At 37.4% G+C, this 288,358-nt stretch overlaps 6 protein-coding genes and 1 non-coding gene across 7 annotated transcripts; 6 read left to right on the forward strand and 1 right to left on the reverse strand.

Moving 5' to 3' along the window:
- Nucleotides 1-6,354: 6,354 nt before the first annotated feature.
- On the forward strand, nucleotides 6,355-58,518 carry LOC121406897 (protein eyes shut homolog). The gene is made up of 30 exons (XM_041597769.1): nucleotides 6,355-6,698; nucleotides 22,800-22,901; nucleotides 23,715-23,828; nucleotides 24,800-24,922; nucleotides 25,951-26,070; nucleotides 28,478-28,591; nucleotides 31,634-31,747; nucleotides 32,107-32,318; nucleotides 32,752-32,859; nucleotides 33,269-33,448; nucleotides 33,920-34,067; nucleotides 34,568-34,753; nucleotides 35,250-35,455; nucleotides 35,879-36,053; nucleotides 36,593-36,811; nucleotides 37,858-37,977; nucleotides 39,296-39,409; nucleotides 40,194-40,402; nucleotides 41,617-41,721; nucleotides 42,213-42,374; nucleotides 43,180-43,333; nucleotides 44,257-44,436; nucleotides 45,142-45,344; nucleotides 45,841-46,021; nucleotides 46,939-47,160; nucleotides 47,623-47,736; nucleotides 48,461-48,574; nucleotides 51,021-51,137; nucleotides 57,414-57,527; nucleotides 58,256-58,518. The coding sequence occupies exons 1-30, from the start codon at nucleotides 6,632-6,634 to the stop codon at nucleotides 58,516-58,518; spliced, it is 4,560 nt and encodes a 1,519-aa protein (XP_041453703.1). The 5' UTR covers nucleotides 6,355-6,631.
- A 932-nt stretch (nucleotides 58,519-59,450) lies between these two features.
- Nucleotides 59,451-69,782, forward strand: LOC121406898 (zonadhesin-like). Its single transcript, XM_041597770.1, has 10 exons — nucleotides 59,451-59,790; nucleotides 60,719-61,050; nucleotides 61,830-61,985; nucleotides 62,999-63,137; nucleotides 65,148-65,330; nucleotides 66,465-66,667; nucleotides 67,189-67,366; nucleotides 67,792-68,120; nucleotides 68,382-68,537; nucleotides 69,582-69,782. Exons 1-10 carry the CDS (start codon nucleotides 59,451-59,453, stop codon nucleotides 69,780-69,782), a joined length of 2,217 nt encoding a protein of 738 aa, XP_041453704.1.
- A 572-nt stretch (nucleotides 69,783-70,354) lies between these two features.
- Nucleotides 70,355-236,346, forward strand: LOC121406899. The gene is given in 210 exon segments (XM_041597771.1): nucleotides 70,355-70,528; nucleotides 71,327-71,535; nucleotides 72,711-72,888; nucleotides 74,588-74,910; nucleotides 75,822-75,977; nucleotides 76,704-76,854; nucleotides 77,464-77,646; nucleotides 78,016-78,218; nucleotides 78,898-79,072; nucleotides 80,762-81,084; nucleotides 81,514-81,669; nucleotides 82,174-82,324; nucleotides 83,245-83,427; nucleotides 84,557-84,759; nucleotides 85,398-85,572; nucleotides 86,239-86,555; nucleotides 86,793-86,942; nucleotides 87,304-87,454; nucleotides 89,265-89,441; nucleotides 90,561-90,763; nucleotides 91,929-92,103; nucleotides 92,253-92,569; nucleotides 92,791-92,940; nucleotides 93,128-93,278; nucleotides 93,464-93,640; nucleotides 93,794-93,996; nucleotides 94,479-94,653; nucleotides 94,803-95,119; nucleotides 95,341-95,490; nucleotides 95,678-95,828; nucleotides 96,014-96,190; nucleotides 96,344-96,546; nucleotides 97,029-97,203; nucleotides 97,353-97,669; nucleotides 97,891-98,040; nucleotides 98,228-98,378; nucleotides 98,564-98,740; nucleotides 98,894-99,096; nucleotides 99,579-99,753; nucleotides 99,903-100,219; nucleotides 100,441-100,590; nucleotides 100,778-100,928; nucleotides 101,114-101,290; nucleotides 101,444-101,646; nucleotides 102,129-102,303; nucleotides 102,453-102,769; nucleotides 102,991-103,140; nucleotides 103,328-103,478; nucleotides 103,664-103,840; nucleotides 103,994-104,196; nucleotides 104,679-104,853; nucleotides 105,003-105,319; nucleotides 105,541-105,690; nucleotides 105,878-106,028; nucleotides 106,214-106,390; nucleotides 106,544-106,746; nucleotides 107,229-107,403; nucleotides 107,553-107,869; nucleotides 108,091-108,240; nucleotides 108,428-108,578; nucleotides 108,764-108,940; nucleotides 109,094-109,296; nucleotides 109,778-109,952; nucleotides 110,102-110,418; nucleotides 110,640-110,789; nucleotides 110,977-111,127; nucleotides 111,313-111,489; nucleotides 111,643-111,845; nucleotides 112,328-112,502; nucleotides 112,652-112,968; nucleotides 113,190-113,339; nucleotides 113,527-113,677; nucleotides 113,863-114,039; nucleotides 114,193-114,395; nucleotides 114,878-115,052; nucleotides 115,202-115,518; nucleotides 115,740-115,889; nucleotides 116,077-116,227; nucleotides 116,413-116,589; nucleotides 116,743-116,945; nucleotides 117,427-117,601; nucleotides 117,751-118,067; nucleotides 118,288-118,437; nucleotides 118,625-118,775; nucleotides 118,961-119,137; nucleotides 119,291-119,493; nucleotides 119,976-120,150; nucleotides 120,300-120,616; nucleotides 120,838-120,987; nucleotides 121,175-121,325; nucleotides 121,511-121,687; nucleotides 121,841-122,043; nucleotides 122,526-122,700; nucleotides 122,850-123,166; nucleotides 123,388-123,537; nucleotides 123,725-123,875; nucleotides 124,061-124,237; nucleotides 124,391-124,593; nucleotides 124,995-125,169; nucleotides 125,338-125,654; nucleotides 126,147-126,299; nucleotides 126,501-126,654; nucleotides 126,857-127,039; nucleotides 127,380-127,582; nucleotides 127,733-127,907; nucleotides 128,076-128,392; nucleotides 128,886-129,038; nucleotides 129,240-129,393; nucleotides 129,603-129,779; nucleotides 130,120-130,322; nucleotides 130,473-130,647; nucleotides 130,816-131,132; nucleotides 131,626-131,778; nucleotides 131,981-132,134; nucleotides 132,343-132,519; nucleotides 132,860-133,062; nucleotides 133,213-133,387; nucleotides 133,556-133,872; nucleotides 134,366-134,518; nucleotides 134,720-134,873; nucleotides 135,082-135,258; nucleotides 135,599-135,801; nucleotides 135,952-136,126; nucleotides 136,295-136,611; nucleotides 137,105-137,257; nucleotides 137,460-137,613; nucleotides 137,822-137,998; nucleotides 138,339-138,541; nucleotides 138,692-138,866; nucleotides 139,035-139,351; nucleotides 139,845-139,997; nucleotides 140,200-140,353; nucleotides 140,562-140,738; nucleotides 141,079-141,281; nucleotides 141,432-141,606; nucleotides 141,775-142,091; nucleotides 142,585-142,737; nucleotides 142,940-143,093; nucleotides 143,302-143,372; nucleotides 143,374-143,478; nucleotides 143,819-143,905; nucleotides 143,908-144,021; nucleotides 144,172-144,346; nucleotides 144,515-144,831; nucleotides 145,325-145,477; nucleotides 145,680-145,833; nucleotides 146,042-146,218; nucleotides 146,559-146,761; nucleotides 147,191-147,365; nucleotides 147,659-147,975; nucleotides 148,103-148,255; nucleotides 148,642-148,792; nucleotides 149,392-149,568; nucleotides 149,844-150,046; nucleotides 151,225-151,399; nucleotides 152,057-152,373; nucleotides 152,767-152,919; nucleotides 153,379-153,529; nucleotides 154,004-154,180; nucleotides 154,458-154,660; nucleotides 155,749-155,923; nucleotides 156,615-156,931; nucleotides 157,307-157,459; nucleotides 157,921-158,071; nucleotides 159,524-159,700; nucleotides 160,025-160,227; nucleotides 160,419-160,596; nucleotides 161,057-161,379; nucleotides 161,699-161,863; nucleotides 162,208-162,355; nucleotides 162,622-162,804; nucleotides 163,273-163,475; nucleotides 164,013-164,187; nucleotides 165,042-165,256; nucleotides 166,045-166,155; nucleotides 167,127-167,282; nucleotides 168,615-168,762; nucleotides 169,357-169,536; nucleotides 170,738-170,955; nucleotides 171,545-171,722; nucleotides 172,426-172,464; nucleotides 173,582-175,987; nucleotides 177,204-178,109; nucleotides 179,975-180,049; nucleotides 199,905-200,128; nucleotides 200,749-200,856; nucleotides 203,964-204,119; nucleotides 205,901-206,042; nucleotides 206,834-207,022; nucleotides 207,964-208,163; nucleotides 208,817-208,997; nucleotides 209,673-209,896; nucleotides 210,354-210,455; nucleotides 211,062-211,217; nucleotides 211,969-212,116; nucleotides 212,696-212,869; nucleotides 214,010-214,218; nucleotides 214,604-214,784; nucleotides 215,335-215,628; nucleotides 216,335-216,652; nucleotides 217,911-218,234; nucleotides 218,522-218,839; nucleotides 221,105-221,331; nucleotides 222,291-222,510; nucleotides 222,971-223,273; nucleotides 224,460-224,571; nucleotides 225,928-226,172; nucleotides 226,654-226,722; nucleotides 230,672-230,774; nucleotides 235,127-236,346. Coding segments are annotated over 210 exon segments (43,278 nt in total). The 5' UTR covers nucleotides 70,355-70,476; the 3' UTR covers nucleotides 235,440-236,346.
- A 13,634-nt stretch (nucleotides 236,347-249,980) lies between these two features.
- On the reverse strand, nucleotides 249,981-259,884 carry LOC121408521 (glutenin, high molecular weight subunit DX5-like). The gene is made up of 5 exons (XM_041600006.1): nucleotides 259,700-259,884; nucleotides 257,827-257,980; nucleotides 256,213-256,350; nucleotides 254,724-254,793; nucleotides 249,981-252,833 (listed from the first exon to the last, which is right to left on the reverse strand). The coding sequence occupies exons 3-5, from the start codon at nucleotides 256,263-256,265 to the stop codon at nucleotides 251,877-251,879; spliced, it is 1,080 nt and encodes a 359-aa protein (XP_041455940.1). The 5' UTR covers nucleotides 256,266-256,350; nucleotides 257,827-257,980; nucleotides 259,700-259,884; the 3' UTR covers nucleotides 249,981-251,876.
- On the forward strand, nucleotides 258,680-258,755 carry TRNAA-AGC. The gene has a single exon. It is a non-coding gene; the product is annotated as a tRNA-Ala (tRNA).
- Nucleotides 259,885-271,901: 12,017 nt separating the features above from the next.
- Nucleotides 271,902-272,498, forward strand: LOC121406900 (putative nuclease HARBI1). Its single transcript, XM_041597772.1, has one exon. It carries the CDS (start codon nucleotides 271,902-271,904, stop codon nucleotides 272,496-272,498), a length of 597 nt encoding a protein of 198 aa, XP_041453706.1.
- Nucleotides 272,499-274,737: 2,239 nt separating this feature from the next.
- LOC121406901 (adhesion G protein-coupled receptor L3-like) lies at nucleotides 274,738-287,597 on the forward strand. The gene is made up of 13 exons (XM_041597773.1): nucleotides 274,738-274,935; nucleotides 275,750-275,802; nucleotides 277,149-277,266; nucleotides 277,849-277,955; nucleotides 279,678-279,783; nucleotides 281,205-281,358; nucleotides 281,930-281,996; nucleotides 282,635-282,701; nucleotides 284,724-284,812; nucleotides 285,118-285,244; nucleotides 285,971-286,012; nucleotides 286,304-286,390; nucleotides 286,960-287,597. Exons 1-13 carry the CDS (start codon nucleotides 274,810-274,812, stop codon nucleotides 287,047-287,049), a joined length of 1,233 nt encoding a protein of 410 aa, XP_041453707.1. The 5' UTR covers nucleotides 274,738-274,809; the 3' UTR covers nucleotides 287,050-287,597.
- Nucleotides 287,598-288,358: the final 761 nt, after the last annotated feature.

Genomic DNA, 288,358 nt, shown 5'->3' on the forward strand with positions numbered 1-288,358 from the left:
ATATATATTTTCAGCCTGGATCATCCCTTTAATCAAATATGATATATTCAATCAATAGTAAATACAAGAAAATTAGTTAAAACATTTTTTAACCTGACACTGAAGTGTAGTTTAGGGGCCAAAAGATATAAACAATATAATGTTTGAGTGCCGTTAACTGTTTGTGGGACGCGCTGTGTATACCAAAACAATATAAAAAAATACATATCTTTTTAAACCAATTATATTTTATGTAAAGCTGATCAGAATTCCTCAATGATTCTTTGAACAAAAACATTACTTCAAGGGTTATATTCATCGATTTATAGAAGAATCATAATTTCGTGCATGAATTAACACATTTAGTTATTTAAAAAATGAATTAAATGATTTTGAAACAATCAAATATACTTCCTTTTTTAGGTAACATCATCGGTGATGTGCGTTTCAATTTTAAGTACGATCGCGCCATCAACGGCTGATATCATGAAGGAACCCTTCCCCCTCCCCAAATCTTCAAAGCCTAAAAAATATCCCAGTCTCATTGTTAAAACTGCAAAGATATGAAACGTATTCGAGTTGAAATGAAAATCCCAACTATGTTTGCTATCATTACGGGTATGTTGCACACCATCCATGACCCCTAGATCTAGAATATTCTATTCCACTAAGTTGACAGGATAATGAATTATTTCAAATGGCTCTTGAGAAATTTCATTTCATACGATTTATAGTGTATTTGCCGAAAGTTAAAAGCGCTGTTTATGATGATTGATAAACGCACTTTCAAGCGAGAATCAAACACAGATATCTTATAATTTTATTTGACCGCACGGTCAGGCTTTCTTTCCTTTTAGAATCCTGCACATATCTCGTTCCATTATATATTTGATTTCAAGTTCAGCATGACAATCCCGGATGCCAATCCCGGATGCCAATTTATATTCTTTTTCCTGGATAAAAATCGTCAATGCACATGACGTATGGAATTGCCTAATATAATGGCGGCGTGTTTAATGTTGAAACGTGACTTCACATAGCTAACTTATGGGCCTATGGGGAATTGGAACAATATCATATATATTTATCATGTTAACGATAATGATTAAATGTCGTCATTATGTGAACTGAGATCAGATGGCACAAAAGTAGGTCAACCTTTAACATCTTCAAATTTAAACATTGACTGTATGGAATAAACACAAAAATGAGGCTAAACGTTTCAAATTGTATAGTTCCTTTTCGTCATAGAGTTTGGTTCCGTTAGTTTAGTTTGGTTTCCTCAGTGATTTTATATTAAAAATATTAAATAACATATTTCATATATACATATTTCTTAAAAGAGGCAGAAGGATTGTCGGCCTATCAATTCATCTGTTGTGTACTCATTTTTTATGCTTTAGAACTTGATTTGATTATAATTTTATGTCGGAATGTAAATTTGAACAATGGGGCGGTTTCCAATCAAATATTCCCCCGTCTGTAAGGCTAACGAACGTTGATAGGCTACTCAAGTTATTACACAAATCAAACTTTGCACAATGTCAACTTAAAGTAGCAACTATTTATACGTGTATTTGCTGAAATTAATCATCCTTCTTTAAAACCTAATTCCATTCTGCCATGAATGTGCAAAATATGCTGGTTTGATTACATTTTGCGGATTTCCCCTAGAAAGGGTAATATTGACTAATGTTCTTATGGATACATTATCTCATTTTTCACCCAATCTGCTTACATCGTAAGCGGTTAAGGGTCGGGCTAAACTAAAACGAAAAATAACGATATTTTCTTCAAAAGTACCAATTAAAAAATGCCACATGTGCTATTAATCCGTTAATGAGGGCCTACATAAAATGTAAAATACTATTAAGATGACTGCATATATATTACCTTTAACCGATGTATTTTGTATATATTTTGTTTTTCTTTTGATTGTTGCTGTATCTTTTGAACTGCATATGAATTTTCCCTCTTTTCTTATACTCAGTCACATGATTTCCAAAGTTAAAATGATTTTATGCTCGTGATTTCTAAATGCGTGCATGATTCAAAATAAGTTTTATTTTTTAAGTTCCGCATTTATTGAGACAATCAGATACAAGCATATTCACTAACATCAGGACACAAAAAAGTCCAATGACCAAGTAAAAGTAGCACGCAAAAAAATTAAAGATAAATACCAATTGTGGTGACGATCTTAGAATGAGTTCGAACAGAATTCAATAAAATGACCACCCAAGTGTTTGTATATAAAGATAAAATAACATGTGCCAAATGGCTCGGAGAAAAACTGTTGAAAAATGAGGAAAAATAAGCAAAACTTAGTAGAATGTCAATTTTTGCCAATTTAAACATGTTTAATATTGAAAATTGAAACAACTAAATGTTGCTAGCAGAATACATTTCACATCTTTTTTTATGTTTATCCATTGAAATGTACAAAAATGAAAAAAATATAGATATTTTATCTTTTGTTAGGACGGTAACTTTTCGATATTTAATTTAAAACGGAGATAATTTTAAAAATATGCATAAAATAGTAAAACTCCGTTACTTTCATCAAAATCTGCACTGATGATGTGAACTTATATCAACAACATGTACTTACAAAATTAAATGCATAACTTTTTTTAAAGCAGCAAAATTAACCAATTTTGAATAACCGTATAGAGGATATTGCTCCTCTTGGAATAAACTGTTTTAGATTATTGACCCCTTTTGGAATAAAACTAAAATTTGCTGTCAATTTTTAAAAACCTTCCCATTTTTTATTTTCAATTGCGATATGATGCATTTGATTTCTACGTCTATAAGATACATATATATTTAGAAATTAAAAAAAAATCAATTTGGGGCAAAAGTGGATTTAGCCCCTTTCGGAATCAAGCTCTTCATATTTGATACATTAGGTAATTTGTTCACAGTGTCAAAACCTATATAAGCATATAACGAAACGAGAAATTGAAAGTCGTTTATTGCAGCTACAATTTCTTCCAAAAGTTCCAAAATTAATTCATAAGCTGCGAACACCAATCGCATTGAATGTGCATATTTACTGATTTCATTCTCAAAATTGCTCTTCGTTGTTATCTATCATAAATCACAGATTGAATACATTTTATTGATTTATTTTCCACTCGTGGGCTGGATGGCCCTCTTCAGCCACAGACTGTTCTTTTGAGGGGTCCAGACATAATCATTCCTTTCACGGAACACACATGTAAATGTGTCAAAATGGTACCATTATGATGTACATTTAAAAATCGAAGTAAATTAAGAACTAGCAATACTCCACAGAATTTCAACGACACCATGGTACTTGATTGATTAAAAAAAAATCAGATTTACCATCTCCACGATATCCGAGCATGTCTTAAACTATTTAAGATGACATGAAATAATTCATTTTTACTGGGTGTGTTGTATTTTTGTTAAGTGACATCTTAATATATTTTTCCTCGCAGCAATCAGAATGATCATTCTGATACTCTCAAAACAAAACAGGTTGGCTTTTCTTTCGACATAGGTTAATCTTTTCTGAATATTAAGAGAAGGACGAATGGCCTATTTAGACAAAAGGTCGGACAATAGCAAATTGAGCTGCCCCTACTCGAAGAATTCTTTACCATACGCAACTCGCCCTGATCAAATATTGACAAAACCCTTCCACTTATTGTCGACCCGCCCAGTGCATGAAATGTCAGATGACCATAGCCTCTCAGAAATGTCGGATGCCGCTCGAGAAATATTAAAGGAGCAGAATTGATTAATTGATTTTTCTTTTTTCTTTTCTTTGGTCTAATATAAGTTGTAAAATAAACAAGTATATAATGATTAAAGGAATTTGACTACGATTAATTGCGCTAGTTTCTATTGTCAAAGCAGAAACATGCCAATTTGAGTGAATTTGTAATTTATTATAAAAAAAATTTACAAAGTTTTCTCGCTGTCTTGACTTTATACCTGATTTCATTTCATTTATTGTTTTTTTTTTATTTAAAGCAAAAATACGAATCAATATAATATCAAGACAGTACGATATAAACAAGCTTTGAAATAAACAAATTAAGCATGATATTAATAAAATAATCATTGGAATAAAAATTTCTGAAAATGTAGAGGCCCACTTATAACTTGTTTTGTGGTTTGATAACTTTTATGGTAGCTAGAAAATGTAGAATTCACATGGGATTTAAAAAAAATGCTAATTTCTATTCAACAAAAATAGATAACCAAACTGAAAGCAGTATACGTTTGTTGTATTTTTGTCGACGGATATATTTTTTCAAAATAGGCGGTGGGGCAGAATTCTCATTCTGAATTACTTTTTCGCTCTCTTGTCATTTCTCATAAAGTTTATGGAGTTATTTGAGATGGTAACATTCAAACACATGACGTGCTTGACTAAAAAATGTATTTTAAATAGCCTGAAAAAAAGTTGTCATTTTAAGAGTAAAGCTGCAGTTTACATGAAAGAGATATCTGATGGAGTAGGTGTAAAGCAGTGTTGTTAATAGTAGATGGACCTATATCAGTATTGATTCATAATTTAGTTTCAAAGTGACGTAATAGTTATATTCACATCCTGGTCGGTATGCAAATGAGGGTACTGACGAAATCATCCACACACTATTTCTTTTGTAGTAAATGACATGGAATATGAAATATTCTTATTTTCTAATCGATGTCATGTAAAACAAAGTTTTATTCCCCCCTGAGCATGCGTAATTATCATTGTTCAATATTTAGTGGGCCTAACAAGAGGGTCCTTATCGTCAAAACTGGGAAATATTGAAATATTGTATAATGCAAACAATGAAAAACAAAAGAAACTGTGAGGGACATTACTGACACTGACTCTCTCATTTGCATATCACTGATTTGTGCATAATTATAACTGTATTGTGAAAAATAAGCGAAACTTTGAAACGCCTTAACTTTCTAATATATGTTACATCCGATTTTAATGAAATTTTCAATGTTACGCTTCTTTGAATTTTATCCTTCAAAATAACTTTGTTTTGGGGGATGGACTTGACCTTTATTACTAATTAGTCACTCTTCCGCAACAATGACTCTTTAAGTGAGTTCGGTTTGATGGTGTAATGGCAAACCCATATCGGATCAATCTGACTATCCACCGACCCCATCTGCTTTCGGGCCAACTCTTTACATTTCTGTGGATTTGTACACTCTTAAAAGTGTTGGGTAAAAAAGGCCAAACTTTTAACCATCCCTGTGCTACATATTGTCCACACAACTATTGGTTAAAAAACTGTCCAAATTGGGTAATAAAAACTAATAATTGGGTAATACAATAGCCCGATTGGATAATCATTGCCCAGAACATTACCCAACAGTGAAAGTGGACAGTATGTGGCCCAGCATTTTAAGTGTGTGCGTGCATGGGGGCACGAGGTAGCGCTACCGAAGATATGGACATGAATGATAGCACTGTTACAATCGACTTAAGACCAATCACCCATTTACCCAACGAACAAAACGGAGTACCATTGAGATCGAAAAGTCCCTTTCCAGTATACCAGGAATACAGGTCCTTCAATTTACCGGTCGCGTGTTTAATCAACTACTCTTGCAAACATTTCTTTAGAGAGCATGAAAAGGCAATGTATTCCTCCTCTTCTTTGTAGAATCTAAAGGGGCAAACATACCCCCATACCTCTGTCGAGTGATCTATCCCCTTACTTAAAAAGGGGCATCATTATGAGTGTATACGTTAGCCAGTGGGTGGATAATTGAGGGAAAGGTGAAAATATTTTTCCAAACATGTCTTTCTTTTTCTACGTTAAATGATAATGATTTTGATTGCAAGAGAAAAATATCCGTTTTGTTCCGACGCTGAGCTCGGGCAAATCACCTGAAATCACCATGGAGTTTTTCAAGAGAAAATTACTTTTACAATAACTCGTCAGGGAAACGTGTAAATCTTTATGGCTTAAGTACCATTGATTGATAATGAAGAGAGAAATGTTTAACTATATAGTTTTCCCCAAAATAAGATATTTAATGAAAAAGTATAGAAAAATTACACCCCACAAAACAAATAATTAACCTCAAAGGTCGGAAAAGGGATTACAGGTGGTTAACTTTGGAATGATTGCGGAATGCAAAAAAATAAATATTGTCGATGTGATCGTTTATGAGAAATTTCCTGATGCAGATACCCCATGTACATGTATATACGCGCAAAGCAATCTTAATGGTTTAGTTTCTAAATATTTGCGCCATGCCATGCAGTCGATCGCATTGTTGATACTGTCCCTTTCAGTGTCCCCCGGTCCGACTCCACCCGCCACCACCGCCTTACCTTTGATATAATACCCCTCGGATAGTTGACGAATCCCCATTCATTCGTGAGATAGGTGCATACGCGGGCTGATCAGTAGGAAGCCCCTGGCGCTGTGGAAGTTTGCCACCACAATCACCTCAACATCCACCCTATATTCTCTAAGAAGCATGTTGCTACTGAATTAAACTACTAACACATTCTAATACCGGGACGAGACAACAAACGCGGCGGCGTTTATAGAGAGAAGTGGATATTTTCTTGGCGTTTTACTTTTTGGAATGTAGGGTGAAAAACAAAATACTTTTTATACTGGAATTAAGTGAAGGGGGCTCTAACAAGATGGGTTGGAGGAAGGCGTGTTTACTCCTGACCGTGGCGCTCCTGGTATTGATGATGTCACATACATGTAAGTTCGATTTTCCGACCTATTTCTTCAATTTTGGCGTGTTGCTTTTAATCATTTTTTTATTTGGTGGTAGTGGGAGGGGGCAATCCTATGAAGGTCCATTCGGGAGAGGATTCATTTGCAGGAGCAAGGGAAATATTTCAGCCAACATCACAGCCAATCTTTAAACATTATTTTTTTTTTAAATTCCTGGATATGACTATCAGCGAATAACATCCCTGGTTATCATTACCCAAGAAAACTAAACAACCATGCACTGTTTTACATACCAAGAAACTTTTTTACTTAACATCATTTTAATCAAGGCAAGTGTGATTACTGTACTGTAATCTTCTAAAATACATATTATAACTGCCCAGAGACAATTAGACCGAAGCAATTCCATATACACATGTTTTCATGGATATGGTAAATTTTCACGTTTTGTTTCGTTTGATCGATGGCTGTATGACTCTCATTATTGTTCTCACTTCATTTACCCTCAAGAATATATCTATTCACAATTATGAGGTCAATACATATCTTTATTTGACTTACCAAGGGTGCGATATCGTATTGAATAGTAATCGTCGTTATCGTTATCGTCTCAATCTTTAGCAAAGTCTGTGGACGTGGAAATAGTTTTTTTAATTGAAATTGAAGAACACACCCGACCCACTGTAGTTCGTCATCAATCCTTGAAAATATTAAGATCTGCGCCCCCAAGTGACCCATTATGTAACATGATAAAAAGAGACCACTTGATATCATTCGTAAGAATATATTATATGGCCTAAATTGTAAATTTGCCAAGAAAAAAAAGATATATAAATGCATCGTTTGAATAAATTGATGTAGAATTGGAGGGTCAAATTCTTTATTAGTGGTTTATTAACAACCACATTACGAATGTAATAAAGAACTGCAAATATCACATTTCAAACAGAGTAAGATCATGGTAAGAAGGGTTTTTGTGTGATGTCACAATTTGAAATTTGACCTCAGTTTTATTATGAATAGCTACGTGTAGATCCGGAAAACAAATATTAACATTAATAATCTGAAATACATTAAAATATGTATTTACAACCCCCCCCCCTCTTGAATATTTGGCTCGCTCGTCATCAGTTCTATTGGTTTGTGTGTAATGTGTTTATGGGGGTATAGGGGTGCAGCCAGAATTGCCCATTTACTTGTATAAGATTTTTTTGATGGTTTTATATGTTTATATTTATCTTTCCTAACCATATGACTCTGGGAGCAACCTAGATAGGTCTTCGAACTTTGTTGCTCCTCAACATTCTAGACATTTTTTTTCTTTTTTTTCATGTTTTTTCTGTATTGTATTGTATTTTTTGGAATAGTTTGGACTTTTTTTTATTCTGCTTTGTATTATGATGTTATGTGTTTTTCCTCTGTAATAGTGTCTTTGCCATCTTTTATGTACGAATGTGGAAATGAATTTTTATAAACTTATGAACTATTTACTTTCCAGATGTATTCATGCATACTCAATTCGTAAAAATAATATGTGCGCGTATGGTTACACGTACACCTCCCTAAGCATAGCGAAGAATTACAAACTAATATACATTAATGATGTATAAAATAAATAGCATCGTGATAAGGTCTTAACTGGATAATAAACATTTCCAAATAATTGCATTGAAAATAAACATGTAAAATGAAACAAAATGAAATGAAATCATTCCACTGAACGATAGGTCGGTTAGTGTTTTAAGTGACACACCACTTTACGACCGACTGAAGATGTCACTGGGTATCAATTCGGGGAGGGGGCGATATATCCTCCCCAATATTACATATGGGGGTGGCCTGTATTATCACCCCCAATATAATAACAATAATTATGATGAATCAAGTATCATCATCATGACAAGCTGTGAGGAGGAGAAGGTGATGATCATGATGATGGTATGCATTGTTTTGTATAATCGTAATTCATTTCTCTCTCTCTTAATTTTCGTTTGTTTATATATATCGAATAGAAACATTAATTTCGGAAACTGTTAGAAACAGATGGATGGAGATAGAAAAATGATGAAGTAGAATAATAACCTAATAATAATATAATATTGAAAAAAAATTACCACTCCCCGCAATCATGCGCATGTGAAGCGCCCCTTCGATATACATATATACACCATGATATTGAAATAAAAAAAAATAAATGAATATGAAAAGAAGTTCAACTTCCAAAATACGAACTTTCCTAATAAGGTAAATTAAATATTTGTTCACATTTCTATAAACATTCTAAAACAGAATACGGCCTAAATCAATATTTTAGAACAGAATTTGACACAGGAAATTTATAATTTTTTAAAGGCCTATACATGTAAATGGTGTACCAGGGTATTGCTGTAGAGATCCATGCATGGATGATATAGAGGCATAAGCTTTGTAAGAAGCATGCTTGAAGGTCAATATATAGGGTATTTATATTGCGCATATATCCACCTTGTTAGGTGCTCAAGGCGTTCCTCTATTACCCGGCTAGGCTAGGCGTTCATAGCGCACACAGCTTTTTAAGGAATTACTTCCTACCGGTACCCATTTACCTCACCTGAGTTGAGTGCATTGTGGATCAGTTTCTTGCTGAAGGAAATTACCCTCTGTTTCAAAGTCCGAAGACTAATCCACTGGGCCACAACGCTCCACAAGTCCACCTCATGAAAATTCTGGCTTGAATAAATAAAGAAAAGTCAAACTAGCATGTGCTGAAAAATTTCATCACTATCGGATGTAAAATAAGAAAGTTATGTCATTTTAAAGTTTCGCTTATTTTTCACAAAACAGTGATATGCACACAGGTGACTCAGTTGATGATGTCCATCACTCACTATTTCTTTTGTTTTGTATTGTTTGAATTATACAATATTTAATATTTTATAGATTTGACGATAGGGACCAACTTTAACTGAACCATATAGTATTAAACAATGCTAATTACACATGTTCAGGGAGGAATTAATCGATGTTTGAAAATTAGAATATTTCATACAATAAAATACAAAAGAAATAGTAAAGAAACTTTACCACTAAATGTACTATTCTAGTCACCTGGTCTATACAATGCCTTTCGTTCTTACAATTGTTGCTTACGCGACATCTTCAATTGAAAATGTTAAGTGCTTATCCTGATGAAAAATTGCAGAGGTCATTTGAGAAATACATGAGAAATCCGAGACATTCGATGATGGCACTAAAATTTTGAAACAGTTTTCCGCAAAAAAATAAGATCGATTTACATATTTTCATTTTTAAATGTAAATTGCCATCAAATTGGACAGAGGGTGGTTATATAGTGTAAGGATTTACACCCATATTATTAATCTAATTTTTCAGTTTTGTTAGTTGTATTTTAATCTTGGGGATTTACCCGGTGTGCATTGCATTGCACAAGGCTAAATGCCTTCTTTCAATTTCCGCAATTGTCATCAAACAATAAGCATGATAATTTTTCACTTCGTTAATGATTTTAAATTTGAACATTATCGTTTCTCACTCTTTAATGTTGCTGACATCAGCCATATAGAATTGTGGAAAAAAATTCCATTCTGAATTTCCTTCTAAATCCCATTTGTTAGGTAATAATGAATGCATCTATCATTTGCCGGTATCACAAACGTCCTGCGCAAACTCTTCCTCTTAAAATTGTGTCTTGTGTAAGTTCCTTAAATTGAAACAGGTTGTATTGTGTTATTCATGTCTCATGGCTTATTTGTTGAATAATATATTATTTCCAAACTATGGAATGAAATTCCAAATGATATAAAAAATAGTTCTACCTTATCAAGATTTAGATTTTTTGCAGGAAAATGTTATTTTCCGTTTATTGATCGTACGCATGTAATTTCACATCGTACATTAGTGCTTCTTCCCCCCCCCCCCCATTAACCCCCTTTTTTGCTGCAGGAGTGTTTCACTTAATTTTGATCCAAGATTTTTACTCTTTACTTTTATAATTTGTAATGTATTAATGTATCGTGACCCCTTTTACATGTATAAGCATCGCTTCTCAGGGGTCTCCGAACCATCTATTTGTTTGTTTGTTTGTTTTTTTCTGATACTTTGTTAATACTGTATATTGTACTGTTTTTATCCTTTTTGATGGTTTCTTGCGCATTATTGTTTGTTTGTTTTTATTTCCATATAAAAACATAAGTACACACAAGAAAATCCATAAAATATCGTTAATGGAGGAGAGCCCATTTCAGTGATAGTTACAAACTATAGATATTCTTCCATGGGGGTCCTAATTAAACGAAAATAACTTAAAAGATGTAAGATCGAAAATTAAAACAAGGAATAAAAACAATAATGAAAATAGTATCGAACAAAAATAAGATCAATAAAAGCAGATAACCTAGCTAACTCAAATTAAATGTATAATGCAACATATAATCAAGATTGATAGAGATAACTTCGAACGTTTGATATAAATGACTGTATTGTTAAAGAAAATTTGAAAACATGGGATGGTAGTATAAAGGCCCTCTATACAGTCCGTACAAAAAACGGGAAAGATTCGAAAGTCTATAAAATTTTTGTTTCAAATAAGTCTTTTCATATTTTGTGTTATTAGGTGCTCCGAGGTCTTATATTTCATATGCCATTAAGAAAAAGTTTCGTTCATGCTTGAGCGAACACGGAATGTTTTTGTCTGGGGTTAAAAAAGGGGCTTGCGCCAAAATGATATGATAAATATGATGATCGGACTTCTTGTTAATCAGCAGACTTCCTCTTAACCTTTTCAATATCAAAATTCATTTTCAAATATATTTATTTGCTTGAATTGTTCTCTTGTTTCTTTTTCTTTTTTTATTTTATTGCAACATATTTAATCAGGATAAAGATAAAACATGATCAGCCGAGGCTGTTTTACATCATGGTCCTGACAACACACACAAAATATATACAATGCATAAAAATTATTTCTAAAAAGGAGTAAACTACAATTTTTAATATGTTCTCTTTAGCTTTGAATATTTCTTCTTCGAAACAATTTTTTTTCAACCGAAGTATGGGAGAGTGTGTATTTTTTATTCAAATCATTTCATTGTATGCTACAAAGGTTTTAGTGCCTTTTGAACTGCGCCATACAGATACCCCCCCCCCATCAATTAAAAAAATCATGACCAGGAAAAAAAGTGGAAAGGAAGATAGAAAGTAATATATAATATCATTTTCTGAATATTATGTCAAAATCTATCACAAAATTTGATATTGTAATGAAAAAGTGGGAATACTTGCGTGTTCGATTTGCTCGCTGACAACTGTTTGATTCATTTTACCCGATCTGCCATATCTCGCTTTTTCAAATTCGACTCAATACACCATTGCCATTGAAAGACATGAATCCCTTCCTGTTTGTCCTGTCAAGCATATAATTTGACTTGTTCAAGGAATCAATAACCTCTTGAAAATTTGATTCATGCCTTTTAAATGTACCATAACATAATTTGTTTCACATTACTGATTGCCGAAGAAAATGTCTGTCATTGAATCCCCGATTAGGGCCTATAAAGTGTTTTTATTCGCTTGTCTGACCTAGCGCCCGTCTTTATTTCTAGTATATATATCGAGATAAGATTCTTTCATTTGGATGTCTCGTACATCAATTTTACCTCAACTGATAAAAGGGAATGAACTTAAAGTTTAATTCTTTCTTAATTTATTTGTTAAATTCAAATCAACCATTTTTCGTATTGATTTGATATGTTAAATTAAATTGAATTGAATATCTTTATTGCTAACAATAACTGGGTTACGTTATCAAGATAATGACAATACAAATATGAATGTATAGAGGTTGCGGTATACAAAAACAAGTCACTAAGAAATAACTAATAATTGATAAGTGATGAAAAAATTGATGACCAACATAGACCGACGATTCTCAGTATTAAACACTTCGACAATCAAAATATTGCAACACAAACACCCTGCTGAAAACATGTATTTTCTCTCCCCTTTCATGAACTCTTAATAACAAATCATTGAACAAATATTGCTAGTCATTTCAAATCACGTACAACCAAATTTTAATAATAGCCTATCGACCAATTTTACTGATTACTCAAAAGCCTTTGAATGATGTTACTCAGTAGACCGTGTAGATACAGATTCAACTTTATGTATACTCTTACAAATTCTCCTTTCAGTCAAATCCTAGGTCAGTGGTATTCATGTATTCCTATTGTTATTTTGTTGTTAGGTATCACTCACACATCAGGCGAATTGTGCAATTCATTTTGACAGGAGTAGGGTGATATTCTAAAGCAAAAGTTATATTTTTGATTGACTTGCAAAATTTTTATTTTTCATTAGAAACTCGCTTATTATTTTCTAGGAACTTTGTTTTGGACTGTAATGTTTTCAACCAAAATTTTGCTTAGAAAAGCCATTTTTTGCAAACATTAAGGCTACAACTAACGTATATGTCCCATATTAACCTTTTGTTGCATTTAAAAAAAAATCAATTTTAGTTATTTGTTGAACTATTTTTAAAGAAATATTTGTTTTGAAATGTTTACATTTGTTTATATATTTTATGGAGATTTGAATGAATTCGAATGCAAATGAAAAAAAAGAAACACTAATAGGCCTAATATCCTCAAGTAAATTCCATTGAGAAACCAGAATTCTGTACGCTAAATCAACCCTAAATGATAATGTGAAGTGGTACAAACAAATCATTTAAGTGATATTGCAATTCCGATTTAAAAAAAAGCAAGCGATCCGATATTTTATTTCAGACATCAGTTTCCATCGGATTCAATTTAGTATGGGGCATATAGATATCGATCTTTTCCCTGATCCACCTGTATGGGCGGGCTAATATGACTTTAATATGCCAAATCTACGACCGATGTCTGACCTATGTTTAACAGATTCACTCCTAATATGCATATATAGAGCCTGGATACGGTGGTTCCCATGCACTCAGAGTCCCTAAGAAAATGCCAAAGGGAATATGTTTTGGTTCATTTCTCACGGTCAATGATTTTTTATTTAGATTTATGTAATAATACCTGGTCCAGATTATCAACTTTGTAAAAGAATTCGACTGGGATTTATGAAGAAAAAAATTTGGAAATAGGGCTCGAGAAAGACCTAATGAGGCCAAGGTGAAGATTCAACAACAATAAATAATGCCTTTTATTTACATAGGACATACCCATCTTTATACCATATACCTGCCGCTGTTTTTTATTCTATTATCATTAGCATAAAACGCTCTCCTGCCGGAATTCAATGAATTTTTGATTTGTATACAATTTCATACCCATTACACAGCCACGGGTTCAGAGTAAGAAAGAATTATACATACATTTTATTTTTGCGTCACTTTGAACACGGTAAAATAATGAAACAATCATACAATGTGAACAAAGTACCACATATATGATTTCTAGATCAATTACCGCATACGTGATTTTAAAATTATTTTCTAAAACCTTCTATACATGTATAACAGAGCATGTATGTAGGAAACAAACCAATTACTCTCTATGAAAAAAATCAATATATGGAAATAAAACTAGAATTTTTTCAAAATTACATTGAATGATGCAAATAATCTATATTTTGAAGATTGGTGTAGACCAATCGGGATGGGGGGGGGGGCGGGGGCTCGATTGACCCCTTTGGCCACCCTCTCATCTTTAGAAAGAAGATGTCATTAAAAGAAGAAAAACCGATTGGAAATTCCTCACTTCTTTCCTATAAAAACAATTTCAGTCTTCAAAATAGATTTGCCATGATATAAAGGTAACCTCATATTCCCTTGGAAAGAAAGCAATACCATTCAACGTTATTAGGATTTCTATTTTGTATTTCTATTTGTAATAATATACACAAATTAAAAATGTCAAAATCCAACTTTTAACATATTATAGAAAATACCAATTCGCTTTTAATAGAATGCAATAGAATCTCACAGTTATAGTATACCACCATCGCCTCAATGGCAGAAAAGAATTTAAAAAGGAGCGGTCTTATTGACAAATCAATTGTGTATTTTCTATTTTATAACCAAATAAGATACCCATTGAATGGATGGGCTAGTTTTACTTTTATGCAGGAGGCACGAAGAGGTTAATCATCGAATACTTCGTCGAAATGAGTTGAAGCGGTGACATTTAAGCCACAAGCGCAGACTATAGAAACGATCCATTTGCGATCCTATTTTAAGAAAATTTTCTCAGAATTTGATATAAATATCAAACCTGTAAAATCTAAAAAAGTTCTGAATAGTGGTACAAGTATCAGAATTGGACTTCCCGGTTATTGCGAGCATAAAATCTAATGAAAACCAATTCAATTAAAAATCGTAGTGCCTTCGTATTCGGATTTTATTCTTGCCAGAACACTTTACAGTGTAGCAAAAAAATATCATTCCAGTATTCCGAACTTGGAATAAGTTGATTTCATTTTATTGGATATTTTTCTAATGCAAAATGCGATTTCATTTTAAAAATTGGGTCGTAGTCGGATCGCTTATAGTATGCGACGGAGCTTTGCGCTGTCAAATTGTATGTGGTGTGGGCCCGGGGTGTGGGTGGACGTGATGCTATAATTTGAGCCAAATGGGCGGGGCAGATCGAGGAAGACACCCTCTTCATATATAGTCAGGAAATGAATTGAAAATAGGGGAATGGGTGTGGGGAAAATGAAAGGAGAAATGAGAGTGTTGAAATATATATAATTCTTTTTGTAATTGACAAATATTGATTGATTACGTCAAAGGAAGGTCTTCTGCCCTCCCCCTTCTTAATTAGAATACCATGGTGTCACTCATAATGCCATTTAGTACACAAATTATATATACAAACAAGATATGACCATGTGCTCGTATCCACGATGTGTATATACACCTGATCTAACAATATATATTCCCAATTGGTGACCGTTAGATCATTAGTCCAAACACGTTTGGTCTAATGTTTTTTTCTTTTTTTAGCTAGACCTGATTAGAAATGCGACAATTTTATCCTTACCTTCGTGAAAGTTATCAAATACGTTCAATTATCAAACGAATGTAACAAAAAACTTCCAATTGGGTCAAATGAAACAATATACAGTATATTTTAGTGCGCAGAAAAACCACAATGAATAGAAAACTACTCTTAATGAATTAATACCTAATTAATTAGGCCGCCATCATTTTCAGGCTTAACCGCTCACGATGGCGGTCTCCTGCATTCATTTAAACTGTTATTTTCTTTTGATTGAATATTGCTTCTTGATATTTATTTTTCATTGCTTCATTATGACTATTGCTTTATTACTTTGTAAAACTTAAATGTATCACCTTGATGTGATGTTGCATATATTATCTTGAATGCAGAAATAAATAAAATCAAATCAAAATCAAAACCTCGAGGAATTATATAGACTAATTGTTGATATAAACACTGGAATGATAATACACCAGATGAGCTTGGTAAAATAACCGCACTCAATCGTATTTTTTTGCACACTATCTCGACGTTCCCACCTAGCTTGCAAATAAACCCCCTTTTCATTGAGGATGTTTTTCATTTCCATCTAGGTACACTATTAATGTATTTGTTTAAAAGAAGACTGGTACTATTTACATGTTATTTTGAAGTGTCTTGCAAAGTGTGATACACCTATTATTGCCTGCACGCTTGGTATCAGTTTATTTTATTTTTACTTTGTATGTCGTTTATATAATTGTTTTGAGCTACTTTACGTGTTTGTACGTTAAGGATAAATAATGAATCATGATCAATTAGACGTCTTATTTGTCAGTATAAATCTAGACAGCTTTTTAAGAATCTATGTTTTAAAATATACTTTATGACGTGAAATTGACTCTAATATACACACACCCATCAATATATATATATATATATATATATATATATATATATATTCCCGGCAGAGACATTTTTTCGGCATCACCATTTTTTCCAAAAAGGGTAGATAGCTCGGGGGAACCTTGATTTAAGCTACGCCTACCTTTGTTCTCTTCATCCATTTCTGTCACACAATATATATATATATATATATATATATATATATTTCAGTTGTATAGGAATGTATTGTAATAGATAAAATAGGTCTACCCAGGTATTTATGTAATTGTTAAAGAATGGGTTTGACTTTGATTTCATTGAATGCCAAATTTAGTTTATTTATATTTTTGTAAATCCTACTAATGATCATATTGTTTGATCATATGAGTTGGTTTTAATTAGATAGAAATATCAGAAAAAGTTTGATTGAACTTCATGAAACATAAGAGAATTATTATTTTTAAGGGTTTTATTTCATGACGTCGTATGCGAACAGCTCCCCTATATTTTACGTATTTCGAATTTTATAAATTAAATTATAATTCGGTTTCTTAAAATAGTGAGCTTCTGTGCTTAAATTATTGAGGGACAAAGCCGATGATTACTACATATTTTATTCTAAAAGTTCTACAAATTCAAATCAAAGTTAATTATGTCGATGATAGGATATATATCACCATTGATGTTACGTTTATTTCTTTTCAATATATAGAAGAAAACAAGGTTCAAGTCTGGAGTAGGGGATATGATAGATCAACAAAAACAATGCAGTTATTTGAATTATCGCGAATTAAATAACGACTGTGATCGCGAAGCTTACATAAGCTGACATAATCAGTATTTTATGCAAGTTACGGGTATTCCTTCTGTGCTCAAATATGTTTGTTTGGAGATGAAAAGGGTTTCAAAAGTAAACTAAACAGCCACTCCTTACACGCATCTTATCTAGATTTTATACCAACATCCTAAATTGAATTTTCTCTTTCTTTTCGAATGTTTCACTTGCTGTTGACGTTTATGCTTTATAGTCCTCTTTGCCAAGCCCATTTCAAACAATGAGCCCTTTGTTATGGAATTCTTAGCAAACTAATCTTTACGGTTAGCAGAGTTTTTCCTTTTTAAAAGTTCAAATATCATTTGCAAGTCTAAACAAAATGTTAAGTAATTTACTTTCGGTACGAGCGTATAGAACCAATACATATCGTTTCTCACATGCACTCTTTTCCACCAGTGCCTTGGGTTGTGTATAAGGGAAAGTGAAATAGATTGCATACCAGTAAGGTTACAAAATAAGTAGCAATTACTTTAGAATGGGCAAAATTTTCATCACACTGGATAACTAAAAATGTCCAACAGAAATGCCCAATGTTGGTTGGACACATAATTACCCTCATGGAGCATTTTTACCCAATATTTTTTTAGAGTGTTATATACTAGTCCCCCGATGACTTAATCTATAAGGTAGGGCTATTGTCAATACGCGGTTTAAATTACTAAATCTTTCATATTCTATAGATCAATTCTATTCAAGGAATTAAACTTTGTTAGATTGAAGTATCTTAAAAAAATGTATATTATATTAATCTTAACCCATATTCCCTACTGCAGTACAATCGGGACACCGCCAACGAAGAAAATCCTTTTGAGATAAGAAAGATTTAAGAATAAATATGTCCGTCTCATACACTAAAAGGTGATTACTGTGCTCAAATCGTTCAATTACTTAATACTGTACTTTAACATGTCAATACAAACTGAGATTAAACTATCAATGTTGCGTCTTATTTGACAAAATGTTGAATGGATTATACTCTCTTTATCTCAAAAGATTAATATTCTATATTCATAGTTACTCTCACGTTGTTACCGATCAATTATACCTGCCTAAAAAACTTCTTTCTAATATATCGCAACAGAACTTTACGACGCCCTAATACCACTCACTTGATATTCAGACTTCCCATCGCTTTATATCTTAAAAAGACCCCTTAGACAATACCGGACCCATTGAACAATTTCTTATGTCCCTATCCAAATAACTCCTGTCTCATCATTTCGCAGTCTTCGTATTTTCTTTTCTTTAATTAATGATTTTGTCCATTACATTTTTGTCTTGTTTTAATATCATATTACTTTCCTTGTTTAATTTAAGTGTATTTCATGTTTATTATGAATGACTGTATACATCAGTAGTGGCTCCCGCACTCTAAAAAATCGAATGTTAAATCAACATTTGAAAGGTTGGAGGAGTGACAACATTTTCCAAATGATGCATTTACCACCTTAAATGGTTCTACCCAACACTTAAAATGTTGGATTCAGCTTAATACAAGGTTGGATGTAACATTTGGAAAAGGTTGTCACTCCTCCAACCTTTCAAATGTTGATTTAACATTCGATTTTTTTAGAGTGCGTGAAAAGCAGGTTAATTTGCTTGAACCCTGTCTTTTTAAAGATAATGAATGAAAAAATGAATAAATAAATTACACAATTAAATGCCAATAGGTTATAAAATCATAAACTTAGTAGGATACACTAGACTTTGGTGGTTACTCAATACGGTGATGGCATTCCTATCCTTGGTTTTGTTATAATATTTCACCACAACTTGCGTCATCTCGGATGAAATTAAATGTAATGTATATATTTAATGAGAACATTATGAGGCCTGTACATACAAGGGAGTGTTGCGATTATATTATACTTGGAAAGGAAAAGGAGAAATATTGGAAGTGTGTGGAATACAAATTCATTTGTGCTTGTAATTACTAATGATTAAACAACAATAATGAAAATAATGATAAAAAACGGTAGTAGTAGTCATAATAATAATAATGATCATGATAATAATAATAAAAATAATAATATTATAATAAAACGAGTGAATATATACCTCACGGGGCGGTGGGTACAAGGACCTAAGGAGTGGGGGTAACCCCCTATGATTGCTTAAGAATTGAATTAAGAAGAGAGAGAGGAAGAGAGAGGGATATACAGAGAGAGAGACAAGGGGAAAAAGCTAAACTCCAGGTCGTCTTGCTTTTCCTATATTAAATAAAAGAAATGGCGACGCCCTTGATATCGCTGACGAGCAGTACCAAAAGATTTTGGGATATCATGCACTCTTACAACAGTGGCGTCTATTTTCTTCATTCCACCCCCCCCCCTCTATCTTCTTATTTCATTATTCAAGAAATCATAGGGGATTGCCCACCCCCCCCCCTAGCTGTAGCTCCGCCCCTGTGCGATGTAGCGATATATAGATATATATTAAGTTAATGTATTAAGTCTTTATCATGGAAAATTACATCCGATTAACTATTTAGAAAAAAAAATTACTACAAATTTAGGGAGATGGGCTCCTATTTCTTCTTTCCACACCTACGTTTTAGGAATGTGTTCATGTCTGAAGATATTATTTCATGATTGTTCTGAGAATGACGTACTGTCATGATGTAGAGTTAACCGTGGTCTAGATGCTGATTGAGAGGACCTTTTGAAATAGTATACATGTACTATTTTTCAGAGTTGTTAACGCCTAATACCATCGCTTATTTTCAACATGCCACTTCAGTTATGAAATTTTTTTTAAATTTATTTATCACAATGTTCTTCCCTGATCCATATATTCTGGATAGTGCTCTCTCAATGCAAAGGGGCTAATCTGTTCCCTAATTACACTCCTCTCAGCGCGGGATGAGCGACCAGTCCTGATGGAATGAGATTTAAATCTTTCAAGAGTGAATTTTTATCCTTTTTGTAGTGAAAGTGCGCAATCTTTTTACACTTTCACTCCAAAAGGGTACAGATTCACTCTTGAAAGATTGAAATTTCATTCCATCAGGACTGGTCCCTCGTCTCACTCTGAGAGGAGTGTGATTAGGCACCAGATTGGCCCCTTTTCATTTAGAGAGAAAAAAGGTCGGGTTACGCTTAGAGATCTAGCTCAAAATGAAACTGGTTGCATGATCCTGGCGAAAAAAGAAATTAAAATGAATGCACGCTTCAGACAGTTCTGTGAGGTAGACATTCCAAAGGGCATGTTTTCCTCCAAGAACATTAATATAAATACAAGCAGGTTTTATGAATGTGTTCATGTCTGAAGATATGAACAAATGTACATAAAGATTTTTTTCATGATCGTACTTGTTTACAGAATGACAAACTGAATTGATTTAAATGGTTGTCACGTAGATTACACCTAAGCCGCTAAAATAATTGACAACCTTGTCCTTTGTAGATGGAGAAAAAATTTAAAACGTCTATCTGCCCTTCTGTGACCGGTAAATGCCTGGGCACCGTCTTACAAAGAGTTACGATTGATCCGATCATACCTTTTTTCTCCAGGAAATTTGCATGATGTCCTTTGTAAACAAAGAGAAGCACACTTAATTTTCAACAAAACAATGAATGCATGATTATACATCACATGTTGAAAATATTTTGAACAAACCTGCAATTTGGATGTTGACGTTGCTTGGTTTCCACAGTTGTTGATCGGATCAATTATAACTCTTTGTAAGACGAGCCCCGGTATCATTGCCATTTATACTTTTCATAAATGAAAAACATGGATATCATGTATTTATTTTTTTTTTCAATCAAATAGGGGTTTGGTCTCATTTTAGTTTTATCGTTTTCCACTTAATTGTCTTTATTGCCTCATATATAACATCTTAAATTATCCAGAAATGGCCACATAACAATAACCATGAACTGACAAGCAAAGGATGAAACTCATCATATTTATTCTAATAAGATTCCATTGGAATGCCGTCGGAGATAACCTCAAACCGTCTATCCACTTGTTGTTTCCTTGCCTATATAAGAAGTTGTCAGGCTTTCTTAGCAATCAGATGACAAAATACCCTACCACCATTATTGGCTGTATGAATGTAAGCAGACAAAACGATTATCAGTCAATGAATTAAAGGAAACCAAAACCCAAGAAGAGAAGTAATGTTATTGGAAAGAGTAAAATGAGAGGAAAAATTTAAAAAAAGTTTCATCAAAATCGGTTATGAAATAAGCAAGTTATGGGAGTTTTAAAACTCTTGTTGTATATGGGTATCCTCAAATTGGCAAACGTGCTTCAAAATTGCTGATTTTGTGGACAACTCTCCATTTGTTTTGTACACAAATTTTCAGATTTTCCTCATTATCTTTCAAATTGCATCTTGCCTCCTTCTGAGCACAACATATGTCATGGGAAAATATAATCCACACCATATATGTCAAGGTCAGGAGGAGATAATGTGAAATATGTAAAATAAAGGGGAAAATCTGAAAATATGTGTACAAAACAAATGGAGAGTTGTCCACAAAATCAGCCATTTTGAAGCACGTTTGCCAATTTGAGGATCCACATAGTAAGTACAACATGACTTTTTAATCGTCCATAACTTGCTTATTTCATAACCGATTTTGATGAAACTTTTTTAAAATTGTTCCTCTCATTTTACTCTTTCCAATAAGATTGCTTCTCTTCTTGGGTCTTGGTTTCCTTTATTAACTAAACTGAAAAAAAAGTTGTGAATTATAAATTTGTGTTTAGGAATAACTTAAAATGTCTTTATTAATGATGGGGGGGTGGAGACGACCACCTTTCTCCTGTTCTTTTCAGGACTAGCATATTTTCGTTCTCAGAAATTAAAAAAAATAAGATTTTCATTAGCTTGTTGTAATTTGCACTTTCTTTTAGAGCTGACAACCTTTATTATGCTACGTTGTCCAGGATATTTTCAAAAAGAAATTAATGCTGTCATTCAAATAAAATAATATTGATTTTCTTCTTATTTCTACAAGATAATTTTCAGCATAATTTATACAGACTCATTTTGTTTTTATAAATGCATATAACATACAAGAGATCTGTTTATAGAAAAATAAGGCGCAATATCGAAAAAGCAAAAGCCTGGCTGGGTGCACCTGTATCACATATACACAAAACAATATATAAAATAAAGAAAGGACGAAAATCCATAATAAAGTAATATAAAGTAATGATAAAAGATTGATAAGGTAAGTTCGCGTTGATGTATATGGGGCTAGTTTTATTAGGGTTGACAAGGGGGTTGACACCCTTGACAGAGCTTGTCAGCTAAACGAAGTTAAGATCATTTTAATGACAACCTATTACATGACCCTGTCATGAATGTATCAGTTGATATGCAGCATAATTATACAATCTTCTCAGGGAATATTTAATATAGTTCTTGGATAAATCAATCAAACATATTTCGATTATATTTTTTTTTTCACTCCCCTGCAGCCCGTGCGCAAACGTGTGGAGGTGTGTCCTGTCAGTTCGGAGAGTGCATGGACGAGGTCTGTGTCTGCAACGCGGGCTACACGGGGGAAAGCTGTACAATGGGTAAGGGATCAGTCGATCTGCAGTAGATTTCTCCGAGAAAAGCAAACAATGCATGTAAATATTAAGACAATGCATCGGCCACTTTCAAAGTATTATAGGATCGACTCCTCTTACGGAATTAGGTCATTGGTATAGGAAGGTCCATGCATGGCATGGCTTATTATATACTGTTCGCCAATAAACTAGATGTTTTGTGAATACAATAATAATTCAATAATTGCCTTAATTCTAGACAATATCTGTTTATATTTCTTAAATGAATTATTAATCGATATATAACTCGTTCAATAATAAATTTACCAATATTATTCGGCTACTCAATCAATCAATCAATCCATCAATCCATCAATCGATCAATCAATCAATCAATCAATCAATCAATCCATCCATCCATCCATCAATCAATCAATCAATCAACCAATCATACATCCATTTATGTTTACACTTCATAGTTCAAGTTATTTCCTATTGACAACTGCTTTATATTTAAAAGGCCTATTTATGTGATAAAATGGTTATTGAGAATATTTTTTTTATTCAGAAGCATATTCACAGGCATACAAAACATCACCCCATTTATGATTCATCATTAGCACCATTATTTGAATTTAAAACAAAGGTGAACTCAAAACGTTATAGAGGTATTGCAATTAAAGCACATATTCACTGAACTCCGGGGCTGAACTACATACTAAAATTCAAATGAAACCTGAATACAGAATGAAGAAATCAACTTAAAATCTAAATTAATTTGATTTTTTGTGTGTTGATAAATTCAAATAATCTAAAACCTTTTTGTGTTCTACATTCCAGAAATCAACGAGTGCTTGTCGGATCCTTGTATGAATAACGCAACATGTGTGGACCTCTTCAATCGATTCTTCTGTACATGCCCCCAGGGTTTTGATGGAGAGACGTGTCAGAATGGTAAGATAAAGTATAAGGCCATATATTAAAGGGGAAGTTCACCCTGACAAAAAGTTTATTGTAAAAATAGCAGAAAAAATTATTAAAAATATTGCCGAAGTTTTGAGAAAACTTCATCAAATAATTAAAAAGTTATTAGAATTTCAATTATTTGATTTGTGACGTCTGATATGCGAGCAGCATTCCTTCAGCATAGCGAATGGTAAAAAATCAATTAAATGTCATTTTCTCAGAAAATTTAAAATGGTTTTCACTGTACCTTTTGCAATAGACAAATCATTTCACACCCGATCATGAATAGAAAATATAATTAAGTCATCAGGAACCATAAAAAATTTGAAATTCATGCATTTTATAGGGGCAGCTGCTCGTTTATGACTTCACAAATCCAAAACTTTGAACTCGAATAACTTTCTTTAACGGATTTTCCTCAAACTTTTACCAATATTTTTAAATATTTTTTTCTGCTATTTTTACATCAAAGTTTTCTTCAGGGTGAACAACGGCACCAGTCGTTTTCAGTGATGTTAGACATTGTAGCCTTTAGGCCTTGAAAATCTAGACCTATACCATGTAACTATGTCATGACAAGCACTAAAATGACACTCGATATACTTTAACTCAAGAAATCAAGGGAGCATTAATTTTCACTGACAAAATTTTCTCTGAGCCAATCGGATGCAAGGTTATTGGTAGCTTTGTATAACAATAATTAATGATTTTTTTGAAAATATATATTTTTGCTGTTCGCTTGCTTATCTGATTATGAAAATGAATCCATGATTAATCGGAAATATTCAACCAAAACAAGTTTTTATGTTTGTATGTTGATATGCTTGTGATTGTTTTGCCTAATAATTGTACTGAAAATTTTTAATAAAAATGTAACGAAAATCTAATCATCATCTTCATCATAATTATTTCAAAAAAATATAGGAATATAAAAAAATATTAATTCATCTGAATTACAGAGACCGGTCCATGTAGGAATAAGCCTTGTGTGAATGGAGATTGCACTAATCAATTTGGAGGAGGGGAAGATTTCTATACGTGTGACTGCTACCCCGGTTGGCAGGGTGACAACTGCGAAATAGGTAGGATACCGATATTACCAAAATATTTATTTATTTCTACAAAATTAATTCATATTCAAATATTAGATGATTACTATTTATTCCATGTTCTTTTGTTAATTTTTCTTCATTCTTACTTTTTGAAATATAATTTATTTTCTCTTTACTTATTTCTTTTCTTGTTTATTGATTTGTATTTTCTTATTTCTTGATTTTTATCCTTTTTTTCTTTCCTTTTTGTGCTTTTCTTTCCCCTTCTTAATTTTTCTCTCATATCTTTTTCTTTTTTTATTTTTTTTCCATGCTTTTGTTTTACATTTTTATACGTTGTTCTTTTGGCATATTTTGCTGTGAACTGCAACAGAAAAAAAACAGCTGGATATTGGGCGTCTTAATACTTTTAGTCGTTGTTTCGGGATTCATTGGGGGAGGGGGGTTCCGATGCGCGGAGAAAGTCAATTTCATTTTTTTTTCTTTTAATGTTACAGCTAGGCCTATTTTACACTTGCAACGTAATCTGTGTGTTTGTATTCTCCCGAAATATGTAGATCGATCCGGATCGATCTCTAATTTCTAAAAAAATAAGATGAATTAAAATTAGTACAACTAATAATAAAAATACAGAAATAACAAATGTATCGTGAATTGTGTAACTGTGGAAAAAATAGTCATCTATGACAAGAATTGTAAAACGAAAAGAACTATTTTACAGAAGAATTAATTCAGCTAGATTTATTTCTCCTTTTCTTGAAAAAAGCTATAGCGCACCCATATACGTAGAATGCATGAAGCATTATCATTTATTTTATAATGAAGGATAAAACAAAAGAGAAGTGCCAATTAAATGACTGGCTCACGGGCAGATCGGTGCCGTAGCCGGGAAGCGAACCCCCGGGCGAACCCTAGCTGGACATTTGAAAATGTCAACGGGAGTCAGGCGCCTTAATACCACTCGGCCACGACACCACCGTCACACACGCATGTTACTGTTAGTATCGTCTGCTTAGCAAAATAATGTATGAATTATATGTTGTATTAATTTTCTTCAGATATCGATGAATGCATCGTATTTGGATTCCCATGCCAAAATGGAGCAGAGTGCATCAATCTGGAGAATGCATATTCCTGCAATTGTACGTCTGGCTGGACTGGATTCAATTGTACTGAAGGTGAATTGTAGATACGTTTTATTTCTATGTAGTAGTGCAGTGTGCTTGCTTATCTTCAGTCCCATACGTGGGATTTACCGTTAGTTTTTAGAGTGGATACAGTGGATACGTTTTATTTCTATGTAGTAGTGCAGTGTGCTTGCTTATCTTCAGTCCCATACGTGGGATTTACCGTTAGTTTTTAGAAGATGATTGAGTGGCTAGCTGAGCTGAGCTGTCACTCGTAATCATATTTATATCCATGTCCTCACTCACACGGCTCGCCATCTCACACACAGTGGCACTCATTCAATGAACAAGGTTATAATATGCACAGTGGGAGGAACATAGTCCACATCACTCATTCAATGAACAAGGTTATAATATAACCTTGTTCTCAGTTATATCTCCATGTGTGACAAAATAAGGGTGGCAATGTTTGGCTTATTTTCTCTTTTTCTTTGGGGAATGCTTAATTTTTTTACACTGACAGTTTCCATTAGACCTGTTAATTCATACTGCTTGGCTCTTATTTTAATTTGATTCTTTATATCATTTTTTCTTAATTAAAAATAGAGATCAAAAAAATGAAAATTTTCTTGCCATATTACTTTCCACCAATAGAGGGCGTACACAAAAATATGCCCCAAATTCAAGTTTTTGAGCACTCTGGTGAATACAAAAATATTCCCACATTACTAATGATAAATAAATTAAAAATTGTATGAAAATTAGTAATTTTGGTCACAAAAGTGATATTTTAATGATTTTTTAGAGTGTGTGCTCTATACAGCATTGGCATACCATAGTCCTACCTGTAGATTCTTCACAGGCCAGATGGTATAGCAGTGAACAAGTCCACATAGGTCCACATAGGTCATAGGCTCTGTTATCCCCATTCTCCTCCGGGCCAGGGATTTCTAACTTTTATTTGTTTTTGTAATAATTTTACAAGAAAAAAAAACTTCACGGAGATCACTCCTAATACCAATGAGGTCGACGGAGATGTTAATCGCTAACTGGAAATGAATATGAATTATGAACTAGAAAACAAACTGGGCATACATGCATGATGAGCTGTCGCCTTAATTTCATGCACCTGAAACAGCAATGGAATAAATGCAATGAATGAGCGCAAGATATAAAAAAAACTCTTATTTTTTTTTTTAGATTAAAATGGAGAATTCAGGTCTTTTTCAGGGTAAGAAATTACCGGTAATCTAAATGTAATATAAAGGCCTTGGCACTTTTGTTTAATGTAGTAAGCAGGTTAGTTGTGTGTGCATTCAACCAGAGCAAACAGGCAAGTGCATTAATGTGTGCTCGGTATAGAGCAGGGCTATTCCTATAAACAGACCTTGTGGGGGAAAGAAACTGTCCATGGCATGGAGGGGTAACAAATTATCAAATCCTTTATCAAATCATGATCGAATTTAATTGAAAAATATTTTGGCCTCACTTCAGAATATAATTCAACTCTGGAAAGGGTGTTGCAATGCCTATGATACTGTGATGTTCTAACTAGTATTCTTACAATTGTAGGCCTAATAACAAATAATTATTATAATTATTATCTAGTAGATATCTGGTTCTAACAGTGGACAATCACGTTGCAATGCATTCTAAAAGTACTCCAATATTTCATAAGCTTCAAATGTTATTACGACAGTATGGATGACAACGGTCACAATAATTATTTTAGGGCCTACCATTTTATAACACAGTGTTGTAAGGGAAGAGGATCAACATTTCAGTAAGCAAACTGGCTAGTGTAACAAGGTTGAGATTAACACGTCATACAATCGCATGAATGATTATACCATTTACACAATACATTGCATTCTCAAGCTTCATCATACCTCGGGCACATGATACCAGTAAATATAACATTTGTCTTTGGCAAGTTGCGACATCTGAAAATTCTTCCTTGATATTTGATTTGTTGAGAAGCACAGGTGTCTGAAATTTTAATGTTACTTTGGTAACTGTCAGATGAAGCACTCTGTTGGATAGAACGTGTATCAAAACCTTCCAATAATTTTTTTTTCTCACTTCATTATTCAACATTTCAATGCCATTTCTTAATTATTCAGGGAGTTCCTTGTCAAAGTAATTTTTTTTTAAATCAGATTTTACAAACATTATTTACCCTGGTAGTTGCATGATTTTTAGATTTGGGAGATGTAACAAATAGGTCAAATTCAAAATTCATGTCAGGACCAGGGACATAAAGTCCAAATTTATTTAGCTAATCAAATACAGCTCCCTGCATGCACATACCATGAAGTTTTCTCATTGTACATTTGGAATGAGGTACATGTAGCACTAAAATGTGACCTTTACTATAAGTGCATACAAACTTGAAGTTGTGAAGTTGAATGTATGATTGATATGTTTTCGTTTTTCTTTTTTTTTGCATCACTTACAGATTTTGATGAGTGCTCAAGTATTCCATGTCTGAATGGCGCTACCTGTACAAATCTGCAAGATAGGTTTAACTGCACGTGCCCCTTACAGTGGACAGGAACACAATGTGAAATAGGTAACTGACATAGTTATGGTCATCATTTATTGCAAATGGATACAAATAAGAAAATAATGTAAAGGCGTGATGTCACGTTTTTCAAGGGGGTGGGGAATGGGGGGGGGGGGAAGGGTGGGAGACAACGTAATAGACTACTGCCTAACTCTCTGCCCATCAAAGTATATGAAAACTTTAATATGACTTCAACTACAACTTCTTCTTCTTCTACTACTACTACTACTACTACTACTCAGCGTTCTCGCCAGAAAAAAATTCACCCATGTCGGGGACTTGTGCTGCCACTCCCGGGGGGGGGTGGGTGCGGGAGGGGGGTTCACCCCTCCCGCGCGGAGAGCGGAAGCGACGGCCTTTTCATCAAATAGAGACGTCAAGGAAGCCCCATTGTGGCGTATTTTTAAGCCCACACAAATGCACATAAATGTTTCGATTGGCATGCCGCCAATCACCAAACGATTAGAAAAATTTACACAAATCGAATGTTCGGCAGATCCCGATTATGACACTGGGAGAACTCGAATACCCAAGTAATAATAACAAAATGACAAGAAAACAATGATGACACTTCATACAGGTTTAAAAATTATGTTACCGAGATAATTTTTCAAAAATAATCAATGATTGTATTACATTCACAGTTACACACCAACATGAAAGCGCTTCGAATTTTTTTTAATCCCACCCAACCTTGCCCTCGATACACAAAATGAGTTCATTGTCTGCGTGCACAAAACAAGAAGAAAACACACAACCAAGCTCACTTGAGCTGATTGGACCTTCGGATAGCCAATGAAACTTTTGGGGAAACAAAGAAGGCAGTGGTTCCCTTAGGAGAGGTCATGACTTCAGAAATAAATTGACCCCTCCCCCATCTGTGTGTGTGAGGGAGAGAGAAAGATAAGGGTGGGAGCCGGAGAATTCCTTTCATGTTTCAAAACAATAATGCAACCTTTTTTCTATCCCCCTCACACAATGAAAACTACATTCCAACATGCGCCCGTCTTCACCGGCACTTTCTCGACTAGTCTCCAAAAATAGACCCAGTTATACATGTAGGTTCAAATGATAAAAAATCGTAATTTTAAAAGGTATTTCAAATTAAATATTTTGCAAAATATTTTTTTGAAATACATGTGTAGAATCGTGGGCAGTGCCACAAGTGGGGGCGGGGACATGGTGTGGGCAAGGGATGAAATTGTTCAAGAAATGCTCCACCTGGGGTCAGTCTCAAAGAATAGTTCATGAATGAGTTGTTTACATCTTTGGGCTCGGCCGGCTGATCTGGGCTGATTCATTCATATGCAGGGGTGTGGCACTTGGAGGGATGCATGCATAATACCAGAGTACCAGCATGGATTTAGGAAGGATTTTCATTGGAACAATAAACTGAAAGTTTAATCTAATTTCATGTAGTTTCTTTTGATATAAATATCATGGAGAAGGGGAAAAAGGTCCTACTTTCATTTATTCTAAACATGTGACTTTGATGGAGATTTCACCATAAAGTAGGTCAACTATTGTGACTTAAAAGACCTGATTCCCGACGAACAATCGAATCATTCGATTATTTTTTCAGGAAATAATTGAATGGTAAAAATGACAATCGTCCCAGGCCTAACATCCATGCACCATAGCGGTCACGCACAGTTCTCAAACTCCTTTGCTATTCGTTCATTGTGTGCAGAGAGGGCGGGATAAAATGACAAACACAGTACAACTCCTTTGCTATTCGTTCATTGTGTGTATAGAGGGTGGGATAAATGACAAACACAGTACAAGTACATGTTCCTTGTATATACAATGCATTTATTCCAAGTTCCACTCCTATCATATCAGTAAGCGCAGCTACCGGTAGGTCATGGAGCATAGCCGGTGTGATGTGCGGGGCAGACGGGGAAATAGGCAGGGGAAATAGGCAACGGAACGACCGTACCGTGCCGTCATATGCCCGCAATAGCAGCCGCGAGCTAGCTGGGCGCCTTGCCACTTTCCTAGCCGTAGTAGGCCTGTAAGTGGTCTTAAGTTGGTGGGACTTCGGCGCAACCCGATAAATGAAGTTGATATCACTAAGATGAGTTCATGGAGTGTATTATTTTTTTCTGAATATTTCCATTTAATTTTTCCACGCATGTCGCTGAAATTTTACGCATGGTTCCACTTGGTCTCCATTTCCGCACGCATGGTGTTTGCACCATGCGTATTATACACTGGCGAGAACGCTGCTACTACTACTACTACTACTACTACTACTACTACTGATACTGCTGCTGCTGCTGCTGCTTCTAATACTACTGCTACTTCTACTACCACCACTGCTGCTGCTACTACTACTTCTACTACTTCTACTACTACTACTACTACTACTACTACATGTACTACTTCTACTACTTCTGCTGTTACTATTATTTCTACTTCTTCTACCACTACTACTACCACTACCACTACTGCAACTGATACTACTTCTACTGCTACTGCTTATACTACTAACTGAGCATGATGGCTCAGTGGTAGAGTGCTCGCCTAATCAACGGGAGATTGTGACTGGTGCATTGACTCAGTAGTTGGTAGAGCGTCCGTCTTACAACTAGAGGCTGGGAGTCCAAATCCCAGCTGTGTCAGACCAAAAGACATAAAAAGATGGGTGTTGCTGCTACCCTGTTTGGCATCCAACATTTAAGGGATAGAGCCTCGAAGATCTGGCACTGCACAGTGGCTCCAGGATCCACGATCAGTTGGGCAAAATGAGTTTTCAGAATATTTCTGTTGTCGAATTTCAAATGATAAAATATTGATTTTCTTTCCTATTTCTATTTGTATTAATACTTTATCTACTGCCTAAAATATCTTATCTTCTACTACTACTGCTACTACATCTAATTCTACTACCACTAGTTCTTCTGCTACTCCTGCTAAACTATTCATATTACTACCTCATCTGGTAATCCACAATTATTTAGTGATAAAAATGACATGAATATATACTTTATATTGATATATTGTTACGAATGATCTATTTTTCTCTCCCAATTTTTTTCTTTTCAGAGAAAAATGCATGTATCGGTGACCCTTGTCTTAATGGAGGCACATGTAACAACTACTATGACTACTACACATGCACCTGCCCTGCTCATTTTCTTGGTGCACATTGTGAAGATGGTAAGGCACTGATAATACCGATATATTGCCAATATTTTATGCTTTGTCTCGTAGTAGAAATCTGGCTCAACGTCTTCTTGCATCTCCTATCATCAGAATTGAGAAGATGCCGGATATCTTGAAAGATTCAGCTCAGACCTTGCTTAAAGTGCCAGATTTCAACTTGTAATTAATTTTAATTCTCTTCCAATACAATGATCACTTAGTTTATGCTACCATTTAGTTAATTAATTTATGATTCTAGTAATTTAATTGTTACCTTCCACTCAACAATATTTGCTTAGTTAGAATAAACCATGTGAGCTCATAAACAAGAGAAGAATGGTTCAACACTTTGTTCTTGTTTTCCCTGATCCCAGCCTCAAGTATATGCTATGCGACTGGTGATCCTCACTATTTGACCTTCGATGACGTATGGCATGACTTCCAGGGTGATTGCGAGTATACTCTGGTCCAGGAATGCAGAGATGGCACAGACTCACCATTTAGAGTTGATGTCAGGAATATTGACAAGGAAGAGAATATCTATGGATCATATACCTATGAAGTAACAGTTCAAGTCTTTGAAGTGGTAAGTACAGTCCGAGGTACATATGTGATAGCGTTTCCCTTCAAGATAAAAGTTACCATCAACTAATTGATTTATATTTTGTCTGGGGAAAACCTGAATATGCATAGCAAATTTTTGCTCTTATTCAATTTTCTAACCCAGTTTTGCAGTAAATATTGCAAGCTTTACAAAATAGACAGAATTTGCCATGTTGTAGCTGTTCCATCACTAAACTAGTAATCTAAATGGACAAACTTTGTTGTTCTCCAGCTGTTTGTGAAATGGCTTCAAATGGCTATCAAAAGATAGAAAAACAAAATGCTGAAACTACTAAGAGGGATGGATGATTCCCTCTTTTTAAATTCTCTTCTACTGTTTATAAGGGCTTAATAGTCCTATTCACTCAACATATTTTTTTGATAAAATGCAATTTCATTCATTTCTTTCTTCATAGGAAATCACTTTGAAACAAGACAGAGAGGTGTTTGTCAATGGACGGCGAGTGACCCTACCTGCAGAACCAATATCAGGATTGACTGTGAAAAGCATTGGTTTCTATGTGGTAAGCAAAAATTCTGTGGTATGTTCCACAAGTCAAGTAAAGTGGGCAAAGATTGCAGACAAACACAAAATAAAAATCAAATGTATGTAGACACTTTTAAAATGCCTTTGATTGAAAAATTATGATTTGATTCCAAAGCTAGGGATAGAAATTTGCCACATGTAGTACTGGTATTTGGAATGAAATTTTTTTGAAGCACCAAATTAATTGTTTTTAGACACAATTTTTCTATCAGCGCTTGATGGTTGAAATAGAAACAGACCACAGACACATTTATAGCAATTGAGATCGTACAGGTCAGATTCTTAAAAGTCAAATCAATTTAAAATTTAAGTTAAACACATCTACCTGCAAATATAAATTTGTCAATAGAAATTTTGTTTAACACTTATGTTCTTATCCGTTATAGGAAGTATCAGCCGACGTCCAGTCAAATGGTCAGAATGTTTATATCTTTGTCAAATGGGATGGTCAACGAACTGTTGAGGTCAGACTGCCCTTTGCCCAGTATCAGAATATCACATGTGGTCTATGTGGTAATTTCAATGGGAACCTGACAGACGAGTTTATTATGCAAGATGGCCAGTTGGTGAGATATTTTTGATTTCCTTCTTGAACCAGGTGGTACAGGTGCAACATCTATGGATATTGACATAATTAAGTCAAGGCTCTGATTCTCTTGTGTCAAACCAACCGATTTTGATTTGTGAGAAGGTTGTACACTTTGATGCTGAAGCATTGCACTCACCTTTAAAGAGTGCTATCCTAATCATAGGTTTACATGTATTATGACTATAGCATGGGCTGATATTATAAAGAGATATGCAAGAAGATAGTCATGCTGTTCTATGTGATATACCTCGATTCTTACTTGCAAACACTTATTTCAATGGGGGAATGTTTCTATATTGTATATCATTGCTCTGATGGATTGGTATCACTAATTTTCTTGTTCTTAATTGATTTTTGTACAACTATGTTATATGAATCATAAAAAAATTAATCATGTCACCCTTCATGAAAACACCGCATCACTTCCACGTGCTTTGTCCTATGGTAGGCGACTGATGTTCAAGAGTTTGGCAATAGTTGGACAGTAAACCCTGCAACTTGTGTCCCGTTGGTTCCTGAAGATAATCTCTGCAACGAAACGTCTGATGCATATAACCAGGCTTCCCTTGCCTGTCAAATCATAACAGATGCTACAGGTAATGATTGATGTCACTGTATTCATTGCTTTTAAGCCCCATTCCATGAAAAATGGGAGGGGGTATAAAACCCTTTCAAGGTTTGGTACCTACATCTGTGGTAAAAATTCAATAAATTGCAAAACATTCAAGTACATTTACAATCTAACATTCCAATCTTACACAAGACTTTTCATTTTTTTTTCTGTGAAAATTAAATATTACATTTGAGAAAATTAAACATTTTCCGGAAAATGCTTTTTGTTTTTCTTTTAAAAAGCCCTTCCATCTCTTATTGAAATTTAGTGATTGCAATCCTGCCTCACAAAATGGTCTTGTACCAAAAGAAAAGAAAAAAAGGAGTTATTTTTTATTTTCTTGGGATCACTAATATATATGGTTTAATAAAGAAAGTGATATATGGTTTCAGCATTGTTATTGTTTTCAATGTTCATGCAGGTATAGGTAATACCACCTGTCAGTACTAATCCTATATTTGGTAATCCCCCTTTTGACTGCAGGGCCTTTTCAGAGATGTTTTGACACTCTTGACCCCATTCCATTCTATGATGCATGCGTGTTTGATGGCTGTATAGTCCCTGCTAGTCAGCTCAACGAAACGACATGCCATCTCATTGAACTCTACGCACAGGCATGCCTTGACCGCGAAGCTGTCATAGAGGATTGGAGAAACGATTCCTTCTGTCGTGAGTATATCATTTTGTCAAAGATTGTAGGGTTGTGTAGGCCTACTCATATTTGGGTCAGCCCTTCTCTTTATTTTGAACTTGAGGGAAAGAATATGAATTTCTGCCATTCTGAGTTCTTCTTTTAATACAAATTACCTATTATACCTTAATGACAAATTTCTGCCATTCTGAGTTCTTCTTTTGATGCAAATTACCTATTATACCTTTATGACAAATTCCTGTCCTCAATGTTATTGAAAGTATTATATTATATTATTGGAAGTGAGAAACTGGTATCTGATTTACTAATCTCTGGAACGTTTCTTTCAAGGTGACTTTCTAAGTTCTAACAACCTGTTGTTTAGAATACCTTGTCACAGGTCTAGGTACCAGTTTTAATTAGAAATGATTTTTTTTTCAATTTTATTGCTTGTGTAAAAAAAAATAAATTCTATCAAATGATTCAAGTTGATATACTGTTATAAAAGAAGATATTTTCTTCATATATTTGCAGCGGTTTCCTGCCCAGCTGACCAGGCATACAGTTGGTGTACCGATGCCTGTCCATCTACCTGTTATGATGTCATACAAGGGGCTTCCCCAATCTGTGACAGACCATGTGTTGAGGGATGCCGGTGTCCAGATGGCCTGGTGTTTGATGGCTTTGACTGTGTAGACATGAGCCAATGTGGATGTTATGTGGATGGAATATACTACTCGGTAAGAATGATTACTGGGTGTTGATGTATAATTTCAGTATTGAAATATTATGAAGACTTCATGAAAAATGTACAATCTGCACAATGCACAAGTATGTTGTGTATATCCCAATGACTACTATTCATGACACTGGGATTGTTGGTGGATATCTATATAGTTTTGGAATGTATTGTAACTTGCTGTTTGGATACATGATATTTTAAAGTTCTAGTTGTAATAAATTCTGTAGGAGAACTTGTTCAGCACTGGTCAAAATTTTCACAAGGTAAATTATATGATGTTGTCAACTAGAAGTAACCCATTTTAGATCTCATTAAACCTATGATCCCTGGCCAAAAACAAACCAAGCTTTTCTCCTTTTAACTTTAAAAAAACCAGTGAAATGGAGTGATATTTTACCTGATGATATTGTCCTTCCTACAGATTGGGGATAGCATTTACACCCCTGGCTGCTTCTCCAAGCGCACTTGCACCGGTAACAATAAGATTGATAGCTCTGCCCAGACCTGCAGCGAGTTTGCTACTTGTAGAATTGAGGAAGGCGAACATGGCTGCAATTGTCTAGCTGGTTATGCTGGAGATGGAATCACGTGTTCAGGTATGAAAGATTACTCAGTGAGAACCTTAAATTCTTTTGGATTCAAATACATGCATGTGTATTAACATGCTTGCCATCACTAGCTGCTTATACTTCAGATGGGATCGCCTGTTTAAATACTAAGCAGTCATTAGGTTACAGAATATTAATAATTGAAACAATTGAAATATATGGATTGATATACTTGGTAATTTACTCATACACTACTTTTGCCATTTGTAAGTATAATGTATGTAGTTTTTCTATTAAAAAAAAGAATTCCTGCCCTTGAGAGTTTGGCCATGGTAAGCCCATTGAGTTAAACTGAAATTATTCTGTAGCATTAAATGTATACATATCTTTTTAAATTTTTTTTTATGCCTCTTTACAATGTTAGTGAATCCAGAGCTCTTAGGTGCCTTTATAGATCTGCCTCTTATCATTGTTATTACATTGTATTTACTGTATTAAATTGTAATAGATAGGGTGAATATTAGACAAAATTTTTCAATCATCTGAGCGCTCCATTCACATAAAGCATTATTATCTGTCTCCCACAGACATCAACGAGTGTGACAGCAGCCCGTGTATCAATGGAGCATGTGTGAATGACATCAACTTCTATGCGTGTAACTGTGACCGTGGATGGTCCGGTTATAACTGTGACCTTGCTTGCATGGAGAATCCTTGTGAGAATGGAGGCTCCTGTGTGGAAATCGATGCTACTTCATTTGAGTGCCAATGCCCTTTTCCATTCAACGGAACATTCTGTGAAATCAGTAAGTCGCAAGGACTGTTTGAATACAATAGTCATGTTCAAGGCTTAACTGAATGCACAATTGCCTACCAGCTTTCCTGGATTGCATATTGTTTTGTTTATGCATAAATTAGAGAATTATATTATATCTTACTAGAATTACAACTGAAATCCTTTGTTGAATTTGGTGCTGATATTTGTTAAGATACTTTTCCTTAGGTCTATTTAAAGTGCATTATGATAATAATGATTTATTTATTATGATAATGATCTTTAGATACTTAAGCATAAAATGCAGCAACAAAATCAGTTTGAACAAAATCTAACAAATTGACCATCAAAATGATTTTGTTTAATGAATTGCATTATGTGCTAAATAATTCTAGTAGAAAATGCATACACCATTATTGCTGAGAAAGTAGCAAAATTTTGAATTTCTGCTGGGATTCAAAATCTCTTTTCAGTTTGCATTTCCTGATTTTGCATAGTTGATCTAGATAGGCGTGTAAAATGATAAGGTAACTGGTAACCTTAATTGTAAAGACTTTATCATGAAAGCATTGTTTGCTACAACTATATTCATTTGGCTTTAACTTGGGTCTTTTGGCTGGAATCCTTCTTGGTATCAAATCTATGTCAACCCCTTTGTTTGTAAAGACAATTCAATGATTGAGAAAGCTGCAGAGTAATCTACACCTTTTGTTAAAGTTCATTTAATAGTTTAAAGCAAGATTTTTTAAAATTTTTTTGCTGGTAAAAGTATTTTGTTTCATCTTTCGGAAAGAAATATAATGTTCTGTGTGCTCTTATATGCTTGTAGAAAGTACACATACACAATATCAGATAGTGATCAAGAAAATTCATCCCAATTCATGATAATGTTTTTGTTGAAAATTCAGCATGAACACAAAGTTCAGAAAAAAGATCCTAATGAGTTTCCAGATGTTCTCTTGTAGTTTTATCTTCCAAAAATGACATTTGAGATATTAGCTAACATAGTGATTATGATGTGTCATTAGTGAAGTGTTCTTTGAAAGTTATATTTTTGCATTGGATTGTTCCTTGAAGATAATGATCCTTGCCAGATGGACCCAACACCCTGTCTGAACGGAGCAACCTGTAATAACTATGGACTTCTATACAACTGCTCCTGTGCTTACGGCTTCCAAGGATTCAATTGTGAAGAAGGTCAGTTAACTTCTTTGTGTGGTGTTTCATCTTCACCATTGCACACCCATAGACATGTTTTGTTTGCATATTTGCAACCATATTTCCCCTATGATGCCCATTTCCCATAGAACGAACACGTATTTTCTGTGCTATGTTCTTCTAGTTTCCAATACATTTAGGCATGCATAGTTCATACACATGACATGTATGAGTAATATTCCTTTTGTCTTTCAAACCTTTCTTGTAGTATGTAGTCAATTGGCCTTTTTTACAAGTAATGTAAATTTACCTCATTTATGAACCACTAAGGAGGCATCTCTATACTTTTCCAAAACTTTTATTTGCAGAGACTTTGATAAAAGCTCTTGTAGGTAGTAAGTCATGGCTCCTAACAATGGCCTAGGTATTGACCTTAAGGAGGGGTTATTGATTTTTTCCACATCCCTTTCATTTGACTTCCTGAGTATTGTTGTTTTTTCACAATGGTACATTGCTATTTTTGTGTATAAAGCATAAAATAAGTATTACCTACTTTGGTGAATATGTAATATCATCCATTATCATCTATATAGAGTGTTTTTAGCGATATATTAAAAATGCATATTTTAAGTCAATTGCCTGTACACTATCAGAGCGAAAAGTGGTACTACTTCCCGAAAAAGGACTGATATCTGACGAATATCCCATAGGCTCATGTACAAAATTTGCCTTTAAATATCAGACCATATTCAAGAGTCTAGTGTGCGTGCGCGAATGCTTGAAATATATAATGCGTAAAAAAATGAAAGCAATGCGATAAGTTTTATGACTTGTTAAATCAAATTTTTCCCTCTAGAGATGATAGCAATCATATTGGATGGCTTTTTTTCATGGAAAACCAGAAGTATTCCACTCATTAATTCCAATATTCCATGAATAGCAAACTCTTGGAATATTTCTGGTATTCCTTTCTAAGCCATCTAATAGAATGGATGGAAGTGTCGTGATGTAGCTGTTCTGACTCTTGCCTTGTAATCAGAGGGTCGCATGTTAAATTCTCGACATGGCCTAGCGTCCTTTGGCAAGGCGTTAATCCACACTTTGCCACTCTCCACCCAGGTGTTATAAAATGGATACCCGGTAGGATGTGAAAGCCTATATGTAGTATGCCTAGCAATTAAGTCTTGGAACTCTTGTTGGAATGCTCCCCAGGGAGGATCCAATGACCGGGGTAATATATCTGTAAAGCGCCTAGAGACGTCGTTCCGATGTATTAAGCGCTGTATAAATGCAGAATATTAATATTATTATTAATAAGTTACCAATTTTTATTATTATCTCATATTTGTATCGACAGAGGTGAATCCATGTCGGGATGAACCCTGTTTGAATGGAGGTACTTGTACGAATCTGATAGAGACTTACACCTGTGCCTGTGGGGGATCCTTCATGGGCAGAAACTGTGAAATAGGTGAGTGTTGTCAACTGAAGAAATATCAAACATTACACAAATAGTGAATAGGCATGAGTGCGATGGTGCGAGATTTCGCATGAGGTGAAAGAAAGATGCTCTATTCTACGAGGCGTTAGCCGATTGAATAGGGTGTTTCTTTCACCGAATGCGAAATTTTGCACCATTGCACGAATAAGAATATTCACTAATTTGTGTTGTACAACATCTCGGAGTGTAGCGAATTTATTCAAAAAAAAAGTTTTTCCTGCAGAAATTTATGAAAAGGGAGCAAAAATGTGGAAAGCGAAGAGCAAAATCCCACAAGCGAACACCTCAGGCAGCATTGCGCATTTAGCCAGCAGGCTATACGCGTATTGCACCTGCATTTTTACTGAGCGCAATGAATTGAATCGTATTGTGACGTCACCTCCTAAAGCCGTGCAACGGTACATTTTGGATGGTCCATTTCGGATAGTCCGTCTTGTGTGCAACGGTATGAATGTTTTACATTCAGTCACCCATTTGCTTGCGTACAACAAGCTAAGTAGGCGTTGTACAATATACCGGAACATACAGCAAGCAGGCATGAGTGTGCAAGATTTTGCATGAGGTGAATGAATGAAGCTATACACCTAATTGAATAGAGTTTCCATTTTTCACCAAATGTGTAATGTGGACCATTGTAGGAAATAGAATATTCACTATTTGTATGGCATAAAACTTTGTTAATTATTTTAAATATGAACAGTAATACATTTTCCTGTGGTTAGCTATGCTTATTCTGTCTTTCAATTATCTTTAGAGTATGGAATCTGCTATACCTCTGGTGATCCTCACTACAAGACCTTCGATGATCTGAGGCACAACTTTCAAGGAAGCTGTTCCTACGTCCTCACCCAGGATTGCTCTTCTACAAATCCACTCTTCAAAGTGATTGTATCAAATAGAAAGAGATCTCAGACAGCAGCAGTATCATATACATATGATGTTAAAGTCATCCTAAACCAAACGGTTTGTACCCATAAAATTTCATTTTGGTGTTTGAAATTCCCCATTTTCAAATGGTATAGTTTATTGAGTTCTTTATCAGATGTATTTATTTTTCAGGCAAGTGGTTAGAGATTATGGCCCGAATTCTGAAGTCAGGTTTAACTTAAACTCGGGTTTAGAGTTGTGGTTTAAGTATGGGAGGCCAAAAGTATCAATTTTTTTATTAAGTTGTACTTTTCTTATGTTTACTGTGCTCTTTCCTGATTCATCGATGGTGAAGACAATAATCTATTTATACTTCCTAGACAATTTTGAATGATTTAAGAGTCAAATGAGCTGAAATATGATATCTCTACCATTAGTGATTTATGTAACAATTGGCTAGCCATACTTAAACCACAACTTTAAACCTGAGTTTAAGTTAAACCTGCTATCAGAATACAGGTCTAAGACTCTATACACCTTAATAATTCTTACATTGAGATATACAAAACAAATATATTTGCACTGGTAAAGAAAAGCGATTACCTGGTCAGGATACTAGTAACTTTATGTGTGGAACTAAGATGGATACTTTGACCAGGTAATAACAATTACTACTTTAAGCGGTAAAAGACACAAAGTATGAAGTGCTATAGAAATTTATCATTTTTTTTCATATAAATACAAAGATTCTTTCCATTATTATTACATCCTAGTAAGATACTTCCCATTTCCCTTTGTTTTTGCTCCACCCTAGTATGCAAAGTCGTATGAACTAGCGAAGAAAAAAAATCATCCAAAATCATATATGTGACTTGTATCAGGCAGAAGATTTGTTTTGATTCCTCTTGAATGGCAGTTGATTTTTTCCCCAAGCTTGTCAAAAATAAAATTGTAGGGCAATCCCATAAGACATAAGTATTTCATTCCCTTCTTTCCTTACTTTGTGAACTGCATGATCAGTTGAATGCATTAAAATTTTTGTTAATAATCAGATAAAAATAAGGACCACATAGTCGGACATACATATATCATAATGCTGTGGTCCAGTAGCTTAATTCTTAAAGCTAGTTGTACATGTAGGTGTCCTGGTTCAATTCTTGCTGCAAATCCTTGTTCCTTGGGCTTGTGGACCAGGTGGTTGATGTTGTATGCCTGCTATATTCATTGTAAATATGCATTGTCATTCTTGATTCTTTTATATCTTATGAAGACTTCACTTACTGACTTTATCAATGTACATTTGTTTTTAGGAGATACACCTAGGTCCCAGCCTTGATGTAGTTGTAAATGGTGTGATTGTCAGCCTCCCTTCTGAAAGGCCGGGTGTTAGGATTTCAGTTAGTGGCATCTATGTGGTAAGTCAACTTACACAGAAGACTTTCTTACTCTTATTTTATGTCAAAGATCAATACTTCTCTTTTACTGTTTTTGTATACATGTACGTTGTTTTTTTTGAAAATTTATTATTAACCTTATGTGTGAATGAGCCATTTGATTTGAATGGCCTTGAATATGGGAATTATTGATTATTGTTTGATATCATAAGATTCATAATGGAACCGAAACAAAGAAACATTTTCTTCTCCTCCACATGGATCAATAAGAATATATGTAGTAACTTTTATTATGTGATCCCACTGTTGCGTGATTGCTTCCTCTCTTACAAGATATGCAAGTTGAATAAAATTTCTACTTGATTAGATTGCGTTTTTAGGCTAAGAATTAGGAGTTGTTTTGGGTCGCAGGCTGGGATTTGAAATGCGACATTGTTAGTCAGTATTAGCAACAGTATCCATGGGCTTGCATCTTATTAATAATCGATGAATGAATTGTATGATTTTTGTAGCAAGTAGTATCAGATGTTGGTCTATATGTGCGATGGGACGGAGACAGCAGGGCAGAGGTAAAAGTGACATCAGGCTTCAAGAACAATACCTGTGGTCTATGTGGAAACTACAATGGAATAGGTACAGAAGAGGATGAGTTTCTTACACCAACAGGAAACTCAGTGAGTATATTAGGGTTTGTTATATTTCTGCATCGAAGCAAACACATTGTATAAGCACAATATTACTATTTATTTTGTTATCCTTATCATGTTTATTATCATTCTTGTTTTATTATAACTATTATTAATAGTATAATTGTTATTGCTATCATAATTTTGTTAGTTATTGTACCTATGTTGTCATGCTGTTTTATTCACAGGGAGCCTCCTAGACCATAATTTATTTAATTTGCGATAGGCTTTTGATACTGAATTTGTATATGAACGAAAAGGAATATGTCTACCTTAAGGTAATGACATTTAATGTAATCTAAGAGCTCATCCAGAGCTGATATTGTATTTTTTTCTGGAGAATTATATTATAAGCACCAAAATAATAATAATAATAATAATAATAGAGCTACCCAGGGTAGCCACTTCAGTTCCGAAAACTGTTCTCCCAGCGGGCCCTGCTGTTATTATAACCCGGCTAAGCTAGGCTACCTATTCAGGTGCACACAGCTTTTTGAGGAATAACTTCCTGCCGGTACCCATTTACCTCACCTGGGTCGAGTGTAGCACACTGTGGATGCATGACCTGTGCACCGTATAAAAAGACATTGTCATTTACACCTTCATCATTATTGTTACTCTTATTATTATTATATAGTATTATTATAAAAATTCAATACATCACATTCTGTGTGGCTTTTGAAGATGATTATTCAAAATGGGATTATTTGGAAACAAAGTTGGGATTCAAGCCTGTATTGGGAATGGTTGGATTCCAACTGTCTTTTTCTTAATTTCCAATCTCCAACGCTAGGTGTCCAATGAAGCAGCATTTGGGAACAGCTGGGAAGCTTACAATGATCCAGAGTGTGTTCCACTTGGAGATGAAATCAACCCATGCCTGAGCGCTAGTGAGTCTGTGGTTCTAGAGGCCCAAAGCAAGTGTGACATCATCCAAAATTCTGAAGGTATGCTAAGTGGCTGCATGTGACAATTCATTCACCAGATAACATTGTGTGCATGTCAAGTGGTTTTGTCACTTAATCCTGGTATTTAATCTTGATATCAAAAATTCAATTCCTGACATTCAGAATTGTCATTTGTAAACAAAACAAAATTATTCCTCGTTATCAAGAATCAAATTCTCTAAATAGAGTTTAATGATAAAATGGCTTGCCGTTTGCATATCGGCTTATGCAGGGTAAACTGGTCAGGTGTGATGGCTCCTTTAGTGATAATATACCAAAGTACCACGAAGTTTGGCAAGGGGTATTTTCATGTTAGTTTGGAAATGTTATAGGGTTATGTCAAAGCAATTGTTTGAAATATGGCGTCTATGCAGTGGAGATGAACTTCTCTTGGTTGTTGATTAAATTGACTGTGCGGAGTGAATGCTAGAAGGTTTAAGAGGGGTCCTTCTTCAGTTAGGTACCTGAGCCAGTTAACCTGCACTGTTTTCTCAGGCATCCTCAGTGTTTGTTCAGTTCCAGTCCTCCAATTTCTAAACTGAAAAAAAAATCATTGAAGTAGATTTCCCTAAATTTGGAATGTGTCACTGGATTTGACTTTTCCTATAAAGCTATCTTAGTGAGTAGAATGTGTTTAAGTATGCAGGAGACAACTCCGAACTTGGTGTCTTGAAAAGACTAAATTTTCTGTCGCTGGACATTTTTACTTTAGGTACTTACAATAATTCTTTGACACATTAAGCTTTAGCTTTTATTATGAATCCTGTCCAGTGTCTCTTCTAATGTAATCTAAGTATCTACATAGACAACAAATGGCAGATTGTTAAACAGCTGTGAAATCCCTCAAAAGGCAAAGCCTAGAGTTTTTTTTCTGAGGTATCCTAAGCTCAATTTCTTACTTTTTTATATTTTGTTGTTTATAGGTCTTTCAGATTGCTACGCTGTATTGGAACCTACCCCATACTTTAGAGACTGTGTCTATGATGTCTGTGCGTCACCAGAAGATGGCGATACTGCACTTTGTAATGCAATGGCATCATACACTCAAGCATGCAGATACTTTTATGTGGACATTCCTTCATGGAGGAATGCAACTCTCTGTCGTAAGAACCATGAGAATTTACATTTTAAAAGTTTATCATGTCAGCCTTCTTCATTGTTTTTACCTATTGTTTACAATATATTTACTGTTTAGATGAGTTACGCTAATGATTGAATTACAAAAGCGACCAATAATATCCCTGTGAAATTGTGGGATGAGTGTTTTGTGAAAAGCAATTGATATCTATGTCATTGGTGATAATATGAATGATCATTAGCTGAATTTAACACACATTTACAAAAGTAGGTGGATGCAAATTGTCTGGATAGAAGAAGTATACTAGCCAATGTTTTTCATGGGACTTGCCAATCTTTCTTGGAGATTCATATTTCAAGACCAAGATTTTCTTAAAAGCTTCCAGAAGGGAGAACCTCAGACTAACTAGATGAGTAAAATCTTGCCAGATACAATGTCACATCCGTCCAACTCATTTATATGATGACATACATTATTCTGACACATCATACATGCATGAAAATATCTTATAATTTAGAAATTTTGCCATAAATTTACTCTGGCTTTAAAACTTACTTGATTTAATATTTTACTTTTTTCTTTGCGCGGTAGACCATCTATTTCCATTTACTCGTTTACACTATTAACTCTCGAACTAGACTTTTTTTTTCAGGGAAGATCTGGTTGGGATATGCAATCGGTTCATCCCGTGTAATATTTGCAATATTCCCTCTTAATCTTTCCTCACCAGCCTTGACCTGCCCATCAAACAGCACCTATGGCAATTGCATCTCTGCCTGTCCTCGCACCTGTTGGAATTACCAAGACCTTGATCGCACCTGTTACGACCTATGTGTTGAAGGGTGTGCCTGTGATGAAGGGTTTGTCCTAGAGGACCTTCGGTGTATTCCAGAGAGCGAGTGCGGATGCGTCACAGATGGATTATATCTCACAGTAAGATTGTCTTGTATTAGAAAAATATTCTTTGGGATTTAAGTTTCCCCACTTTAAACAAAAATCAGCCTGTTGCCTGCTGAAACTGACCGATCCCAGTACAAATCTATCCTAGATAGAGATTTCAGCAGTAAACATGCTGAATTCCTTGCTTCTCTCTTGTGACAGGCATTCTTGAATATTTCAAATTATACATCGAGTGCACTTTTAATTTGATAAAATAATAATAAGCAGTTCCTAGAGACACATGATACCATATAAATGGTAATAATAAACAGTTCTTAGAGACACATAATACCATATAAATAGTCTCTTTGTTTTTGTTGAAAAATAACAGTATTGTACCATCAATCTGCTTTTAATCTCATCTATCGCAGCTAAATATAAGAAAATAGGGAAAAGCTTTTAAATTTGATGATGATGGTGATTGCTCACACTCTCATACTCATATATTTGTCTCTCCCCCGTCTTGTCATCGTCTCTCTAACTTAACTAGGTTGGCAGTAATCTTTTGACTCCAGACTGTTCAGAATACTGTGAGTGTAACCCTGGTGGTAGTATCAACTGCACCCAGGTATCCTGCGATCCCAATGCATCTTGTGGAGTGGTGGATGGGCAGACACGCTGCATATGCAATGCTGGCTACGATTCTGTTGGCTATGGATTCACCTGCCTCGGTATGTGAATATCTTCATCTCTGCATGTAGTAGTGTTAATTGCTCAGTATAACCATACAGGTCATGGGTCAGATCAAGTATACAGATGGGCCAGAAAATCTTGCTTTGAGTGGGATTAGTGAGGATAAATATGAGGAAACACTGTGTGAACAATCTGAAAATATAGTTTTAACCCATTGGAAACTAAATCATTTTGCTATAGCACATTTTTTCAGACGCCAGCTCTATATATCAGGCTATTAAAGTATCCAACGGGTTAAGAAAAAAGAGTACTATAGGAGCTTACTAGTACAGTGTTGAAGTGTTGTGGTACAGTATGATCACTATAGTTAAACCATATGGCACAAATAGAAATAGATGACTCTACAGTTGCTCTTATGACAGTATCTTTCTGCATCATTTCATCAAATGTATGGAGCTCAGATTACAATCAGATATCAGATTGTATCTCAGTGTATTGGCTCAACGTTGCTTAAATTAATTCACAAAATATTGACAAATTGCAATAAGCACTGAATCAATTAGAAAACTTACATGTAATTAAGCAATTCATACAAATTTTCTGGGACCAAAGCATACTCGAACTTTAACCCTTGTCAAAGTTTTTTTTTCTACATGGTTTATATGAATTTATTTTCTGTACAATTAAGAATGTGTATCCATGTAAAACAATTTACTTAAGTTCAGAAGAGTCTGATGTATAGCCATTTTTAGTGATCATAATTGATATTTACATGTAATTCATATTGTATTCTATCATTTTTTGTATAATTTTGTCCATGTTATTTAATGTTCACTTGAATTTTACTCTTATTTTTTTATGAATTTATTTTTGTACCTCAAGAAATTGACAAGTGTATACATTCATCGACAAACAAAATAAATGAATTGAAATGAAATTATTTTGATGGATTCAGATATCGACGAATGCGAAAGCAGCCCTTGTGCAAACGGGACCTGCATCGATGAAGTCAATGGCTATACCTGTGACTGCACACCAGGCTGGACGGGTAAACTCTGCGCTCAGAAGGATGAATGCTACTCAGACCCCTGTCAAAATGGAGCTACTTGCAGGGATGGTGTGGATAGGTTCACATGCATTTGTGCTCCAGGCTGGACAGATGAATTTTGTGGAACAGGTGAGTGTATCTCTTTATCACTTTCGATTGAAAATTTATTGAGATGGATATCATTTACTTGTAAAGTGCAAAGTTTCTCTTCTTCCTTTATTTTATTTTTGAGTGTTGAATATATAGTACAGTGTACTACAGGTACATAGTAAAGGGTTATTCATCAAGTGAAATGCTCACAGCATGGAATATCACTTAAATATTTTGTGTAGAAAAGAAAATTCAGTTTGTAACATTTGTGTTCAGCTCCAGGGACCAGTTTGCATGAAAATAAAGTTGCTATCAAGTTGATTTTTAGCAATGAGGAATACTGTATGAAATCAGGATTATTTCTTTAAGTTGCATTCAAACATACCCTTTTCTGTGATGTGTAAATTACAAAATAAACTGTCAGTGGGATGTTAGTCATGATACTGTCATGTATCTTTGCACATTATTTGTTAACACCTTTCCTTTTTTTCTTTTTTCTAGACATTAATGAATGTGCAGGCGACCCTTGTGCCAATGGTGGAATCTGTATTGATAAACTCGCTGCCTATGAATGTAATTGTACTGTAGGATGGGAAGGACAAAACTGTGAAATAGGTAAGTCACAACCAAAACTTTACTTCTGTTCATGCTACATGTTGACTTAATATCCATGCACAAGGTTATTTTCCAGCTCGTAGGGGCCTTTTATGGCTAGATGTCATTTATGTCTTGTTTGTAGTGCATCTGAATTATGTTATGATCGGTTGAAGTGCTACTTGGATGTGAGGAAACAGGCTGATGAATTATTAGTTGTGAACAGCTCCATTTTTTTGGCTGTGTTTCATGAGGACAATGATCATCAATGAAAAATTAAGTATGTTATTGATTATATTAGGATTTTTTAAAACTCTGTTCATAATAATTCATCAAGTTTCCTGAAAAGATATCAATCATGTCAATCATGTCAGTTCCATTTCACTTACTGTTTACCTGAATATATAAAAAGTTTTCATAAATTTGTAATCTGCTTACGATACATTGTTGCAACGATAATGCAATATCTCTTTTCTTTTACCGCAATGATTTGTTGAAATACAAGTTGTACTTATTTATTGTTGATTAATTCAATTTAATTTCTTTCCTTCATTCATTCTGTAATTCATTCATTCATCACTTCTGTAATCATTCTTTTTTTCTTTCATTCATTCATTCATTCATTCATTCATTCATTCATTCATTCATTCATGCATGCATTCATTCATTTATTCATTCACTTTTACATTCATTCATTCATTCTTAAGTTGATTGATTTATTAATTCATTCTTTCATTATTGACAGATATTAATGAGTGTGCCAGCATTCCATGTTTGAACGGAGGTACTTGCTTTGAATTTATTGGATTCTACCGGTGTTCATGCCCATCTATTTACTCTGGAGATAGATGTGAAATAGGCAAGTACCTTGTTACTCTTTTTTTGTCCTTTCATGTTATCTCGTAATTTTCGAACAATTTCTTTTCATAAAGATTACAAGTAACTAGACTTTGTACTTCCAATTCTGGCATGTGTCTCCATTTTTTGTGTGTCTAAACACTTTTGAAGTGGATGCCAACTAACAAATATGTGATTCTGGTCAGAAAGACTTTATAGATAGCTCATGGACTTTACTTTCATATGACGTGAAAAGGTAAGCAAAAATGTACATGCTTGAGTGAGTTCTGCTGACTTTGCAAAGGGTATGAAAATGAGGTTGTGCGGAATTTCCTTTCCAGTTTTTGTCTCGCCTGCGAAGCAGAGTGAGACTATAGGATAGGCGCCGCTTTTCCGACAGCGGCGGCGGCGGCGTCAACATCAAATCTTAACCTGAAGTTAAGTTTTTGAAATGACATCATAACTTAGAAAGTATATGGACCTAGTTCATGAAACTAGGCCATAAGGTTAATCAAGTATTACTGAACATCCTATTAGAGTTTCATGTCACATGACCAAGGTCAAAGGTCATTTAGGGTCAATGAACTTAGACCATGTTGGAGGAATCAACATCGAAATCTTAACCTGAGGTTAAGTTTTTGAAATGTCATCATAACTTAGAAAATATATGGACCTAGTTCATGAAACTTGGACATAAGGTTAATCAATTATCACTGAACATCCTGCGTGAGTTTTATGTCACATGACCAAGGTCAAAGGTCATTTAGGGTCAATGAACTTTGGCCGAATTGGGGGTATCTGTTGAATTCCCATCATAACTTTGAAAGTTTATGGATCTGATTCATGAAACATGGACATAATAGTAATCAAGCAACACTGAACATTTTGTGCAAGTTTCAGGTCTCATGATTAAGGTCAAAGGTCATTTAGGGTCAATGAACTTTGGCCGATTTGGGGGTATCTGTTGAATTACCATCATAACTTTGAAAATTTATTGGTCTAGTTCGTTAAACTTGGACATTAGAGTAATCAAGTATCACTGAACATCCTGTGCGCATTTCACGTCACATGACCAAGGTCAAAGGCCAATGAATTTTGGCCGAATTGGGTGTAACTGTTGAATTACCATCATAACTTTGAAAGTTTATGGATCTGATTCATGAATCTTGGACATAAGAGTAATCAAGTATCATTGAACATCCTGTACGAGTTTCAAGTCACATGATCAAGGTCAAAGGTCATGTAAGGCCAATGAGCTTTGGCCATGTTGGTTTTTTTTGTTGAATAACCATCATATCTCTAAGTTTATTGGTCTAGTTCATAAAAAGTGGACGTGAGAGTAACCATGTATCACTGAACATCTTGTGCGAGTTAGAGTAGTTTTCAAAGTCAGCACTGCTGCTATATTGAACTGCGTGATGCAGGTGAGACGGCCAGAGGCATTCCACTTGTTGAGAGAATGCAAAACTGAGATTGCTGTGATAAATTTACATGTATGATCAATTATGATTGTTTGGGTTTGCTTTGTGAATTTATTCTTTAGTGAATAAACATTTTAGGCATGAGTTAACAATTTCACGTATTATTGTAGCATTGTAACCTTCCTTGGTACATGTAGACCCTGTGTTCATGTGAGTCAGGATTGTGCGATGGTACATGTAGGTTTCCACTTTGCAGGGGAGATGAGGTAGGGTAGGACCAGTCCTGGAATTTACATGATAGGACTTTTGTGAGAGGATGGGATAAGAGTGAAGAGGTCATTATTGCCCTTACCCCCATTACTCTCTCTCTCTCTTTATCCCCATCCTCATCTCTCCCCCTCTCCTCTCTCCCTAATTTCCAATTTGAGCAAGCACATATTTTGACAACTCACAGACATTGGTCTCCACTCCAAGATATCCTTTTCCATACCCATTGCCCTGAAGAATTATAAAGGAAGATCATCTGGATATTTTGGAGTGCAGGCAAATTTATGTGAGTTGTTAAGATTAGCACTACTAACACACCAATGAACGGAGAGAGAGATGGTTGCATAGTGTCTTTGATCATTATCCCTTTTATCCGTAAGGCCCTGATCCACTCAACAAATGTCTATCTCTCCTCTCATGCAAAATTTGCCATTTGATATTTAAAAATCATCTGCACTGTTGTATTTTTGTCTTTTTAAAATCTGTCTTGGATTTTTTAAAATTTCATTTTCATTCAAATCTTGCTTTTTTTCATGTGAATAAGGACCCAAGATCACCTCTTGGCAGAATTGAACATGGGTTATTGTTCCCATAAGTCTATCGTGTATGTAATTTTCAGTCAAGAGAACTTGCATGGTGTTGAGTACCGTACATATAATGGGAGTAAGTGAAATTACCTTTTCGTTGGAAAAAATGATTGTCTTCAAGAAAAGTGAATATTATGTTTTTTTGTTAATTTATATCATGCAATCTGCTTTTTAAACTCTTTTTAATGTACAGATACATCGCCCTGTGCAGAAGACCCTTGCTTGAATGGTGGAACGTGTGTTGGGTTGAGTACGGCAGTCTACAAGTGCAACTGCATTGCTGGTTATGTAGGAGAAAACTGTGAAGTGGGTAAGTAAAATATGCATAATTGGCAATTTATTTCATAGTGGAAATTCTGACTGCAATGACACGACAACACAATGGTTCCAAGTTCTACTACACCACTAGTACTTTTTTATTACAATAAATGCTACCACTGCAACAAAAACAACACGGTGTATAGTTATACTAGTAGTAATAACAATGATACTAGTAGTAGTAGTAGTAGTAGTAGTAATATCGGTAGTAGTGGTAACAGTGGTAATAGTAGTGGTAGCAGCAGTGAAGTAGCAGTAGTAGAAGCAGTAATAACAATATTAAAAGTGGTGGTGATAGAAGTAGAAGAAGTAGTAGTAGTCTTTGTAGTGGTAGTAGTATTTAATACTACTGCTACTGCTTTTACTTCTTCTAACAATACTACTTCCACTTCTTTCCCTACTTTTACTACTATTCTCCTCCTCCTACTACTAGTACTTATACAGCTACTACTGCTACTGCTGCAATTAGTACTACTACTAGACTTTCTACTCTTAACTAAGGTACTGTTTCTGAAGGGATTGGAAATGCAGAACTTTTATTAAGTATAGACTATTAGGGGTTTATACTATATAGTGAGGTCAGTTGTCCCCAGCTGGAACCATTGATTTCATTTCATTTCATTTTTTTATTTCACCACGGTTAAAAGCCCATTCAGCATAGCCGTTTTTCAAAGGGGATGTGATACAATATACAATATTCAATACACAAAAATGATCATAGTTTTTTTAAGCAAACAAAGTAATTCGTTTAAAAAAATAACAATATTACACGGATACAAACAACTAAATTGGATAAATTAACATTACAGAGTGCAAGTTGGATATAAATTATCAAAATTCATTTATCCTGCACTTAGGTATACAACTAAAAATATAAACTAGATTTTAATTCGTCATGAGGACGAATTAGGTGGTCTGTCATGAAATTTTATTATGTGTCGGCTAATGTATGAAATGAATCAGTAGACAATCTTGATCATAGACATCAGGGAGTAAATTTTGACCATTGCTTAATACTCACTCTTTTATGTGGTGATGATAAACGTAATGGTTATAAATATGTTGGTGATAATTCAATACGGTAAATACGAAATGAAGTGTTGAAAACGTAAAATGCCTTAAAAACTCCATAAGAATATGAGGTGGGGCGATTTACCAAAATAAGCTGAAAGGAGCCTTCATTTTCAGAGCACCTAATTTTTAATCGACAGTTTCATATTTTTATGTAAAATACTTTTTAAAATTATCTATTGTGTCAGCAATTTTTCTTTTAAGATTTCAAGCAAGAATTTTCAGTGTCAGTGGGTATCAGTTTCACAGAATGCTTGAAAATTCATAGGTGATACTTTTGGAAAACTAAAATGTCTTAAATATTTTTATTCAAAACTTCTGCTAAATTTGAATTATTTTTAATGAGAAATTTGACAATGCTACAGTTTCACAACATTCACTTCAAAACTCATTAAGGATGTATTTGATAAAAGAATTAAGTAGATTTTTTTTTGGGGGGGGAATGTTTGCAAAATTTCTGCAAATTCCTATACATTTCACATTATATTTTCCGTCAAGAATTTTCAATATCCATTTATCAATTGTGTATGACTTTAACATTTGCTTGAAAATTCTTTCTTGATGATTTTACTGAAAAAAAGTCAGGTGAAAGATTCAAATCCAGGCAATTTTCCCGAAGAATTTCGGTAAAATGTATATTTAAGTAAATTGCATAACCAAATAACCAAATAAAAAAATCATGAAAATTCCACAAAATGTCCGGAATGAAATTTTTCAACGCAATAGCGTTTCAATATTGTAGCGTTTACTAAGAAAATACATAAATGATCTTTTACAATGTTAAAATTAGCTCTTAAAAAGTTCCGGAAAAACTACGAAAAATGTCCTACATGAAAAACCGCAAAACCAGTGGGCTTGAAATTTACAGGAAGACCGTAAAATTGATTAATAAAACATTTTAATAAAAAAATTCTCAGAAATTAGGCCCAGAAAAAATTGGCAAAAATTTAAACAGGTCACAACACATTGATGCTGTGGTCAAAAGTGAAAATTATTCACACGTTATTTGTAGAGAATCGTTTCGAGTACATCATATCAAAATTTGAGAGAAAACTGACCACTAATAAAAAAGATACGGTCAAATATGCATAAATACGTTGACGTATATTGCGAAAATGTATAATTTTTATTTCGAACATAATTTTGTGGTATTTAAGCAATCTCTATATTTACTATATCCAAGAGTGAGGAAAAATTTGGGGTCAACGGACTCCTTGAAGAGCTACAGTGAATTTTATATAGGCATATTTTTGCCCACTTATGACTTATTTTGCGAGTTTGCACGCGCATGTCATGCACATTTGAATCGACGCGCATTTGCGTATTATTGGTCGTAAGAGTCTGAATGAGGTATCAAATTAATCAGAAGATCATGGACGATGGACAGACACAAAATAAATGACAACTCGAAGAGGCATAGCGATGGTAGGAGCAAGAACGCGCACGCATACCTGTGCGCGCGCAAATTTTTGACATGCTCAAAATGGCCTGAAACGTACCCAAACTTGACCACGGTTGATTTGGAAAATTTTAAAATTTTGACGCGCGCGTACGTGCGCGTCGTGACCTTTGCATGACCTCTGTTGACATGTCCTGATGACCTGTCATCTGAACTTGATATGATGCAAATATGAATGATTTATGATGATTAGTTGCGATGATATGATCAATAATTTAATTTTACAAAATGGCGCCTAGATGACGTCATCATGATTTGATAACCTTGAAAAGTTTCGTTTCGCATGTCCATAATGATTGCCATACATGACATGAAAATCAAGAAAATTGACACGCCCGATATTGAGATAAAGTGGTTACTAGCTTTGGCAATAAAAATAAAGAAAATTCTGACGAATATAATAGGTGATCTGTCATATTCATGACAGACCACCTAATAATAAAGAAAAAAAAAAAAAAAAAAAAAAAAGAGAGTCAAGTGAGGTTTGAACCACCGACCCTAGTGTTACCAGGCAGGTGCGTTATCCAGTCGACCACGATCTTCCGGACAGACAGGGAGCGCAAAACAGGAAACATATTGTCAATGTAAATTGTTGCAAGTAGAAAAATGTCATGATGACAAACCTAGTACAAATTCCAGTTTTGAGAATAGTACAAGCTTTGAAATGAAACAATGGACATATTGTCTAAAGGGTACATTCTAAGGTAAAACATATTGAAAATTTGGAGAGAAAAGACCAATATTTACGTAATTAGAATCAATTTACATTAGTGTTGTGACATCATGAAACAGAAAACACTAATTTTTAGTTCCGACGCCATGTTGATGACGTCACGATGTTTTTAAGGGTCAAATGTGGCATAAAATCATATCTCCAATTCATACTCTATTCGAATAGGAAAAAAAAATTGGGGGTTTAAGGACTCCTTGAAGAGCTACAGTGAATTTTATATAGGCATATTTTTGCCCACTTATGACTTATTTTGCGAGTTTGCACGCGCATGTCATGCACATTTGAATCGACGCGCATTTGCGTATTATTGGTCGTAAGAGTCTGAATGAGGTATCAAATTAATCAGAAGATCATGGACGATGGACAGACACAAAATAAATGACAACTCGAAGAGGCATAGCGATGGTAGGAGCAAGAACGCGCACGCATACCTGTGCGCGCGCAAATTTTTGACATGCTCAAAATGGCCTGAAACGTACCCAAACTTGACCACGGTTGATTTGGAAAATTTTAAAATTTTGACGCGCGCGTACGTGCGCGTCGTGACCTTTGCATGACCTCTGTTGACATGTCCTGATGACCTGTCATCTGAACTTGATATGATGCAAATATGAATGATTTATGATGATTAGTTGCGATGATATGATCAATAATTTAATTTTACAAAATGGCGCCTAGATGACGTCATCAGGATTTGATGACCTTGAAAAGTTTCGTTTCGCGATTCCACAATAATATCCATACATGACATGAAAATCAAGAAATTTGACAGGCCCGATTTTGAGATAACCTGGCGACAAAATTTGGCAATAAAAATAAATAAAGTAAAATCTGACGAATATAATAGGTGATCTGTCATATTCATGACAGACCACCTAAAAAAAAAAAAAAAAAAAAGAGAGTCAAGCGAGGTTTGAACCACCGACCCTAGCGTTACCAGGCAGATGCGTTATCCAGTCGACCACGATCTTCCGGACAGACAGGGAGCGCAAAACAGGAAACATATTGTCAATGTAAATTGTTGCAAGTACAAAAATGTCATGATGACAAACCTAGTACAAATTCCAGTTTTGAGAATAGTACAAGCTTTAAAATGAAACAATGGACATATTGTCTAAAGGGTACATTCTAAGGTAAAACATATTTAAAATTTGGCGAGAAAAGACCAATATTTACGTAATTAGAATCAATTTACATGAGTGTTGTGACATCATGAAACAGAAAACACTAATTTTTAGTTCCGACGCCATGTTGATGACGTCACGATGTTTTTAAGGGTCAAAAGTGGCATGAAATCATATCTCCAATTCATACTCTATTCGAATAGGAAAAAAAATTGGGGGTCAACGGACTCCTTGAAGAGCTACAGTGAATTTTACATAGGCATATTTTGGGCCACTTTTGACTTATTTTGCGAGTTTGCACGCGCGTGTAAGGCACATTTGAATTGACGCGCATTTGCGTATTATTGGTCGTAAGAGGCTGAATGAGGTATCAAATTAATCAGAAGATCATGGACGATGGACAGACACAAAATAAATGACAACTCGAAGAGGCATAGCGATGGTAGGAGCAAGAACGCGCACGCATACCTGTGCGCGCGCAAATTTTTGACATGCTCAAAATGGCCTGAAACGTACCCAAACTTGACCACGGTTGATTTGGAAAATTTTAAAATTTTGACGCGCGCGTACGTGCGCGTCGTGACCTTTGCATGACCTCTGTTAACATGTCCTGATGACCTGTCATCTGAACTTGATATGATGCAAATATGAATGATTTATGATGATTAGTTGCGATGATATGATCAATAATTTAATTTTACAAAATGGCGCCTAGATGACGTCATCACGATTTGATGACCTTGAAAAGTTTCGTTTCGCGATTCCACAATAATATCCATACATGACATGAAAATCAAGAAATTTGACAGGCCCGATTTTGAGATAACCTGGCGACAAAATTTGGCAATAAAAATAAATAAAGTAAAATCTGACGAATATAATAGGTGATCTGTCATATTCATGACAGACCACCTAAAAATTTTATTCCTTATTCCCCTCTTATGTTTCCCCTCCCTTCCCAAGTGAAATCATTATATAAATCTCAATCAATATGTCTGATTAAAGCTTTAATCAAAGCACATTCGTAATGGTAGCTTCATTTAAATGGAGTCTTAATAGTTGTGATCTGAAGCTGAAGGTGGACCTTATTCCTTTCAAGTCATTTGTAAGATTATTCCAGGCAATTGCACCTCTATATTCTAATCGCCTTTTCCCATAATTTGTTTTTACTTTGGGGATGCAAAGACTTTAATCCGATTGCGGGTTCTATAGTAATATATTTGTTAATTAAATCATCTACTTATATATTCTGGAACAGCTCCATACAAAATTTTGTGAATTAGCATTATCTTTCTCATTCTAAGTCTTTCAGTGACTTTGTCAATTTTTAATTGACGATGAGTCAATTGATTGATGAGTCAGACAGGTTTGTAAATCAAGGAGATTAACACTGTACCAGGGGAATGTGTTCTCCAAGTAAGCAAAATCCAATTTACCTCTTGTCACCATGAGGCTTAGCAGACACCTTGTAGCCCCACACAGTGTTGGCTCTAACTAGCTGTTTACAGTTAGAAAGCTTTGAATTGTGTAGGGTAATTAACACCTATTGCCCCAACACAATAGAGGCCAGAACTGTTCATCTCCTGTTAGATTTCTTTAGGCCATGTGCAGCCTACCGTGAACCCTGACATGATTATATTATATGTAAAATACTATGACCAACAGTGCCTACATGTACTTCACCAGATACCTTCCCTGTGGGCATTTGACTGAGACCTCTCTGTGGGTCACTCTGTTGTTTTTTTTTTTAAGTAATCATTTTTCCTGATGAAAGTATTTTCAATTCCCTACAGTAATCTAGACTGATATTGTTTGTTAGATATTAAATCTCCTCTTGATGCATGATAGTTGCTGAAATATTTCTTTTTTTTTCATTTTCAGATGTGAATGAATGTTTCAATGACCCCTGTCTAAATGGGGGTACTTGCAATGATCTGGTTGACATGTATCAGTGTGAGTGTGTCATCGGATTCGCTGGTGTCAACTGTGAAGAAGGTCTGTAATATACCTTATTGAGCTCTTACTTTGATTCACTTTTGATTTACAAATCTCTCGGAAAGAATGTCACAGTGCATGAAAATCATGTCTTGGCCATCCTTTGGTCCACAGCCCCACATTCTGCCTGCTGAATCCATGCTCAGTTGCCAAGCAACTCCCGAACCAAATGTAAAGCAGATTACACACTATCGTGTTATGGATGTTAATGTTAAAGATGTTAAACTCATTTTGTTTTATTCAGGAAAAAGCATCACTGTCCACCATACATGGATGCAGTTTGGTGGTGATCCATTGATTGTCGTAAAGATCACAAGCCTACTGGTCATAAGATGATTAAGATTATGACTTTTTTTGAAGTGACCTCTTGCTCCTATACGTTGTATATTTTATCAAACTCTGATTTTTGTAGAATTGCTTTTAATTGTAAAACCCATGTCAAACGAATGAAAATGTCATATAGGATAAAGTCCTGAGTGTTCTACTCTACAGTGCAGAAATCAGAAAAAAAAAATCACTGTATCGGGAAGAACACAGAAATTTGATGTAGAAAACAGATTGTAATTAATTTGGATTAGACATTTATCGTATGTCTTCTGAGTAGTCAAAACAGAAGAGTTTTATGCAGAAGAAAATACATTGCCACCATAATGAATGCATGAAGCTACATTGAAATTCACTCCATGTATATTACTGAGTTAATCAAAACATATATCGACTACTTTCAGATGATCGCCCTCAACTGGAGATCGTCCGAATCTGGAGCGATGCTATCACCGTCTACTGGACTGTGCTCATCGAGGTCGAGTGGTTCAGGTTTGAGTATCGGAAGGCTAACGATTCAGAGTGGATCACTAGTGACCTTATGAGCGGAGAAAGACGTCTGTACAGTCTTATTGGTCTTGAGAGTGAGACCATCTATGAACTGCAGCTTGTGATGAGGAGGGCTGTAGGGGGAGCGTCGCCACCACTGTACCGATCACAGTTGTGACTTGTCAAAGAGGTTTCAGTGGAGAAAACTGTTCCCAAGGTAACTGCATGAGAAATTCTAATTTTTGCTTGAAAGCACAGATTTAAAATGGGGGAAATGATTCATGAGACACAGTGTGAGGCGCCACTTACTTATCAAAACAAGATCTCAAAAGTTTAGAGAGAGAGAGCCATGTTAGATATTAGGTTCAATACGAAATGCTCTTTTCAAACTGCATAGAAACGGGGGCTTTTTCATAGTGCTGTTCTTAACGAATTCACACTAGACTGATGACCCTTTCTTGTACTAATAGAGATAAACCCTCATCAAATCTTCACAAATGTCAAACTTGCATTCAGATGGTTGTTAACATTAAGAATTCGGAGCTAAGGAGATGAGATTTCAAATTACCATTACTTACAATCATCTTTGAAACACCACCCCAGAAGGATATAGCCACTGCCTGTTTTTTGTTTTGATTGATACTGGTGATATACAGTGTTGGATTATATATTAAATACTAATAACAGTAGATGTGGGTCCCGGGGGCCGTTTCATAAAGCTGTTCGTAAGTTAAGAGCGACTTTAAGAACGACTGGTGAACCTTTCTTACACGCTAAACCATCGCCAATGGTGTATATCGTTTACCAAATGAAAGGATCACCAGTCGTTCTTAAAGTCGTTCTTAACTTACAAACAGCTTTATGAAACACCCACCTGTTATTATTAGAAATAAATATATCTCTCTCGCTTCCAGCTTCTATTGGTTTTCCTACAATAAAGTTTAAAGGATGCATGTGAAGTATGAACGTGTCAGTTTGGGGAAAATAAGATAAAAAAGTGAAAACTTGTGAAAGGTATTGTAATTGTTTATGTATTCTTCTCCTTATTTGTTACAACGTACATTAAATGTATATTTGCATATGCAGTAATGTTTATATATATTTGTAACAATGTTTGAAAACCTAGATGCAACAGACCTGCCATTCAACATACAAATCCAGACAGCTCGGACCAACTCTCTCACGGTGACTTGGGATGCGGACTTCACCCCTCCCACCAACAACCGGATCCAGCTCCAGTATCGACGCTATGGAACCACCACCTGGATACCCGGACCAAGGGTTGTCGATGTCTCCCAGGGCATAGCCGATATTCCTTCCCTGAGAGGAAACGAGTACTACGAGGTCAGGATCTATGTAGGAGATCTGGACATACAGCTTTTTAATTACTCCTTGGTTAACAGGTTCTATACGTGTGAGCCCAACCGGGTTGGACCAAACTGTGAAAATGGTGGGTAAATGTGTTGTCTTAGTAGGTGGTTTCAAATTTGGTGTTGATGCTGGTGTTGGTATAGAAAACAAAATGGATTGCCATCCCTAAGTCCAGCATCTAATCTGTGTTTACAAGAATGAGCTAAATCACATTGATAAAGCCAAACTTTGTGAGATTTGTTCCAAAATCATCTTTATTTTAGACTAATGCTGTGAAAATGATCATCCATTAGTGGAGCGTTGTGGCCCAGTGGATTAGTCTTCGGACTTTGAAACAGAGGGTCGTGGGTTCGAATCCCAGCCATGGCGTAATTTCCTTCAGCAAGAAATTCGTCCACGTTGTGCTGCACTCGACCCAGGTGAGGTAAGTGGGTACCTGGCAGGAATTTATTCCTTGAAATACCATCGCGCTGTAAAAGGCTGCGGGGCTAAAGCCAGGTTAATAATATCCAATGGAGCGCATAGGGACGCATTTGGCAGTGATATGCGCTATATAAGCATGTTGGTATTATTATTATTATTATTATCCATTTTGCTGATTTAAGTTACCAAAAATGCATCCTCCAATTAGACTCCATTGCACAGTTATAGATGAATCATGGGGGATACGGATAAAACCTATGTGAAATCTTGAGCTTCTGATGTAAGAAGAACAACCCAACTACATCCAAACAAAATAATGACATACTTTAGATGGGCTACCATTCAGTAATCAGACTCAAATCTATCGGATTTTTATAACAAACTCCAACCCTATATATCTGAATGATTTCATAATTTTTTATTTATTGTCACCCGTTCCTCTTGGTGATGAATTTTCTCTTTCCAATTACTTTCTGTCCAATTACCTGTAAATGTATTTTTTTCCAAGGATAGAATCAGATTCATCACTTAGAAAAAAAATCCTGTAAAATTTTATTCAAATGATATTTCATTGTCTTTTATAGAATACCGGATCTGTACTATTTGGGGAGATCCCCACTACATCACCTTTGATCAAGTCTCGTACAACTACCAGGGAGACTGCGAATACACCCTGGTAACCGATGACTGCATGGCCTCAGAGAACCCTGGCACCTTACAGAGCTTCCATCTGTGGAGTGACAATGTGAAGCGTTTGCCCTCGGACAGGGTGGCTTACCTTCGAGAGATCGGGCTGGAGCTGGATGGGACGTTGTTTACTGTTGAGAGAGACCATGTCCTCAGGATTGATGGAATCAACGTGACACCCCCACTGAGGTCTGGACAGGTGTTTATTTTCTACACCGGATCACATACAGTAAGTATCTATTGAAGACCTTTGTTTACTTTAGTCCCATGTCATCATATCTACATTTGTGTGTAGAATTGGGTTTCAATATGTTGGAGTGAATATTGATGATGTATAAAAATGTTATAAGCTTTAACCCATTAGAGATTGAGCAGTTATATATTGTCGCTGGTGCTGTTAAAACCTTGTATCTCACATATTTAGAATACTGAGAGCAGCTCATAAAAAGCTTTATGAATAAATGTGGAAATAGTAGCAACATCAATTACCTAATTCCTGTAGATAATTCTTTATAAGCACAAGAACATTGTCATAACTGTCATAACTCTGAAATATAACTTTTCTCTAGCTGTCCTGTTTACGTCTTGACGTATAGAATTTAAACATCTCTTATGATATTTTGGCTATGATCTACAAATAGTAGCTATGTCACAAGGCTTCCTTTATAAGGTAAACCTTTAATGCACTGGCAATATCTCTGTATATTTCAATACAAAAGCAACAGTTTGAGTGATATCGATCTTATTTTAGAGCTGGCATGTTTATTAGTTTGGATTAATCTTCATCATTTTACTTTTATTTCACTTACCTGGGCTCCCAATACTTGCGATAGATTCAAATCAAACTCAAACCAACATTGATCTATAATTGTGTCGTTAAATGATATGAATTTCAGATCAGAGGTGCACTTTGAATCTATTGTAACTCTTTGTAAGGCAGCGTCCTGTGCTTAATAGCATGTTATTTGGAAAAAAAGAAGTTATTTTACTCTTCTTTTTCTTTGAAAGATCATTGCAACTGACTTTGGACTACGCATAAAATATGATGGAGGGTTTAGAGCTGAAATCACACTTCCAGATACATACAAGAACATTACTTGCGGTCTGTGTGGTACATATGATGACCTGCAGGATAATGAGTATACTAAGAAAAATGGTCTAGTGGTAAGTAATTTGCGAATATAACTTCTTTACTTTTATTAAGCTAAATTTATTTTTTTAGTGGTTGTACCTGATGAATTCAAGCCTCCTAAATAGAATACTTTTATCTGTTTGAGGCCTGCCTATAGTGTCGGTAAATATTAAATAGCCTGATTTGTATTTGACTCTTATTCTGCAAATGCAGGGAGCATTATTTTCTAAATCACTGATAAATTCTTTGAATTGAACTGATTTAACTATCCTTGTGTCTCTTTGGTAAATATATACAGTATATATTGTTGTTTCTATGTATATGTTTGTTTCTTACTTGTTATTCTGTCTTGCTTTTTTTTTCTATTTACACTCATGTTTTTTAATGTGAATTTCGGAGGATAAATAAATACAAAATACAAATACAAATCTGTCAAGGCTTTGCACTCCTTTTCAATGACCTCTTTATGATTGCTATCATGTATCTTCATAAAGTCTGTTATGAAACTTTTCTTAAAGATTTAATCATAAATTAAAAAGTCATATGTAGATATCCCTCTCCAATTCTGTGTTTAATTAAAAGAACATGACTTATCCAGGATGGTTTTCATAAAGCTGTTCATAAAGTTACACTGGTCAGGGACATACTCGTAGGTGCTAAGTCAGCTACATGCGTATATATCGTTTAGCACAAAAAAGGGTCACAAGTTGTGTGGAGAGTCATTCACAACTTACAAACAGCTTTGTGTAATTAATGCCCTGGGGCTCTAAGCCTAAACTTCTGTACTGTTCACATACCAAAACAATAACCAACAAAAACAAACAACTGAAATAACAGATTTAAAATCTTTTCGCAACATGTGTTTTATGATAGTATTTCATTTTTATCCCACGATTAACTCAAACTTTGAAAATTATTTATCTCTAGATTTACAGAATTATATGCAACTTTATAGTTTTTTTTCAGTTTCTGTTACATGTATAAGGGGAAGATCATTACGGGTTTGATTTACTTATATATAAATACTTTATATCACTTTCTGTAGGTGACATCTGCCCGTGAGTTTGCCAATAGTTGGACTCGATCTGATTGTGATATTCCATTACAAGATGATACTCCATGCTTGGATGATGGAACAAGGACTCAGGCAGAGGAACTCTGTAGCATTCTTATCGATGAAGGTGGTGAGTTGTAAATGAAAACAGCAAGATTTTCATTATTTATTGAATTGATTAAACTCACATTACGTCAAACCCCCGTTTGGAGAAAGACCACAGTTCAGATTGCAAACTGCGGTTCCAGACCCCAATTTTCATTTGGAATCTCACAAACATTTCCAAGCCCCGATAAACCCTTCTTTGCCAGGTAATCCCCGTTCACCTCCACAGGCCAGTAAATAAGCGTTGAGCCAAGGACGAAATAATAAACAACAGCTGCTATTACGTAAGACTTCTCTGCCTGTAGTAGGACCTTCGGAATGATATTATTGTATTCGATATTTCATCACGTTTTCAAAGGCATGTTGTATTCAGAAATCCAATGTTAGTCCATTTTCCATTTCCGAGTACTTGGAGAAGAGAATTGATTGAGGGATGTTGGGGTATAGTGTTCTCAAATGGAGGTTTTTTGTCATGCAATTGTATTTGTCCAGGGCCCCATCTTACAAAGAGATACTCTTGATCCAATCAATCTCAACTGTATGGAAATCCATCCATACCATAATATTTTTTTCTACAGGAAATTAGCACATTCTCCTTAGTAAACAAAGAGAATCACACTGAATTTTCTGGATAATGCTAAATGTATGCATATACATCATATCGAGAAAATAATTTGAACAAACATACATTTTAGATGCTGATGTTGCTGGCCGTCCATATATAGTTGTGGTTGATTGGATCAATCGTAACTCTTTGTAAGACGGGGCCCAGACTTAAAAGGGATGAATTGACTTAAAAGGGGATGAAACCTTTGAAATAAGTAGGCTTTCGTCCAAACCGAAAAATCAAAGAAATAGATCAATGAAAGTTTGAGAAAAATCGGACAAACAATGAGAAAGTTATGAGCATTTGAATATTGCAATCACTAATGCTACGGAGATCCTCCCATTGACAATGCGATCAAGGATGTGTGATGTCACATGTGAACAACTTTCTCTGTGATGGACTGTAAAATACCCCCAAAATGTCTCTTTTTACTTTTTCTTATGTGATATGAACTCTTTATCCATGATGTATTCTTTAAAAATCTATATTACATGCTCTCCTATAGAAAAAACACAAGATCTACTGATAAATGTGATAAAAGAAGCAATTTAAGTGAAATATATACTAAAGTAATGGGGGGAGTTGTTCACAGGTGACATGACGCATCTTTGTCGCATTGCCAATGTGAGGATCTCCATAGCATCTATATTACATGCTCTCCTATAGAAAAAACACAAGATCTACAGATAAATGTGATAAAAGAGGTAATTTAAGTGAAATATATACTAAAGTAATGGGGGGAGTTGTTCACAGGTGACATCACACATCTTTGTCGCATTGCCAATGTGAGGATCTCCATAGCATTAGTGATCGCAATATTCAAATGCTCATAACCTCCTCATTATTTGTCAAATCTTTCTCAAACTTTCGTTGATCTATTTCTTTGATTTTTCAGTTTTCACACAAGCTATCTCGTTCTAAAAGTTTCATTCTCCTTTAGCAAAAGTATAAAAAGGGAAATTGACTATAAACATGTACCCACAGAAGGATGACTGAAGAGAAAGTACTGGCCCATATCATCATCTTGAGTTCATCTTTGTATTGATAATAGGGATTAACTCCATGCTCAACATGAGTTGACATAATCCCTCCTGTCCCAGATTGATTTTAGGGTGCAACCTTATTATATGTGTGGGGGGGGCGTTGGTTTGCAAGTCACAATAACTTAATTGGTTCATTGTAAATTAAAGCTGGATATCTACACTGTACAATGTAATGCACACATCCCTATTGTGTATGTGTGTACTTTACTTACGATAGACTTAACGCACTCTGTATTGTAATGAAATGATACATCAGTTGAAGGTGGCAGTCTCTAGTCAAACAAAGTGATCAATGAGTAAAGATATTTCCAGGATCTGACATAACACCAAGATTATTTGAAGATTAATTGATTGCATGGATTTGCCTTTTATTCTGCCCTTAAAGGTGTACTTGGTGAATGCTTCGGTGTCGTCGATCCGGCTATGTACTACGATGCCTGCGTGTACGATCTGTGTTTTACTCTCCCGGAGGATGATCTGCTCTGTGCTGACGTCGATTCTTATGCATCGGCATGTAGGGAGGCTGGAGGAGTTCCTGGAAACTGGAGAGCAGAGCTTACTCAGTGTGGTATGATGATGATAATAATAGATATAGATAATAATATTAGATAGCCAAGACAGATAGCCAAGCGCGATTGGTCCATAGCGCGTCACGTGATATGATCAAAATCAATGTATTTTCCCAGCCGGTCCACCTTCGATGAATATATTGACCAACCGGTCCATGAATATATTTTTATACGTGTATGGCGCCCTCTTGTGGATTAGATGTTACCATGCATTATCGGCCTGCCTTGGGTCCTGGACCTGGACTGGGCTTAGGGCTAGGCCTAAACAAAGTTGATTTGATTAGTAAAGGGTCATTCACTGCGTTAGACTAACGTTACTTAGATATCTATAGATCAAGATCTAAGGTTAGATCCATACCAGTTCAATCAATCACTGTGAATATCATAAACATGCTGCACGCATCGTAAGACCTAACTTTATCTTCATCATTAGAGGCTATCTAATATAACAGATATTGACTGATGGGATGTGTAAACAAAAACATTCTTTGGACCACCTAAAGGATTAATATTTTCCCTCGTGATCATATTTTCCCTCAGCGCTGCGCGCTTTGGGAAAATATAACCCCTCGGGAAAATACAAATCCGGCGGTCCAAAGAATGTTTATATTACACACCCCATCAGTCAATATCTGTATATTATGATTTTAATAATAATATATTTCATTTGTATAGTGCAGCTACTATAATTGCATATTGTACTCTGCTGCACTTGATAATTGGTGTCATATTATTACCTTGGCTGTAGCTTAGCTGCCGTATAGGCGCTAAAGCATTCAAGGAATATATCCTTCTGGGTACCCATTTACCTCGCCTGGGTTGAGTGCAGCAAAATGTGGGTAAATTTCTTGCTTAAGGAAAACACACCATGGCTGGGATTCGAACCCATGTCCCTCTGATTGAAAGACGAGAGTCGTAACCACTAGACCACGACGCCCCACTAATATTATGCATTTACATAGTGCTGTCTATTAAAAAATGTTCTATTCCGAGACAAAGTGGGTAATTGGAGGCTTGTACATTCCTGTTAGGAGTGTATGAGGTCAACAATCATGTACTAAGATGCTTGTTTACTAAATCAAAGATATACACGTTCTCCCATTTCTTTTTTCCCCTCCTTTTTTTTTTTACAGAGGTGACTTGTCCTGTCAACTCAACCTTCCTGACTTGTGCCAGTGGTTGTCAACCTGCCTGTTATGACATGAACCTCCAGTCTAACTGCCCGGTGTCCTGTATCGAGGCATGCGTTTGTGACGAGGGTCTAGTCTTGGATGGTGATAAGTGTGTTGACCCTCAAAACTGCGGTTGTTTGGGGCCACTTGGTGAATACCGCTCCGTAAGTAGACAAGTAGATAATCATAATATACGACTGCTCAAAGCTAAAAAAAGAAGTTTGCAAAATCAATATTTGGTTTCCTATGTAATTTAGACAGGGCAGACCTTGAACAAAAAAAAATCATAATTAAATAACTTTTAGAATTGTTTAATTAGAGCCAATATGAAGTACTTAATAAGTGGAAAAACAAAAAAAGATCAGACTCTCTGAATGTGGCAACTTTACCAAAAGGCAGTGCCACATTTTTTAATCTGGAATCTTGCAAGTGTCTTTTCATGCTAATGATCACATTTCAACTTATAAAAAACAATACAGAGTTCGGGAAACCTATTGTGAAAGGTTTATGTCTTAAAGCGGGATATTCCACTGAAAGGCATGGCACCGACCTCTGATAAGTTGCCTAAAGAGAAACAGGGTTCTGAGATTGAAGTTCACTCAAACATAAGGTGCACAAACTCTGCAAAATTTACTTTAACAACAAATAGAAAAAACAGTTCTAAATATTTCTTGTCTGTGCTTAGCCTGGGGAAACGTGGACTTCTAATGACTGCAGTATGAAGTGTGCCTGTTCTGGAGGGACCGTTCAATGTTCCAGTGGACCTTGCGGAAATAACGAGGAGTGCACCATCAAGAGAGGGGTCAGAGACTGTTACTGCGAAGATGAATACTCTAGAGATGATAATCAAGAATGCGTGAGAGGTAAACATAACCATTCCTCTTCTCCTTATTGATCGTTTCTAAATATGCCAATTTCCTACATCTGACAGTTGTTGTCAGATGGTGTTAGGCAGCCACAAGTTTGATCTCAACATGTCAGTATTTGTAGATTTATCTAAGAACAAGGCTTAGTAATGAATAAAGAAAGTCAAATATATGTATGTACTTTTTTTCTCGGGACTATATTTTTGGAAAACACTGTATGTTATACAATCTCAAAACAAAGCCTCCCACTTGGTCTAATTTGATTCTATTAGAGAAAATATTCTTGAAGACTTAAGTGGTGAATAAACCAATTTTGAAGTTTTTTAAATGGTGAATAAACAAATTTTTTATGCTGTTCTTAAAGGTCTTACATGCATACACTGATTTATCTCTCACCTTTTATCGTCTTTACCTGATTTTAGACCCAGGACGTTGTGTTGTTCGTGGGGATCCCCATTACCGGACCTTCGACCGTCACCGCTACGACTTCCAAGGCGATTGCGAATACACTCTGATCAGACCTTGCAACCACGACAACAGCAGTCTTGAGGACTTCCATCTCTGGGGCAACAACCGAAAGAACAGTCCTTCTGATAGAGTGTCCTACATGAGAGGCTTTACTCTGGAGTATAATGGGACGTCGTACAGGGTGGAGAGTGGGAATAAGGTGTTTTTCAACGGGAGGAGACTCTCAGGTTCTCTCTTCAGCTATGGCAATGATGTCAGGATACAGTGGGACAGTGAGTACCTGGTAAGTGTGTGTTTCGTTTGATGTTAGAGAAGGTAGAATAGAAGACATTCGCAAATTGAAGACACTTGCTCATAGTCGTCCGATACTATACTATACCGACCATATTTCCAGGATGTTGAAGCCTTTATGATTTGCAATATAGTAATAATGATTGAACAGGGGAAAAAATTTTATTACAAGCATTTTGTGCCTGCACCATAATCAGGAATGTATTGGTTTATTTTAATAGAAACATGTTTGTTACATGTATATTTTGAACAGTACTTGGTGACCTCTTTTGGATTGCAAGTAGTTTATGACGGCAAGCACACTGCAGATATAGACCTGAGCTATGATTATTGGACCAAGACATGCGGCCTATGCGGTACCTTTGATGGCGATGATGGCAACGAATACAGACGCCAAGATGGGTCGCAGGTAAGGAGGTTATTTTGTTGTTTAGGTTGATGTATTTGCAAAAGAGTGACCAGATTTTTCATTAAGCGCTTAACTATTTATCACTAGCCCTAGAAATATATTATACAAAATACAATTTGATACAATTTTCCATTAATATCACATCTATTTTCTTGATTTGATTTGATTTATATCTGCATTCACATCAGTTTCAGAATTATAAAATACATGTATACAATATACATGTACAAAGGGAATACTTATAACAAAATAACAGAGCTACCAAGTCTCACGCATTGTGCGTGAGACTCACGCATTCAGGGTCCGTCTCACGATCTCACGCATGGCACCCATTTTTCTCACGCATCGGGACCCGACAGAAAAAAAGAGAAAAGTAGCATTATTCCCCAGATTATACGACTGGCCGACTGCCTTCACGTCTATCCCGGCACGCGAGACGAATCAAAAGTGCAGTCAGCGCACAGCTAGTATACGTGATATGATGAATAGCGTGCGTGCATCGCATGGTTTTGAAGCCCATATCTCATGTGCGCGCGCGTTGCGTGCGCACCTTTTCGCAACGTTCGAGTGTAAGTACTGGCCGCGTGCACAGAGACGTCGAGTCATGAAAATCTCACGAATTACATTTTTTTGAACTTGGCATCTCTGAAATAATAATAGTCATATAGTATAAATAGTGTAAATAAATATCAACAAACTGTATAATACATTTTTTAAAACAAGATCATGTAAAGGAATGCAGGAGACCGCCATCGTAAGCGTTCAGGCTTGATGATAATAGAGGCCTTGTAAAAGGTACAATATGTAGTTCTTCATTGATCAAGTGGGTGCACAAAACTTATTAAAAGGAAAATGCTTCAAAATGACGCCTATGAGAATCATGTAATTCAGTTGTCAGCAGGTTAACATAACTAAGATTACACACTCGTATTTGTAAATTAGAGCATTCCTGAACTCCTTGCATCTTGTAATGATAAGTTTAGATAACTGCATCAGTGATTTTTTTTCCTCTCCTCTCCACTCTCTCTCTTTCTTTCAATTTAGACACCATACTTGACGGTATTCACCCAGGACTGGGTCGTTGACCCCTCCACCTGCAATGGGGAATCCCCTGAACCACCTGTGTGTGAAGGAGACACATATGACGATGCACTGGACCTCTGTTATATTTTCAGCTACATCGATAGTAAGTCTTTATCCTATGCTTTATTTTCTTATGTTCAACTCAGCCATCAGCATAACTAGGCCACCATGTTTAGTTGTTTCATTCATTTTCTTAAACATGGCAAACCTTGAATTACAAAGTTCTTGTTCCAGTGCGTTAAGACGTAAGGGTGCTTGCAATGAAATCTTAAATATCATTGAAATTAGGAGGACAGACTGAGCCCCCCCCCCTTCCTCTGTTGGTGAAGGATTGAAATGATGAATTGGTTAAGTTGATCAAGAAATAGCAATTAGGAAGATTATATGTAATACATGTATAAATACTGGATGCAGGGGGAGATTAAATAATGAAGTCTATATTTTGTGGCTTACTCAAGCATCTCCTGAGATTTGCATCAGTCTGAAAAGAAATGGTCTTTTACAAACTCTTGTTTTTGGTTTGATTGTAGAATTTTATTTTTCACAGTACATTTATAGTACGTACAAAAGTTAGTCCAATTAGTTTTGAATTTGAAGTCAGAATGATAATTTTGGCTTATTACTAAGGACCTAACTCGCTTGAAGATATATTGTGGGGTTTCTTGAATCACACAAATAGTGTAGGTAACCCTAACCCGTCAACTTGTCTTTTCTATGTACGTCAACAGGTCCTCTGTCCGAGTGCTTTGACTATGTATCTCCTCGGGATATCTATGAGGACTGTGTCTATGACTCATGTGCCCTCGGTCCTGACTTTGATATATGTGACTACATCCAGGAATATGCCTTGATCTGTATGGATGAAGGCATCGATCTGGGAGATTGGAGATCGGAGGTTCCAGAGTGTGGTAAGTTCAGATTGAATTCAGAAGCTGTTGTGCTATTTTTTCCCACAACTTTAAGGATGTTCGACAATTAAAGTTAAGTCCATGTCGCGATGTTTGCGAAAGTGGAAATTAAGGTATCAAGACACTATTGGGAGATTTGTGAAATTTCATTGAATGTCACAAGGTCACATTAAGTTCAATCCGTATATTAAAACAGGTCCAAGGATGTAGCCAGTGGTGAGTGCTCATGCAAGTCATGTGATTACGTCTTAATGCCATGCAATCTTTCAGCCATGCAGATTTGGGTGCAGCACTGTGCATGTCTTGATATTGCACGGCACTGTATTGTGGGTGCATCATGTATCCCTTACGTAAAAAATCAAGACACCATCTGAAGTGCATTGTTCTTCTAAGGAAAGGTTATGGGAAGAATTTTGATGCATTTTACTCGGGTAGTAGATGTGCCTGTGGTGTCATAATAGAAAGCAGATGTAATTTCTTCATTTGTACAAATATGGAGGGAATCAAACTTTCCACTACAAATTTTATTCTGTCATTCTATTCTGTCAATCCATTTCATGGAATAGATTACGCACACCTATGATTTGTGATATTATAGGATACCGGTATATTTTATTGCAAATTGCACTCATCTATGACTCCTGCAATATTTATTTTTAGCCTCAATGCAATACACACAATATATGAACAGGAACCACTATTATTATTAATGTCATAATTATTATTCTTATTGAAAGCATTATTTGTATTGTATTATTATTAGTGTTATTGTTATTATCATTTTTAACCTACTTCTAGCTATAACTTGCACTGGAGGTAAAGTGTACCAGACCGGAGCCAGCGCATGTCAACCGACCTGTGGGTTCCAGCCCTCTGGCCCCTGCACCCGCCCCTCATACGACAGGTGCGTCTGTCCAGACGGCCTGGTAGAGGATGGAGACCGGTGTGTTGACCCTAACGAGTGCGGGTGTGATTTCTTCTACGGAGGAGAGAACATCCACATGGAGGTAAAAAGTGAACAGTATTGAATAATTTTTAACTCATTGCCTGCTTTGTTCGACTTGAGTCACATACTTGTACAGAAGACTTCCAAGTTTGACTCAAAGTATGCTCTAATTAATAAAATAATGCCCCTGAAATGCTAGTTTTTGTTTCACATACTCTAGATAAGCATCTGATCAAATTTATTGATAAAAAAATTCAACATCACATTTATTTTCTTATGTATTCTGTTGTTTTCTAAATTTCTTATGTATTTCTCTGTTTTTTGACTTTTTTTTTATTGTTTTTTCAATGGAAATTGTGGGGGACTTTATTTTGACCATAAAAAAGATAAAATTAATTGATTTTAAGCAGTAAAAGTAAAAATAATGATACATTTATGAATTTTGGATAAAAACACTATTTGCATTGGATTTGTACACAAATTCACGTTTTTGAGTAATTTTGGGTCTGCATGCACTAACGAAATGTTGCTTATTTTCGGAACCACGTACCCGGGGGTCACAATTTTGGTCTCAAAAGTTGCGCGAGACTTGAAAGTAAAAAGTCAGCAAGCGACGCGGTCAAAAAAATTTGCACGGCAGATTTATCGCGAAAAATGTAGAGGGGGGCTGAATCAGCCCCCCCTCCAGTCTTTTTAGGGTTAGATTGTACTTTGAAAGCATTGTTGCACAGGAGTGATTCGGCCATGGCAGGTAAAGACTTAAAGCGTAATGTAGTTTGTAGTGTCATTTAATTTTGGGAGATGTGAATAATGAATAATATTGACTATAGAATATAAAATAGATTATAAGTTGATTATGAATTGATAATAAGGTTTTATGCATCATTTGTAGTAGACTAATGGGGAGTTTCAAGAAACATGTTTGATTGTAAATCAACCTTAATATGCAACCATTCTTTGGACATCGCACACACATTCAGCTGCAAGAATCGTAAGGAGGGAGATAATGCAGAAGGAGACCAAGAAGAAACTCCCTTACTCTAACACTACAGTAGGAATAGAGTATAAACTTGTCAAGATATAAATTTGTCAAGACATAAACAGTTCTTCTCAGAGCAACTAATTACTCATGTAAGATTACAAACAGTCCTTTTGAGGACTACCACATGGTGATTTACAGCACACCCTTCTATCGTCATCTTGTCTTTCCTATTTTCATTATTGCATTCCGTCTAGTCTCGCTCTGAATGGATCAGTGATACCTGCGACCGCCGTTGTACCTGTACCGGAATCACCCTGACCTGTTCTGACATAGAGTGCGGAGAGTATGAAGAATGCATCATCAAGGGCGGGGTCAGGGACTGCTACTGCTTTGACAGATTCACCCGCAACGAGGACGATATATGTGTCAGAGGTTTGTCTAAATGCTTGCTTGATTCTTATGAATCTAACCTTTATGTATATTGCTCTGTCTGTCTGTCTCTCTTTCTCTCTTAGTTGATCCCTCCTCTTCTTTGGATCTTCCTGGGGTCTGTAACACAAAGCTTAGCAATGATCACAGAACATGTTTCTACAATTAATTCCATTGACTATAATGTACGATCAATTGTAAAAATCAAGCATACGATCAATTGCTTACCTTTGTTTTACAGGACCCAGGTGGTGTTTCATAAAGCAGTTAGTAAGTTATGAACAACTTTATGCACAACTGGTGATCCCTTCTCATGGTAAATGATACACACAATATTTTCAATGGTATTGATGTAGTTCCTAGGAAAGGATCACCAGTTCTTTGTAAAGTCGCTTGTAACTTATGAACAGCTTTATGAAACACCTGCCTGGTATTGATGTAGTTCCTAGGAAAGGAGTCCAAATGGAATATACATGTTACAGTATGTATTCACAAATTCAGATTTCATGTGCAACAATATTTAATCTATGTATTCATTCTACTTGTAATATTATTGAATACTGAAGAAAAAGTGAACGAACAAAACATATTATATCAGGGAGGTCCCACATGTAGGAAAGGGGGGTCGGATAGACCAGGGACAGATCCAGGATTTTCCAAAGGGGGCGGGGCACATTTTTCCATGCACAATTTGACAAGCATTAATTAATTAAAAATATTTGCTGTGACTCTCAAAGGGGGGGGGAATCACACTTGTGTATGAACAACATATCTTTACTTAAAAAATACTGACGAGTACAGTCAAAAGGATGGGGGCACGGGGCCAGAAATACCCCCCCCCCCATCAGCCACTGGGGTGGACATTTCATAGTTAATGGAATCACAATACCTGTCTCCCAAATTTATCAATTTAATGAGTATGTGCACCAAACCTGTTGTGCTGTGTCCTTTTTTTTCATTATTTTTCCTTTAATTTGCATGAAAATATTCCAAACACAGTCAAACTTTAATCAAAAAGTTATTTAAAGATAACTCTGCAAAGGATGCACAATGACATTTTAGAATCAGAATATGTGCAAGAACAGAATATTGAATAACAAGAATAGAGGAGTATTCTTTAGACAGAAATATGGAGGAACTAAGGAGATAAAAATTTTATTCAGAAACTTACATGTATGCATTTTGGGGGGGTTGTTTTTCATAACTTTTTTTTTCAATTTAAACTTGTTATAAACTCTTGAGTCCACTCATGGTTGATGACAACTGCAGAAATACATTTCTTTGTTTGAATTCACTGAGGTGGTCTAGAATCTGTTGCTTCAAAGCTCAGTTTATGCAAATTTCATCCTTTTATTTTTATTACGCTTAATTCAGTGCATGTATTGAGAAAGCATGAGATTAACGAATGCACACTTTTGACACAGGATGCTTGATACTTGTCTCTTGTTACTAAATTTACTGTATTAATGAGCCCTCTGTTGAAGTATATTAATTAACAAAAATTCAAAAGAATGAGCTCATTAATGCTGCAAACTTAGTAACGAGTGTCAATTAATCACGCCATAATAAAAACGTGTATTCACTGAATTAAGCATAATCATTGCTAGAAATCTGCATAAACCATGGTTCGAACATCGGATTCAAAACCACCTTTGCAAATCTGGGCCACTGGGAAACCCTGATTCCTCTGTCTTCAATACAGCTCCCGGGGAATGCACCGTTTGGGGTGACCCTCACTACACCACCTTCGACAACGGTAGGCACGACTTCCAAGGAGATTGTGAGTACACCCTGGTTAGACCGTGCACCGATCGTACTGATTTGGTCGACTTTCACCTCTGGGGTGATAACAAGAAGATCCAACCTTCACAGTCGGTGTCGTACCTGAGGGAGATTGTGCTTGAGGTGAACGGCACCAGCATTGCAATCAAGCAGAACCGTGAGATCCTGGTAAACGGGGCCAGGAGGATGGCTCCCATTAGGATGAACAATGGCATCATGATACGTACTGAAAGTGCCTACTCGGTAAGAACTATGAACATGGTACTGAGAGTAACTCTTTTTTTTTTTGGAATTTACACTGGTAATGATGTACTCTGGTAATGAATGTAAATGACATGTATGAATTCAATCAGAGAAAAATCTTTCTGAGTGAACTACTTCCTCACTTTTTGCCCAATATGCATGATACTTCGTTGACACAAATGTCTCAGAGTGAAGAGGGGAAGACACTCTTAAGTTTAGTGTGTCAGACACTGTGTTCTTCACATGATGGACGGGGGGGGGATGAATCACCTTTGGCAATTTGATTCAGTTCTTTTCAATCCAATTTTATTCAATTCGGTGATGCCTGTGTAGTAAGAAATAAAGGTAATCTGGCTCTTTCAATTATACTAGAGTATATTTTGTACTCTATTTTAGTAATGATATACCACATTATTGCCAACATGGCAATAAACAGACTTTCTGATTAAATTATGTTTATTTAACCAGAATAATTTCTTTCATTGTAATTTACTATGGCTTTTTTGTTTAAAACAAACTCCACATAATATGATCCATGTGTTATCAGTAATATCTAATAAGAGAATTAACGTAAGAAAGAAAATGTTATGTGCAACAATAAGTTTAAATATTTAACCAAAACAGATGAGTTGATTTACAAGATGACATCATTTTTGTTGCCTTTGAACTCTAAGTGTTCATATTCAACATGAGGAAATATCTTTATAAAATATTATCAATATTTGATTTAGCACTGGATTAATCTGCAACAAATAAATAGGCTGTGTGGCTAAACAACACCTTTACAGTTTTTATACTGCAATAAAGATGTCATTATTAGAAGAAAATATTAAATGAACAGTTTTCATAATCCCCATAGAATGGGATATGAATGATATTATTCAAATTGTTACTATGATTTTTTTTTTTAGATCATTGAGACTGATTTTGGGTTGGAAGTGAGATATGACGGTGGAAGCACTGCCCATATTAAGATTTCATATGACTACTGGAACGCTACATGTGGCCTGTGTGGTACCTTTGACGATGACAGGACCAATGAATTCAGGTTACCAGATGGTAGTGTGGTGAGTAGTATATCCATTCATATACTCCAATAAGTAGCCTTAGGATTGTGATGCAGAATATTGGTTGTAGTGATCTTTTGTTGATTATGATAAAATTCAACATTAACATAGCACTTAGTATACATTATTACTATTTATAGCACTTAATATACATTATTACTTTCGGGTTGTGTGGTCCAGTGGTTAGAGCATTGGACTCATAATCGCAAGGTTGTGAGTTTGAATCCCCACTCTGCCATAGTCTCCACTTTGATAAAAATACCCGAGAGTAATATCTGTTGTCTATAACGCCAGCCACTATGACTGATTAACCTAGACGTAAAGTGTTTCCGAGGTAGTTGGTTATATACCAGCTTGGCGTTATTCAGCAACAAGCTGTCCTGCTGAATTCCTATGGGAGTTACCATTATGGTTATACTATCTTAAATAAAGATAACCACAGTGCTGCATAAAAAGAGAAGATAGTGTCTTGCATCGTGTTGCAAACTTGCTTTATATTTTCTATGGATGGTGTGTTAGGGAACAGCACCCAAAACTAGTACTAGTAAAGTTAATTTATAACAGACTTCGAAATTATAATTGATTTTAAAGCATTTTATTTTACTAATAAAGTACACCTTTTTTCTTACGATAAGGGTACTTTTTGAGAAGGTTCTTTAATATAATATTCACTGTAAATGTATGTTTGTCAGAGAAATCTTTCTTATTTGTTTTAATCCCGCACAGACAACATCTGAAAATGTATTTGGTAATAGTTGGGTGTTAGATGTCTATGAGTGTGACCCCGATTTAGAGAGACCAGTCGACAGGTGTAAGGAGGATTCTGCTATCAAAGATCTGGTGGAAGATATCTGCTATATCTTTATCAATCCAGAAGGTGAGCTGAGATGATTTGTTGCAATGCAGTTATTTTTTAAGTTGATAAGTATGTAATACTGTTACATGCTGATTCCAGTTATAGATTCAAACAAATAATGCACAGCTCAGGAAGGATCAGAACGACTTGTTTTTCATGGGAAATAGCTTTTTTTTAATAATTGATCAGTCCTGTATGATATAGTGAAATTTTATGGACACTAATAGAGGCATTTGCTTTTTTTATAAGTTTATATATTCTATATAGATATTGTGATATGTTTCATGGATGATATTGAAATTGCCTTAGTTCCACAATTTTTGTACATTACCAAAGTATATGTAGCAGCAGAAGTAAGTCAAGAGGAAGATGATGTAGGTCAATGTTTCACAATAAACAAAGCTAACGTCTTCTTTTCAGTGCTAAAGTTACCTGATACTGTATTCAGTTGCTCCATTCTTCAATAGTTATCAACAATTTATGAAATGTTACTGGCTAAATTTTAAAATGTCTGTCTTGTCCGGATGGAAGTCCTGTCTAGACATACATGTATAACAACTGGGTATACATGTGCACCATTCAAAATAGGTGTGATAAGAAATATGGCATGAATACTTTGTATTTCATCAGGACCCCTTGGTGACTGTCTTGACTTTGTGAAGGAGGATGATTACTACGATGCCTGTATCTTTGATCTCTGCTACACCGATCCTGGTAACGACATCATCTGCGGGGCCTTGCAGGAGTACGTTCAGCAATGCAGGGAAGCCAACGGCATCATCGGAAACTGGAGAGAGAGTGTGCTACAGTGTCGTAAGTCTGACATTTTTTGTTTTAATGATAAGTGTAGGTCAGACATATCCCCTAACTAAGCAGCCATCCTGCCCAGTCTCTTTCCTCGCCAATCCTCCTTTTTTACATAAATAGAAGATCAGGGGAATGTGGAATGGCCTCTGTGAAAGGTGCTGAGTTGAATTTCATCTAAAAGTCATGGCACAGACTTCTTTTACAGTGTCTCCTACCAGTGTAATAACTCCTTTTTTTGTCTCTATTCTATGAGAGTACTGTATGTGTGGTATGTGTACACATTAACAAGTAAAGTCCTTGGGGTACATTGTGCTATGCAAAGTAATTCGCATGGCATATCATTATGAGTAAATTTTCTGTCTTCATGCTACACAGCATTTGAGTGTCCCACCGGCAAGACCTACCAGCCCTGTGGAAGTGCCTGCCAGCCAAGCTGCACCTTACCCGAGGCAGACCTGAACTGCACCCTTCCCTGCCAAGAGACCTGTAGCTGTCCAGAGGGACAGCTAGACGATGGAGGGCGATGCGTGGAACCTGAGAATTGCGGATGCACCCTTCCTGATGGCAGTTACATATCGGTGAGTTGTTGCATCTTTCGGAGTGGAAGAATAAGTTATCTACATGTACCTAAATTAATAGAATTTATGCTTTGGTCAGAAAAAAAAGAGAAGGACCTAGTTTTGTGACATTTATCATTTAGAGTGAAATGGTGTGATTTGATTGGCTGAGAGAAAAAAATTCATACCGAGTTTGATAAAAAAGGAACCTGATGAACATCTTGAGAATAGTAATGCTGTCCAAGTGCACATATTATACAATGGGGGTAATCAGAGAGATTGTTTTTGAAAGATTGAACAAAAGGATAACAGTGGATGTTATGGAAGAATAATCTCCACATTAGGTTCCATTCAAGTCCATATTTCATATCTTTATAGAAAATATAATAAGAGTAATTATGATAATAGTGAGAATAATAATAATAGTATTTTAAAAAGTAAGGATAATAATAACAACATTTCTATAACACCTTTTCTAAGGTACAAAGTGCAATGCATGGAACCTGAGCATTGTGGATGCACCCTTCCAAACAATCTCAAAACCTATTTCTGTAACCTATGATTACCCTTAAATACTATATGCAGTTAGAGAACATGTTATTTTCTATCTCTTCATCTTATGTAATGTACATTGAAAATAAAAAAGCACTATTCATACGTATGTATGTGTTTACGGACTCATGACCTTTGTCCTTTGCAGGCTGGTATGATGTGGATCAGCGATGATTGCTCTGAGTCTTGTAGCTGTTCAGGAGGAGTGACGGAGTGTTTGCCGTATGGATGCAAGGAATATCAGGAATGTCGGATCAAAGGCAACATCCGAGACTGCTACTGCAGAGACAGATTCACCTACGATGGTGAACAGTGCATCAGAGGTCAGTTGTTTGAATATCGAAAAGATCCCAAACAAACCCAGTATTATCGTCAACTTTCTTGGGCATTGTGATGCCATCTGGGCACTAATTGGTTATAGTAGCAGGTGTTGTCATATTTTCCGAGGTCAATCCCAACACCAGCATCATTTCAAGTACGTTGTTGTCGCTGGTGTTGGTGTTGTCACAACACCACTCCCAGATTTCAACACCGTACTTGAATTGACACTGTTTTGAACACCCTAGACTGTGACCTTAAACATTCTATTGGAAGCAGACTAGCAATGAATAGCAAGACTTATGATTGATTTTGGAACCCCAAAATTAATTTCATGAGATAATTCCCATTACGTGAATCCTGTGTTTAAAAAATACCCCACCAGCTTATAACACAGGAACCCCATTGCCCTGCGTGTTATGTCAATGGGAGGTCAGGTGGGGAATCTGAAACCCCAATTTCAGATTTTGGGAGAGCTTCAATTCTCTCGTTTAAACTGGGGTGGGGTCGACTGCAGCTGCCGATAAGAGCTGAACAAACACCGCGCTGGAAACCGCAACATCTCTCTCTCTCTCCCTCTGCCTGGCCGTATGAAGGTCACTTCTCCTTGGGGGGGAAGGTGGATTATCTGGGAGAGTGTGTGGTTGTTTACTTAAGGATTACCATTCCTGCTGATATCGGGGATGGGGGGGGCAGTGAGAGAAGCTTGGAATTTGAAATTGGGGCGTCAGAGGAGATCTGTTTTTAAACACAAAATTTCGTAATGCGAAGCCCCCTTTGGCTTTCTTTTCCACCTGATGGCAAGTGTCTCTTTCCCCTTTGTAGAAAGAACTGTCCAATGAGTCATTTGGTTTAAACTTTAAAATGTTCATGGTTTTCGTACAAGAATAAGACCTTAGACTGACATAAATTGATACATATTTAGTTGTCAACATTCAGCAGCCTACACAAGCCTTATCAAATACTTTCTACCCAACCTTATAGAATATATGCATTACCTAATTATCTGAATGGAGTCTGAATGCAGTGTGCATTATTTGCAAAAAAAAGGTTGTGCTATGTCTTGCCCCCTCCTGTTGCCTCTCTTTTTCTCAGGAGGTAATCTTCCCTCTCTGTTTTCTGTCCCTGCTCTATTTCTTCTCCCATCTCTGTTCTCTCTCCTCTCTCTGTTCTTATTGCCTCTCTGCCACTTCTCTTTCTCTCTCTTCACACTGACACACTGTTTCACTTTCTTGTTGGGGGAAGCGTGGGTGAGAAAATGGCGCATTGTAGGAATTTTCATTGTTGATATTATGTTTGTATATTTTTTTGGAATGCTGCACTATTCCTGTATAATTGCCATTTATACTTCTGCATGTCTTTCACTCATGTATATTTTAGATGTTGTCATGAAATGTATATATCTGAATCTTAAAACAAATTTCTGTTGTAGACTTGAATGAATTGAATTATCATTCATTGGTCACCAGCGGGCCGTTTCACGAAGCTGTTCCTAAGTTAAGAGAGACTTTAAGAATGACTGGTGATCCTTTCTTGTGATAAATGATGTTCACCATTAAATGTTCATTTGTGATTATTTAGCGCGTAACAAAGATTCACCAGTCATTCTTAAAGTCACTCTTAGAAACATACGAACCGGTTTATGAAACACCCACCAAAATTACAATCTTGTGCCTCCTAATTTCCTCTTACAGAGGATGGAACTTGCACCATCTGGGGAGATCCCCATTACACCACCTTTGACAACGTGAAGTATGATTTCCAAGGGGATTGTGACTACACCTTAGTCAGGCCGTGCTCCATCCGACCCGGCATGGTGGATTTCCACATCTGGGGAGGCAACGAAAAGAACCGCCCATCCAGCACAGTGACCCTCATGAGACGTATCAGTCTGGAGGTCAATGGAACAGTCTATACGGTATCCAAGGACAATGGCATCTATCTGAACGGAGAGCTCAGGAACTCGCCCGTTATTGACCCCAATGGGGTAGTTATTAGATCAGGAGTCAAATATACTGTAAGTGAATGCCAGTGTAGTCACTATTCTGCTGTAACCCTCTTTGAATTTCTAAAGGGTAACATAATGATATTGGAAATGAGGGCTAACCTCTGGACTTCGGGAGCAAGATGTACCTAAATGAAAAGAAACAAACAATATAAAAATAGGTATCATTGATTGCTAGAGAAATCTGATGAATCGATATTGTACACTGGCAAGCATATATTTTTCTTATGGAAACACATCGTATGCAGTTACATAAAGATTATTCTTTTATTATTAAGTAAGTACATGTATGATTCCATGATTAACTGCTCTTACATGACAAATTGATGTATACCTAGAGGATCCCTGACACTACACTGTATGTCTCCAGGCACAAAAGTCAATATTAATGGCAGTTCCTTGATCGAAGTTGTTTGTACACTCCCTTTTATACCCTCACAGATTATTGAGACTTACTTTGGGGTGACCATTCGATATGATCGCAGTGACACCGCCCATATACAGATGCCCTTTGAATACTGGAATGCAACATGTGGTCTTTGTGGAACGTTTGATGATGACAAAGCCAATGACTTCAAGCTTCCTGATGGCAGTATAGTAAGTAATTTCATGTTCAATATTTGGGAATAAAGAGGATTCGATGTTGGAAATAGGAATCAATCCCTAGATCAGGGGAGCGTTTCCTGAAAGGACTTGTAAGACGTTTTATCCTACAAGTCCCATTTTTTCTGACAGTTACCATAATAACATTGCTTATCAGCCAATCAAAATCAAGGAAAGATGTCAGATCTGACAACATGTCGGACGAAAATGTTGATGAAAAGCTCCCCAGAATAAATCATTTGTGGATTATCTTGAATTCTTTGCATAACTTTGTATGATTAAAGAATGATTGTAGCGTTTTGTCTGACTGCTGGAAAGATTCACCTGATTGGTGTGTAAACATGAGGAATCATCTTTCTACAATAAGCCTCACAAGCAAAGATGGTTGTTGAAAAAAAATGACATGTTTACTCATTTTAGTCTGAGTTGTTTACAAAAATCATCTTGTGGTAGTTGTGGTAGAAAACTGGTGACATGTATAACGTTTATCATTTTCAGACCCCATACGTAAATGTCTTCGGAAATGGCTGGATACAGAATGCTGATGAATGTGACCCGACTATCACAGATCCTATTGATAATTGCGAGGATGATGAAGATCTTTATCAGGAAATCAGGGATATCTGCTACATTTTCATTGATCCAGATGGTAAGTTGTAAAATTTGTGAATGCATGTCAGCCGTTGCCTACTGGAACTTTGTGATTCATGAGCAAAGCCTACTGGAATGACAGTATACAAATAGCGAATAGGCATGAGTGCGATGGTGCAAGATTTTGCATGAGGTGAAAGAAAGATGCTCTATTCAATGAGGCGTTAACTGAGTTTAATAGAGCTTCTCTTTCTTTCACCAAATGCGAAATCTCACACCATTGCACAAATAAGAATATTCGCTATTTGTGTTGTACAATGCTTCGGAATTTAGCGAAAATATGAAAAAAACAAGAGTTTATCCCTGTAGTAATCTATGAAAAGGGAGCAAAAATACTGAAAGTGAAAAGCAAAATCCCAGAAGCGCACATGACCTACGGGGCAGCATTGCGTATTGCACCTTCATTTTTACTGAGCGCAATGAATTAAATTGTATTGTGACGTCACCTCCTAAAGCCGTGCAATGGTACATTTTGGTTGGTACGTCTTTTGTGCAACGGTACGAATGTTTGACATTCAGACTCCCATTTGCTCGGATACAAAAAGCTAAGTAGGCATTGTACAAAGTTCAATGGCCAACCAGTTCAAGCCTCTTTAAGTTTCTACAAATCCCGTAAACATGGCTGTTCCTATTTCAGCTAATTACTTATATGTACATGTCCTGAAACTTCTATGGTGTGAAGGAAAGACAGCAAAAAGTTTAAATGGATGTATTTGACAATTTTCATTTGACATTTATTTTAATCAGGTAATTATGTACCGCAAGCCTATCAATCAGCTGGGCAGTGATTGTGACTTTAAGACCAGAGAGTTTAAAACACCTACATCTAGGAGTTGCATACAGAAACCTCTCTGTTGACCGTCTTTATGAAATCCTTTTATGATCGATGATTTTCTCCATTGTTTTTTTTTTTCGCAGGTCCTCTAGGAAACTGTTTTGACTATGTTGATTCTAAGGATTACTACGAAGCCTGTCTCTATGATCTGTGCCACACTGATCCTGGTAGTGACGTCATCTGTCCTGCCATCCAGGAGTATGCCCAACAGTGCAGGGAAGCTAACGGCCTTGTCGGACTCTGGAGAGCTGCTCTTCCACGTTGTGGTGAGCATTGTGTTCCATGACAGGAGAATCTTACTGGGGGTTGTTCCACAAGGAGTTAATACACACGACGGCAACCTAAAAATAATAATAATATATAACATTTATGTAATAATCCTGCCGGGTACCCATCCACCTCACCTGGGTTGAGTGCAGCACAATGTGGATAAATTTCTTGCTGAAGGAAAACACGCCATGGCTGAGATTCGAACCCACGATCCTGTCATTGAGAGACGAGATTCGTAACCACTAGACCACAATACCCCAATAGCAGCCTCCACAATAGCAGGCATCAAATATTGATCCAAACAAAAAGAATTTATATGGAAGTTACAATTGATGAAACCATTTTCATTACGGACCCTTCCATGAGAAAAATAGTCAAGTGAGGCACCTATTTTTAAACAAAAGTCCTTGAAACTATTTGCCACATACTTTAACCATAATCTGTGTCGCTCCCAGTCTGCTTCTTCCATTTATATCCAGACAAAAGTATTTTGAATTGAAAAATACAGTTTGAATGGGCTTACCTTTTTTTTAAATTTACCCTTACCAAGGTCATATTCCATTTTGCTCTGATGAAATTTTGAATTCTGTCATTCATTAACAAGATATTACCCATTCCACCAAGAGACAGTGACTTCATATTTATTTCTTTGTCTTGAAGCTAAAGAAGTGATCATCAGGATGGAATTTTCAATCAGCTGTTCATGATATAATACATGACTTCTTGAAAGACTGAAGTATGGGTGGCCAAACAATTTTGTGAACAATTGTAAGAATCATTTCAATGAAATTGTACTCTGCATTTGTATTGCCATTCTTGATATTGAAAAAAAAAATGTACACACAAAATATATGTTTTGCTTTGAATTTGGATTCCAATATCTGTCATGTATCACTTTTGTCTTCAAAAATTCCTTACAAAATGTATAGCCTTACCAGAACTTATTTCCAATGTGCTCCAATGTTGTATTAAGAGATGTTATCAGCATGATAAAGACGTAGGAAAATATGTTTGATTTTGAAAAATGTAATTAGTTAGATAATCCATCCACAATAATTTTTTGCCTTTTAAGAATATATATATATATAAGTAAATTTCACATTGTCATGCCTTTTTTTTTCAAAGCATTTGAGTGCCCAATAGATAGGATCTATGAGCTTTGTGGGAGTGCCTGTCATCCAAGCTGCGCGGAACCGGATGCTAATATCAACTGCACTTTACCATGCCAAGAGACCTGTACCTGCCGTGATGGCAAGCTGGATGATCGTGGGCGATGCGTTGAGCCATCAGAGTGTGGATGCCTAGTCCCGGGTGGGATCTATATCTCGGTATGTTGGATTTGATTCATCTTATCTGGTTATGACACATTCCATTCTGTTTGCCCTAGTAATGACAATAATAACATTCCATTTTGTCTGGTGCTTTACATATTTGGACAAATCTGTAAGCAATTCATTGGTACATGTATGTCATTAAATAAATCATCGAACACTTGCCTGTATAAAATGCTGTGAGAAAGTTATTATGGGCTTCCAATGTTTTTTTATGATGTTATAGGAAGAATACCAAATAATAATAATAAAAAAGCATTTTATTCGTCAAAGTCTCTAGCAAATATATATTTTTTAATACTGTAAACGATTGATGTCCAACGATGCCCTCACATTTATAATGTGATGATGATAAATTGACTGAAACAGTTGTGCTGACAATTGTGTGTAGTCCCACACATTTATTTCCCTGTCCATTGCTAGTGTCTCTTTTAGATTGACAGATATCTTCATTTTGGTGATTTCGACAACATACAACGATAAAAAATTCCATGCATGATGTTGGTGCATTGCAGCAACTATTCTCTCTCTCTCTTTAAGCCTTTTTATCACAACAGACACCCACGTTCAGGACTGAAGTTTATTTTCAGAAATATTTAATTCTCCTGCATGATGTGTTCCATCTCCCATTAAAGGCTACTGATACCTGGACAAGCCGCGACTGCAGTGAGCGATGCACCTGCTTCAACGGACAGGCTCAGTGTGAGCCGTTTGGATGTACCGACAATCAAGAATGCGCACTGAGGAACGGTGTGCAGGATTGTTACTGCTTAGATGGGTTTCTTTCACTTGGAGACGTTTGTGTCAGGGGTAAGTATGCAAATCTGCCCTCCAAGTCTAAAAATTGTGAAATGCCTTGCATGATCAGTGTAGATTTCTCTGTACAAGTGGCTATGTTTATCACACTTGTATTCATATTTTCTGTTTTCATTATGGGGTGGGGGTTGGTTTGGTCTATTTGACCAGTTTTTATCTTTGAACTTTGAACCATAAATTGAGCTTAATTCTGAAATTATTTGTAGTTTCTTGCCAGCGTTGTAGAACACAGCTTTCAAAACTCTTACATAGTCCATGCTTCCATATTCTATGCATTTTAAGTGGGGAGGGGATTTGTTAATGACTTAGGTTACAATTGTTGCTGATAGATATTGTAATCCACCTCTTAAGTGAAATTATTCCCATTTCATTATGAAATCAGTCAGAACATACTTGTATTGAGTGCCTGTCTCCAACAATTTTACCAAGTATAAACTATTTCATTCCTCCGTTGGACATATGTCCAAGAGTGATGAGGAGAAACAAAAAAAGTGAGTTTTAATGAATTCTTAAGTGCATTATATTTTCATATTTGTTGAAAGATGAAACCAAGCATTCTATAAGTGTTGACCAAAATTTATGGTTAGATTAAAAATGAAATCTGGTTGAATTATTAGAATAATAATAAATATTCTGTATTGTTTTTTCTTTCTTTATCAGCCCCTGGCCACTGTCAGATCTGGGGCGATCCTCACTATGTTACCTTCGATAAGAAGAAATACAACTTCCAGGGTTCCTGCGACTACACTTTGGTCAGAGATTGCGGAAACTCCAGTGACTACCACCTGTGGTCCAACAATAAACGACGGCGCCCATCCAGCCGTGTTTCTTTCCTGACGGAAGTGATACTTGATCTGAGGGGTTCCCGATATGCTTTGATGGAGGGCTTCCATGTCAGAGTAAATGGCATAGATGTGTCTGACTACCTTCCATACATTGATGACCATGTCTTGATCTACATGGATGTGACATCAATGGTATGATAAAGACAATTTCTTTTTTTTGTCTGTACTTAAATGAGGGTCTGGTTGAGGTTTGTCTTGTAGAAGCATATGGAGAGGAATGCATTTTAGTTTTTTATTTCGAACGATGCAAGAAAGCTATCAATTTATACTTCTGCTTGTTGAGTATTTGAAGTTGTTTGTTCTACATGTTTTTTTCTTGAACATGAAAGAGTATACAGGATATGTTTTCTCTTGTCTCTTTTTTTTTAGAATCTGGTAACAGATTTCTTATGGGTGAGTTATGATGGACAAGACAGCGCTGATGTGTACCTCAGCTACTATGCAGGAAGAACGTGTGGCCTTTGCGGATCTTATGATAGTGACAAAAAGAATGATTTAATGCTTCCTTCAGAGGAGTTGGTAAGCATTTTTCACAGATTGCATTCTATTGATGTAGTTGTGACCAGTATTGATGAAAGCAAAGGAAACAAGAGGAAAAGATAAAGATAGTATTTAGTTTTCTTCTTTAAATCAATTCATGACTGTCAGATGTGCAAGAGGAAAATTCAGTTTATATGTAGTTTGATATCAAAGTGTTCCGATTGGTTGTGAAGGAAAGTGAACGTTCAAATGTCAAAGTCTTTTCAACACTTTGTATATATAGTGGCCATGATGGCGATAATAGTCTTTTAGAAATTGATATTGATTCTCATTTTGCATTTGTAGAAAGGAACATAATTAAACATCAATTAATCTCATGTTGGTTTCTTGCTCTTATCAGGCAAGATCAGCAACAGAGTTTGGAAACAGTTGGGTTGTTAATCCTGACCAGTGTGAAGATGTGGATCCAGGTCCAACTGACCCTTGTGAAAATGGAGTGACCAGTCGGGAGGATGCAATAGATCTTTGTTACTACCTTAAAGATCCTCTTGGTATGCCTCACAAATTTAGTATATATCAGTTGACATCATTATGTCTAAAACGAGAGGGCTACTAAAAAGTTTAGAGCAGCATAGAAAAGATGAAGATATGAAGACTCAATTTGATCCATGAAATCTTTTACATTTTTAAGATTCTACCCACCAAATTACTTGGTCATGGCAATATCTAGTCAGATTTTACAGGTTCCTATGTCATAGTGTCATAATGAAATATGTACAAACTTGGGTTGGCCTTCTGGTGACATGCGATGATTCCATTGTTTTGACTGCCCTTTGGTGTTGGGCTGATAGTGATGAATGAAAGTCTCATCCATAATCACAGATCATTCCAAGAAATTGGATGGGTTACCATCAAAGAGTGCCAAGTCTCAGCTGGGGTCATGCCTTTTAGCTGCAGAAACTTGATGACATCTTGAAGCTCATCATTGTCCAGTTTTCATAAGACACCTGATACAGAAATTTAGAAACCTGTAAAATAATACTAGATATTGCTATGGCTAAGAAATTTGGTGAGTAGGTTGAGGAAATGTGAAATATTTTATGGCCTAAAATTTAGTCTGCATTATTCCTTTCTATGTGAGGCTCAAGTTTTTCAGTCACCCCTCGTATATTATTTCAAGTATAGGTATAGACAGGAAGAAGAAATTTATAGTTGCAGATGTCTTGATGTATCACATATGTCCATACATTATATTAACAAACATTGGTGAGTGTGGGGTATTGAAACAAAAAATAAAACTCATCTTTGTACAGGAGCCTCAAATTAATTTCGATGTTAATCATTGATTGACCTTGTATTTGAAAGATCATGACTACAAATTTTCAAGTGATTTTTTTGGGACACTGCCATCACTTGACGTCGTGTTTTGTACTTCTATGTACTATTGCAGTAGTAGTTGAAAGGATTCATTGATTACAAGACCAGTCTAAAAACTCTTTGCCTGAGATGGACAGTAAGTGATAATCTGCCATGGGATAGAAGTTTGTATTGATAGCAAGAGACTTGATTATAATAATAATGAGGATCTATAGGGTGCACACACCATCCACAGATGCTCATGGTGGCTAGCCTTCTTGTACATAAATGATAACAACATCTACAAACTAACCTAACACTATGCTGTGCAAAAGTAGAAAAATTTCCAAACATTTTCGAATATAGCAAGAGCAATATAGCAAGAGATAGACTTAATTATAATAATAGTGAGGATCTATAGGGTGCACACACCATCCCTAGATGCTCATGATGGCTAGCCTGGTAACCTATTTTCTTGTACATAAACGATAACAAAATCTACAAACTAACCTAACACTATGCTGTGCAATAGTAGAAAAATTTCCAAACATTTTCGAATATAGCAAGAGCAATATAGCAAGAGATAGACTTAATTATAATAATAGTGAGGATCTATAGGGTGCACACACCATCCCTAGATGCTCATGATGGCTAGCCTGGTAACCTATTTTCTTGTACATAAACGATAACAAAATCTACAAACTAACCTAACACTATGCTGTGCAAAAGTAGAAAAATTTCCAAACATTTTCGAATATAGCAAGAGCAATATAGCAAGAGATAGACTTAATTATAATAATAGTGAGGATCTATAGGGTGCACACACCATCCCTAGATGCTCATGATGGCTAGCCTGGTAACCTATTTTCTTGTACATAAACGATAACAACATCTACAAACTAACCTAACACTATGCTGTGCAAAGGTAGCAAAATTTCCAAACATTTGCGAATATAGACAAACTGATAGCTTATCGATATCAATACCAATTTTATGTGTTTTTAGGACCCTTTGCTTCCTGCCATAGTTATGTAGATCCCGAAGACCACCATGGCTCATGTCTTTATGATGTATGTGAGATGGGTGAGGAAGCCCTGTGTACCAGTCTTGAACGATACGCCCAGGCATGCAAGAGCGCGGGAGGGAACCCTGGTACCTGGAGAGCACATGTGCCAGAATGCCGTAAGTAACACAGTGGAAGGTATTCTGATAATCCAACCTAGGTTGAACCTCAGACTAATTAAATACACACACCTATGGAATGCTGGACTTCATCTTCATTCTTCTATTCTCATGGCTGAAATAATGTAGCAAATTATTTACCAAAATGATCGTATATTTGCATTATCATATTCTCATTTCACGTAACAATAGCTCTTTTGACAAAGTTTTTCTCTAGGAAGTCACGTGAGGGAACTTTTTTTTACCCACAGCTGATTGCACACTGAAATGAAAGTCAATTGAAGCAACATACATCCTTTGTCCTATAGAATTATAGACTTATGAAGGAAGCATCTATTAATATTACATAATCCTGACATTATGATTTCATTGAGGTTTTCATAAACAGACCTGGGGGGTGTTTCACAAAGATTTAAGTATGATTTAGAGTCGCACTTAAATGCCTAGCTGCAAGCAATATAAAAGGCGGACTGCATTGGGCAGATCATGCCAAAAGAATGCACACTACTGGGTATTGATCAATGAGATTGAGCGTTAAATATCATGTACGCATCATCATTTAAGTGTTCCTCTGAGTCATACTTAAATCTTTGTAAAACACCTCCTTGGAATTATCATTATCAGTGACTAGTGATACAAGAACCTTGAAACAGTTGGCAGTATCACTCAGTAACAGAACATTCTGGCCCTTTTTTTTTTAATGAAGTAGTTTTGTTTATTACTCCACTAGAGATTGACAGTGACCTACATTACAATGGCTTTAGTTTAAAACCAAGACTAGACCCACGGGTAGTCAGAGTATTCATGATGCACTAGTAGGATATACTGTTAGAGGTTTTAACCTACATTTTTACCTCTTAGAGGTTTTAACCTACATTTTTCATCATCGAAAAATGTATTAATTTACTTTCATCAACTTGTAATTGAATTTGTCAGTCAATTCAAATGTTTGAGTAGGGGGTTAATACAAATAGAAAGAATGAGGGGCCATAGGTTATCCACCCTGAAAAATAGTTGTAGATATGTTTGTTGACAGTGAGACAAGAGTAGGGATCATGCAGTTTTCTTATTAGTCCTCATTCCTATTTACAAATGCTGTCTTTGTTAACTCTTTTTCAGCGCTAAACTGTCCTTCGAACACTGTGTATGATCCCTGCTTCAGTGGCTGTCCAGCAACATGTTCCTCTGCTTCCAGCTCATTGTCCTGCAATGCCACCTGCCAGGAGACATGCCGGTGTGAGGATGGACTGGTGCTTGATGGCGGGAAGTGCGTTGATCCATCGCAGTGTGGTTGCACTCTGGACAACGGTGTTTATATTCCGGTAAGCTTGACATCCAGTGCTGCAGTAGCTAACATGCAGTTTCCTTTTTCCATTTCAGTAGTATTAACTCTTTGGCCGCTTTGTTCGACTGGAGTCACATACAGGGGGCTGCCAACTTGGACTCAAGTCGCATTTCATTCACAAAACACACAGAGCGTATTGAGTCTATTGTTCATGCACACCTACACAGTAATGATGTGTGCATCGCATGGTACTGTGTTCACACAATGCTTTTCTTTACAATAAAGCAATCAAAAGTTATTGTGAGCTGAATTAGCATAGTCCATGCAAATCCCCTCTTAACCCTATCTATATAGGCCGGGGGGGGCACGAATTGCGCGATATTTTCGCCGTGCGAAATTTTTTGACCGCCCCGCTCACTGAGTTTTTACTTTCAAGTCTTGCACAACTTTTGAGATGAATTTTGCGTCAACCGGGTACGTGGTTCCGAAATTACGCAACATTATGTAAGTGCATGTCAGACCGAAAATTGCTCAAAAAAGTGATTTCGTGTACAAAGTCAATGCAAATTGTGTTTTCAACCAAACTTCATAAATGTATGATTATTTTTAGTTTTGCTAGTCTAAATTTATTCATGTTATGATTTTTATGATCACAGAAGAGTCCTCAACAAATTTCATTGAAAAAACAATGAAAAACAAAAGGTCAAAAAACAAAGAAATACATAAGAAATTGCAAAAAACAATATAAAACATAAGAAAATGATTTGATATCACAATTTTTTTCATGTATTCTTGCTAAGGACACCACAAACAGTTTCTATACCAAAAATTAGTACATTTGGAGCTTTATTTAGGGAGTTAGAGGAAAAAGTATGATTTTGCATACTAATTACGCATAAATTAGCATAATCACTTAATGGCGATTCGCATGAAATAAATTACTATAAAATCTTGTAGATTATGTCCCCCCCGGCCATAGGAACTCCCAAAATACCCCGGCCTAGATAGGGTTAAGATTGCACCTTGAAATTAATGTGGCACAGGAGTGATTCTGTCCGTGGCGGGCAAAGAGTTGAGACACCGTTTAGTGTAAGTTCTGGCTGTTCCATCGAGCAGTCGAGCAGCCACTGAAGTGTGTGCTGCTGTGTATCCTTTCCTTTCTTCTGAGTTGACCCTTGATTTTTGTTGCACTCATTTGACAGTCTGGGGGAGCATGGACCGACTCGGACTGCACACAACACTGCACCTGTGAAGCTGGGCGTTCCCAGTGTGATGCTTTTGAGTGCGGAGAGAACGAGGAATGTGATATCAAGAACGGAGTTCCAAGCTGTTACTGCAAAGACGGCTACACCTCCCTTGGAGATGCCTGCTTTAGAGGTGAGAATTCCATTTTGAGACATCGATAGCCTTTTCCTTTTATCCCCTTGAGATGATGAATGGAAATACTTTTTAGCGTTGGAGCGTTTTCATGGTTGGAAGCCGATGGGGATCCTGACTTATTTTTTGCGATTCTTCTTTATCCATAGCTCCTGGGTATTGTCAGATCTGGGGTGATCCTCATTATGTTACCTTCGATAAGAAGAAGTACAACTTCCAGGGTGCCTGCGACTACACTTTGGTCAGAGATTGCGGAAACTCCAGTGACTACCACCTGTGGTCCAACAATGAACGACGGCGCCCATCCGACCGTGTTTCTTTCCTGAGGGAAGTGATACTTGATCTGAGGGGTTCCCGATACTCTTTGATGAAGGGCTTCCACGTCAGAGTAAATGGCGTAGATGTGTCTGACTATCTTCCCTACATTGATGACCAGGCCTTGATCTACCGGGATGTGACATCAGTGGTATGAGGAAGACAATTTTTTTTTCTTCTTAGTCTGTATTTATTTAAATGAGGGTGTTGTTGAGGCATGGAATAGCGGGTTGTTGTGTTTTTTGTTGAAATAATGCCACTCTGAATGTATGCTTCTGGGTGTTGAATATTTGAAGGGGTTGTGTTGTAGTTGAATTTCTTGAACGTTGAAGCATGTGCAGGATAAGTATTTCCCTCTTTCTTTTCTTTTAGAATCTGGTAACGGATTTCTTGTGGGTGAGCTACGACGGACAAGACAGCGCCGATGTGTACCTGAGCTACTATGCAGGAAGAACCTGTGGCCTTTGTGGATCTTTTGATGGGGAGAAGAAGAATGATTTGCTGCTTCCTTCCGGGGATTTGGTAAGAGATACCTTTCATGTATCACTCTTTAGTCCGTCATGAATATCCTTTTGTTCTTGTGATGAATGGATGCGGCTTGCGGGGAAAGCGCCTTCCAGTCATTCCTGTTTCTCACGGAGAACATGATGAAGTATTTTGTACTGTGAAAGTTTTTCGGATGGTTTACATTGATTTGTTTTTTCAACAGGCAAGATCTGCCACTGAGTTTGGAAACAGTTGGGTGGTTAATCCTGACCAGTGCGAAGATGTGGATCCAGGTCCAACCGATCCTTGCGAGGAGGGAGAGAACGGACTGACAGCATCTAGTGATCTCTGCTATTACTTGAAGGATCCTACAGGTAAGTTTGAATGTCATGGGAACAACCTTTCAAACGTTGCTGTCCACTTCAACGTGTCTGGCGTTTGTGTTGGTGTCACGTTTGGTCGGGGAAATGCTCTGTGGAAATTGTCATGATGAATGGAAAGTTCATATAAAAGCATGCTTCCTCTAACAACATCTGACCTAATCTTGCTTCCTGTTCAGGACCATTTGAATCTTGTATTGAGATTTTGAGCCCTGACGACTACTACGACTCCTGCGTCTATGACGTTTGCTTAACCGGTGATGATGCTCTGTGTGCCAGTCTCGCCCAGTATGCCCGTGCCTGCAAGATGGAGGGAGGGAATCCTGGCAGATGGAGACTGGGTGTGGATGAATGCCGTAAGTCAATCCGTAGACAATATTTTGGGGGGTGTATCTCTTGATTGGTGATATGCTTGTTGGTAGAGATTAGAGATCGTGTTTGTGCGGTTTTGGTACAGACCGTCACCCTGTGCCTGTTTTCAAATGCTATCTTTGTTGTCTCGTTTGCAGAGCTGAACTGTCCTTCGAACACTGTGTACGATCCATGCTTCAGTGGCTGTCCAGCAACATGTTCCTCTGCTTCCAGCTCATTGTCCTGCAATGCCACCTGCCAGGAGACATGCCGGTGTGAGGATGGACTGGTGCTCGATGGCGGGAAGTGCGTTGATCCATCGCAGTGTGGTTGCACTCTGGACAACGGTGTTTATATTCCGGTAAGCTTGACATCCAGTGCTGCAGTAGCTAACATGCAGTTTCCTTTTTCCATTTCAGTAGTATTAACTCTTTGGCCGCTTTGTTCGACTGGAGTCACATACAGGGGGCTGCCAACTTGGACTCAAGTCGCATTTCATTCACAAAACACACAGAGCGTATTGAGTCTATTGTTCATGCACACCTACACAGTAATGATGTGTGCATCGCATGGTACTGTGTTCACACAATGCTTTTCTTTACAATAAAGCAATCAAAAGTTATTGTGTGCTGAATTAGCATAGTCCATGCAAATCCCCTCTTAAGATTGCACCTTGAAATTAATGTGGCACAGGAGTGATTCTGTCCGTGGCGGGCAAAGAGTTGAGACACCGTTTAGTGTAAGTTCTGGCTGTTCCATAGAGCAGTCGAGCAGCCACTGAAGTGTGTGCTCCTTTCCTTTCTTCTGAGTTGACCCTTGATTTTTGTTGCACTCATTTGACAGTCTGGGGGAGCATGGACCGACTCGGACTGCACACAACACTGCACCTGTGAAGCTGGGCGTTCCCAGTGTGATGCTTTTGAGTGCGGAGAGAACGAGGAATGTGATATCAAGAACGGAGTTCCAAGCTGTTACTGCAAAGACGGCTACACCTCCCTTGGAGATGCCTGCTTTAGAGGTGAGAATTCCATTTTGAGACATCGATAGCCTTTTCCTTTTATCCCCTTGAGATGATGAATGGAAATACTTTTTAGCGTTGGAGCGTTTTCATGGTTGGAAGCCGATGGGGATCCTGACTTATTTTTTGCGATTCTTCTTTATCCATAGCTCCTGGGTATTGTCAGATCTGGGGTGATCCTCATTATGTTACCTTCGATAAGAAGAAGTACAACTTCCAGGGTGCCTGCGACTACACTTTGGTCAGAGATTGCGGAAACTCCAGTGACTACCACCTGTGGTCCAACAATGAACGACGGCGCCCATCCGACCGTGTTTCTTTCCTGAGGGAAGTGATACTTGATCTGAGGGGTTCCCGATACTCTTTGATGAAGGGCTTCCACGTCAGAGTAAATGGCGTAGATGTGTCTGACTACCTTCCCTACATTGATGACCAGGCCTTGATCTACCGGGATGTGACATCAGTGGTATGAGGAAGACAATTTTTTTTTCTTCTTAGTCTGTATTTATTTAAATGAGGGTGTTGTTGAGGCATGGAATAGCGGGTTGTTGTGTTTTTTGTTGAAATAATGCCACTCTGAATGTATGCTTCTGGGTGTTGAATATTTGAAGGGGTTGTGTTGTAGTTGAATTTCTTGAACGTTGAAGCATGTGCAGGATAAGTATTTCCCTCTTTCTTTTCTTTTAGAATCTGGTAACGGATTTCTTGTGGGTGAGCTACGACGGACAAGACAGCGCCGATGTGTACCTGAGCTACTATGCAGGAAGAACCTGTGGCCTTTGTGGATCTTTTGATGGGGAGAAGAAGAATGATTTGCTGCTTCCTTCCGGGGATTTGGTAAGAGATACCTTTCATGTATCACTCTTTAGTCCGTCATGAATATCCTTTTGTTCTTGTGATGAATGGATGCGGCTTGCGGGGAAAGCGCCTTCCAGTCATTCCTGTTTCTCACGGAGAACATGATGAAGTATTTTGTACTGTGAAAGTTTTTCGGATGGTTTACATTGATTTGTTTTTTCAACAGGCAAGATCTGCCACTGAGTTTGGAAACAGTTGGGTGGTTAATCCTGACCAGTGCGAAGATGTGGATCCAGGTCCAACCGATCCTTGCGAGGAGGGAGAGAACGGACTGACAGCATCTAGTGATCTCTGCTATTACTTGAAGGATCCTACAGGTAAGTTTGAATGTCATGGGAACAACCTTTCAAACGTTGCTGTCCACTTCAACGTGTCTGGCGTTTGTGTTGGTGTCACGTTTGGTCGGGGAAATGCTCTGTGGAAATTGTCATGATGAATGGAAAGTTCATATAAAAGCATGCTTCCTCTAACAACATCTGACCTAATCTTGCTTCCTGTTCAGGACCATTTGAATCTTGTATTGAGATTTTGAGCCCTGACGACTACTACGACTCCTGCGTCTATGACGTTTGCTTAACCGGTGATGATGCTCTGTGTGCCAGTCTCGCCCAGTATGCCCGTGCCTGCAAGATGGAGGGAGGGAATCCTGGCAGATGGAGACTGGGTGTGGATGAATGCCGTAAGTCAATCCGTAGACAATATTTTGGGGGGTGTATCTCTTGATTGGTGATATGCTTGTTGGTAGAGATTAGAGATCGTGTTTGTGCGGTTTTGGTACAGACCGTCACCCTGTGCCTGTTTTCAAATGCTATCTTTGTTGTCTCGTTTGCAGAGCTGAACTGTCCTTCGAACACTGTGTACGATCCATGCTTCAGTGGCTGTCCAGCAACATGTTCCTCTGCTTCCAGCTCATTGTCCTGCAATGCCACCTGCCAGGAGACATGCCGGTGTGAGGATGGACTGGTGCTCGATGGCGGGAAGTGCGTTGATCCATCGCAGTGTGGTTGCACTCTGGACAACGGTGTTTATATTCCGGTAAGCTTGACATCCAGTGCTGCAGTAGCTAACATGCAGTTTCCTTTTTCCATTTCAGTAGTATTAACTCTTTGGCCGCTTTGTTCGACTGGAGTCACATACAGGGGGCTGCCAACTTGGACTCAAGTCGCATTTCATTCACAAAACACACAGAGCGTATTGAGTCTATTGTTCATGCACACCTACACAGTAATGATGTGTGCATCGCATGGTACTGTGTTCACACAATGCTTTTCTTTACAATAAAGCAATCAAAAGTTATTGTGTGCTGAATTAGCATAGTCCATGCAAATCCCCTCTTAAGATTGCACCTTGAAATTAATGTGGCACAGGAGTGATTCTGTCCGTGGCGGGCAAAGAGTTGAGACACCGTTTAGTGTAAGTTCTGGCTGTTCCATAGAGCAGTCGAGCAGCCACTGAAGTGTGTGCTCCTTTCCTTTCTTCTGAGTTGACCCTTGATTTTTGTTGCACTCATTTGACAGTCTGGGGGAGCATGGACCGACTCGGACTGCACACAACACTGCACCTGTGAAGCTGGGCGTTCCCAGTGTGATGCTTTTGAGTGCGGAGAGAACGAGGAATGTGATATCAAGAACGGAGTTCCAAGCTGTTACTGCAAAGACGGCTACACCTCCCTTGGAGATGCCTGCTTTAGAGGTGAGAATTCCATTTTGAGACATCGATAGCCTTTTCCTTTTATCCCCTTGAGATGATGAATGGAAATACTTTTTAGCGTTGGAGCGTTTTCATGGTTGGAAGCCGATGGGGATCCTGACTTATTTTTTGCGATTCTTCTTTATCCATAGCTCCTGGGTATTGTCAGATCTGGGGTGATCCTCATTATGTTACCTTCGATAAGAAGAAGTACAACTTCCAGGGTGCCTGCGACTACACTTTGGTCAGAGATTGCGGAAACTCCAGTGACTACCACCTGTGGTCCAACAATGAACGACGGCGCCCATCCGACCGTGTTTCTTTCCTGAGGGAAGTGATACTTGATCTGAGGGGTTCCCGATACTCTTTGATGAAGGGCTTCCACGTCAGAGTAAATGGCGTAGATGTGTCTGACTACCTTCCCTACATTGATGACCAGGCCTTGATCTACCGGGATGTGACATCAGTGGTATGAGGAAGACAATTTTTTTTTCTTCTTAGTCTGTATTTATTTAAATGAGGGTGTTGTTGAGGCATGGAATAGCGGGTTGTTGTGTTTTTTGTTGAAATAATGCCACTCTGAATGTATGCTTCTGGGTGTTGAATATTTGAAGGGGTTGTGTTGTAGTTGAATTTCTTGAACGTTGAAGCATGTGCAGGATAAGTATTTCCCTCTTTCTTTTCTTTTAGAATCTGGTAACGGATTTCTTGTGGGTGAGCTACGACGGACAAGACAGCGCCGATGTGTACCTGAGCTACTATGCAGGAAGAACCTGTGGCCTTTGTGGATCTTTTGATGGGGAGAAGAAGAATGATTTGCTGCTTCCTTCCGGGGATTTGGTAAGAGATACCTTTCACGTATCACTCTTTAGTCCGTCATGAATATCCTTTTGTTCTTGTGATGAATGGATGCGGCTTGCGGGGAAAGCGCCTTCCAGTCATTCCTGTTTCTCACGGAGAACATGATGAAGTATTTTGTACTGTGAAAGTTTTTCGGATGGTTTACATTGATTTGTTTTTTCAACAGGCAAGATCTGCCACTGAGTTTGGAAACAGTTGGGTGGTTAATCCTGACCAGTGCGAAGATGTGGATCCAGGTCCAACCGATCCTTGCGAGGAGGGAGAGAACGGACTGACAGCATCTAGTGATCTCTGCTATTACTTGAAGGATCCTACAGGTAAGTTTGAATGTCATGGGAACAACCTTTCAAACGTTGCTGTCCACTTCAACGTGTCTGGCGTTTGTGTTGGTGTCACGTTTGGTCGGGGAAATGCTCTGTGGAAATTGTCATGATGAATGGAAAGTTCATATAAAAGCATGCTTCCTCTAACAACATCTGACCTAATCTTGCTTCCTGTTCAGGACCATTTGAATCTTGTATTGAGATTTTGAGCCCTGACGACTACTACGACTCCTGCGTCTATGACGTTTGCTTAACCGGTGATGATGCTCTGTGTGCCAGTCTCGCCCAGTATGCCCGTGCCTGCAAGATGGAGGGAGGGAATCCTGGCAGATGGAGACTGGGTGTGGATGAATGCCGTAAGTCAATCCGTAGACAATATTTTGGGGGGTGTATCTCTTGATTGGTGATATGCTTGTTGGTAGAGATTAGAGATCGTGTTTGTGCGGTTTTGGTACAGACCGTCACCCTGTGCCTGTTTTCAAATGCTATCTTTGTTGTCTCGTTTGCAGAGCTGAACTGTCCTTCGAACACTGTGTACGATCCATGCTTCAGTGGCTGTCCAGCAACATGTTCCTCTGCTTCCAGCTCATTGTCCTGCAATGCCACCTGCCAGGAGACATGCCGGTGTGAGGATGGACTGGTGCTCGATGGCGGGAAGTGCGTTGATCCATCGCAGTGTGGTTGCACTCTGGACAACGGTGTTTATATTCCGGTAAGCTTGACATCCAGTGCTGCAGTAGCTAACATGCAGTTTCCTTTTTCCATTTCAGTAGTATTAACTCTTTGGCCGCTTTGTTCGACTGGAGTCACATACAGGGGGCTGCCAACTTGGACTCAAGTCGCATTTCATTCACAAAACACACAGAGCGTATTGAGTCTATTGTTCATGCACACCTACACAGTAATGATGTGTGCATCGCATGGTACTGTGTTCACACAATGCTTTTCTTTACAATAAAGCAATCAAAAGTTATTGTGTGCTGAATTAGCATAGTCCATGCAAATCCCCTCTTAAGATTGCACCTTGAAATTAATGTGGCACAGGAGTGATTCTGTCCGTGGCGGGCAAAGAGTTGAGACACCGTTTAGTGTAAGTTCTGGCTGTTCCATAGAGCAGTCGAGCAGCCACTGAAGTGTGTGCTCCTTTCCTTTCTTCTGAGTTGACCCTTGATTTTTGTTGCACTCATTTGACAGTCTGGGGGAGCATGGACCGACTCGGACTGCACACAACACTGCACCTGTGAAGCTGGGCGTTCCCAGTGTGATGCTTTTGAGTGCGGAGAGAACGAGGAATGTGATATCAAGAACGGAGTTCCAAGCTGTTACTGCAAAGACGGCTACACCTCCCTTGGAGATGCCTGCTTTAGAGGTGAGAATTCCATTTTGAGACATCGATAGCCTTTTCCTTTTATCCCCTTGAGATGATGAATGGAAATACTTTTTAGCGTTGGAGCGTTTTCATGGTTGGAAGCCGATGGGGATCCTGACTTATTTTTTGCGATTCTTCTTTATCCATAGCTCCTGGGTATTGTCAGATCTGGGGTGATCCTCATTATGTTACCTTCGATAAGAAGAAGTACAACTTCCAGGGTGCCTGCGACTACACTTTGGTCAGAGATTGCGGAAACTCCAGTGACTACCACCTGTGGTCCAACAATGAACGACGGCGCCCATCCGACCGTGTTTCTTTCCTGAGGGAAGTGATACTTGATCTGAGGGGTTCCCGATACTCTTTGATGAAGGGCTTCCACGTCAGAGTAAATGGCGTAGATGTGTCTGACTACCTTCCCTACATTGATGACCAGGCCTTGATCTACCGGGATGTGACATCAGTGGTATGAGGAAGACAATTTTTTTTTCTTCTTAGTCTGTATTTATTTAAATGAGGGTGTTGTTGAGGCATGGAATAGCGGGTTGTTGTGTTTTTTGTTGAAATAATGCCACTCTGAATGTATGCTTCTGGGTGTTGAATATTTGAAGGGGTTGTGTTGTAGTTGAATTTCTTGAACGTTGAAGCATGTGCAGGATAAGTATTTCCCTCTTTCTTTTCTTTTAGAATCTGGTAACGGATTTCTTGTGGGTGAGCTACGACGGACAAGACAGCGCCGATGTGTACCTGAGCTACTATGCAGGAAGAACCTGTGGCCTTTGTGGATCTTTTGATGGGGAGAAGAAGAATGATTTGCTGCTTCCTTCCGGGGATTTGGTAAGAGATACCTTTCATGTATCACTCTTTAGTCCGTCATGAATATCCTTTTGTTCTTGTGATGAATGGATGCGGCTTGCGGGGAAAGCGCCTTCCAGTCATTCCTGTTTCTCACGGAGAACATGATGAAGTATTTTGTACTGTGAAAGTTTTTCGGATGGTTTACATTGATTTGTTTTTTCAACAGGCAAGATCTGCCACTGAGTTTGGAAACAGTTGGGTGGTTAATCCTGACCAGTGCGAAGATGTGGATCCAGGTCCAACCGATCCTTGCGAGGAGGGAGAGAACGGACTGACAGCATCTAGTGATCTCTGCTATTACTTGAAGGATCCTACAGGTAAGTTTGAATGTCATGGGAACAACCTTTCAAACGTTGCTGTCCACTTCAACGTGTCTGGCGTTTGTGTTGGTGTCACGTTTGGTCGGGGAAATGCTCTGTGGAAATTGTCATGATGAATGGAAAGTTCATATAAAAGCATGCTTCCTCTAACAACATCTGACCTAATCTTGCTTCCTGTTCAGGACCATTTGAATCTTGTATTGAGATTTTGAGCCCTGACGACTACTACGACTCCTGCGTCTATGACGTTTGCTTAACCGGTGATGATGCTCTGTGTGCCAGTCTCGCCCAGTATGCCCGTGCCTGCAAGATGGAGGGAGGGAATCCTGGCAGATGGAGACTGGGTGTGGATGAATGCCGTAAGTCAATCCGTAGACAATATTTTGGGGGGTGTATCTCTTGATTGGTGATATGCTTGTTGGTAGAGATTAGAGATCGTGTTTGTGCGGTTTTGGTACAGACCGTCACCCTGTGCCTGTTTTCAAATGCTATCTTTGTTGTCTCGTTTGCAGAGCTGAACTGTCCTTCGAACACTGTGTACGATCCATGCTTCAGTGGCTGTCCAGCAACATGTTCCTCTGCTTCCAGCTCATTGTCCTGCAATGCCACCTGCCAGGAGACATGCCGGTGTGAGGATGGACTGGTGCTCGATGGCGGGAAGTGCGTTGATCCATCGCAGTGTGGTTGCACTCTGGACAACGGTGTTTATATTCCGGTAAGCTTGACATCCAGTGCTGCAGTAGCTAACATGCAGTTTCCTTTTTCCATTTCAGTAGTATTAACTCTTTGGCCGCTTTGTTCGACTGGAGTCACATACAGGGGGCTGCCAACTTGGACTCAAGTCGCATTTCATTCACAAAACACACAGAGCGTATTGAGTCTATTGTTCATGCACACCTACACAGTAATGATGTGTGCATCGCATGGTACTGTGTTCACACAATGCTTTTCTTTACAATAAAGCAATCAAAAGTTATTGTGTGCTGAATTAGCATAGTCCATGCAAATCCCCTCTTAAGATTGCACCTTGAAATTAATGTGGCACAGGAGTGATTCTGTCCGTGGCGGGCAAAGAGTTGAGACACCGTTTAGTGTAAGTTCTGGCTGTTCCATAGAGCAGTCGAGCAGCCACTGAAGTGTGTGCTCCTTTCCTTTCTTCTGAGTTGACCCTTGATTTTTGTTGCACTCATTTGACAGTCTGGGGGAGCATGGACCGACTCGGACTGCACACAACACTGCACCTGTGAAGCTGGGCGTTCCCAGTGTGATGCTTTTGAGTGCGGAGAGAACGAGGAATGTGATATCAAGAACGGAGTTCCAAGCTGTTACTGCAAAGACGGCTACACCTCCCTTGGAGATGCCTGCTTTAGAGGTGAGAATTCCATTTTGAGACATCGATAGCCTTTTCCTTTTATCCCCTTGAGATGATGAATGGAAATACTTTTTAGCGTTGGAGCGTTTTCATGGTTGGAAGCCGATGGGGATCCTGACTTATTTTTTGCGATTCTTCTTTATCCATAGCTCCTGGGTATTGTCAGATCTGGGGTGATCCTCATTATGTTACCTTCGATAAGAAGAAGTACAACTTCCAGGGTGCCTGCGACTACACTTTGGTCAGAGATTGCGGAAACTCCAGTGACTACCACCTGTGGTCCAACAATGAACGACGGCGCCCATCCGACCGTGTTTCTTTCCTGAGGGAAGTGATACTTGATCTGAGGGGTTCCCGATACTCTTTGATGAAGGGCTTCCACGTCAGAGTAAATGGCGTAGATGTGTCTGACTACCTTCCCTACATTGATGACCAGGCCTTGATCTACCGGGATGTGACATCAGTGGTATGAGGAAGACAATTTTTTTTTCTTCTTAGTCTGTATTTATTTAAATGAGGGTGTTGTTGAGGCATGGAATAGCGGGTTGTTGTGTTTTTTGTTGAAATAATGCCACTCTGAATGTATGCTTCTGGGTGTTGAATATTTGAAGGGGTTGTGTTGTAGTTGAATTTCTTGAACGTTGAAGCATGTGCAGGATAAGTATTTCCCTCTTTCTTTTCTTTTAGAATCTGGTAACGGATTTCTTGTGGGTGAGCTACGACGGACAAGACAGCGCCGATGTGTACCTGAGCTACTATGCAGGAAGAACCTGTGGCCTTTGTGGATCTTTTGATGGGGAGAAGAAGAATGATTTGCTGCTTCCTTCCGGGGATTTGGTAAGAGATACCTTTCATGTATCACTCTTTAGTCCGTCATGAATATCCTTTTGTTCTTGTGATGAATGGATGCGGCTTGCGGGGAAAGCGCCTTCCAGTCATTCCTGTTTCTCACGGAGAACATGATGAAGTATTTTGTACTGTGAAAGTTTTTCGGATGGTTTACATTGATTTGTTTTTTCAACAGGCAAGATCTGCCACTGAGTTTGGAAACAGTTGGGTGGTTAATCCTGACCAGTGCGAAGATGTGGATCCAGGTCCAACCGATCCTTGCGAGGAGGGAGAGAACGGACTGACAGCATCTAGTGATCTCTGCTATTACTTGAAGGATCCTACAGGTAAGTTTGAATGTCATGGGAACAACCTTTCAAACGTTGCTGTCCACTTCAACGTGTCTGGCGTTTGTGTTGGTGTCACGTTTGGTCGGGGAAATGCTCTGTGGAAATTGTCATGATGAATGGAAAGTTCATATAAAAGCATGCTTCCTCTAACAACATCTGACCTAATCTTGCTTCCTGTTCAGGACCATTTGAATCTTGTATTGAGATTTTGAGCCCTGACGACTACTACGACTCCTGCGTCTATGACGTTTGCTTAACCGGTGATGATGCTCTGTGTGCCAGTCTCGCCCAGTATGCCCGTGCCTGCAAGATGGAGGGAGGGAATCCTGGCAGATGGAGACTGGGTGTGGATGAATGCCGTAAGTCAATCCGTAGACAATATTTTGGGGGGTGTATCTCTTGATTGGTGATATGCTTGTTGGTAGAGATTAGAGATCGTGTTTGTGCGGTTTTGGTACAGACCGTCACCCTGTGCCTGTTTTCAAATGCTATCTTTGTTGTCTCGTTTGCAGAGCTGAACTGTCCTTCGAACACTGTGTACGATCCATGCTTCAGTGGCTGTCCAGCAACATGTTCCTCTGCTTCCAGCTCATTGTCCTGCAATGCCACCTGCCAGGAGACATGCCGGTGTGAGGATGGACTGGTGCTCGATGGCGGGAAGTGCGTTGATCCATCGCAGTGTGGTTGCACTCTGGACAACGGTGTTTATATTCCGGTAAGCTTGACATCCAGTGCTGCAGTAGCTAACATGCAGTTTCCTTTTTCCATTTCAGTAGTATTAACTCTTTGGCCGCTTTGTTCGACTGGAGTCACATACAGGGGGCTGCCAACTTGGACTCAAGTCGCATTTCATTCACAAAACACACAGAGCGTATTGAGTCTATTGTTCATGCACACCTACACAGTAATGATGTGTGCATCGCATGGTACTGTGTTCACACAATGCTTTTCTTTACAATAAAGCAATCAAAAGTTATTGTGTGCTGAATTAGCATAGTCCATGCAAATCCCCTCTTAAGATTGCACCTTGAAATTAATGTGGCACAGGAGTGATTCTGTCCGTGGCGGGCAAAGAGTTGAGACACCGTTTAGTGTAAGTTCTGGCTGTTCCATAGAGCAGTCGAGCAGCCACTGAAGTGTGTGCTCCTTTCCTTTCTTCTGAGTTGACCCTTGATTTTTGTTGCACTCATTTGACAGTCTGGGGGAGCATGGACCGACTCGGACTGCACACAACACTGCACCTGTGAAGCTGGGCGTTCCCAGTGTGATGCTTTTGAGTGCGGAGAGAACGAGGAATGTGATATCAAGAACGGAGTTCCAAGCTGTTACTGCAAAGACGGCTACACCTCCCTTGGAGATGCCTGCTTTAGAGGTGAGAATTCCATTTTGAGACATCGATAGCCTTTTCCTTTTATCCCCTTGAGATGATGAATGGAAATACTTTTTAGCGTTGGAGCGTTTTCATGGTTGGAAGCCGATGGGGATCCTGACTTATTTTTTGCGATTCTTCTTTATCCATAGCTCCTGGGTATTGTCAGATCTGGGGTGATCCTCATTATGTTACCTTCGATAAGAAGAAGTACAACTTCCAGGGTGCCTGCGACTACACTTTGGTCAGAGATTGCGGAAACTCCAGTGACTACCACCTGTGGTCCAACAATGAACGACGGCGCCCATCCGACCGTGTTTCTTTCCTGAGGGAAGTGATACTTGATCTGAGGGGTTCCCGATACTCTTTGATGAAGGGCTTCCACGTCAGAGTAAATGGCGTAGATGTGTCTGACTACCTTCCCTACATTGATGACCAGGCCTTGATCTACCGGGATGTGACATCAGTGGTATGAGGAAGACAATTTTTTTTTCTTCTTAGTCTGTATTTATTTAAATGAGGGTGTTGTTGAGGCATGGAATAGCGGGTTGTTGTGTTTTTTGTTGAAATAATGCCACTCTGAATGTATGCTTCTGGGTGTTGAATATTTGAAGGGGTTGTGTTGTAGTTGAATTTCTTGAACGTTGAAGCATGTGCAGGATAAGTATTTCCCTCTTTCTTTTCTTTTAGAATCTGGTAACGGATTTCTTGTGGGTGAGCTACGACGGACAAGACAGCGCCGATGTGTACCTGAGCTACTATGCAGGAAGAACCTGTGGCCTTTGTGGATCTTTTGATGGGGAGAAGAAGAATGATTTGCTGCTTCCTTCCGGGGATTTGGTAAGAGATACCTTTCATGTATCACTCTTTAGTCCGTCATGAATATCCTTTTGTTCTTGTGATGAATGGATGCGGCTTGCGGGGAAAGCGCCTTCCAGTCATTCCTGTTTCTCACGGAGAACATGATGAAGTATTTTGTACTGTGAAAGTTTTTCGGATGGTTTACATTGATTTGTTTTTTCAACAGGCAAGATCTGCCACTGAGTTTGGAAACAGTTGGGTGGTTAATCCTGACCAGTGCGAAGATGTGGATCCAGGTCCAACCGATCCTTGCGAGGAGGGAGAGAACGGACTGACAGCATCTAGTGATCTCTGCTATTACTTGAAGGATCCTACAGGTAAGTTTGAATGTCATGGGAACAACCTTTCAAACGTTGCTGTCCACTTCAACGTGTCTGGCGTTTGTGTTGGTGTCACGTTTGGTCGGGGAAATGCTCTGTGGAAATTGTCATGATGAATGGAAAGTTCATATAAAAGCATGCTTCCTCTAACAACATCTGACCTAATCTTGCTTCCTGTTCAGGACCATTTGAATCTTGTATTGAGATTTTGAGCCCTGACGACTACTACGACTCCTGCGTCTATGACGTTTGCTTAACCGGTGATGATGCTCTGTGTGCCAGTCTCGCCCAGTATGCCCGTGCCTGCAAGATGGAGGGAGGGAATCCTGGCAGATGGAGACTGGGTGTGGATGAATGCCGTAAGTCAATCCGTAGACAATATTTTGGGGGGTGTATCTCTTGATTGGTGATATGCTTGTTGGTAGAGATTAGAGATCGTGTTTGTGCGGTTTTGGTACAGACCGTCACCCTGTGCCTGTTTTCAAATGCTATCTTTGTTGTCTCGTTTGCAGAGCTGAACTGTCCTTCGAACACTGTGTACGATCCATGCTTCAGTGGCTGTCCAGCAACATGTTCCTCTGCTTCCAGCTCATTGTCCTGCAATGCCACCTGCCAGGAGACATGCCGGTGTGAGGATGGACTGGTGCTCGATGGCGGGAAGTGCGTTGATCCATCGCAGTGTGGTTGCACTCTGGACAACGGTGTTTATATTCCGGTAAGCTTGACATCCAGTGCTGCAGTAGCTAACATGCAGTTTCCTTTTTCCATTTCAGTAGTATTAACTCTTTGGCCGCTTTGTTCGACTGGAGTCACATACAGGGGGCTGCCAACTTGGACTCAAGTCGCATTTCATTCACAAAACACACAGAGCGTATTGAGTCTATTGTTCATGCACACCTACACAGTAATGATGTGTGCATCGCATGGTACTGTGTTCACACAATGCTTTTCTTTACAATAAAGCAATCAAAAGTTATTGTGTGCTGAATTAGCATAGTCCATGCAAATCCCCTCTTAAGATTGCACCTTGAAATTAATGTGGCACAGGAGTGATTCTGTCCGTGGCGGGCAAAGAGTTGAGACACCGTTTAGTGTAAGTTCTGGCTGTTCCATAGAGCAGTCGAGCAGCCACTGAAGTGTGTGCTCCTTTCCTTTCTTCTGAGTTGACCCTTGATTTTTGTTGCACTCATTTGACAGTCTGGGGGAGCATGGACCGACTCGGACTGCACACAACACTGCACCTGTGAAGCTGGGCGTTCCCAGTGTGATGCTTTTGAGTGCGGAGAGAACGAGGAATGTGATATCAAGAACGGAGTTCCAAGCTGTTACTGCAAAGACGGCTACACCTCCCTTGGAGATGCCTGCTTTAGAGGTGAGAATTCCATTTTGAGACATCGATAGCCTTTTCCTTTTATCCCCTTGAGATGATGAATGGAAATACTTTTTAGCGTTGGAGCGTTTTCATGGTTGGAAGCCGATGGGGATCCTGACTTATTTTTTGCGATTCTTCTTTATCCATAGCTCCTGGGTATTGTCAGATCTGGGGTGATCCTCATTATGTTACCTTCGATAAGAAGAAGTACAACTTCCAGGGTGCCTGCGACTACACTTTGGTCAGAGATTGCGGAAACTCCAGTGACTACCACCTGTGGTCCAACAATGAACGACGGCGCCCATCCGACCGTGTTTCTTTCCTGAGGGAAGTGATACTTGATCTGAGGGGTTCCCGATACTCTTTGATGAAGGGCTTCCACGTCAGAGTAAATGGCGTAGATGTGTCTGACTACCTTCCCTACATTGATGACCAGGCCTTGATCTACCGGGATGTGACATCAGTGGTATGAGGAAGACAATTTTTTTTTCTTCTTAGTCTGTATTTATTTAAATGAGGGTGTTGTTGAGGCATGGAATAGCGGGTTGTTGTGTTTTTTGTTGAAATAATGCCACTCTGAATGTATGCTTCTGGGTGTTGAATATTTGAAGGGGTTGTGTTGTAGTTGAATTTCTTGAACGTTGAAGCATGTGCAGGATAAGTATTTCCCTCTTTCTTTTCTTTTAGAATCTGGTAACGGATTTCTTGTGGGTGAGCTACGACGGACAAGACAGCGCCGATGTGTACCTGAGCTACTATGCAGGAAGAACCTGTGGCCTTTGTGGATCTTTTGATGGGGAGAAGAAGAATGATTTGCTGCTTCCTTCCGGGGATTTGGTAAGAGATACCTTTCATGTATCACTCTTTAGTCCGTCATGAATATCCTTTTGTTCTTGTGATGAATGGATGCGGCTTGCGGGGAAAGCGCCTTCCAGTCATTCCTGTTTCTCACGGAGAACATGATGAAGTATTTTGTACTGTGAAAGTTTTTCGGATGGTTTACATTGATTTGTTTTTTCAACAGGCAAGATCTGCCACTGAGTTTGGAAACAGTTGGGTGGTTAATCCTGACCAGTGCGAAGATGTGGATCCAGGTCCAACCGATCCTTGCGAGGAGGGAGAGAACGGACTGACAGCATCTAGTGATCTCTGCTATTACTTGAAGGATCCTACAGGTAAGTTTGAATGTCATGGGAACAACCTTTCAAACGTTGCTGTCCACTTCAACGTGTCTGGCGTTTGTGTTGGTGTCACGTTTGGTCGGGGAAATGCTCTGTGGAAATTGTCATGATGAATGGAAAGTTCATATAAAAGCATGCTTCCTCTAACAACATCTGACCTAATCTTGCTTCCTGTTCAGGACCATTTGAATCTTGTATTGAGATTTTGAGCCCTGACGACTACTACGACTCCTGCGTCTATGACGTTTGCTTAACCGGTGATGATGCTCTGTGTGCCAGTCTCGCCCAGTATGCCCGTGCCTGCAAGATGGAGGGAGGGAATCCTGGCAGATGGAGACTGGGTGTGGATGAATGCCGTAAGTCAATCCGTAGACAATATTTTGGGGGGTGTATCTCTTGATTGGTGATATGCTTGTTGGTAGAGATTAGAGATCGTGTTTGTGCGGTTTTGGTACAGACCGTCACCCTGTGCCTGTTTTCAAATGCTATCTTTGTTGTCTCGTTTGCAGAGCTGAACTGTCCTTCGAACACTGTGTACGATCCATGCTTCAGTGGCTGTCCAGCAACATGTTCCTCTGCTTCCAGCTCATTGTCCTGCAATGCCACCTGCCAGGAGACATGCCGGTGTGAGGATGGACTGGTGCTCGATGGCGGGAAGTGCGTTGATCCATCGCAGTGTGGTTGCACTCTGGACAACGGTGTTTATATTCCGGTAAGCTTGACATCCAGTGCTGCAGTAGCTAACATGCAGTTTCTTTTTCCATTTCAGTAGTATTAACTCTTTGGCCGCTTTGTTCGACTGGAGTCACATACAGGGGGCTGCCAACTTGGACTCAAGTCGCATTTCATTCACAAAACACACAGAGCGTATTGAGTCTATTGTTCATGCACACCTACACAGTAATGATGTGTGCATCGCATGGTACTGTGTTCACACAATGCTTTTCTTTACAATAAAGCAATCAAAAGTTATTGTGTGCTGAATTAGCATAGTCCATGCAAATCCCCTCTTAAGATTGCACCTTGAAATTAATGTGGCACAGGAGTGATTCTGTCCGTGGCGGGCAAAGAGTTGAGACACCGTTTAGTGTAAGTTCTGGCTGTTCCATAGAGCAGTCGAGCAGCCACTGAAGTGTGTGCTCCTTTCCTTTCTTCTGAGTTGACCCTTGATTTTTGTTGCACTCATTTGACAGTCTGGGGGAGCATGGACCGACTCGGACTGCACACAACACTGCACCTGTGAAGCTGGGCGTTCCCAGTGTGATGCTTTTGAGTGCGGAGAGAACGAGGAATGTGATATCAAGAACGGAGTTCCAAGCTGTTACTGCAAAGACGGCTACACCTCCCTTGGAGATGCCTGCTTTAGAGGTGAGAATTCCATTTTGAGACATCGATAGCCTTTTCCTTTTATCCCCTTGAGATGATGAATGGAAATACTTTTTAGCGTTGGAGCGTTTTCATGGTTGGAAGCCGATGGGGATCCTGACTTATTTTTTGCGATTCTTCTTTATCCATAGCTCCTGGGTATTGTCAGATCTGGGGTGATCCTCATTATGTTACCTTCGATAAGAAGAAGTACAACTTCCAGGGTGCCTGCGACTACACTTTGGTCAGAGATTGCGGAAACTCCAGTGACTACCACCTGTGGTCCAACAATGAACGACGGCGCCCATCCGACCGTGTTTCTTTCCTGAGGGAAGTGATACTTGATCTGAGGGGTTCCCGATACTCTTTGATGAAGGGCTTCCACGTCAGAGTAAATGGCGTAGATGTGTCTGACTACCTTCCCTACATTGATGACCAGGCCTTGATCTACCGGGATGTGACATCAGTGGTATGAGGAAGACAATTTTTTTTTCTTCTTAGTCTGTATTTATTTAAATGAGGGTGTTGTTGAGGCATGGAATAGCGGGTTGTTGTGTTTTTTGTTGAAATAATGCCACTCTGAATGTATGCTTCTGGGTGTTGAATATTTGAAGGGGTTGTGTTGTAGTTGAATTTCTTGAACGTTGAAGCATGTGCAGGATAAGTATTTCCCTCTTTCTTTTCTTTTAGAATCTGGTAACGGATTTCTTGTGGGTGAGCTACGACGGACAAGACAGCGCCGATGTGTACCTGAGCTACTATGCAGGAAGAACCTGTGGCCTTTGTGGATCTTTTGATGGGGAGAAGAAGAATGATTTGCTGCTTCCTTCCGGGGATTTGGTAAGAGATACCTTTCATGTATCACTCTTTAGTCCGTCATGAATATCCTTTTGTTCTTGTGATGAATGGATGCGGCTTGCGGGGAAAGCGCCTTCCAGTCATTCCTGTTTCTCACGGAGAACATGATGAAGTATTTTGTACTGTGAAAGTTTTTCGGATGGTTTACATTGATTTGTTTTTTCAACAGGCAAGATCTGCCACTGAGTTTGGAAACAGTTGGGTGGTTAATCCTGACCAGTGCGAAGATGTGGATCCAGGTCCAACCGATCCTTGCGAGGAGGGAGAGAACGGACTGACAGCATCTAGTGATCTCTGCTATTACTTGAAGGATCCTACAGGTAAGTTTGAATGTCATGGGAACAACCTTTCAAACGTTGCTGTCCACTTCAACGTGTCTGGCGTTTGTGTTGGTGTCACGTTTGGTCGGGGAAATGCTCTGTGGAAATTGTCATGATGAATGGAAAGTTCATATAAAAGCATGCTTCCTCTAACAACATCTGACCTAATCTTGCTTCCTGTTCAGGACCATTTGAATCTTGTATTGAGATTTTGAGCCCTGACGACTACTACGACTCCTGCGTCTATGACGTTTGCTTAACCGGTGATGATGCTCTGTGTGCCAGTCTCGCCCAGTATGCCCGTGCCTGCAAGATGGAGGGAGGGAATCCTGGCAGATGGAGACTGGGTGTGGATGAATGCCGTAAGTCAATCCGTAGACAATATTTTGGGGGGTGTATCTCTTGATTGGTGATATGCTTGTTGGTAGAGATTAGAGATCGTGTTTGTGCGGTTTTGGTACAGACCGTCACCCTGTGCCTGTTTTCAAATGCTATCTTTGTTGTCTCGTTTGCAGAGCTGAACTGTCCTTCGAACACTGTGTACGATCCATGCTTCAGTGGCTGTCCAGCAACATGTTCCTCTGCTTCCAGCTCATTGTCCTGCAATGCCACCTGCCAGGAGACATGCCGGTGTGAGGATGGACTGGTGCTCGATGGCGGGAAGTGCGTTGATCCATCGCAGTGTGGTTGCACTCTGGACAACGGTGTTTATATTCCGGTAAGCTTGACATCCAGTGCTGCAGTAGCTAACATGCAGTTTCCTTTTTCCATTTCAGTAGTATTAACTCTTTGGCCGCTTTGTTCGACTGGAGTCACATACAGGGGGCTGCCAACTTGGACTCAAGTCGCATTTCATTCACAAAACACACAGAGCGTATTGAGTCTATTGTTCATGCACACCTACACAGTAATGATGTGTGCATCGCATGGTACTGTGTTCACACAATGCTTTTCTTTACAATAAAGCAATCAAAAGTTATTGTGTGCTGAATTAGCATAGTCCATGCAAATCCCCTCTTAAGATTGCACCTTGAAATTAATGTGGCACAGGAGTGATTCTGTCCGTGGCGGGCAAAGAGTTGAGACACCGTTTAGTGTAAGTTCTGGCTGTTCCATCGAGCAGTCGAGCAGCCACTGAAGTGTGTGCTCCTTTCCTTTCTTCTGAGTTGACCCTTGATTTTTGTTGCACTCATTTGACAGTCTGGGGGAGCATGGACCGACTCGGACTGCACACAACACTGCACCTGTGAAGCTGGGCGTTCCCAGTGTGATGCTTTTGAGTGCGGAGAGAACGAGGAATGTGATATCAAGAACGGAGTTCCAAGCTGTTACTGCAAAGACGGCTACACCTCCCTTGGAGATGCCTGCTTTAGAGGTGAGAATTCCATTTTGAGACATCGATAGCCTTTTCCTTTTATCCCCTTGAGATGATGAATGGAAATACTTTTTAGCGTTGGAGCGTTTTCATGGTTGGAAGCCGATGGGGATCCTGACTTATTTTTTGCGATTCTTCTTTATCCATAGCTCCTGGGTATTGTCAGATCTGGGGTGATCCTCATTATGTTACCTTCGATAAGAAGAAGTACAACTTCCAGGGTGCCTGCGACTACACTTTGGTCAGAGATTGCGGAAACTCCAGTGACTACCACCTGTGGTCCAACAATGAACGACGGCGCCCATCCGACCGTGTTTCTTTCCTGAGGGAAGTGATACTTGATCTGAGGGGTTCCCGATACTCTTTGATGAAGGGCTTCCACGTCAGAGTAAATGGCGTAGATGTGTCTGACTACCTTCCCTACATTGATGACCAGGCCTTGATCTACCGGGATGTGACATCAGTGGTATGAGGAAGACAATTTTTTTTTCTTCTTAGTCTGTATTTATTTAAATGAGGGTGTTGTTGAGGCATGGAATAGCGGGTTGTTGTGTTTTTTGTTGAAATAATGCCACTCTGAATGTATGCTTCTGGGTGTTGAATATTTGAAGGGGTTGTGTTGTAGTTGAATTTCTTGAACGTTGAAGCATGTGCAGGATAAGTATTTCCCTCTTTCTTTTCTTTTAGAATCTGGTAACGGATTTCTTGTGGGTGAGCTACGACGGACAAGACAGCGCCGATGTGTACCTGAGCTACTATGCAGGAAGAACCTGTGGCCTTTGTGGATCTTTTGATGGGGAGAAGAAGAATGATTTGCTGCTTCCTTCCGGGGATTTGGTAAGAGATACCTTTCATGTATCACTCTTTAGTCCGTCATGAATATCCTTTTGTTCTTGTGATGAATGGATGCGTCTTGCGGGGAAAGCGCCTTCCAGTCATTCCTGTTTCTCACGGAGAACATGATGAAGTATTTTGTACTGTGAAAGTTTTTCGGATGGTTTACATTGATTTGTTTTTTCAACAGGCAAGATCTGCCACTGAGTTTGGAAACAGTTGGGTGGTTAATCCTGACCAGTGCGAAGATGTGGATCCAGGTCCAACCGATCCTTGCGAGGAGGGAGAGAACGGACTGACAGCATCTAGTGATCTCTGCTATTACTTGAAGGATCCTACAGGTAAGTTTGAATGTCATGGGAACAACCTTTCAAACGTTGCTGTCCACTTCAACGTGTCTGGCGTTTGTGTTGGTGTCACGTTTGGTCGGGGAAATGCTCTGTGGAAATTGTCATGATGAATGGAAAGTTCATATAAAAGCATGCTTCCTCTAACAACATCTGACCTAATCTTGCTTCCTGTTCAGGACCATTTGAATCTTGTATTGAGATTTTGAGCCCTGACGACTACTACGACTCCTGCGTCTATGACGTTTGCTTAACCGGTGATGATGCTCTGTGTGCCAGTCTCGCCCAGTATGCCCGTGCCTGCAAGATGGAGGGAGGGAATCCTGGCAGATGGAGACTGGGTGTGGATGAATGCCGTAAGTCAATCCGTAGACAATATTTTGGGGGGTGTATCTCTTGATTGGTGATATGCTTGTTGGTAGAGATTAGAGATCGTGTTTGTGCGGTTTTGGTACAGACCGTCACCCTGTGCCTGTTTTCAAATGCTATCTTTGTTGTCTCGTTTGCAGAGCTGAACTGTCCTTCGAACACTGTGTACGATCCATGCTTCAGTGGCTGTCCAGCAACATGTTCCTCTGCTTCCAGCTCATTGTCCTGCAATGCCACCTGCCAGGAGACATGCCGGTGTGAGGATGGACTGGTGCTCGATGGCGGGAAGTGCGTTGATCCATCGCAGTGTGGTTGCACTCTGGACAACGGTGTTTATATTCCGGTAAGCTTGACATCCAGTGCTGCAGTAGCTAACATGCAGTTTCCTTTTTCCATTTCAGTAGTATTAACTCTTTGGCCGCTTTGTTCGACTGGAGTCACATACAGGGGGCTGCCAACTTGGACTCAAGTCGCATTTCATTCACAAAACACACAGAGCGTATTGAGTCTATTGTTCATGCACACCTACACAGTAATGATGTGTGCATCGCATGGTACTGTGTTCACACAATGCTTTTCTTTACAATAAAGCAATCAAAAGTTATTGTGTGCTGAATTAGCATAGTCCATGCAAATCCCCTCTTAAGATTGCACCTTGAAATTAATGTGGCACAGGAGTGATTCTGTCCGTGGCGGGCAAAGAGTTGAGACACCGTTTAGTGTAAGTTCTGGCTGTTCCATAGAGCAGTCGAGCAGCCACTGAAGTGTGTGCTCCTTTCCTTTCTTCTGAGTTGACCCTTGATTTTTGTTGCACTCATTTGACAGTCTGGGGGAGCATGGACCGACTCGGACTGCACACAACACTGCACCTGTGAAGCTGGGCGTTCCCAGTGTGATGCTTTTGAGTGCGGAGAGAACGAGGAATGTGATATCAAGAACGGAGTTCCAAGCTGTTACTGCAAAGACGGCTACACCTCCCTTGGAGATGCCTGCTTTAGAGGTGAGAATTCCATTTTGAGACATCGATAGCCTTTTCCTTTTATCCCCTTGAGATGATGAATGGAAATACTTTTTAGCGTTGGAGCGTTTTCATGGTTGGAAGCCGATGGGGATCCTGACTTATTTTTTGCGATTCTTCTTTATCCATAGCTCCTGGGTATTGTCAGATCTGGGGTGATCCTCATTATGTTACCTTCGATAAGAAGAAGTACAACTTCCAGGGTGCCTGCGACTACACTTTGGTCAGAGATTGCGGAAACTCCAGTGACTACCACCTGTGGTCCAACAATGAACGACGGCGCCCATCCGACCGTGTTTCTTTCCTGAGGGAAGTGATACTTGATCTGAGGGGTTCCCGATACTCTTTGATGAAGGGCTTCCACGTCAGAGTAAATGGCGTAGATGTGTCTGACTACCTTCCCTACATTGATGACCAGGCCTTGATCTACCGGGATGTGACATCAGTGGTATGAGGAAGACAATTTTTTTTTCTTCTTAGTCTGTATTTATTTAAATGAGGGTGTTGTTGAGGCATGGAATAGCGGGTTGTTGTGTTTTTTGTTGAAATAATGCCACTCTGAATGTATGCTTCTGGGTGTTGAATATTTGAAGGGGTTGTGTTGTAGTTGAATTTCTTGAACGTTGAAGCATGTGCAGGATAAGTATTTCCCTCTTTCTTTTCTTTTAGAATCTGGTAACGGATTTCTTGTGGGTGAGCTACGACGGACAAGACAGCGCCGATGTGTACCTGAGCTACTATGCAGGAAGAACCTGTGGCCTTTGTGGATCTTTTGATGGGGAGAAGAAGAATGATTTGCTGCTTCCTTCCGGGGATTTGGTAAGAGATACCTTTCATGTATCACTCTTTAGTCCGTCATGAATATCCTTTTGTTCTTGTGATGAATGGATGCGTCTTGCGGGGAAAGCGCCTTCCAGTCATTCCTGTTTCTCACGGAGAACATGATGAAGTATTTTGTACTGTGAAAGTTTTTCGGATGGTTTACATTGATTTGTTTTTTCAACAGGCAAGATCTGCCACTGAGTTTGGAAACAGTTGGGTGGTTAATCCTGACCAGTGCGAAGATGTGGATCCAGGTCCAACCGATCCTTGCGAGGAGGGAGAGAACGGACTGACAGCATCTAGTGATCTCTGCTATTACTTGAAGGATCCTACAGGTAAGTTTGAATGTCATGGGAACAACCTTTCAAACGTTGCTGTCCACTTCAACGTGTCTGGCGTTTGTGTTGGTGTCACGTTTGGTCGGGGAAATGCTCTGTGGAAATTGTCATGATGAATGGAAAGTTCATATAAAAGCATGCTTCCTCTAACAACATCTGACCTAATCTTGCTTCCTGTTCAGGACCATTTGAATCTTGTATTGAGATTTTGAGCCCTGACGACTACTACGACTCCTGCGTCTATGACGTTTGCTTAACCGGTGATGATGCTCTGTGTGCCAGTCTCGCCCAGTATGCCCGTGCCTGCAAGATGGAGGGAGGGAATCCTGGCAGATGGAGACTGGGTGTGGATGAATGCCGTAAGTCAATCCGTAGACAATATTTTGGGGGGTGTATCTCTTGATTGGTGATATGCTTGTTGGTAGAGATTAGAGATCGTGTTTGTGCGGTTTTGGTACAGACCGTCACCCTGTGCCTGTTTTCAAATGCTATCTTTGTTGTCTCGTTTGCAGAGCTGAACTGTCCTTCGAACACTGTGTACGATCCATGCTTCAGTGGCTGTCCAGCAACATGTTCCTCTGCTTCCAGCTCATTGTCCTGCAATGCCACCTGCCAGGAGACATGCCGGTGTGAGGATGGACTGGTGCTCGATGGCGGGAAGTGCGTTGATCCATCGCAGTGTGGTTGCACTCTGGACAACGGTGTTTATATTCCGGTAAGCTTGACATCCAGTGCTGCAGTAGCTAACATGCAGTTTCTTTTTCCATTTCAGTAGTATTAACTCTTTGGCCGCTTTGTTCGACTGGAGTCACATACAGGGGGCTGCCAACTTGGACTCAAGTCGCATTTCATTCACAAAACACACAGAGCGTATTGAGTCTATTGTTCATGCACACCTACACAGTAATGATGTGTGCATCGCATGGTACTGTGTTCACACAATGCTTTTCTTTACAATAAAGCAATCAAAAGTTATTGTGTGCTGAATTAGCATAGTCCATGCAAATCCCCTCTTAAGATTGCACCTTGAAATTAATGTGGCACAGGAGTGATTCTGTCCGTGGCGGGCAAAGAGTTGAGACACCGTTTAGTGTAAGTTCTGGCTGTTCCATAGAGCAGTCGAGCAGCCACTGAAGTGTGTGCTCCTTTCCTTTCTTCTGAGTTGACCCTTGATTTTTGTTGCACTCATTTGACAGTCTGGGGGAGCATGGACCGACTCGGACTGCACACAACACTGCACCTGTGAAGCTGGGCGTTCCCAGTGTGATGCTTTTGAGTGCGGAGAGAACGAGGAATGTGATATCAAGAACGGAGTTCCAAGCTGTTACTGCAAAGACGGCTACACCTCCCTTGGAGATGCCTGCTTTAGAGGTGAGAATTCCATTTTGAGACATCGATAGCCTTTTCCTTTTATCCCCTTGAGATGATGAATGGAAATACTTTTTAGCGTTGGAGCGTTTTCATGGTTGGAAGCCGATGGGGATCCTGACTTATTTTTTGCGATTCTTCTTTATCCATAGCTCCTGGGTATTGTCAGATCTGGGGTGATCCTCATTATGTTACCTTCGATAAGAAGAAGTACAACTTCCAGGGTGCCTGCGACTACACTTTGGTCAGAGATTGCGGAAACTCCAGTGACTACCACCTGTGGTCCAACAATGAACGACGGCGCCCATCCGACCGTGTTTCTTTCCTGAGGGAAGTGATACTTGATCTGAGGGGTTCCCGATACTCTTTGATGAAGGGCTTCCACGTCAGAGTAAATGGCGTAGATGTGTCTGACTACCTTCCCTACATTGATGACCAGGCCTTGATCTACCGGGATGTGACATCAGTGGTATGAGGAAGACAATTTTTTTTCTTCTTAGTCTGTATTTATTTAAATGAGGGTGTTGTTGAGGCATGGAATAGCGGGTTGTTGTGTTTTTTGTTGAAATAATGCCACTCTGAATGTATGCTTCTGGGTGTTGAATATTTGAAGGGGTTGTGTTGTAGTTGAATTTCTTGAACGTTGAAGCATGTGCAGGATAAGTATTTCCCTCTTTCTTTTCTTTTAGAATCTGGTAACGGATTTCTTGTGGGTGAGCTACGACGGACAAGACAGCGCCGATGTGTACCTGAGCTACTATGCAGGAAGAACCTGTGGCCTTTGTGGATCTTTTGATGGGGAGAAGAAGAATGATTTGCTGCTTCCTTCCGGGGATTTGGTAAGAGATACCTTTCATGTATCACTCTTTAGTCCGTCATGAATATCCTTTTGTTCTTGTGATGAATGGATGCGTCTTGCGGGGAAAGCGCCTTCCAGTCATTCCTGTTTCTCACGGAGAACATGATGAAGTATTTTGTACTGTGAAAGTTTTTCGGATGGTTTACATTGATTTGTTTTTTCAACAGGCAAGATCTGCCACTGAGTTTGGAAACAGTTGGGTGGTTAATCCTGACCAGTGCGAAGATGTGGATCCAGGTCCAACCGATCCTTGCGAGGAGGGAGAGAACGGACTGACAGCATCTAGTGATCTCTGCTATTACTTGAAGGATCCTACAGGTAAGTTTGAATGTCATGGGAACAACCTTTCAAACGTTGCTGTCCACTTCAACGTGTCTGGCGTTTGTGTTGGTGTCACGTTTGGTCGGGGAAATGCTCTGTGGAAATTGTCATGATGAATGGAAAGTTCATATAAAAGCATGCTTCCTCTAACAACATCTGACCTAATCTTGCTTCCTGTTCAGGACCATTTGAATCTTGTATTGAGATTTTGAGCCCTGACGACTACTACGACTCCTGCGTCTATGACGTTTGCTTAACCGGTGATGATGCTCTGTGTGCCAGTCTCGCCCAGTATGCCCGTGCCTGCAAGATGGAGGGAGGGAATCCTGGCAGATGGAGACTGGGTGTGGATGAATGCCGTAAGTCAATCCGTAGACAATATTTTGGGGGGTGTATCTCTTGATTGGTGATATGCTTGTTGGTAGAGATTAGAGATCGTGTTTGTGCGGTTTTGGTACAGACCGTCACCCTGTGCCTGTTTTCAAATGCTATCTTTGTTGTCTCGTTTGCAGAGCTGAACTGTCCTTCGAACACTGTGTACGATCCATGCTTCAGTGGCTGTCCAGCAACATGTTCCTCTGCTTCCAGCTCATTGTCCTGCAATGCCACCTGCCAGGAGACATGCCGGTGTGAGGATGGACTGGTGCTCGATGGCGGGAAGTGCGTTGATCCATCGCAGTGTGGTTGCACTCTGGACAACGGTGTTTATATTCCGGTAAGCTTGACATCCAGTGCTGCAGTAGCTAACATGCAGTTGACTTTTTCCATTTCAGTAGTATTAACTCTTTGGCCGCTTTGTTCGACTGGAGTCACATACAGGGGGCTGCCAACTTGGACTCAAGTCGCATTTCATTCACAAAACACACAGAGCGTATTGAGTCTATTGTTCATGCACACCTACACAGTAATGATGTGTGCATCGCATGGTACTGTGTTCACACAATGCTTTTCTTTACAATAAAGCAATCAAAAGTTATTGTGTGCTGAATTAGCATAGTCCATGCAAATCCCCTCTTAAGATTGCACCTTGAAATTAATGTGGCACAGGAGTGATTCTGTCCGTGGCGGGCAAAGAGTTGAGACACCGTTTAGTGTAAGTTCTGGCTGTTCCATAGAGCAGTCGAGCAGCCACTGAAGTGTGTGCTCCTTTCCTTTCTTCTGAGTTGACCCTTGATTTTTGTTGCACTCATTTGACAGTCTGGGGGAGCATGGACCGACTCGGACTGCACACAACACTGCACCTGTGAAGCTGGGCGTTCCCAGTGTGATGCTTTTGAGTGCGGAGAGAACGAGGAATGTGATATCAAGAACGGAGTTCCAAGCTGTTACTGCAAAGACGGCTACACCTCCCTTGGAGATGCCTGCTTTAGAGGTGAGAATTCCATTTTGAGACATCGATAGCCTTTTCCTTTTATCCCCTTGAGATGATGAATGGAAATACTTTTTAGCGTTGGAGCGTTTTCATGGTTGGAAGCCGATGGGGATCCTGACTTATTTTTTGCGATTCTTCTTTATCCATAGCTCCTGGGTATTGTCAGATCTGGGGTGATCCTCATTATGTTACCTTCGATAAGAAGAAGTACAACTTCCAGGGTGCCTGCGACTACACTTTGGTCAGAGATTGCGGAAACTCCAGTGACTACCACCTGTGGTCCAACAATGAACGACGGCGCCCATCCGACCGTGTTTCTTTCCTGAGGGAAGTGATACTTGATCTGAGGGGTTCCCGATACTCTTTGATGAAGGGCTTCCACGTCAGAGTAAATGGCGTAGATGTGTCTGACTACCTTCCCTACATTGATGACCAGGCCTTGATCTACCGGGATGTGACATCAGTGGTATGAGGAAGACAATTTTTTTTTCTTCTTAGTCTGTATTTATTTAAATGAGGGTGTTGTTGAGGCATGGAATAGCGGGTTGTTGTGTTTTTTGTTGAAATAATGCCACTCTGAATGTATGCTTCTGGGTGTTGAATATTTGAAGGGGTTGTGTTGTAGTTGAATTTCTTGAACGTTGAAGCATGTGCAGGATAAGTATTTCCCTCTTTCTTTTCTTTTAGAATCTGGTAACGGATTTCTTGTGGGTGAGCTACGACGGACAAGACAGCGCCGATGTGTACCTGAGCTACTATGCAGGAAGAACCTGTGGCCTTTGTGGATCTTTTGATGGGGAGAAGAAGAATGATTTGCTGCTTCCTTCCGGGGATTTGGTAAGAGATACCTTTCATGTATCACTCTTTAGTCCGTCATGAATATCCTTTTGTTCTTGTGATGAATGGATGCGTCTTGCGGGGAAAGCGCCTTCCAGTCATTCCTGTTTCTCACGGAGAACATGATGAAGTATTTTGTACTGTGAAAGTTTTTCGGATGGTTTACATTGATTTGTTTTTTCAACAGGCAAGATCTGCCACTGAGTTTGGAAACAGTTGGGTGGTTAATCCTGACCAGTGCGAAGATGTGGATCCAGGTCCAACCGATCCTTGCGAGGAGGGAGAGAACGGACTGACAGCATCTAGTGATCTCTGCTATTACTTGAAGGATCCTACAGGTAAGTTTGAATGTCATGGGAACAACCTTTCAAACGTTGCTGTCCACTTCAACGTGTCTGGCGTTTGTGTTGGTGTCACGTTTGGTCGGGGAAATGCTCTGTGGAAATTGTCATGATGAATGGAAAGTTCATATAAAAGCATGCTTCCTCTAACAACATCTGACCTAATCTTGCTTCCTGTTCAGGACCATTTGAATCTTGTATTGAGATTTTGAGCCCTGACGACTACTACGACTCCTGCGTCTATGACGTTTGCTTAACCGGTGATGATGCTCTGTGTGCCAGTCTCGCCCAGTATGCCCGTGCCTGCAAGATGGAGGGAGGGAATCCTGGCAGATGGAGACTGGGTGTGGATGAATGCCGTAAGTCAATCCGTAGACAATATTTTGGGGGGTGTATCTCTTGATTGGTGATATGCTTGTTGGTAGAGATTAGAGATCGTGTTTGTGCGGTTTTGGTACAGACCGTCACCCTGTGCCTGTTTTCAAATGCTATCTTTGTTGTCTCGTTTGCAGAGCTGAACTGTCCTTCGAACACTGTGTACGATCCATGCTTCAGTGGCTGTCCAGCAACATGTTCCTCTGCTTCCAGCTCATTGTCCTGCAATGCCACCTGCCAGGAGACATGCCGGTGTGAGGATGGACTGGTGCTCGATGGCGGGAAGTGCGTTGATCCATCGCAGTGTGGTTGCACTCTGGACAACGGTGTTTATATTCCGGTAAGCTTGACATCCAGTGCTGCAGTAGCTAACATGCAGTTGACTTTTTCCATTTCAGTAGTATTAACTCTTTGGCCGCTTTGTTCGACTGGAGTCACATACAGGGGGCTGCCAACTTGGACTCAAGTCGCATTTCATTCACAAAACACACAGAGCGTATTGAGTCTATTGTTCATGCACACCTACACAGTAATGATGTGTGCATCGCATGGTACTGTGTTCACACAATGCTTTTCTTTACAATAAAGCAATCAAAAGTTATTGTGTGCTGAATTAGCATAGTCCATGCAAATCCCCTCTTAAGATTGCACCTTGAAATTAATGTGGCACAGGAGTGATTCTGTCCGTGGCGGGCAAAGAGTTGAGACACCGTTTAGTGTAAGTTCTGGCTGTTCCATCGAGCAGTCGAGCAGCCACTGAAGTGTGTGCTCCTTTCCTTTCTTCTGAGTTGACCCTTGATTTTTGTTGCACTCATTTGACAGTCTGGGGGAGCATGGACCGACTCGGACTGCACACAACACTGCACCTGTGAAGCTGGGCGTTCCCAGTGTGATGCTTTTGAGTGCGGAGAGAACGAGGAATGTGATATCAAGAACGGAGTTCCAAGCTGTTACTGCAAAGACGGCTACACCTCCCTTGGAGATGCCTGCTTTAGAGGTGAGAATTTCATTTTGAGACATCGATAGCCTTTTCCTTTTATCCCCTTGAGATGATGAATGGAAATACTTTTTAGCGTTGGAGCGTTTTCATGGTTGGAAGCCGATGGGGATCCTGACTTATTTTTTGCGATTCTTCTTTATCCATAGCTCCTGGGTATTGTCAGATCTGGGGTGATCCTCATTATGTTACCTTCGATAAGAAGAAGTACAACTTCCAGGGTGCCTGCGACTACACTTTGGTCAGAGATTGCGGAAACTCCAGTGACTACCACCTGTGGTCCAACAATGAACGACGGCGCCCATCCGACCGTGTTTCTTTCCTGAGGGAAGTGATACTTGATCTGAGGGGTTCCCGATACTCTTTGATGAAGGGCTTCCACGTCAGAGTAAATGGCGTAGATGTGTCTGACTACCTTCCCTACATTGATGACCAGGCCTTGATCTACCGGGATGTGACATCAGTGGTATGAGGAAGACAATTTTTTTTTCTTCTTAGTCTGTATTTATTTAAATGAGGGTGTTGTTGAGGCATGGAATAGCGGGTTGTTGTGTTTTTTGTTGAAATAATGCCACTCTGAATGTATGCTTCTGGGTGTTGAATATTTGAAGGGGTTGTGTTGTAGTTGAATTTCTTGAACGTTGAAGCATGTGCAGGATAAGTATTTCCCTCTTTCTTTTCTTTTAGAATCTGGTAACGGATTTCTTGTGGGTGAGCTACGACGGACAAGACAGCGCCGATGTGTACCTGAGCTACTATGTAGGAAGAACCTGTGGCCTTTGTGGATCTTTTGATGGGGAGAAGAAGAATGATTTGCTGCTTCCTTCCGGGGATTTGGTAAGAGATACCTTTCATGTATCACTCTTTAGTCCGTCATGAATATCCTTTTGTTCTTGTGATGAATGGATGCGTCTTGCGGGGAAAGCGCCTTCCAGTCATTCCTGTTTCTCACGGAGAACATGATGAAGTATTTTGTACTGTGAAAGTTTTTCGGATGGTTTACATTGATTTGTTTTTTCAACAGGCAAGATCTGCCACTGAGTTTGGAAACAGTTGGGTGGTTAATCCTGACCAGTGCGAAGATGTGGATCCAGGTCCAACCGATCCTTGCGAGGAGGGAGAGAACGGACTGACAGCATCTAGTGATCTCTGCTATTACTTGAAGGATCCTACAGGTAAGTTTGAATGTCATGGGAACAACCTTTCAAACGTTGTTGTCCACTTCAACGTGTCTGGCGTTTGTGTTGGTGTCACGTTTGGTCGGGGAAATGCTCTGTGGAAATTGTCATGATGAATGGAAAGTTCATATAAAAGCATGCTTCCTCTAACAACATCTGACCTAATCTTGCTTCCTGTTCAGGACCATTTGAATCTTGTATTGAGATTTTGAGCCCTGACGACTACTACGACTCCTGCGTCTATGACGTTTGCTTAACCGGTGATGATGCTCTGTGTGCCAGTCTCGCCCAGTATGCCCGTGCCTGCAAGATGGAGGGAGGGAATCCTGGCAGATGGAGACTGGGTGTGGATGAATGCCGTAAGTCAATCCGTAGACAATATTTTGGGGGGTGTATCTCTTGATTGGTGATATGCTTGTTGGTAGAGATTAGAGATCGTGTTTGTGCGGTTTTGGTACAGACCGTCACCCTGTGCCTGTTTTCAAATGCTATCTTTGTTGTCTCGTTTGCAGAGCTGAACTGTCCTTCGAACACTGTGTACGATCCATGCTTCAGTGGCTGTCCAGCAACATGTTCCTCTGCTTCCAGCTCATTGTCCTGCAATGCCACCTGCCAGGAGACATGCCGGTGTGAGGATGGACTGGTGCTCGATGGCGGGAAGTGCGTTGATCCATCGCAGTGTGGTTGCACTCTGGACAACGGTGTTTATATTCCGGTAAGCTTGACATCCAGTGCTGCAGTAGCTAACATGCAGTTGACTTTTTCCATTTCAGTAGTATTAACTCTTTGGCCGCTTTGTTCGACTGGAGTCACACCGTTTAGTGTAAGTTCTGGCTGTTCCATCGAGCAGTCGAGCAGCCACTGAAGTGTGTGCTGCTGTATATCCTTTCCTTTCTTCTGAGTTGACCCTTGATTTTTGTTGCACTCATTTGACAGTCTGGGGGAGCATGGACCGACTCGGACTGCACACAACACTGCACCTGTGATACTGGGCGTTCAGCTGTGCAGGTGTTTACAAAGCCTGTGGCTTGCACATGAGATTTCTGAATCTAGATGTATGAAAAGAAGTTTGAGTTTTGATCTGTTTTCTCATTCCTTCCTTCCTTCTTCATTTAGCCTGGAGCTTCATGGACAAGTCCCGACTGTAGCCAGCATTGCAGCTGTCAAGAGGGGCGTGCCCAGTGTGAGGATTTCCAGTGTGGAGAGAACGAAGAATGTGATATCAAGAATGGTGTACCAAGCTGTTATTGCAAAGATGGCTACATTTCTCTTGGAGATCTCTGCTTCAGAGGTGAGCAATAGGGTTTTGAATTGAGAAAAAAAGAATGTTTGTTCCCCCTTTTTCAGAGAGGATTTCCCACAATCTTCTATGTACATTTTGTTTGTCAGTTAGAAAAAAAATGCATTCCTGTTAATTGTGTACTTTTTTCCCCTTTCTTTCCCTGCCTTTTGCTATTAGCTCCTGGTTACTGTCAAATCTGGGGTGACCCTCATTATGTGACCTTTGACAAGAAGAAATACAACTTCCAAGGTGATTGTGACTACACACTGGTCAAAGAGTGTGATAATTCAACCGATTTCCACCTATGGTCCCGCAATGGTCTCTTGCGTCCATCTGCCAAGGTATCCTACTTGAAGGAGGTGATCCTGGAGTTGAAAGGAAGCACCTATTCTCTTATCGAAGATTTCCATGTGCGAGTGAATGGCATCGAGGTATCCAAGAATCTGCCTTTTATTGATGAACAAGTCTTGATATACAGGGATGTGACATCAGTGGTAAGTTGATATTTTGCAAAAAGATGAAAGATTTCACCCTTTTTCCTGGCACTGATTTGATCTCACCAAACAAGTATTTGTGTGTTGCCGTGGAGCATTAAACAATGAAAGTGTCGCTCATCATTTTTGCAACAGGGGGTGAAAGTCAAACTTCTTTTTGATGTAGTTTTCCCAAGGTCCGTACTGGCTTGTCTCTGACCCTTAACATTGTGAGAAATACTGCCCCATAATTAGTCCAGTGTGTCAAACGAGATGTTAGCCTCCCTTAAGATTCATCAAATATCTCTTGAAATTTATGGATGTTACAGTATCTAGTCTTGCGATACCTTGTGGTTCTAACTGATGCTTGCAGTTTTTAGTGGTGGCAGCGTGGGGATTAAAATTGGTCCATGAACAAAGACTTTATTCCCACAATGAAACTCTTGTAATCTGATGCCAAATTTTGTGTTGGAAATGGTTTTCGTAAAATTTACTCCTTGTTGTCCTTACCAGAACCTGGTGACAGACTTCTTGTGGGTGAGCTATAATGGAAAGTACAGTGCTGATGTGTACCTGAGTTACTCTTACTTCGGGCGTACATGTGGGCTGTGTGGAAATTTTGATGGAGACAAATCAAATGACCTGTTTCTTTCCACTGGAGAAAAGGTAAGTGAATTGTCATTTGTGATTGAATTATCTTACATGTTCAGCCTTGCACTTGTGCCCTTGGCAGTATTCTTTATGTTACTTTTGACCATTTCTGTCGATACACAATGAAGTCTTTCTAAGTTTGTTTGAAGCTGAATGGAAGAACATGTTGGAATCATCCTGCAAGCAGAATGAGTGTTTTTTTTTGTTTTGTTTCAGGCAAGATCGAGTACCGAGTTCGGAGATAGTTGGGAAGTAAACCCAGACCAGTGTGCTGGTAATGACCCTGGTCCTACTGATCCATGTGAAGAAGGGTTAGAGAATACCCGTGAGGAGGCTGCAGATCTTTGCCATTATCTTCAGGACCCATATGGTAACTATTCAACAACAGCTTGTATTTTTAACAATATCTATTGCCACAAAATCATAACCATCCTTTTGTTAAGATTCCTTGCTTCTCGATAGAAACTGCATGAAGTGGCTTTCCTAATTCGTGTTGTACGATATGTAAACAAAATAAACAGTACTTTTATTTTTGACTACCACATGCATTTCCTTTTCCTCTTGATGCTGAATTCCAGGTCCTTTCCAATCTTGCCACGACTACGTATCTCCGGAGGATTACTACCAGTCTTGTCTGTATGATGTATGTGAGACGGGAGATGATGCCTTGTGTGCCAATCTTGAAGAATATGCACAGGCTTGTAAGAATAGTGGAGGCCAGCCAGGAAATTGGAGACTGTCGGTGCCAGAATGCCGTAAGTCGTGAGCAAAAGTGTAATGGCTATAAACGTAATGTACTTATGTTGACTGGGTATTGTAAAAGAGGAAAGTGAGGATCTTATTCTGATTCTGTGTTTTCCTTTCTGTTCATACTTCTAATACCTGAATTTTAATGTTCCACTTTTGGATGCTTGAAATGAAAATTAGATAGATTGATTAGTTGTGTAGAAGCTTTTTCTCGCAATTTTATCAATAATGGTTAATATTCATTTTTTTGCTCCTGAAATATGTGAGTGCAGAAAGTAGCAGGAGTTCCTTGGCATACTTCTTTGAACTATTTGGTGTTGATTGGAATGATTTGGTTATTCTTTGCAGCATTGGACTGTCCTACCAACACTGTGTATGATCCCTGCTTCAGTGGATGTCCAGCAACCTGTTCCTCTGCTGGAAGCACATTGTCCTGCAATACCACTTGCCAGGAGACATGCCGATGTGAAGATGGTCTTGTTCTTGAGGAAGGAAACTGTGTGGACCCATCCCAGTGCGGCTGCACTCTAGCAAATGGCGTCTATCTGCAGGTAATACTTGTTACTTCTGTCGAGACACTTTGTCTCTTGCAGGTGTTTACAGAGCCTGTGGCTTGCACATGAGAATTCTGAATCTAGATGTATGAAAAGAAGTTTGAGTTTTGATCTGTTTTCTCATTCCTTCCTTCCTTCTTCATTTAGCCTGGAGCTTCATGGACAAGTCCCGACTGTAGCCAGCATTGCAGCTGTCAAGAGGGGCGTGCCCAGTGTGAGGATTTCCAGTGTGGAGAGAACGAAGAATGTGATATCAAGAATGGTGTACCAAGCTGTTATTGCAAAGATGGCTACATTTCTCTTGGAGATCTCTGCTTCAGAGGTGAGCAATAGGGTTTTGAATTGAGAAAAAAAGAATGTTTGTTCCCCCTTTTTCAGAGAGGATTTCCCACAATCTTCTATGTACATTTTGTTTGTCAGTTAGAAAAAAAATGCATTCCTGTTAATTGTGTACTTTTTTCCCCTTTCTTTCCCTGCCTTTTGCTATTAGCTCCTGGTTACTGTCAAATCTGGGGTGACCCTCATTATGTGACCTTTGACAAGAAGAAATACAACTTCCAAGGTGATTGTGACTACACACTGGTCAAAGAGTGTGATAATTCAACCGATTTCCACCTATGGTCCCGCAATGGTCTCTTGCGTCCATCTGCCAAGGTATCCTACTTGAAGGAGGTGATCCTGGAGTTGAAAGGAAGCACCTATTCTCTTATCGAAGATTTCCATGTGCGAGTGAATGGCATCGAGGTATCCAAGAATCTGCCTTTTATTGATGAACAAGTCTTGATATACAGGGATGTGACATCAGTGGTAAGTTGATATTTTGCAAAAAGATGAAAGATTTCACCCTTTTTCCTGGCACTGATTTGATCTCAGCAAACAAGTATTTGTGTGTTGCCGTGGAGCATTAAACAATGAAAGTGTCGCTCATCATTTTTTGCAACAGGGGGTGAAAGTCAAACTTCTTTTTGATGTAGTTTTCCCAAGGTCCGTACTGGCTTGTCTCTGACCCTTAACATTGTGAGAAATACTGCCCCATAATTAGTCCAGTGTGTCAAACGAGATGTTAGCCTCCCTTAAGATTCATCAAATATCTCTTGAAATTTATGGATGTTACAGTATCTAGTCTTGCGATACCTTGTGGTTCTAACTGATGCTTGCAGTTTTTAGTGGTGGCAGCGTGGGGATTAAAATTGGTCCATGAACAAAGACTTTATTCCCACAATGAAACTCTTGTAATCTGATGCCAAATTTTGTGTTGGAAATGGTTTTCGTAAAATTTACTCCTTGTTGTCCTTACCAGAACCTGGTGACAGACTTCTTGTGGGTGAGCTATAATGGAAAGTACAGTGCTGATGTGTACCTGAGTTACTCTTACTTCGGGCGTACATGTGGGCTGTGTGGAAATTTTGATGGAGACAAATCAAATGACCTGTTTCTTTCCACTGGAGAAAAGGTAAGTGAATTGTCATTTGTGATTGAATTATCTTACATGTTCAGCCTTGCACTTGTGCCCTTGGCAGTATTCTTTATGTTACTTTTGACCATTTCTGTCGATACACAATGAAGTCTTTCTAAGTTTGTTTGAAGCTGAATGGAAGAACATGTTGGAATCATCCTGCAAGCAGAATGAGTGTTTTTTTTTGTTTTGTTTCAGGCAAGATCGAGTACCGAGTTCGGAGATAGTTGGGAAGTAAACCCAGACCAGTGTGCTGGTAATGACCCTGGTCCTACTGATCCATGTGAAGAAGGGTTAGAGAATACCCGTGAGGAGGCTGCAGATCTTTGCCATTATCTTCAGGACCCATCTGGTAACTATTCAACAACAGCTTGTATTTTTTAACAATATCTATTGCCACAAAATCATAACCATCCTTTTGTTAAGATTCCTTGCTTCTCGATAGAAACTGCATGAAGTGGCTTTCCTAATTCGTGTTGTACGATATGTAAACAAAATAAACAGTACTTTTATTTTTGACTACCACATGCATTTCCTTTTCCTCTTGATGCTGAATTCCAGGTCCTTTCCAATCTTGCCACGACTACGTATCTCCGGAGGATTACTACCAGTCTTGTCTGTATGATGTATGTGAGACGGGAGATGATGCCTTGTGTGCCAATCTTGAAGAATATGCACAGGCTTGTAAGAATAGTGGAGGCCAGCCAGGAAATTGGAGACTGTCGGTGCCAGAATGCCGTAAGTCGTGAGCAAAAGTGTAATGGCTATAAACGTAATGTACTTATGTTGACTGGGTATTGTAAAAGAGGAAAGTGAGGATCTTATTCTGATTCTGTGTTTTCCTTTCTGTTCATACTTCTAATACCTGAATTTTAATGTTCCACTTTTGGATGCTTGAAATGAAAATTAGATAGATTGATTAGTTGTGTACAAGCTTTTTCTCGCAATTTTATCAATAATGGTTAATATTCATTTTTTTGCTCCTGAAATATGTGAGTGCAGAAAGTAGCAGGAGTTCCTTGGCATACTTCTTTGAACTATTTGGTGTTGATTGGAATGATTTGGTTATTCTTTGCAGCATTGGACTGTCCTACCAACACTGTGTATGATCCCTGCTTCAGTGGATGTCCAGCAACCTGTTCCTCTGCTGGAAGCACATTGTCCTGCAATACCACTTGCCAGGAGACATGCCGATGTGAAGATGGTCTTGTTCTTGAGGAAGGAAACTGTGTGGACCCATCCCAGTGCGGCTGCACTCTAGCAAATGGCGTCTATCTGCAGGTAATACTTGTTACTTCTGTCGAGACACTTTGTCTCTTGCAGGTGTTTACAGAGCCTGTGGCTTGCACATGAGATTTCTGAATCTAGATGTATGAAAAGAAGTTTGAGTTTTGATCTGTTTTCTCATTCCTTCCTTCCTTCTTCATTTAGCCTGGAGCTTCATGGACAAGTCCCGACTGTAGCCAGCATTGCAGCTGTCAAGAGGGGCGTGCCCAGTGTGAGGATTTCCAGTGTGGAGAGAACGAAGAATGTGATATCAAGAATGGTGTACCAAGCTGTTATTGCAAAGATGGCTACATTTCTCTTGGAGATCTCTGCTTCAGAGGTGAGCAATAGGGTTTTGAATTGAGAAAAAAAGAATGTTTGTTCCCCCTTTTTCAGAGAGGATTTCCCACAATCTTCTATGTACATTTTGTTTGTCAGTTAGAAAAAAAATGCATTCCTGTTAATTGTGTACTTTTTTCCCCTTTCTTTCCCTGCCTTTTGCTATTAGCTCCTGGTTACTGTCAAATCTGGGGTGACCCTCATTATGTGACCTTTGACAAGAAGAAATACAACTTCCAAGGTGATTGTGACTACACACTGGTCAAAGAGTGTGATAATTCAACCGATTTCCACCTATGGTCCCGCAATGGTCTCTTGCGTCCATCTGCCAAGGTATCCTACTTGAAGGAGGTGATCCTGGAGTTGAAAGGAAGCACCTATTCTCTTATCGAAGATTTCCATGTGCGAGTGAATGGCATCGAGGTATCCAAGAATCTGCCTTTTATTGATGAACAAGTCTTGATATACAGGGATGTGACATCAGTGGTAAGTTGATATTTTGCAAAAAGATGAAAGATTTCACCCTTTTTCCTGGCACTGATTTGATCTCAGCAAACAAGTATTTGTGTGTTGCCGTGGAGCATTAAACAATGAAAGTGTCGCTCATCATTTTTTGCAACAGGGGGTGAAAGTCAAACTTCTTTTTGATGTAGTTTTCCCAAGGTCCGTACTGGCTTGTCTCTGACCCTTAACATTGTGAGAAATACTGCCCCATAATTAGTCCAGTGTGTCAAACGAGATGTTAGCCTCCCTTAAGATTCATCAAATATCTCTTGAAATTTATGGATGTTACAGTATCTAGTCTTGCGATACCTTGTGGTTCTAACTGATGCTTGCAGTTTTTAGTGGTGGCAGCGTGGGGATTAAAATTGGTCCATGAACAAAGACTTTATTCCCACAATGAAACTCTTGTAATCTGATGCCAAATTTTGTGTTGGAAATGGTTTTCGTAAAATTTACTCCTTGTTGTCCTTACCAGAACCTGGTGACAGACTTCTTGTGGGTGAGCTATAATGGAAAGTACAGTGCTGATGTGTACCTGAGTTACTCTTACTTCGGGCGTACATGTGGGCTGTGTGGAAATTTTGATGGAGACAAATCAAATGACCTGTTTCTTTCCACTGGAGAAAAGGTAAGTGAATTGTCATTTGTGATTGAATTATCTTACATGTTCAGCCTTGCACTTGTGCCCTTGGCAGTATTCTTTATGTTACTTTTGACCATTTCTGTCGATACACAATGAAGTCTTTCTAAGTTTGTTTGAAGCTGAATGGAAGAACATGTTGGAATCATCCTGCAAGCAGAATGAGTGTTTTTTTTTTGTTTTGTTTCAGGCAAGATCGAGTACCGAGTTCGGAGATAGTTGGGAAGTAAACCCAGACCAGTGTGCTGGTAATGACCCTGGTCCTACTGATCCATGTGAAGAAGGGTTAGAGAATACCCGTGAGGAGGCTGCAGATCTTTGCCATTATCTTCAGGACCCATCTGGTAACTATTCAACAACAGCTTGTATTTTTAACAATATCTATTGCCACAAAATCATAACCATCCTTTTGTTAAGATTCCTTGCTTCTCGATAGAAACTGCATGAAGTGGCTTTCCTAATTCGTGTTGTACGATATGTAAACAAAATAAACAGTACTTTTATTTTTGACTACCACATGCATTTCCTTTTCCTCTTGATGCTGAATTCCAGGTCCTTTCCAATCTTGCCACGACTACGTATCTCCGGAGGATTACTACCAGTCTTGTCTGTATGATGTATGTGAGACGGGAGATGATGCCTTGTGTGCCAATCTTGAAGAATATGCACAGGCTTGTAAGAATAGTGGAGGCCAGCCAGGAAATTGGAGACTGTCGGTGCCAGAATGCCGTAAGTCGTGAGCAAAAGTGTAATGGCTATAAACGTAATGTACTTATGTTGACTGGGTATTGTAAAAGAGGAAAGTGAGGATCTTATTCTGATTCTGTGTTTTCCTTTCTGTTCATACTTCTAATACCTGAATTTTAATGTTCCACTTTTGGATGCTTGAAATGAAAATTAGATAGATTGATTAGTTGTGTAGAAGCTTTTTCTCGCAATTTTATCAATAATGGTTAATATTCATTTTTTTGCTCCTGAAATATGTGAGTGCAGAAAGTAGCAGGAGTTCCTTGGCATACTTCTTTGAACTATTTGGTGTTGATTGGAATGATTTGGTTATTCTTTGCAGCATTGGACTGTCCTACCAACACTGTGTATGATCCCTGCTTCAGTGGATGTCCAGCAACCTGTTCCTCTGCTGGAAGCACATTGTCCTGCAATACCACTTGCCAGGAGACATGCCGATGTGAAGATGGTCTTGTTCTTGAGGAAGGAAACTGTGTGGACCCATCCCAGTGCGGCTGCACTCTAGCAAATGGCGTCTATCTGCAGGTAATACTTGTTACTTCTGTCGAGACACTTTGTCTCTTGCAGGTGTTTACAGAGCCTGTGGCTTGCACATGAGAATTCTGAATCTAGATGTATGAAAAGAAGTTTGAGTTTTGATCTGTTTTCTCATTCCTTCCTTCCTTCTTCATTTAGCCTGGAGCTTCATGGACAAGTCCCGACTGTAGCCAGCATTGCAGCTGTCAAGAGGGGCGTGCCCAGTGTGAGGATTTCCAGTGTGGAGAGAACGAAGAATGTGATATCAAGAATGGTGTACCAAGCTGTTATTGCAAAGATGGCTACATTTCTCTTGGAGATCTCTGCTTCAGAGGTGAGCAATAGGGTTTTGAATTGAGAAAAAAAGAATGTTTGTTCCCCCTTTTTCAGAGAGGATTTCCCACAATCTTCTATGTACATTTTGTTTGTCAGTTAGAAAAAAAATGCATTCCTGTTAATTGTGTACTTTTTTCCCCTTTCTTTCCCTGCCTTTTGCTATTAGCTCCTGGTTACTGTCAAATCTGGGGTGACCCTCATTATGTGACCTTTGACAAGAAGAAATACAACTTCCAAGGTGATTGTGACTACACACTGGTCAAAGAGTGTGATAATTCAACCGATTTCCACCTATGGTCCCGCAATGGTCTCTTGCGTCCATCTGCCAAGGTATCCTACTTGAAGGAGGTGATCCTGGAGTTGAAAGGAAGCACCTATTCTCTTATCGAAGATTTCCATGTGCGAGTGAATGGCATCGAGGTATCCAAGAATCTGCCTTTTATTGATGAACAAGTCTTGATATACAGGGATGTGACATCAGTGGTAAGTTGATATTTTGCAAAAAGATGAAAGATTTCACCCTTTTTCCTGGCACTGATTTGATCTCAGCAAACAAGTATTTGTGTGTTGCCGTGGAGCATTAAACAATGAAAGTGTCGCTCATCATTTTTTGCAACAGGGGGTGAAAGTCAAACTTCTTTTTGATGTAGTTTTCCCAAGGTCCGTACTGGCTTGTCTCTGACCCTTAACATTGTGAGAAATACTGCCCCATAATTAGTCCAGTGTGTCAAACGAGATGTTAGCCTCCCTTAAGATTCATCAAATATCTCTTGAAATTTATGGATGTTACAGTATCTAGTCTTGCGATACCTTGTGGTTCTAACTGATGCTTGCAGTTTTTAGTGGTGGCAGCATGGGGATTAAAATTGGTCCATGAACAAAGACTTTATTCCCACAATGAAACTCTTGTAATCTGATGCCAAATTTTGTGTTGGAAATGGTTTTCGTAAAATTTACTCCTTGTTGTCCTTACCAGAACCTGGTGACAGACTTCTTGTGGGTGAGCTATAATGGAAAGTACAGTGCTGATGTGTACCTGAGTTACTCTTACTTCGGGCGTACATGTGGGCTGTGTGGAAATTTTGATGGAGACAAATCAAATGACCTGTTTCTTTCCACTGGAGAAAAGGTAAGTGAATTGTCATTTGTGATTGAATTATCTTACATGTTCAGCCTTGCACTTGTGCCCTTGGCAGTATTCTTTATGTTACTTTTGACCATTTCTGTCGATACACAATGAAGTCTTTCTAAGTTTGTTTGAAGCTGAATGGAAGAACATGTTGGAATCATCCTGCAAGCAGAATGAGTGTTTTTTTTTGTTTTGTTTCAGGCAAGATCGAGTACCGAGTTCGGAGATAGTTGGGAAGTAAACCCAGACCAGTGTGCTGGTAATGACCCTGGTCCTACTGATCCATGTGAAGAAGGGTTAGAGAATACCCGTGAGGAGGCTGCAGATCTTTGCCATTATCTTCAGGACCCATCTGGTAACTATTCAACAACAGCTTGTATTTTTAACAATATCTATTGCCACAAAATCATAACCATCCTTTTGTTAAGATTCCTTGCTTCTCGATAGAAACTGCATGAAGTGGCTTTCCTAATTCGTGTTGTACGATATGTAAACAAAATAAACAGTACTTTTATTTTTGACTACCACATGCATTTCCTTTTCCTCTTGATGCTGAATTCCAGGTCCTTTCCAATCTTGCCACGACTACGTATCTCCGGAGGATTACTACCAGTCTTGTCTGTATGATGTATGTGAGACGGGAGATGATGCCTTGTGTGCCAATCTTGAAGAATATGCACAGGCTTGTAAGAATAGTGGAGGCCAGCCAGGAAATTGGAGACTGTCGGTGCCAGAATGCCGTAAGTCGTGAGCAAAAGTGTAATGGCTATAAACGTAATGTACTTATGTTGACTGGGTATTGTAAAAGAGGAAAGTGAGGATCTTATTCTGATTCTGTGTTTTCCTTTCTGTTCATACTTCTAATACCTGAATTTTAATGTTCCACTTTTGGATGCTTGAAATGAAAATTAGATAGATTGATTAGTTGTGTACAAGCTTTTTCTCGCAATTTTATCAATAATGGTTAATATTCATTTTTTTGCTCCTGAAATATGTGAGTGCAGAAAGTAGCAGGAGTTCCTTGGCATACTTCTTTGAACTATTTGGTGTTGATTGGAATGATTTGGTTATTCTTTGCAGCATTGGACTGTCCTACCAACACTGTGTATGATCCCTGCTTCAGTGGATGTCCAGCAACCTGTTCCTCTGCTGGAAGCACATTGTCCTGCAATACCACTTGCCAGGAGACATGCCGATGTGAAGATGGTCTTGTTCTTGAGGAAGGAAACTGTGTGGACCCATCCCAGTGCGGCTGCACTCTAGCAAATGGCGTCTATCTGCAGGTAATACTTGTTACTTCTGTCGAGACACTTTGTCTCTTGCAGGTGTTTACAGAGCCTGTGGCTTGCACATGAGATTTCTGAATCTAGATGTATGAAAAGAAGTTTGAGTTTTGATCTGTTTTCTCATTCCTTCCTTCCTTCTTCATTTAGCCTGGAGCTTCATGGACAAGTCCCGACTGTAGCCAGCATTGCAGCTGTCAAGAGGGGCGTGCCCAGTGTGAGGATTTCCAGTGTGGAGAGAACGAAGAATGTGATATCAAGAATGGTGTACCAAGCTGTTATTGCAAAGATGGCTACATTTCTCTTGGAGATCTCTGCTTCAGAGGTGAGCAATAGGGTTTTGAATTGAGAAAAAAAGAATGTTTGTTCCCCCTTTTTCAGAGAGGATTTCCCACAATCTTCTATGTACATTTTGTTTGTCAGTTAGAAAAAAAATGCATTCCTGTTAATTGTGTACTTTTTTCCCCTTTCTTTCCCTGCCTTTTGCTATTAGCTCCTGGTTACTGTCAAATCTGGGGTGACCCTCATTATGTGACCTTTGACAAGAAGAAATACAACTTCCAAGGTGATTGTGACTACACACTGGTCAAAGAGTGTGATAATTCAACCGATTTCCACCTATGGTCCCGCAATGGTCTCTTGCGTCCATCTGCCAAGGTATCCTACTTGAAGGAGGTGATCCTGGAGTTGAAAGGAAGCACCTATTCTCTTATCGAAGATTTCCATGTGCGAGTGAATGGCATCGAGGTATCCAAGAATCTGCCTTTTATTGATGAACAAGTCTTGATATACAGGGATGTGACATCAGTGGTAAGTTGATATTTTGCAAAAAGATGAAAGATTTCACCCTTTTTCCTGGCACTGATTTGATCTCAGCAAACAAGTATTTGTGTGTTGCCGTGGAGCATTAAACAATGAAAGTGTCGCTCATCATTTTTTGCAACAGGGGGTGAAAGTCAAACTTCTTTTTGATGTAGTTTTCCCAAGGTCCGTACTGGCTTGTCTCTGACCCTTAACATTGTGAGAAATACTGCCCCATAATTAGTCCAGTGTGTCAAACGAGATGTTAGCCTCCCTTAAGATTCATCAAATATCTCTTGAAATTTATGGATGTTACAGTATCTAGTCTTGCGATACCTTGTGGTTCTAACTGATGCTTGCAGTTTTTAGTGGTGGCAGCGTGGGGATTAAAATTGGTCCATGAACAAAGACTTTATTCCCACAATGAAACTCTTGTAATCTGATGCCAAATTTTGTGTTGGAAATGGTTTTCGTAAAATTTACTCCTTGTTGTCCTTACCAGAACCTGGTGACAGACTTCTTGTGGGTGAGCTATAATGGAAAGTACAGTGCTGATGTGTATCTGAGTTACTCTTACTTTGGGCGTACATGTGGGCTGTGTGGAAATTTTGATGGAGACAAATCAAATGACCTGTTTCTTTCCATTGGAGAAAAGGTAAGTGAATTGTCATTTGTGATTGAATTATCTTACATGTTCAGCCTTGCACTTGTGCCCTTGGCAGTATTCTTTATGTTACTTTTGACCATTTCTGTCGATACACAATGAAGTCTTTCTAAGTTTGTTTGAAGCTGAATGGAAGAACATGTTGGAATCATCCTGCAAGCAGAATGAGTGTTTTTTTTTTGTTTTGTTTCAGGCAAGATCGAGTACCGAGTTCGGAGATAGTTGGGAAGTAAACCCAGACCAGTGTGCTGGTAATGACCCTGGTCCTACTGATCCATGTGAAGAAGCGTTAGAGAATACCCGTGAGGAGGCTGCAGATCTTTGCCATTATCTTCAGGACCCATCTGGTAACTATTCAACAACAGCTTGTATTTTTAACAATATCTATTGCCACAAAATCATAACCATCCTTTTGTTAAGATTCCTTGCTTCTCGATAGAAACTGCATGAAGTGGCTTTCCTAATTCGTGTTGTACGATATGTAAACAAAATAAACAGTACTTTTATTTTTGACTACCACATGCATTTCCTTTTCCTCTTGATGCTGAATTCCAGGTCCTTTCCAATCTTGCCACGACTACGTATCTCTGGAGGATTACTACCAGTCTTGTCTGTATGATGTATGTGAGACGGGAGATGATGCCTTGTGTGCCAATCTTGAAGAATATGCACAGGCTTGTAAGAATAGTGGAGGCCAGCCAGGAAATTGGAGACTGTCGGTGCCAGAATGCCGTAAGTCGTGAGCAAAAGTGTAATGGCTATAAACGTAATGTACTTATGTTGACTGGGTATTGTAAAAGAGGAAAGTGAGGATCTTATTCTGATTCTGTGTTTTCCTTTCTGTTCATACTTCTAATACCTGAATTTTAATGTTCCACTTTTGGATGCTTGAAATGAAAATTAGATAGATTGATTAGTTGTGTAGAAGCTTTTTCTCGCAATTTTATCAATAATGGTTAATATTCATTTTTTTGCTCCTGAAATATGTGAGTGCAGAAAGTAGCAGGAGTTCCTTGGCATACTTCTTTGAACTATTTGGTGTTGATTGGAATGATTTGGTTATTCTTTGCAGCATTGGACTGTCCTACCAACACTGTGTATGATCCCTGCTTCAGTGGATGTCCAGCAACCTGTTCCTCTGCTGGAAGCACATTGTCCTGCAATACCACTTGCCAGGAGACATGCCGATGTGAAGATGGTCTTGTTCTTGAGGAAGGAAACTGTGTGGACCCATCCCAGTGCGGCTGCACTCTAGCAAATGGCGTCTATCTGCAGGTAATACTTGTTACTTCTGTCGAGACACTTTGTCTCTTGCAGGTGTTTACAGAGCCTGTGGCTTGCACATGAGAATTCTGAATCTAGATGTATGAAAAGAAGTTTGAGTTTTGATCTGTTTTCTCATTCCTTCCTTCCTTCTTCATTTAGCCTGGAGCTTCATGGACAAGTCCCGACTGTAGCCAGCATTGCAGCTGTCAAGAGGGGCGTGCCCAGTGTGAGGATTTCCAGTGTGGAGAGAACGAAGAATGTGATATCAAGAATGGTGTACCAAGCTGTTATTGCAAAGATGGCTACATTTCTCTTGGAGATCTCTGCTTCAGAGGTGAGCAATAGGGTTTTGAATTGAGAAAAAAAGAATGTTTGTTCCCCCTTTTTCAGAGAGGATTTCCCACAATCTTCTATGTACATTTTGTTTGTCAGTTAGAAAAAAAATGCATTCCTGTTAATTGTGTACTTTTTTCCCCTTTCTTTCCCTGCCTTTTGCTATTAGCTCCTGGTTACTGTCAAATCTGGGGTGACCCTCATTATGTGACCTTTGACAAGAAGAAATACAACTTCCAAGGTGATTGTGACTACACACTGGTCAAAGAGTGTGATAATTCAACCGATTTCCACCTATGGTCCCGCAATGGTCTCTTGCGTCCATCTGCCAAGGTATCCTACTTGAAGGAGGTGATCCTGGAGTTGAAAGGAAGCACCTATTCTCTTATCGAAGATTTCCATGTGCGAGTGAATGGCATCGAGGTATCCAAGAATCTGCCTTTTATTGATGAACAAGTCTTGATATACAGGGATGTGACATCAGTGGTAAGTTGATATTTTGCAAAAAGATGAAAGATTTCACCCTTTTTCCTGGCACTGATTTGATCTCAGCAAACAAGTATTTGTGTGTTGCCGTGGAGCATTAAACAATGAAAGTGTCGCTCATCATTTTTTGCAACAGGGGGTGAAAGTCAAACTTCTTTTTGATGTAGTTTTCCCAAGGTCCGTACTGGCTTGTCTCTGACCCTTAACATTGTGAGAAATACTGCCCCATAATTAGTCCAGTGTGTCAAACGAGATGTTAGCCTCCCTTAAGATTCATCAAATATCTCTTGAAATTTATGGATGTTACAGTATCTAGTCTTGCGATACCTTGTGGTTCTAACTGATGCTTGCAGTTTTTAGTGGTGGCAGCGTGGGGATTAAAATTGGTCCATGAACAAAGACTTTATTCCCACAATGAAACTCTTGTAATCTGATGCCAAATTTTGTGTTGGAAATGGTTTTCGTAAAATTTACTCCTTGTTGTCCTTACCAGAACCTGGTGACAGACTTCTTGTGGGTGAGCTATAATGGAAAGTACAGTGCTGATGTGTATCTGAGTTACTCTTACTTTGGGCGTACATGTGGGCTGTGTGGAAATTTTGATGGAGACAAATCAAATGACCTGTTTCTTTCCATTGGAGAAAAGGTAAGTGAATTGTCATTTGTGATTGAATTATCTTACATGTTCAGCCTTGCACTTGTGCCCTTGGCAGTATTCTTTATGTTACTTTTGACCATTTCTGTCGATACACAATGAAGTCTTTCTAAGTTTGTTTGAAGCTGAATGGAAGAACATGTTGGAATCATCCTGCAAGCAGAATGAGTGTTTTTTTTTTGTTTTGTTTCAGGCAAGATCGAGTACCGAGTTCGGAGATAGTTGGGAAGTAAACCCAGACCAGTGTGCTGGTAATGACCCTGGTCCTACTGATCCATGTGAAGAAGCGTTAGAGAATACCCGTGAGGAGGCTGCAGATCTTTGCCATTATCTTCAGGACCCATCTGGTAACTATTCAACAACAGCTTGTATTTTTAACAATATCTATTGCCACAAAATCATAACCATCCTTTTGTTAAGATTCCTTGCTTCTCGATAGAAACTGCATGAAGTGGCTTTCCTAATTCGTGTTGTACGATATGTAAACAAAATAAACAGTACTTTTATTTTTGACTACCACATGCATTTCCTTTTCCTCTTGATGCTGAATTCCAGGTCCTTTCCAATCTTGCCACGACTACGTATCTCCGGAGGATTACTACCAGTCTTGTCTGTATGATGTATGTGAGACGGGAGATGATGCCTTGTGTGCCAATCTTGAAGAATATGCACAGGCTTGTAAGAATAGTGGAGGCCAGCCAGGAAATTGGAGACTGTCGGTGCCAGAATGCCGTAAGTCGTGAGCAAAAGTGTAATGGCTATAAACGTAATGTACTTATGTTGACTGGGTATTGTAAAAGAGGAAAGTGAGGATCTTATTCTGATTCTGTGTTTTCCTTTCTGTTCATACTTCTAATACCTGAATTTTAATGTTCCACTTTTGGATGCTTGAAATGAAAATTAGATAGATTGATTAGTTGTGTACAAGCTTTTTCTCGCAATTTTATCAATAATGGTTAATATTCATTTTTTTGCTCCTGAAATATGTGAGTGCAGAAAGTAGCAGGAGTTCCTTGGCATACTTCTTTGAACTATTTGGTGTTGATTGGAATGATTTGGTTATTCTTTGCAGCATTGGACTGTCCTACCAACACTGTGTATGATCCCTGCTTCAGTGGATGTCCAGCAACCTGTTCCTCTGCTGGAAGCACATTGTCCTGCAATACCACTTGCCAGGAGACATGCCGATGTGAAGATGGTCTTGTTCTTGAGGAAGGAAACTGTGTGGACCCATCCCAGTGCGGCTGCACTCTAGCAAATGGCGTCTATCTGCAGGTAATACTTGTTACTTCTGTCGAGACACTTTGTCTCTTGCAGGTGTTTACAGAGCCTGTGGCTTGCACATGAGAATTCTGAATCTAGATGTATGAAAAGAAGTTTGAGTTTTGATCTGTTTTCTCATTCCTTCCTTCCTTCTTCATTTAGCCTGGAGCTTCATGGACAAGTCCCGACTGTAGCCAGCATTGCAGCTGTCAAGAGGGGCGTGCCCAGTGTGAGGATTTCCAGTGTGGAGAGAACGAAGAATGTGATATCAAGAATGGTGTACCAAGCTGTTATTGCAAAGATGGCTACATTTCTCTTGGAGATCTCTGCTTCAGAGGTGAGCAATAGGGTTTTGAATTGAGAAAAAAAGAATGTTTGTTCCCCCTTTTTCAGAGAGGATTTCCCACAATCTTCTATGTACATTTTGTTTGTCAGTTAGAAAAAAAATGCATTCCTGTTAATTGTGTACTTTTTTCCCCTTTCTTTCCCTGCCTTTTGCTATTAGCTCCTGGTTACTGTCAAATCTGGGGTGACCCTCATTATGTGACCTTTGACAAGAAGAAATACAACTTCCAAGGTGATTGTGACTACACACTGGTCAAAGAGTGTGATAATTCAACCGATTTCCACCTATGGTCCCGCAATGGTCTCTTGCGTCCATCTGCCAAGGTATCCTACTTGAAGGAGGTGATCCTGGAGTTGAAAGGAAGCACCTATTCTCTTATCGAAGATTTCCATGTGCGAGTGAATGGCATCGAGGTATCCAAGAATCTGCCTTTTATTGATGAACAAGTCTTGATATACAGGGATGTGACATCAGTGGTAAGTTGATATTTTGCAAAAAGATGAAAGATTTCACCCTTTTTCCTGGCACTGATTTGATCTCAGCAAACAAGTATTTGTGTGTTGCCGTGGAGCATTAAACAATGAAAGTGTCGCTCATCATTTTTTGCAACAGGGGGTGAAAGTCAAACTTCTTTTTGATGTAGTTTTCCCAAGGTCCGTACTGGCTTGTCTCTGACCCTTAACATTGTGAGAAATACTGCCCCATAATTAGTCCAGTGTGTCAAACGAGATGTTAGCCTCCCTTAAGATTCATCAAATATCTCTTGAAATTTATGGATGTTACAGTATCTAGTCTTGCGATACCTTGTGGTTCTAACTGATGCTTGCAGTTTTTAGTGGTGGCAGCGTGGGGATTAAAATTGGTCCATGAACAAAGACTTTATTCCCACAATGAAACTCTTGTAATCTGATGCCAAATTTTGTGTTGGAAATGGTTTTCGTAAAATTTACTCCTTGTTGTCCTTACCAGAACCTGGTGACAGACTTCTTGTGGGTGAGCTATAATGGAAAGTACAGTGCTGATGTGTACCTGAGTTACTCTTACTTCGGGCGTACATGTGGGCTGTGTGGAAATTTTGATGGAGACAAATCAAATGACCTGTTTCTTTCCACTGGAGAAAAGGTAAGTGAATTGTCATTTGTGATTGAATTATCTTACATGTTCAGCCTTGCACTTGTGCCCTTGGCAGTATTCTTTATGTTACTTTTGACCATTTCTGTCGATACACAATGAAGTCTTTCTAAGTTTGTTTGAAGCTGAATGGAAGAACATGTTGGAATCATCCTGCAAGCAGAATGAGTGTTTTTTTTTTGTTTTGTTTCAGGCAAGATCGAGTACCGAGTTCGGAGATAGTTGGGAAGTAAACCCAGACCAGTGTGCTGGTAATGACCCTGGTCCTACTGATCCATGTGAAGAAGGGTTAGAGAATACCCGTGAGGAGGCTGCAGATCTTTGCCATTATCTTCAGGACCCATCTGGTAACTATTCAACAACAGCTTGTATTTTTAACAATATCTATTGCCACAAAATCATAACCATCCTTTTGTTAAGATTCCTTGCTTCTCGATAGAAACTGCATGAAGTGGCTTTCCTAATTCGTGTTGTACGATATGTAAACAAAATAAACAGTACTTTTATTTTTGACTACCACATGCATTTCCTTTTCCTCTTGATGCTGAATTCCAGGTCCTTTCCAATCTTGCCACGACTACGTATCTCCGGAGGATTACTACCAGTCTTGTCTGTATGATGTATGTGAGACGGGAGATGATGCCTTGTGTGCCAATCTTGAAGAATATGCACAGGCTTGTAAGAATAGTGGAGGCCAGCCAGGAAATTGGAGAATGTCGGTGCCAGAATGCCGTAAGTCGTGAGCAAAAGTGTAATGGCTATAAACGTAATGTACTTATGTTGACTGGGTATTGTAAAAGAGGAAAGTGAGGATCTTATTCTGATTCTGTGTTTTCCTTTCTGTTCATACTTCTAATACCTGAATTTTAATGTTCCACTTTTGGATGCTTGAAATGAAAATTAGATAGATTGATTAGTTGTGTACAAGCTTTTTCTCGCAATTTTATCAATAATGGTTAATATTCATTTTTTTGCTCCTGAAATATGTGAGTGCAGAAAGTAGCAGGAGTTCCTTGGCATACTTCTTTGAACTATTTGGTGTTGATTGGAATGATTTGGTTATTCTTTGCAGCATTGGACTGTCCTACCAACACTGTGTATGATCCCTGCTTCAGTGGATGTCCAGCAACCTGTTCCTCTGCTGGAAGCACATTGTCCTGCAATACCACTTGCCAGGAGACATGCCGATGTGAAGATGGTCTTGTTCTTGAGGAAGGAAACTGTGTGGACCCATCCCAGTGCGGCTGCACTCTAGCAAATGGCGTCTATCTGCAGGTAATACTTGTTACTTCTGTCGAGACACTTTGTCTCTTGCAGGTGTTTACAGAGCCTGTGGCTTGCACATGAGAATTCTGAATCTAGATGTATGAAAAGAAGTTTGAGTTTTGATCTGTTTTCTCATTCCTTCCTTCCTTCTTCATTTAGCCTGGAGCTTCATGGACAAGTCCCGACTGTAGCCAGCATTGCAGCTGTCAAGAGGGGCGTGCCCAGTGTGAGGATTTCCAGTGTGGAGAGAACGAAGAATGTGATATCAAGAATGGTGTACCAAGCTGTTATTGCAAAGATGGCTACATTTCTCTTGGAGATCTCTGCTTCAGAGGTGAGCAATAGGGTTTTGAATTGAGAAAAAAAGAATGTTTGTTCCCCCTTTTTCAGAGAGGATTTCCCACAATCTTCTATGTACATTTTGTTTGTCAGTTAGAAAAAAAATGCATTCCTGTTAATTGTGTACTTTTTTCCCCTTTCTTTCCCTGCCTTTTGCTATTAGCTCCTGGTTACTGTCAAATCTGGGGTGACCCTCATTATGTGACCTTTGACAAGAAGAAATACAACTTCCAAGGTGATTGTGACTACACACTGGTCAAAGAGTGTGATAATTCAACCGATTTCCACCTATGGTCCCGCAATGGTCTCTTGCGTCCATCTGCCAAGGTATCCTACTTGAAGGAGGTGATCCTGGAGTTGAAAGGAAGCACCTATTCTCTTATCGAAGATTTCCATGTGCGAGTGAATGGCATCGAGGTATCCAAGAATCTGCCTTTTATTGATGAACAAGTCTTGATATACAGGGATGTGACATCAGTGGTAAGTTGATATTTTGCAAAAAGATGAAAGATTTCACCCTTTTTCCTGGCACTGATTTGATCTCAGCAAACAAGTATTTGTGTGTTGCCGTGGAGCATTAAACAATGAAAGTGTCGCTCATCATTTTTTGCAACAGGGGGTGAAAGTCAAACTTCTTTTTGATGTAGTTTTCCCAAGGTCCGTACTGGCTTGTCTCTGACCCTTAACATTGTGAGAAATACTGCCCCATAATTAGTCCAGTGTGTCAAACGAGATGTTAGCCTCCCTTAAGATTCATCAAATATCTCTTGAAATTTATGGATGTTACAGTATCTAGTCTTGCGATACCTTGTGGTTCTAACTGATGCTTGCAGTTTTTAGTGGTGGCAGCGTGGGGATTAAAATTGGTCCATGAACAAAGACTTTATTCCCACAATGAAACTCTTGTAATCTGATGCCAAATTTTGTGTTGGAAATGGTTTTCGTAAAATTTACTCCTTGTTGTCCTTACCAGAACCTGGTGACAGACTTCTTGTGGGTGAGCTATAATGGAAAGTACAGTGCTGATGTGTACCTGAGTTACTCTTACTTCGGGCGTACATGTGGGCTGTGTGGAAATTTTGATGGAGACAAATCAAATGACCTGTTTCTTTCCACTGGAGAAAAGGTAAGTGAATTGTCATTTGTGATTGAATTATCTTACATGTTCAGCCTTGCACTTGTGCCCTTGGCAGTATTCTTTATGTTACTTTTGACCATTTCTGTCGATACACAATGAAGTCTTTCTAAGTTTGTTTGAAGCTGAATGGAAGAACATGTTGGAATCATCCTGCAAGCAGAATGAGTGTTTTTTTTTTGTTTTGTTTCAGGCAAGATCGAGTACCGAGTTCGGAGATAGTTGGGAAGTAAACCCAGACCAGTGTGCTGGTAATGACCCTGGTCCTACTGATCCATGTGAAGAAGGGTTAGAGAATACCCGTGAGGAGGCTGCAGATCTTTGCCATTATCTTCAGGACCCATCTGGTAACTATTCAACAACAGCTTGTATTTTTAACAATATCTATTTCCACAAAATCATAACCATCCTTTTGTTAAGATTCCTTGCTTCTCGATAGAAACTGCATGAAGTGGCTTTCCTAATTCGTGTTGTACGATATGTAAACAAAATAAACAGTACTTTTATTTTTGACTACCACATGCATTTCCTTTTCCTCTTGATGCTGATTTCCAGGTCCTTTCCAATCTTGCCACGACTACGTATCTCCGGAGGATTACTACCAGTCTTGTCTGTATGATGTATGTGAGACGGGAGATGATGCCTTGTGTGCCAATCTTGAAGAATATGCACAGGCTTGTAAGAATAGTGGAGGCCAGCCAGGAAATTGGAGACTGTCGGTGCCAGAATGCCGTAAGTCGTGAGCAAAAGTGTAATGGCTATAAACGTAATGTACTTATGTTGACTGGGTATTGTAAAAGAGGAAAGTGAGGATCTTATTCTGATTCTGTGTTTTCCTTTCTGTTCATACTTCTAATACCTGAATTTTAATGTTCCACTTTTGGATGCTTGAAATGAAAATTAGATAGATTGATTAGTTGTGTAGAAGCTTTTTCTCGCAATTTTATCAATAATGGTTAATATTCATTTTTTTGCTCCTGAAATATGTGAGTGCAGAAAGTAGCAGGAGTTCCTTGGCATACTTCTTTGAACTATTTGGTGTTGATTGGAATGATTTGGTTATTCTTTGCAGCATTGGACTGTCCTACCAACACTGTGTATGATCCCTGCTTCAGTGGATGTCCAGCAACCTGTTCCTCTGCTGGAAGCACATTGTCCTGCAATACCACTTGCCAGGAGACATGCCGATGTGAAGATGGTCTTGTTCTTGAGGAAGGAAACTGCGTGGACCCATCTCAGTGTGGTTGCACCCTACCAAGTGGTATCTATATTCCTGTGAGCAGTTCTTGGATGAGTTTTTGTTTCAATGCTTACATTATTTTATTTTTAGTCATACTCAAAGTTAGGTCTGTCATATCATAACAATTAGATGTTTAATTATTTTTATTATATTTTGTTTATATTATAATTTTGTAATTAAATCTCTCTGCTTTGTGGCACGCCGTTAAGATCTCATTTGTTTTGCAAGTTTGTCAGGCCAAGCATAAAGATCAATTACTTTGAAGTCAGAATATGACCAAGTGATATAAAATCAGTGTTACCATTCAAGAGGTTTCGTACTCAACAGAAGAGAAGTAGAACACATGCAGTTGAAACTTTTGTATGATATGTATGAAATGAATCATTCCTTGAGTTATTTTGATCAAATGAAAGATGTCTTCAGTAAATAAATCAGCATTAATGCTTGATAAACTTTGTATTTAGGCTGAGGGAATATGGACCAGGCCTGACTGTTCTCAACGATGCAGATGCTCCAGCGGGATAGCAGAATGTGAGCCTTACGTCTGTGGAATGAATGAAGAATGTCAAGTAAAGAATGGTATTCCAGAATGCTACTGTAAAGATGGATATATTCTCGTTGAGGGATATTGTATTAAGGGTGAGTTGTTGCATTTTTTTTTCCCTCTGTATCATAATTCAATGAGTTATAAACAGTTTTTCCTGTAAATAACAATAGAGTTTACCACTCAAGGTCAAGTTATGGAGTATAAAATGTGTGTACACCTTTTCGATTTTGTCTTTTATTATCCTGTTGATTATAGGTTTTTCCCTTTTTTTGTTATTATGTTCAACCCTCATGCAAACGGTGTAAAGTGTATGAATGTGAATATTTAGAACATTATGTTGGATGCTTCTCATTGCCATTACTTTTTACGTTTCTTTCGTATAAAGCTCCCGGGTACTGTCAAGTTTGGGGTGACCCTCACTATGTGACCTTCGACAAGCGGAAGTACAACTTCCAAGGAGATTGTGACTACACATTGGTGAGAGATTGTCAGGATTCCAGTGGCTTCCATCTCTGGGCTGATAATGAGAAACGTAATCCTTCGGATGAGGTATCGTACATCAGGGAACTGGTCTTGGAGGATTCTGGGAATGTCTACTCCTTGATCTGGGACTTTGTTGTGAGGATCAACGGTATTGACTACACCAATAATCTACCTTACTTTGGAGATGGGATCATCATATTCAGGGACTCCCACTCATTGGTGAGAAATTAGATATGCCATTTTTAAAACTTTTTAATTACCATCTTTCAGTCTGGTTTGGAGAATAGAAGTAAAGACAAAGGTCTTGTCTATGACATATATGCTCTTTTTTCAAATTCATTTACAGAAATTATTGACCCGCTACATGTGGATATTTTACGATGGAAAGCGCAGTGCAGATATTTTCTTGAGCCACTCTTACTGGAACCAGACCTGTGGACTTTGTGGAACTTTTGATGGAGATAAATCTAATGATTGGAGTCTACCAAGTGGGGAATTGGTAAGTATGCTTTAAGCTATATGTTAGGTTTCATATGATAATTTTTTTTGTACATACACTGTAATCGCCTGTCATGCTTCATCTATAAAGAAGGTCTGACAAAGCTTGCATCCTCTGTAGTGAAAACTTACCAAAAGAGAAAAAAATATCAAGATTATGAAAAAAGAATGTTTTATCAAGTCACACCAAGCAGTTCAACATTTTCAGTGATGAATGTAAGGTGTTCTTTCTGATGGAGATATATCCAATGACTGAAAAAAAAATATTTTTGGTACTCAAAGTTTCAGATTTTAAATTCATTAAAAAAGCCCACATGCTTCATGATCATTGAAGTACCAATTATTCTGTGTGCTGATTCAATCTAAATATATGTTTTCCTATTGCAGGCCGATTCAGTGGTGGATTTTGGTAACAGCTATGTTGTGAGGGTAGATGAGTGTAGCGATGTCAGACCAGAGCCGGTTGATCCTTGTGAAGCGGATTCAGAAGCCTCGAGGAATGCAGCTGACCTCTGCTCCATACTTTTGAACGAAGCCGGTATTTATACTGATTTTCCTTATCTTGCATATTCTGCCATCTTTGCAATTTGTTCTCATTGGAATTGTTTCTTTTGCAAAGTTTTAGAATGATGTAACAACTATTAAGAATATTTTGACACCAAGGGTGTAAGCTCTACATCATTCCGATTAATATTGATAAGCACTTTTAACTCTTTGCCCGCCACGGACAAAATCACTTCTGCGCCACATTAATTTCAAGGTGCAACTTTAAGAGGGGTTTAGCATGGACTATGCTAATTCAACTCACAATAGCTTTTGATTGCTTTATTGTAAAGAAAAGCATTGTGTATACACAGTACAATGCGATGCACACATCACTAATGTGTATGTGTGCATGAACAATAGACTTAATACGCTCTGTGTGTTTTGTGAATGAAATGTGACTTGAGTCGAACTTTGCAACCTGCTGTATGTGACTCTAGACAAACAAAGAGGGCAAAAAGTTGAGCACTATTTCCATGTATGGTTGACGGATGATGGAGATTCATTGTATCTACAAATTATCCTTATATTTTTTGTATCCGATTTGAGTTTTGTATTAATATTTCTTATTCATTACCCTGTTTGACCGTTTAGGACCGTTTGCCCCATGTCATGAGTACCAAAATCCTGATCCATTCTATGATTCCTGCAAGTATGACATCTGTGCACTGGGCGATGAATACCTATGTGACAGTCTAAGTCAGTACGCTCAGGCTTGTCGACAGGCCGGTGGACAACCTGACGATTGGAGATCGGAAACACCTCAATGTCGTAAGTGCACAATAATTTCGTTCAAACCTTCCTGATTTGCATTGACCATTCTTAATATTTTTCATTTGATTGATCATTCATTAAAAAGAATTGTAAATTATTTTCTAAATCTCTGAATTCTAAATTTGTCCATGATGCCAGTTGTTTTTTTTTTGTTCACTTATACTAGTGAGTATATTTTTAAACAAGAGATGTCTTCATTGATATTTCCGGTGGTCTGCGGACACCTTGGATACGCTGTCACCACCCCAGTTTTTATTCAACTTGTATTTCAGCCTTTGAATGTCCTACAAATACTGTCTATGACCCATGTGCTAATGGATGTCCAGAGACCTGTTCAACAGCCACGAGTTCTGTACCTTGTAATGTGACTTGTCAAGAGACCTGTCGGTGTGCTGATGGCCTAGTGAGGGATGGGGATCAGTGTGTTGATCCTTCACAATGTGGATGTACATTAGAGAATGATGTCTATGTTCCAGTAAGTATGGCAATGTAATTGTGAATGATTATATAGCACATTTAGATCGAACCCTGTGATGCTTTTTTTTTTATAAAAATATGTATTTTTCTGTTTTGTTGATAGAAATGATCTTGAGAGGTTTTTTCCTTGAAAAAAATAAATAGGTTTGTTCCCTGATTGAAATTTTTAAGAGAGTTTGAACATCTCTTTAATTTCTAATGACTTTATAAGTATTTTTTATCTACTAGATACAATATAGTAGCCTCAGCAATGAGATAGAAGAAAAAGTGAATATTTTGTTTTTATAATCAGTGGGGTTAAAGAGACATCAAGCATCCTAATTCAGAAAATATGTCAGAGAGATTTGTAGTTACATGCTTATTGCAAGTCCATTGTCTGTACTGTTTTCCTACTATTTCTGAAAGCCAAGTAACTGATGTGACCCCTCTCTCAAATCATCATCTAATTTAGGCACCTTACAAAATATCTTTGCTGCATCTTTCAGTGAGAATTACGTTCAGTGACTTTCAAAGCAGGTTTTGTTTGCTATTTACAAACAAAGAATGCTGAGTGAGATCCCTTTTGATAAATGTGACTGACTTTTGTGAAGTTGCCTTACCTATATCCATTTTGCTGTTTTGGTGGCAGCAGTGGGATTGTATGATTTGTTAATGATTGTGATTAATTATGTATGATGGTTATTAAGATTGATGATTCAATGGATTTAAACTGGAACAGTCATTATCTGTTTCTTATTTTCAAGGGATAACAGTTAGTCCTGTATATAAATTGTGGGAGATATTATATGAACTTGAACAAATCAAGATTATAATGCACCCAGTGGCACATTGAGTCAAAAGTAAGAGGGGCTGGATATGGCATATTGCATAAAATTCATTTTAAAAATGTGAGTGAGCAACGAAAACAAGCCAAAATGTTGGCATTTTTATTACAAAAATCTTTTCTTTCATGATAGATTTTGACATATATTCAGAAAATAGCATCATATTTCACCTTTCTCTCTTTCCTTTTCTTTTTTTCCCTCTTAACTGTGATTTTGTTTTTTGGGGGAAGAGTCATTTTTAACCTACTATCCTTCTTATGAGGCATGATTATAACTCAAAACAAACTCGCAAAGATGATTTCTACCATTCCCAGAATTGTTTCCCTCTAAAATTTACTTTTATTTTAAACAGCCTGAAGGAGTGTGGACCAGTCCTGACTGTTCTCAACAATGCAGATGTTCCAGAGGAATAGCAGAATGTCAGCCTTACGTCTGTGGAAGGAATGAAGAATGTCAAGTCAAGAATGGTATCCCAGAATGCTACTGTCAAGATGGATACTACTTGGTTCATGGCTTTTGTGTTCAAGGTATGTTTAGATTGAGTTGTTAAAAAAAGAACTTAATGTGTGAGCCACTGGCTGCCTCACCTGTTCTGTACTGGGTTTTTTTCAGGCGTTTTTTTAGAGAGGCCAACATCTCCATTAGGCTTGCTTTAATGCCCCATTCCTCAACAATACAAAAAACTTGTGTAATTTTTCTTTCTATTAGTATCCAGCATCTTTTAAGACTAAATTTGTTATGCCTGGCTATGCAGTTCTGAAGATGATATGATTCATAACAAATTTATCTGATATTGCAATGTTTTTCATATACATTCCATAATTAGGGAGTTAGATCAAAACGTATGATGTGACATATTAAATTACACATAAAAATTAGCATTATTAAAGTAAAGGCAGTTTTCATGAAATATATTTCTGTTTCATTATATACTTCTTCTTTTTTGGAGGCAGATTATCATCCTCCACAGACATGAGCATAAAAAAAGAGTCTCGCCACTAGAGCTTCTAGCAGCTGTTAGATGATCTCTTTCGGCTACCCAGTGTCCCATATTGGTGAGGGTGGGGGTAGTCTGTATGGCTCCCAAATGCCCTAAGTAGGGGCGTGCCCTAACTGATACTTTATGAGAGTTATCCATTAGAATGAAAATAAACATGATTTAATGTCTTCTTTTGTGTTTTCAGCTCCTGGTCTGTGTCAAGTTTGGGGTGACCCTCACTATGTAACCTTTGATCAGAGAAAGTACAACTTCCAAGGAGATTGTGACTACACATTGGTGAGAGATTGTCAGAACTCCAGCGGCTTCCATCTCTGGGCTGATAATGAGAGACGTAATCCTTCAGACGACGTATCTTACATCAGGGAACTGGTCTTAGAAGATTCTGGAAATGTCTACTCCTTGATCTGGGATTACAGAGTACGAGTCAATGGCATTGATGTGACAGATAATCTTCCCTACTTTGGTGAACAGATAATCATCTTCAGGTTTTTCAAATCATTGGTAAGTTCATCTGATTGGCTAAAAAATGATTTTCAAGGGCACTTTGTTATCTGGCTATTTGAACCTATCAAATTCTTTATAGAATGCAAATTAGAACATGTTCAAACATTAAACTTAATCCAGAGTTCAAAGTGATTCAAAATGGTTCATGACATACATTAAATAAGAAAATCGCTATGAAATCATATGGACATACATGATGTCATGAGTTTATTGCTCGCAAATTTTGACCTTTTTCATATTTGAAGCATAGAATGCACATATATCAGCATAAGTGGTACAATTTTGTCCACCTCATCTGCACAATAAGGGAAATGTTGATGGCCTTTGTTTTGTCATATCTGAACAAGTCTTTAATTGTTATATCAATAAGCCATTGCTTGTTCTTTGTAGAAATTGCTGACACCTTTCATGTGGGTGTCTTACGACGGAAGACGCAGTGCTGATATATTCTTGAGCTACTCTTACTGGAACCGGACCTGTGGACTTTGTGGAACTTTTGATGGAGATAAATCCAATGATTGGCAGCTCCAAAGTGGAGAACTGGTATGAATGAATTTTTAAAACATGTCTAGTTAATGTTGAAATTAGGAGCCAATTTGTTATATATGCTTTTTTTATTATTTATCAATTATTTGTTTTATTTGGTATGTTAATTAATATTGCCATTTTCTGACAGAGTTTTGAATTAAAGTACTAACAGTTAATATCTAGGCTTTAGAAAAATTGTTTTCTTGTTGAAAATTGCTCAACCTATCTGATATTCAGACTTTTCATTGCCATCACGGGTATAAATTTTTAATACTGTTTGAATGCTGCGGAACTACTCATTAAATTTATGCTCAAATAAAACTAGATGTACATGTAATTGGAGAATTTTGATACATGGATCTCTCTCCTTTTGAAGAAAGAATGCATTTATTTTGTGTGTGTGTGTTCTTTTCTTTAAAACTAGTCACACCAGAAACTTTTTCATCATGATTTATATTTTTATTGTCATGACAGGCAAGTAACCCTACTGATTTTGGTAACAGTTGGGTTGTGACTGTTGATGAGTGCGATGATGTCAGACCTGAACCACCAGATCCTTGTGTGGACAATTCCATTACGGCTCAAGATGCGGAAAGTCTGTGTAACATTCTTATTACCGATGACGGTATGTTGCCTCTGTTGTATCATTGTAATTCACTTGGTGGGGTGTTTTTGTGCATGGAATTAGTGAACTTGTTAATATTCACAGTTCTGTTGTTGGAATATGCTTGTCTTAGACAGACATGTTATATAATATAAAGAATTTTTTTTCTGAATTATGAATTGAATACATGGATATTATACATGTATTTCATGCATTATTTAGAAAAGAAAAAAAGGATTCATTAAATAATTTCCTTACATTTTGTTTAGTTAGTTGAATCATGACAGATACTCTGAGATATAAAGACCATTGAAGGAAAACTTTCAATCAGGTGCAACTTTACACAAATTTTTAAACAATCCAGTGTGCATTTTGGACTTACCTTTCATATTTTGTCTTGCATTTGAACTCACGTCTCTCTGTACTGAGCCCACGATTTTTCATCTTTGCTAGAAATTTTCAAATGAAACATTTTCTATGGATCTTCTCTTTCAGGACCCTTCTCTCCCTGCCATGCTTTCTTGAGTCCTGATCCATACTATGATTCCTGCAAGTATGACATCTGTGCACTGGGCGATGAATACCTATGTGACAGTCTAAGTCAGTACGCTCAGGCTTGTCGACAGGCCGGTGGACAACCTGACGATTGGAGATCAGAAACACCTCAATGTCGTAAGTGCACAATAGTTTCGTTCAAACCTTCCTGATTTGCATTGAGCATTCTTAATAGTTTTCAAATTTTCATTTGATTGATTATTCATTAAAAATAATTGTGAATTATTTTCTATGTCTCTGGATTCTAATTTTGACAATGATGCAACTTTTTGTATTTATTTCACTTGTACTAGTGAAATATTTTGAAGGGATGTCTTTATTGATATTTCCGGTGGTCTGCGGACACCTTGGATACACTGTCACCACCCCGGTTTTTATTCAACTTGTATTTCAGCCTTTGAATGTCCTGCAAATACTGTCTATGACCCATGTGCTAATGGATGTCCAGAGACCTGTTCATCAGCCACGAGTTCTGTACCTTGTAATGTGACTTGTCAAGAGACCTGTCGGTGTGCTGATGGCCTAGTGAGGGATGGGGATCAGTGTGTTGATCCTTCACAATGTGGATGTACGTTGGAGAATGATGTTTATGTTCCAGTAAGTATGGCAATGTAATATCGAATGATTATATAGCACATTTAGATCGAACCCTGTGATGTTTTTTATTCTGAAAATATGTATATTTCTATTTTGTTAAGAGTAATTATCATAAGATGCTTTTTCCTTGAAAGAGATGAATAGTTTTTTTTCCCCTGATTGAGATGTTAAAGAGAGTTTAAACATCTCTATAATTTTTAATGACTTTATAAGTATTGTTTACCTAATAGATAAAATATAGTAGCCTCAGCAATAAGAAAGAAGATTAAAGTGAATATTTTTGTTTTTATGATCAGTGGGGTTGAATATATTTCAAGCATCCAAATTCAGAAAGTATGTTGGAGAGATTTCATAATTCTATGCTTATTGCAACTATATTGTTTGTATTATTATACTTTTGACAGCCAAGTAACTGATACGACCTCTACCATTTTATCATCATGTCATCTTACATCTGTTTTAGTTAAAATTCTGCTAAGCACCTTTCACAGCAGCTTTTGCTTGCTATTTACAAGGAAAGAATCCTGAAGATAGATATGACTTTGACTTCTGTCAAGGTGCCTTGCACATTTTCATTTTGCTGTTTTGGTGGCAGCAGTGGGATTGTATGATTTGTTAATGTCCATGATGAAATATGTTAGATGTGTTTAGATAGATTGTTTAGTGGTGATGAATGGGAACGATCTATATCTGATTTATGATATCTGTTCTTAGTTATGAGGGAAAAAGTAAGTCCTGGTAATAAATCTAAATTTTGGGAGAAATTATATTAATTTGATTCTAATAAATCAAGGTTATCATGCACCTTATAACTTTAAGATTTTGAAATCACTGAAATGATCAGAAATGAACCAGTGTATTTTACTGTGAGTTGCATGCCTGCACAGTAATGTGCATGGATGGAAATACACAGAAGTTTTCTTATTCACAATTTAAATGTTAAAAGCAAGTTGAAAACGATCCTCACTGAAACTTGTAACCATAATATCATTCTTAGGCATGATTTAGAACTCGAAAACAAACTCCCAAAGATGATTTGTGCCGTTCCTATAATTGTTTCCCTCTAAAATTGACTTTAATCTTTACAGCCTGAAGGAGTGTGGACCAGTCCTGACTGTTCTCAACAATGCAGATGTTCCAGAGGGATAGCAGAATGTCAGCCTTACGTCTGTGGAAGGAATGAAGAATGTCAAGTCAAGAATGGTATCCCAGAATGCTACTGTAAAGATGGATACTACTTGGATCATGGCCTTTGTGTTCAAGGTATGTTTAGAGTTGTTGAAAAAAAACTCCTTAAGCAATGTGTGAGCCACTGGCTGCCTCATGACTTCAACTTCACCCATTCTGTACTGATTTCTTTTTCCTTAGGCTTTTTGGAGAGACTAACCATTTCCATTAGGCTAACTTTAAGGCCTCCTTCCTCAACAACACAAAAGAACTTATGCTGTCATGTTTTGGGACTTTTTTCTTTCAAGGCCCAAGTTGCTATGCTGCAGTACATGGTTCTGAAGATAATATAATACATAAAAAATTGATCTAATATCGCATTGTTTTTCATATTCATTCACTAAGAACAACAAATAGTTTCCTCAACAATAATTAGGGAGTTAGATAAAAACGTATGATATCACATATTAATTACGCATTAAAATTAGCATTATTAAGTAAAGGCAGTTTTCATGAAATATATTTCTTTTGTTAAATTGTATACTTCTTCTTTTTGGGAGGCAGATTATCGTCCTCCATAGACATGAGCAAAGAAACCAGAGTCTTATTTTAGCAGCGGTCAAATGATCTCTTATGGCCACCCATTGCCCCATGAATGGGGGTCGTCCGTACTGCTTCCAAATAACCTAAATGGGGGCGTGCCCTTACTGATGTGTCAGTAGCCACTTTATGATATTAATCCATTTGAATGAAAATAAATGTGATTTAATGTCTTCTTTGTTTTTAGCTCCTGGCCTGTGTCAAGTTTGGGGTGACCCTCACTATTTGACCTTTGACCAGAGAAAGTACAACTTCCAAGGAGATTGTGATTACACATTGGTGAGAGATTGTCAGAACTCCAGTGGCTTCCATCTCTGGGCTGATAATGAGAGACGTAATCCTTCAGACGACGTATCGTACATCAGGGAACTGGTCTTAGAAGATTCTGGAAATGTCTACTCCTTGATCTGGGATTACAGAGTACGGGTCAATGGCATTGATGTGACAGATAATCTTCCCTACTTTGGTGAACAGATAATCATCTTCAGGTTTTTCAAATCATTGGTAAGTTCATCTAATTTGTTAAAATTGATTTTCAAGGGCACTTTCGTATCAAATTCTTTACAGATTGCAAATTAGAGCATGTTCAAACATTAAGCTTAGTCCAGAGTTTCAGTGTTTCAAGATGATTCATGACATGCATTTCATGAGAAAATCGCTATGAAATCATATGGACGTATATGATGTCATGAGTTTATTGCTCGCAAATATGGACCTTTTTTTCCAATTTGAAGCATAGAATGCACATTTATCAGCATAAGTGGTACAATTTTTTCCACCTCATCTGTACAATAAGGGAAATGTTGATGGCCTTTGTTTTGTCATATCTGAACAAGTCTTTAATTGTTATATCAATAAGCCATTGCTTATTCTTTGTAGAAATTGCTGACACCTTTCATGTGGGTGTCTTACGACGGGAGACGCAGTGCTGATATATTCTTGAGCTACTCTTACTGGAACCGGACCTGTGGACTTTGTGGAACTTTTGATGGAGATAAATCCAATGATTGGCAGCTCCAAAGTGGAGAACTGGTATGAATGAATTTTAAAAAATGTCTAACTTATGTTGAAATTGTGAGTCAGTTTGTTGTCATAATTGTCATAATGTTTTGTTTTGATTTAATATTTATCAATTATTTGTTTTATTTGGTATTCATTAATATTGTCATTTTCTGACAAAGTTTTTGATTAAATTACTGACAGTTTCTAGGCTTTAGAAATATTTTTCCTTGTTGAAAATCGCTCAACCTATGTGATATTCAGACTTTTCATTGTCATCACTGGTATATATAATCTTGTTACATTTAATGTTGTTTGAGTGGAACTACTTATTACGTTTATGCTCAAATAAAACTACATGTAATTGTAAAATTTTGGTACACAAATCTCTCTCCTTTTAAAGAAAGAATTATTTATTTTATGTGTGTTTTTTCTTCAAAACTAGTCGGAACAGAAACTTTTTATTATCATTTATATTTTTATTGCCATGACAGGCAAGTAACCCTACTGATTTTGGTAACAGTTGGGTCGTGACTGTAGATGAGTGCGATGATGTCAGACCTGAACCACCAGATCCTTGTGTGGAGAATTCCATTACGGCTCAAGATGCGGAAAGTCTATGTAACATTTTGATTACCGATGATGGTATGTTGCCTCTGTCGTTTTGTTGTAATTCATTTGGTTGAATTTTTCATGCATGGGATTAATGAACTTGTTGATATTCACAGTTCAGCTGTTGGCATTTGTCTGTCTTAGACAGACAGTATGTATGTATTTTGAACCAAACATTATGTCATTTGAAAGCATGTATGCCGTGATCATACATGTACATGTTAGAATAAAGAGGATAAACATATGTATTATTTGAATATCTAACATTGACTATGTGCTACATTTCTGTAGGTATCATTTTAAAAGGTAATTAATTTTTTGCATTTTCTTTGGTATGATCTCTCTATCTATATAAAGGTTAGCATAAAAATAATACATGTGTTTGACATAGTAATTTTCATGATTTGGTAGATTCTTGGAAGAAGGAACTATTTTGTGTGTTATGCTTATACTACAAGTTGTACAAGAATGTCCAGTAAAATGAAGACATAAAATCCATTGTTTCTTTTTTGTTATAAAAGGGGATGAGGTAGTATACAGATATTGCCTACCTAGAGTTTGAGTATAACATTTTCTCTCCCCGACGGAGTTATATTTTTCCCAAGGGATTATATTTTGCCCGAAGTGCGCAGTGCTGAGGGAAAAATATAGCTTCGGAGGGGAGTTGAAATGTTATTTATTAAAATGATAGACCAGGCAATATCTGTTATATTGAATAGTCTGTGTGGATTCGCCATCAGAGATTGCCTTCATCATCTGGCTCCAACCAGAAATTTTTGCTGCAGCTCTGACCCGTATACGTCATAATAGATAAAATTTGGAAAATACATCAGTCGCGTTCTTCATGCAATCGACGCGTTAACTCTGGCGCCTACATCAAATAAACTACCTGCTTACGCAACTTGTAAGCAGCTAGTGACGTCACCTTAGTGAATATAAGGCCGCAATTGAAAATACCACGCAGTATATTCACTGAGATGATGTCAAAACCTAGAATATAACGAATGCGATCCTCGCAGCTATGATCACGTGATGGCATATTGACCTATCACTGATTCGAATCTACATAACCTATGTAATATTAAAACATATATTCAGTCTGCCTTTATGTTTTGCATGCTTGAGAGGACAAAACTCCTTGCTATGAGCACAATCACTGAAAGTGAAAAAGATAATGTAATGATATACAAAAGATGTATATATTTTATTCATAATTAAGGGGAAAAAATCCATCAAATCATCAGTTAAAACATAAAAGATACATTGTACTCTGAGATATAAAGCCCATTTTATAAAGACTTGCAAACAAATGCAACTCTGCCAATCAAACACATCTTGGTTTTGAACTAATCCAGGTGTGCAGTTTGGGCTTGTCTTTGTTTTTTCTTGCATTTAAGTTGAGGTCTATCTGCACCGGGCCCATGGCTTGTACATCTTCGCTAGAAATTTTCAAATGAAACATTTTCTGTGGATCTTCTCTTTCAGGACCTTTCTCTCCCTGCCATGCTTTCTTGAGTCCTGATCCATTCTATGATTCCTGCAAGTATGATATCTGTGCACTGGGTGATGAATACCTATGTGACAGTTTGAGTCAGTACGCAGAGGCCTGTAGACAGGCTGGTGGACAACCAGACGATTGGAGATCAGAAACACCCCAATGTCGTAAGTTGATTCGTTTGCTGCATTGATAGATAAACACTGGCAAATTATTTGAAGGCACATGAAGATATTAAATGTGAAGTTCACCGTGATAAAAAGTGTTTTGTAAAAATAGCAGAAAAATTATAAGAATAAAAAGAATAAAAAAGTTAGCAGAATTTTAATTATTTGATTTGTGACGTCATATGCAAGCAGCTTTCCTACATATTGTATGTTAAAAATCAATGAAAGGTTTTTACTGTAACTTCAGTATATCAAAAGCACTTCATGAAATGCTCCCAGGTGTAATCACATAATGCCTTGAGTTTTCTCTGTTTGTCATTTCAGCTTTTGAATGTCCTGATAGGACAGTGTACGACCCTTGCTTCAGTGGGTGTCCAGAGACCTGTTCCACTGCATCGTCGCCGGTGCCATGCAACGCAACCTGCCAGGAGACGTGCAGGTGTATGGATGGGTTAGTTCTCATCGGGGAAGAATGTGTGGACCCCTCTCGCTGTGGATGTACCCTTGACAGCGGCCTGTACCTTCCAGTAAGTATCATGAAGTGTTTTGATTGAATGATCAAAGACTTCCCCTCCTGGCCTCGTTTTTATAAAATCTCTGTTATTGATGTTGTCAGATGTGCTGATGGGCACCTAGAGGATTCGAGTAGCTAACTGGTAACTTGTTATCTGCATTATGCTCCATTGATTAAACAATTATTTCAAAAATCTTTATTAAGGTTGGTGAGATCTGGACTAACCCTAACTGCTCTGAACAATGTTCCTGCTCGGGACCGGGGGATCTTCGGTGTGATCCCTTTACCTGTGGCCAGAATGCTGAGTGTGATGTCAAGAATGGTGTACCTGACTGCTACTGTCAAGAAGGATATATTCTTTATGATGGTAGATGTATCGAAGGTAATCCTTTTTTTCAAGTTCATGTTAAAAAATATAGAAGATTTTTGAACCGCACAGAAACTAATGTTAAACACCATTGAAGGTTACATGTACGTGTAATAGTCATTTAATTTTCGTTTGATACTGTATCTGGATTGCAATTCTTGTAAAGAATTCACCTGTTTTCATGAAAGGATACTCTTTTATTTTTCTCTCTCTCACACTCTCTTGTCTTCTTATTCAAATATCGACTCAGTTTGTATTTTTCTTTTTTATAGTTATTCAAATTTTCCTACATCCTACAGTTTATTTTAAGAAAAATAAACATGCTAATTGTGAACTCTCTTGATATCACTGCGCATTCTTCAAAAGTCCTCTTTCTTACAAACATCATTTGGAATTCATATGAAAAAAATATATATATATATATATATATATAAGTACATTGTTTAATGAGGTATTTTCTATTCACACTGTTTAGGACCAGGACTTTGTCAAATCTGGGGTGACCCTCACTATTTGACCTTTGACGGTCGCAAGTATTCCTTCCAGGGAGACTGTGAGTACACCATGGTGCGGGATTGTCTCAACCAGACAGACTTCCACCTCTGGGCGGACAACCGTCGCAACCGTCCTTCCTCGGAGGTATCCTCCCTCGGCAAACTGGTCCTGGACTACGATGGTCATAGCTATTCCCTCGGGAGACGTCAGAGGGTGACCGTGGATGATGTGAGGGTTAGCATGCCATTCATATCTCAGGATCGGGACATCGAGATTTGGTCCACAGGAAGACCTGGAAATGTGGTGAGTTTAATAGTGGAAAGAATCAGAATTTATAAACAAATCCAGTGGATGTGTTGCAACGTAGACATTTCTGAAATACAACCTTTCATGGTAGATTGAAACAAGTCATCATTCATGGTATATACATATCAATTAGAGCAGATAGTTCCTAAACAGAGCTTGTTTTATTTATTATATATTGAATTTTGTTCATAAACAGTTCCCTGCAATCCATATCAGTTATTTTGTAACTCTTTTTTCCTATCCATGCTCAGAGATTATGCAGTTTGTCATAACAAAAATAAAAAGATGTGTTTATTTCATTTTCTGACAATCTCAGATTCTACAAACATCCTTTGGTCTCATGATCAAGCACAATGGGCGGAGATCAGCCGACATCTACCTCCCGAGGTCATTCTGGAATAGAACTTGTGGTCTCTGTGGAACCTTTGATGGAAACCCTGACAATGATTGGACAGATGCTGATGGTGTGGTCAGGCAGAAGGTAAATCAAGTTGATAAAGTTATATTAAGTACGGCCTATAAAATACAAAAGATGTACATTGAATGCTGTCACTCTTGATTCTGTACTAGATCAAGCACCTGCAAGGCAAGGTACAGCAAACTTCCTAGCCTGGGCTACCTTTGTGTGTGTGTGTTTTGGTCTTATTCTGCGATTAGGGAGAGTACACGGTTAAAATTCTATAGTCTGTAATGACGGGAAATGCTTGCAAATTAAGTGAGAGTTTCTGTTTTACAACTATTCAGCTCTGATCAAGTTAGAAAATTTTGTATGACTCGTATCCAATGTCACTAATTTTTTTTTGCTTTATTATCTGTCTTGATTAGGGAGAGAAGAAGGATTTTGCAAACAGCTGGGTTGTGAACAGAGATGAATGTAGTGACATCATTCCAGAACCCATCGATCCTTGTGCTGAGGGTGCGGACACACTGAAACAAGCTGAAGACTTGTGCTACATTCTTCTACAACCAGAAGGTATCTAGATGCCTGATACTTTATATTTTTATTATTATTAATGCTTTAAGAGGCATGCAACCAAAAAATGTGTCTGACAAAAATGCCGGGTGCAATTTCTAATATATTTTTTATTATAAAAGGTGAAAACAAAGTTTATGTTATTGATCCTGCCGACCTCAACATATTGTGCAAATATAATCTAACTGCTCTTGAGGATATTATATCTTTGTGATCGTCTGAATTGACATATGATCTTTACTTTGATCTTGCATGGATTTCCACAGGTCCATTCTCACCTTGCCATGATTTTGTTGACCCTACCGACTACCATACGGCATGCAAGTATGACCTGTGTGCCAGGCTCCCTGATGATGAGTATCTCTGCGATAGTCTGAATGGCTATGCATCTGTATGTAGACAGGCTGGTGGTGCTCCTGGCGACTGGCGGTCTGAGACTTCTCAATGTGGTGAGTCATGAATGTAATCCCATGCCCTAAAGCCAAGGCACTTTTATGCCTGTCTTTCAGTAAAAATCCTGTTTAGTGTCATTTTGGTGCTATTCCTCCCATTTCAAAAAAATAAAACGAAAGCATGAATGTTGCTGTGAAAGACACTGCATAAGATTTGCAAAAACATTTCATTTTCAAAATATGTCATGTTTTCACCCTTGAAATTGTGTGCCCATGGATATTGCAATTCAAAATATTTTGCTTGGTAATTTGAAACTGTAATAATGACATTTTAATTCAAATCCAGCAAGGAAATCAATCTTTTTTCGTTGCTTTCCCTACCATTAAGCTGAGTGCAAGATACCATGTTGCTGTAGTTGTTCATCCATATAAACGTTCCGATGGACAGTTATCTTAGAAAACTTGTGTTGTATTCTTTACTACATTTTGTCATGTTGTGTCCAATGTTCATTTTCTCATCTGCAGCCTATGAATGTCCTGGAGACTCGGTGTATGATCCCTGTGCTTCAGCGTGCCCTTCCACCTGTTCAGATCTCTCCAGCGCCTTCAACTGTACACTGCCTTGTATAGAGACCTGTCGCTGCCCAGATTCCATGGTCCTAGATGGCACCGAGTGCGTAGACCTTCGGGAGTGTGGATGTACTCTGGACAATAATATATACCTCTCGGTAAGTGTTCTAATCCCATTGCCTGTTAGAACTGAAAGGTATCCCAATATTCTATCGGCAACAGGTTGCCTCAAGTTGAATCGAGGAACAAAATGATCTGTTTATTCTGCGTCTTGTAATGTGGAATATTTAGGAATCAACTGGTTTACACTACATTCAACCAGATTACCTGGGGCCCGTTTCATAAAGAGTTACAACTGTTGTATCTTTGCCATTATGGCAACCATCATGGCAACAGGGCTCAGCAGCCAATCACATTCAAGGTTTCTGTGGTAGTTGCCATAATGGCAGAGTTACAACAATTGTAACTCTTTATGAAATGGGGCCCTGATGTACAGAGTTGCATGCTTTAGAAAATACTCATAGAGAATAGCATCTATGATATTTGAACATTTTGTGTGTGTAAAAAACGGCCCAAGGCCCGTTTCATAAAGAGATACAATTGTGCTAACTTTGCATTTACGGCAACTATTGTAGAAACCTACTCTACACTCTGATGGGATAGTCAAGTGTTAATCATTTCCTTGTTGTTCTTAGCCTGGAGAATCCTGGAGCAGTGATGATTGTTCAGAGACGTGTACCTGTGTGTCTGGAGAGGTCATCTGCATGGAGAACACCTGTCATCAGTTCTCTAACTGCGATATCAAGGATGGCATCAAGAAGTGTTACTGCTTTGACGGCTGGAGTGGGGATGGCTACAATTGCACAAGAGGTGAGAATATTACCCAAACATGTTTTCTGTGTCATTTAAAAGGTGCTCTCACTTATATATATTTCCTTTTGTTTAAATTTGTTTAGAAAAAAAATAATAAATGGTTAAAAGTTAGTGACCCCTCCACAAAATGCACTCCTTCATGCTGAGTGTTGAATGTAGACAACAACACTACGATATTCGGCGAGCCCAGAGAAACAAACTTTATTGGATGTAATGCTTTATCATCTGACTTTCCAACTAAATATCTAAAATATGGCAGAACTTGAACACTTTAAATGTTTACTTTCTTGTGGGGTTCACTTACTTTTGAGCACCACTGTATGTTATTTATGTTTTTTCTGTTATGTTTTTGTGCTATAGTATCTGTATAATGATATTTTCTATTAAGAATAAATATAGGCATCTATATTCTCTTTTAAAGATATAAGAAAGGTTGTGTCATAGTGTATTGGTACTTCTTAGGTATGAATGAATTAGTATAACTATTTACTGGATAGTGTTCCATATACTTGTTTGTTAGTTGTGATGAACTGTATGAGCCAACAATTAAAGACTTCATCAAATTGAATCCTAATAGTTAAATTTAAATCTGTTTAGAATCAACTTTTTGTTTTAAAAAGGCATCTCAGTGTAACTTGCTATTAGTTGTCAAAATAGTGAAAACCGAAAAATGGGTTATCTCATACCTTGGTAATGATAATCTATGAAACAGCCCCCTGGAGTAATACATTCGCCAGCAGGAGATTGAAAAATTATGTTGTAAAAGAAAGAATCTAGATTTTGATCCAACCAATCCTGCGTATGAATTCATTCTTTTAACTAAAGCAATTATTCGTATTGATGTGTTATAGATCCTGGCACTTGCACAGTGTGGGGTGACCCTCACTACGAGACATTTGATGGGCGCAAGTTCCATTTCCATGGAGAGTGCCACTACACCCTTGTACGAGATTGCTTCAACGTGACTTCTCACCCCTCTTTCCTCATCAGCTCTGGTAACATCAAGAGGAACCCAGAGGATAGGGTAGCCTATATCTATGATATCAGATTAGAAATCTATGGCAAGGTTAGAAACTTTTTTCATCCACATTACCTAGGAAGTGACCATTTGTACTTTTGGCCTATTTAATGTTATATAAAATCTCTGATATTAATATTCTGAACTGAAAGCTCGGTTAAGAATACCTGACCAATTAATTTGGGGTTTTGTTTGTCGCCTTGTGTCTCAATATTAGGCACTGGCTTGCCTTTTAAATCAATCTTTGTTCGTCAGTCTTGTCACCTCCAAATTGAATTCATATGAAGTGATCTTGGAAAAGACTGAACAATGAATCACGTATTATTTTGCAAGATACTCATATTCAAATCATTTGGCAATGAAATCATTGGTACAGTTTGCTCTTGACGCTTTTAAAATGTTTTTCTTCCAATTCTCTTTTATAAAAAAAAAGGTTATTGATATGTTCCAACTCAACAGAATCACCATTCTGTTTTTGATTAATATATTTTAGACATTCATTCCTATTTGTCTCTCTTGATAGATATAACCAATTGAGTTTATTTTCATGTGACCTCATTTGAATCATGCTTGTGATATTAATTATTTTTCTACTGAATAACTATGCAACTGTAATTCATTTAGGTAATTAGGTAATCTCTGAAATTACTCATTGCATTCTTTCTAATTATCTGTACATGTATGTACTTAATATGTTGTGTATTTATTTATTTTCTAAACTATCTCTATATTTTTAAGTGCATAGGACTCTTACATGTATGTCAGTTGCAAGTTATGTTCATGGTAATTATTATTAATTTCATTTTCACCCATAATTGTCTCTTACATTCTCTCAGGATATCTTGCTGACTTTAGGCGGTGGAGTGTACCTTGATGGTGTGTCTGTCAGTGTTCCTCTCAGCATCAATTCAGGACAAATCTTTGTCTTCACTTCAGGAAAAGATACTGTAAGTGACTAATCCAAGCACATTTCGTTCAAGTTGACCTTGAATGTTCACAAGATACCATTTAACTTTCATCTATTCCTGATTCCAGATTCAATATTATATTTAATATACAAATAAGTTGTTTATCTTTTATCACTGCATATTTTGTAAGTACTTGTTGGGCACTTATTCATCTGGTTCATATCTCTTTTGAGTCTTCTTTTAATCATTTGCTGTAGTCCCTTTCTTTGTGCATACATTTATAGTAAAACAAAATTAACAAGAATAAAGTATACCTTGCTATATGTTGATCAACTATTATGATCGATATCGAATCTCTAACAACAACGACAACGAGCTTGTCCCATTCAACTCTGATGCATACATCACCAAATGTACCAGATCAACAAGAGCTGTTCACACTCAAGGATATCTGATACCTCAATCAAGGACCCAACAACATCAATGCTCCTTCTTCCCCAGAACCGTCAAGATGTGGAACACTCTCCCAGTAAATGTTGTGACAGCACCATCAGCCGAAGCCTTTCGTCTGCAACTGACGAAAGGCAACAACAGCAAGATCAATACCTGTTTTTACTTGCACCATGTATATATTTGGCACATGCACTTTATCCTTGTGACACACACTTCACCAAGTTCTGCAAGAATCTTCAGGATTGAAGGAAGCAGACTACACAGAAGAAGAAGACTCATAGTCAAACAATCACAATCTTTTATTCCAAACAATGGCATGGATTCCTCCTGCAAGAAATTTACCCACATTGCATTGCACTCAATTCAAGTGAGGTAAATGGGTACCTGGTAGAAATTTATTCCTTGAAAAGCAGTGCGCATAGCAGCTACTCTGTTAAAGCCAGGGTAATTATTCTACATTATCAAGGTCTTAGAGACTTCTGATATAGTAAGTGTCAAGCGCTATATAAGTATGATAATTATTATTATTTCATGCTGTTCTCATGTTTATTCTATAGATCATAACGACGGATGTTGGAATAAAGATCCAATGGAACAACAGAAACACGGCAACCATCACCGTGCCTTTGTGTTACCATGGTGCTCTCTGTGGACTGTGCGGGAACTATGATGCCATCCCTGATAACGATTTCAGACTTCTCAACGATGTATTGGTGAGAAAACGAGCAGATTTTTATAGATATTCAATATACTAGGTTGAAAGGTCAAGTTAAGATGACGGTTTCTTGTCACAAAAGGGACAAATTATTGCATCAGATAAAGAGAATGTACAATGTCAGTTGTGAAAAAATAAATGAAATAAGAAGGGGAAAAAAAACAATGAACAAAATTTGTTTTCTGTAAATATGTAATGCAAGAGTATCATGGTGTAGTTCTCCTGATGCTTGCCTTTCAATTCGGTGGATTCACAATATGGAGCACCATCTATCGGTTGCAGCCAACAGGCCAAATTTCGCAATGCATCATGAGAAAAGGCGACATCTGTTGTGCGTGCTAGTACCAAAGTGAATACACGCATGTGATAATTCAGCGCTGGCCGACGCGGCTCAACTGGATATTTTGTTTACGAGGGTCCAGGAGGTAGGAGAGAAATTTGCCTGCATATTTATTTGTGAAATTTAGATTGTTTTAGGTGAATTCTTGCCATATGGATTTCATTTCTGAAGCACTGGCACTGTGCGCTGCCTGTGTGTGATGTCGACCCCACAGCTAGGATTTTTCCCTATTTGCTGCAACCGATAGATGGTGCACCACATGGTGAATACACCGAATTAGGGGGCTGTGGGTATGAAACCCGGCCATGGTGTTATTCCCTTCAGCAAGAATTTCATCCACATTGTACTGCCCTCAACCCATGATTGATGCATGTTGGTGGGTTCTTGGCAAGAATATGGTCCTTGAAAGGCTCCTGCTCCTTGTTGTTGCTGGCTACAGCCAGGTTAATGATAATTTGCACCATGAGCACACTGCGTAGTTGCTATCAGTGATTTATGGTAGGTGACCTTAATTTGCGTGTTGCCTAATTTTGCCTACTGTTGAATATCTCGATATCTCATCTTGAAAAACTGATATCACCAACAGAAAAAAGGAACCCCAAATTACTCAGTATGGTAATTTTCTTGAAAGTAAACTATCAATTTGTGAAAATATTGACAAAATATTGGCAATATTGACATCCGCTCTGAGAAAATCTGAACTTCTCGAAAAGCATCGAGAAATTGCCAGTTTGCAAGCAGAGGTCTTAAATAAGTAAGTAAATGTGATATCAACTTAATTTATGGCATTTTAACCTCCATCTGATACAATTGTCTTACCTTTGTCTGCTTGATTTTGTTACTAAAGCTTTGCAAAATGATTGTGGGCAAATTTAGGTCACACTTTTTTATGACACTTTTTTCAGCCTTCAATCATATGTATTTTTGTGTATTATCATTATTATTAGTAGTAGTAGAAGTAGTATTCAACATTCCTTCCTTGTGTTACAGGTAAGAAAGGCCATAGACTTTGGCAATGGCTGGGTTCTTCCAGATGATGTTAACTGTCTCGACTCTATCGATGAGCCAGAGCCGTGTCAAGAGAATGAAGACTTCCTGTTTGCTCAGGATGCCTGCTTCATCGTATTAGATCCTCAAGGTACATTTTCATTCTTTTTTTTTAATCTTGCACCTCTCTCTTAGCCATATTCTGAACTCCTGATTAGCTTTATGAACTTTTTGAGAAGTAGATCATGACAAGTGGTAGGGACGACCCTCCTATTTGTTGTATACTTATTTATCTTTTTCTTGTGCCTTTCCATTTGGGGCAAACGTAATAAAATGTTGTTACAAGCCATGTTGTTGATTATATCTGAAGTTTAAGTCCAAATCACAATAACATGACCTTCATTTATAAGGCCTATTTTAAATTTCCAAAGGAATATTGATTACATCTTATAATTGTCAGAATTCATTTGAAAATTCATTAGGTCCTATTGTCTGCCAATTGTTTTTATCTCACACCCCACCTGCCTGCCTTTCTGCTTATTCGTTTATTTCAATTTAAACAACTTTCAAAATTTTGACACATCCCCCTCTATTAACAATTTATAAAATTGCACCTTGAAATGTTTTCTTTGTGTTAGGAGTAGCAATAGGGTAAGAAGTCAATATTCTATTATAAGATGAGCAGGATCGTACAGTATCAGTATAATTTTGCATGGCAAATTTTAAATGTTTCTCTCATCTGTAGGACCGTTTGTGCCATGTCATCCATACCTCGACCCAACCCCATTCTTTGAGTACTGTTCATACGATGCCTGTGCCACCTCACCCAACGATACAGTGGTCTGTGATGATACCAGCGTGTACGCCGACAGGTGTATCGAACTGGGTTACCCGCCAAACACCTGGCGTTCTGCTGACTTCTGTCGTAAGCAACAAGCACTTTACTTATTGGTTATGTTTAAATGTATATGTTCCAGTAGCTTATCTATGGAATACAGCACTCGGGGCATGTGTCAAGTTCGATACAGACACTCAGAGACCATCCATCCAGACAGTTCTGCTTCTCAGCCAATCGTAACCCAGAAAAGTTGTCAGATCTGGAGACAAATGTTGATGAAATGCTCCCAAGATGTTCTCTGTATCCAAATAATTTTAATATAAAATTACTATAAGGAATAAGTGTATAGTACATGTCACATTTAATTAACACATCCATATTTGAGCGAAAAAAAGAAAAGAAAGTATGTTTAATCCTGATTTCACTTTAATGAAGCAATATACATGTACACATGGAACAAGTATGTTTTAAGGATTAATTCAGATTAATCCATTGTGTCAATGTATTAAGATCATTACCATTGGAGTGTTTAACGGTGAGAGTGTTTATCGTTTAAAGTTTGCTTGTTTCATATCTACCTAAGATGCTGTAAGGGTTAATATTCACATGGTCGAATGCCACATGGGCTATACCCATTTGGTCTACTTTCAATTGGGTCTAATTGTCATTTGGTGTACACTGTTCTTGGTCTGATACCCACTTTGAATGAAAGTCTAATTCTTATTTAGTATAATACCTAGTTGGTCTACTTTCCACTCCATCTACTTATTATATTCATAAACATTTAATCAATTCATATGGATTAATTGGTGATATACATAGTCATTCTGAATTCGGGATTAAATTAAAACCTGGTTTAGAGTCGTGGTTTAACTATTGAGAGCCAATTGGAGCACAAATCCCTAACAGTACACATTCAAATCATTACCTCATATGACACCCAAATTGTTCATAATTGTCTGGAAAAGATAACTGAAGTATTTTTTCTTCATTATTAAAGCAAAAAAAATCAAAATAGTAAACATAAGAAATATACTATATAAAACAGAATTTTTGAACTTGGCTCCCCATAATTTTGCCACATAGTTAGACCATGGTCTAAGTTAAACCTGACTTCAGAATACGGGCCAGTGGATTTTGCATAGCCAAAGTTGAATTAGAAAGAATGGTTACTAGATGAACTGTAGACGAATTAGGAGTTGACTTTGTGGGATGAGATCAAACGAAAAGTAGAAATCGGGTGGAGGCCTATCTGGAATTCACCGCTGTAACATGTCATTCCTTGCAGCGTATGAATGCCCCGATGGCTTCGTCTACTCCCCCTGCGTCCCTGCATGCCCAGAGACCTGCTTTGACACCACTCCAGGGGAGGGTTGTGATGATGAGAGGGAGTGCCGAGAAGGGTGTGTCTGCCCGGAGGGGATGGTTCTCGCTGATGGAGAGTGCATAGCGAGAGAGGAATGCGGGTGTGTCTTCACAGAGGGAGACCTTGAGGTCTATCTTCCGGTAAGATGAAGTGGTTGTAGAAGTTGCCAAATGCTTTTGAATGATATGTTTTTTTGTAAGGTTTATCATGAGATTCATAATTCTATTGTAGCGATATCAAAGCTCTTAGTATATTAATGGAAGAAATCGCCACCTGTATCTGAAACAGAAATAACTTTTGATTATCATTATCAATTTTGTTGTAGATATCATTTAATTATTAGTATTTTTATCTCATTTCTGTCTCTAAGGAGCTTTTTTTTTACAGTTCATTGTATATATATATATATATATATATATGAACATGATATGCTATCTTCTGAAAATTAAATCACTCGTTCATCAGGATGTGATTTATTTTCAAACGGATTGCCCAAGTTTTGATTTGACTCAATGATAACATAGGGCACATTGAGCATTTTTCTAGATATTTTTATGGTATTCGTTCTTCTCTATTATTTTAATTGAACTGTCGTGATAAGGGCTTAATGTTTATTTTATGGTAGCCTACTCTGAACCACATTTTGCACTAAAGTCAGATTAATCAATGAAATATGAATTGTTACCACTTGAATCAGTAGATTTTCCCAATCTCAATATTCCATTGTAGGTTGGTGAGAGCTTCGTATCTGTTAACTGTTCAAGTGTTTGTACCTGCGAAGCTGGAGCCAATCAGGTGTGTGAATCCATGTCATGTGACCCCAATGCTTACTGTGGCGTCGAAGATGGGGAGAGGAGATGTATCTGCATGGAAGGATACCTTGGTGACGGCCTGGATTGTATTGAAGGTACCTTTATGATTTCATTTTGTTTTGAAAGATATTGGTGCCTCAGAAGACTAAATATGTACATGTAAGGTTCATCAATGTGTATATGTTTAAAATTACATCATTCTGTATTCATGGTAAAACAGTTATGAGCTATTAGTTTTTATCCTGATTTTCTATTTCCACAAACAGTAAGAATATGAATTTTATGCCATCGCAATATATTGTTGTAGATGAATGAGAAATAATGTCGGCAAAAAAAGTTTTTCTGTAGCACCTTCCAAGAATGTAATCCTACTTTCACTTCCAGTATTCTTGCCTTCAAAACTTCCATTAAAACTTACCCTTTTCCTCAGGTATCTATATGTGCTCATGAATTCTACGCGCTGTGGTACTTTTTTTCTGTATTACATATAAAATTCCATTATCATTATTCACTTGAATTGACACGGAATGAATATTCGGTCGATTTGGAGGTAAGCATAGGCATTCAGCAATAATTTTTGCTTGATGATGAATTTGAGAGTATTACTTTTTATTCAATGTGTAAAAGACAAGTTTATGGATTATTATCAGATTAGGACTTTAAAACATGAAAAGCACATTTCATAGATCCTGTTACTACTACTTTCTAATCTATTTGACAATTTACTTATACCAGCAATGGACATGATCTTTAACCTCTTTCATGTCCAAATTCTTTGTACATTTTTTTCTCTCTTAGTCACAGAAATGCCAACTACGCCGATGATTACTACAACAGGTATGTGTGGACTATTATAGGGTCAAGACTGGTAGGAATTTTGAGATGCTTTCTGAATGCTTTAAAAAGTACTGTAGACCTTCATTGGTGATGGGAATGCCTTTACACTACATAAAATTAAGCATTCATTTTTTTCCGGTTGAATTTTGACAAATTAAACATGCATCAATATTTCTTGTCAACATTTTCATGAATGAAAGGAAGATCATTCCATCGGTCCATTGGCCATGCATGCGAGTAGATAAGGAAGATTTAGATAAAACAATGGGAATAAAAGAAATGCATGAAAAAGCTGCTCATGGTGTAGTGGGCTAAACTAATGCAAATGTTTAAAAAGGGTAAATAAAATGGAGTTATAGGAATGTATGCTGTACAAGCATGATCATTTCATCAAAGTAGCCTTTTAATTTCTATCCAAGAAAGATGGTGACATTATTGCATGATACGCACACATTTGCAAAGGCTAAGGAAATTCTTTTCTGATTTTTACAGGATGTGGAGTATACAATTTTTAAGATTTTAAGAATTGTGTCTATGTATACATAGGGATACATTTAGAAAAAATGATATTGCTGTTTTATAATTTATGCATGATAATTGTTTCAGCCTAATGAGTAATTATTTTTTTATGTACTTTTCAAATTCCACTTTCCTGAATAAAAGAATAGTATGTAGCTTTGCTTAAATTAGTTATTCAAAATTGCCAACCTTCTCTTTTCACCGCTATCTGCATACACTTTTGCCACAAATGAGATTCAAATTGTGATATTATTGTTCACAGAAACATTTTCATTTGATAATTCACATATCAAATATTTTTCAAATGATGATATGGCAGCACATTATGATGCCTTGAAAGTTGTTTTGCATACATAATCACCATCAATTGAATATATTTATAAACAATGATGCAGCTACATCTTCAAGGGCTTGTAGGCATTCTAATGCAATAAGAGGGTATTTAGTATAGGTACACAAAAAGCCAACAAAATACATTTGTTATAAAACTTAGCTAATGATTTTTTTCTGTTAGAAGTTATTATACCTGTATGACTGTATGAATTTCTTTTTATTTGCCATTGTCTTGTACTTTACTTTTGTTTTGAAACCACGACAGCTGATTTCACCACAACACCACAGTTTACAACAGATTTTACCACAAGATTTACAACAGATATGACTACAGATTTTACAACCCAGTTTACAACAGATCTTACAACTGATTTAACAACTGAGTTCACAACTGATTTCACAACAGACATCACTACAGATGTAACAACACAATTCACATCTGATTTTACAACTGATTTCACAACAGACATGACCACAGATTTAACAACACATTTCACATCTGATATAACTACTGATTTCACTACGGACATGACAACAGATTTAACAACACAATTCAAATCTGATATAACTACTGATTTTACAACAGATTTCACTACAGACATGACTACAGATTTAACAACACAATTCAAATCTGATATAACTACTGATTTTACAACAGATTTCACTACAGACATGACTACAGATTTAACAACACAATTCAAATCTGATATAACTACTGATTTTACAACTGACTTCACAACAGACATGCCTACAGATTTAACAACACAATTCACATCTGATATAACTACTGATTTTACAACAGATTTCACTGCAGACATGACAACAGATTTAACAACACAATTCACATCTGATATAACTACTGATTTTACAACTGATTTCACGACAGACATGACTACAGATTTAACAACACAATTCAAATCTGATATAACTACTGATTTTACAACTGATTACACCACAGACATTACAACTGATATTACTACAGATTTGAAAACAGATATAAATGAAAAAACAACAAAATTAACTACGTATTTGACAACTGCAGATGCAACTTCACAAATTACAACAGATTTTACCACTGATTTCACAACCAAATTTACAAGAGATATTACTTCAGACCTTACCACAGATGTAACTACAGAATTTACCACTGAATTTACAACTGACTCTACAACTGTATTTACAACTGTATTGACAACTGACTTTACTACAGACCTTGCCGCAGATGCAACTACAGATTTTACGACAGACATGACAACAGATACCACTACTAACACCAGCAGTAAATTTACGAAAGGTTTGACTGAGCCACTAACAACAACCTCTACCACTGGCTACAGTACAGAATATTCAGCCAGCCCTTCTACCAAAGGAATGACCACAGATCTTGCCACATCAGTGATGATAGATAATTCTACAAAGGGTATGAGTACAGATTTTGTGACATTAGGATTGACTACAGATCAATTGACTGTTGGATTGACAACAGATTCACCCACCAAGGGTGTAACAAGTGATTTATCAACAATGAGAGCAACGACTGATGTATCTGTCACTAGTAATCCATTGACCATGGGGGTGACGGAAGATAAATCTACAGTCGTTCTTACAACAGATAAATCTACAGTTGGTGTCACGGACAAGTCTACCTTGGCTGTCCCTGACAAATCTACTGTGGGACCTACAGATATACCTACATTGGGTTTATCCACAATGGATGTAACAATGAGCATGCTGTCCAAAGGATTGACCACAGAGTCATCCACCAGAGGGTTGACAACAGATTTGGGAATAGTTTCTGAAACTCCTGAAATAAGCACAACTAACAAAATGACGACAGAACAGACATCAGACAAGTCAACTGTTCTGGTTACATCAGAGAGAACGGTGTCTACTGTTGTGGATGGCAAAACAACTGAACAGTCCATTTTTACCACACCTAAAAGAGATATTTCCACTAAAGCTATGTCTGATTTTACAAGTGATCAAATAACGACTGACAACTTTAGACCAACTAGTCGATTACTTACTCAAGACCTCACTTCAGATAAAAGTACTACAGAAATAAAGACTACTACTATCTTGCCAACTGATGATTTTTCTTCTGTAGGAAGTACTGCAAAGGCAGTCATTTCAACAGAATCAGTAGAGGTTACTACATCCAATACAACCCAAGGGTCTGAAGCAAAAACTACCGATGAAATAGGAGCTACTACAGGGCCAGTCACTCGTACACAAAGAATAGAATCAACAACTCAGATGAAGACCCAAGTTACTGATGTTGCCACTACTGACAAAGTAGATATTCAAACCACTAGCTTGCCAGTGTCGACCACATTCACGACCCCCGTATTCACAACATCCGAGATTTTGGATAATAGTACAACAATAGAGACTACCACTGACTTGACAAGTTTACCAATAATAGACAACTCAACCACAAAGGGGCTTAGCACTGAGTCACCTTCCACCAAATCCGCTACCACAAGTGCCCTTGAGTACACATCAAAACACACAACAGATATGGTTGTCATAGAAACCACATCAAGGGGTGTGACATCAAAAATGGATGTTACCACAAGAGACTCGGGAACCACTGAAAAGTCTGCTGATATCACTACATCTGCCATTGCTACCACAAAGGCAATGAGCTCTCCCGATATGTCTACACCAGGTAACTTGAAAGAATCCATGTTGATCTCCAACTGATTCAAAGTATACACTTGATGTGTCTAACACAATATAAACACCATTCATCAGTTACTTACGTGTTAACCCTGTAATACTGCAGTCATTGTTGAGTCTTCAATTGTCACACTCCGTGTTATGATACTGGGATATTTCATCCCTCACTGTGTACATCATGGAAGCCATGATAAACTGCATGTTTTAGTATGCATGATCATACTGACACGTGTACATTAACACTCATCTTTTGTTTTGGTTTGTATTAACATACCTGTGTATAAGCATGATACCAGGTGTAATTATGAATGCAAAGTTTTATCATCATTATTAATACAGATAGCCATCACTCTGATGTGAACTAAAAAATTTGAGATATTCTCTCACAAATACAGTCATGATACATCTACCTAAATATGATAATAATATTGATAATCACTTTTATACATATTTAGTTTTTCATTTTACTGACTATCTTTCTATGTCATACTTAGAATAATTCACTTAACATACTTGCATTAATGGTTATATATTCACTCTGTATCTTTTCATTTGTTTGATATCATTTTTACAAAAAATTGGAATATGAAATTCATACTAAAGTTCTTTTCCACACTATTGACTACGAAATTATAAAAAAAAATTACAGTAATTGTTTCCTGTTCGAACATACATGTACATTAAATGATCACTAATACAACTAATGGGGCATATTATCTGTACATGTACCTTACAGTTAATATCAGGTTGGTTGTTTTGATCAAGTAAGTGAACATCCTTAGAAACTCTACATTTAGCTCATTTGCATATTGGGTGCTATCAGTTTATTTATCTGCATGCCACATCACTTCCATCATCAAACATATATATTCGTTTATTCTACATGTATATATGTATGTATATATATATATATCAGTTTTAATACTACTTTAGAGAGTACCAAAGTGATGATGTTACAATAAAAACAGCATGCAAGATTGTATCAGAGGGTTAGAGCCGCTGATTTGTGTTAGTTTTAAACAGTAACAATACTGGCTACTTGCAACTAATGAGAACCAGATTGCTGTGACATCACACTTTTGTACCCTAACATTCTGTAGCCTCTTTCACCTTTCCTTTTGCTTTCTGGTAGTAAACGCTCTTCATTGGCTTCCCTATTCAGTTTTCTTTGAAATTATTACATCAAACACCTCTAAATGATACAGAAATAGAACTATCAACAACATCTGGCGGGGGAACTCCTACAGCACCCATCATGGTTTCCACAACGCAAGAGCAAGCAGAAGTGACCACCAGTTCAGGGTTCAGTACCACTAGTGAAGTTGTTAGAACTGATATAATAACTGTTGATGTGGGTTCAACAACCACCACAGGGCAAGCAACATCTACAACTGAAGTTGGTAATGCTACCACTCCAGTCATGGTGACAAGTTCTGATATAGGTTTGAGCACCACAGAGCAAGGAACATCTACAACTGAAGTTGGTAATGCTACCACTCCAGTCATGGTGACAAGTTCTGATATGGGTTTGAGCACCACAGAGCAAGGAACATCTACAACTGAAGTTGGTAATGCTACCACTCCAGTCATGGTGACAAGTGATGATATTGGTTTGAGCACCACAGAGCAAGGAACATCAACAACTGAAGTTGGTAATTCTACCACTCCAGTTATGGTGACAAGTGATGATATGGGTTCAACATCTGCCACAGAGCAAGGAACAACAACTTTAACTGAAGTTCTGAATGCCACTACTCCTATAATTGTGACAAGTGATGCTATGGGTTCAACAATTACTACAAATCAAGGAACATCCACAACTGAAGTTGGAAATGCAACCATTCTAGTCATGACAAGTGAAATTGTTGTCACGAGTGGCGGACAGACAACCAGGTCAGGGACTAGCGCAAAGGTCTCTACTGTTGCAGCTGCTTCTAGCACTGAGGCTCGCACCCCAACAGACATTATGGCTCCTGCAACTACTACAGATTCTCTTACTACGCCAAGCCTTACAAGTGATGGAACTACAACTTCTGCAACAACTTCCGAGGAATCCCGATTAACTACAAAGGATTTGACAACTACGGCAACCACTTTTGGCATGACCACTGGTAAGAACTTGTTTTTACATGTAGATTTATGATTGAGATATGATTATTAGCCATTGTATTGTCCTTCAAATATTAAATGAAAGTTCTTGATGTTTTGATGAACAGCTTGAAAAGTGGAACTTTCGTTGGTGAGGGGCGATAACCAATATTATCAATAGGAAGTATTAATATCAAACTATGCAGATTGTGATTTATGATTTTATGTGTATTGATAATAATGACATCATATCTATCAAATCCTTGATTTCCTAAATATATATATGCACACCAGGTCCTGTATACAATAGGGTTAATGGTGATTTCATCTGATGATGTGATGATGATGATGATACTGATCATTATAGAGTCGAGAAAAAACACTCAAATAAATTGATCTATGTGTGTTATTAATGTATGAAATTTCTCTTATTCAAAGGTATAGATGCAGTTACTTTATATTCAACAAATGTTTTATACTGCCCACCCCCCCCCCCCCACCTCCATTTCAAAATGGTCCTGTTTGACTAATTTATTGTTAATGATTTTTTTATTTGTATTTTCTCATCCATCTTTTCCACTGCATCTTTGGATGGAAGCTGCTGTCTGCATGGCAAAGCAATTTTCACGATGATTTATTGTCACTTCTCCATTAAGCACTTTCAAAAATATCTGAGCCCTGTCTTACAAACAGTTACATTTGATCCAATCAACTGCAACTATGGAAAACCAGCAACATCAACATCTAAACTGCATGTTTATTCAAAATATTTTGTAGATATGATGTATATTCATACATTCATAGTTTTCTTGAAAATTCAGTGTGCTTCTCTTTGTTTACAAAGGACAATGTGCAAATTTTCTGAAGATAAAATTATGACGTTGATGGAATTTCATATACTTGAGGTTGATAGGATCAATCTTAACTCTTTGTAAGACAGGGCCCTGCTCTAAATTAATCACTCTTCACTCTTCATTCTCACTTATGCAGTGAATAACATTTGAATAATTTCTTGCCGTCTTAATTGTAGTTCTTGATTTTGCATGGACTTAGATGATAGATATGTCATTTTTAAATCTGTTGTGTGATAGATGTTGAGTTGGTAGTGTAGGTGCCAGATAAATAGCACACTGATACTGATTGAATGACTGCATTTTGTTAGTATTAGAAATTCAGAAGGAACCTTTATGATCTGATTTAATGAGGAGTTTGTAAGTTTGGGTCATAAAATTGTTCAAGTTGAATTCTTTTGAATATACTGCTTCATGACACTGTACAGCTGATGCCAGTCATTCACTTCATCATTTAGATAAAATGATCACCGGAATCATTGCAATCTTTCTGACTTTATTTGATTTGAGACATGGTCAGCCAGGCTTGTTCTTTTAAGGTCTTAAGACCAGCATGAAATCACATCTTAAAGAATAAATGGGGTTTTATTTTCTTCTAAATTTAAATGCATATACACAAATTTGAAATTGCAACTGTCATTGTATGCAATGTTTGTATGGATGAAAAAAAAATCAGCTTTTAAAAAGGTCCGCATTCATACCACCATGCCTTCATATGCAAGTGACATTGAAGCTATTCAATTATATATTTTTAAGTCATTGTTAGAAACGCATTGCTCAGTTGTTTAATGTCTTGCTATATAAACCTGGTGCACTAGTTTCTTGCAATAAGGTTTTAGAAATTATATTAAATGGGATCAAGTCAATGTATCTATATTGAAATAGTAATAGAGGAGTGTCACACATCAAGGGACACAGATACATGTTATTCAGAGTTTGATCTCTTCTCACTAATGGTATATAGTATTTGAATATAATGTATACTTCAGGATTTGCAACATTGTGAATAAATGTGTTAACCCTTGAAACTACAACAGAATCGAGACAGACAACCAGAGGACAGACAACTCAAGAAATGACGACGGAAGCCCAGACAACTACGCCCCCTATCGGTAAGTACCGTCTCATTGGTGGGATCATTCCACCCCGTTTTGCTTTTTCATTCTACAAATTTTCCCTATTGTTCTTTTGAAATGCATTACAACTGCAAATAGGGAGGAGCTTGATTTAGAAGCCACCACCTGGGCAGGTGAGTGAAGTATTAAGTTTGCATGCAGAATCCTGCAGGATTCCTCACTTGTCCAGGGTTCGGCCTTGGCCTGATATCAGAAATGGCGGGTGTATTTGTTCGCTCTTCGATTGTTCAGGTCCATTGGAGTGTTGACATTGAACGGAACTTATTTGCTTTCTGGCGCGCATAATGATATCATATGATTGTACCTGAAGTTGAGTGATTGCTGGGTTTTCTCTTCATTTTTTTATGAATGCCAAGGAACATGCCCACCGTGCATGGCACATTGATCTGTTTCTAATCACAGGGGCTCCAGAGACGCAGTATTCTAAACTACTTCACTGAAAATGTCACTTACTACCGGATGAGGTTTAGGAAACTTAAGGCACTTGTAATGATGTATGATCCAATGATTTGTTACTCATCATTTGGTAGTGAATACTTCACTGCAGCCCGTACAAGGGACAGTAGTCTACTGTTTGAATGGAACCAATTAGAGCAGCGCATTTCTTTTCAACCCTGTCACAATCTAAACCACCCCTTTCCCAGTGGCCCACATAAATTGAGTGCAGGGGAGCATAAATGATTTCAGTTACCAATATACTTACCAAACTATGCTATATAAAACAACCTACTATCACATTCCATTCCATTTTAGTGAATATAATTCATATCTAAAACTTTTGATGATATACTATTGATCACCTTTGTACACATGTTAAAAAAATTAACACTATTCTTGTATATATGCTTTAAAAAAGGAAATGACCTGTTTTCATTATATTCAGCTCTCATTGTAGGTTCACTTATAAATTGACCTTGTATTCTACTTGTAAATCGGTATACTCCCAAAATTCTGAAAAAACCCACACAATTGCCCCCCCCCCCTCGTGCCCCTTAATTCCCTCAATTTTAGACTGAGTATCCTGTATTTTCTGCTTCTCACATCAGGGTTTTTTTTTCCTCATGGGACAAATATCCATATTTGTGGTATTGTCTGTGTATACTCATCCCTTTCTTATCTTACTTTTAATATTGACGTATGAGGAAATTTAGTACATGATTTCTTAAAATGCAGAAATATACACTGTTCTCTTAATATATATTGAGAAATTACTTTTGGTATCAAATTTCCTAGCCTCATTCTTATTGCTAGTTAACTCATGTAATTGCAGGCCCTGGCATGTATAAATATTTTTTCATTATTTATAAAGCTTATTTCCAATTTTGTAGTATAATATAGGGATGCCAGTTTTCTGGCGAAAGGAAGAATTCAGGCCCTGGCAATTTATTTTCAGGCCATAGTTTTAGCATTTTTGTGTACAAAATATTAAATTCTAGGTGATTTTCATGCCCTCTTATCAATTCCAACTGGCATCCCTAATAATACAATCGACATATTTCTTATGCATAAAATGCATAGCAAGTTACAAATAGAAATAGAAATTACGAAATAGAATTTCAGTGTATTCATTTAGTTCATTACAATCTAATGATATTGGAACGATCACATTTCATTTATTCAGTCACCTTGAATACAATCAGGAGATACAGAAACTAATGCCACCCCCTCCCCAAAAGGGATTATAAATTATAGTAAATAATACATTATTATGTAACAACATACTCTCTCTAGAAGACTTATGTATTGTCTTGAGAACTGGCGCCTCTTTACTTCTTGAGGATAATAAGACTATTTTACTATGTAAATATTTGATTTCTATTTTTTTTTTTAAATCTCATAGAATTTTGGTTACACTTCGTAATTCCAAAGGTTTGTAATTCCGAAGGTTCTTTATTCCGAAAGTTCGTAATTCCGAAACACGTAAATTGGCCATACCTCAATGTTCGTTAATCCGAAAACGTAAATGGGTTTGTTAATCCGAAAACGTAAATTGGTTCGTTAATTCGAACATTTGTGGCATTATTTCGAAGGTTCGATAATGCGAAAACAAAATTAGGTTCGATGTTCCGAAGGTTCGTTAATCCAAAAACGAAATAAGGTTCGTTGTTCCGAAGATTCGTTAATCCAAAAACGAAATAAGGTTCGTTGTTCCGAAGATTTGTTAGTCCGAAAACGAAATAAGGTTCGTTAATCATTTCGTTTTCGGACTAACGAACCTTCGGAATTACGAATCTCATTTCATTTTAGGATTAACGAACCTTCGGAATTACGAACCTCACTTCTTTTTTGGACTAACGAACCTTCGGAATTACGAACCTCATTTCGTTTTTGGACTAACGAACCTTCGGAATTACGAACCTCACTTCTTTTTCGGACTAACGGACTAACGAACCTCCAGAAAAACGAACCTTCGGAATAACGAACCTACGGAATATCCAAACCTTCAGAATGACGAAGCTTTGGAATTACGAATGTATGCGAGAATTTTACCTGCGACCATCTCTAAGAGAAAGGATGTGGTGTGTATCAAGAGTTGATGAACGTGATCTCTTCCTTTGTCTCTTATCCTCTCTCTTCTATTCTCTCCATTTACTGCCTTTGTGACTTCAATTTATATTCATCTATATCCTTCTTTCTTTTTACTTCTTCTACATACTTTTTTTTCTCCAAAGATCACATAATTTACATAATTAGCTTGATGTATCATTTTTAAAAATGTTTCGATATTTTGTATGAAACTTTATATGTAACTTGCATGTATGTAAAATTTAATCACAACTCCGCCTTTGGCTGCGATGAGTCATAAACCATTTTATCTCATCTATCTGTGAATATTTTCACATTCAGGGCACAGAGTAGTGTTATACCCTCTCCCTTTTTTCCAATCGCAGTCTATGCTTCCATTCCCCCGTTTCAGTTCCATCACGACTTAACACTGCCCCGCCCGCTAAAAATACTCTCTTACGCTCTTCATCAAATACGAATATATTTGTATGAAATTAAAATGTTCCAATAAGACATGCACCCGTATGCTGTATCGCGCTCAGTACATAGAAAAGGGAGATGGCTAAATAAATAAAAACGCCTATGAAAGGCAAAGTTTGAGGTAGATGTATTGAGTTCTCTCCACTTCCAAAAGCAAACATACTCCCCACGGTGCTCTCCGTTACTAAGCAGTTTTCCTTATTATTTTTCAACCAGATCTGGTAAATATTGAAATGAAACTAAAAAAAAGTCTCTTGAAAAAGCTTGTATTGGTGCCTGTAGATCTGGTATTGTTTGTTCGATTCGCTGTACGTTTGCGAAGCTATTCATCTTTGAAAAATTAATTGTCCTCTACACGTTTCTCAGACTGGACAGACATTAATAAATAGAATGGGGAGGGCATGAAAGTTAAGTTTTTCACGTTTCAATTTTTGTCATTGTGTTGGAGCTGCGGTAAGGTCATGAGAATAATCCGACCTGCATAATTTTGAAGAAATTAAGTGACATGGATAAAACCAAATTGTTATAAAAGTTGTTGGTATTCCGAAGCATTATAATCATCATAGATATATTGTATATTCAGGGAGGACTGTCCATTTTATGTCACATTCGCAAAGGCCCCTATTTTTTTTTTTGCGATATGAGCATGGAATACCTTTCTTAACTAATCAAATTTCGTGGAACCAACGAGGTTCCACTTGATAGAACGGAATGTGCTTCAGTGATATGATATACCGTGTGAGAAAAAACCCCACACAATTTGACACCTCACAAATCCCCACGCATAATCATTATATATAACTGGAAAGAGTATCTTCTCCCAAGTAGTTTGATACCATATTTATGTCTTCACGCTTGTATAAACAGTAGGTATTCTTTGCAGTGATGTAAATTTTGATTTGCGCCAAAGTAAGGCATGACTGCAGTTAATGAATCCAGATGCCAATGATGCCATAATCCTTTATGAGTTAGTAAACATATTTGCAATGAAATTAAAATGAAAATTGTTACTAAAAGTGTTTATGAAACAGGTATAATGTAAATTATAGAAAGGTGTTTTAAAATGGACTTTAATGCAACTCTTGTAAGATTATGACATCATTGACATCTGGATTAATTCATTGCAGTCTTGCCTTACTTTGGCGCAAATCAAAATTTACATCACTACAAAAAATACCTCCTGATCATCCAAGCGTTAAGTTAAAAAAAATACCACATAAATATGGTATCAAATTATTTGGGAGAACATATGTAATTATTATGTGATCATGCCTTATTTTTTCCTTATTATGGGGATTAGTGAGTTTATTATATTTATCACTTTTAAGAGGCAGTGTTACCAGCCATTTTGCAATAAACTGGATATTTTTTCCGGGCCTTCACTACACCACGTAACTTTGTAATTGCACAACTACTTATTTATGATGACCTTTGTCAACAACAATAGGCAATAATGAAAGGTTTATTGTTCTATTTCACAGAATCTTCTGCCTGAATTAGTATGCCAATATAAACGCCCTTCATTCATCCAAAGCTATACGTACCATGAATTATGAATATACCATGAATATTGGACGAAATAAGCTTATAAGTGAGGAATGGTGAACATTAGACAAACACAGCGCAATTTCCCGTGTAATATTCCTTACCGAAACATCAAATTCCAAGCATTTTGCTCGTATATTTCCCTCAGCCAGATACCAAAACCATAATGCATATGCAATTATAAATGGGATCTTGCCACCGACTTCCCGAACCGACACCGATTGAAAAAAAACCTCTGTAACTGGGTTAATTCTGCTCACAAACCATGTTCGCTCATGGATATTGACGCAATCAAAAACTGCTCGTCTTTGGTTTGTTAATTGTTCGTGATATGCCGCAGTTCATTACCGTTTTTTGCGATTGCTCTTATGTATTCATCGATGCATGTGTCCATTGTACAGGGTTAGATGTCGGTGGTAAGATCCAAGCGTCACGAAGATGCGTTGTCATGACAACTGAAAAGCCAGAAGGACGGCAGAACATTTCGCATCGTCTAGTTAATCGCAATATTCATTTTTCTTATATGTTGGAAAGCAATCATCTAGAATGTCCTTCACTTGAAATTGGCCGACAAGATTTTTTTTTTCAAAACGCAATATATTAATTTCAAATTTCTTTCACTAACTTCCTCATGTGACCAGCATGGCTACGTTTTGCTAGTCACGTGATCAAAGCATACGATTTAGGACGAAACATTATTAAGTAACCCCATTAGATCACCACTTAATTTATTGCAGCTTTAGCTTCCTACCTGCCCATGTTTTTTTTTTCTTCCCTGCAAATACCAATAGTGGTGGAACTGATTTGAAAAACATCACAATTGAAATCGATTTTTTAAGAATAATTTCTCGATAATCAATAGCTTTATAGAGTACGGTGTAATTACCTGTTAGTGCGAATTATAGTTAAGCGATATATCGTGACATGTGAAAAACTGGCAGCGTAAAATATCAACAAAGACGCCATTATGCGGCCTTGTTCTAGTTTCTATCGGTTACAGCCCGATAGACCGCGGGTCCGTTAGACCGCGGGTCCGATAGACCGCGGGCCCGATAGACCGCGGGTCCGATAGTCCGCGGTGTGTGTAAAATTATGATCAGGACAATATAGTGAAATCCATGTCATCAAGAGGTCAAAAGGTCAATGATACGAGTCCATGGGGTTCTATAAGGATGACCCACAGGACAATCGCCCCCTGACATCTACTTCAAGGAAAATATTATCCCCATATTTTTATCGGCGGGGACTGTTACCCCCCCCCCGGAAATTTACCCTCTAGACGCCATACGGAGCCTCTAAAATGCCATCGACTTGACGACATGGCGAGATACTTTATTGCCATGTCGACTAAATAAGCTTATTATGTCCGCATGGCGAGATCCATACGTTATCCTGCCAAGTCAGTCCACTTATAAAAAGTTATATGTCAACATGGCGAGATATTTTATCTTGCCAAGTCGACTTAAATAATTATGTTACATGTCAACATGGCGATATATCGGGATTCTTACCGGCAATTGTACACTTCATATCTCGCCATGTGGACATATCGACTTGACAAGATAGAACATATGATGTCGAAATAATAACCTTATTAATTACTTAGGCGGCGGAAGCAGGGGGGGGGACTTTCCCCCCCTAAATTTGAGGTGGGGGGACGGTCCCCCTAAATTTTTAGTTGAGAACCTTTTTTTTCCTTGTCAATTTGTTTTCTACGTCCCCCCGTAAATTGAGGTAGACCCCTCTAAAATATTTTTAGATTAATTAAGACATGGTAAGATAAAATACCACGCCATGTCGTCACGTTGATGGCATTTTCACAGCTCCGTACTAGGGGTAATTATCTGGGGTAATTGTCTGGAGAGTAAATTTCCGGGGGGGGGTAACAGTCCCCGGCGGTAAATAATATGGGGATAATATTTTCCTTGAAGTAGTTGTCAGGGGGTGATTGCCCTAATTGGGTTGTTAGAGAACCCAGGCGCGGATCCAGGATTTCGTGGGGAGGGAGGGGGGGGGTCAAATTTGACCTGATGTTTGGCGCTTATGTGTACTTTTCGAAAAATTGCACCCACTCCCTCCCGGCCAGGCTAACTTAAATTATCTTATAATCACATTAAAAAAAAAATAAAGACCACTTTTTAATGTGTTCTTAAAAAAAATTCATGAATACATAAATACCAAAAGGTAGGGGGACACAGGGGCGGTTCCAGCTTTCGCCAAGGGGGGGGATGGGCGGAAATTTGTTTCAGCCATATTTTCCCCGATCGGCAGCTCGAAGATAATTTTTGTTTGTTTCTTTGACGGGTTAGTCCTCATTAGTCACTTTTTGGCTTTATTCTTATAAATTAGTATATAATATCATAATCCTCATTTATATGATGCGAGCGCGAAGCGCGAGCTGAACATTTTTGAACTTTTTTAAAGAAAGAATGGAAAATTTCAATCAGTTTTTGTAATCGTGAACAGGATAGCCATGTAATTTAACGATTGATGCGAGCGCGAGCAGAAAAAAAATCGAGATTTAGACCTAAAAGTGGGCCACTCTGTTCATGTTTTGTAAATCATCAAAAGGATGGGGTCTTCCCACATTAATAATGCGAGCACAAAGCGCGAGCAGAAAATTTTTGATATTGTGAACTGAAACTGGATAATGATTTAAATTAGAGAACAAGTTGGGTATCTGAATAAACATGCGCGAGCGTGTTTCATATTTAGACCTAGAATCTAGGCATTCTAAATACAACTTTAATCGTAAAAACTATGAAACTTTGATTGTCCGATCTGAAAAAAGAGTCAATTTCAGCTTTATATTTCAAGCACTTTGTAGAAAAATTGTAAGCTGGATATGGATCGCACTTAAAAAAGAGCTGATATTATTATTACTTTGAGTTTTGACATAGGACCGGGACATCCTTATGACATGCCATCATATGAAAATGATGACTATCTTCCTATTCCTCTTGCTAAGCGCGATATGATACAAAAGGGACAATTTAATTATTAAATTGATATCATGGCATAAAAACTGGACATTTCACTTTTGTAATTATGAATAGGATGCATCAGTTAATATATTTTAACCATTAATGCGAGCGCAAATCGCGAGCTATAATTTTTGATAAATTGTCATGAAAGGGGGAATTTAAGTTGTTTATTGTATAAACAATATTGAAACATTTATATAACTCGCCAATCAAAATGCGAGCGTGCAGCGCGCTAGCTGATGGGTCTTAACAATCAGACCAGAAAAGGGATATTTTGAAAACTTTATGGAATACACGAAAATAGGTACCTGATAAATCAAAATTTGCGAGCGCGAAGCGCAAGCAGCAAATGTTAATATTCAAACCATAAAACTGACATTTTTACAGAGCACTTTTTAAAAACCAATTTGTAAATTACACAAAATAATGAAAGTTCGATTTCCGAGGTGAAATATGTGTTGTATATTGACTTCCAAACTTGATATTCGAACTCCATATTGAACGAAATATGTTAATAACCTAACAGACAATGCGAGCGCGAAGCGCGAGCGAAAGTTTTATATAGTGGCACGAAAGATTCTTTTTATTTTCCAAATCTTCCCCTCATCTTATTTTATGCACTCGTCGTCCTTCTCTTTCTTTTCTCCTCTCTTTTTCCTCCTTTTTCCCTTTTTTCTTTCCTTTTTTTGCTCCGCCAAGAAGGGGGGGGGGGGGAGCTCGGCCCCCTGGATCCGCCTATAGGGACAAGGGGCAGGAAAATATGACAAGCCAAAAAAAAACACAAGGTTATCATCGCCAAAGTAAGGTCATCTCGTCCCAAAATACATGTTTTATTTTGATTTAGAATGATGTATTTCTATGATCATAAAAGACCAAAATAGTAGGGGGACATTTGATATTGTGTCCCCCTACTATTTTGAGTAGGTGGGACACGTCCCCCCTGGGATTTCCGCCCATGATGTAATATCAATGGGAGCGCGAAGCACGAGCGATTTGGGGGGTTTCAATTTGGTTTAACTTCTCACCAGAGTAGGCCCTAGTAGAATATTGTGAACGGGAGCTGTAGTGTTGTTTTAGTATACCCTTCAATATTATTAATGATAACCTCTTGGGAATATGCAATCTCGACTAATTATCCTCATCATTGGCGTATTCATTCAGCATGGGTGCAGGGGGGGGGGGCGAGGGCACCAAGATAAAAAAATAAATGATATGGGGGGGTAGACGTTAAAGAAAATCTGAGATTTTATTCTTGAAAAACACTTTGAGGTATCTCACAAGGCCTAAATAAATAATGAGAACGCGAAGCGCGATCTGATTTTTTTTTTTTTTTTTAGAATTTTCCTGTATTTTATCCTGAAAGCCCAAATCAGGGGCGGACCCAGCTTCCGCCAATAGGGGGAGGGGCCATTTTTTCACCCATATTTTCCCCGATATCGGCCGCTCAAAGTTGATTTGTCCAAGTGCCGTAATGAGCCAACAATTTCCAGGGGGCTCGGTTCGGCGTATCGCATAAGATTGATAAGAAGTTGGCAGTGAGCGAAGCGAGCAAGCAAATATGTTGACACTTTTATTACAAAAATACAAGGTTGTGATAGATTTTGACATAATGTTTGGAAAATAATAGTATATTTCATCCTAATCCCATTCCTTTTCTCTCTATTTTTTCTTAGTCTTGATTCTCTCTTTTTTGTGGGGGGGGGGGCAAACGCCCATGTCCTAACAGTCATTTCCTAGACTTACTTTATAAGCAACATAAATGTGTTTTAATCTCATAAGCCCTATGCAAGCTAAAAATGAAATTTCTTGTATATTGTCCTGAAAATTTAACATACTGGGCAATGTTTGTGAACCTGAACAGGACGCGTATGTAACTAGATAATTCCCACGAGCGCGAAGCGCGAGCAGAAATGTTAAATATTCGTTATGGCCTGGTCGAAAAGAGACCTGTTAAGGATATTTTGCAGTTAGCCATAAAGACGATACATATTTCAACGATTAAACCGAACATTTTTGATATTCCAACCTAAAAAGATGAGATTTCAAACCCCCCATTGGGACATTCGATTCATGTTTGTCAATCATGAAAAAGGATGGGTAACTTTTTGTATCTTTCTACAATAATAATGCGAGCGCAAAGCGCGAGAAGAAAATCTTTGATATTCTGATCTGAAACTGGATGATTTTAGCCCCTTTTTCTTTTCTTTTTTCCCATCTTCCTTTTATTTTCAATATTATTCTCTTCCTATTTTTTCTTCTTCTTTTCCCATTTTCCTTTCTTTTCCCTTTTTCCTCTTTTTTTCTCTTTCCCCTTTACTTCTCCCTTTTTCTTTCCTTCCCTTTTTTTCTCTCTTAATCTTTTTTCTTCTCTCCCCCTTCCACTCTCTCTTTTTTCTTATCTTTCTTCCCATCTTCCTCTCTACTTAAACAATCTTCTCTTCCTTCCTCTTGATTTCTTCTTCTTTTTCCTCCTTTTCCTTTCTCCTTTCTTTTTTTCTCTTCCTTTTCCCTCCTGTCTTTTTTCTCTTCTTTCCCCCTGTTCTCCTTTTTCTCTTCTTTCCCCTGTTCTCCTTTTTCTTTGTCTTTTCTTTCCCCCTCTTACTCTCTTTTCTATTATCTTCTTTTCCCATCTTCCTCTCTTTATTTTTCTCTCCTTTTCCCTTCTTCCCCCTCTTTTTTGAGCTGGGGGTGGGGCATTTCCCCTCGGCCCCCATGGATCCGCACCTGATAGAATCCCATGGTCTCGTATCATTTGACCTTTGGACCTTTCGATGACATTTGATATATCTGATCATAATTTTACACGCACTGCGGACTATCGGACCCGCGGTCTATCGGACCCGCGGTCTAACGGACCCGCGGTCTATCGGACCCGCGGACTATCGGACCCGCGGTCTATCGGACCCGCGGTCTATCAGGATGTCCCCTTTCTATCATTTATGTACTTTTTGTCATGCTTTTTAGAGTGGAAAATGAGTATTCATCATGGCCAGATTCTCACACTTTCTTTCTTTTTCTGACAATTTGAGTCCCTCTTCCCTTTCTCATAACACTTCTTCTCCAAAATCACCTGAGATTATTTAAGTCGCTATTTATGGTTTATTTGCTATCGATTTTTTAGATAACGCTGGTTGATCAGAACAAATAGTATAGAAGGGTGTGAGTCACGCAAATTATGAGATAAGATATCGAATGTTTAAGACAACCAAATGGTGGCGCGGGAAAAAGAAGACTTTCACACTTTCTGTCATCTTGTAGTTTATTATTAGCGCCTTTATTTCAAAAGATCCTGTACCATTTTTCTTAATTATATCAGAGATTCAGAAGCATATACAAGTATTGATGAAAATTCATGTTTTTGTGGGGTTTTTTTTAGGATTGATATTCTTTTCTGAGAACGTTACCATGGAGCCTTTGAATCGCTGTACGGTTTGATCTTTAAAATCTGCGGACTATGAGGGAAATGCATGTTATGTTTTTTTTTTTTGGGGGGGGGTAAAAGAATTGGAACGTGAATTCTCCATTTTTCCTGTGGATTGGTGCAAAATATCGAATTTTGATATTCGATTCGATTAGACTCCCTTATTCTAGAAAGAAAAACTTAAAAACCAAATCATTAGAGAAAAATGATGTAGTACGTGTGGCCTTTCATTAGAGAAACCTAATGTAGTACATGTAGCCTACCCTGTATCGCCGATCAACCACTCATGTCTTTTCTTGCCCACCCCCTCTCCCCTACCCCATTTCCCTTCGTTTGAGAATTTTTGTTATTATGTACAATAATTTTGCTTAAGCGGAGTTGCTTTAGTGGCATTTGCTCAATGGGTATTTCTGCTAGTCATAATGGGAAATGCTTTTGGACTAGTTTAAAGAAAATCTAGGTCTCATAGAAAACATAACGCTTCAAATTACAAGTCGTAATTATGCAGAAATGCACTCATTTTACTTGCATTTTTTATATATGGAATAGCAGACATACTGTTTTATCCCTACTGTAGTTTCTCAGACGGTAATTTGTTTGCTAATTTTGGAATGACTGTTTGCTTTGGTTGAAGGTCTCAGTTGATGGCCCTTTTTAAATAGCTAGTTCATTTTTATTGGAAGAACGAAAGCACTAATGCTAGAGCATGATAAAAATGAATTAAATGATGGGAGGGGAATATTGTTATAGAAAATAGATATTTTGGTGCCAGATTTAAGATTTAATGGTACATTTATCTGAAATAAGTAGGGTCTTTGACTCCTTTGAAATGACAATATTTTCGTACGTGTAGTTACATTATGCAGCTGTAATGCTATTTTATTCTTTAATATCATTTAGTATTTATGGCATCACAACGATTATCATTAATGATTACTATTTTTAGTCCCATATTGTGATCCTATTTAATTTTTTAAATATTATTTAGTATTAATGGCATCACAACGATAAATACTACTCTGGAGGTGAATTCCAGTTAAGTTTCACTCAAATTTAAGGTACGAATTTTTCGTGTGAAAGATCCGATGATTCTAAAGACGAATTGCGTTCATCATGCATTACAATGATGATTCAAGATTCGCGTGTGAAAAGACCCATAGATACCACCATGCAGCAGTTGTTTGTATTTGAACTCCTGTAAGCTGCTTAGAATTTTATTTCGGTAATAATATACATCGGAGGTCCCGGGGAGAAAGGGTTCTTTCAATATCTCGCTTTTATGCAAGGGCATTATGTGAGCGTTGAATCTGTGCCCCGGGGGTGGAAGTTGGATGGGTGTTGGACGATTTTTTTTGGGGGGGGAGGGAGGGTTAGGGACTGGGTGCTCGTGGGACACCCTTTTAAGGTTTCTGTCTGTCTGGTCGCGGTCTGATCGGGAACAGGAAAGAACAGAAGTGTGGAATACCTCAGTTTCCCACCTCGTTGATTTTTCTCTCCATCTTTTGATCACCGCAACCCGATCTATATATATATATATTGCTATATACACAGATATGCAATATATGAATAGAATACACCACCTGTTGGATGTTTCAAACCGTAACTGTTATAGGACTTTAAGAATTTGTTTTACGACTGACTCAAATGTGAACAAATTGTATTCTTGATCAGTTTAAAGTACAATACTTAAAATTGAAATGTGATGGCTTTTTGACATCATTATACAAATACATTTCAGTTCTGCTTTCAGCCCCAATTTACACACACACACACACACATAAGAAGGCATTCACGGCATTATTACATTTGGGTTTTTGTCTTTCTTTATATTTCAGTCGCTTTATAGTCATGAGGACCTTTAAGAACAGTTTAACAGCATTGGTTCATTGGTATTTCTACATGCCATTTGCATGATTTTTCGACACCTTTATTACACCCATGCACCCTCTCACATACGCACCCTAACACACACACCCTCGCATACATGTCCTTCATCACCTGCTGCGCTCACACGCTCCCCTACAATCAAATACTGCGGTACACTTGATTTTTGTTTTAAATGATATTTTGTATCTTCCTTTTCAAACATGACCATTTTTAGAATAAATCGTACATAATCCATGAACCTATGAATGTTAAACTATACATGATTTTTTTTTATTGAAATAATTATAACGATGAAAAAAATATTACAAACTTACATTTCCTCAAACACTGAAAAATTCAACTCAAATCTACTTTTCTTCTTTTTTTTCTATTAGTGACATTCATTAATTCTCATTTTCCAAACTATCAGTTTTCAATAAACAAATAAAAATAGGAAGATACTAATATAGGCCTAGAAATCACATAAACCCCACCCCTTAATAACCCCATTTATTTCCTTTCCCCTCACTACCACTACCTAACCCCTTCCAACAACACCCATATAAAACACACCATACTCAAACACCCCCAACCCTACCCACGCGCTCACCCACACTATAATTAGTTCAACATTACGTATGAAATTGCCGAAACATGTCTCCTTTTGCCGAATCAGTTATATTTCTTAGCAAGAAGTTCTAAATCTATAGATAGGTCTTGACGCGCAGGGGACGAAGGTTTATATTTTATCTCCCGAGATACGAGGTATAAGAACATAATGATTAGCTGTGTATCAATAGGTATATCAATAACTCTTTAGCTTTATCATTTTTTATATTCATGCTGCGTCATCGGTCAAAGTCGTCTATAAGGTTTTATATAAATGTATATGAACGTTGTATTTATCATGTTTCAATCCAGAAAATACGATTTTTCTTTACATAATATTACTAATAGTAACTCATCATGACATGAAGCAAAATATATATCCTCTTTTTCAAATACGAAATCCATTCCATTTTCACACATGTTTCTTTAAAAAATATATTTTCATCGCTTTAGAGGACCTCAAAATGTGTACTATCAAAGACTGTGACTTTTCGCCACGATGGCTAGTGGTTTCTAGAATGATCTCAAAGTATCTACAAAGTTAAAGGTTAAATGATTCGTAATCAGAGATAGAAAACATTTGAGATTATCATGTTTGATTTGGTATATACTTCATGCATTTCAGTATTGGCGGGGGCGTCTTGATCTAGTGGTTCCGGCTTTCGTTTTCAATCAGTGGTATGTGGGTTCGAATCCCAGCCAAGAAATTCTACCCACATTGTGCTTTACTCAACCCTGCATGGTTAAATAAATGGGTACCCGGCTGAATACACAACTAGATAATTGGCGCCTTAATGATTTATTATTATTATTTTGGACAGCTTAATTTACGATCAAACTGTAGGATAATCACTCGGCAAGGATTCAAGATATATTGGGTAACGAATACCAAATCGCCTTTTATTTGATTCAATGCATATCTGTACAGTAGATATGGCAAAAAAGAATGCGTGATATTGCAATGAATACTATTGCTGAAATTTCTCTGCTGCTATTGTTTCTACCATCGCTTCTCCTATTGCCTCTTCTGATAATGTTTCATGTCAAATATCCAGAAATTCCCAAAGGGTGGCGGGAGTAGGGGGTCATTGTTTAACGATATAGATCTTATCCACCGACCGCTACTGCTCTAGACAAGAATAATCGTCTTTTCTGGGGATTCATTGATAATGTCTGATAGTTTACTGTACCGGGGAGTGTAGCCAACGAAGTTCAGCCGAACAACCATTATTGTACATAGACTGAAGCTTTTGATCTATTCCTCTACATGCTTTTAAAGAAAATGAGTAATATAATTATGATGGCTTAAGACAAAATAGAATCATCGTACATTATTTGTAAAGTCCAAATTGAAAAAGACTCCCATGCCAAAGGTGTAATGAGGTGGATCCCTTTGTTGTAGTGTGTGGTGGCGCCGCGGCGGCCGGTGCATCCATGGTCCGATGTATGGGAGTAGCTCACGGCACCGCTACCAAGTGTGCTCAGATTTCATGCTGACAAAATGTCCACTGAAGTACACTTGGTGGCGATGGCACATGCTACAGCCTGAATGTGGATGATCTAGGTGATGCTGCCTCTCTGCAATAGTGATACTGCACTGAAATCCCTTCTGGTGTTGCATTATTCTGCTGCGTAGGAAGATTTCGGCAAAATCAACGCTTCCACATGTTCCCCAGGACAATCCACTAATGTTCCTGCCATGATACAAATTTGTGATACAAAAGCATGTCCTCCATGCTTTTATCCACAGCTCGAAAGCATAGTGACAGTCAATGTGAAAAAAAGAATATATCAAATGTCCAATCATTGATTTCAACCCGAGTTTTAATCACAGGACACATTTCAGAAAAGAAGATGTTTCTCTTCAAAGTCTTTACTGCTAAATTGACCGCAATATATAAATGTTAGCGTTGAGTGCTGCATACTTTCATACACCCGCCTAAATATTCAGTCACTTCTCGAGTAGGGCCTACCCTCTCATCGATCATACAGTGAATACACAAGTTAAGTTATTCCTGTAAAGGTCATAAAACTTATATTGCTTTATTAACGATGAAAGATAAGAATTGGCGGGACAAAGTCCAACATGATTATGATTGAAGCACCGGGTCGCGATTTGAATCTGTAGATCAGAGTATAGAGCTACACCTAGATTACACACAATGGTAAATCGAACCCATTGACCCCTCGTAGAAAATGCTAATCACTTGCAAATATCAATATTCAAGTGCATGTTTAAAAATGGAAATTAGTAATACATCGTTAATGAGTGCAAGAGTCGAACTTTGCTAAGTAATAAATCAAACGCTTAGAAGCGGTGTCTAGAAGATAAGTGTTGGATATTTTTTTAGCGCGAGAAATTTACATTCCATGTAGTATTGTGGTTATAGAGTAGGGCTGAAAGGACTAAATCGAGACTGTGAGGGAAATAGGTCCAGACGTTTCCCCGGGGCCTCGGGCAATTTCAGGGCCATCCATAAGGCGTGCGAAAAAAAAATGGATAGAGATCCTGCAGAGTAATTGTTTGGCATTCAATACGTGGTTAGGTCAGCGCCAATTGCCCCAGTACCTCGATCCGCTGCCAGTCATCTTTCTCGTAGAAAATAGAATTGCATGCATGCGATTAGGGAGAGGATCGGGGGGGGGGGGTAAGAGGGAGAGAGAGAGAGGGGAATGAAAAGAATTACCTTCGAGCAGAAAAGTCGCACTATATTTGTATGATATGAGTTTAGTGAATAGAATCTATCAGCAATAAATAAAATTATGCGTTGTACCATGACGCCACAATACGTCATGCTATTCAGATACTTTTTTAAAGAATTGTTTGTGATTTTTTGGTCGAAATGGGAGCAAGGCTATATACAAGAGTGTGTCGATGTTCACGGCTCCGTCCATGGGCCTCTGCGGTTTAAACTAAGTTTTATCAACTCTTGTTTTTATAAGATATACCTCTCTCGATTTAACCCTGACCTTAGTACACGAAGATGACTACTGGAGGTACGCGAGAGACTAGTTTCATGTCCGTGTTATCAAGTTAACCATAGACTTTGATCTACTCTTTGTGAGGTTAATAACTTTTTTATTCACTTTTATATGATGAAAACGAAAATTAAATATTCTAGGTGTGGTGATGAAATCAAAAGGTGAGAAATAACTAATTTCCCCTGTGGTTTCGGATAAAAACAAAATTCAGAATTAAAAAAAACTTTTGAATTTTAATTTCAAAATAATTCGTCCGTACGTCATTTAGTTATATTGCAGCATTCAAAACACGGATCATTTCTTGTTGCATGTTGTGTCGTTGTGTTAGCTAAACTCGTTGCTTTATAATTAGGAATATATTTATAGCAGTGTAAAGTATACTTCATTTTATTGCAAAGAAAGTATTTACTAGATATTTTTGTCAGAACGATAAAGACAGACAATTCGACATGTTATATATATATATATATATATATATATATGATAACGATGAGAGGATAACTTGAATTCCTAGAATAACTTAGATTGTACCTATTTTGAAATTCTGTTCCTTTGATTTCCAGTATTCGTACTAAGAATAAAATGATGTTCTTGCGTCAATATTTGATTTTAAGTTTAAACAGATTTCCTAAATTGCGACATCAGTATCATAATCATAATGGAGGAAATACTGGTGGAAATTTGTTAATATCGTTTGGTAATACCACATCTCCCTATTTTTGTAACGCACAATGACTTTTCAATCACGTGACATTATAATGATGTTCAATGGCGCCAGTGATCCTGAAACTCGGTGTGATAGAGTCACTTACGTGAAACGGTAAAGTATGTTGATACAGACGATTGTTTTTAGACAATCGAAAAGCTTAGTCATATTCTGCTCTCATCAAACTAACATGAATAGCATATTCTAAAAGGAAAACAAATCTGTTCCTGACGGTGCGAATAACGATCATTCCGATGTACATCCAAACCACACTTACCCTTATAATGGTCGAATTTCGATTAATGGGTTAATCGGCAAGAGAATTATTCAAATTGGGATGATAAAGCGGCGAATTCCAACAATCAATCCTAATAAGTTTTATCTAAGAAGTGACATAGCATGCGCCGTGATTTCAGTATGCATCTTGAACAGTGAAATTATAATCAAGATAAAGTGGACAAGTCGAGGTAGAGTTGCTTTCTTACCCTGATGCAGTTCCACCAGTATCTTCCGATGGCGCCCAATTCGCTGTCTGGTGGTGTCGGCCACAAATTTGGTCTTCAAAATGGCAGACAGCTCGGGTATATATTGCGCGGGGCACGGCAGTCAATAGAGTCACATTGCCAATCGGGCTCGCATGGCACTCTCCGATTGGACGAAAGATTGTATGCACAGAAAATGCGTATATGAAAATGATATCCGTGCCTGCCCCATTGTTACCACCAACCCAACCACAGCCTTTACAGTGCAAACAATTGATAAAAAAAGGGAATGGGAGAAAAATGGTTGGAAAGATAAAAAGAGGGGGAGAGAGAGAGAAAAAGAGTGGGCTTGTATTGTCTGGCTTTGCTTTATCGCTTTCAGCAAACAATGGACCTTTGGTTGAACTTGAATTTGTGGCAATTTTTTCCTCTGCCCCGTTCCTTTTTATGAAGTTCAAAGTTCCAACCATGATCCTTTGTTGAGAATAAATTTGGCAAGAAAAGGGGCCGCAGGTATGTTGGATATGACGCATGGAGTTCACTTTGGAATAAAAGGACACGAGAACAGCCAGATTTCGACAGTAGACGTTGTAGTGGCTGGATTTTTAACGTGATTCGTTCACAGGTTTGATGTACATTTGTTTTCCGTGATATTCGAGCCATATTTGAATGTCATAATGATAGTTGAACATAAATCTGGTGCCGTGGATGGAAAAAAAATTCTCCACCCCATCTTTAGCCGCTTTTTGCTTGCTGAACGGAAGGAGGTAGGTTTGCACTCCTCCCAATGTTGATACAGATCATCAAGACAAAATTTTGAAATATTTTTAAAGTCATATAAACGCATTGGACCCATCTCTCTTCTTTATCTGTACATCATTCGATACCTCCCTTGCCATCTGAAACAATACCCATTTGTAATATTCTCCGTATCTATAACCCTTCCTGATGGAAGTACGCCCTTGTGAATATATATGCCGAAAGTTATTCTTGTCGAAATTGTGGTTTTTTTTCCCATAATAGTCCCAGTGTAGGCCTTATATCTTGCCAGAGGTCAAACCCATTCAATTCATTTTAACTCTAGTCTATTTCTCCTCTTCTCGGTCTTTCATTTCATTTCCTCTATATTCTCACTTTATCTCTATTTTTCTCCCAAATTTTAGATCAATTATTCCTAGACACCGTGTTAAATTTACTAGATCGCACGCAACCTCTGTCATCTTGTACGGCACGCTTCACATACTCATGTTATTTCCCGCCAATGGTTTATAACGACCCAATTCATCGGGCCATGCGCATGCGTCAGTATATCCAATTCAGGTGAAAGCTGTTGGTTTCTATAGTTACCCGAATGAGAGTCACTCCCTTGACGTACCAATCGCGGTTTTACATTATTTCATTCCAGAAATTTGTTTTATTCAAGGTAAAAAAAAAATACACGCCTATGATCGTTTCTATTTCAATTGGATAATCAGTTTATTCATTTCATAAATGCGGATCTATAAAAGCTAAAAGTTGTCAAGAGACAATAAATCGCTTCTCTCCTACCTTTCTTATTCCATCATTGTATTGTGAGTAGGCTACAGCAATGCATATTTTTTGCTGCACAAAATTATTCACTTTTGTTCATCCGCATGGGGTTTATACTATAAACTCTTAAAATAGTTGGGCAAAAATGCCCAACTTTTAAACAACCCTGGGCAACATACTGTCCACACGTCCACACAACTACAAGTTAAAATCGGCCCCAATGGGCTAATAAAAAAACTAACAATTAGGTAATGAATTTGCTCAATTTGATAATAATTGCCCAGAATATATATATATATATATATATATATTTTACCAACATACATTACCCAATACAGTGGACAGTATGTTGCCCAACATTTTAAGTGTGCATGTTTGACAAAATCACGGTTACAAAGAGAAAAATAATTATCTGATTATCGATAAGGCTCTCCTTAATAAATGGAATCACACGAATCCATCCTCATTAAACTACTCTTTGATTGAACATTATTTTTGTCGAATTTGATACTCGAATGTTTATACAAAAAACTTTCATCAGTTTGGGATGATAAATAAGATACTGTTTGAACTTCAACCAACCTTGTCCCAAGTAATTGTTAAGGTTTGTTGAATTCTGACAATATTTAATACTAGAATGTTATTGAAAATATGCGTGCTTAGTTTTCTGAGAGTTAACTGTAAGTTAACATTTTAATATTGTAAATGCCTCTCTTTACAGAAACGTCCTCTTGTCGCGTTTGGGGCGACCCTCATTACGTAACATTCGACTCTAGAACCTTCCACTTCCAAGGTCAGTGTAACTACACGCTCGCGAAGCTTTGTAACGAGTCTCTGGAAAATGATGATCGTTCGTGGTTTGACATCGTCATCGACAGCAGATTAAAAGCCGTGGACGGTTCGACGTCATACCTCAGACAGATTTATCTCAATATTTCGTCACATGTAAGTCTAAGAATATACAGTTTGCTGGATAATTTGCCTCAAACTATCCGGAATCGACTGCATCGCGGGGATTAAAATTAGTAGGGTTTATATATAGTCACGGTACTTTAATTGCTTTTGAATTTCCAATAATATGAATATATATGTTCATCGTCTAAAATAAAAGATGATTTTTTTTTAACTTAACATCATTCGCTTCCTTCTGAATTTAGTCAATTTGTCGTATGTGTTTTTATTATGCATTCCATAATGCCCATTTACCATGTTTGTATTTATCTTATGTTTCTGTTTTGATTGGAATCTTCCAATTATACAAATCGGATCTGTAGTGTTTAATCTTTGGAAATGTATTTAACTAAACATGATTTAAATGCCATTCTATAGACATCAGGGGAAAATGTTAGCAATTGTGTGTGTATGCAATATTTATAAAGATTATTGTTGAAAACACCATGCATATCCCCAGTGAATTACTGTTGTATTATTATGCTATCGATTTTGTTATAACCCCCAACTCACATACATTGTTTTATAAGTTTTATTTCGATCCATATGTGGCTAAATTTCTTTTTTTTTAATTGGCATCTCTTTGTTATCTGTTTTCTTCTATATTTCTTCAGACGATTTCGTTACTACAAGGTCGTGTTGTATTGCTTGATGATGTTCTCCAACGTCTCCCTTACTACTCTCCAAGTGGGCTCTACATTACCTATGCTGGTCGATATGTGGTAGGTTTCTCGGAACGGTGGCCTGTTCCCGAAAGAGTTGCCTTCGAACGCCACCCCCCCCCCCCCCCATATAAATCGCATGTCGGAAATGCGCGCTTCTGATTGGTTTAAAGTCGAGTTGCGCTCGATTGCAACTCGAATTGCAACGGGCTCTTATAGTCTCGCAAGGCCTTAACTTAACATGGTGGGAAAGCTTAAAATAACAAAATACCATCTATAAAGGTCATGAGCCAGGTATCTACTCCTGCCTTCCATGTTAAAAAATTATCGGATGAACATCAAATCTTGACATAGCAGTGATTCAAACACAAGCATGACAAGTGTCGTTTTGTGGAAATTATTACTTAAGCGTGGGTAGAAACGACTCGCACCCGTGTGCCATTTCGTGGATTATTTTACAAAGGATTTTGAGGCGAGTATCGGGGGGGGGGGTTACTTTAACTATCTCATTAATTAGAGAGAATTGGGTTTTTAATTTCAGTGAAATGATAGACCATAGCCAGATACTTAAAACTGAATACTAAAACAGAATGATACTTAAAATTGGCTTTTCGCGTGATTTTGGGACGCTGTGCCACATTTTGTGGATTCAGCGTTATGACAAAGTGCCCATTCTTATTTCTATCATGCACCTTTCACCCATAAACTTATTCAAACATTATTTAATTACGTAAATTATTTTTATTGATCATCCTTGAAGATCAATTGTGTATAAATGATATATGAACTCACGATTATTTCGTTCATTTTGTTATGCTCTAGATTTAGAAATAGTGCAATATTTTTGTATTACATTCATTATGTAATTATTTGATAGAGAAAAATAAGCTGATTGCGTGACTATGCGAATGTTGCAATTAATTTTCCACAATTTGATATGGAAACAGAATATGATGTACTTTTTACGGCCTTGTCACGTATGATATGATTATATTTATTTGTTTTTAGCTTGGATTATGTATCATGAGGTTGGCCGATTACACAAGTCTTTTTGTAAAAGACTGATCAAAGAAAACACGCCCAGTATGACGAGACTTGGAAGCATTCTTGTCATTAGTTTCAAGTAAAATAGTTACATGACAATTGATATGACGGCGTCATCCAAGGACCAGTACCATGAATATGTGTTTTGCATTAGGTTGCCATGAATAAAGAAACAACCCGAGTCAATTGCAACTCGTGAAAATGACGTGCCAAGCGATTTGGTTTACAATAAAAAAAAAAGTGTTCTCTGCCACGACAAGCCTCATGTTCCTCCTAATGTCAGAACTGTTGTTAATTTGATTGTGAATATAAATTTCTACAAGGCTGGAGGTCACTTTGAAGCCTTAATATCTGGCACATCTCTCGGACCATTTGATTCCAAGACGTAATAAAAAGGCAGATCGATTGATTATTCCCTTTATCACCTGATCGGAATTGTTTGAGCATTTTTTTTTATGTAGAAGTGGTAATATGATTGTATCCTCTGTTTTAATTCTTTTCGTGATTATTTATACTGTGCGTGAGTATTGGACGCAGCTGTCACTCAAACTATTCCTTTCGTCATAAGCTATGTTAAAACATATTCCTCCTTAATCACACCACATCTCGACGTGTTTTCTTAATTCAGCCCTTCGATAGGGCTTTCTCGCCACGCTCACTTTTCCCCGCTTTTTATTATACCCATATAGTCACAGCTCATTTGTTTGCTGGAGATAATTTTCAAAAGATTCTCTGTGTCAGATACCATGCAAGAGACTGATTTTGATGAAATGAAAGTGTCTGTTTGTGCAGTAATAGCAAACATCAATTCCGCCCCTCTGTCACTCAAAATATTGTTCCCCGTTTACTTAGCCACTCTCCAATGAAAAGACGCGTTCGTCTGCTTACAGAGTGTAAGTATACGGAACGCCGTGTTACCTAGAGACAGGGAATAAAAGCTCTTCGAAATCGTTATCACGCGATGAAATTATACAGGAAAATATCCTATAAAGCTCGTGCAGGGTGTTTTTTTATATCACATTTTCCAGAACCTAAAATAGGCCTTTTGTTGTAAATACAACTCAGAAATATTGATGTATCGCTTCTATGTTTGCCTACCGTATTACAGATATGAGTAAGCATGCTGCGATGATTATATTAAAGAAATGGAACACTTTGCTAACGTAAATGGCCACCACACCTATCAGCAACTTTCTCCTAAACATGCTGTCATCTTTGCAATTTATACGATTTTAGTAAAATATCAAGTGAAATCCTACCTCGATAAACAACGAGACAAATTTGAATGTATGTTACTCTCATTTTTTTAGTAAGATATTTTAACTTACATTTCAAGCTAACATGTAGAACCAAATTGAATTGAATTGAAAGGGGTAGACATGGTTTTGTCAATAATGATAGGCCCGCGTTACTGCCCAATATGATTGCGCTTGATTTAACATCGGGGTACCTTTATTCAATCGACAACTGAAACAAAATTATTTAATCTACTTTCTGGTGAAATATACAAGTCTTTTAACAAATCTACTTTGAATCTCTTGATTCATGATTTTCATAAAGATAAAATTGTCATAAAGGATGGGATTCTACTTCCTCATCAATTGCGACATAAGTAATTGTAATATTTAGCATGGCAGTGTATATGCATAATATTCCTCTTGTTAAGAAAAGTTTCGAATTTTTGCATATCTCATCTACTCCCTATAGGAGGAGTCCTTGCACAGCTGAGCTCCTATTTCGTAGAATCCTTGCTGATTTGTCAGGACATTCATTCACGTAGTAGCTGACACCCGTCTTCAAACGCATTTCTAAATACCATATTTTTGGATGATCTTGATAAATACGCTTCTTAAAGAGCTTTCTCCATTAAAGTTTAATGTTTGATGTAAAAATGATGAAAGCGTTTTGAATGAGTTCGGGCCTGGTTCGCGTGCCTGATCGATCCACAAAGTGGGGGCCGATGTACTACCAGCATCAGTTTGACAACACATTGCCACGCCCTTTTAAAGCACTTTTCAGTGATCCGCACTTCTAGTAACATTGAATTAAATCAATATTTTCAAGCCATTGAGCTGTTTCTCGATAATTATATCTGCATTTATAATCATGAATTATTTCATCAGGTTGTATCAACCAGTACAGGTTTGGTTCTGCGATGGGATGGTGACGGCGGGATAACGCTGACATTACCTCCAGCCTACAGCGGCGCCACCTGTGGTCTATGTGGAGACTTTAACGGAAAAGCCTCCGATGATTTCGCTCTTCCCGACGGCTCATTGGTAATTTTTTTTGTATTGTCTGAACGTAGATTTATGTGTTTTGTTTAGTATTTTTTGTATGCTTCATTTACATGATTATGTCCAAGTTAAACTTCATTCATGTGAACTTTAAATTCGATATTTTGATGTCTGCCTAGATTTATATATACATATACATGCATAATTTGTGCGCGTGCGTGCGTGGGCATACATGTACATTGTGGGAGACGGTGAGAGTGTGTGTGGGTGTGCGTGTATGAGGTTTGTAATGGCGTGTGTGTGTGTGCGTGCGTGTGTGTTTGGATACGTGTATATCAAATTCAAATTATCTGTTCATTATGTTCTAGTTTAGTCCTTTACATGATTTATAACTCTAAAAAATGAAGTGCTAATTTAGCTCTTAAAGAGCGTGTATAGTGACTGCACTTCGGAGTGCTGATTTGTCTAGTTCAAATTTGAACTAGACAAATCAGCACTCCGAATTGCAGTCACTATACACGCTCTTTAAGAGCTAAATTAGCACTTCATTTTTTAGAGTGTAGAATGTTTTCCCCATTTAACTTTCAAGATTTGATATCAAAGGAAACGGCCAGCCTTTCTATTTTGTTTTGTTTTTAATAATATTTCTAGTATATACAATTAAATTTCTTTATAATTGCGACGATCTGATGGTGAATCATCAGCGTCAAATTTCACAAGAGTATTGAAAGATCATGCAGTTGATTTTACGATCAACCTCAGAAAATGATCAAAAGGGTCTATACAATCGAACTTGAATTCGGCCCTGCGATCAATTCTTAAACCTTGTCTTACAGGAGCCCAATGACAAGCGTGAGCAGCAGCTGGATATGTATATTAAGGGGTCTTCCGTATTTGATTTGTTTTCTTCCAAACCAACCCTTAAAAGCGTTGAGAACACGACCCAAGAAACTTTTCATATTCTTTTATTTTCCCCCAATATTTACCCTCTCATCACATGACGTGTATTCATCCTATTGTATTCTATGTTGGAGTATGATGTACAGAAGGATGACTAATAATGATGTTTTATTACAAGAGTATATACCCCAATCTGGTGCTTAGATCATTGTTGAAAGGTTTCCTTTGTGATGTGTTTTAGTGTTGTAATATGACGTGGCGTCTGAAAAACGACTCTATTCTATCATCTCATTTGAAATACGCAACATTTTTTCTAATTCATGTTTGAAAATAAATAAATTAGAACATTGTAATAATTAACTTCCATTGAAATAAGTTGTGACGCATATAATTTCCCTTTTTTAGAATGTGCCTTGTTCTTGCTTTTTATACCTGATGAATATTGGATGTCAGGAAATTTCATGGCATTGCAGTGTAATTAGAATATAATTATGTTGGCGTATTGTACTTCATTTTTTTCATTTAATTTTTGAGATGCCCCCACTATCTTAAAAAGAAAAAAAAAGGAATATATTTCTTTTATCTTATCTCGTTTACTTAGATATTATTCGATCATGGTCATGTTGGAAAAAAAACCACTTCAATGAATGACTTGTAGGATTTCATCATGTGTTTATTTAACTCGGAAAGGCAACGCTAGTTAACAGCTAAAAATTACTCTTGGCTTTGCTGTTTTCAAACCGGAGTATATACATTTTCCACTGTATATGATGTTCAAGAGATTTCCGATGTGCTAAAACTTCATTATATTTACAGTTTGGCTTTCATGTTAACGATAATAATTTGTTCAAAGAGAGGATTTTTCTTCACAGCGGTAATAAACGGTTCTTCTCTCAAATTTAAAATCTCATACCAAAATCTAGGCGTCGAATTCAACATCTTTTGCTCAGGGATGGAGTCTAGATGATGTCTGTGCTGATATCAACCAAGTAGACCCGTGCTCTTCCGACTTAGATCTACTTTCTAATGCCCAAAGAAGATGCAGTATTCTTTCAAGTGGCGAAGGTACATAAGTTGTGATATAATTGAGCGTAAATGTTACGTTTACTGGATTGTGCGAAAGAATACCAGTGGAGACATTTTTTAAACAGAATTTTTGGTTTGTAATTACGATCAATCTGGAAAAAAATGAAATTATTAGTATCGTCAGTTATGTTTTGCGTTATTTAATAATTGATTATAATCCAATATATCATACTCAAATCTCACTCGTGTTTTTAGTTTGTAAGATCTCATTAAGACTATTGATCAGGTGTTACTTGTCAAGTTTTTTTTATGATATAAATTGAGTTTGATTGCAGTGGTAGTTTTCTTTAAGTCCTCGTCATTTTTTGATAAAATGGATAACCCGAACGTACTACACATGACGATCCTTCTTATCTTTTTCGTGGAAGTCATATTTTTCCGTATGCAACTTCTTCTGCGATATTCTAACGAGTATTTTCCAGTTATTTGATCAGTCATTATCTTCATATTAAGGTGCAATTTGTTCAGAAACGAAACCAATAGAAATTTCGTTTGATAAAACTTTTGATTTTGAACAAGATCATTGTCAGCTCAGTCGCTAAAGCGGGGATTGCGTATTCCGGTGACCCGGGTTCGATTCAAAATTGGTGCGCTAGTATTGGCATTTAAGTCCTCATTACCAGGTCCCTCGGAGAGAACCCTAAGCCGTCACTCCTGGATTCTTGCTTACAAGCATTAATGCTTTCTTAGCAATCAGGTTGAAAATATCACTACCATTACCATTAATTCATATTCTTTTTTAAATGTCGCGTTCCTTTTTATCTGGATAGCATCTGCCTTTTCAGACTGCCAACAATCGGTTGATCCTTCATTCTATTATGAATCGTGCGTCTACGATGTCTGTGCCGAGCTGCCAGGCGAAGGGGGAGCCGACTGCGACGCATTCGCCGCCTACCATCAGGCTTGTCTGGATGAAGGTCACACTTTTACTGAAGAGTGGAGAACCCCAAGCTTATGTGGTGATTAATTTCAAATTTTTCGGTAGCAATTGTTGAGTAGCAATTGTTGAAGAACGATTTCATAATGTAAATTTATATAAACTCGATGGAGGTGATTAGGGTGGTCACGATAAAGTGGTGGTGATTGCATCGGTGGTGTGGCTGGTAGTGATACAAGATGACCGTGGTGATGACAATGATTGTGATGCTAATTAATGATGATGATGAAGATAATTACGATTAATTGACATGACAATGGTGTTGAAAGAAGTGGTTGTGATTGGTTATTTTTTGGTAACGATACTGATAATAACGGTGTTGATCGTGACGGGTATGGAGTGGTGCCTTTTGTTTTTAAAGTGAAAATAATGAAGATGATAATGATATGATGATGATGATGATGACCACGACGATTATATGGAATTGTGAAAGATTTTATTTGTTAGCTGTGTTCTATTCGTTTTGTCTTTTGGTACATAGAATGATTTTCAACGATGAAAATTCATATTTTCAAATTCCGAAAAATAATATTTCTCGATTTCAAATCATCGACAGAAAAATAATAAGCCTACTGGCCTATTATGCAGAGAAAATCGTTTTGATATCGCCGAAGATTTCAATTGAGTTTTTGATGTCATTTTGATGATTTCTTTTTTCAAAGTAATAGAAGTAGAAGAAGTAGTAGGTGTATCATTAGATAAGCTTTGAACCCCACGTGCGAATTATACTCGGACTTTTCCGCTTTATGGGTGATTATATCAGATCGTTGAATTGAAAAATTTACAGATGAAAACGGTAACCGTCACCTTATGCCCCAATTTAAAGTGGATGTTACACAATCAACAAGGCATGTTATTTTGGGTGGAAAATCTTTCTCATTTTCGTCATTGGAACATTTAAACAGAAGGTTGTTTTAAAGCCCTGTTATCTTGTCGGCGAAACCCGAATTTCGTCTTTTGCAGACTCGGCGTGCAGTAGCAATTCGACGTACCAGACCTGTACCTCATCTTGCCCCGCGACATGCCCGGGTCGCGCCGTGGATCCTCCGTGCGATACCCGATGTGTGGAAGGGTGTGCTTGTGATGGCGGGTATTTACTCGACGATGACACATGCGTACCTATCAGCCGTTGTCATTGTGAGCGTGATGGATCCTTCTATTCCGTGAGTATTTAGAAGAGAAAAAAATGTTCGCTGAAACGTTCAAATAAATTCCAAACGAGGCATATGCATCTACTGTTGTGGATACTGCTTTCGAAATTAGGAAATTGAATTTTTATACATGTACATATTTTTGCCATCAACTTTCTGTTAAATTATTACAAAAATTATTATTGGAATTGTTATGACTTGGTTTAAACTTTTGAAAAAAGAAGTTGATTACAATCATTTTTTTTTTTGGGGGGGGGCGTGTTCTGTTTGATATGTATTTATGACTTGCAAATTTATTAATTTTAAGCTTTTTGCAAATGATTTTTTAAGTGTCTTAGAATTTCATAGTTGCATTTAACATATTCATGTAGATGCTATTTTAGGTAACTATTTTCAGAAGAATATGAACTGAAAATTGGAATGTAATAACTACATTATATTTTTAAGAGGTTCTAACAATTTTGGGGAATTTTTGTTAACTGCATGTAATGTGTAGAAAGGTCATTTTAATAATAATTTGCCAATTGATATGAAATGAGATTGTGAAACATTTTTTATTCAATCAAAGCTGTAAAAAATAAACGGTCTGAATTTTCAAACAGGGAGGAATACTATATCGTCAGTAATTAATACAAAGTATATATCTCATTTGTTTTTTTATCAAGGCCGGAACTTCAATACTCTCAAGCAGTTGCTCTGAATTATGTATGTGTGTGAATGGACTTTTCATGTGTGAAGTGGTCTCATGTGATGAGAATGCAAGCTGTGGAATGGATGCAAACAATGATACGACATGCGTCTGTAACGCTGGTTATGAAGGAGATGGGTACACCTGCTTGGCCATTGGTAAAGATTTTTCTGTTACTTTATCCTCCTCACATGAATTATTCCTAAAGATTCCTCAAGAGAATATCATGTGCTGGGTCAACCAGACCTCTTATTGAAAGAAATAAAAGCAAATCTTATATTTGATGTCATATTAAAAAGAAAATAAACAAATTATCCTTCTTTGATAATGTTTTTAAAATTGTGTTTACTTTTTAAATTTTCATTTTGTGATTTTTTTTATTTTTATTTTTTATTTATTTCTTTTTTTTTCTTGGGGGGGCAGTGTCTTTGCTTGGGATGTGGTTTGTGCTCCCCCACCAAAAAAAAATATATATATATTTATTTTTTTTTAAATCTACAGTAGATATGAACAAAGTGGGGTTTTTATTATGACCTTATGCTCTAACAGTATAAAGGAGGTGTTGTGGCTCAGTGAATAAGTCTCCTGACATTAAAACACAATGTACAGGGCTCAAATCAGCCAATATTAAGTGTTCAGACATTTTGAGATTAATCGTTCCACCTTGTAAATAAGGATATTATTAATATTGATGTTTGGTGTTTTTGCTTATACAATTTGTGACCCACATTATTTCACCCATAAAGACAGGACTGTACCTGCCAATGAGATTGCATTCCCACATAATTTGCCCTTCATTTCATATATCCTTTTATATATCATTTGTTTTTCAGTATATGATCTTCAAGTATGCACTGTCTATGGTGACCCACATTATGTCACCTTTGATGGACGAGACTTCACCTTCCAAGGAGATTGTGTACACACATTGGTCACCTCAGATTGCATCAACGGTACCTCAGACAAAACCTTCAGTGTCATGGCTACAGCGGCAAAGGATGGTGCTGCAGACAACTTCACGTACACCAGGGAACTTAGTGTGAATGTTAACGGACTGGTGAGTTCTGAACCCTCTTGCGTGTAACTTTACATCAGTTACAAATACTGAATTCTGTGACAGAATCTGCTCTTCTCCAATCACATGGCACCATTTCTGTAGCTTATAACAGTAACTGGTAATATGTGATTGATGACAAGTTTATCGAACAGGGACCAAATCTACTTTATTTTCCCCAAAGCATTGTAAATTTCTGGTCTCATTAATTTATGACAAAAAAGTTATTAAAATTATTTGTTCAGCTGTGGAGATTAATCAATTATTTTGCTGTTCCTACAAAAATCAAAATCTGGTATAAATCTTGTGAATTTCAAATTTTCTTCTTTTTTTTGATAGATTTCCAAAGTAATCTTATACAGAGGAAAATGTAAAATGACAAAGGGACAATAAAATTAAATCCTCTAATTTATACCACATAGTCTTCTCACCCTCTGTATATCATTGTTGTCTTATCCAGGCTATTACCATGACAACTACTGATATATTCCTTGATGGGGTGCGTGTCAATGTTCCTTTCTACAAGAGCAATGTATACTTTACACAGAGTGGAGAATATAAGGTATGGAATGTTTGATTTGCTTTATTTTATTCAATCAAATTCAAAGATCTTAATTGTTAAATGGTTTCTAGTTGTATTTATAGTAATAATTGTAAGCGATATTTTAAATCATGTCTATACATTTCATTTCATTAATAATAACTTTTGACCTCTTTTGCTTTTGTTTTTTTTCTCTCTTTAGTCTTTGATATTTTGTTAATATTTGATGCAAGGTGAGGCATGGTTGGAGTATTATAGTTATTTTGACATGCTGGGCTTCATTCTCCTTAAAAAACTGCATTTCAAAGATAGCATTTTGAGTATAGAACATATATTTTCACGATGTTTTCTGTTCTAGAAGTAAAAGGGGTTTGTAGCATTTACAGACCACCCTATTCATTAGCTGAGTCCTATTATTAATGTTATAATCTTGGGCACATGCTGGATAAGACGAGGTAGAAATTAACAATTTCTCAATTGCCCCCACCCCTTCAGGTACTATCTCCTCCTCCCCGTCTCATTCACTGTCACTCTTTTAATGTTTTTGTGTTTCCTACTATTTAATCTTCATCTCTTTGTATCTCACTCTCTATGTTCCCCCTATGCTCTTCTCGTTCCTCATCCCAGGTTGTGATGACGGACTATGATCTGGCAGTAAGATGGGATGGAGTGAGCACAGCCGAGGTGTGGCTCTCCGAGTACTACGCCAGCAATGTGTGCGGACTGTGTGGTAACTTGGATGGTGACGTTAGCAACGATTTCACCAAACCTGACGGGTCGGAAGTGAGTTTTCATGTATATTATTCGTTTATGTTGTTTTCTTGTTTTACACTGCATGATGTGCCTGTTCAGTAGAGGAAAATGGTTTTGCTATGTCGTCCCGCAGTTGTTATACTCTTAAAATGTTTCCATTTTCATGACTTTGTGTAACTTAATGAATCCATGTATTATAAAAATTAGTTGTGGTTTTCAATATTATGTATTTTAGTTTATTTGTGATTAAAATCAATTTTAACAACTTAAATAATATTAAATGAAAACATGAGATTGGTAATGGTAACCAGATATGGGAATGTGTATCTTTATTCGTTGGAAAATGATATGTCTCCCCACAGAATTCCATGCATATTTTGCTGATTAGTTAGCAACTACTTCTCTTTTGCCAGAGTCAATTGTCAATTTGTATTTATCCTTACACAAAGACAGTCTTTGTGTCGTTCAAACTTACATTATGATTGTAACTCCTACTGTAATTAATGTACCTGTGTGTTAGCTTTTCTGGTAGAGCATCCATCTCACTACTGGGAGGTCTGGAGTTCAAACCCTGGCTGCATCAGGCAAAAAAAATGTTAGAAGATTCAAGTGGCTGCTAACCTCTATGGATAGAGCAATATCAATCTGGTGCTGCAAAAGTGGCTTCCGGGCCTAAGATCGATCAGGCAAAATTAATTTCAGAGCATTTCTGCGTCAGATTTCATTTCAAACAATAAAATGTGGATTTTCATCATCAATTTTTCATGTTCAATCTCTCCAGGCAATAACAAGTGAAGAGTTTGGGGACAGCTGGAGTGATGGTAGTCTATCGTGTCCAATGACACCTCCGGACGTTGACCCATGTGCTTCAGATACCATCCTCAGGGATACTGCTATCTCACAATGCTCAATTTATCTCAACGATACAGGTAAAGATTCTATCTGGGCCTGGTAACATGACGCTTTGCGATTGGTTGTGGGGCGGATTTGTATGAGTGAGGAAATTCTAGATTTTTGGTACTGAAATATAGTTATTACTAGTTATTTCTATACAGTAATTCTTTGGAATTTAGGGTTAAAGTAAGACTACATGTATTGTTCATTGCAATGAAATTTAAAATTGTAATGGATTACTGATTACTAGTTATTTCTATACTACTTGTACAGAGCTGCCAAGTAGTACGATTTTTCTGTATTTCATACGGAAATCAGTTTAAAATACGGCAGTACGCTTTTTCATGATAAAATACGGGAAAAAACAAATTAGAGAAGAAAAGGTATTGTTCACCCCACTAAGCATCCGAGAGCTTTCGGGCGGAGATGAAAAAATGGCAGCCGTGTGTTGCTGACCTCCACTTTCAATGAGTTGTGCTTTCATCAAGGCTTTCTGTTTAGAAGTTTCGATATCCTGGCGAATCAATGCGGGTGACAAAGAAAGAAAAAAAAACAATTGAAAATGAAAGAATAGTCGTCAGTCTATTGTTTTTTGTTCCTCTTTTCCACTCTAGATGTGTTTGGAGATTGCTATTCATCAATCCCCTTGGATCCTTACTATGAGAATTGTTTGTATGATATGTGTGCCACGAACCTGAACAGTTCTGTGCTATGTAACATCGTTGAGGTGTATGCTACACGATGTGAGCTCCAGACTGATTGGAGACGCACTGTAGATGGTCCTTGTGGTAAGTGTGTGTGTTAGAGAATGTCTCCTTTATAAAAATGTGTATTTGGGGTAAAGGATGGGGTGTTTTTAGATGAATAATGTTTATTCTATATCTCTTACACAAGAATGTAGTTTCATTGCTCTTGGGAAGTATTGCAGCAAAATGAGGGCCTAAATTCACGAACATTTTATAAATCAAGACTGTGTGTAATACCGATATTTGTTTGTATCAATTTTAGCAAATTGAGATAATATCATTCACATTTTGTGAAGAGGTTGCTGCTTGCTGTGAGTTATACCACTGTTTATTAAGATTTAATCACAGATGGCATTAATGTAAAAGTAGCTATATACCCATGGGAGATGTACCATCTCCCATGTTTTGTCAGGAGAGAATTCAATACATGTAATTAAATTTTCTTTGTGCAAAGGCTACCTCATTCATAAAATTAAACCACACAGTACATCTACAATGGCAGTATTCTAAAGCAGTAATGAGAATTACAGTGGTCATGAAATTGATAAGGTACTATTGGCTTTGAAGTGCATTAAATAAAATGGTATTAACCTTCTTTCAAATGCAGTGAAGTTTAAAATTAGTACATTATATTAGGAAAATGTAATTATTAGTTTTCCCCTTTACCTTTGTAACACAGAAGCTTGCAAATTAGTAGAGCAATTCAGTAATGGGATTTTTAGGTCTCTCACAAATGTATTTATTTAGTTCAAATTTTCAATAACTAAAGATCCTATCATGAGCCCCAAAGGGTGGAATGCAATTTGAGAGAATTTGAAAATTGATATTCATAAAATGTAATATTTTAATGTGTCAACCATATTTTGACTTGTCGCTTTGCACCCTATCATGGTTTCTGTCAGATTTAACAAGAGTTTAACAGGAATTGTTGAGTTGTGAAGTGCATCTGCATTGGGTGGCCATCGATGCCTTTTCTTTTCAGGTTTGGCAGTTGCTGGTCACCGAATGCAGCTTCAAGATGTTTTGTTTCTCTGTTTTGATGAATGTTGATTGAACGATGGTAAAACATTATATTAATGAATTAAGGCATTTTTGGGGAGAATGATACTCAATATTAATTGTGTTAAAGTACATATAATTTGCATTTTCTTTCATACTTTTCCTTCACAAATAATTCTCCAGTTTATGAGTGTCCAGCAAACTCTGTGTACAGCTCTTGTGTGACAGAATGCCCCTCATCCTGTGCTGAACACGGAACAATTGAACAGTGCACGAGTCTAGAGCTGGGATGCACATCTGGATGTGTGTGCGAGGAAGGGTTTGTGTACGAGGGCGACCAGTGCATTGTCTCTAGTCTTTGTGGGTGCACCTACGATGGCCTCTATTTCATGGTGAGCATGCATCCCTTTTCCAAGCAAGATGTCGCTATATAAGTCCTTAAAGTAGTTTACCTAGTTGCAGTCGAAACACCCTTTCAAAATCTAGTTAGGTTATCACTACGGTCATTTCAATGATTTAAAATCTAATCATCCCACCGCTGCCACCATAATGGGTTATTATTCAGATTATTTACTATTTTATTTGACAATAATAAACCACCCCAATATTATAAACAAGAACTGATTAGTGTTAACAAATATGAAAATTCATTATTTTATATCTTGTAGCATTTTCAAAAGTCTCATTGAAACCTTGCCCATTAATTTCCACACATTTGCTCATTTGTTGCACTACTATCAATAAATGCCACCACCATACTTCTTTCCATGTCTGTAGAGCAACGAAGAGTACATCCCGGATGGATGTGGCCAGCGTTGCGTGTGTGACGGTTTATCCCACATGATGTCATGTGAATCCATCCAGTGTGCTTTCAACGGTATTTGTGAGATCAGGGATGGTGCCAGAGCATGCTACTGTCAGGATACAGCGAATGACGATACCTGCTACAATGCAACAGGTATTATTTTTCGTATTTGTAATAATATCATTAAAAAATAGCAACTGAAATGAAAATTGAGGGCTCTTTTATGACAAAACTGATAAATGATAAAGTAATATTATAGCTAGATTTGACACAATAGTTGTGAGGGGCCGCCTATTGTGCGCAAATAATATAGCCCCTGAAACAGTATTTATCTTACCCGGCTGGATCCACCACTAGTACATGTATTTTTACTATTATAATTTAAATTATTATTAGCAGTAGTCGTAGCCCCTGAAACAGTATTTATCTTACCCGGCTGGATCCACCACTAGTACATGTATTTTTACTATTATAATTTAAATTATTATTAGCAGTAGTCGTAGTCATATTTATTATTAGTAGTAGTAGTATTATTATCATTATTATTATTATTATCATTATTATTGTTTATCATTATTATTGCTGTTATCATTATTATTGTTGTTGTTTTTGAAGTGCCTTTCTGTCAGTGCTCAGTAGTTTGTGAGTTCTAAAGCGAGTCTGTAATGTTGAGATTCTTCTGCTGCATGTAATCATTCTACAGTGGGATACACCATTACCCTTGAGCATGCTTCAAGGTCCACCCTGACCATCGCCTGGACAGCAGACCAGGCAGTCACATCGGTCATTATCCAGTACCGTGTCCTAGATGATGAGGTCTGGTCAAACAGCTCCAACGTGGATGCAACAAGGCAGATCGTTATCCTGGATGGTTTGACAGCCTCACAGTCCTACCAAGTTAGATTTGTGTTTGTAGGGGATTCCTTCTATACAAGGTCATCTGTTGAGGTGTTCGATACTTGCTCGCCTGGAGTGCAGGGTCCAGAGTGTACAACAGGTGAGTGCAAAGTAATGAATAGTTGGATTAAAACTATACCAGACTGCAGCAAATGCAGATGTGCTTTATTTGTAGAATAAATAAAGACAGCTCTGTGAACTCATTGGCTCGTATTCTGAAGTCAGGTTTATTAACTTAAACTCAGGTTTAAAGTTGTGGTTTAAGCATGGATAGCCAATTGTTACATAAATCACTAACAGTATAGATATCATATTGCAGCTCATTTGGCTCCCAAGTCATTCAGAATTGTCTAGGAAGTATAAAAATATGATTGTCTTCATCATCAATGAATCGGGGAAGAGCACGGTAAATATAAGAAACATACAACTTAATAACAATTTTGACAATTTTTGGCTTCCCATGATTTTAGTACAGAGTTAGAGCATGGTCTAAATTAAACCTGACTTCAGAATACTGGCCTTTAAGACAAGAGTAATGCTTGTATATCCGAATGTACTATACTAGAATCTAAATAAAGGAATAAAGACAACATAGACTAAAATGTAGCAGAAAATTATCGCAAAGGTGGGCAGTTATGAAGATTAGATAAAGGGAAGAGGAATGGGAAGAAGAAAAAGGCCAGAGGAAAAAGTACAAAACTAAAGAAACAGAGAAAATTTTCTCTTCTGCTTCATCTACTTAATTTGCTTTGTTAGTAGTGTAGTAACAATAATAACATATTTTCATTCTAACATTTGTTCAATAGACTACAGCAGCACAAGTGCATATGACTTCAATCTGATATATGCCACCAGTGCCTCTCTGGAGCTTGAATGGACCCTACCTGGGATCGTGGAAATCCAATGGGTACGCCTCCAGTACCGCGAATCACCCACAGATCCTTGGAACAACGGCACTCTCCTAGAAAGCATGGCGACTTCCGATGTCATCCAGGGTCTGGCTGAGCTGACATCTTACCAGGTACAGGTGGCCATCGGACTGTCCGGCGGGGAGCAGGCAGAGAGTGCCGTACTGACCTTGCTAACTTGTAGCGGTGGGACGGCTGGTCTCAACTGTGAAGGAGGTATGTATTCTTTATGCTCAATGGTGTATTCTGCCCTTAATTTGAAAAAGAAGCAGAAGAAATTCCGGATTATGAAAATGATACTTTATTGTTGTTGGTTGTTCACTTCGTTTTCACGCAACTCATATGCTCTTCCTCTGGGATAAATAATATGACTAAATAATAAAAACATGTCTAGAAGATCATCATAAAGCATCTATTAAGGTTTTTATGAGGCACAGAGAGATAAAGGGGTTGATTGAAAAAAGGCCAAATACAATGCCTTGTCTTCCTTGCAGGAATCTAGCAATCACCTTTTAACACTTGTCATATTCATCATTGACTGTGGTTACGCAGCAGTGGGGTATGTAGGAAGGCAGATGCATAGCAGAATCCCATTAAACAATTATTGCTATGCATCTTTCACAGTGGATTTCCCGCATCCTGCACTGCTGCTTTGTTTATAATGGAATGTGAGTATGGATGATGAAAAGATGGTTGGATGCCTGTGGGAAAGTCGCTGTGCTGACTTAAGTGCTTGTGGAATTTTAAGAAATAAGATACATGATTAATGTGTTGTGTGCATGTGGTTGCTTGTAATACTTAAGATAGGAACAGATTAAAATTTATTTTTTAAATGTTGAAAATGTCTCGATAGCTTCCATGAAGATCTACTGGCAAAAAAGAGAAACATGTTTGCTAGGCAAGCCATCATGATTGACAGATGTTATGTTTTGCTTACTTAAAAAAAATGTTTTCACTTTTTTAAAAGTGAAAAAATATGTTTTCACTTGCCCTAATTTTTCCTATTGAATTATATTTTAAATCATTCAATTGCAATTACTCAGGGGAAATTTGCAATTTTCATTGCATAAATCATTTTGTTTTCATCATTGTGGTTTACCTTTAGACAAAAGGTGCAATCATTTTATTTTAAGATACAAGGTATGTCAAAGTGTTGTATATACCAATCATCACAATATTCCATACATTTTATTCATATGTCTAGAATAGTTTGTGCCGTTTTTTTCAGAAGGGCTTTAATTCAACAACAATGTGGCTGTAAATTGTGAGACAAAATGGCTAGAAAATGGCAAGCTGCTCGCTCTGTAATGTCAACATAACATAAGATGTGGCCAAAGTTGGAGTTATTGTTAATTTCAATTAAAACAGATTTAAGTAACAGCCATATCCATTGAATGCATTTTGACATTGAAAGTACATTTATGAAGAAGTGTGGTTGAAAGTGGATCTATTCTGTCCTTTCCCCTTTTTTAAGCTGTTCCTATTGATGCTAGCGTGGACACGGTCAGTAGTGACTTTGTGACTGTTACCTGGACAGTGTACGTGACCGTCGACCAAGTAGCCGTCCAACACCGTGTCACGACCTCTCCACAGGCTCGCGTCCTGATCACTGCCGATGGGTGGACTGAGGAGCCACCCGTTCCAGCCGATCGTGGGTTGTACAACATAGAGGGGTTGGAGCCAGGTGTGACGTATGACTATCGGCTCAAACTGATCAATGACACGCAGGAACAGTTTGGAGAGACTAATCAGGTTACGCTGTGTCCAGAAGGATTCCAGGGCGCTAATTGTGAAATCAGTAAGTGTGATGTCAAAGTTAGATCATTTAAGTTTATCATTAATTTTGTGTGTAAGGGGAGGGGGGCGGGTACTGCATGTTAAGTTTCAATGTGGTATGTCAACCACGGCAAAATGTCCATATTCCTGTATGTTTTGTCTGAAACTGTTTGTTAGATATTTAAGTTCAAAATTTATATCATACTGTTCATTGTGTAAATCTTTGTAATATACTCTTTGATAGTCTTCATTGCTGCCAGAATTATTGAACAAGTAAATTATTTTCAAGTTCTTCATCCTGTTACCCAGACTATGCAGAACTCGGAGCATATGATGTTCGCCTTGTCGAAGCCATGTCCTCATCGCTCAACGTCACCTGGAAGACCACTGTTTCCATCATCTGGTCACAGGTGCAGTACAAACGGACTTTGGATACCTCTGACCTGTGGGTGTCCACCAACCAGCTCCAACCCTCAGAGACAGAGGTGCTTCTGAGTCCCCTGGTGGAGGATACAGCATACAGCGTCAGGGTACTTGTCACCAGAATGGACGCATCTTCCACCATCAGTGATGTGGTCCAGATGAAGACTTGTGTGGCAGGTTTCAGAGGTCTCAACTGTGAGATTGGTAAGTTGTTAGTTGAACATCGCATGAGTTCAGTAAAATGACACATATTTCATTATTCCCATAGAATCATACTGTGGTTACAAATTTCCAAGATAACTGTTATCCCATGTATACAATTCGGGTTTTTTGTCTCACTTCTGCGAAGCAGAGTGAGACTATAGGCGCCGCTTTTCCGACGGCGGCGGCGGCGACGGCGGCGGCGGCGTCAACATCAAATCTTAACCTGAGGTTAAGTTTTTTAAATGACATCATAACTTAGAAAGTATATGGACCTAGTTCATGAAACTTGGCCATAAGGTTAATCAAGTATTACTGAACATCCTATTAAAGTTTCATGTCACATGACCAAGGTCAAAGGTCATTTAGGGTCAATGAACTTAGACCATGTTGGAGGAATCAACATTGAAATCTTAACCTGAGGTTAAGTTTTTGAAATGTCATCATAACTTAGAAAATATATGGACCTAGTTCATGAAACTTGGACATAAGGTTAATCAAGTATCACTGAACATCCTGCATGAGTTTCACGTCACATGACCAAGGTCAAAGGTCATTTAGGGTCAATGAACTTTGGCCGAATTGGGGATATCTGTTGAATTCCCATCATAACTTTGAAAGTTTATGGATCTGGTTCATGAAACTTGGACATAATAGTAATCAAGCATCACTGAATATTTTGTGCAAGTTTCAGGTTTCATGATTAAGGTCAAAGGTCATTTAGGGTCAATGAACTTTGGCCGAATCGGGGGTATCTGTTGAATTACCATCATAACTTTGAAAGTTTATTAGTCTAGTTCATTAAACTTGGACATATGAGTAATCAAATATCACTGAACATCCTGTGCGCGTTTCAGGTCACATGACCAAGGTCAAAGGTCAATGAACTTTGGCCAAATTGGGTGTATCTGTAGAATTACCATCAAAACTTTGAAAGTTTATGGATCTGATTCATGAAACTTGTACATAAGAGTAATCAAGTATCACTGAACATCCTTTCCAAGTTTCAGGTCACATGATCAAGGTCAAAGGTCATGTAAGGTCAATGAACTTTGGCCATGTTGGGGTTTTTTGTTGAATAACCATCATATCTCTGTAAGTTTATTGGTCTAGTTCATAAAAAGTGGACATAAGAGTAACCATGTATCACTGAACATCTTGTGCGAGTTAGAGTAGTATTCAAAGTCAGCACTGCTGCTATTTTGAACCGCGTGATGCAGGTGAGACGGCCAGAGGCATTCCACTTGTTTATTTTACTTCTGCAAGCATTTAAATTACTAACTTTATCCCCTTAGAATCATACTCTGGTTACAAATATCCAAGATTACTGTTATCCCATGTATACAATTATTATACACTACTCGTTTTTTAAATTTCAACATATAACATTGATTTTATTACTTTGACATGTCATTTTGTTATAGTCATTGATATCATATCTATTTTGTATTTTACCTTGTAAAGAATTTTGCAATTCAGCCTTTGGCTGCGATAAAGTTTTTTTAATAGACCATTTCAATTTATACAAATATATGTTCTACAAAAAGACCTACTTATAATAAAAAAAGTGTCCTTTCCCTTCAGTAGTTTGTAGACTAAAGCTAATAAACTTTTTCTCTCTTTTAAGGATGTGGAATGACCCTTATTAGGCTTGTTTCTTTCATTGCTTGGGTGACAAATCAATGTACATTCATCTAAAACTTTGCAAATATTGTTGTTGTTTTTTCTTTCAATAACAAGCTGATTTATCCAATGATCTATTATCCAAGTCTCGAATCAATATTCAATTACTCCAAAAGGAGGCTGCTCCTCCATTTGATACATAGTTATGGCAGCCATATCTCTTACTCTCCTGAAATGATGTTTTATTGCCCCATTGGAAAGTAGAATTTGAATAGTGACGTCTAACCTCAGATTAAATCTAGCTCAGGTGAATTGCACTAAGTTGCTTCTCTGGGGACCAAAGAGAATTGTTTTGAAATATTTGACTGCTATTCACAATCTGGGGCCCGTTACATAAAGAATTACAACTATTGTAACTTTGCCACCATGGCAACTACCATGGCAACAGGGCTCAGCAGCCAATCAAAATCAAGAGTACCATGGTAGTTGCGAAAATGGCAAAGTTACAACAGTTGTAACTCTATAAGAAATGGGTCCCTGGTCTTAAAATTACTTCGAACAAGGCAATTATTAGATTCATTAATTATATTAGGTCAACTTATACAGACATTCTAACCTCATGTATTTCTTTGCGTATTATATCAGAAATGCCAGTTGTTACCAGTACACCCAGTCCAACCACCATGCAGACCTCACCTCCTACAGAAGCCTCCACCATAGGACTGACCACACCCTCTACCATGGGGGTGACTTTGCCCCCTACCGATGCTACTACCACCATTACCGCACCCCTCTACATCATTGAGACTGTTGGAAAGACCAGTACATCTCTGACATTCAGTTGGGCTCTTCAGCAAGCCAGTGTGGCTCAGGTAAGGCACCTTCATATTTTTTTCACATTTTGGAATCACAGTCATGAAGCATCATCCAAATATTGACCGCCTTAAGGACACTCTTAATTAATAATAATAATTATACTTGCTTATATAGCGCTTAATACTTACTTTGTCAGAAGTCTCAAAGCGCTCTCAGTATATGCAGCATAATTACCCTGGCTTTAGCAGTGCAGCTGTTACGCGCGCTGCGTTTCAAGGAATAAATTCCTGCCAGGTACCCATTTACCTCACCTGGATTGAGTGCAGCACATTGTGGATCAATTTCTAAAGGAAATTACGCTTTGGTTGGGATTCGAACCCGCGACCTTCTTTTTCAGAGTCCGGAGACTAATCCACTGCATGGGCCACAACGCTCCATAAAGTACACTCTTAATAAAGTATTAACCGGGAGTGCATTCTACTTGACAAAAAAGGACCAATCCTCAACAGGCAAAGGATTTCATGTTGTCCCTGAAGGAACCATATTACCCATGTCTAAGGATTTTGGATGATATTATTAGGTACAAGCAGTCACTTTTTGCTGTTCCCCTCAAAGCTGATCAATATGAAATTATTCCTCAAATTTTGTAGATGGGCAGTTGGGTCAAGAGTACGAGCTTAATGGCCCATCAAAGCAAGGAATTGCGATTAAACAGAATTTTAAAAAAAATCTTCCACAACTTTCAACCAATGAAGAGAGATAACACTTTCAACCAAAGAAGACACCACACTTGGGATTTGGAATAGTCTGATATTGAGGTCACTTTGTGCAGTGGAACTAGAAAGAATCATGATTGATTTGTGGAATTAGGGATGGTATGCAATTAATTGCTAGCTGTTGAATTTTTGTTTGCAATGCTCTCTACATGTATATCTGAGAGTGTAGTACAAATATATTTGTCCATTGAGTGCTTTCTGCCATTACCAATCATGATTTCTGTTTCTTTGTATAACAGGTATTTGTGGAGTACAAACCAAATCTTTCACAGATAGCTTGGACACAGGTTCCTGCTTCCTCCCCAGAACAAACATCATTCACAATCAACGGATTGACCCCAGCCATAAGCTATGACATCAGACTTATGCTGGTCTATGAAGATACAACAGAGGCCTATGGGGACGTGTATACACTGCAAACATGCAGCGAGGGATTCAGAGGTGTTGATTGCCAGACTGGTGAGTCTTGTTTCCTACAGAAGGACATTAATTCTTTTTGTTGGACAATATCTAGAAACTAATCCATAAGGGTGATCTAATGTTGTCAAGATGTTTCAAGTTTTATTTTGAAGGAAATAACTGAGAGATTTTGATTCTTGTAAGTATGACTGATTCAATATCCTGTTTTATACCTGGTGGTCTTTAAGGTGATCTGTAAGGTTTTCAAAGTCCCAGATAGACAAGAGTTTAGTATCTCTTAAGGCAACTTGCCAAAGACTGTGCCATGTTTTCCACAGCAGCCTTCCCACATAAATTACCAGAAAGCTACAAATCCATTAGTAATGATCCATGGTACCAACTCTATTCTGTCTTATCCAAGGGACCTTGAAAGGAAGATACATGTAAGAAGCATGTGTGAAAGAATTGTAATATAAACCCCTTATTCCTTGATAATAAATTGAACTCTTTGTTGATACAGCCGAGGAGTCACCATACAGGATCCGACTAACGCATATCAACAGTCTTTCCATCACCACTGAATGGACGTCCCCAACTTCTGCGACCGATGTAGTCCTACAGTACAGGATCAGCGGCGGGACGTGGAACAATGGCTCTGTAGTAGCACGTTCAAGGGGGTTCTACATCCTGACAGGTCTGGATGATAATGAATCGTATGACCTGAGAGGACTCTTTGCAGAGGAGCAGTCCGTTGAGTTCAGTGATGTGATCAGTGCCATGACCTGTGAACAGGGCTTTGCTGGGGTAACCATGTGTGACACTGGTGAGAGTTTATGAATTTTAGATCAGCTAAGTTTAGGTGAATTGTGCATGTAGGCTGATAAGGTCACATCGGGTGATGCTTGAAGGAAGTTAAGGTGATTTTTCAAGCTTGAATTTTCATTTTTGTTTTGGGATATTATTGAAACTTCAGTATTGGTCATGTGCATGTGACCTATACATGTCTTTGGGGCTGTTGATTTCATTTTGAAGGGAAGTTTGAATTTCGTTTTCAAAAACTCGTAAGAATTTGATTTTTGAAGTCCTTGGTAAAATACCAGTTGGTTTATCAAGCATCAACGTTGAAGTAGAGATGTTTACTACACTGTATGTTCTCTTGAATTTAAAAATTCAAATAAGTATCGCTTAGTCGCTGGGTAGTCAGTAATCATACAGAAAGTCAGTATGCTTTAATGTGTACAAATTTATATGTATCTGGTATTGATTTTCATGGAATTTTGCACACTCGTGCATTCATTAGAAAAATTGGGGAATAAATATTTTGAAATTATCATAATGGTTTGAAATCTTGTTTTGATAACAGTTATATTGCTTAATGTGATTGCTCTAAGATTATTTGAAGTACTAGTAATACATTACATATGTTTCATCTATTTGGTATTAATAGAACGCTAAGAAATATTGCAAAGTGATCTGTGTACATTATACAACTGCAAAAAGAAATAATCTTCTTTATATGTATAACCAAAAGGTGAAATTACTTTGTGAAAGTGCTGGGGCTGCATGAAACCACAAGACGTTTTATCAACATTGTTCTTTTATCATACATATAATAGATAAATTACATAATACTGTATTTATTATTGGCAGTCATGTGTACATTTTAGGGTCGGTTGTTTTGTGTTTTCTTGTTTTTTGTTTGTTTGTTTTTTTTTTGGAGTGGAGGATTTTATTATATTTTAATTCATACAATATAAGATTATGAGTAGGATTTAGGTATTTATTGTAATGCTCATATTGGAATACACCCTTTCTTGCCCTTCATCTTTGAGGGAGAATGGAGTCAGGCCAGTCGTGTTTTCTTCCAACATTAAGTGAATATACAATGTGTTGTAAACACTATAGGGGGTTTATATCAATTTCTTAGTTGTATAGTTAGTGAACACTTTTATGTATTTATGTATTAATTATTTGGAATGACTTATTTTTTATATTTTTTCACCACACAGACTACTCGGAAGTTGGGGCATACGATGTGGTTTTGAATACAGCTACCAGTACCTCATTGACTATAACATGGGCTGTGAGTGTTTCGACAGAGTGGCATATGGTTCAGTACAGGTAAGTACAGATGCAGTGTGAAATGTGACGACCTCAGTTTCCAACACGTACATCCATATTACTTCAAAGAAAAAATGCATTTACATGTGCAATACCTACCGTTCAAAAATCCTTCATACTGTTAAAGAGAAATGCCAGTAGTTGCAGTAAACACTGATTTCATGAGAAAGTCTGTAAAACCAGGCTTAATTGTCAGTATATCATCGAGGATCTAGATCTGGTACAGTTACATAAACTGAACTTTGTGAAATCTTGAAATCTACGCTGAAAATGTTCACACCGACGATCACCAACACAGATGGGCACACGTGGGACAGTGTATTATTATTGCTGAAATAAAGACCCGACGGAAGTGACCGAATCCGCGCTTATTTTTCTTATTTCTCAGCAATTACACAATTTCGTCCAGATTCCCTTGGCACATATTTTTTATTTATACAAACAGACACTTGGGTGGTCATTATATTAGATTCTGTAAAAGGTCATTTTGAGATCGTTACCAATACTGGAATTTATCTTTAAAACAGACTCTCAACTTAAGATCAAAGATGGGCAGTACCTCAACTGGTCAAAATGCCAACATCACCATTTGAAGCAGTGGTGGATGCGGGGGGGGGGGGGCAAAGCTGGCCCATGCCCCACCTTTTTTTTTGCTTTTCCAATTTTCTGCGGACGATATGACGTTAAATTTTAGGTGATTTTTTTTTGGGGGGGGCTTTTCTCCCCCCCCCCTGGAAAAACGTAGATCTGCCCCTGATTTGAAGAATGATTAAATGCACCCACCCCCCCCCCCCGACACACACTTTAGACACCCATATTTAGTTGCCCATTCTTTTTTGTGGAGGTTGATTGATTTTACACTGTACCACATACATTTTAAACATTATTTTGAAGAGCATTCTTGAGAATATATAATTCTCAATATTGTTAATAATAGGTATTTCAACCTCAACATATCTCAAGTTTATGAATGTTGAAGATGAGGTCTGTTGATGTTAAGGTAAAAACATGTACCATTAAATTTAAATGTAACGTTTTATTTTTTCATCAAATTATAATTCTGTTATCTTCTTGTAAAAAATACATTTTGTTTCCATGTTTTGTGAAAATATGTATGGAGTATCGATGTAAAAATGTTTGAAAAATTGTTCTCACTTTAATTGAGGATAGCACTTTTATCTAAAGACAGGTTTTACATTGACAGTAGTCTGATATGAATAATTACATTTTTCTCTTTTTTTAAACTTAGAACAGGGCTGTCACTCATGTAAAAATAAGAGGAGTGGGTCAAATCAGTAATGTTGATTGAAAGCAAGAAACTTCAGACCCTAACTTTGTTTTCCATAATTCGTACAGAATTGATTCAAACTCTGTAACCCCCGAATGGTTCAACTCCACCGAGCTTAATGCCAGCACCACAAGCTTTACCATTGAGGACCTTGAACCCAGTGAAATCTACAGAATCCGGGTCTTGACCCGTAGGACATTGGTGGCTGGTCGAAGGAAGCGAGCTGACATTGCGGAGAATGTAGGCATCAGTGCTGAGGTTCTCTATGTTACCTGTCAGAACGGACTTCAAGGACTCAACTGTGAAGATCTAGGTGGGGTATTTTGTTATTATCTTCTAATCACCCTGCTTAAACTGGGCTTTTTTAGACCAAGTTTTTATTTATTTGTATTTTTTTTTCTTGGATTGTGACATTTATTAATGAATTATTTGTAATCATATGCTGAATAGGTAGCCATCGAAGAGTGTTCACATTTTGTATGTGTTGATGTAAGAAGTGTTCAGTGAATGTATACATGTATCTCCTTATTTCTGTCCTTTGTGATAGGGACACATTTTGCATGCTAGACAGATTGTATAATGAATAAACATATTGTTTTGTTTTTTGTATTCCCATTGCACATTTTTTTAACAAGAATTCAAGGGTGCATTTTATGTATTTATAGAGCTACATGTACATGATCACTGGGGGATCATAAATTTTCATCTTATGATTGAATTCAATGTCCATACTACCGTCGGGTAAGGGGAGTAAAAGAGACTGTAAAATGTTGATCTCGCCCTTTAATTTCTAGTTGATCCATCCACTGAACAGCCGACTGAACCTCCCACTTTGCCCCGGCGTACAACAGTCACACCATCAAGTGAGTATCATGATTATAAAGTGGCAAATAAGTAGCATAGTAAACAAATATATCAGGCTTTGAGAAAGTATAGTGGAATTATTTATCCATGGTTGCGGTCTGGCAATTACTATTTTATATAGCAGTTTTGCCAGTCCAACTGAGGATTAATAATTCCAACTGCTGTAAACGCTGTTATTTTTGCGGGATTAATTTTTCGCGCTTGGTGGCTTCAAAACATATTCACGGGTTTTTTAATTCGCGCTGCACACTCCATAGTCACAAAGTCACTTCCTTCTTGCCATCTTTGAATGGTTTTAATTAAAATTTTAGCAACGACATTGTATTTTCTGATCATAATTTTAGCTCTAGGGCGGCATAATTCAGCATTGTTTTGATCTAATCATGAGCTTTTGTGACATTTAGCACAACTTTTCTTTGCGGGGCGGACATCGGGAAAGGCAAAACGGAGGCGCTGCTGGCCTGGTACGGACGGCCCAGCACCGGGTAAGGATCGGGGGATTACGGCTATTCAAAGTGCATGGGATCAATCAACAAACACGGGCGATCGACCCAACGTCTTCTCAAAATCTAAACAGATCTAAACACTCACCAATCAAACAGCAAAAGCAATTTATATTTCATCCAAAATCATAATTTAAATACCGATCTGCGACTGTTAAAAAAATGATCGCATTGCTTTTTAGAAATTCTTGCGATGCACATGATATTGGAGCTCAAGCTTGCTTGCGTAAATGCCGCCCTCTTTAGATCAAATTATGCAATCTCTTTGCCATAACGATACACGCAATTGAACCGCGTTTCAAAACTTGCATTAAAATAGATGCTCATAAATTCGCGCTCGCTGATCTTGCGCGAAATGCGCGAAAATTTCCACACCGCGAATATTTCCACTTTTACAGTATGCTTTCGAATGAAACGCCTGATGTATTTGTTTTATATCCTAATCTATGCGCTAAGCTTGCAAAGTCTGGTAACTTGCGTCAAATTACCTACATGTACTTTTCTCCGAGCCATCTGTGGAACGCAGGTTAGCGCCTGCGTCGACGCATCGCCGGACTTGCCCAGGAGAGAGAGAGCTGACCGGTGCGCCCGAGAGTTAAGCTAAATATCAATTTTTTGGAAATAATGACATCAGAGTATAGCGAAAAAATATATTGAGGTCAAGCAACATCATAGTCGAAATATATTCGGTCACATGATGCTATTTGAACCAATCACTATACAGGATTCAATCTATGTAAGATATAACAACAAATGTTCAATGCCTCAGGGTATGATTAGAAATGGAATAAGTTATGGGATGCTCATTATCAAAATTGATATTAAAAAATTGTTCATCAAGCAAGCAGCCATGCATTTTATTGCATTCATTTAAATAATTGATGTAGATATCAACAAGGTCTTTCTGGCTTGATATTTCAAAAGCTTCTAGTGTGGGTGGGGTTTTTTTTCTCCCTTTATGATAATGTTCTTGCTCTGTCAGAATATGTTATAAATGCCCTTGATTGGACCTCCATGGCAGGAAGCTATACATCAGGGGAGCGTTTCATCAACATTTTTGTCTGACAAGTGGTCAGATCTGACATCTTTCCTTGATTTTGATTGGCTAAGAGGCAGTGTTACTATGGTAACTGTCGGATAAAACAGGACTTGTCGGATAAAACGTCCGACAAGTCCTTTCATGAAACGCTCCCCCGGACCCCGTCTTACAAAGAGTTGCAATTGACAATCACATCTATGGATGGCCAGCAATGTCAACATCTAAAATGCAAATTTGTTCAAAATATTTTCTAGGTATCATATATATTCATACATTCATCATTCTTTTGAAGATTCATTGTGGTTCTCTTTCATTCACTAAGGAGATTATGTCAATTTCCTGTAGAAAAAAATTATGGTGTGGATGGATTTCCTAAAGTCAAGATTGATTGGATCAATCATAACTCTTTGTAAGATGTGGCCCTGATCGACTAGACAATACATGTCACTTTCAAAAGGAAATGGTTTTGTAAAGGGAATGAGCTTTACCTTCCTTTTTTTTACAAAAGGAGTTTGTAGTGCTTTTATTCATTTAAAGCAAACAGAATGAAGAAGAAATAAATAAATGCAAGTGACAGGAGTTGTCTGGATGTCCTCACAATAAAATTAACGTACAGCATCATAGACACGTGACATTGTAATTACCATTGTAATTTCATGTGTTGAAAATGATTTATAATAGTTAAATATTTTTTTCAATATTTATGATAAAATATGTTAATTTTATTAAATAGTTGAAACGAAATGCGCGAAAATTTCCACACCGCGAATATTTCCACTTTTACAGTATGCTTTCGAATGAAACGCCTGATGTATTTGTTTTATATCCTAATCTATGCGCTAAGCTTGCAAAGTCTGGTAACTTGCGTCAAATTACCTACATGTACTTTTCTCCGAGCCATCTGTGGAACGCAGGTTAGCGCCTGCGTCGACGCATCGCCGGACTTGCCCAGGGGAGAGGGAGCTAACCGGTGCGCCCGAGAGTTTAGCTAAATATCAATTTTTCGGAAATAATGACATCAGAATATTGGTATAGCGAAAAAATATATTGAGGTCAAGCAACATCATAGTCGAAATATATTCGGTCACATGATGCTATTTGAACCAATCACTATACAGGATTCAATCTATGTAAGATATAACAACAAATGTTCAATGCCTCAGGGTATGATTAGAAATGGAATAGGTTATGGGATGCTCATTATCAAAATTGATATTAAAAAATTGTTCATTAAGCAAGCAGCCATGCATTTATTGCACTCACATAAATAATTGATATAGATATCAACAAGGTCTTTCTGGCTTGATATTTCAAAAGCTTCTAGTGTGGGTGGGTTTTTTTTCTCCCTTTATGATAATGTTCTTGCTCTGTCAGAATATGTTATAAATGCCCTTGATTGGACCTCCATGGCAGGAAGCTATACATCAGGGGAGCGTTTCATCAACATTTTTGTCTGACAAGTTGTCGGATCTGACATCTTTCCTTGCTTTTGATTGGCTAAGAGGCAGTGTCACTATGGTAACTGTCGGATAAAACAGGACTTGTCGGATAAAACGTCCGACAAGTCCTTTCATGAAACGCTCCCCCGGACCCCGTCTTACAAAGAGTTGCAATTGACAATCACATCTATGGATGGCCAGCAATGTCAACATCTAAAATGCAAATTTGTTCAAAATATTTTCTAGGTATCATATATATTCATAAATTCATCATTCTTTTGAAGATTCATTGTGGTTCTCTTTCATTCACTAAGGAGATTATGTAAATTTCCTGTAGAGAAAAATTAGGGTGTGGATGGATTTCTATAAAGTTAAGATTGATTGGATCAATCATAACTCTTTGTAAGATGTGGCCCTGACTAGACGATACATGTCACTTTCAAAAGGAAATGGTTTTGTAAAGGGAATGAGCTTTAACCTTCCTTTTCTTTTACAAAAGGAGTTTATAGTGCTTTCATTCATTTAAAGCAAACAGAATGAAGAAGAAATAAATAAATGCAAGTGACAGGAGTTGTCTGGATGTGTGGATGTCTTGACAATAAAACGTACAGCATCATAGACACTTTACATTGTAATTACCATTGTATTTTCATGTGTTGAACATGATTTATAAGAGTTAAATATTTTTTCAATGTTTATGATTAAATATGTTGATTTTATTAAATAGTTGAAACGATATCTTGCAGATAACCCGCATGCCATGGCACTCGAATTTGAATGCATACTTTTAATATCATGTGCTGAATACCATTTTGTTCAATTAAAAAAAGAAATCTTTGTCATATTGGTTTTGTAGCATCGTATGGTGTGATTGTATTAAAGTTGGACTCTTATGTTCTTTCTAAAATCCTAAAATTGTGGTTTGTTGGAAAACTATTTACATTTCTGTATTTATTTACCATTTTAGGTATTCCTTGGAGGGATATTCTGATTGGTCTTTTAGTGGTCTTCGGAATTCTCGTTATCATCGTAATCTTCATTATCATCCTTATTTATGGCAAGGTCAAAAGGTCCGTGATGCTTTCATTTATCAGTACATAAATTCTTGTTAATTATTGTCATATAGAGGAATTCTGTTTTGAATAATGATTGTAATTATAGTGGTGTGATAATACACTGTAACATTGCAATGTTTCAATGGCATTGGTAATTGATGAAAGACACTTTCTACTGAATTTCTGTAATTTTCATAGGGTTTGTACAGGGACTGAAAAGTATATGTAGGCAGCAATTTACAGAGCACAATTTATTATCATATATATATAAACCCATCATTTAAAACAGAAAATCTGAGCAAATTAAAAATGAGAATCCTAGGATCAAAACTAAGCATTTAAAAAAATAATTACAAGTGATCATAGGTAAATGCAAGTATTCACTAACACAAAAGCATGTGAAAGAATAAGTTGAAAACCACAGTTTTCTAGAATGTATCTAGAATGCATTCAATACAAGTTCGAAATAAGAGAAGTGAAGATCAGTGATAAAAACAGGCACAAAGGTGGGAGCTAAATATAGGTTCAGTGTAAGTATACGGTAGGTTCAGTGTAAATATAGGTTCAGTGTAAGTATAGGTTCAGTGTAAATATAGGTTCAGTGTAAATATAGGTTCAGTGTAAGTATAGGTTCAGTGTAAATATAGGTTCAGTGTAAATATAGGTTCAGTATAAGTATAGGTTCAGTGTAAATATAGGTTCAGTATAAGTATAGGTTCAGTGTAAATATAGGTTCAGTGTAAGTATAGGTTCAGTGTAAATATAGGTTCAGTGTAAATATAGGTTCAGTATAAGTATAGGTTCAGTGTAAGTATAGGTTCAGTGTAAATATAGGTTCAGTGTAAATATAGGTTCAGTGTAAGTATAGGTTCAGTGTAAATATAGGTTCAGTGTAAATATAGGTTCATTGTAAATATAGGTTCAGTGTAAGTATAGGTTCAGTGTAAATATAGGTTCAGTGTAAATATAGGTTCAGTGTAAATATAGGTTCAGTGTAAGTATAGGTTCAGTGTAAATATAGGTTCAGTGTAAATATAGGTTCATTGTAAATATAGGTTCAGTGTAAGTATAGGTTCAGTGTAAATATACGTTCAGTGTAAATATAGGTTCAGTGTAAGTATAGGTTCAGTGTAAATATAGGTTCAGTGTAAATATAGGTTCAGTATAAGTATAGGTTCAGTGTAAATATAGGTTCAGTATAAGTATAGGTTCAGTGTAAATATAGGTTCAGTGTAAGTATAGGTTCAGTGTAAATATAGGTTCATTATAAGTATAGGTTCAGTGTAAATATAGGTTCAGTATAAGTATAGGTTCAGTGTAAATATAGGTTCAGTGTAAGTATAGGTTCAGTGTAAATATAGGTTCAGTGTAAATATAGGTTCAGTGTAAATATAGGTTCAGGGTACGTATAGGTTCAGAGTAAATATAGGTTCAGTGTAAGTATAGGTTCAGTGTAAATATAGGTTCAGTGTAAATATAGGTTCAGTATAAGTATAGGTTCAGTGTAAATATAGGTTCAGTATAAGTATAGGTTCAGTGTAAATATAAGTTCAGTGTAAGTATAGGTTCAGTGTAAATATAGGTTCAGTGTAAATATAGGTTCAGTGTAAATATAGGTTCAGTATAAGTATAGGTTCAGTGTAAATATAGGTTCAGTATAAGTATAGGTTCAGTGTAAATATAGGTTCAGTGTAAATATAGGTTCAGTATAAGTATAGGTTCAGTGTAAATATAGGTTCAGTATAAGTATAGGTTCAGTGTAAATATAAGTTCAGTGTAAGTATAGGTTCAGTGTAAATATAGGTTCAGTGTAAGTATAGGTTCAGTGTAAATATAGGTTCAGTATAAGTATAGGTTCAGTGTAAATATAGGTTCAGTATAAGTACAGGTTCAGTATAAGTATAGGTTCAGTGTAAATATAAGTTCAGTGTAAGTATAGGTTCAGTGTAAATATAGGTTCAGTGTAAGTATAGGTTCAGTGTAAATATAGGTTCAGTGTAAATATAGGTTCAGAGTAAATATAGGTTCAGTGTAAGTATAGGTTCAGTGTAAATATAGGTTCAGTATAAGTATAGGTTCAGTGTAAATATAGGTTCAGTGTAAATATAGGTTCAGTGTAAATATAGGTTCAGTGTAAATATAGGTTCAGTGTAAGTATAGGTTCAGTGTAAATATAGTTTCAGTATAAGTATAGGTTCAGTGTAAATATAGGTTCAGTGTAAGTATAGGTTCAGTGTAAATATAGGTTCAGTGTAAATATAGGTTCAGAGTAAATATAGGTTCAGTGTAAGTATAGGTTCAGAGTAAATATAGGTTCAGGGTAAGTATAGGTTCAGTGTAAATATAGGTTCAGTGTAAATATAGGTTCAGTGTAAGTATAGGTTCAGTGTAAATATAGGTTCAGTGTAAGTATAGGTTCAGTGTAAATATAGGTTCAGTGTAAGTATAGGTTCAGTGTAAATAAAGGTTCAGTGTAAAGATAGGTTCAGTATAAGTATAGGTTCAGTGTAAATATAGGTTCAGTGTAAGTATAGGTTCAGTGTAAATATAGGTTCAGTGTAAGTATAGGTTCAGTGTAAGTATAGGTTCAGTGTAAGTATAGGTTCAGAGTAAATATAGGTTCAGTGTAAGTATAGGTTCAGTGTAAATATAGGTTCAGTGTAAGTATAGGTTCAGTGTAAATATAGGTTCAGTGTAAATATAGGTTCAGTGTAAGTATAGGTTCAGTGTAAATATAGGTTCAGTGTAAATATAGGTTCAGTATAAGTATAGGTTCAGTGTAAATATAGGTTCAGTATAAGTATAGGTTCAGTGTAAATATAGGTTCAGTGTAAGTATAGGTTCAGTGTAAATATAGGTTCAGTGTAAATATAGGTTCAGTATAAGTATAGGTTCAGTGTAAGTATAGGTTCAGTGTAAATATAGGTTCAGTGTAAATATAGGTTCAGTGTAAGTATAGGTTCAGTGTAAATATAGGTTCAGTGTAAATATAGGTTCATTGTAAATATAGGTTCAGTGTAAGTATAGGTTCAGTGTAAATATAGGTTCAGTGTAAATATAGGTTCAGTGTAAGTATAGGTTCAGTGTAAATATAGGTTCAGTGTAAATATAGGTTCAGTATAAGTATAGGTTCAGTGTAAATATAGGTTCAGTATAAGTATAGGTTCAGTGTAAATATAGGTTCAGTGTAAGTATAGGTTCAGTGTAAATATAGGTTCAGTATAAGTATAGGTTCAGTGTAAATATAGGTTCAGTGTAAATATAGGTTCAGTATAAGTATAGGTTCAGTGTAAATATAGGTTCAGTATAAGTATAGGTTCAGTGTAAATATAAGTTCAGTGTAAGTATAGGTTCAGTGTAAATATAGGTTCAGTGTAAATATAGGTTCAGTGTAAATATAGGTTCAGTATAAGTATAGGTTCAGTGTAAATATAGGTTCAGTATAAGTATAGGTTCAGTGTAAATATAGGTTCAGTGTAAATATAGGTTCAGGGTAAGTATAGGTTCAGTGTAAATATAGTTTCAGTATAAGTATAGGTTCAGTGTAAATATAGGTTCAGTGTAAGTATAGGTTCAGTGTAAATATAGGTTCAGTGTAAATATAGGTTCAGTGTAAATATAGGTTCAGTATAAGTATAGGTTCAGTGTAAATATAGGTTCAGTATAAGTATAGGTTCAGTGTAAATATAGGTTCAGTGTAAGTATAGGTTCAGTGTAAATATAGGTTCAGTGTAAATATAGGTTCAGTGTAAGTATAGGTTCAGTGTAAATATAGGTTCAGTGTAAGTATAGGTTCAGTGTAAATATAGGTTCAGTGTAAGTATAGGTTCAGTGTAAATATAGGTTCAGTGTAAGTATAGGTTCAGAGTAAATATAGGTTCAGTGTAAGTATAGGTTCAGTGTAAATATAGGTTCAGTGTAAGTATAGGTTCAGTGTAAATATAGGTTCAGTATAAGTGTAGGTTCAGTGTAAATATAGGTTCAGTGTAAATATAGGTTCAGTGTACAGTGTGTATGTTTTGGTAAGGCATATAATTTGCTATGAGATGCCATATATTTCCATAGAGTTTGAAATACATGTAAGTGTGGCTTGATTTCCCATATCCCTAATTGAATATTAACAATTAATAAAATTGTTAAATAGAATGCGTGTTTATCAAAGATTCTAAATACAAAGATCATGTTTTATTTTTAGTTAATGGCAATATGGCACACAAATTAAATTAGTCATTCCTTAAGTGGTGTGACTATGAATTGCTTCATAAAAGATCCCACATGCAATCATGCAAATTATGAATCCTCTGTTCAAGCAGATCATAATATATCATTATATCCCTCTTTGCTTTTTATTTTTTCCAATTTTCTAGGAGACGGACCCAGATGGCTAAAATTCAAGAGGTCAACAATGGCACCCAACGGGGCTACAGACAGTCGGATGTCCTCTATGTGACGGACAGTAACTCATACACATCATCGGAGGTCGACGATCACCACAATGGTGTCGACTACGGTCAAGATGTGGTTGCCGACCCAGGTCATGTCCGCATTAGCATGGTTGGTGACCGTGACAACATGCGTGATGCGGGAACCAGTACAAGATGGACGAATAGTCCGGAATATAACAATGGGATGTATAGATATAACGCAGCTTATGACCCCTCGGAGGCTGAGAATATGTAATGTCTAATGAAAATATTACAAATACCCCCCCCCCCCCCCGCTTTAGAATAGCTTGCAATATTCGAAGCACTAGTATTTGAAACAACTGATCCATTTATGTAGTATGTCATTCTTAGGATGTGATAACTAAAATTTCAAAAGACGCAATGACATGAATTATCTCACACATGAGGCTGCTATATCAATGCAATTTAATGAATTTAATTTAATGAATTTACAGAGGCTGAAAAGGTATATAATGTGCAAGTTTAAGTTTGATTATTTTCACTCATAGGTCAAGTAAATAAATGAATCAGATAAGAAGCATTAATTGATTTTGTACTAAGTGATTGATTGTAATGTTTTTTTACTTATTTTATGTATGAATTTAATTATAAACATATTAAATGAACAAATAGCATTGGACTATGTGCACCTAGAATTAGGGAACAATCTTCCTTTACAGCTGCATGTATTTGAAAGAAAAAGTATATAATACAAGACATAGGTATCCAAATTTATAATTTTTATATCTTCCTAATATTTATATTGATGATGTTGCATTCTTCTGTATTAAATCTGTGTTGATTTAAGAGCTGATAAACCCAAAGTGTTTTATCCATATGTTTTATATACACGTATAATTATATAATGGAATGACGTATAATTTCATTCGAGTTATATTTTTTTCATTGGTTCTCAACTTTGATAGAATACTGTACCGACTAATTGTATTCAGTTCATCTATCAACTATATGTCACCCAAAATCTAAAATATATCCTAGGACTACATAAACTTTGAATTTTGGAGACATTGATTACTTGGTAAGCATAAGTGATTGTGACTCCTGTTTTCATTAAAATGTCTAATTTTGCAAAGTTTGATTGTAAACCAGGGGCCGCGGAACGGTTTTCAAAGTGGGGGGCTGACCATGATAAAAATCACAATCATATGGCCATTTTTACGTTTTTGTACATGGTTTTGGAAAAAAGTGGGGGCTGAAGCACCCCCCCCCCCCCCCCCCCCCCGGTTCCGCGGCCCCTGTAAGCGATTGCATAGACGATATGACCTCCAATGACTGCCAATAAGAGTTGTAGCTTACGGTCTACTTATAAAGGTAAAATGCTTAGATGTGACTGGAATTTGACTTAAGAATGTTATTTATCCAAGTGAAATACACAGTACTGATATCAATTAGTTATTCCCAAGTATTCAATTGTCATGTTTGTCTTTCTATTTATGCGCACAATGAAGAGAGTTGATTATTATAACGAACTGGTTAAGGAAGAGCAGTGGAAAATAACAGTCTTGGTATTTCAATCTTATTATTGTGATGCATCTATTGCCTTGTCTGTTCTGTCGGAGAAAGAGGTAATGTCATTGAATCTAGTGCTTAAGAATGTAAACTTATTAGAACATGAATGTTTGATGAATAGATATATATAAAGTCTTTCAGACAGGAACATCACATATATTTCGTAAATGATAGCTCCTTTCACAAAGCAAATTTTCTTCCTCATAATTATGATCAATAGGTACAATAATTATTACTGCATTCCTTTTGATATATGAATATAGATGCTGTCATTTGAATATAAATAGTTTACATGTTCATACTGAAAACAAAAGTTTTATATGAAATAGTGCCTTATTTATGTAACATTGAATTGAAATTATGACTTCTCAGCATTTTTTATTCATTTTTAGTTCCATGTTTTTTTCGCCAAATATTCACCTCATATAAGTAAACTACTGCAAATTATAATTGAAATATGTCATTTCCTCTTTTTTCTCTTTAATTCGGTAAGATCCAATTGTTTTTTATGCTGATGAAAATCTACTTTGAATACACAGTATATTGGTGGTGTTTACCCCATGTATCATGTTAAATGTCTGACAAAATTTTGTCATTTTTAAAATTGTTTAAATTAAAAGCTTACAAATATAAAAATTATCCTGCTTCATTCCTATTTATTTGGTTTGATAACAAAAGCAAATTGTTATAGAGATGCTGAATTTGTAAATTTTTGTCTCGCCCACTGGAGGTGAAAGCGAGCGACTAAGGGATCTAATTGTTGTCCGTCCATCATCCATCCGTCACAAATTTGATGACATAACTTTGTAACCGTAAGTCACTTTTAAAGGAAACTTGGCTTTTAGATGAACTTATAGGACCTGAATGTTATAGTGCAGTCGGCAGTCACTTGGTGAGGTCGAAGCTCATGTCAGATCAGAAGTTAAAGTTTACATGCAAGACTCTCTAATGACGCATAACCCTGCACCATTGTCAAACCGTTTAACCAAACATAGGTTGTAAATGCACTTAGGGGACCTTAATAATTATGCTGCAGTCGGAGATCACAAGGTAAGGTCAAAGGTCATTTCAGGTCCAACATTAAAGTTTGCTCCAAGACTTTGTTACGACACATAGCTCTGTACATGTTGCAATGGCAACCAAGCTTGGGTGATACATGCGCTTGGGATACATTCATGTTATGATGTATTCGTGGGTCACGTGGTTAGGTCAACTCAATAGGTCAACTAAGGTCAAACGTTAAAGTCTACCTGCAAGTTTTTATTACAACCGTCACTCACTTTCCAACTACGCTTCGTTTGTATGCACTAACCTGGGACCTGCATGTTATGCTGTTGGAGTTCATGTTAAGGTCAAGGGTCGTTTGAGTTCATATGTTGAAATTTTGAATTATCCTTTTTCTCTAAATTTTACTTGACCACTAACACTTCTTAAGAAATATGGGTTTTTTTTGTTTCTCTCTCTCTCTAAATAATAAATTCATTATGACCCTATACAGAATGGCATTCATACCAGAGGGGTGGACTTGGTGAAGGGGAAAGCGAAAGGGGGGAAGCATTTCATGAACCAGTCCTCAACTTTTCATTGGTATACCAGATATTTCTCGACGAGATATGGATACAATTATGTTAATTGGCAAAGGAGATCGCGATATTTCTAGCTACACCCCTCAAAAAAAGTTTGGAAATCTGATTTTTGGCCATTAATTTCTCCCAACTCTCAATTTTACACAATGCATATTTGACATTATTGAAAAGATCATTTAATTTTCTTTAAAATGATACCATGCTTGTTGTGATCATGTCATCACAAAAAGAATAGGATTCAAAAGTGTTGGATGAGGTCTGAATTGAAAAGCTGTAAAACGAGCAGAAATTGTCATGAACGGTCAAGACAGAACATGATTCTTTTGTCTGTGTCAATACAGATGAAAATCCATTCAAATGAAGCCCCTGCTTCTGTTGTGATGGTACTGTGAGATAACATGGTTTGAGTCGTGGTTTGAAACACCCATGTCCATGTTTGTTTGTTCTGCGTTTGCTTGTGCAGAGGTGTGTTTGATTCCATGTTTAAAATGTAAAGAAACCGCCGAGAAACTCACCCATTACCACTGAAAAAGAACAGTGACATTCAATATTGTGTAATTTGCAACTTTTGAATTTTGACCTTGTCCCGCATTTCAAGGCACTGCACTTCCATTTGAACCATAATCACATCATGTAGGGTATCATTTTAAAGAAAATTAAATGATCTTTTCATTGATATTAATCACACATTGATATTTACTAAAACTGAGGTGAAATCGTCGATCAAAGTCAAAAGAAACCGCTGAGAAATTCACTCATCACCACGGGAAAAAAGAACAGTGATATCCAATATTGTGTCATTTTGCAGCTTTTGAATTTAGACCTTGCCCCACATTTCAAGGCATTGCGCCTACCTGTGAACGATAATCACATCATATAGGGTATCATTTTAAAGAAAATTAAATGTTCTATTCATTAATATTAATTGCACATTCACATTTACTAAAATCGCGGAGGGATTATCGATCAAATTCAGATTTCCAAACTTTTTTTAGTTTTTTATTTTCATGAAAGCGGGAGAGATACAATGAAAATAGAAAATTAAGAAAGACGGAAGATATTGGAACATAAATATGGAATTTATTTTGTCCTGTGTCGCGGTACTATCCCTGATTTACCTAGTAGACCGGCCAAAACGATTTTTTATACTTTGGACGGCAAAATTTGTTAATGCTTGGCATCCCAGCTAAAAGTTTTGCAAAAATTCCCAGGAATAGGTACGGGCGGATGCCAAGCGCAATTTTGCGTAAAAGTTTCATTTTTAGCGTAAAATCTGAAAGACTGTCGAAAATCACGCATTTTGATATTTTGACGGATTATCATCATATTTTTGATTATCTTTGATATGAAATAATGTTTATTCAGAATTTCAAATTATATGTCTACTAAATATGCATTTCAAATTTGAATATTACACACACACACATATGGCACAGGGAAACGTAAAACCGCGATTTCCTCGAAATAAAAGTTTGTGAAAACTCAATAGTTTGAAGTTTTTTTACGCAACATAAATTCTTTGATTTAAATGCATTTATCCATCGAATATAGTAAATGTCCTAGTGCCACAAATATTAAAAGAATTTTCAAGTAATATGGTAGATATCTCATTTTATGTTATCCGAAAGGAGACAATGTGCATTTTACCAGGTGCGCATTTTGAAAGAAAAATTGAAAATACCGTACATTATGTACATAATTCCATGTGTAAGTACATACTTAAGCGAGTTTTTATTTACATGTATAAGTCCATAATAAAGCGAGTTTTTAATTCGATAGCACAATTTGTCAATTCCTTGCATCCCAGCTAAAAGTCTTGCGGAAATACTGAGTAATTGCGTACGGGCGGATGCCAAGTGCACTTTTGCGTGAAAGTATCATTTTTAGCGTAAAATCTGAAAGACTGTCGAAAATCACGCTTGTCGATATTTTGACGGATTATCATCATATTTTTGATAATCTTTGATATGGAATTGTTTTTATTCAGAGTTTCAAATTATAAGTCTACTAAATATGCATTTCAAATTTGAATATTACACACACACATATGGAAATATGAAATCGTGATTTACTCAAAATAAAGGTTTGTAAAAATTATTAATGGTATAATGTTTGTGTTCCGCATCTCAATTTCGTCAAGAATTAGTGCTAACCGAATAAATATTTAATAATTGTTGTCATGTCACATATAGTGAAAACAAATACTGAAATAAGATGCAAGATATATATCATTTTATGTTATATATGCGAAATATAACAATGCACATTATGTTATCAGATGCGCATTTCTGATAAAAAAATAAACAGCGCACAATATTACATCGATATTGCACATATCTTAATATCAGTGCGATACTCGTCATGATATTATATAGGATTATGATTGCTTTTGTAGAGTTCGATCTTCTTGCTATTTCCACGAATGAATTGGGTGCTGAACTTAAATCTACCTGTGGTGATATTCAGAAATAGGTCTGATATTCAATTTGCCGTTACCATGGTAGCATTAATTTTACAGGAATATCTAAATCATAGAAAACATACATGTATGAATGAAGCGATTGAATTAGCATTTTTAAACCACTCTGTCAATTTTCAGTGTAATGCTTATTGGATTTTTTTCTCTTTTCAATCAAATCAATTTTATGTTTGGGTGGACTTGTCCTTTAAAGTTCACATTTCAAATCTTAAAGCTCATTTCATCACAGTGTATTGCCATTTTGGGCAATGCCGTCGCACGACCATTATTACAAACAAATCTAAAGGCTAATGACCAGCGTCCAGCGCATATATTGTAATATATAGATGGTCGTACAACTGCATTTCCCAAAAGGGCATTGGTATGTCCAGGGCTGCCCAGGGTCGGGCTGTCCGGCCCCCGTCTTAGACCAGGATATATAACAGCAGGCGCGGATCCATGGGGGAGCCGAGGGGGCCTTGCCCCCCCCCCCCTTCGCCTAAAAAAGAGAGAGAGAGGGAAAGAAAGAGGGAAAAGGGGAAGAGGGGAAAGAAAAGAAGAAAAAGAAGAAAGGAAGAAGGGAAGAAAGAAAGAGAGGAAAAAGGGGGAAAGAAAAAAGGAAAAGACAGAGAGGAGAGGGGGAAAAGAAGAAGGGAAAAGAGAGAGGAAGAAGGGGAAGGAAGAAGAGGGAAAAAAGAGAGAGGAAAGGGGGAAAAGAAAAGAAGAAGGGAAGAGGGGGAGGAATAGAAGGAAAAGAGAGAGGAAAAGGGGAAAGAAAGAGAAGGAAAAAAAGAGGGAAAGGAAAAGGAAAAAAGAGAGAGAGGGGGGAAGAGGGGAAAGGAAGAGAAGAAAAGGGAGGGGAGAAAAAAAGAGAAAGAGGAAGAGGGAAGAAAGAAGAGAAGAAGAAAGGAAAGGAAGAAAAAAAAGGGAAACTAAGACAAGAAAAGGGAGGGGAGAGGGGGAAAAAAGAGAAAGAGGGGAAAGAAAAGGAGAGAGAGGAAGAGAGAGGAGAGAAAAAAAGAGAGGGGAAAGAAAAGAAGAAAAAGAAGAGGGGAAAGAAAAGAAGAAAAAAGAGGAAGAGGGGAAGGAAGAGAAGAAAAGGGAGGGGAGAAAAAAAGAGGGAGAGGGAAGAGGGAAGAAAGAAGAGAAGAAGAAAAAAGAAAGAAAGGGGAAAGAAGAGAAGAAAAGGGGAGAGGAAGAGGGGAAGGATGAGAAGAAAAAAAAGAAGAGGAGGAAAGAAAATTATGTTCGAACCAAAAGGGCGCTGAATTGATTTTCGAAGGAATGTAAAAATGCTGTTCGAACTGGGGGCAGAATTGATGTTTGAACGGGGGGGGGGGGGCGAATTGATGTTCGACGTAGGGGCGCCAAATTGATGTTGGAACTAGGGGGCGCCAAATTGATACTCGAGCTAGGGGGGGGGCGAAATGGTATTCGAACTAGGGGCGCCAAATTGATGTTAGACCTACATGTATGGGCGCCGAATCGATATTCGAACTAGGAGGGTGCCGAAATTATGTTCGAAGGGATGCCAAAATGATGTTCGAACTGGGTGCCGAATTGAAGTTCGAACGGGGGGGGGGGGCGAAGTGATGATCGACCTACATGTAGGGGCGCCGAATTGATATTCGAACTAGGGGCGCCAAATTGATGTTGGACCTTATTTCATATCAAAGATAATCAAAAATATGATGATAATCCGTCAAAATATCAAAATGCGTGATTTTCGACAGTCTTTCAGATTTTACGCTAAAAATGACACTTTCACGCAAAATTGCGCTTGGCATCCGCCCGTACGCTATTCCTGGGTAATTTTGCAAACTATTAGCTGGGATGCCAAGCATTAACAAATTTTGCCGTCGAATCCTTATCTAGAGCACTTTTTGAGGTTTGGCCGGTCTACTAACCCCTGTAATTCAGTTTAGAAAAGGATAGATCGTCTTGCCCCCCCCCCCCCCGACCCTCAAAATAATCTCGTTCCGCTATTACTAGTGCCGTCTATGTAGGCAAGCATGTGTTCCAATCATTTCGTTTGATTGAATGATCTGTTTGTATCGAAATATCTCTCACCATCTTATGATAACTTTTCTTTGGGTTCAATGTCTCATTTTTATGTCCTGTACTCGAACTAGGCGGGGCCCGGGGAGGCACGAAAAGGGCATGTAAGAGGAGGAAGAGATTGAATGAAATAAGGGGAAGGGAATGACTTAAGATTTAAAAAAAAAATCGAGTCACTGTCTAATATCAAAAATTTTGCTCGCGCTTCGTGACCGCATTGTCTGTTAAGTATTAAAAGATAGTGACATTATCAACGTGTTAATATGGGATTTAAAATATTCCGTTTTCAAGTTAATATATCACTCTCTCTCAAAAATTATATCTATCTAAAATCACCTTAATAGGCCTTCGAAAAAGACAATTATAACATTTTCCACTCGCAACGTACGAGGAGTCAGCATTTATAGGCTACGTACGTCCCCTCAAATCATTTTTAGGCCTTCACTGTCCCATTTTTTTCAACAGATTTGATAAAAATGGTGTCGAATTAATCAGGACAACAATCTACTTCAAGTGAAATATGTAAAACCTGTTTTTGCTACATCACCAATAATAGCCCACCTATAACAATGTCAAGTTCTCTTGTCGGAATGTAACAAATTTTCAGCTAGCGCTTCGCGCTCGTATTAATTGTTTCTTGATTTGTATGGTATTGTCTCCACTTTAGAATGTGCTTAGAATGTGAAGTTTTCTTGTCGGAATACCCAAAACTTTAGCTCACTCTTCGCGCTTAAATTATTGTTAATATTTTTTTTTTTAGAAACATATCTTGTTCTTCATTAAACACGTGCTTAATATCTAGTTTTTATGTTGGAATTAAAAATATTCAACTCACGCTGCGCTCGCATTATCATTTTTTTGTAGAAGCTTTCTTGTTCTTTACTTTAAAAGGTGTTCAGTATGTTAAATTCTCATGACGGAATATAATTTAGCTTGCACTTTGTGCTTGTTCTCACTGATTTTATATATTGGAGAAACATGTGTATTAAAAATATCTTTATTGAAAACGAACTAGAATTATCTGGGTGTGTCGAAATAACAAAATTTTCAGCTCGTACTTCTCGCTTTCATTGATTAATTGGTAAGATACGGATTCATTTTTTTAAAAATCCCTGCAAAGAGTACTTAAAATATCCCTTTTTAGGTCAGTAGGCCTCAGTGTTTATAGTAAGAACTGCATCTTGTTTAAAACGATTACAAAAATTAATGTTCAATTTTCAGGTATAATTACAGGATATACATGAAAATCAAGATGTACTAGAATACTTCAGTATTTATATAGTAACACCCTCCCCACTCCCTCAAACGAGAACAACAATACACGAATGAAAATAGAAGAAAATCCCCCCCATTGACGAAAGCTGGATCCGCTCCTGCAAGATTTGGCGCTATGCATTGACTGTTTCGCTAAACTGTTCTGTTCAATTGTCTACTTCAATTGTCCACTTTCAACTCAAGAAATAGTTGACAACCTGTAACTCTGTTTCCTTAAAACAACCCAAATAATATTTGCAGTGTTTCTTCTGGGAAAGTATATATTTAGCAAGCGATGACTCCGAACAGTTTTGTACTGGAAAACACCATTAAATAATTACGTACACATGGTAACGACGGTTCAAATTCATTAATTAGAATCGAGCTGAAATTTGTTTCCATTAATAATTCAATATCGAATTGCTTGACACTAGATCATTCTCTCAGTTGTAATCAGCATAATTATGCTGCAGCTCAATCGTGGGTGTAATGGATATTAATTTTCGGTATATGGATTAAAAGGACGAGAAAGTGTACAATGTATGTCCTATTTCTCTTTTTAGCGTAAAGATGATGAACCCAGAAAGCAAAAACATTCCGTCATAAAAGATTATCATAATTATCGTAGCCCCGGGTATCGCAGCTGAATCAATGAAGTGGCACATCAGCGTCCCAAAATCACGTGAAAAAATTTGTTCTTTTAGTTTTAGTATTCTCTAGCTATGGTCTCTCATTTCACCGAAATTTAGAAGCCTCTTCTTTCTAATTAGTGAGATATTAAAAAAGCGACACTAGTAATCCTTTGCCAAAACAGATGCGCACCGTTTGAATCACTTGTATGTCAAGATTTGATGTTCATTCGATATTTTTTTAAAGATGAAATGCAATCTTCATTCTGTTTGCTATAATAGGTCCATGATCATAGCAACGGGCAGTTGAAATGACAAAATCGACTTTATCTCAAAAAATGATTTCGCGCATTAATGGTCGAGTGATGTGCCACTTCGTTGAATCGGCGACGATACACGCACACACACACACATCCTCACACGCGCACATATATATATATAAACATATATATATATATATATATATATAATTAGATTCAACTAAAAGGCGAATGCATAAAAAAGCATAAAAAACTACGTAAGAGGGAATTTATGAGTTTTTATTGTAAATAAATAATGGAGAGGGTATGTTTTAATATTTCCATGAATTTGATTAAGTTTAGGATTAAAGTAGAAGATAAATACACCGTTTCCACTTTAATGTGTGTTTTTAAAGATATACATTTTTAGGCCCCCTTTGTAAATTCGCCTTAACGTAATTTTACCCCAGGATCTACCATAAGGGGATTCCCCCTAATGTATAAAGTATAATTCCCCCTTACGCCATATATATATAGCATTAAAAGAATAGTCCACCCCAGACATTTTACTATTATATTGAAATGAGAACATTGTATCGAACATCGTATGTAAAAAAAAAGAGTTATCAAAATTGGTAACGGAATAAAGAAATTACACAAATTTACATTTTTTTGTAAATCTCTCTTCGATCTGCTATTCGGCAACACGGATGACGTCATGTGCGATCATGCAGCTCTCCGTTCAAACTGTACATGAAATATCATAGTTTCTCACTCTTTTCAAACTTTTCATTTCCTCTAGAGCTTTAGACATTTGTTTAGGAAAATGGCTTTTTAGATACGTTTTCCAAGAGTCTAAAAATATTTGAACCTTTTGAGAAAATTGAAGAAATGTGACATTTCATACACAATATGAATGGGGAGCTGATAGCAGTGTTGCCGATTTTCAGAGCGAAATGTGAGTTGAAAGAAAATACAAATGAGTGTAATTCCTTATTCCTTAACCAATTTTTACCATTCATTTTTTAAAATGTAGTACAAATTATTCCCCTTTTACTGTAATAGTAAATATCTAGGGTGAACTATCCCTTTAAAGAATATTATTAGTCCTATTAGCCATCAATATACAATTCTCCCTAACGTCATATATAATGTTATTAATATATGACACATCAAAATATAATTCGCCTTTACGTCAGTATGTATATACTACCTATTGATAATATGATTCCCCTTTACGCATAATTTGGTGTCAATAGTCCTATTAGCCATCAATATACAATTCTCCCTAACGTCATATATATTATGAATATATATGGCACGTCAAAATAAAATTCGCCTTTACGTCAGTATGTATACTACCTATTGATAATATGATTCCCCCTTACGCATAATATAGTGTCAATATTCCTATTAGCCATCAATATACAATTCTCCCTAGCGTCATATATTTCATGAATATATGACACATCAAAATATAATTCGCCTTTACGTCAGTATGAATACTACCCATTGATAATATGATTCTCCCTTACGCATAATATAGTGTCAATAGTCCTTTTAGCCATCAATATACAATTCTCCCTAACGTCATATATATCATTAATATAAGACACATCAAAATATAATTCGCCTTTACGTCAGTATGTATATACTACCTATTGATAATATGATTCCCCTTTACGCATAATTTGGTGTCAATAGTCCTATTAGCCATCAATATACAATTCTCCCTAACGTCATATATATTATGAATATATATGGCACGTCAAAATAAAATTCGCCTTTACGTCAGTATGTATACTACCTATTGATAATATGATTCCCCCTTACGCATAATATAGTGTCAATATTCCTATTAGCCATCAATATACAATTCTCCCTAACGTCATATATTTCATGAATGTATGACACATCAAAATATAATTCGCCTTTACGTCAGTATGGACACTACCTACTGATAATATGATTCTCCCTAACGCCATATATAGTGTCAATAGTCCTTTTAGCCATCAATATACAATTCTCCCTAACGTCATATATATTATTAATATAAGACACATCAAAATATAATTCGCCTTTACGTCAGTATGAATACTTCCCATTGATAATATGATTCTCCCTTACATTACATATATTAACAATAATCGAACATCGCATTAATTTTTTTATCAAAATTGGTTACAGGATAAGGAAATTACACCAATTTACATTTGCTTGTGAATCACTCTTCGATCTGCTATTCGGCAACGCGGATGACGTCATGTGTGATCAGCTCTCCATTCAAACTGTGCATGAAATATCGTTAGTTTCTCACTTTTCCCGCACTTTTCTCAACTTTTTACATGACATATATTTTCCAAGAGTTTAGAAATTCTGAACCTTTTGAGAAAATTGAAGAAATGTGACATTTCATACACAATATAAATGGAGAGCTGATCGCAGTGTTGCCGATTTGCAGAGTACAATGTGAGTTGAAAGAAAATACAAATGAGTGTAATATCTTTATTCCTTAAACAATTTTTACCATTCATGTTATAAAATGTAATACAAATTATTCTCCTTTACTTTAATAGTAGAATATCTAGGGTGGACTATCCCTAATATTATTCTAAACATCATAATTTTAATATAGTGTCAATACTAGCATGGGTGCAAATCGGGGGGGGGGGGGATCATGTCTCCTTATCATTGTTGAAATTGTCCACCACCACGATTTTGGAAAAGGGAATAAAATTATATGACCTATACTACCTATTGATATGATTCACCCTTACGCCATATATAATATGAATATATGACACATCAAAATATAATTCGCCCTTACGTCAGTATGAATACTACCCATTGATAATATGATTCTCCCTTAAGCTATATATAGTAAAAATAGCCATATTAGCCATCAGTATGCAATTCTCCCTTACGTTATATATAGTATGAATATATGACACATCAAAGTATAATTAATGAAATGAAATAAAAAGAAACTATCATAATCATAATCTTCACCATCATCATCATCGTCCCCATTATCATTAACGTATTCATCATCATTATTATCACCATCACCACCACTATCATCACCGTGGTCATCACAATCATCATCATACCTCAAGAGTAGGGTTCCTCCAGTTCTTTGGTTTCAAAATCCATTTCTGACCCCAAACTTCTGATGAACCTTTTCCTAGCTTTCTTCTAGACCTTGAACCAACCTCAGTCTCTCGTTCAGTCTCATTTATATTGATCTTCTCTCATTATCAACACCACCATAAACATTTTCCTTCATCATTCACTCATCAATATTGCCATCTTCATTATCATCATCAACACCACCACCACCATCATCAGCATTGATAAGCACCATCATCATCATGTTCATCACCATCATCAACACCACTACAATTATCATCAGCATTAGCATAATCATTATAAGCATAATTTTCTTTCCATTCACACATTACTACGGCAACATAGTCACACATGATATATTTCATCAGTATTCCTATACCATGTTATGCTTAGCCCCCTACCTATTCTCTTTGAAATCATATCACTTTTTCTTCTCTCTCACACACATGGATAAATATAGACCCCCTTCAGAGTACCCAACCACAGATATACATAAAAGAGGAAAATGGGTCCACTATATGAATAGCTGCCATGCCAGAATCTTTTTATTTGGACAGAAACAATGTCAACACTTAATTACATCGTTTTCTCCTTATTTTCATAGATCATAGAACACATCGCATTATTCAATTATATAAATTTTCGATATTACATTACATATTACTGTTTTGATTATAAATGTCATATTGTAATCTGAATTTATTTGAGATTCTGTATTGAAATGTGAATTACAAATTTAAGTTGACATCTCATGTCATGTGAATATGTCATGTGGACAATTCTATTCTAGGCATCATTTATTATACATGTACATGTATAAACAATAATTTTCACTTTTTGTTGAGAAAAAGAAGCATATGAATCTTCGTTGTAATACCAGATCAAGATATTACTTTAAGACTTCTGCAACTGTAAGAGTGCATAAGAACCTTTTATACCATTTTATTCTTTCTTTAATAAAATGCTTCATTACATTTCTGATCTAGTTAACAAATTACTCATTGGTTCGGATGTTTTAGTAATACATACAAGGATGATTACATAACATTTAAATTATCTCTCTACAATGTTATCATACAAACCTGAAAACTAATATATGGACATTTAAATGCATTGATCATTAAATATTTTTCTTCATATATGCTCAAAATTGTTGAAAAGAAGTGCATCCTTTTGCAGACAATACCAACTTCTATAAAACACTGCATAAACTACAAGAAGATCCATTTGTGAAATATGAAACTTGATTATATAACATTTAAATTAACTCTGCAATGTTATCATAAAAACCTGAAAGCTAATATATGGACATTTAAATGCATTGATCATTAAATATTTTTCTTCATAAATGCTCAAATTTTTTGAAAAGAAGTACACCCTTTTGCACACAATACCAAATTCTATAAAACACTGCATAAACTACAAGAAGATCAATTTGTGAGATATGAAACTTGATTATATAACATTTAAATTAACTCTGCAATGTTATCATAAAAACCTGAAAGCTAATACATGGAAATTTAAAACGCATTAGTCATTAAATATTCTTCTACATAAATGCTCAAAATTGTTGAAGAGTAGTACATCCTTTTGCACACAAAATCAAATTCTTAAAACACTGCATAAACTACAAGAAGATCAATTTGTAAAATATGAAACTTGATTATATAACATTTAGATTAACTCTCTGCAATGTTATCATGATAAACTAAAATATATAAATAAACTTAATATATGGACATTAGATGCATTAATCATTAAATATTGTTTTCATAAATGCTCAAAGTTGTTGAAGAGTAGTATATCCTTTTGCACATAATACCAAATTCTGTAAGAAAATCCATTTTTTTAAATAGGAAATTTGATTATACAACATTTAAATGAACTCTCTGCAATGTTATCATAATAACTCAAAAGCTAATATATGGACATTAGAATGCATTTATCATTAAATATTTTTCTTCATAAAAAAAAATTCTCAAAATTGTTGAACATAGACAAAGGGGCATGTAGGATTGCAAAACTGGTTATCTGCCAAATCCAGATTTTGTTTGAGCATGTTGAACAATTCATAAACGAAGAAAAAAAGTTTTGCATCGTTCTGAAATCAGATTTTGACAAAACAATATAACATAAATTTTGGATTGACAAAATTTGTGTTTTTGCAAAACAGCTTAAAAGAAGAGTCTACCCAAAAAGAATAATTTTTCAACAGAAACAGAGAAAATTGGTGAGTAGAACAAAAAAGTTTGAGTGAAATTGGACAACTAATAAGAGAGTTATGAATGTTTAGATTTTTAGACAAATTGGCAACTGATGATGTCATAGGTGCACAATTTGCCATTTATCATATTGATATCAATGTTATAAAATGTTACTTTTTTCCCAAAAAATATGATTTCCTCAAAACATTGGCTATTGGATATCTCCTTGATAGGTATGTAGCTCCTCTATTTGCATATTTAAATTAATACAAACTTTGTATCTTTCTGTAGAAGTGATGAATTTTGAACCATAAATATAAATTTTATGAATAGTTAGTAGTGCACCCATGACGTCATCAAATTGGCAATATGTCTGAAAATTTTCACTGATTTGCCCGTTTTTTCACATCTTTAAAATTTCATAACTTTGTTATTAGTTGTCCGATTTCCCTCGAGCTAATTTTGTTCTGCTCGCCAATTTTTTTTGTGCTCCTGTCAAAAAATTATTATTTTGGGGTAGACTCTCCTTTTAAGTGCCATGTATAACATGTCTTTTCATTATAAAAAGGGATTAACCACAGACATTAATATGATGTCAGTGGATGAAAAAAAATATATAATGATCAAACTGAAAATTTGCGCAAAATTGGATGATCCATTCAAAAGTTATGAAATTTCCAAGTTTTGATTTACACCCCTTGAATTGGCAACCTACAGGCACAAAATGGCTGTCAAGATGGAGAACTATCCATTCACTTTGTACACATAATTTCACATTCTGTTCTTTTTCAAGAAAAATGGACAAGGAATAATCAATAGGATTCTTCCCAAAATGAAAAGGAAAATTTTTAGTACTTTTCTTCAAAAAGAAGAAATTTTGAAATTCTGTGTACAAAGTGAATGGAGTGTTATCCATGCAAGCAGCCATTTTGTGCCTAAAAGGTTGCCAATTTAAGGAGCCCATGAAAGGTGTAAATTAAAATGTTGAAAACTCATAACTCATCCAATTTTGCTCAAATTTTCAGTCTGATCATTGTATTTTTCTTCATCCACTGACATTACATCAATATCTGGGGTGAATTCCCCCAAGTAAGTTACATCCTCTCAACCAATCAGCGCTCTAAACATCATGAGACATTAGAAATAGCATGAATGTGTGTATTAACTTCATGTGTGGATTGAATTTCATTATATTTTCATAATTTATGGTAAAATAATTTCCAACAAGTGGATTAGTAAATTACGCGATGCGTAATATATGTCCCCGCCGATAATGTAAAATTCCCATTATATCACGATCAGTGGTATCACATAAGGCAAACGGAATCGAAATCGGGTAAAAAAGGGCGAAGGAGAAGCATTTTGTAGACAATGTACAATATAGGTCAAAGGGGTCAAAAGTCAAAATTCTGTGAACAAGTTTTGTAGTCCTCACCTAGTGCTATCACATAAAGCAAACGGAATCGAAATCGGATGAAAAATGGCGAAGGAGTAGCATTTTGTAGCCAATTAACAATATAGGTAAAAAATCAAGGTCAAAGGTCAAAATTCTGTGAAGAAGTATTGTAGCCATCACCTAGTGCTATCACATAAAGCAAGCGGAATTGAAATCAGATGAAAAATGGTGGAGTGTGAGGATTGACCAGGTGTTGGCTGTTTTGAGGATTGACCACGCTGGGGCTGCTGTGAGGACGAGCCATGCTGTGGCTGTTCTGAGGATTGACCAGGCTGGGGCTGTTGTGAGGATTGACCAGGCTGAGGCTGCTGTGAGGATTGACCAGGCTGGGGCTGCTGTGAGGATTGACCAGGCTCTGGCTCTTGTGAGGATTGACCAGGCTGTGGCTGCTGTGAGGATTGACCAGGCTGTGGCTGCTGTGTGGATTGGACAGGCTGGGGTTCCTGTAAGGATTGACCAGGCTGGGGCTGTTGTGGTTGGCAAGGCAGGGTATTCTTTTGGGATGGGCAAAACCGGGGCTCCGGTAAGGATTGGCAAGGCTGTGGCTGTTGTGAGGATTGACCAGGCGTTTATCTGTTTTGAGGATTGACCACGCTGGGGCTGCTGTGAGGACGAGCCATGCTGTGGCTGTTCTGAGGATTGACCAGGCTGGGGCTGTTGTGAGGATTGACCACGCTGTGGCTGTTGTGAGGATCGACCAGGCTGGGGCCGTTGTGAGGATTGACCAGGCTGAGGCTGCTGTGAGGATTGACCAGGCTGGGGCTGCTGTGAGGATTGACCAGGCTGTGGCTGCTGTGAGGATTGACCAGGCTCTGGCTCTTGTGAGGATTGACCAGGCTGTGGCTCTTGTGAGGATTGACCAGGCTGTGGCTGCTGTGTGGATTGGACAGGCTGGGGTTCCTGTAAGGATGGGCCAGCCTGTGGCTGTTGTGGTTGGCAAGGCAGGGTATTCTTTGGGGATGGGCAAAACCAGGGCTCCGGTAAGGATTGGCAAGGCTGGGGCTGTTTTGAGGAGTGGCAAGGCTGGCACTCCTTTGAGGATGTGCAAGGCTGTGGCTGCTGCGAGGATTTGCCATGCTGGGGCTCCTGTAAGGGACAGAATGCATGACATAAAATACAAATTAATACATGTATTGCATGAGTGAAATGTTCATAATTTCCAAATATGACATAATTATGGTCGTGTGTCATGAGTTGGGGGCAAAATGCGTTACATGTTCAAAAAGTTGGAGAAATACGCATTGTCACAATCAAATGTCTCTAGTTGTTTTATAGTAAATCAGACCTGTATAAAAGTATATATATATTGAAAGCTTATATTGTAAGGAAGATGATTAAAATTCTTTTTTACCCGTACAGGGTGTGAAATAAAAGCTATACACAGTGTTGCAAGAAAAAATGGTTTAAAAAGTGCCACCATTTCTATGGTCAGTAATTTCTTATTCCTTTCACCAATTGAAATGAATCAACTTGGATTGTGTTAATAAGACCCTATGCTTTAAAAAATTATAAACTTGTAACACAAAATAATTTTGTCCAACCGCGCTACAAGGTGTCCAAAAAAGGAAAACAAATCTGGTGAAAAAACATCTACAAATTAATTGATAGATTAATTAATCCATTAATTAATTAATTTTTTGATATAAGAATTGTTTAATACTAAGGAAGAAATGTGTTCTTTCATTTGAGATTACCGCAAACCAGTATTAAGATACATTTTTATGGGATATTTTGTTGCAATATTTGGTACATGTACATGCATGCATTGTGTATGAGGGTGCATGCATGAAGTATGTTTTAATTGATTAATTAATAAAAATTAATTAACTGAATTTTGAACAATCTGCTTCTTGTTTATTTCAAGCCCTTTAAATTCTGAAAAGAATGATATATCAACCAACATATAAGACTGATTGTATGCATAAATATAATGCAAGAAAGAATAAGGAACAAAAATGCAAAATCCCTATGCTTTAACACATGCCTCCACCGTAGGCTCCTCCGCCCCCTACCCTACTCGATTCAAATTATTTTTGTACTAAAACTATTAGCAGGACAAAGATGGAACTTCACAGACATGTAGCCTAATAGATTATCTACAATATGAAACATTGCACAGCTCACAACTGTACACGGTTTTCATGCTATGTCAAAAAATATGGCATTTTTTCCTGAAAAATGTAACGCCTCCGCCCTTTTACTATACCCCAATATGTGACACACGACCTTATGCTTTCTGGCATAATTTTGATCTTCCTAGCATCTACCATTTATTTACTGACAATATGAGAAAATTTAGCATGTTTTTATTAAACCTAGGCATAATTTTGCAATGGTCAAATGATTTCAATGATGATAAAATAGCCATTGTTTCATAATTTCTTCCAGCTTTTATTGGCTTTTTTTTTTGTTTTTTGATTGTCATTGGGCTAAATGTAATGTACAACCTCCATTTTATTTTTCTTCTCAGAAAATTTTGCATGATCTGGCATAATTTTTTGGACCCCTCTGGCAAAATTCAAAAGATTTTATTTGGCAACAATGGTATAATAAAACATAATGCCTGAATTTTCTCACAATAAAGGCAGTTCTGGCCCATACTCATGTTTACAATCATCTAGGTATACCAAATACAGGTAGCTGGAAATGTCACTAATTTAATGAAACATTTTACATATTCTCTAGAAAATTGAAACAAAAATACATTTTAATTCCATATTGTTTACATGTGTTTGAAATAAGATGAAATGATAGGATATGAAAAGAGTCAAATGGCTTAAGTCAACTTTAACATGCTACTGACATTCATTTTTTTTCTTGACATTCATTTTGTTCTTGAAAGAGTTGTGTAACAACATGTAGAAATTGCAAGTATAACTTTGGTGCAGAAGAGATGACTGAATTGAGTTCAGATCATGCTACACAAATGAAGAACACTATAGGCCAATGACAAATTTATAGAGTAAAGCTAGGTACCTGCTTCCATGGCTCTTCTCCCTTCTTGATTCCATAATCATATAGGAGCTCAGTACCAGATAGAATATTCCTGTTAAGAGAATACCAAATAAACATACAACTTTACTTGGCTGCTTACTTGCTTTTTTCACGAACCTTATTTTAAGTATAACGTTTTTTTTTTAATAAAATTTTTCTTGAATTTAACATGAATCTCGTATGTTTGACACTAGATGAATATGACCGTGTCGCAAATATGCCTCTGATTAATTAAATAAATATCTACATGTACAGGTAAAAATAATCCAATATACTTTACACTGTGCAGTTGAAATCTCTTTAGTGTTTCTCAAATTATTGCAGTAATAAGATTTTCATATTTTTACAGGACTTTTTTTTACTCTTGTTGACCCATGACACACAACAATCTAAAAAGTTTATCTTTGCACATTCATTCACACTTCAGCCGCTTTTGGTTGAAATCCCTCTAGTAGTTCTCAAGTTATCGCAGTAACAAAGATTTTCCCTTCACTTTATACAGGATTTTTAACCTTTATTGACCTTTGACGTTTGACCTATTTCCCCCACAATCTAATCAGTTCAGCTCTGCATGCTTATACATGTACATACTTGAGCCAAGTTTGCATTGGTTTAAATCCCTATAGCGGTTTGATTCGTATTAAACCATGCAACGGCTATTATACGAATCGAACCTGCTGCCTCAGTCATTGGCTCTGTGGTCTAGTGGTAAGACACCTGTCTAGTTATCACGAGGTCGTGGTCGTATATACCTGTGATTTTTTTTCATAGCATCTCAGACACGCACTGTCAATCAGTGTTTATCCATGTTGGGATAATGGCAAGAATTTATTAAACTGTACTTATCTACCCAACACAAGAATCATTTAATTGATATGATGACAGATAAGAGTTTGGTTTCAGGCCTGAAACTGATCTGGTTTACTATCGTGTGTATGACAAGCTATGTACCTAATAAATCTTGCCTAATTCCTAATGATAGTTTTTAAAATATATGCTTAATGATATTATTAAGGTAACAAATGGAAAAGCCAAAAATCATTTTCAGAATAAAGAAGTTGCCAACATTTGGAAACTGAACCTGATTTAAATAAAAACTAAAATATAATTTAGTGGTGTCACTTATTTATGTATTCTGATGAAATATTCTAACTTAAAAGAGCGAAAAGGGCCGGTGACATGTTCGGCGCGTCTAAAATTAACCCCACTTTTCCTTCCTGCCCCTCCTCCTTGGTGCAGGTATGCAGTCAATATGAATTGATAACAACGGAGAAATATAGTAGCCATTACTCCCCATATACAAAACAAAAATAAATTTATCTGCAATTTATAGCATTAATGATTCTGTAAAGTCTTTATTTTACTGATATTGGTATTTAGTCTTTTTCTATTAGAAAATGTAATTAAATGACTTATTCACCAAGCAAAATCTATCCCTATGCACTCTCAACTTTTCATGCAGGGTACTAACCATGTACTAAATAGGCACAGGTGGGGTTTATTACTGAATGCAATTAATTTCATTCTGCAGTTCCTTTCAGATTCACTGTAACCATGGTTGAACAGCCTCCCGAGACTTCTGGTAGTTGGTTCATCTGTGGCATCCACACTAAGAAAGATTGAAAAAAGTGCGTCAGAAATGCAATTGAGAAGTGAAACCAATTACTATTTACTTTTTTATCGGTGTAAGATGTGACCTCTCATCCTTGACTTTTGGTCTATTTAAAGTCCTGAAAAATCAGTTTCTCTTGCATCACAACATATACTCATATTATGTTTACACAAAATTAGTCTGTCAGTTCTTTAGATATGCTATCCTCATCAGATAACAAGAGATCATAGGTACAACTTAACTTAGATACTTTTTTAGGACTACCAGTTATCGTCTTGAAAAAACAACATATTGTAAAAAGAGAGAAACCCGTCACATCCCCCCCCTCCCCCGATTCAATCATCCAGCAAGGGGATGATGTTGATGTAATGCGCCTGTCAGTTGTTTCCCTGGCCCCCCGGTATTCAGGTCATTCTTATTCATTGAGGTGTCATAAGGCAAGAACATTACCCATAAACGAGTATTAATTTCATATTCCAATGAAAAGAAATGTCTTCTAAAATATCATTTGGAATTTGAGGTATCGTGAAGTGAAATTTTTGGAAGCCCTGCTTCATATTGTTGTCATTCACTCATGCGTGAAGCTTATGTCATATTTTAGTATAGGATGAAAGAAGAGGATCGAAGCTTCAGTATTCACAATTGTGATAAAATTTTTGTAATCCCTCGCTACATCTTGTTTTTTTTCCTGGGAAACACTGTACAGTCAAATGAATCATTGCAAAAATGGCGATTTTTATATTCATACAACACACAGAAAACAAATTATGTGACACCTCCATGAAAGCTCCGAAGCCGGCCAGAACTCGTCAAGAACGGTAGTTTCTCCCAATATTTCTAAAAAGTTCTCCCCTGGTATGGGGGCCGGCCGGGACCTAATCCAGGATTTGACCAATTCCCCCGTGGTATGGGGGCCGGGACCTCGTCCATGATTGAAAATTTCCCAAGCGGTATGGGGACCTGGACCTCGTCCACGATTGAAAAGTTCTTCGGTGGTATGGGGGCCAGGACTTCGTCGGTGACTCGCCGCCGAAGATGCCTTGCCCAGTGGGGAAGTCGGCGGGGATTTGTCAGCTCAGAGGGGGTGAAGTCCCGGCTAAGGCCCAGGTACCAAGGAGCCGGGGAAACAATTGACAGGCGCATAACTTTGTTTCGAATACCATTAAGTTATAGTGGGGGAAAAGGATGGAGTGAATCAATGGCTGGAAGATGGATCACGAAACATATTGTAAAATGAAAGCAGTATTACCACACTTTTGTTTAAGATGGATATCTGGGTAACGGCTAATAACATTCACAGTGAATTTTTAATCACTTCAATGGTTTTCACACTTTTTGAACTAAGATAGATATTGATTAATGACGAAATTTTCAAATTGAAAATTGGTGGGAAACACATGTGAAATTGTTGACCTGTTCCCATTTATTATTTTCAATCACGAAAGTATACAGCTAGAATAATACAATACTTACCAAAGATTTTTTCCTCTCCAAGAGAAAGTGTACCGAAATACACTTTCTGCCTGCTCTTCCCTGTTTTCTAGTTCAGTTTCACTAATTAGTTCTCCTTGATATTCTGCTAGAAATTGACCTTGTGTTATGTCCTTTGCAGCAACAACACCTCGACCTTCAAATAACAAAAGAGCACACAATTATACTTCTGGTTTAAAAAAAATTGAATAAAGATATTTGTCTTCTAATAGAAAAGACCTAAAGTATTGGAATATTTTGTACATTAGGTTTAGTAGAGTGTTATCAGTGCAAAAGAATATTCTGAAAAGAAAGGAAAAATCAATTATAGTGTAAGCAAAAAGCAGAGCATTAAGGACTGCTTTTTTAAAACCCCTATTGCCTTAAAGTGAACCTCTACCCCAGAAAAAATGATCTGATGTGTGAAACAGGGTTCATCAGTAAACCCCCATCACCCCTAAAAAACAAGAACAGAAATCACGAAGAAGTAAGATATTGCAAAAGTGCTCTCTTCACAATACAACTTTTTAGGGTCTGCATTTACAGACTACTGATTCATTGTGCTATTGCTCTATTGTTCTATTGTGTGCCACCTATTCCAAGCACAGTTGCACAGTTGATAAAGCATTTTTACAATATCTTCCTATGTAATACTTTTCTTTGCTCAATTTTATCTGTATCCAAACATATTCTATTCATGAAATAATTTATTTAATTAAAAAGCTGCATCACTTCACCGTGATCTCTCGCATTTACTACCAGGTTGTTTTCAACCCCGAGTTCATGCCAGGTTTCTATAGCTTCTGACCATTCGAGCATTGAAAGTTAAGGGGTTTCTGAGGACGAACACCACAAGGGCTTGCTATAGCTCAGGTGGTAAGAGCGCTGGTCTAGCAATCCAGAGGTCTCGGGTTCGAATCCCGATGGAGCCCCATTTTCTTTGCTCAATTTTATCTGTATTTAATAATTTATTACATACAGAAACCTTGGCAATTGACTTTTCTTTTCACATTTCAAATAATCTGTATATGGTGAAGATTCCCTTTAAAGCTCAAAAGAGCTCCTGTAACTTACCATATGAAATTTTACCACATGCTTTATTGGTTCCTGTATTAATTAGTCCAGTTAAAATTGCAAATTTTAGGGGGTAACCCCAAACAAAGTGCAAAAGAATTTATTCCTCTGCAGTGCACTTGGGAGTAATCCTCTTTAACAATGTACTAAAAGTTTAGGAAAATCTTTAGAGTGGAAAGTACATTAATTTGCATACGATGCATAATTAGCTATTGTCATATTTTACCTGTATGTGCACTGAAGTAACAAATCTAAAAGTTTTCAGTGCTCAAAGTGATGTTTTTTTAGGTCACTAAACACAATGACAGCATTTCAGACTGGCTGTGAAATAGAATTCTTTTTTTATTTTCATAATTTGGCATTTAAGTAGCTGACTTGGAAAATGTCCCACGTTAACTTTTTAATGTTAATAAACATTGTTGGCACATTTTGATATCCAAATTTTAAAAATAATTTGTATTACATGCTAAGTAATAAGCATGGGTCATGCAGAAATTAAAATTTATATTTTCCCTACATATTTCCATCTAAGTAAGTACATATCAAGTGTTCAAATCAATGATTTTAAGGCCAGATCTAGTCCTAGGACTAATGTCATGAAGAGAAGTCTCGGCAGCACTCAACACGGCAATGAAGGCTTAACGTTGGGCTAGCCAAACTTGCCCAAAGAAAATTTCAATGTGTGCTCAACTTTTAAAAGAAAAGAGGAAAAATACGGCAGACAAAATCAGAAATACAAATCATGACTGATAACGTAAGTCCAGATCAATAGTTTTGTGTTATAAGCACAGTGGTCACTTACCGTTAAGTTGCTAGAAATCTATCAAAATGTTTCAGGAAACTTTCCTCTCGGCGTCATGTTCGGTCGGCTGCACTGGTTTAGGCGCTTGACCGACGCGGACGACCGACCGTACCCAGGCCCAGTCTGCACCCGGGCCGCCCGGGCGCGACGCCGCAGGGAAAACAGCTTTCTGGGGCGCGCGCATATGCATACTGTGTTTAGTGCGCTTGCGCAGTTCGTCACAGGATATACAAAAGTGTATCTCGGAAACTTCGGAAAATAGGGGTGGGCTTTTCACAAAATCTTGTTCGTTTTCAATAGGGACAATCTTTTGTTATGAAACTTAGGGATGACATAGGTATTTGATAGAACAAATGTATATTGGGTAGATAATGAATATATATACCTATTACTGAAGAAAAAAACAAGATATATACAAATTCGCCGTAACGAACAGTTTTCCCCCCTTTTCGGGTATGTAGGATATACGCGTCAGTTGTTTCAACATTACAGAGCGCAAGATCGATATACGTCGAAACGATCAAAACTTTGTAGTACGGTTGACAAACACATGCCCTCTATCGTTGTAATAGCGAAAAGTCCATTATACCTTGGTAAAATGGAAAACTGAGCGTATGAAACGTTAAGGCGAATCGTAAAATTCCCCTTTACACCAAATTCCCCCATCAGTTGATTATTTTGCACAGAAATTCGCCTTAAGTAAGAAATAAGTACATATATATATATATATATATACATATATTGATCGATAATCCCTCCTCAGCTGGAGTGAATATCAATCTGTGATTGATACCAATGAATAGATTAATTATTTTTCTTTAAAATGATAATCTACATGAAATGATTATGGTTCACATGGAGGTGCAGTGCCTTGAAATGTGGGGCAAGGTCAAAATTCAAAAATTGCAAAATGCCACTATTGAAAATCACTGTTCTCCTTTCCGTGGTGATGAGTGAGTTCCTCAACGGTTTCTTTTGTTTTCACGCACCTAAATATAAACATTTACACGGAATCAAGCTCTGAATGAACTAAGCAAACACATAACAAACAAACAAATAAACATGCATGGGTATTTCAAACCAAGACTCAAACCCTTGTTATCTCACAGAACCATCACTACATAAACCACAACAAAACATCAAAAATGAAGCAGCAGGGGCTTGATTTTTAATGGATTTTCATCTCTGTTGATACAGACAAAAGAATCATGGTTTTTATTGATCCTTCATGACTACTTCTGCTCGATTTGCAGCCTTTCAATTCAGACCTCATCCGACAATTGTGTTTTAAACACAATTTTTTTAATTGAACGACAAGAATAGAAAAACTGCCAGACATACGAGGGAAGAAAGTAGAGGTAATACTACTATCACAATGAATGAATAATGTATGAAATTATCTCGATTACAATACTCCGATGTCCCAGCCGATTGCTAGCACCTCGAATTTACTGATGTCACAACAAACTGTATGTACATGAAATAGATAAACGCAAATACAAAGGTGTTTTTGATCTCATGGTTTGTAATGATGATGAGAGGGCGTTTTTGCTCCCACGTCCACGGCACACGACGGATTTGAGAACATAGAAAATGTATTGTCTAGTGTGTCATTCGTGACAATGAGGTCATTCGTGACAATGAGGTCTTTGTTGAAAGTATGAAAATAGCAGTTTCGTCCCCAACTCTGGACGAACGACATATTTGCAATTTTCGTCGACTCCGATCGAACGCATAGGACATTCTGATGTTCCAGTCCTTCAAATTTTGGAGAAAAATACCTTTCAGCGGTTCCTTGTAATTTGATGGGCATTTTTAACATATTTCAACATATTTCCTGCGTTCTTGAATTCGTTCTGCGCGGCGGTAGGAATTCTCGCATTGATGGTTTCATCAAAGCGGCAAACCGTATCGATCACCTGATTAAATTCTTCTATTTTGCCTGTAATACTATTCGCATCGAATGTCTCACAACCAAATATTGTTTTTGAATTGACACTAACTCTTTCTCGTAAAAGCGCACTCGCAATCACCATTCGAGGATCATCCATTCTTCTGTTCGACTTTCTTTCCGTTAAACTATAAAGAATATAAGTGGAAAGGAGAGTATATTCATCATAAAAATATTCATTTTATTTTATTATTATTTAATAAAACATCGATTATACACTTCTGATTGAAAAAATAAAATCCTTGATGATGGTCGAAAACTCTTTGCTTTTACGGAGGATGATATTTTCCTTTTGTGGAATTCTCATGATGGTAAGTAAACGAATAAAATCAAAATATTTTTAGCTGCATTAATCTGACTCAAAGCAGATTAAGATGTTTTTATCAATATTATACTGGGTTTTGAGGTAATCATATTAAGTAAATTAACTCTTAAAGCTTTACCGGCCCGATTTCGACAAATTTTAGACAATCAGATCTTTAGATATTCTCGTTCAAAATTTTATCCCCGATTGTAATTTAAGGGTTTAGATTTCATTCTTTTGAGTACAGGAATTTTTTAACAAGATTTAATCAAATTTAATTGATTCAATCAATTTCACATCAATATCCTTCAATTATGGATAGTTTTATTTTTGTATTTGTAGGCACTCGATTTACTGGATACTTTAAAATATTAAAGATCTCTGTTTGCCGCCCTATCTCTCTCCATTTCCCCCACTTCTAAACCCCTCTCCCCCCCTCTCTCTACTCATATACTATGTAGTATAAAGTTAAATAGGATGGAACGAGTTGCTTAGTGCATGACCCTGGGAACGATTATTTTGACGGGGGGTGTGCTGATGTAAATGTTATAAGAAAAAAAATGGTTTTCACTACACAAAATGGAGCAAAAATTGGTCCCGATTAATTTGAAAACAAAGAAAAAGGTTTCGATACAATATGAATATTATTTTACACATCTTACACACACACACACACACCCTCACAAACTTTTCGGAAAGGGGGTGGCATGTACAGCCATTCCCCACACTTTTCAAGACAAAATCGATATTTTTTTAATCATCAAATGATTGATATTACCGTACTGTTAATTTGTGATTCATATTGAATTGTGGTCGAATTGCTTAAATTTACCCAAGTTTCCATTCAAAAAACGCAAAATATCTCGCACGGTCGCTCCTCCCCCGCGCTCAATCCAATCCTACAATATTTTGACCATGACAAATCCCTACATTTAGCCTATTGCAAATGTTATATACACTTTAGCATGCAAATGTTACATACACTGCATCATGCAAGTATGGTTATAACTTAATACATCTATTAATGAATTGTATGATATCATTGACCGGGGGCGGATCCAGGATTTTCAAAAGGGGACACATTTTCCCGAGGAATATTTGACAACCCCCCCCCCCCCATGGATCCGCCAGTGCCAATGACTTTTAAGTATGGTTTTATCTTTGATCAGAAATCATCTTTGGGAGCGGAGGATAATTTGTACAAAAAATATAGGCATACCCTACACTTCAAGTTACGTGTACGAAGAGTTACTGATGACATTGACCAAATCAAGCCGTTAATGAAACATTGAGGCAAGTTAGGACAGCAATATTCCCCCACACACTTTACAATTTCATCCGTTAATAAGAGACTTTAAACCAAATTAATTCTATAACAATGTAATCCTAAAGATAATTGATTTTTTTTCCTTTCTGCAATATTTCCTCTTATTTGCATCATTGTCAGTGTTATTTCAACCTTTTTTGAAGTTTATATTGTGACCTGTGATGGCCACCTATCATTTCAAAAAGCACCCTTTAACCAAATAATCATGGTCCTTTTTTCACTCTCATCTAAACTTTAACCAGCAAGCAGTGAGTTTTCAATGAACAAAATATGGACTTATTTGCTCTTTATATATTTCCCCTTTCTTCTTAATGTATAGTTAATTTACCTTTATCACACATTATTTTCAACGAATGCAGCAACTGTTTCAAGGCTCTCCCACTACGCTCACTCACTGCATTTCTTCCATGATTATCATACAAACCTTGAAAGACGATTTTGGTCATTATTACGTCTTCAAACTATTGAAAAATTTCTCTCTCGCTTCGCTCGCTTTCATATTGATGTTTACTGTAATTCATTACTTTATCACGACAGATCCATTGCAACACACATGTAGTCATCGAAAAAATCGCGAAAGAGAATTACGCATGTGCAATATATGCCTACGTATATATTGCCCGTGGTGTGATAATAAATTGCACACCACTTGAAAGAGCCTTTTGGACACCATTTTGTCTCCCAACTTGTGAAAATTTGCTCGCTCGCAACTGATATTGACTATATACATTATAGCAATCGAAATAGTTATAGGCCTTAAGCTGAAGGATTGTAGTATTACGTACATGGTTATATAGCGCAGTATATATAACGATTGGTGTTGGATATCCCCAAATTTTGAATTGTCAGGTCAATATATTGCTACCCCCCCCCCCCCCACTGCTCGGACCGGATTTCCCCCAGTGGGCTTCATGTATATGCCCAACAATGATCAATAATGTCTTTTTGTAGTGTGCATTCGTGTCTTCTTTTTCGGTGAAGTTGATTAATGGGACCAATGGATCTTGCAGCCGTCTTTCGATGAGTAAGTTGTATTTGAATATTTTTCTCTCCACTAACTAACTATTATTTCAATTTTCAGAAAATTTATATTTGACGATTAAAATTGCTTTCTTTTATCATGTTTACATTCATAATCATGACGTAGAATGTTGATAGTGAACACGTGTTGTAGTCTCGCTATAAAAAGTAGTGTCTTAATCACCTGAAGACGATTATTTGTTGTTAACGTATATGAAATTTATATGAACGTCTCATGTCAATTTATTGTCTGCATTGATACCAAGGTGTTTGTACTATAAACCATAATAATGCATCAACATAAATAATCGTAACCGCGTTCATGTCTTAAAACCATAAATTTTAGCAAACCATTTTTTTAAACAAATTAATTAACATATTAAAGTATTCCTATGCATAGAATAAGAATTCTTATTCCCAAACTTATGTCGTTAAGTCATGGATAAAGGCAAAACTGTCACCATTAAAATACATTACCAAACTTACGCTAATGCATACCATTCGTTTACAAATAACTATTAAGTATCCCCCTTAAACACGACTCTTATCTTGTACATTATGTTCAATGGAAACTAATAATAATAATTTGACATTAACTTAATGGTTTTACAATATATATATATATATATATATATATATATATATATATATATATATATATATATGTATGTATATATATTATATAACATCCATTTGACAATATATAGCGATTCGCACTTTCTGTAATCACTGAGTACTGCGTAATCACGTAAAAATAATAACATTTCATATTTGTTTTGTCGATTTGATTATGTGCTATTTGATACTCACTAGCACTTTTATTGTTTTATGCTTAATTTCTACTTTAATGATATTTACATTTTTAAATTGTATCTTCATGATTTCCCAAATTTTGATGAACATTTATATATGTTTTTTTTATTCCCAGAGAAAGTATCTCGTATCGATTTTTATTAATAATAAGAAAATAATTTGAGAATTCTTAATTGATGAATTGATTATTAATTCAGCGAAATAATTAACTGTGATTGAATTATTGCTATGCTTAGCCACAACAGGACTAACATGCACTAAAAAGACCTTTAACGAATGCAGTGCTGCTGTCAGGAGTAATATTACAGTGACTAACGCCACCGTCACCCACTCTGGGACCAGTGTCGATGCTACTGAAGCAGCTAATGACATCATACAATGCAGCGAGAAGTCCTGCAAAGAGCTGGCTTACTTCCTCCTCGTCCACTACTCAGAGCAGTTCTGTATGACGTTGGTCGACGGAAGTAGTGGTTATTACACATTAACAGCAGAAATCGCAGTTTCTTATTCAGGTACAAAATGGGCAAGATAATTATTCATGAGACACATTGTTTACAAACACGACTTAAATAAATAAACATATAATTCATTAATATTGATGGTATTATTGTGACGTCACACTGTTAAGGTGCCAAGTGGGTAGATTGCATTATATGTTCTTTACGTAGGACAGATCCAACATTTTCTTGATTTCTAGATTACGAATTCGATTATTTTAATACAATTTACATATATAGGAAAATGACACGGACAATAGTTTTTTAATAAGGCCTGTCTTTAGGTTTGGTAAATTGCTAAAGAGTGAATATCAATGTTCCCATTCATTACAATATTATATGAATGTGTGTTCCCTAAAACGGTTATGATGTGAAGGATATAAAGTAAAAACATTTAAGTGGAAAAGTACAAATTTTATCATAACATATTTTGATCGGGTGCCCGGTCAAAATAAAATGTCTGTTTACTCTTGTCATGTTTATATTCAGTATGGAATGGGGCGAAAATTTGAGGATTATTATCCGTCTGAAACTTTTTAAATCCAGTTAATTTGTGAAGTAAGATAAGAAGTCAAAAGGCTGTTTAAAAAATTACCGTGAGTGGGGGCTAGATGTCAACTTTGAATTTTAAAAGCTTGAACAATGCCAAATTTTAATTTCAACGGCTTAAACAACATTGAATGACCACTAGCCCTGGCGCAAATTCCTTCAGCAAGAAAATGTCCCATAATGTTCTGAACTTAATACAGCTGGCTTTCTTCCTCCTCGTCCAATACTCAGAGCAGTTCTGTATGCCTTTGCTTCACGTAGAACAGATAACAATTCCTTTCAAGATTACGAAATTGGTTTTTTGTCTCACCTGCGAAGCAGAGTGAGACTATAGGCGCCGCTTTTCCGGCGGCGACGGCGGCGGCGGCGGCGTCAACATCAAATCTTAACCTGAGGTTAAGTTTTTGAAATGACATAACTTAGAAAGTATATGGACCTAGTTCATGAAACTTGGCCATAAGGTTAATCAAGTATTACTGAACATCCTATTAGAGTTTCATGTCACATGACCAAGGTCAAAGGTCATTTAGGGTCAATGAACTTAGACCATGTTGGAGGAATCAACATTGAAATCTTAACCTGAGGTTAAGTTTTTGAAATGTCATCATAACTTAGAAAATATATGGACCTAGTTCATGAAACTTGGACATAAGGTCAATCAAGTATCACTAAATATCCTGCATGAGTTTCACGTCACATGACCAAGGTCAAAGGTCATTTAGGGTCAATGAACTTTGGCCGAATTGGGGATATCTGTTGAATTCCCATCATAACTTTGAAAGTTTATGGATCTGATTCATGAAACTTGGACATAATAGTAATCAAGCATCACTGAATATTTTGTGCAAGTTTCAGGCCTAATGATTAAGGTCAAAGGTCATTTAGGGTCAATGAACTTTGGCCGAATCGGGGGTATCTGTTGAATTACCATCATAACTTTGAAACTTTATTGGTCTAGTTCATTAAACTTGGACATATGAGTAATCAAATATCACTGAACATCCTGTTCGAGTTTCAGGTCACATGATCAAGGTCAAAGGTCATGTAAGGTCAATGAACTTTGGCCATGTTGGGGTTTTTTGTTGAATAACCATCATATCTCTGTAAGTTTATTGGTCTAGTTCATAAAAAGTGGACATAAGAGTAACCATGTATCACTGAACATCTTGTGCGAGTTAGAGTAGTATTCAAAGTCAGCACTGCTGCTATATTGAACCGCGTGATGCAGGTGAGACGGCCAGAGGCATTCCACTTGTTTTAATACATGAAACGATTATGATGTGAAGAAAATAAAGCAATTTCTTTAATTGGAAAGCAAATACATAATTTTGTATATCATAATTTATTATGATCTGGTGCCCGGTCAAAAAGTAATACTTGCGTGCTCTTGTCGTCTTTATATATTCAAGCATGGATGGGGTGACAATTTCAGGATAAATTCTCTGTCTGTAATTTCCAATTACTGAATTTATGAAGTAAGATAAGAGGTCTAAAGGCTGTTTTAAAATAAAACAAATCAAACAAAAACTACTGTGAGAGAGGGCTATACTTGTCAACTTTGAATTTTAACAGCTCAAACAATGCCAAATTTGAATTTTAATGGCTTAAAATAGGTCAAATGACCACTAGCCCTGGCATAACTTCCTTCAGCAGGAAAATGGGTACAGGAAATAATTCCTTAAAAAGCTGAGAGCGCTGGAATCGGTAGCCTACATGTATGTTAGCACAAGAGCGCCTTGAGCACCTATTAAACACGATGTTCCATGTGCTATACAAATACCTTAACACTTACTCGAGTGTAATTTGCATTACTGAACTTTTACCAAAGCATTAGATAAGCTTCAAATATTGATGGAGACTGTTTCTTGACCATGTCTTTGTGGCTTCTTTCTTTGAATAGCACTTACTAGACCAAGATGTCCCACAGCGTTTTCCACAGTGTATTCACAGTGTGGAACACAGTGTGAAATCAACTTAACACTGTTAAATTTGTATTTTCAACACTATGGAACACATATTCACATCGACCTTGTGAATGCGCTGTGAACAGTCACAATGTCGAGATGTCTGAATAATTCCGAATGCTCATTTCATTATTATAACATTTTTATTTTAGTATTAGGTGGGAGTCAGAGCATTTTCTCAGCTTCGTTTAATGGATCGAACGATCTTAGCATTTTCAATGGCAACAGTTTCCATAGGTGTTACTCATTCACTATCCTATCCCTCACGTCCGGTCCAACCGCTACACCGGGGGCTAACTCAAGTCTTACTCGATATACTAATGGAAATTGTGATGAGCAAGGTGTGGCATCAACGTCTTCTACTACGATGGAGCCAACAATACCAACAACGGCGCAACCAGCAACGATGCTATTAGCAACAACGGCATCAACAACCGAAACAGCGATACCAACATCACCAGCAACAGCGCCAACTATGACACCACCAGCAACAACTCCAGCAACTTCACTGGCAGTCATGACACAGCCAAGTGAAGAACTGGAAACGACAGCATCATATTCATCAAACCAGTCTGCTACTGCATATCTTGTGAGTATACTAAAATATTTGCGTGAGTGTCTAATATGTTCAAGTGTTCTAATAAGGGTTTGTTCCATATCATTTGACAAGTATTTATTCGAAATGATTCAACCATGTTTTTATTTCATAAATTTCACTTCAATTTTATGGAAGCTTAAAAGTGCCACCCAGACGTTCAGATAACCATTATGTCATGTGTACAACATGATGGAAAGATGATCAGATGGCGAGATCCGTGACAAGATCTGGGATCTCGTCTCGTGTAAATCCTACGGAAGCTTAAAAGTGGCCCAAGAAGACGAGATGAGAAGACGAGAAAAAGAGTCATGATGATGACAAGAAGACGAGATCCTCGATCTCGTGATGCCGAAAAAATGTCTCTGCCGGGAATCGAACCCGGGCCCCCAGCTTTGAACGCCGGTGCCTTAACCACTAGACCACAGAGACGGGTTAGTGGCTAGGGCGACCCTGATCCGATTGACCGTCAGATAGACAGATTTTCGACACCATACCAATTATAATTTCCTTTGTCAGGTGAAGTTGGGTTTTGAACAATGACAAGCCGCCATGCCTCAGCTGGATCAAAGCTATTGCTTTGATACAGTGTACGTATATGGGAGAAAGTATACAAATGTGTCAAGCTATGCATGTACAACACCTTTGGCAAATCTTTTATTTTGAATATTTATATTAAATATTTTAAATATTCCAAAGGGTAGATAGCTCTGGGGAACCTATATATATATATATATATATATATATATATATATATATATATATATATAGGTATATGTATCTAATATTAATTCATTTTTTTGCAGGTCAAATGATCAAATGCACAGGCATGTAAAAGATAATTCCAAATTATACGCCATGTATACTAAAAAAAAGCATTGACAATGTCAATTTTCTTTTCACAGGATCTTCAGTTTCTTTTGAATCCTGAAAACTTCGAACAAAGTCTCCTGGATATTGGCACCAATTTGAATAAAGGACAACCAGTTGAAGAGAATAGTAAGTCATGCATTATCTTACTCGCATAAACCAGATCTACCTATTTGATCAAATTGTTGTTAGCTTTCCACTTCCCCGATCAGGAAATATTGATGTTTTTAAACAAGAAAAAAAATCTCCGGTACAATTGAAAGCATCCTGCTTGTAACAATACTTCACAAATATATACACAGTAAAAAATGCCTGTTATTCAAACAACAAGTTGTTTAAATCTTTTTTGCAATTGTTTAAACTTTTTAAACAACTTGTTTAAAAGGTTTGAACAGTTGTTAGAGTGATGGGCTTAAACGACGTGCTTATTTTTTTCTTAAATTTTAAGCACGTTGAACACTGTACACTTTAAAGTGTACAGGTTCATTTATTTCACAATTTAATTAATATATCACAACAATAATAATGAAAAACGTAAATATTTATCATCACACCAATGAAAAGCGAAAATATTTGATTTAACAAGTAAGGAAAGAGAACGTGGTGTATGATACAATCCTCTTACTTAGTCAGGAAATGTTAAGTTACGATTGAAAAAAAATAAAAATGTCGAAACTTTTCACACTCAACATCCGAGTTTGATGAAATTTAAACGTTATGCTTGTGTTTTTTTTTTTTTTTTTTTGGGGGGGTTGGCTTTGATATGTAATGCCTGTTTGGCATCAAACTTTGATTTTTGTCTATATATTTTATTTCTCCCATTACTTGTTTACTGGAATACGTTTCCACTAGATGTCTATGTATATCGATCTACAGTCGCTGATTTGAGTGCTACTGGATGGAAAGATACCACCTCAAATGGAAATCAATATTCTATACCCGCAAACTTCTTGCGTGATAAGATTGATCAACAAAACGGTAAGGAAGGACTCCTGGATTTCTAGCAAATGCGTCACATCCACATACGTATCATCACACATAAACTGAGAACACATTTTTTATTGTTCGTTTCGTTTTGTTTGCTTGGTTGTTGTTGGTTTTTTTGTTTCTTAAATGATGTTTTCTTTTTTCCTGAAAACAAGAAAATATTAAAATATATCATAAATGATAGCCAATGAAAGTAAGTTTAAAATAGTATATAGACGTATATTTACCATAATATACATAACATATAACATATACATATACATAACAATAATAACAATACAATTATAAAAAATAATAAAACTTCTTTACATCTATCGATACTGAAAAATTGAATGCTTAAAATCTGTTTTTTTTTTCATATTAGACACATTGATGAATTCGATCATATTTTTATGTTATGATGGTTTTATATATTTTCATAAAAATATATTTTTGCCAAATAAAAATTCCTGAATAAATCTCAAATCATATACCTAAACCCACCCATCGTGCACATGTGCACATGCACAACCACTCCCCCCCCTTCCCTCTCTCTCTCTCACCCATACACAACCTCTCTTTTCTCTGACCCACACACTCTAAAAACACTAAAGGCCAGGTCCCAGTGACATTTAGGATGGATTGCGCATAAATTGCGGATAAAATTTGATTACAGACGCTAAACATCCGCAATATTCGTAAAGTATGCTGTTTTAAGACGGTTAATTTCCGCACATGTCCGTAATCATCCGCAAAGGCACATTTTTTCCGTTCCCAGGAGTTTTGGGCTGCCCAAAACTCCTGGGAGCGGAAATCATCCGGTTTATATGCGCAATTCATACGCAATGCGTACTCAATGTATGCGCTGAATTTTCGCAGTTATCCTGTGATATCCGCAACGGACAGGGGATTGCGGATAAGTAGCGGACTGAGATAGAATGCGAAACGAATGCATAGCGTGCCTAATACGACTTTATACCAAGCTATAATAATTTATAAAGAATGCTTACAGACTGGTCACGAATAGTGCGTTTGTATTACGACTGTTTCGCGAACAATTTGCGAGTACACAGCAAACATTCATCGTAAACCCAGATTACTATATAAATGTAACAGAAAATGAAATTTGACCGTCATTTTAAGAACAGTTGTGTAGAATATAGGATGTTGCCATGGATCATCACGGACATTTGATAGTTGCAGCCATCCAACAACATAACAATCTTCTCTTCAAAGTTCAACGTTTGATCCAAATACGGAAAAGAAAGCGAAGGAGAAATCAAAGAGCTGTCTGGGTGAGACCTTGGATTGGCAGAAGACTAGATCTGGGCATGTACGATAGATTGATGGTGGAGCTGCGTAACGAAGATCCACGTGCCTTCCAGAACTTTATGAGAATGCCCCCAGACATGTTTGACGAACTGGTGAACCGGCTCACTCCTCGACTGCTCAAGACACAGACCAACTTCAGAGCGAACTTAGAGCCTGGACTCAAAGTGGCCATAACCCTACGCCATCTTGCCTCTGGTTCAAAATACAGGGACATGCAGTACGGTTGGAGGGTCCCTCACAACACAATCAGCAAAGTTGTCAGAGAAGTATGTACAGCCATATCAGAAGAGTACCTTGATGAACAGATGACTTGCCCTACCAACGATGAACAATGGCGTGAAATTGCCAATGACTGGTTGCAGAGGTGGAACTTTCCTCACATAATCGGCGCTATTGATGGCAAGCACGTGGCATGCAAAGCTCCCCCAAACTCAGGCTCGGAATATTACAACTACAAGGGCTTTTTCAGTATCATTTTAGTTGCCCTGGTCAGTTCTGACTACAAGGTTCTTTGGGCTGACGTATCAGGAAACGGTTCCGCATCAGATGCTCAAATATACAACCAAAGTGAGCTGAAGCAAGGTCTCGAGAACGGCGACATTATGGGTTGACCAAATCCAGATCCCTTACCTATGGAAGCTTAAAAGTGCCACCGAGATGTTGAGATAATTATCTCGGGAAGTCGACATCTTGATAGCAAAAGATAAGATGACGAGATCCCAGATCTCATCATGTCGACATCTGCATGTGGCATGCAAAGCTCCCCCAAACTCAGGCTAGGAATATTACAACTACAAGGGCTTTTTCAGTATCATTTTAGTTGCCCTGGTCAGTTCTGACTACAAGGTTCTTTGGGCTGACGTATCAGGAAACGGTTCCGCATCAGATGCTCAAATATACAACCAAAGTGAGCTGAAGCAAGGTCTCGAGAACGGCGACATTATGGGTTGACCAAATCCAGATCCCTTACCTATGGAAGCTTAAAGTGCCACCGAGATGTTGAGATAATTATCTCGGGAAGTCGACATCTTGATAGCAAAAGATAAGATGACGAGATGTCTACATCTTTAAGAAGAGATGATTAGATGACATGATCATGGATCGAAGATCTTGTCATCTGACCATTTCTTCTAAAAGATGTCGACATGACGAGATCCGGGATCTTGTCATCTTATCATCTCTTCTACAAGATGTTGACATGATGAGATCCTGGATCTTGTCATCTCATCATCTATTCTACACGATGTTGACATGATGAGATCCGGGATCTTGTCATCTCATCATCTCTTCTGAAAGATGTTGACATGATGAGATCCGGGATCTTGTCATCTCATCATCTCTTCTACAAGATGTCAACATGATGAGATCCGGGATCTTGTCATCTCATCATCTCTTCTACAAGATGTCAACATGATGAGATCCAGGATCTTGTCATCTCATCATCTCTTCTAAAAGATGTCGACATGATGAGATCTGGGATCTCGTCATCTTATCTTTTGCTATCAAGATGTCGACTTCCCGAGATAATTATCTCAACATCTCGGTGGCACTTTTAAGCTTCCATACTTACCCAATGACACCCAAGATGTCCCATACTTCATTGTGGGCGACGATGCTTTCTCTCTGAGAACATACCTAATGAAGCCATACAGTGCAAAGGCCCTGACCAGGGAAGAGCGTATCTATAACTACAGGCTGTCGAGGGCCAGGAGAGTCGTCGAGAACACATTTGGTATCATGGCGAATAGATTCCAAGTCCTTCTCACCACCATGCAGCACCATGCCGACACAGTCAGGCTGATACTGAAGACTTGCATTCTGCTCTACAACCTAATGCGCACCCGCTACCCAGTCCTACAGAACAGGCTTGTGGACCGGCAGCTGAAGAATGGACAAATAGTTCCTGGAGAATGGCGAAGGGGCCAAAACCTTGTTGACACAGTGGAGGTTCAAGCACGACGCTGAAGAGTGGAGTGCTCTTCTTTTATATGGTCTCGATTCAAATGTATCACATTCGCAATGCGACCGTTGTTTCCGCACCACGTGCGCATTGCATTCTCTATGCATACTTAATACTTCCGCAATAATCGTTTAGCATCCTATTTTTGTCCGCAATACATGTGTTATACTTCCGCATTACTTTCGTTACATTTTCGCAATGTCTGCAATACATTCCACAATTTTACAAGCAATATCCCTCGTAAAATAGCATTCGCAAGGTAATTCGTTTTTATTCGTGATATTTCCGCTTTTAATCGTAATTTGTTCGCTGTACATCTTTTATGTATCCGCAATTTTAAAGCGGATTTTTATTTTTTTTTGCCAAATTTAATGCGGATGACAACGAATGACCGAAATTTGTATTCGCAATTCATGCGTAATTCAACTTCCCCCCAGTGGGACCGGGCCTTAGTAAAATTTTACCCAATATTGGGTAGAAAAGGAACATGAATGTTTGCTGGTATTTTTTTACCCCATATCGGGCTATTTCAACGCAACAATGTGTAAAATCTTACAAAATATACAAACATTTGTTTACCCAACCAACATGCATATTCACATTTTACCCACTATTAGGTGAACCTTTTTTACAGTGCACACACGCGCGCACCTTACTTTCACACATCACACACAACACCTATCATATTGTGTAAAGGAAAAGATTGTAACTGATAATGTCAAAAGCTATAAATAATTTCATTTTTTTTGTTTCAGTACATTTTGGGGGAAACACAAAACTATTACAGCTCTTTATAAAAAATAGTATTATTGCCATCTTGTAAAGGAAACCAAACATGATGCGGCTTCAAAGATATCATTTAATGATTCTTAATTATCCGTACAGATGGACTAGACCAACTGACCGTCACAATAAGCATCGTTACATCGGCACGTCATGCTGAGCTTTTAAATAACTACACGATGAAGGACGCCACCGATAAAACTGATGTCATCACTCAAGTTGCAAGTGATGTTGTAACAGCATTTGTATTTATTGGTGACGAGAAAGTGTCTGTTCCCTTTAGTTTCAACCTTACACATTCTAAAGTGAGTATATACCGAAGAGTTTACAATCTTTTCAACTTCCCGTGCAAAATGAATTATAAAAGTAGGAATTGGTTTCAGTTTTACATGTAAATACATTTTCAGTGTTTCAATTTGGAATTCAAGGCAATAATTAAAGCATTATCACAGAAACGGTGTATATGTATTTTTTACTTTGGCTTGTGCTTCGTATTATTTCTGACCCTCGAACAACATTTAACATTAATTGGGAGACTCTGCAAGACAGTATTTCCTCAGAAATAAATAAATCTTCAGAACGAAAGTTAGAAACAAACCTTTCATAATCAATGAAAATAATAACCGTCTTCGGGGCGGCGCCAGGAAAATTTGACGGTGGGCATGGTGACCTAAAGTGGAACTCATATTTTATGGAGGTATCATAGAATTAGACGACAAAGACTTCCCCGTTATACGACATTCTTTTTTTAATTTTTCCCTTCATCTTTGTTCTGTGGCCTTTATTTGTTTCCACTACTTGAAACATCATACGAGAGGTTGCCCCACCTGCCTCCCCTTCCCCCGTGGCACCGCCCCTGACCTTCGAATCAACTAAGAATAGTGATATATGTCACTGGTACTCAAACTACTCACACTATTCATTTAAAATATTATAATTACCAATTTCTTTTAAAAATGTAAGGTGTCTTTGAAATGTAAAAGTAATACTGACCATTCCATACTAAATAAAGTATAATATGAAAAGGGGAAGTAACCCGGGATGTATGTCAAATGCAGCTGATGCTTTCAAAACATTATTTTTATTTTGTTCATTTTCTTTTCCCTACATAAAATGCAGGTACTATCCCAGCCTCCATTGCCGAAATGTGGCTTCTTCGACACACAATCAAGGTATCATAATATGGGTTTATTATGGAAGCCATGCATGTCGTCACCATTCTTTTGTTTTCGGCATTGTGCTTATTAGATTGGTTGTGATATTTGTTGTGAATCGATCATTGAGTCTCTATGTGATTTGAACACTAGAAAGAGTGCATTTGGTGCTATATAAGTTACATTATAGTTGTATTTATTATGATTATCATTATTGTTATTATTCTTATCATTATTCTCATCACTATCATCGTCATTATTAGGATCATTATTATTAGTAGTAGTAGTAGTAGAAGTAGTAGTAGTGGTTGTAGTAGTAGTAGTAGTAGTAGTAGTAGTAGTAGTAGTAGTAGTGGTAGTAGTAGTAGTAGTAGTAGAAGTAATAGTAATAGTTATAGTAGTAGTGCTAGTATCATCATTATTACTTGGAAATCTCACATTTTCAAATTAGCAAACTTGTATCCAGAAATTCTGGTGAAATCTCCAAATTTAAATCTATATTTTCCCACTCGTGTCTGTTATGTTTAGAATCCATTCTAATTTTGCCGCATTTAAATAACGGTATCCTTTCTAGGGGGAACTTTTTCAAAACTTCATATCAATAAAATGTTATTATCCAAAAAGAGTAATACGATACAAGTTTCCGGGCTTATTCTAAACCACGCTTTATTTATTCATGTAATATTCTACAAATCCATGATTTTCATACAGTTAACCTTGGAATAGTTCTGTTTCAATTTTAAGAAAAAACATTGCCCGCCATGCACTGTCTCTTCCTTATTTATAGAAGGAATGACGGAATTCATAGTTACCCAACTCGTCAAAGTAATTATTATTATCTTCCACGTACTCGTACCGCTTTTTCACATAATACAAGTGTTATCACAGGTCCATTATTTTGGAATGATCTACAATTCGATTCCAGATCCGCATATTCTTTTACACGTTATTCGAAAACTTACATCTGAATGATCATCCCTCGGGACAGAATGTTCTCCCTAACTCTTGTCAGTTCACCCTTCCTCTCTCTTTCTTTTTAGGTATTTTTTTATCTCCTTTTCGTAACATATATCACAAATTTAATATAATTATAAGATATTATAGGGAAACTATAAATTACAAGCTCTGCTTTTTTTTTAATTTACCCTTCATATCCTCACTTTCTGTCTCCAATCGGGAATGTTCAAATGTTATAACCATTTTATCTTCTAGATTAAATTATTGTGATGTATTGTATCATTTTATCATAAATGATTTTTTCTTTCTTGTTAGACGTTAAATTTTATGAGATATGAAAATAAACCAAACATTTCCTTTTTGAAATGCTCATTAAGTGATGTGTCTGGTTAATATTTTTCCAAAAGAAACTGGAATTTCAGCGGCTGCCGGGAGATCCCAACAGACAACGCGAATATGACGTCATGTTACTGTGATCACATGACTAGCTTTGCCATTCTCGTGCAGTTGCGACCGAATGATCGGGTAAGATTACACAACCATGCTGAATTTACACAAAAATATAGAAATTACACAACCTACAGAAATTACACGACCATACAGAAATCCCATGTGTCCCAACCAATTTCAAGGAATTATACATGTTATATGACCACTGACTGCAATCCAAATTATAGTTGAATCCTCATGTTATTATATTCAAGTATGTTCCGTCGATTTCAAATAACTTTTCAAAGAATGACATTTAACTCAAGTATAGTTGCCGGAGGCATTGTTTTCAGGTCGACTGTCCATCCATCCGTCCCGTTTCTGTACTCGCAAGAACTATACAGGCATCCATTCGACTAAATCGATAGTGTTCTGAATAGTTTTCGCAGAGGACACAGGATCAAATGTTACATAGCATTTTACAACTGAAATGCCCAATTCTCTCGATAACTAAATCTGTCTTGGGGATTAACTTCAAACTCGGCTAATGATATTTTTTTACATTAATTACGATAATCTGATTAGATTTAGTGATTATTTTACAACAGAAACTAGATATTTGATTTCGATTATGAATCCAGATAAAAGATATTGTCTGTTAACAATGCCATATTGCAGGATGTAAATGAGATCGATATATTCATCGGTGCTATTCTGACCCGGTGTGGTATTGGACTTTCAGTGACGTCACTCATCATTAGTCTGATTTTCTTCTTTATTCTCAGGTGAGAATATCAAGTTATGTATCGTTTGTTTTGCGGTTTGGAAATCTCTCAAAACTCATAGATACTTTAAATGCATTCCGTGAGGCAAGGTTCTTCTTATTTCTTTAAATGGGGAATCAGTACGACCCCCCTTGAATAATCCCGAGTAAATAATATATTTCTGATTTGTAACTTTGTGTCTCACTGTAATTGTTCATATTAAGTGTCTGTTTGTAAGATTGAAAATGATCCAATATGTGTGGAGTTTGATCAATATATAAATTTTGAAACTTGAAACTATATTTTTTCTTGATAACCAGAGGCTGCGTTGCTACGAGGGCATGATGAGACCCCCCCCCCCGCTAGAAGTAACACAGTGTCCCACAGTGTGTGTCACGGCGTGTTCACAGTGTGGAACACAATGTGAAATCACCTTAACATTGTGGACATCACATATTCACATAGTCGACCATGAGAACACGCTCTGAACAGTCACACTGTCGAGGTGTCCACAGTGTGAAAATATCTTCACACTGTGGAATTTTTGCACTTTATCACATAAGTCTTCTTTGTGAACACACTATTATCACACTGTGTGATACTGTTCTTTCCAGCAGGGCCCTTTCTCACTTCGATTTTTGAAGTTGTCAAGAAAAAGAGATTGAAACAGGAAGAAAGAAGAATATAAAAGAATATAAAAATGAAAACAATTGCACTTGATAATTGAATAGAAAATGACGTCACTTCGATGTCGCCTTTCACACAAAATCAGCTGTTAATACCATTTCGCTACCCCTGTTGATAGCAATACATAATATATTAATAGCGCATTTTATCTGAACATGTTATCCTGTATGAAGATGTTTTAATGAATAAATAAATATCTGCAATCTGATGGAATATTAATATACCAGTACTTGAAATTTATGTGACTTGAAAAATCCAACATCAATATTTACAGAGAGGTATCATCGTCGGTGGGGTGATATGTATCTGTCAATTGGATTCACAGGAAAGTTTTGAATGGGGGGGCATTAAAGCCCCTACCATTTGATTTGATGTCAGCATTTCGAAGCAAGTTACATTCTCCAATAATATGTTGATATTCTTGTGTTTTAAAAAATACGATAAGATGAAAACCCCATTGGAGACCTGAATATAAGATTAACCAAAGCCCATTTCTTTTTCAATTGAATTGAGCATGGAAAATTGTTGCAGAGGTGTGATCCCATCAGATTTTAATCTATATCACTGAATTTCATTAGGAAATTCCCGAAATGGGTCATCTTTTATGTTCAGATACTCAATTGAATGATATACGGGGGAAATTATTTGTTTTGTAAATCATTATTAAATGAAAACTTTTGATAATCGTCATATGGACGATAACATTTCTAAATTGAAGCGAGCCTGAAAAAAAAGACAAGGAAAAGGAACAAAGGTATAGCATTCTGACAAGAAACTGTTTGATATAGAATTTAGCGGTGACACCATTTTCTTCACACTATCTGGGTTTTCTGCATTGGCTTTCAGTAAATAAGTTGAGCGAAGAATTCGCAATAACTTATATAATTAGGGCAAAGGGACACATATTGATTTCTAATGAAAAGTTTATAATTACGCCTTTATCAAAATGTAGTTCCGTGATTGTTCCCAATCAATCTCAAGGAAATTTTCTTCTTATCCCTAAAAACGAAAATGAATGGGGTTTTTTCATAGAAGTTGTTTTCACTTTATACTTAGACGATCCTTGGCAGCTGACCGTGTAATAATTCACACCAACCTGATGATTGCCATTCTGTTCTTTGACATCACCTTCCTTTTCAACACCAATCCAATTGAAATCGAGGTAATTTTGTTTCCACATGGAAAGCTTTTGGTAATTACATATTCTATATCTTGTAAAACCTCTTAAACTTGTATCATCCGATTGCGAGTATTTGTGTGTTATTTTCAATTTCAAAAAGCAAATATTGATTTCAAATAATGCAATGCACTATCACTTCCTTGGCTATATGAATGCCTTCGTAAACATTTCTCATCTTCGGATTTAAAAAAAAGAAGAAAAAAAAGGTTTTCCAGTTTGGATCAGAAGTGGTGGCGTAATGAGCAAGCCGAGGAATTGAGGTCGGCCAGATATTGCGTATGGAACAAATTTCTTTCTTTTTCTTTTTTTTCTGTTTATAAATTTTGGTAAATCCATGGCCCTCTCTCTCTCTTTCTCTCTGTATGATCAGAAAGATAGTTTGGCCTTCCAAAGTTTAATCTTCACTTATTGTAGTCAATATCACATTATGAGTTCTGTTACATGTAACAGGAACAAAACTGGATTACATAGTAGTGACTCACTCTCCCTATCAATGATTTATCAATAATCAGATTAGTCAACATGAAATTACTCCACATAAAATGAAAATATAACATTTCATTTTTAACGGATTATGATTGAACAGTTTTTTCTTACTTGATATTTCGCAACATTAAGTTCTGCTTCATAATCATTTTTATATTTTTTTATTGTGTTTTGTGGTATTTTTTTCATTCCAAGTGCATTTGCATAACAAAACACAAGAAAGAGAATCAATATGTGCTCGTCGAGCAGCGCCACTTAATGGATGAATCGTGCGCTGCATGAAAATATGAAATTATCGTTTTTAATATAAAAAAAATACTCATTTCGAAAAAGAAAACATACAATCTCCTGGCTCGAAAATCGAGAATGAAAAATGATAGAGAAATAATCTGTCCTCCTTTTCCTTAACCTTGTATTGTATTCAAAATGTTGGTTAAGTTTGCGAGCACGCCTGATAATTTCCTTGTAAAAGTACCGCCAGCTGAAAACATTGATTGGCGAGCAACAACAGTAACAGCAAAACAAAATGAATGTACATGTAATTTATTTCTGGAATCAGGGCTTATAAAACTATCTAAAAAAAACCCCACTGTTTTGGAAATTTTCATTTGACTTTCAAGACACTTCCAATGCAAGGTCGGTGAAATTACAGATACATTATTGCTTCTCTTTGGTCGCTTTCAATTCGTTGAATCTTCCTATGCTATTTAATAATGTATTTCAGTAAGTAAAGCTCCAGGGTAAGCGTCCATGAGTTTTAAATAAAGCAAAGTTATTTTTGGTTGATCGGTTGCTCAAATCGGTATGATGATCGGTTTTGAATGAAATATATATATTGTTATTCATGAGATTTCAACCAATGTTGTTGCATCTAAATCCTGTATTACTTTGATTTTACTTGAACCTCTTGTATCTAGGCTGCATGCAAATCATATGCCTTCATTTTGCACTACTTCTCTCTGGCAATGATGTTTTGGATGCTCGTAGAGGGCGTACATCTATATCGTCAAATCATCAGAGTGTTTGATTCTGACAATCTACGAACATGGGTCTACGGTATCATAGGATGGGGTAAGTCCATACCTGTGGCATGCCTGATAACAAAAAATAAGGGTGTCAAACACACTAAAATGCCGAAAGGGGGGTATGTTTTTTGTGCGTTAACCTATGTGATTAGGGTCAGATATGCGAAGGTATTAACAAAATAGAATATAACTAAAAAGGGTATACTTTTTGCGCCTAAACTTCGTATGATAGGGTCCGATTTACCCCTGTGATTTAATGAGTGATTTAGGATTCATTTCCGATACTCCCTGCTAGTAAAATCTACAGGAGTCTGAACACTTTGTATTTTTTAGATGATGGATCCTACCAATGAACCAGCGATTGACACAATATTACCGTGGTGTTGCACGTGCAGGTAGAGTTGCTGCCTTAAGTGAAGGAAATTAATTTCCTGATAATCCTGACGAATTATATCCAATTGGATATCAGTGTTATCATCATCCTATCAAACTTCACCTTAGCGTTAAAAGACGTGTTTGCAATCAAAATTATTACTATACAAATTCAAGTTAAGCCTTCAGTTAAAAGTAATAAAATTGCCGAATATTGTTTTACTATTTCCCGAAATATTTTCAAGGTTTGCCAGCCCTGATAATCACTATTACTGGAGGTGTGAGGCATCAGAGCTATGGATATGATCAATAGTGAGTGCATGGTCAATGTTTTATAATAGCACATTGTGTAACATGTTTTGTAATAAATGATGTATGTATAAGTTCATTCTTCCATAGACATGATAGATGACAACTGCAGTTTCCTCATGTGAACATGGTTTATTAAGTTTTTCTTACACCGTAAAACACTTTAAATATTTATAATAATAGTAATAAATTGTATTTATATCGCGCTTTATCAATCTACGACTGCTCAAAGTGCTTCACAATGATTATTACCCGGTCACTGGATTCATAGCATTTCAAGTAGGCTACAAGGCGCACACTTGCTAAACCAACCACAATGACGATTGTTTCCTATACCGGTACCCAATTAGCACCTGGGTGAGAGTGGCAAAATGTAGATTGACGCCTTGCCAAAGGACGCTAGGTCATGGTGGGATTCGAACAGACGACCCTCTGATTACAAGGTGAGAGTCAGAACCGCTACACCACCATGACCATGGCTATTCAACGTTGTTTTATACAACGTTGTTTAATGTACTTTACAGTAGTTTAACATCATGCTTAATTTATTGAATATTAGATATTACAAATTGGACAATGTTAAACGTTTGACTGTGTATTTACCATTCTGAAGACTTTATTCTTTCCTTTTCATAATGCAGTTGCTGGCTGAACCCAAACGATGGAACTATTTGGGCATTTAGCGGACCTCTTAGCTTAATTACATTCGTAAGAAATCTAAACTCTGCACTCAATCATTTGATTTTAAATTTTCATTATATAATCCATACTTCTTCTGCTATACATGTTATTCATGTATTGTACATACATCCATATGGAAGAGTATACAGCATTCGGCAGACCTCCGACTTCGTCAGTATGTATCGTTATTGACATGTCCGTACGCAGAATTTTATTGCTGGGGGGGGGGGGCAGGACGCGAAGACTTTAAAAAAAATCGAAAGCGAGGGAGTGAAGCGACAGAGCTTCTCATTGGGATGCTTTATATCTTTTGTAAAGTGTAACTGATGGATTTTGTGCCTAACATCGAACGATTATGACTTTACCTCGAAGAATGTACATTAATCGTCCTTATATCATATTAATCTACAATACAAATGCACAGTGGCGTACCGTGGGTCACGGCATTGGGGGGGCACCAGCAAAAATTTCGGGTCACTTAGGGAGCGCGCAAAGCGCGCTCAGTTGTCAGGTGAACTGACCTAATAGAGATATTTTAAGGACATGCAGTGCCATCAAACGAATATGTATCTCACTGATTAAATAATGCGAGCGCGAAGCGCGAGCTGAAATTTTTTTATATTAAGGACTAAAAATTGCATTATAAGCAAATTGTTTTGTAATCATACTGTACTGTCTCACTAGACAAACAATGCGAGCGCGTAGCGCGAGCTAAAATTTTTGTATATACTGACCCTAAACAAGGAAATTTTAAGGATTATATTTTAGAATCCATTAAGAGTATAAATATCTCACCATAGTCATCTAATGCTATTGCCACCCTTTGCTGATTTTGTTAGAATTACATCTAAACACAGTCATGAAGCACCTTTTATAGTCATGTAATCATGATGATCATACGCATCTTACTAATCAAATACTGCAAGCGCAAAAGCGCGAGCTGAAAATTTAGAAAATATAGACCTGAAGAAGGGCATTCTAAGGGTTGTTTGTAGGAATACTCTAAGACCCTACGTATTTGACTAACCAAATGATGCGAGCGCGAAGCGCGAGCTGAAATTTTTGTATATATTGACCACAAACATGGATATTTTAAGGACTATAGTTACGAATCCATTAAGTCAGAGTATACATATAGTCATCTAATGCGAGTGCCAAGCGCTTACTGATTTTGTTAGAATTACATTTAAACACATGGAGCACTTTTTGAAGTCATTGTTATAATGATTATTATATGCATCTCACTAATGAAATACTGCGAGCGCGAGCTGAAAATATAGGAAATTCAGACATGAAGAGGGGCATTCCAAGGCTTGTTTGTAGGAATTCACTAAGACCCCATGTATTTCACTAACCAAATGATGCGAGCGGGAAGCGCGAGCTAAATTTTTTTTATATTCAGATCAGAAAAATTGACATTTTAAGGACTGATTTTAGGAGTTCATGAAGAGCAGAAATCTCACCAATCCACTTATGCGAACGTTAGCACGGACAGGCAGGAAATGTTTTATATTAAGACCTTAAAATAGGGCAATAACTTTCAGTTGTCATGAAAAAGAAGAATATATCACTTCTTATAACAATAATAACTCTAATTGCGAGGAAATATATTATTTTGTGGTATATTGATTTGAAAACGGGAGGCTTTAGTACAGCAGGTATCTCGTTAAAAAGTCTTTGCGAGCGCCAGGAACAACGGAGACACAATTAAGCAAATAATGTTTCATAAAGTTGTGAAAAAATGCTTATATAACATAATATAATATAACAATATGATCAACAACAATTTCGTTTTCCCCCACTACGTTTCTCTTTCTTTTTTCCCTCTTTTTCTCCTTTTCCCCGTTTTTTTTTTTTTTTTGGCCAGCCGATTGGGGGGGCACGTGCCCCCCCATGCCCCCCCCCCCCGTAGTTACGCCACTGCAAATGCAATAACCCAGAAGTTTTAAGAAGTTGCAGTTTAGAATTAAAACCTTTATATACATTATATATAAAGATTGTTTTATTAATGAAATACATGTATTCGTATTTATTAATTGGCACCATTAGGTCAACGTCATTATTCTTGCACTTGTTGTAAAGGCAGTGGTAGCGGCATCTCGAGGACAACTTGAAAATGATAAAATCAAGCAAATCAGGTAATAATTAGTTATTATTCCTATTTTTTGATAACTATAGTCGTTTCGTATTCGTAAAAACTATATTAAGCTGAAGGCAAGACTGGTATAAAACCTCTTAATTCATTTCCAATCAACATTGATTTTTAAAAAAATATTATATTACTTAATTGACACAAGTACTTTTCTATGCATTTTTAGGGGGAATACATATTATTCATGGAAAGATTACATGATGTAGAGTTGATATGCTGTGTAATTATGTTGAATGTTTTCGCATAAAATACCAATGGGTTTCAGTTTGCATTTTGTGTTTTCGTTTTCAGAAATGGGCTTCGCAGCACCATATTGCTTTTCCCTCTGCTCGGTACAACTTGGCTCTTAGGACCTGTATTGACATTATTCCCTATCAGATCACTCGCCTACATCTTTAACGTGCTTAACCCTCTCCAGGTATTGTCTTGAACTTTAATATTGAATGATCAATGTGTATAGTACGTGGATGCATGTCCCAGGCATGTCCTTAATTTTATTACTTGAAAACTTCCCCCAAATTAGGAGAGCAAGTGTGTTTGCCTCTCGATGAATTCTAACATAAAAGTAATCAATGAGGTGAAATATATACATAGATGTATCTACATCCTATAAAAATATTTTGTCTCCTCTGCTCACTAGATAAAATTGAACTACACAGCGAGGTACATGCAATCGTGACATGATGATATTTTTTTAAACATGTCCTATATTTTTGGTAAAGTGTTGGTAAAGAAAATAATTGAAAGAAAATAGATTTGCTTTGAATTGAATTTAATTTTATTTTACGTGAGTTTATTTAGTCATAAAAGTAATCTTTTTGTTAAAACACTTTCTTGAAAATTGTCATAATCATTAGGCCTATTTTATCATTATCATTTGTTTATTATTATATTTGATCAAAATAATTTTGGTCCGCTCACAAACATGGAATAAAAACTTTTTATGATAACTCCCTCCTCCTCGAAATATTCATATTGATTCCTCGGTTACGATGGTCCAACATACTGCAAAGCTTTGTTTATGAAAAACTATTGTAATCAGTATATTTTATCAAGAAACTAATTCGTTATTAAATTTTATAGAATGCTTGGTGGCTCTTCATTTACTGACATGTTTATCATGTTTCATATTATCTCCTTTCAGGGTTTCTTCGTATCACTGTTTTACTGCTTTCTGAATACCGAGGTATGTTATGTAATCATAAATCTGGCAGTCAAAAACCCCGTAGTGTATCATAAGACGAAAATGTGTAAAAAAAAAATTCCAAATACACGATAGACACATTACCAACTATGCTTGTATTTATGATGTCATTTGGTAATTAATACGTGTATAGCACTCGGCAGGGAATTTTCATTACGGTACGAGAAATGGGATACGAAAAATTAATCTTTGTTCAAGTGATTGCTATACTTGTCAATGTGTAAACAAACAAGATGGCTAAACGTTATTTTTGTGTGTGTTTTGGGGGAGCAGGTCCGAAACGTCATTAAAGAACATTTTCGTAAAGCTCGTGACAGCCGGAATTTGGACACCAATTCTGGTACAGCTTCAACATCAGAGGTGAATATAATTTATACAATTTAAGCTTAATCAAACTTTATAACATTTCCCCCAAAAACACTTTGATGTAGCAAGTCTCAATTTGTGTTCATTTGTTTTAGCAAGTTTTATTAATTATTCGTTTTTTTTATCCATCCCCATTGTCTTCCTGACGTAATTGGTGAATTTCTAAAGTATATAATAGAGAAAGTTCGATTGAAATCTGAAATTAGGATGTTTCTTTTGTTTTAACCCTTAAAGGGCATATCATATTACCTTTTTATAACGGTTCTCTCATTGTTTAACATGTGCAGTAATTAATGTACTTTGATGGATTTATCATTAACAGCATCGTTATTATAATCATTAGTATAGTCAGTATTAGTATTACTACTACTATCATTTTTATCACCATCATCATCATGCATCGTCACCACCAACAACATCATTTTATTTCTATACTTTTCCTCATAAAATGGTTGAGCTGTAGATGGTATAGATGCCACCATCATAACCTTCTTCCTCTTGTCATTTCCTCTGATACATGAGTCTTGCAAACGTTTTCATAACTGTGACATCATTTTGACCAGGGCAAAACAGCAAAGTCTAACATGAGACTGGTTCGAGTCGCTCCCGCTCCTGTTAGCCAGACGCCAAACATTCCCGAGGTTTGTAATTAATCAACACGGGCAGAAAAACTTGACTACAACCGTACCCTAGACATAGTCACCAAGCATCGCTTCATCGAAAGTTGAGGTTTCGAGTCCTTCATGTCCTAGAAGTAGGCCTAATATCATCGAGAAAGACATCACTCTAGATTCGGCACTCACTCCGAGATCCGGATGCAACGAGAGACAAATTCTGAAAATTTTAAATTCAATTTAAATGTATAAATTTATAAATCGTAGAAGTTTATTCATTTTAATACACATGGAAGCAGATCATAAGAAGCTATCTGAACATGCTGAAAGGATATTCCAAATATGAATGAGCTATAATGATAGAACAGTACATTTGGAACATTCACTCACTGATAAAGATGGCTGCTAGTGAATGGATTTACACTTTCGGGAAAAAGAGAGTATATAAGCCATTATAAGACAATTGATACTGGAATATAAGTAGGCATGATTGTTAAGACAAAAAATATACTTGATTGATTGATTTATTGATCGATTTATTGCTTAATTGTTTGATTGATAGTTTGATAGATTGATTGATTGATAGAATGATTGTTTGTTTGATTGATTGATTGATTAATTGATGTATGTATTGATTGATTTCATTAATTTGATATATTCAGATTACGCAAATAGATACACTATTTCTGTTCAAACCGTATTTCTATAGAATGCATTGTAAAAACTTGATAAAATTGGAGCATGTGGGATAATGAAGCATAGCTTATGTGATGTAGATTCCCCGATTAATCTTATTCCATCGGGTAATAGAGTATCATTTGCCATGAAACAACAAGAGTTTGAGAAGGTAGGGAAATAAGGAGGAGAGGATCGAGGAAATAAATGGAAAACATGATCTTAAAAAAATGCAGTAGGCCTAATATGCTCGAGTACTGGGTAAAATCATAATACTTTCTGGAAAATGCATGTATTTTAACAAACAGCTGGTCAAAAACTTGACCAGTCGTTTCTTTCAAGTTCGCTTCTAGCAATATGTATATATGTATATCATACAAATATATCAGGTGTTGAAAAAGTATAGTGGGAATTTTATCCCAGGTTTCACTGGCAATAACTATTTTCCCCAAGGGGCGAAGCTTATATTGGCAGTCCAAATTCCCACTATTCTTTCGAAGAAAACGCCTGATATATTTGTTTTATATCCCTTTAAAACTTGTAGACCTAGTCCTTGTTGATATGTTAGCAATCTAGACCAATTCTAACGTTGCCGGACCTCGTCCTAACATGCGGCCTATCGAGCTAACGCTAGCCAGTCACTTGGTAAAACTGCGCATGTTCATGCTCGATA

This window comes from Lytechinus variegatus, chromosome 2 (assembly GCF_018143015.1).
Source record: "Lytechinus variegatus isolate NC3 chromosome 2, Lvar_3.0, whole genome shotgun sequence".
Lineage (NCBI taxonomy): Eukaryota > Metazoa > Echinodermata > Echinoidea > Temnopleuroida > Toxopneustidae > Lytechinus > Lytechinus variegatus.

What these genes read in the sequence shown, in the direction of transcription:
- LOC121406897 (XM_041597769.1), top strand. Translation starts at nt 6,632, where the DNA reads ATGGGTTGGAGGAAGGCGTGTTTACTCCTGACCGTGGCGCTCCTGGTA. An exon ending in TTACACCAACAGGAAACTCA is followed by an intron (nt 42,375 to 43,179) that starts GTGAGTATATTA and finishes CTCCAACGCTAG; the next exon opens with GTGTCCAATGAAGCAGCATT. An exon ending in TGGAGATAGATGTGAAATAG is followed by an intron (nt 48,575 to 51,020) that starts GCAAGTACCTTG and finishes TTTAATGTACAG; the next exon opens with ATACATCGCCCTGTGCAGAA.
- LOC121406898 (XM_041597770.1), top strand. Translation starts at nt 59,451, where the DNA reads ATGTTTGAAAACCTAGATGCAACAGACCTGCCATTCAACATACAAATC. An exon ending in CACTTGGTGAATACCGCTCC is followed by an intron (nt 66,668 to 67,188) that starts GTAAGTAGACAA and finishes GTCTGTGCTTAG; the next exon opens with CCTGGGGAAACGTGGACTTC. An exon ending in TAATCAAGAATGCGTGAGAG is followed by an intron (nt 67,367 to 67,791) that starts GTAAACATAACC and finishes ACCTGATTTTAG; the next exon opens with ACCCAGGACGTTGTGTTGTT.
- LOC121408521 (XM_041600006.1), bottom strand. Translation starts at nt 256,265, where the DNA reads ATGAAATTAATTGCATTCAGTAATAAACCCCACCTGTGCCTATTTAGT. An exon ending in CTGTGCCTATTTAGTACATG is followed by an intron (nt 254,794 to 256,212) that starts GTTAGTACCCTG and finishes TTCTCTTAACAG; the next exon opens with GAATATTCTATCTGGTACTG. An exon ending in GAGAAGAGCCATGGAAGCAG is followed by an intron (nt 252,834 to 254,723) that starts GTACCTAGCTTT and finishes TGTCCCTTACAG; the next exon opens with GAGCCCCAGCATGGCAAATC.
- LOC121406900 (XM_041597772.1), top strand. Translation starts at nt 271,902, where the DNA reads ATGGTGGAGCTGCGTAACGAAGATCCACGTGCCTTCCAGAACTTTATG.
- LOC121406901 (XM_041597773.1), top strand. Translation starts at nt 274,810, where the DNA reads ATGAAGGACGCCACCGATAAAACTGATGTCATCACTCAAGTTGCAAGT. An exon ending in ATTTTCTTCTTTATTCTCAG is followed by an intron (nt 277,956 to 279,677) that starts GTGAGAATATCA and finishes CTTTATACTTAG; the next exon opens with ACGATCCTTGGCAGCTGACC. An exon ending in CTACGGTATCATAGGATGGG is followed by an intron (nt 281,359 to 281,929) that starts GTAAGTCCATAC and finishes AATATTTTCAAG; the next exon opens with GTTTGCCAGCCCTGATAATC.